Source organism: Chelonia mydas, chromosome 1 (genome assembly GCF_015237465.2).
Source record: "Chelonia mydas isolate rCheMyd1 chromosome 1, rCheMyd1.pri.v2, whole genome shotgun sequence".
Lineage (NCBI taxonomy): Eukaryota > Metazoa > Chordata > Testudines > Cheloniidae > Chelonia > Chelonia mydas.
Genome location: NC_057849.1, coordinates 171,129,517 through 171,417,874, shown reverse-complemented (window position 1 = coordinate 171,417,874; position 288,358 = coordinate 171,129,517). Strand labels below are relative to the sequence as shown.

The window sequence follows — 288,358 nt, the reverse complement described above, 5'->3', positions numbered from 1 at the left end:
AAGACTCTAGATGCATTCCTCACTCCCTGTTAGGAAAGGAAGAGCCTGCATGGGTAACGATCCTGTCAGCTTGTTTTCTGTGTAGTATAGATTCAGGGAAAGATTCTTCATCTCTGGACTGTGGATTCTAACAGGGCAGAATAACTGCATGAGACAATGGAGATCTCCAGAGTTACTCTGAGCAGGTGTGAAAGAGTTCTGGGAACCTGGCAAATTACTACATCTCTGCTACCATTTGGAATTATAGACTGCGACTCACCTGTACGTATATTTTGCCTGCTTTATCCTCTCAGTAACTCTCATTTCCTTTTCTTAGCTAATAAACCTTTAGTTAGTTTACTATAGAATTGGCTATCAGCATTGTCTTTGGTGTGAGATCTAGGACAACGGTTCTCAACCAAGGATACGCATACCCTTGGGAGTCCGCAGAAGTCTTCCGGGGGTACATCAACTCATCCAGATATTTGCCTAGTTTTACAGCAGGCTATACAAAAAGCACTAGCGAAGTCAGCACAAACTAAAATTTCTTACTGACAATTACTTGTTAATACTGCTTTATATACTGTACATTGAAATGTAAGTATAATGTTTACATTCCAATTTATTTATTGTATAATTATAAGGTAAAAATGAGAAAGTAAGCAATTTTTCAGTAATAGTGTGCTCTGAATCAGAGGGGTAGCCGTGTTAGTCTATAAGGTGCCACAGGACTCTTTGCCGCTTTTAAAGTATGCTCTGACACTTTTGTATTTTTATGTCTGATTTTGTAAGCAAATAGGTTTTAAGTGAGGTGAAATTTGGGGTATTCAAGACAAATCAGACTCCTGAAAGGGGTACAGTAGTCTGGAAAGGTTGAAAGCCACTGTTCTCTTGGGACTGGAAGCAATTTAAATGTGATGTGATTTTTGGTGCAAGTGACCTTTTATCACAAAGACCAGCTTGACTGGGTGGCAAGATAGACTTAAGAGTCTAAAGGGACTGTCTGTGACTACATGGTAAGACTGATATAGTGATCCAGGAGTTCACATTTGTTACTGGCTTGGTAAAGTCTAATTATAGAACATACCACCAGTTTGGGGTGTCTGCCCTGTTTTCTGACAGTCTGCCCTGAGATAGGCACTCACAGTCGTGAGCTACTCCAGACAGCATGACAAAAGTGTCATGTGGTACCAAGTTAAATGCCTTATGGAAGTCTAAGTATATTACGTTGACACAACTACCTTTATCAATCAAACCTGTAATCTCGTGAAAAAAGCAAATTAGTTCGACAGGATCTATTTTCCATAAACCCATGTTCATTGGCATTAATTATATTACCCACCTTTAATTCTCTATTAATCAAGTCCTGTATCAGTCTCTCCATTATCTTGACCAGCATCAATGTCAGAATGACACGCCTATAATTACCCCGGTCACCCCATTTACCTTTTTAAAATATTGGTGCATTAGCTTTCTTCCAGTCTTCTGGAACTTCCCTGGTGTTACAAATCTTATTGGAAATCAACATTAATGATCCATTGAGATTCTCAGCAAGCTAGTTTAAAATTCTTAGATGCAGGTGTGACTTGAACCCCATATTCTTCATAATTATATGATTATAACATAATTATGATACATCCGGTACAAGATATGTCTTGTGAGGTGTCATTGGAAAAGTTATGATTTGCTGAATACAATTATCCTATTTGTGTGCATGTGTCATTTTTGGATCTGAAGTTATGAATATTGACTATGTTTCTGTATTTCGAATGTGGTTACACCTGGATAGCACCCACTAGGCAAAAGGCTTCCAGTCTAGACAGCTGGTTGTGAAAGGCCTATTCAGAGTAATGGACCATTAGGGGAAACAATAGGCCTTAGGAGAAGCTTCTCCCATACCTGGTGAGCCTTCCTGAGAGCCTATGAGTAATGGCTGCTATGATGCAGCAGGGCATGCTAGGGCATGTGACCAGACCACGTGACACTAAACTCAATTTTTGTACCTGTATTTTTCCACAAACTGGACTGGGAACTGAGTTTGGAACAAAGAATTCCCACCATATAGAGAAGCTATATAAGGTGGAATGTGACATCATCAAGGGGCCTGACTCCCCACACAAGAGAACTCCTGAAAACACCTGAGGAAACAAATACTGAACTGGGGAAAGTGCTGGTCCCAGACTAAAGGGATTTCTAGCCTGTGTGTGGAAACTTGGGGGACTGCTTGTATCATCAGTAAGGGTGAGATATTACTAATTCAAGTCTTATCTAGTATTTTAGGCTTAGTTTGTGGTTTTATTTACTAAGTAATCGGCTTTGATCTGTTTGCTATCACTTATAATCTATCTTTCTGTAGTTAATATACTTGTTTTATGCTTTATCCTTACCAGTGTGTTTTGAGTGAAGGTCTAGTGAAAAATCTTAGCTCTGTGAGCAAAGGCTGTTGCATATCCTTCCCAGAGGAAGGCGAACTTTATTAATGAGCTTACATGGTACAGATCCCTGTGCAGTGCAAGATGGTATAATTTTGGGTTTATATTCCAGCAAGCGTACAAGGCAGAGGAGCTGGGAAATTGGCTGTTGTCTCCTGCCAGTCTTTGAGTGGGTTAGGTAAAGCACTCAAGTAGCTCAGTTTGGGTGTGTGGTGTCACCTGCTGTCGTGTTGGGTGATAGCAGGGTCTGGAGAGGCTGGCTGTATCTCCAACAAAGCAGTGTGAGTAGGGCCAGCCCAGCTGACTGTTTAAAGGGACACAGCGGTTCCCACAGCTCCCAGACAGCACCCTGGGAGTGACAACCCATCACAGCAGATGATCTGATCCTCCTGATTTTAAAATACCTAACCTGCTGTTTAACATAGTTCTGAGATACTAGTGGAATGGAAAGAATCATATGATATGATTACACCATCTGTTTTTCCCCAAATATAGAAATATTAATTAAACACTTTTGCCTTTTCTGCATTATTATTGATAATTCTACCATGTCCATCTAGTAATGGACTAATACCATTGCTAGGATTCTTTTTGTTCCTAATATATTTTAAAAAACACCCTCTTATTGTCCTTAATCCCACTGGGCATAGATTTCTCCTTGTGTCCTTTGCTTCTCTTATCAATTTTCTACTAATTCCTAGCTTCTGATTTATATTTATTACTATCAACTTCATCTTTTTTTTCCCATTTGTTATATATTATATATAAAGCTGCAGTCACCCTCTAAATAAGGTTTTTTTTAAAAAAAACCCACCACAGCCAATAGAACTTTCTTCCTCAACTGCAGATTTTTGGCATCCAGTAAAGTGTTTTTTGAACAATTCCCAATTATCATTCACATTTTTTCTGATTAAATTCTTCTTCCCACCTGATTTGGCTCATGATTGTTTTCAGCTTTATGAAATGGTCCCTTTTAAAGCACCACGTACATATGTCATTGGTCTGGACTTTATTCCTTTTGCACATTAAAAATTGATCAAGTCATGATCACTTGTACCTAAGTTTACTAAGGCCTGCATAATGAGTGAGTAGTATCCTTTCTAGTTTATATATTCACATGCACCTTGATGGGGATATTTCACAAACTCTTTAATTGGATCAATTCATAGGTCCTTTGCCGTTTATGTTAAAAAACAACAACAACTCCTCATCAAATTGTGAAAAATGCATGTATATTCAAATGATTCCATTTCTTCAATCCCATCATCATTACATCCTTTTAATCCCAACTCTAGAATGCCTTCGAGAAATGCAAAAATACAACAAGCAGATAGATATTCCAGAAAAATAAAAGAGAGCCTTGACTCCCACATTGCTCCAACAACCAGCTCTACTTAGTGTCATTAAAGCTGACAGAACCACATTTCACTTGCTTGATTAGATTTGTGACCTAAAAACAAACAAACTATATATTTAATTATTTGCCCAGCTCTAAACTGTGTGTATGTGAGAGAAATACCTTCCACAGGAAAATGATTAAAAGGGACAAGGCCAGATGCTCAGCTGATGTAAATCTATGGTGATTTACTCCAGCTGAGAACCTAGGCTAAAGGTTTTTGTACAGTGTGTAGATCAGATTCTACCTTGATTCAGACCCTGTGCAAGCCAGTCAAATCAATAAATTTGACCCCATTTGGTTTGTTTAAAATGTTTCAGACCTCAGTGACCATCGTTCTGCACTATTTATAGATATGTATATTAGTGCAAGGTAGGTTTAAAATGCTACCAGACCAGAACCAACTTTTCACTCACATAAATGAGTGCACAGTGTGAAAGGCAACCAGGAATCTGGCCCTTCACATCTACTAACGAGTTACATATTCTTTATATTTGTTTTCACTATTACTACTTGATTATCTTATAAAATAAAACAAAAGACAACCAACCAAAGAAATCAAAACATTTCAACTATTGTTTTGATAAAAAATAAATTAAGTTTTTTGAATTTTTTTGTTTTTGAAAAACAGTTTCAAATTAAACTCTGCTCTTTGGAAACAACTTCTTTTTGTAATTAAAAAATGCAACCAACTCTAACAGATAATCAGAAACATCTGTTTCAGGTGTATTTAACTCACAAACACTGTTCAACACCCTATTCTCTGTTACGTGGAAGAGATTTGACTGTTGGCATTAGGCTATTTACATAGCAGACTCTGAGGAAGTCTTTTCATTGTGTATCCGTATATACAGTGTCCTGCACAATGGGGTCCTGATACTTGACTGAGGAATCTATGTGCTATTGCTGTACAATAACTGAATAACAGTCTTGAGCTGTAATGCTGTGTTTGTTTTAGATGCACATTAAAAATGAGCCTTTTTTAGGACTAGTGAATTAAGTCTCACAAATGCAGCCCTAGAATGCGTCTGCTCCTTTCAGTTATGCCAAAGTCTACCTGAAATTAACTACAGGGGTCACCATTTGAAACTAACCCACACAGTATTGCCAATCCTAAATCATGAAACAGTCCTGATTTGTTTTAAAAAATAAAATCTCATGATTTTTAAGCCAATCAGTTTTGCTGTCTGAACCTTTAGGGGCTCACATTTCCAAGTTTTTCTCTGCAACAACAAAGGCTAGAAACTTCCTCTAAAAAAAGGGTACAGTAGAGATTCTTTCATAATCATCTGACTCCAAGAGCTGGGCCTCTAAGTAAGCCACCAAATATTGAGATCAGTGATAAAGTCATATAATTAGACAACATTGTGGATATTAATCGTGTAGTATAGGTATCCTGCATACCTATTTATTATTAAATATGGTCTAGAACAGGGATTTTCAAACTGGGATCCACAGCACACCTCTGTGATCCTGAGGTTCAACATTTTGTTTTTATGCAAGAGATATTTCCTTGCTTTTTCTGGAATTTGTCCCTCTTTGGGTACCGTGAGATCATCTCTACCAGGGTTGATTTTCATCCCTAACTATTTTTATGTACCTAGCAGAGACCAGTGTGGGGGACAGATTATCCCACATCTGCCTACTGCAGGATTCTTACACTTTCCTCTGAAGCATCTGGTACTAGGCACTATTGGAGACAGGATACTAGAATAGATAGACTTCAAGTCTGATCCAGTCTGGCTACTTTTATGTTCCTAGTTCTCAGAGAAAATTCTCAGTGACTTTATTTTTTTTAAGAATGCACTAGACTGAACCAAAGGAGAGATTTATATATTTTCTGTTCCAAAGTATGCCATCTGTGCCCCCCTCCCCTATTTCTCTCCCCAAAGAATTTAGTCTTTCAGCTGCAAGTTAGTCAATATTTACCACCCAGGCCACTGGCAAAACAAACAGTGAACAGATGACTAGCTGGAAGCTCAAATGCCCTCATATCAGGATCAAGACTGAAAGGCAAGGGGTAGAGACAAAACTAAGCTTAACATTAATGAATAGTTTGCAAAATTATAATAATGGATCCCTAGGCTCAAGAAATGAGAACACTAATGGTTTGCACCAACAGCATATAAATATGCTGGTAAATAATAGGATAGTCTCTCTATATGTATCTATAATCTAATGTCACAAGAGCTGATTATCAGGTACCCCCATATAATACCTTGATCGTGGTATTTGAATTTGTGGTGGGGAGAAGTGAAAATAATCAGAAGGCTGCTGGCTTCATTTATTAGGGACAGAGATCTACAGAAGTGTTTTGAGAATTTCTTTTTTCACTCTCAACTAGCAAAAAGTTTTATTCCAATCTCCTGAAACATTGTCTGTGCAGCAATTAAGTGGAAGTGGAGATTGGCAGGTCTAACTGGCAGAAAGATTATTTGTTTCGAAGATGCATTCACAAAATCAATATGAATCCATTTGGGAAAGTGGAGTAATTTAGAGAAATATCCACTAGCCTCATTTCAGTTCTGTCATTTACTAAAAACACAGTGTGAAACCGAAATTGAAAAGGTAATGCACAGCTAAACATCTGCATTTAATAGCCTGTCACAAACACATGATTGTGCAGTTATTATCAAACAAATGTTTTCCTTAGGTTCAATAATTTCCTTCCTTTATACCAAACTGACTTTCAAGCAGTTTAAGCAAAAGTAGCTTAAGTAGAATCCTGTCATAAACCCTTTGATGTGTTAAAGGGTATTCTTTAACTTAGATTACATGCCTCCAACTCCAGCATTTTGTTAGAGGATTTCTGAGCACATCACGGGATTTTTCAGGACAGCCATTAAGATAGATTGGCTGTTGCCTTTTAACACTGCAATAAGCCTTTCCAGAGCCACACCTGAGACACTCAGAGATACAGACTAGCATCAAGTGCTCTCTATGGTTTCAGTAGAGATTCATAGGGGCAAATGTGCCTTTTCACTCAGTTTATTGCTTGTGAATGGGCTGTGGCCCAGACTCACAAAAGTGTGTAGGAATATAATTCCCGTTGAAATAAATGGGAGTTAGGCACCTAAATAACTTTGAGGAGGTAGCCTGAGTCTTCACCCCACCCTCAGAAGCGCGCACAAACTAGGAATTCAATCTCCGAACTCACCACATCCTGGGGGTTTTCTGAGTTTGATTATCTCTAAGGCTTTCCTCCAGGACCTTCTCTGTCTCCACTCCCTGCTTCCGCCTGGCCCACAGAAACACACTCATCTCATGATAGGTATTAATAGGTCCCACTTGCTAGTGTAAACGGGGGGAATAGTCCCGCTATTGTGGGGATCTTTCCTGGCTTCTGCACTAAGCCGGTGAAGTGGGATAGCAAAAGGATCTGAGTCCTCGCTCCCATTTCCTTTACCCAGTGGCCTCCCTGCGTTGAGGACTCCCCTTCCACTCTCCTGTCTGGCAGAGTCCTCGTAACCCCAACAAGGCTGGGCCCAGGACTCCAGGGGGGCTCGACCCCCAACACTGCTGTGGTCACCTAGGACAGGGGCCAGGGTGTCCCTACTCCGGGGTACTCTCTCTGCACTGGGCACTTCTTTGACCCACTGACCATTACATACAATTTGAAGCAAATGCAAGTTATTTAATCAACAATTAATTTTAAAAAATAAGGGAAAATGGGAAAGGTTAAAGGAAACACATCACCCCGCTCTGTGGCAGGGAACATCACAAACAGTGTCTCTGGAATGTCAGGGCATTTCACAGTCTGTTCCTTGTAAGTCCCAGGCCTTCTTCTCAGGCTCTTGCTGTGCTGCAGGGATGCTGTGGGTTGGACACTCGCTCTGGTGGTGGCCACATGCTCTCACGCTCTCGGTGACAGGGCCCTTCTTCCCACCGTTGCCCCCGCCCTGTCAGGGTTATCAATCCTCCTCCGAGTCTGGCCTGCAGAGCCTCCGGCTGAGGCGTCTCCCTGTGCTGGGCCCACTGCCCAGGATCTCCCTTGCTCTCCCCAGCTGCTCACGACACCCGGTTCTGGACTGCTCCAGCCCCAGCCTCAGCCCCAGCTCCAGCTCCAGCTCCACTCTGTCTTAGCTCCAGCTCCACTCTACCTCAGCACGGCTGCTGCTCTGCCTCCAGCTCCCTGGGCTGCTTCTCTGGCCCCTCTGGCTCTGGTTGCTGCAGCTCTGCTCCCAGGACAGGGCTGCTCTGCAGGCTGCTTCTGTGACTCTGCTCCCAGCACTGAGCTGCTTCGTTGGCTGCTTTTCTGACCCCTCTGGCTCTGGTTGCTGCAACTCTCCTCCCAGGGCAAGTCTGCTCTCTCTGGGCTGTGCCTCTGGCTTTGGGGCTGCAGCTCTGCTCCCACGACAGGGTCTGCTCTCTCCGGGCTGCTTTTCTGGTCCCTCTGGATCTGGGCCAGCTCTGCTCCCCAGCTCAGCTCAGGCCCCCTACTCTGTCTGACCCAGGCAATTCCAGCTCACACAGAGGACAGGACCTCCCTGGCCTCCTGACTCCCTGATTAGACTGCCTGCCCTGTCATTCAGGCTGATCTAGAGCGTTGGCCTCTCCCCATTGCTCCTAGGACCCAGAGACTACCAGTCCCTGATTCCCCATCGACCCTTCCCCCTTTTAGTACTGGGAGCTAGCAACTAAAACACTCCTACTGAATGTTAGTAAGGGGGCAATAATTCCCTTACACTAGCCTGACTCAGCAGTAATTACCCAGAATCATTATGTAGGTTTAGTAATTTAGGATGATTTTAGAAGAACACTGCATTCCTCTATGGGGTTTTCAGAGTCACCCACCCTATTACATAGGTGTTCATTTGCTGGTAGCTAAGGAGTTTATAACCTATAATATTTTTAACTACATGTGTGATTGTGCCATTGAGGCACAGGCCTGATTTGGAGCTGTATCATCAGGGAAATCTCTGCAAAGCATTGTACCTCAAGGATGCTCAGTGCTTCCAGGAGTGCTCCAGCACTTGGAGTGCTGCATGAATTCCTTTTCACATCTGATTATTCCTCTTGGCCAGCTTTGCTGGCTGGAGTAGAGTGAAGGAGGAGTGGGTTGGTGAGATTCTGTGGCCTGCTCGTGCAGGAGGTCAGACTAGATGATTATAATGGTCCCTTCTGACCTTAATATCTACAAATCTATGAAGGAAGGGGGAAAAGGTGTTGCTGTGATAGTTCCCTACTCCAGTGGTTTTCAACCTGTGGTCCGTGGACCCCTGGGGGGTCCACAGACTGTCTAAGATTTCCAAAGGGGTCTGCAGCTCCATTTGAAAATTTTTAGGGATCTGCAAATGAAAAAAAGTTGAAGACCACTGCCCTACTCTCTTTGGAGTGAATAACACCCCACAGGGCACTACCAGGGAGCAGTGGGAGCTAGTCCAAAAAAAGGGGGGGGCGACGTGGGGGAAAATAAATTTATATTTTTTTTTCAGTTTTTGTCCTCCAAGTTTTCAAATTTGAAGTTCAAAAATTTCAGCCAGCTCAGGTGTGCAGCTCCTGTGCTCAAGACAGCATGGAAATTGCAGTTGTTCTTGGTCTCCATGAAGGAATGCAAAGTGGGAAGAAAAGCATCTTACAACATCCACTTTGCACACCATGCCAGGTACAGGGACTATCTGGTTCTCAGAGATTAAGTTACTCATTTTATTAGAGAGAAGTAGAATTAAAATTTTAGCTTGTTTTCTTTTACTGCTTGTACATGTGTCAGTTCCACAATAAAGTGGAGGCAACAAATTATGTGTTGTATTTACATATAAATATGAAAACCTAGAGTAATTATTTGTTTGTAACCAGGTTATCCCACTTCATCCATGTCTCCTAAATTTGTTCAGTTGATCATCTCATACAGGTAGTGAACCAGTTTCTCTTAATTCTTTTATTCTTGACACTAAAAGTTAAATGACATGAAATGCCACCCAGTTTGCTCATTCTCCAGAAACCTTGATAGCTGTGTTCCATTCCTGATTCCAAAACCCTCCTACCCCATGTCACAAAAGCAAATCAATCTTACAGACATCTTCCAAAGCAACCAATTTAGTAGCTCTTTTCTGAAACTTCTCTAGAAGTTATACTTCCCCAGGGTGGTAAAATGCCCAAAATTGGACACATTATACCAGGTGGGACTTCTCAGTGACATTGTGCAGTGCTATAAGTTTTTTTGACTTGTATTTATAGTACAACTTTGGATGCTACTTAGAATCTTATTGACCTTCTTTTCCTCAGATGAATGTTGTATTCCCATTACTGTTAACTTGTCCCTTTAGTCCCTTTCATTGACAATACAGTATATTCCAGTTCTTTATCCAGCAATGCATAATTGATGTGATTTTGAAACTTGAATTTGAGCTATGTTATTTTTTTAAAAAAAAACAAACTAGTATTAGAAATTACAGCAGATCACAATCTGTTCTGCTGCTGTTCTTCTGCTGCTTAGTCTCATTTTGACAGTCCATTCATTTGAATGTCCCTGTCACAGGAATTAGGCTACAAATTCTGAACTTACAAATATTTGACTAGTCTATCAGACATTCGTTTGATTATTCAGATAATTGGAGCACTTGCCATTGTACTTAAAAATCAGGATTAAAAAGTGAAGTTTGCTTTGCCTTTAGCTAAAAAATATAACAGAATCAGCCAAATTCATCCCTGGGGTAACCTCAGTAACCTTGCAATGCTTTTGACCTGTTGAAGATAGTGGATTATTCCCGGCATGAATATGGCCTAGTACACTATAGATATTTTCATTTACTTCATTGATTCATGTACATATTGTGCCCAATTCACTGCTGGCAAAAGTCAATGGAGTGGAGAGGCAGTGGAGCCTAATGGACAGAGCACTGGACTGGGACTCAGGAAAGCTGGGCTCTATTCCCAACTCTGCTGCTGCTTTGCTGGGTGACCTTGGGCAAGTGACTTTCCTCCCAGTGCCACAGTGTCCCCATCTGTAAAATGGGGCTAATGATAATGACTAAGGCTAAGTTTTTGTCATGGATATTTTTAGTAAAAGTCATGGACAATAAACCAAAAATCACGGAAGCCCGTGATCTCTCTCTGACTTTCACTAAAAATATCCCTGACAAAATGGGGAGGCAGGTTCAGGACCCACTGCTGCTGGGGCTCCTGGGTCTCCCACCACTGCATTGAGTGGGAGCTACACGGTCCCCCTGCCCATGGGGGCTGGTCTGCTGTGGGGTTCCGTCACCTCCCGGGCAGCTGGGCAGCTTTGGTGGGCCCCCTTAATAATGGCTTCCTTTGTCAAATGCTTTGACATCTACTGATGTAAAGTGCTATATCAGAGCATTATTGCTGCAAATTTTGCCCCTTGTCCTTAGCTCCTTTCCTCTTAAAGAGCCTTCCTACCTATTCTGCAGTAGGTCTTCCTTGCAATAAGGAGGTTTGATTGCGCAAATTGAGTATCCTTTTATTTCAATGCCTATATGAGAAACAAAACTTTACAATCATCACCTGACTCCTTTGGTGTGAGTGGTGGGATTTCTATAAAACATGACCCACTAGCTATGAAAGGCAGTACACTTTAATAACCCAATAAATATTTTAGAAGAACTCTCCCTGTGTCTTAGGATAACGTCTGGTATTGAAATATAAGAATGGAGCAAAGTAGAAAATAAAATAAAAATAATCCAACATTTATGGAGGGTTTCCACAGAGATAGTATAGCCAATACCAAGCACTCAGAAAACCATGAGTCAGGCACTAATTGAGTATTCATGAGACACTCATGATCAAGCCTTTTTAAAATGCCTTTTTTAAAAAATTGCCTTTAGGTTTTTGAGCCTTTCAGGTTCACATTTCAACCTTTTCTCTGCAACCACATGGGCTAGGAATTTATTTTTCCCCTCTTCCCCCCTTTTTATAAATGAAAGTTGAAATGATTGCATAATCAGATGACTGCAAGAGCTGGGGCTTTATGGAAAACACCAAATATCATGAGATTCGTAGTAAAATCATGAAAGTTGACAGATCTCAGACAAATGTCCCTGAAGAGTTTGCCCAAGTTCCTGGTACATTACTATTCTCCTTATGCCTAACTAAAGAACACTACTTTCCTTTTATAATTGCACTGAAAACACTTTGCTAGGGAGTTGAGAACCTGGGAGATGCTGTGCAAATACAAGACTGGGGTTGCACTTTAGATGAATTCTTAATGCTGGAGTCAGACGAGATCTCTGCATCTCAGTCTAGAAATTAGCACATGTGCATCCCACAGAAAGGTCCACTACCTACAAATTTATGAGGCTGGAAAATGTGGTGGGAGGTGCAAGGGACAAGACCATCACAGAACTGATTTCTTGTCTCCCATCTAGGTCTCATCTTTCAATTATGTGCACTACAGAACTATGAGACATATTCTGGGACACCTGATAATATATTAGATGGTAGACCCTAATTTAAATAGGGTCAGAAGAGAGGAAGGTGGGTGGACAGGCATGTGGTGGGTCCCAGAACTAAGTCAGCTGGACTTGACCAGTTAAAGGTGGGATTGGGAAAACACTTCTATAGCCCCACCATGAGCCTTTAAAGTATGGACATCTGCACTGGGGTGGGAAATCTTCACTGTGGAAGAGAAACAGGGATGTGGATGATTTGCTTCATCAGGGAACAAAGGAGGCAGGTTCTGGGTTGGGGAGGAGAAACTGAAGGGGTGTCAGATTTGGGTGGGAGGAAGTGTCTGGTGGTGGAGGGAAAGTCCATTTCAATTCATGTTTTTGTCATGAGAAAGAAAGAAAGTAAAATTATGGTAGACCTAGGCCCTGATGACTCTTCCTCTGATCCTGTTGTCATAAATATAAAGGGAAGGGTAACCACCTTTCTGTATACAGTGCTATAAAATCCCTCCTGGCCAGAGGCAACATCTTGTTAAGTGTAAAGGGTTAAGAAGCTCAGCTAACCTGGCTGGCACCTGACCCAAAGGACCAATAAGGGGACAAGATCCTTTCAAATCTTGGGGGAAGGAAGGCTTTTGTTTTGTGCTCTTTCTTTACCTGGTTGTTCTCTCTTGGGACTGAGAGAGGCCAGACAGAAATCCATCTTCTCCGACCCATCCTAATCCTACTATTTCTGTGAGTGTTCAGTGGAGAAGGCTGGGTTACTGCTATTGTTAATCTGCATGGCAAACTAAGGTCTGGCATAGATCAGAGGCGAGTGCTTGGGTGGATAACAGGCTGGTGATGTCAGGGAGCTGACACCCAGTTAATACAAGCATGACTTCTTGTTGCTGGAGGCAGGGAAGTAACAAGGTGACTCACAGTTCTGGGTACCCAAGAACTGTCACACCTCCAAACCTGCTTGCAAAGTAACCAAGTTAGAGAGATTGATAAAAAAATTCAGATTAGTGAATGGGTACATTGTCCAACATCTACGCTATTTTACTTAAGATTCAAGATCAGTATATCAAGAGTAATGTTTAACTTGGAAAATCACAATAACAACCATCAACTACTTTGGAATAAGTTTGGGTCACAAACAGCTAAAATGTCTGTCTTGATCAAGTATTTTAATACACAAATTCCTGCTCAACCAGAAGGAGAGAAGATTTGAATAATTTTTTCCTACCTCCTACCTGAGTGCCTTAATCACTAAGATATAGAGTTATTCTCTCTCTTTGTTCCTATGAATGTTTACGTATTTATACAAAGTGGAACAGAAGCAACAGGAGATACTGAGACCACCCCACCCCCAGAAAAGCCAATTGTCTCATGGTTAGGATGCCCAACTGAGAGGAGGGGGCAGATCTGAGTTCAAGTTCCTGCTCCAGATTGGGGATTCAATTCTGTTTCTCCCAAACAGCGGGCATGGTCCCTAACCATCAGGCTAAAGCTTTATGGAGCTGGAGGAGAGACAGTTTGCTGTCATAGAAAAAGTTTTTCCCACCCAAAACTAACTGGGTCAAATGCACAGATAGTTTGGTCTCTGCTGAAGCTGCATTTTTCGATGAATAAACTATTAGGCCAAATACTTTCATCCAGCTCTACTCATGGAGTTATCCATTCTTTTCACCCTGTGCTATATTTTTGCATATATCACTAATGTTCCATAGAGCATCCTATTCTAATTAGATTTGTTTTGGTGGAAAGTAGATGGAATAAAATAGCATAGTCTGTCTCTGTTAGTCCATGAGTATTGATTCTGTACTCCACGCTTGTAGAATATCATATGGCCCACTGCATAATAATAGTTTCAGTCATGAGAGTTGAGGTGAAGTTCAATTCCCCATTATTATTTATACTATCACTTTTATGGTATTGTATTTTGTTTCACACCATTCTTTCCCGAGGCTTATCTATGCAGTATCCCATTTGTGACACATAACAAATGATGTGGAAGGTGTTTCATTACTGTGTGCCTTGCGAAAGAAAACATCTCTTTTTGTTAGCTTCTTTAGAAGTGTTTGCTATTATTTCTTGACGAAACAAAAAAGTTTGACAGCTACATATGCAAATATTATAAGAATGGTATGGCATGGACACTTCAGTACCATGCTGCTGCAACAATAGGTGTGGTATAGAAACCTACATAGATACACACATCCTAAATTAGATGGTGATTCATCAGAATAGAAGTCCTCTCTTCTCCACTTCTCAACCCATGCTTTGTCACCTCACTTTTTCCCATGCTCCCAACACAACCCTGCTCTCTCTTGTCCCCACATTCATATTTTCATTTCATACATAGTATTTTATATCCACTTTACAAGTGTCTAAGTGACTACACAGGTTGTAAGGCAATGGAGAATCAGGTCCACATCTGTAAATCAGTTAGCCACTAGGGGCATCTTCCAATATGTACTTTGCCACCATTAATCAATCAAGGAGGAAGGCACTCGAGATAATACCAGTTAAAACTACTACACTACTTTGACACCAGCACTGTTTTATTTTTTGCTTTCCGTTACTCTGATGGCTAGTAAGCTCCATTTTATTGCTGTGCAATTGCTTAAACAAAATGCCAGTAAACATTTGTAGTGTTTTGAACAATGTTTATTTGTCTCTTATTATAGCAACCCCCTAAAACAGTTTAGGAGTCAGTAGGGAGAGAAGCAGTGTTTTGGGGAATGGTATAGCAGTAGCCATTACTGGCTTGGCCTCGATTATTATGCCTCCTAGACAGTACAAGGCAACCAGGTGGGAGTCAGGGCATAATGCTGAGTTGCTAACAAGCCACATTTAAAGTTCAGAGATTATACATATGGAGAGACTTACCAGTATTTGAGAACTTCTCCATGGACCCTCTATCTAGTGGGTATCAACACTTGTGCATCACCTACCTTGTAGTAATTCTACCATTGCAGCATAGGACAGTGGATGGCAAGGCTCTCTCCAGGTAGTCCCATAAAGTGTTACACTTGGACATTCATCTCAGCTCACCCTTCGTTACCGTGAGGGGGAAAAAAGTGACTCGGGACATTAGTCCTCCAAAACTGGAAGTTTTTAGCTAGAGTTAGGCACCCAAATTTATATTTAGCCACCTGAGTAAGTGGTCTGATTTTAAGAGAAGCTAAGCACCTGCAGCCGCTATTGGCTTGGATAATTAAGTTTGAAAATGTTCTACATTAAAAAAAAAAAATGAATCACAGCTGCTTTATTTTTTAGTCACATTCAGCCTGCTGTATGACTCCTCCCCTTTTAATGATGCTGCTTTCACTTTTTTTTGTTATTTGGCTTCAAAATTGTATTTTTTAATGGAGTTTTGTTCATTTCATAATATTTTTAACTGCAGGATACCCTAATTTAAGTGTCTGGAGGAATGAGATCTGAACCTACCAGTTTTCATTACTTTCCAGTATGGTAGACTGGTTTCCACTGCAGTTCAGCAGCTACTCCATTCTTAAGGCAACTTATCATAGGTCTGGTCTTAATTGTGTTCTTGTATAGGAGGTTATGCGGTATGCAAGGTTAGGTATTTTATTTTCTTTCAGCATTTGAATACCACAGACCTCCCTTGTGGGGAAAAGAAAATTGGAACGCACCACATTTTAAAAAGTTGTCTCTTGAATATAGATGGGTTCATCTATGAGGGTGGAGGGGGTATCACAAAAGTTGAATCACTCTGTAGCTAACAATGACTCCCACCGCAACAATTAAATTTAAGTTAATAAACCTAGAATTAATATGACGTGCACCTTGCAAAAACAAGAAAAATATATAACTTTCTTCCTTGCCTGATTTCATTTCTTACTGTGTCCTGCCATTCCTGTCCTAGGATCTGATCCTACAACTGGCTCCAGTTAAAGTTAATTATGGTCCATGCAGGCACAAGAGTCCACTTGTGTGGATCAGATTGCAGGAGTGGGCCCTCGATTTGGAGTTCTTTGGGACTGTGCTGTACCTTTATTCTCTTTGTAAGTGACGATACATCTCTATTCCATTACACGCAAATGTTAAATGGATATGTAACTTTAATTTTATCTCAAATTTTAGATTTTGTAAAACTACGCCTTTATTAAACCTAAGCATAATTTGTTTTCCATGATTAAAAGATATATTCCAATGATATGACAATTGATTTCAAACAAACATTTTCCTATAGTGTTTGAAATCCGAACATTGGTAAACTAAGAACCTGGAAGTGAAACGGATCGTAAAAACTAAAAACTGCCTTAACTGCCCAAGTTGAAAGAAATAGTAATCAAAGTAACCACAGAGCACAAATACTAAAAAATAAACCGTACATTTAAAATCTTTCATTGTTAACAATTTAAAGTGTTATCAGTAACACTGTGAAATTATTATATTTATTTATAACATATGGGGCCTGATTCTCCTCTACCTTGCACTCTTTATTATTGACATTCATGCTAAGTGGTTTAATACACAATCAAAGTGGAATGGTGACAGTTTGCATCTTTTGTCATTGACCGCTGTGCACAGCAGATGAAAAATGCTACCCTTCTACTTTGGTTGAGCTTCTTCAGGGTAAATAACTACACAGAGTGCCCGGCAGTGGAGAATCAGGACCCAGGATCTGTAAGGCGGCGCGGTCTCCCTTTGAATAAAATAACACTTGAAAATGATTTGCAAATTTGAAAAATTTTTTAGAATCTTGCAAAACCTAGATGGTTCTAGGTTCCTACTGGTTTACCCATCTCTAATCATTACTACAATGGTCTGGCTTCCATTTCATAATAAGAACCTTGTCTTCCCAGATTTTGATTGACAAGGAGAGACATCAAACAGTGGAATAGTTTAGCAAGCATATATGTTTAAACAGTGATGGTTTGTGGGATTCTGTAAGTCACACAACAGTCTGAAAAAAAAAAAATCCATCAGCACAAAGTTAATATTTTTGATGAAACCTTGAACATTTCTGAAATTATGAAAGATTTTCTATAAATAACTAAAATCCTGCAAACAAACACTTGGAGCATTGTAGTTGTTCAAACTCAACAAAAATGCATGTTTTATGGCCTGTTAATTTACTTCATAGTGTCAGAGGTTGCCTTCTAGGAGACAGGTCACAGAATGAAGATGATGATAATTTTAAGGAAATTGTAATCACATTTAGTTAATGAAAAGCATTTGTTATTAACTGAGTTCTTTCCTTATTTGACAATGGCAAGCTGAATGTTCTTCAGAGATCAGCAAATGATAGAGCCTAGCTAAACCATTAGTCTCATGTACAAATCCTTTGAGGCTACAGTTGTAGTTAATTAAATTTTTGTCTTGGATGCTGCTTACTCTAGGACATAGAGACATCCAAAATTCTCTAATAGTTGGAAATTGTGACATAGTGGTTTACACACACATTTTAATATACTTCTAGCTCACAAACCTAGTTCCTGTTTGGTCTGCATGGATTTTAGGGATCCTACAGCACTCTGTAAACGTAGGATAGGTCTACTTCTGCTCTCCACGCCCAAACTGGTTGTTTTTAGTGGTGGACAAAGTAATTCCCCGTATGAGGGAGGGGACAGAAACAACTACGTTAAAGTTATTGAACACTTTGCATTATCAATTATTCTTACAACCTATTTTTCAAGAGCAGCAGCATAGTTGGCAGCAGTGTTTGGAAACTCGAAAGAGGCATAGTCCTCAGGTCAAGGAAATGCCTTTTGCTAGCCTCATGGGAATCCATTCAGATTTGGTAGTTACAGGCTGTCAGAACCCCCATTCTTCATCTGTGCTTGTTTCTGGCAACAGAGCAAAAATTCCCTCAACAGTGTGCATGTCCTATCCTGTTGTCTTGTTTCAGCATTCCACACAGAGCTCAAATTCTGGACAGAACACTGGCAAAAATAGTCCTCTTGCTGATGCCAGTGCTTTCCTCCATCAAATTACCATTTGCCTTAGGTGAATACGCACTGCATGCCAGGAGACCAGGAGTTCCAGACTCACTTTGTACTGACTGATATTACTAACTCTGTACCTTTTGTAGCCCCTTGTTATTACACAAGGCCTCATACCTACAAAGAGGTTACATGAGCTGGGAATAGAAATGACAGATCTCATCTAGCAGCACCAAATCCCATCCACTTCTTACACACCACCACTCAGTAACAACCTGACATCATTATCCTTGCTTATGCTGACTTTAAAATGGGGCTACCCATGGAAATGTAACCCACTGTTTTAGTGTTATGCATCCACCTCAAGCGGCCGCTTCACATAGGATAACCATACTCTCTTGCTGCCAGTTTACATAATCCTATAGCTCAAGGGTTCAGTTTCCATACTGAAGGTTTGGAATTCAAACTATGATGATGGGGGAGGGTTGGAGGGATAGTTGCAGATATTGTCTGTTTTTGCCTTAAAAAAAAAAAAACCTAGGAAATTACATAGTGACTTTAAAACATTAAGGTTGCAGAGCATTCTAACATTAGGAAACATCAGAATTAAGATGCCACAGGCAGTGCTCTTCCTCATTCTCTATGCATCTTCCAAATTCCTAAAGGGAGTGAGGCAGGTGTCCCACAGGCATCCCCTTCCTTACTGCACACGCCTGATTCATCCACTGCCCATCCTATGTGCTGAATGAGGCAGGCGCCCTTAAAAACCGTATCATAATATATACGCACAAGGGGGCCGAATTACGATTATGCAGGGTACATCTACACAGCAATTAAATACCCAAAGCTGGTCCAGGTCTGCTGACTTGCCTCGCAGGGCTCAGACTGGAGCCTGAACTCTGTGAGCCAATGAGGAGGGAGAATCCCAGAGCTGTATGTTTACGCAGCAATTTTTATTCCTGCAGCCCGAGCCCCGCGAGCCTGAGTCAGCCGACCAGGGCCAGCCACAGTCTTGTCACAGGTCCTTTATTCCTGTGTAGACATACCCACAGGCAACCTTAATTATGGGCATTTCCTAATTATGGAGGGCTTGCCTTCGTAATCTTAATAAAATGCATTTACCCTTTCCCCCCTCATCTCTTATTTGATAGACATATCATTTGGGAATGTGCGACCAGGCATGGAAGTTCTCTTGTATCATGATGTCTGGAGTGGCTCATACCTGAAAGTGCCAACCTCAAGGCAGACTGTCAAAAGCAGAGCAGAGACCCGAAACTGGGGGTATATTCTATAATTAGATTTAACCCATCCTGTAACAAATGTGAACTCCTGGATCACTAATAGCCTTACCACGGAGTCATAGACAGTCTCCTTAGACATTCTAGTCTATTTTGCTATCCAGGCAAGCTGGTCTTAGTGGTAAACAGTCACTTACATAAAAAAAACAACAACAACAAAATATTCAGGTTGCTCCCAGTCCCAAGAGACCAGTCACTCATGCGAGATCAATTTGTACTTAGATCTCACACCAAAGACAACACTGGTAGCCAATCCTATAGTGAACTAGTTAAAGATTTATTAACTAGGAAAAAGAAATGAGAGAGCTATTTACAGGTTAAAGCAGGCAAAATATATACACAAATGAGTTCAGTCTATGGTTCCAAAAGGTGACAGAGATGTAGTAATCTATCTGCACTGAATGTCTGTTTAGGGCTTAACCCAGGTCGACCCTTGGGATCTCTGCTTTTTGTTTCTTAGCTCCAGCCCTTGTAAGAGTCTAAAAACAGCAAAGAGATGAAACATCTTCACATTAGCTATCTTTTTTTCTCTCTTACAGAATTCAAACTGATGGGATGTGCTTTCTTGCACATAGCACCTTCATGGGTATAAGAAGGTCATTAAACCAGACTTTGTATCATGATATTCTGCAATGGCCCATTTAGTCCTCTAGATGGGTGGGGAAACCAGTTTTCCTGCCTAGATTCACTAGTTCAGAGCAGGCACTTTTACAACTATAAAGCAAAACTTACAAATAATGTCTATATCCCATGTTTAACGTAATATGTAAGATTAATGCATGCAGTAACTTACAAGCATTTTATAGAATCTAAACACATGCTTACAAGATGAACACCGGTCTTGAACAATATTAACATACAGCTGGTCTGGTTTCCAGCTATGAATTTGTCAGTACTCAGCTGACTCCTACAGCCTTGGCAAGAGCTGGCACCTGATTTACCAGCATCACACTTTGGTCTCAACCTACCTGCGAGCCATGGAAGAAGTGGGGTGAAGGACGAGAGAAACAATAGTGCCATATGGGGAATCATAATGAGCCACAAAAGTCATGGCATAATGAGTTGATATTGTGTTTCCATATCAGAGTATTAATCTACAGTGACTTAGTTGCTCTCTCACCCTCCCTTTCAAGTGGCTTCTCAGCTCCGAAATGTTGAGGATCACTGTCCTGGTTCCTTGAACAATACTTCCATATTGTATTGAGAGAGACAATCATCCCCAATTCTATTTAATTGTCTCTACTGCTTTTCTCCAAGTGGGACAGAGGGCAAGAGATATCTGAATCTTACTCACTCAAGCACTCGTGAGAAAATAGTGGACTTTTTTTTTTTTTAAATTATGAAAGACAGCTTGAGTAGATCAGATCTTGGCCGTTGCTCAGCATTGGGGAAAAATACCATAAACTAAATAAGAAGTCTCACATCCAGAGCTGTGCTAACATAATTGATGTTGATCCACATTATTACAAAATATGGAACCAAACTCAAAAAAGCCATGTTAATTTTAACTCCAGTGAAAATGAGGGTGGGGAAAGAAGAGTTTATCAAATAGAAAATGCCAGTTGTTGGGGAAAGAATTTTTATTCTCAAGCTTTCGAAAGGTATTTTGAAAGCAAAGTGTAGATAACAAAGGCTAAATCATCAGCTTCTGCATATCAGTGTAGCTCCACTGACATCAAAAGTGCTACGGTGACTTACATCAGCTGAGAATCCAGCCCATCTCTAGGAAAGACCTTAAGTGTTCACTATTAAACTTCTGATATTTCATTTTTATAACAATGGTACTATATTATAAATTAACTAGGAAATGCTACAAATGGATCTAATTATTATTATAATCTTAACATTGTAATCTTCAAGTCCTTGTCAAATGCTATTTCGAAGACATAGAGAGATGTCCTACAGGCAAGGGAATTAAAATAAATAGATTAAGCAATTTCCTACTGGAGAGAGAGCCTAAAATGCTAATAAGTTTACATTCCTAGATTGAGTTCTAATTCAAAGATCTTACAGTAGTCCACTAATCATGACGTATAAAAGAGGTTAGTACAAAAATCAAACATAACACTAACTATTCAGACAATATTGTTCTGAGTACAGAAGGTCAATGATGGTTCATTAACCAGGGACAAGCTACAGTTTAGCTGATTACCACTTAGGTCGAATGGCCTCACTGGTTTTGGATGTGCATATAGCTAGTACTGCATCTGCTTACTTTCTTTCATTCTGCCAATCTAGAGTGTACATGATGATTGTACTGACAAAGATAGTTACTTAATGGCTTCTGTGAGAATGGAAATTCTGGAATTTTAATGTGTGGCGCTTATTTGGAATTATTTATGTGACAAAGGCTGTAACAAAAACAGAAAAGACCAGTGAATGAATCCATTCATGTATCAATTTGGTATTTGAAGTCCCTCTTCTTTAAGCCACAGGCTATGATACAGCTAGAGGCAGGAAAGTGGCATTTCTGTATCTTTCAGTGTGCCTTCACCTGAGCTCCAGGAAAAGTTTTCTTAGTTTATCACCAATTCCTCTCTGGCAAAGACTCAAAGCTACTCCAAATGTGCAGCGAGTATATGGGGTTTGAAAGATAGCTCACTGGGAATGAGAACAGTCATTTAATTTGACTCTGGTGACATTTGAATATTTCCCAGTTGATTTCCAGTTGACAGTCATCCCTCTTTGAAAGTAACTCCTGCCTGATTAAGGGAACCAAGTGTTTTTGGTTTTTTTAAAAGGAAGTCTCTTGTTACACCTTAAGTATTATCAATCAGGTCAATGTTCCTCCCAGATGGGCCAGTTTCAGAATAGTAGCCGTGTTAGTCTGTATTCGCAAAAAGAAAAAGGAGTACTTGTGGCACCTTAGCAGCTAACAAATTTATTTGAGCATAAGTTTTGTGAGCTACAGCTCACTTCATCGGATGCATTCAGTGGAAAATACAGTGGGGAGATTTATATACAAAGAGAACATGAAACAATGGATGTTACCATACACACTGTAACAAGGAGTGATCACTTAAGATGAGCTATTACCAGCAGGAGAGTGGGGGGAGCGGGGGGGAGAGACGGTGAACCTTTTGTAGTGATAATCAAGGTGGGCCATTTCCAGCAGTTGACAAGAACGTCTGAGGAACAGTGTGTGTGTGTGTGGGGGGGGGGTAATAAACATGGGGAAATAGTTTTACTTTATGTAATGACCCATCCACTCCCAGTCTCTAGTCAAGCCTAAGTTAATTGTATCCAGTTTGCAAATTAATTCCAATTCAGCAGTCTCTCGTTGGAGTCTGTTTTTGAAGTTTTTTTTCTTGAAGAATTGCAAGTTTTAGGTCTGTAATCGAGTGACCAAAGAGATTGAAGTGTTCTCCGACTGGTTTTTGAATGTTATAATTCTTGACGTCTGATTTGTGTCCATTTATTCTTTTACGTAGAGACTGTCCAGTTTGCCCAATGTACATGGCAGAGGGGCATTGCTGGCACATGATGGAATATATCACATTGGTAGATGTGCAGCGTTGTTCTAAGTCAGCCATAAAAAATGTTGGCATACTGTGGGGCCATGCGGGTACCCATAGCAGTGCCGCTGATTTGAAGGTATACATTGTCCCCAAATGTGAAATAGTTATGGGCGAGGACAAAGTCACAAAGTTCAGCCACCAGGTTTGCCGTAACATTATCAGGGATACTGTTCCTGACGGCTTGAACAATATTAACATATAGCTGGTCTGGTTTCCAGCTATGAATTTGTCAGTATTCAGCTGACTCCTACAGCCTTGGCAAGAGCTGGCACCTGATTTACCAGCATCATACTTTGGTCTCAACCTACCTGCGAGCCATGGAGATCTACCAATGTGATATATGCCATCATGTGCCAGCAATGCCCCTCTGCCATGTACATTGGGCAAACTGGACAGTCTCTCCGTAAAAGAATAAATGGACACAAATCAGACGTCAAGAATTATAACATTCAAAAACCAGTCGGAGAACACTTCAATTCTCTCTGGTCACTCGATTACAGACCTAAAAGTTGCAATTCTTCAACAAAAAAACTTCAAAAACAGACTCCAACGAGAGACTGCTGAATTGGAATTAATTTGCAAACTGGATACAATTAACTTAGGCTTGAATAGAGACTGGGAGTGGATGGGTCATCACACAAAGTAAAACTATTTCCCCCCGTTCCTCAGACGTTCTTGTCAACTGCTGGAAATGGCCCACCTTGATCATCACTACAAAACTACTTGATCATCCCCCCCCCCCCCCCCCGCTCTCCTGCTGGTAATAGCTCACTTTAAGTGATCACTCTCTTGTTACAGTGTATATGGTAACACCCGTTGTTTCATGTTCTCTATGTATATAAATCTCCCCACTGCATTTTCCACTGAATGCATCCGATGAAGTGAGCTGTAGCTCACGAAAGCTTATGCTCAAATAAATTTGTTAGTCTCTAAGGTGCCACAAGTACTCCTTTTCTTTTTCCAGATGGACCACTGTCCCTTATCTTGTACCAAGTGTATAGCATTGGCCTCTGTTAAAACTTAGAGCCTCCAAATTGAGAAAGGAGGAATAGTCGATTGGCAAACAGGTTCCACTGGTGCACACTGCTAAATGTACTTCTGGGCTTAGACATTTTATGCTCTCATAATGATTTTCAGTCTGTGGCTCTAATACCACATGCTGTTCTTTGGGACACTGTATGTGGTTCTTATGGAGTCTTGATTTGATCAGAGGCCCTTTGACTCTGGAAGGAAAAGGAGAAACACCCCATATTTGCTTCTGGCAGCCAGGGAAGAAATGGGGTGAAGGAAGAGAGAAGTGAGTGTCATAATGAGCCACAAGAAATCATGGCACAATGGGTTGATATATATATTTTTTCCATATCAGATCACAGGTCTACAGTGATTTAGTTGCTCCCTATATCTCCACTGAAGTGGCTCTTCAGCTCTGCAAGACTGAGGATTACTACTTTGGTTCACTGAGCAAAACCACCCTATTTTATTAGGCATTAGGATCAGACCAAAATTATCAACTTTGGGAGAGGAGTCTTTTCAAACAACCACCCCACATCCAAGTTTTTTAAATGGTCCCTGTCTCTGTAGTGGGCTATGCCCAAACCCTGCCTCTGAGCACCTCGTGAGCAGTGGGATATTCAAGTCTAGATCGGGATCCCAGCACCAGTATTATTAAACTTGTCAATATTGTTCACATGAAAGTCTAACCACTGTGGGCCAACTGCAGTGGACTGCTGACAGGATATGGGACTTGGGAGACCTGTGTTCAATCCCCTGCACTGCCTCAAACTTCCTGCAAATCACTTTGTCCGTCTGTGCCTCAAGTCCCCATGTGTAAAATGGGGATAATAGAACTTCCCTACCTCACATGGGCATTGTGAGGATAAATACATTCAAGATTATGAGAGACTTAGATACTGCAGCAATGGGGGCCATGTAAATACCTAAAATACATGGACATGCAACACAGGAGTACAGGTTGCGCAATCTGGCCATGTATTCCTTAATATCTGAATGAATCTAGAGAAGCCAGGATCCTAGTGGTACTAGGAAAAACGTCACCTAAACCCATCCTGAAATAGTCTATGTTGTAACTTTACTCATATATTACTGATGAGTCAGTGGTAATGTGGTAGATATAACATTGTGCTTTTCAATCAGCTGAATATAAATGTACTGTAATTTTACAACAAACAAATTTGTAAAGACTTATGGGATTTAAAAAAAGGTATTAAAATAACTGACTTCCTTCTATTGCCTTTTGAGGAAAGTGAACATATTCTCATAATGTATTCCACAAATTACAAGTAAAAGAAGATTCATGCGAGATGTGTGAGCAGAAGAATTAAAAACATGTGATCGCAGAGTAAAACCCTAATTGAATGCTTTGTGTTTCCTAGTAATTTGATAATAAATCTCCCGGCTTTTAGTGGTACAGGCTAATAGTAATGGACAAGTTATTTAGTTTTCAATAAAGAGATGTCAGCTCTACTTCTCCTGCTTTAGAGATAATATCCTGTCCAATACAAAATAGACAGTGAATAGTCTTCATTCATCTATAGGCCTCCAACTGCATCAAATTTTAGTGCCACTACCTGGGCTTGAAAGACCGGAAAAGTACAGCAAACTTGAGATATTCAGTACCTTCTCAGGAATAGGAATACGAATAATAATAATAATAAAAAAAACCCTCTCAAGTGTTAAAGATGTATTTAGTTAAACAATTAGATATGGTATGCTCGGTCGTTTACCACAGTCGCATACATGTGTTTGCCTCATTTTCCATTTAAAGAGGATTTATCCACATCTCCCATGAGATGTCCTGATGCAATTCAATCTGCACCAGTCTTTCTGACATAAATCAAAACCTAATGGTTCCTCAATAGGATCAACAACGAGTTGTTTGCTTTGAGCAGTTAAAATGCTCCATGTGACTCTCCACTGAGCCTCAGCATTTAAGTTGGGTGTAAAGGTCTTGATATGATTCCATAGAGGGTTGCAGGATTTTAATCTCACCTTTGGCGGGTTCTTCAGGTCATGGTGCAGTGGGATCCTTGCTTTTGCATTGACATGGTTAGGAAAGCGAGATGTCTGAGCAGCTCTTCTAATCTGTGGAGGCTGGATGTGTGATAGGACTGGGAACCAGTCAACTGGATTCGATTTGAGAGTCCCCGACACTGTGTGCATAGCATTATTGAGTGAGTTTAGTGTGACTGATGCACAGTATTCAGCTGCAGAATATATCAAAGCAATTGTTGCGGTTCGTAAGGTCCGTGGACTGGAACCCCATGATGTTCCAGCCAGTTTTCTGATAAGCATGACAAGAGACCTGACCTTATCGTGTGTGTTCTCGAGGTGTTGTTGAAAGGTCAAACTCCCGTCCAGTATAATGCCAAGACACTTTGGTTTAGCCTCATGGCAGATGTGCTCAACGCAGAACTGCACATCAAGTTTGGTATTCACCATTTTATTGTTCAGATGGAAAGCAGTTACCACGGTTTTTTTTGGGGTTAGGCCTAAGTTTCCAGCATTGGAAATAATCAGTCATTGTGCTAAGATCTGGTTCAGGGTGCAGCTGATGGTAGGAGGCTTGTATGCTGAACAGCGAGGGCAATGTCAGGGAAAAAGCAGATTACCTCTCGAGGACCTTCAAAGACCATCACATTGACATTGTGGCCCTCCAAGAAACACACGTGAAAGAAGAAGATAAAGCTGCCAGATACAAAATCTATGGCTATACCAAAATCACTGCTGTCAACCATCCAAAACATGGGCTAGCAGGGTACGTGCTAAATGGATTAGAGGGTGTGGAAGAATCATCGTCCGCTGGAAGAGAGATCAACACACTGTACTGCAATAACATGACAAAGCCCTAGGTTAGCAAAGTCTGATAATTTTTGCACTGCACTTAAAGGCAAACTTGAAGTCATTAGGAAATTACAGTCATGCCGGAATGAACAAGTCAGGACTCATAAGTATTTCTCTCAAACAGAATAAATGCACTATTAATGAAGAGTGTACGTGGCAGGGTATAAACACTGTGGAATCAGCTACCAGAACAACACTGCAAGACCAGAGCATCAGAATTAATATTTTTGCTCAGTCAAATTGCTACTACTTCCTACTATCTTTAAAAAAGTGTAATGATCTATATATCAAACTACTTGTCTGATTTAAACTTTGATTATTTAATACGTGATCTTTAAAATATTTCAAGAAAATACTGCCTGTCACAGTATTAGTATTAGTCAGGATTTGTATTGCAGTAGTAGCTTGGAGCCACAGTCCCCATTGTGTTAGCTGCTGAACAAATGAAGCTGGATCTGTGTGGATGGACCACTGTGTCCAAGTAGGGTGCGCTCAACTTCAGTGTGGCTCCACATGGCTGCAAGCGGCTTTACTACTCAGATCACCTTGCAAGATCAGGCTTATAGTTTTGCAGACTACCAAGAAATTTCAGTGCTTATGAATGGCATGGATCTTAGGGAAAAATCACCTTCTGAACCAGGTTTTTCAAGATCCATAATTCTTTTAAAGGAGAAATGGCTATTCCAGCTGCCACCAGCCTCTAGATAGTGGATTTTTCAATGAAAGTTTGAACAATATATTTTTTCAACATTGTTATAAGATTGCTTTTGTAAACAGGCTAGCATCTAGTTAAACAAAAATAAAGAATATTTTGCCCACTTCTACCAACAAGCTCTGCTGACACATCTCATGATCAGCACCAGCTTGAAAGCAGTTGAACAGTTAAATGTTGTTTCAGATACCAGACCTATGCCTGAGTCTTTGTGCTTTAGGTTTATAGTCACTTAAAAAAGAAAGAGGAAAAAAAAAAAAGACTTCCCTGCCTAGTGGCGTTAAAATACCCATACAAGGGAAAAGGGAAACTGGATAAGTCCCCAGTCCTGTATTGAGAACTGCCAGGGCAGGCCCTATTGACTCCAGTGGGGATCCAGCCATGAGATATATCCTCAGTTAGTGCAAAGTGAAGTCAAGGAGCTATGACAATTTACATTAGCTGAGGATCAATCCCACAGAGTCAGTTGACTGACTATAGTTGGGTCAGTGACATTCAGTAAGCAAAATGCTATAAAATGCACAAAGTAAACAAACTGCAAAAAAGCTGAGGAAAGTATGCTTTCATCTAATCTCCTTAGTAGTAGTAATTTTAGGGGCTATGTGCAATGGCAGTTACCAGTTTTGAGATAGAAGAGTAACTTTTAAGTTTGACACTGTTTCTTTAAATTCACAGTAGCACTCCTATAAAAATCCAAAGATTAGTAACGATACTGCTTGGGCAAAAGTGAAATAGCAGTAAGTCATTGCCCTTTAAATTAGAACAGTTTTTTTTGTTCTGCAGTATTACTAAAGTCTATGGGCACTAGAGCTCAATCCAAGAAAGTGGTTTAACTCTTGAGTAATATTAGAATTCAATAAGTATTTGTATAAAATTGATTCCCTCCTCCAAACTAAAATCAAAATCTTGCTTTTTTGCCATATATAGACGGATAAAAATTACAGCATAAATTTAAAGGGTTATATAGTTTTCAACTCTGAGATTTTCTCAAATTGTTAGATTGTCAGAATAAAATGCTGAACACACACTGGTATCTGGTACTGTTACATTTTATTGTTGAAAATAGTTGGTTGATATTAACCTGCACATTAACAAAGAGCATGACTATGTTACTGCCCATACAATATAATAGTTAAGAGCAATCATCTGGTACCACAATAATTGCCTCAAGGTGGTAGGGGAAAAAAAAAATCAATAGACTCTTCTCTGTAGCAGATAAAACAGTTGAACAATACATCATGCATTTAAAAGTGGTTGTTTATTCTGTCAGTATGGATTTAGAATTACTTTGAAAAATAAGATTTACTGTAGATGCATTGTCTAACGAGAGTAAGGGAGCTGCTTGTGTGTGTGGCTTTTCTTTAGAAGCAGTCATATCTAGTGTCTTGAAAACATTGGATCAGACTCCTGGGAGCAGTGCAGTTGCCTTTGTGTCACACTGCTGTGGACTCTGGCAATAGAGCTATCTTAAACTCTTCTGGGAAGAACACTGATGTAAGGGAAGGGACGGGAAATCATTCACTGATGTAAGAATTGGATCTCACTCCTTCTCCTTTCCTGCTGCCAGTGAAATTAACATGGCTGGAGGAAAAGAGGTATGGCTGGGATGACCTTACATCATACCAGTCCCTGGCTGTGGTTTCAGCTGTGTGGTGCCATTTGCAGTTAGTGTAAATTAGAGCAGGTCTTAGGCTGCTGTAATTTGTATTAGGGAACCAGACCTGCATACTGCAATCCCAGGATCAGGGATGCTAAGATAAACATTCAAACATTCCCCTTCTGACTGGCATTGCATGACGTCTAGTTGTGCCCATAGGGGAGTTAATTCCAGGTTGAAAATTTCCAGGTTTTCAGCAAAGGTTTTTTGCAAGCACCATCTGCTTTCCATAGAAAATTTTGATTTTTCATGAAAAAACTGAGGGCCCAAATCCTGAAATGTTTTGATTTGGAAATGCTGTCACAGAGCTTCATGATGCTGGTAGTATGATTTCCTCCTGTCTCCATTGTCTTATTTTGACTGGGCTCCCTGGTCACACTACATCTCCCATGATGCACCAAGGCCAGGGACTCCCATGCTATACCTCTTCCTCTCTCCTAGGAGCATATCTTAACAGAAAGAAGGTTAAGAAGTGACTTGATCAGTCTATTAGTATCTACATGAGAAACAAATATTAGTTAATGGGCACCTCAGTCTAGCAGACAAAGGTATAACATAATCCAATGGCTAGAAGTTAAAGATAGATGAATGCAGATTTGAAAGGTGGTGTACATTTTTAAGTGTGGGTAAATTAATTATTAGAATAATTTACTAAGGGCTGTGTTGGATTCTTTCCATCCCTGACAATTTTAAAATCAGGATTGGATTTTTTCTAAAAGATATGCTCTTGCTCAAACAGGAGCTATTTTGGGGAAGTTCTGTGGACTGTGTTACATCGTTATACTGTCTGATCACACTGGTCCCTTTTGACCTTAGAATCTCTGGAGATGTACTCTGACTAGAGAGCCTGGTTTATGGAGGAGAATGGGACCATGAGGCATCTGAATCAACTTCCATGAGGAACTGCAGCAGCATTTTAAAACCTAAATATTTCAGATTTCGGCTGAATTTTTTCCAGTATTTGCATTTTCATCCCCCACTCTGATAAGGGTATTGACAGTTGCCACTGCAGTATCATTTTTTCACAGTGGTTTCTATGGGTCCATTGAGTGTTTTGCAGGCAGATATTTAGCTTAAAACTTCTGATAGTTTTAAGAGAAAAATCCTCCGAAATTTTGTCTTGAATTGAAAGAAGTTTTTATATTGTTTTAAAATTTGCTTTTCAGGGAGCATTAATCAGGATGCTTGCTCTAGTTTTCCACAATATTCCAGGATGACAAAGAAATTATTCTCATTCATGCTGCCTGTATAAAGCATTCTTCTTTTACCATGTGTTATGTGAACAGATGATAATGACCTTTGTAAAGCCAAAATCGTTTGTTGCATTATGCCATGGTTTAATGTATCATAAGATCAGCATGGATAACTGCTTGAACATTCTTAGCTGGCTAGCTTCTCAATACATACCTCCAAGTCACGCACAGATTTGGTCTCTTAATTGCCTACATTTATATCTGTCCACATGGTTGCTTCACCCTCAGACCAACTGATCTCTTTTCTGGAAGGAAGTCTTGTCTCAGTGCCAGCTCTGAAACATCGCCACCACATACTGCACTTCCCTTATTTAATCATATTTGTTGGCATTTTGAGAAGCAAAAAATGCTGGAAAAGTAGACGTTTATATGAAGTGGGGCATTCTGTATAGTGCTCTGTTACTTCTTTTGGTTTGTTGAGCAGGCAAGTTCCACATCAAACCTTCCTTTGCTGACTTTGCAATAGAGTGTTGCGTCTTTTGCTTTTTACACACACACACACACACCCACCCACCCCTCATGCAGGCACAGCTGTTTCCCAAATAACCATGTTAACTAAATATAGTATATTCCCCTAAATAGCATGGAGGACATGGATTTTATTTGGATAATCAAGAGTCTGGATAATGGAGAGGGCAGGAGCTATTCAGCAGCAGGGTGGCCTCCCCCACGGCCAGAGAGGACTCCTCCTTGCAGTCCAGGCCTGGGGTCTCTGCTCTATTTTCCAAACCTCTGTATTATCTGAATCCCTTCCTTGTCCCCCAGCATAAGATACATGCCATCTGCAGCATGTACCTCATGCTGGGGGGACAGGGCTGCTATCTGGATAATGTGGTAGTTCAGATAAACAGGAGTACCTGCAAAATTAACTTCACCCTCATAAAGTTTGTGTAGGATTAAATATATTTTTTCAGTTTGAGGTCTAAAGTACTAAGGTACATTACAAAAGGATCATTTCATAAGAATTTCTAAAATATTATTAGTCCACTGTGTTGGCAGGATGTGCATTAAACAATACTATTTTCTATATAAGGGAATTGAAGTTGAAGTGATAGGATCCAAAACAGATGAAAGGCTTTCATCACTATTTCAAAGTAGCTCTTAATGAAGACTTGAAACACCCTCCCATATCATTTCTTAATTGCCTGATTACTAACATTGAGTTCAAACTCCTAATATTTCTTCTGATCTTTATTTCTTTAGTGAATCTATCAATAAGTATTAATGAGATGCTTAGAATGCTTACTTTAATTTGCCTTTCTTTTAAGCTGAAACCTTGGTTCTAAAAGCAGAAGAGATTATGAAAAGTCAAAGGCTTAACTCACTGTTAGGAACTTTACAACATCAATCTATTTTCAAGATATTAACCATTACCAGTTTTTTCCCCATGACAAATAATCTTTGAGATCAGATGGGGTCTAATGTTTCACTGCCCTTCAGCAGCTGGTGTCATATGCAACTGGGCAAAGTGAGGGTAATGTAACGATTACAGACAGTGCCTCCACCAAAAGGTGGTGCTGTATTTTTCATCTTAGGATATGTCTACACAGCAAAGGAAAACCTGCAACTGCCCTATGCCAGCTGTGTCAGGCTCATGGGCCTCAGGGCTGTGGGCCTGTTTCATCCTTTGTAGACTTCCAGGACCCTCCCACCACTCAGGGTCCTAGAGCCTGGGTTGCCAATCAAGCCAGGAAGTCTACACAGCAACGAAACAGCCCTGTATATCAAGTCCTCTTAGCCTGAGTCAGCTGGCATGCACTAGCCACAGATATTTCTGTGCTGTAAAACCCTGTTATATTGTTGGCTTGGGTCGTGGGGGAGAGGTCTAGGAGAAAAGTATTACCTGTATGCGCTGGAGTTGTTACTTGCACTGTTGCAGTAAATCCTATTATTTCTATAACAGGTCACAGGAGCTGACTTTTGTTTTTGCCGGTGGCTTCTCCTCTACACTGTCTTATCCCCATGCAAGTGACAGGTGGGGCCTTAGGTGGAAGAGGCCGAGTGGGGGCAGGACCTTGGGACAGAGTACAGATGGAGTGGGGGCAGGGCATATCTTAAGATGCCAGGGCCCACAAAAGATTAGTCTGACCCTGTGGGTGCTATTTTTTTTCCAGTGGGTGCTTGAGCCCCAGAGCACCCATGGAGTCGGTGCCTATGTAAAAGATAAACAGTAAAATACTACCAAAACAGAATCTTAGCATTTCATACCCACCTTATATTCATTTTGCATGGATGTGAATAACTATGCCAGTTGCAGGGTAAAGAATTAAGCCCATGAACTTGGAAATGTTTTCTTCCGGTCCCCAAAAATAGGGACACCTCCCACTGTTTGTTACTACAAAACACACAGTAGAAGGGAGCCTAGTTCACACATAAGCACATCCAGGTCTTATAGCTCATCCCCAGAGTTCAGAGTCTGGAACTACTATGAAACATCTGTGCTCTGAAAGCACTCATATATAATGGCATTGAGCATGTTATAAATCACCAGTTAGGCTAGTATGTCTGGAAGAATATTCTGATTACTGGCACCTGAATAGACATTTAAAATCATTTGACATAGAAAACTTGCCTATATGAAATTTAAAGGGCCAGTCCCAACAAGGCACATTTAGGGGTAAGGAGTGGGGAAGAAAGTTCTTCTCCTATAAAAAGGCAATCTCAAATGGGAGAGACCAGCAAGTCACCGAGGAAGATGCTGCTTCTGAGTAGTACTTACAATGACTACAGCACAATAACTAGGAACAATGGAATAAGATTAAAAAAAGAAAACCTACGTTGAATACCAGGAAAACTTCCTGAGAACACGAGGCAGAACAGTCTCCTACAGCCAGTGGTGGAAGTCCTATTTCTTGGAATATTTAAACTAGACAAGACACTAGAACATATATACCGTAAAAATTATTATGCAAGAGCAGAGATCTGGGCTTGATAGGGCTGAGTTGGTCTTTTCCTTTCCAACTTCTGTGATTCTATGTATGAAAATGCTAAGTAATCAGAAAAGTTCTGTCCATTTGTTATAGTCTCAAGAATGGACCCATTTTAAAAAAAAAAACATTTTGCTCAGATATGTGAGTTTTTCAATTAATGAAGGGCTTTGTACTGAAAGTGTGTGAATTTGCATGATTTCAATGAAAACAATAATTTCATGAAAGTTTCTAGAAAACAGAATTTGGGTGATGGGAAGTACACAAAGGCACAAGCCTGTCTCCTGCTCATCACGTCCATCCAGAATAACTGGGCTGGCAACTGGGGATCTCTTCCATCAGCAGCAAAGTGGGAATGAAACCATTTCATGGAGTCTACATCTGCCTAATAGTTAAGACTTGCAGACCAACATTCCCCCACCCTGACACACATAAGATGGAAATAGCAGGGGTGAATCCTGACTTCACTGTATGGGAGTTTGCCATTCACCTCAATGGCACCAAGATTTCATTCAAGAGGATTTGTATAAAGGTGGATCTTCCAGGCCCACTATTCCATGTGTGACCATGCAAACTGAGTTCTATGCCAACTAGGAGTGCAGTCCCTCCGTGCAATCTTGAAATCCTGCCAACCTCCCCACACACAGTGGAACTAATCCTACTAGCAGAGAGTCTTTTGAATTTATGAAGAAGGGCAGGAGATGCCCTGTAATGACATATAGAGTTTTGCATGAAAATTCTTACTAAAACAAGAATTCTGAATTTCAAACAACTCTTGATAACACACACAGAATGTGAGGTGGAAAAGCAGAGGATGGAAATCAAACAGCTTTTGTTAAACTCTCTCGTTGAACAATAAGAACAATTTAACACCATTGGGGTAAATAGATTCACTTAGCTCGGCATAGTCACCGATTCCTTGGTAGTAAGGAAAGGGAAGTTATTAAACACAAAACTGTCTTTGAAACGATCTGGACAGTATTATTTATGGATACACAGAGAATTTTTTCCCCTTTCAAGTGACCTTTACACAAGACTTAAAAAAAAAGGTTTCTTATTAAGTGTCTCAATTGAATGTCTGCCTACAGAAAGGAAAATGAGTTAAGAAGCATAGCAAAATGAGGACATTATGAGTTTTGAAGGAAGAACAGACACAGTACAGCATGTCCTCCGGGTATTTGGAAGCACAGGGCTATGCCCATTTACACTAACTGAGAATGAGTCTCCATATATGTGAAAGCTCAGTCAGAAAGGCTCTTTTTTACTGTTGAGAACTGATAGGATAACATCACAGGGTAACAATCTGATGATTTCTGTACTCAGTTGTTGGCCCCTTTGAATGATGGCATTTGAGTTTACATTAAAGTTAAAATATACAAAGTAATACAGAAATAGACAACTAAAAACAGTTCCCTTTGCGTTATTTTGTTACTTTTGATACTTTTAGACACTTTCTGATATACACACACTAACAAATCTATGCAATTTATTATAAGAAAAGACAAATTCAGAGAGCTGGAAAGAAATCATCCTAACAGCCAGGTTGTGTTAAGTCTGCCATTAACATATAAAGAAGAATTTTGTTTAGGGAGACTGTCTACAGCTAAATAGCTTTAATCTAAAATTTAATACCAGCTTTTATGATTGAAAGAGAAAATTGTGAAATAAAACATGAGTAGAAATGAAAGACAAATTATACAAAAAATTACTATAATTATAAACAAAGTTACTTATCAAAACTGCTTCTCTTTTATGCTAATTATTTTCCCAACAGATTATTCTGAAAAGGATGAAGCCATTTCAGCTATGAAAGAAAAGTAGTGTTTTCACACTCTTGGATAATTAGCCATTCATATGTAGATACCCTTCATTGTCTGATGCACAGGTGCCTCACCTTTGCCACAGACTGTCAACTTGCATTTGAAGAACTAATCCTTGCATCCTTTTTAAAATTAGAGACAGCCAACCTGTATTAACAACATAATCAGACAGCATATCTACAGACCAGGAATCTGACTGGAGAAATTTATGGTTTTGTCTAAAGTATGCAAAAAACAGCTTTGACAGTGTAAAATATGATATAGTGTAGTGCTCAGTGAGCCTGCTTCAGCAGCAATGCTCACTTACCATCTTATTCAGCAGAAATTCAACTTCAATGGCTGCTGGCCATGCAGTCTGTGGCAAGGCTTCTGTGGCTTGGCACCTGTGATGCTGAATCCCAATTTCATTCACATAAATTTACGTCTTCCTCATTTGCTGATCGCTTAACTGCTGACTGTGGCTATGCCTTTCCAGTGAAGATCTCTCTCTCTCCAGATAACTATACAGGAAAGTGAAGCTGGCTGCAAATAGAGGCAGCTAATAGAGTTTTGGAGGAGTCTGTGCTGGGTCTTGGTGAGTGGTGCATTTGGTCCACCTGTGGGCTATTTGTTTGGTCTCTGTGTACAGGCTGCACAGCTGGGTCATGAGCCCCTAACTAAGAAGCTGAAACTGGTCTCTTTGTTGGTGCTGTGGTAAAGGACATGAGGCTTTGACCTTGGATCTTTGATCAGCCCCACTGTTTGAAATCTGAGTGGTTAATCGCTCCCTGGTGGCGAGTCATCGACCTGAGCTGAGCTGAGCTAAGCAGGGAGACTTGGTATAAAAAGTCAGGTGCCTGAAATCCAGTTGGACTTGCACAATGATAACTGGTTAGTACACATGGGACAGAGTGGGTCAGTTCTGGTCTAAGAGTGGAACAGTCATGAGATTCTCCCCTATGACAGGCAAAGGCAAGAGGCCAAACACTTAAGGGGAGTAAAGTCTGGGCAATTCCTGTCAGCAACTGAGCCATGAGCAGTCTGGCTTGGTGGTGGGAGCAAGAGTCCAGTCTACCAATTAGAGCAGAGTCCAGATAGGATAGGTCCAGGATCAAAACCAAGGGTCATCAGGGCTAGATTAACTTTTTGTGAGCCTGGCGCCAAACATACTTGTGGGCCCCATAGGTGCAATGGAGTATGGTGCGGGGGAGTTGGTCCCCGGAGCAAGGGGCCGGCCAGGGGCACTATTTTCAAACCGGCTGTTGCCAGAGGCACAGTGGCCCACCCAGCCCTGTGCTGCCAGCATGCCCCTTCCCCTCAGGGGTGGGCCCATGACACACCACACAGCACCCCTACCCAACACTGGAACCCCCCCCCCAATTCCTTATGGTCAGAGCCCCCCCTGCCCACAGCCTAGTACAGCTGCCCAGCACCCCCCACAGAACTCCCACTCCCTAGTTCCCCAACGCACACAGATCTTTCCTGCCCCCTCACAGCCCAGCACCCCCCAGAGACCCACTCCCTGCCCCCTGCCTCCCAGCCGCACTCACCGGCCCTGATGGGAGGTGACTGTGTCTGCTGGGCTGATCCAGCAGCGCAGCCAGAGCTGGTCCCATGGCTGGGAATCACTCCAGCTCTCAGGAGTGGTGTAATCAGCCAGGTCAGGGCCTGCCCCAGCCAGGCTCTCTCCTAGGCAAGCTCGCCACACTGTCAAACCCCCCCAGCCTGGCTGAGACTGGCCAGGCTTCTGCACCAGCCCCAAGTGGCTCATCTCCGGGGAAGACAGACAGGGCCGCACAGGTGGTGGGAAGCAGAAATTGCCCAGAGCCGGAGGTGCACCGGGGTCCAGACAGGGGGCAAAGAGAAGCAGGGAGGTGGGGCCAGAGGGCGGAGAGGAACCCTCAATCCAAGGAGCAAGTGATGGGCGGCAGAGAGCCAGCGGAGTCTTGGGATGCAGTGCAAGCAGAGCAGGCCCGGGCCCCTTCTCAGCATGGGCCTGGCTCCATGGAGCCACCGGGGCCATTGTAAACTTGGCACTGAGGGTCATAGCTGGATATTTGGTTAACCCTTTGGCCTAGGCTTTGGTTTCTGACGTGCAGTCAGAAGGTGTAGCGTAGGGCTGGAGCTGGGAGTCTGAAAGAAGCTAGGAGCAAGGCTACAGACAGCAGAGGGAAGGACTGCACCAAGCATAGCCACAGGCTAGGAATGCACTGAGCAGCCAGTGGACTGCTGCTACCCAAGCGTAGGTATCAGCCTGCTGACTCCTGCAGCCAGTCAGGTGGCACAGACAGACAGCCTCTATCTGGGCCAGCTGCACTCCTTAGGTTGCTAGGAGCCCGGCTGTGCTGCAGGCTAGGTTCCTGACAACTACAAAGGGAACTGAGGTGAAGCTAGCCTTGTAACCATGATATGTGCCTACCTTAAGACACCCAAGATGATAACCGGGCGCAAGTGAAGTCAATAGCAAGTCTCCCACTGACTTCAGTAAGGGCATAATTTTTCACCCCTAGTCACTAGGAGATGCAAGTATTCAGCACTTCTTTCAAGTAGGCCCTACATATCTCACATCAAGCACCCAGCTTGACTCCATTTTTTGTGACTCAGTTTCCCTCACTGTAAAACGCATGTAGTAATTCTCGTCACACAAAGGTGTAGAGAAGTTTATTTAATGTTAGCAAAAAGACTGGATCCCTTCATTTGGAAAACAAAATATAACTGCTGAATATTATCGTTTTTTATATTGTATCATTGTTAGGAGATGGGCATCAGTTAATATTAGTAGGGTTATATTTAGGGGAAATGTTTAATAATAGTCACAAAATATTTCTTTATTGCTATGTGAATGGAAACAAGTATTTTTTTATTCCTCTACGGACCCATGATGTATTAGTTTCTCCTTATTGTAGTACTAGCCACATAAAACTTGAATAAAGAGATATTTGTTCACTTTACATGTATACACAAACTCAGTTCAGGTACTTAATTTTATCACAAACAATAACAACATAGCTCCTCTCACAGGGCAATAATCTCTTTTACATGGTACCATTCCTACCTGATATCAAAAGATGCTTCCATAGTACCATAAAGTTTGGACAATGCAGATAAGCTATATATATATATATATTGAACTATGAGCTTCAGTGTCCCCGAGAGCTATGGCCACAGAGAAACTGAAATGTGGAGCAGTTCAAGCAGTTGTAGTCTAGGGATATTCAATAGTAATATTTCTCCAGTATCTAAGAGCCATTGAGAACATCATCTACTTATCTATACCCATTTTCTGTGTTAAATCCCACCCCCAGCTAGTTCACGTTGTGTCAAACTATAGGATGCAATATGCAGATGAACTGAGGACAAGGAGGGAGAGGGAGATAAAAGAGTAAGAGAATGTGAAGATTGATGTCACAATCCCACCACTCAATAATGAACTGTCCATTGAGCAGCAGCAGAGGGAGAAAAGGAGATGGGAAGGAACTCAAAGGTGTTATAGTACCTCCAAGGTCACACTGCCATCATTCACCACTGAGCTGTTTCCATAGACTTCCAAATGGCATATAGGATGAAGCTCAAAGACAGCAGTGAATGAAAAAAAGACAAAGAAGGGAGAAGAGGAGGAGGAAAAAAATCAGGAAGGAACGAGAGGAACAGAGACACTGATGCCAAGAGACATGGCTCATAGAACAATGTGGAAATCTGTGTAATTAACACAGGTAAAAGCTACACTAACTTTAGCTCCATTATTTTAGGCCTTGTCTGGACTAGGATCTACAGATGTGATGGCACATGATGGCAGACTGAACTGGCTAACCTACACCTTCTAAAATTCTAGTCAAGACAAGTCCAATTCTTCTTCAGCATAGAGGGAGCCATCTGGAACAACCTTCCTGTCTCTATATTATAAAATTGTTATATCATATCTCAACTGAAAATAGATCTTTCCCCCCTCCTGGCATACACTGCAACTCTTAATTAGAGCAAGGTGGAAGTGGTTTTTCCATCCCATGAGAATTTTTGCTAATTTCAAAAAAGTTCCTATTCTGCAGCATGAAATGGAGACTTTTTGAAAATGTTCATGAAAAATATAAGGGCAGGAGCACTCAACTCACACCACCAATAGTCTGATGGTTATGGCACTCACATGGGATGCAGGGGCTATGGAAATCTAGGTTTATGTTGTGGCTTTGTCTCATTCAGAGCTGCAACTTGAACCCAGGTGTCCTATCTCCCAGGAGCATACCCTAATCACCAAGCTACTGGCTATTCTAGACAGATGATCCCTTCTCTTCCCTCCCCCCTTGGGATTCCATCCTGGGCTTACACAGCCATCCTGATGAAAGTTTTGTTGAAACCATCCTTCACAGGAAAAATTTCAGGTTTGATAAATTGCCATTTTCCAACAAAATGTCTTTTATCAAAAAATTCTTGAGTAGCCCTGCTCTTAATCTCGCTCTTTCTGTGCTTGTCATTTCTATTTTAAATTTGTAACAAATTTAATTCTGGAAAGCGTTTTGTGACATAGTTTACATGAAGGATGCGAGACAAAAATATAGCTGTTTGTGTACGATATATATAAAACACCATCCATATACGTTTCAATTTACAAATTAGAAACATGGAGGAATAAATGAAAGGCTAATAACCACTGTTCAAAAGCCCCAAAGTTTCAGTGTTTCAGACTTCTTTTAACACAAGCTGCCCATACAATGAACTCTGGCAATGTTCAGTCCTGGCCTATGCCAATCCTGCTGATACAGAGATGGTCCTGTTGAGCAACACCCATAGGTGCTGGAGCTAGGAGTGCAGAGGGGCTGCAGCACCACCTGCCTTGAAGTGGTTTCCATCATATATATGTTTTACAGTTTGATTCAATGGCTCTCAGCACCCCCACTGTACAAATTGTCCGAGCACCACTGGCAACACCTCCAGTTACACTTATTGAGACCAGTTGTGTAGTTTTCTGGGGGAATATGAGAAAGTGTCCAGTTACTGTAAGGTGATGAAACTATCACTTGTGACAAAAGGCAGAATTTGAACTCGGGACTTCAGCAACCAACTAACTCCCTTACAGTAAAAACAATGAAGACCCTCTGCTCTACACCTGCTTTGCCTGATTAATTAAACTTAATTTCACAACTGTTAGGCTGCCAGTGCCAAGATTTTAGGTATTGCTTTTTCCTGCTCTTCCAAAAGTGCCAATGAAGAGATTTTTCATTTGAAATCTTATTACTGATTACTTACAGTGTCACTTAAAAGGATAAATGTATCAAGGTTTAAAGTGCAAGTCAATAAAATACTCTGATATGTATCAAACACAAACTTTTTACTAGCTAAGCGATTAGGCCTGATAATAGAATTCATTGAAATATACTGTCGGATAATATTCTGAACAAAAGTGATTTGTACAGTGAGCCAACAAAATTTGCTTTTATGCAGCCCTGAGGGTCAGATTTTAAAGATACTAAGAATCCTTTGAAAATTTTCCAAATGACTAGGCAGAAGCAGCTCTTTTAACTTATCTCTGCAGAATTATTCATTTGCCTCAAAGAGGGAAATTTATTTCCAGACAGAAAACTCTTGCTTTAGTACCAAGAAATTAATCTCCATATTTTATTAATAGGATTTATATGTGCCATGATCTATTTAGAAGATGTATTATGAGGACTATGAGGACCTCTAGATACAAACAGCCTCAGTTATAAAGAATGCTTGGTTAGATGAAGAGATTGCTTGGAAGGTGGTGTTAATGGAAAAGGTAATATAAACAAATACAATTACTCATAGCAGCCTTTTCATCTGAGTTTCCCTGACTCATATGTCTATCTTTTAGGTCCCAACCCAGTGAACTGCAGTGCTGGGGCAGACCTCTGCATCTATGCAGAGCCCCATTGGCTGCCTGCGCAAAGTAGATTACAGGATCAGGGCTTAGTCTGTAAACTGCTTAGAGCAGGTCTATCTTTTATGTGCATTATACAGAACTAAGCACAATGGTGCAACACTGCCAACTTCAAGCATTTAAAAATCATGAGTGAGGCACCCAAAAACCCATGAGATTGACTTAAAAACAAATCATGAAAATTATAAACCACCACCACTGAGGTTCTTTTGATTTGCCTGCTGGTTTCTGACATTTAAGGGTTACAGTTCCTAGCTTTTTTCCACAACCATGAGGCTAGAAGCTTACTCTTTTTAAAATGATCACTCGCATAATCACAACTCCAGTAGCTGTGGCTATAATAGTAAAACGTCAAAGCTTAAAAGATTCACAATAAGAGTGTGAAATGCCATAAAATGAGGAGACTGAACTAATGTAAAAATGGCCATATCTGAGCAGTGAGTGGATATTTGAATTGAGCATTGTAGAAGGAAGGACTTACTGTGGGCACCCTCCCCTCATGGGTGGGCAGAGTATAGTTGCTTTTTTTCTTTTTAGCACCTTCTGTTAGTGGTTGTTCTAGTCCTGTTGTGGCCTCTTTTCTTGTGACTTGACCCTGCAGGCATGTCATGTTTTAGTTCCATCCCTTCTGGGGTAACAAATCATCCAACAAATAATAGGCCCAATCCTTACATCTGGTCTTCAGCCCTCAACTCTGGGCCCTGTGGTATCTATACTTTGCTCAGAGCCTTCTGTCATCCTTCTCCCCTTCTCAGAGGCCTTGACACTTTCCATAGTGTCCAGTACGTAGGCCCTCCCACTACATGGGGTACCAGTACAGGGACCCTATAACCAGCCACCAAGGACTACTCCATCTGACTTCTTCCTTGTACCTCCCTGGACTTCTTCCTACAATAGCCTAATTTCAGGCCTTCTCCACGCCACTTCTCTGGTTCACCCTTCTCTCAAGATCAAGGCTCCCAGGACTCTCCCCCCACAACAAAATTCCAAACCCAGAAGTACAAACAAGACTAATTTCTGCCTTCCTTAGGCTTAACTTTTCATCCCTCTCTGTTTCTCAGTTAAACACCTCCAAGGGCTTTCTGCTTGGAAATCCAGATCCTGCCCCTTTGTCAGACTCACCATCAGAGTTTTCTCTACCCCACTAGCTTCTCCCTGTCTCAGAAAAGATGTTTGTTTAACCCACAGTGGAGGCGGCCAGTCAGCACTCTAAACAAAATCACTTTATTTTTCCTATCTGGGCAACTGAAGTATGTCGTTATCCTTAACTCTAGGGAACAGTGCAAAAAATCTTCCTCTTTTTTTGTTGATCTGAATTTTGTGCCTTTCCTCTTTTAAATGTTTCTGTATTAAGCTTTTGATTCCTGTTTACTCAAGGATATTTCTATGTCAATCTTTCCCTTTTTTACAGGGTTTTTAGCTGCATTGTCCACCATTTCATTTCCTGTTATCCCAATATGTGTCGGGGTCCAGGCTAATGCTCGATGTATATCCATTTGTACTAGAAATATAATTTCATTGATTAAATCACTTCTACATACAGATACACACTCTTTTATTGCCATAAGGCCTGATATTGAGTCCAAAAGAAAAAAGAACAAAAAAGATCACTGCTGCCAGGAATACATCCCAGATACAGTTTTACACTAGCATTATTGCTACTAATTCAGCTATCAAGAGAGCTACAAAATTGGATATTCTTTTAGGTGTACTAACTCCTAATTTTGGTGTACAATATGCTGTCCTTATATATATATATATTTTTTTTCCTTTTTCTTCTTATTTGGACCTCTCTGTATATAAAAACTGCACTTTTCATCTACATACTGGTACACTTCATTTTTTATTCCTCATCTCCTTTTTACCCTTAACTTCATGAAAGAAATCTGGATTCACATTTAGACATGTGCCTTTCCATTCATAACCAATTTTTCCATGATTAAAAGTTTTGACTTTATCATTTCCTTGTCTTTCATATCCTGCATCATTGCATGCAGTGTAATTGTAGCTGTGTCAGATCCAGGATATTAAAGAGACAAGGTTCCTTCTCTAAGTCCTGTCTCCACTCTTCAACTCGAATGGCATGTGGAGATCTAACACCGTGTCGTATCATTCACTTACCAAATTCCCCAAAATCCTTATATATTTGTTTCATCATTCATTCATAATCTTTCATCATTACAGTTCCCATTAACTTTGGCCCAGAAAATTAGATCCAGTAGTTTCATTCACAATGTAACCGGCATTTCACTAGAAGATATCCGTAGCGCATATGAGTGCTGCAATGAATGCACTGCATGCAACTCATAGTGCCCATCCACTGATTAAATCTAGTTTTTAAGTTCTGATTTTGATGTGGACCAAAAAACTTGGCAGCCATAGTCAATAACTGGACTTATTAAGGCTCTGTATAGGGTCAGAAATGTTTTCTTATCCACCCCCCAATTAGTCCAAGGATTACTTTTAAGCAGGTTGATCCATCCTTTGCATTTATCTTTAAAACAGGTTATATGAGCTTTCTAAAGTCTTCCCCTTATCCCTATTGTATCTACTTTGTACAACAAGCCTTCCCTCTATAGCATGTCATATGCTTTTTCAATATCTAGAAAGACAGCTATCATTATCAATATCTAGAAAGACAGCTCTGTTTCTCATGCTTTTTTGGATTTCACTTTCCAACCTAACAGTATGATTGATGGTACATCTTCTTCTCCTAAAATCACTCTGTATCTTATCTATAATGTCATTGTTTTTCCAAACAGGCAATCACATCTTTCATTCACCGTTCTCTCCATAATTTTGCCCAGACAGGACATAAAGGCAATTGGTCTATCAGCATCCAGTTTTGTGAATAGTGTGCCTGGTTTTCTTGTTGGAATTTCTACTGCATGTGCGACTCTTTGTTCCCATATAGCATGGTATAATTCCTAAATAACCCTCAAACGGCTTTCAGGAAGATATATAAACATTATATTGCATATATTATCTTTATCTAGGGACACATTTTTGTTGATATCAATAGCTTTCTCAAGTTATGCATTTAAAACCTTTCATTCAGTATAGTATCTTCATATTTTCCCCAGATGCATAATAGTTCATGTCTCTCCTCAAGAATTGTCTTAGTCTGGCAGAAAACTGACCTTTGATTTTCATCGTTATTTACCCCTTGGAAAGTTTCTGTTAAAACTTTTGCTTTCTCAATATCAGAGCTTCTATCTATTTCTAATTTGTGTATTTCTGATGTTCTGGTAACTTTATCCAACCTCCCGCAATACTTCCTACAATTCTCTTTCTATTGCCTTATTTAAAAAAAAAAAAAAAAGGAAGAAGGTACTTCATTAGATCTTCACTAGTCATTCTAGTTTTTGCTCTCTTATAGGCTTTGTTCCTTTTTTAATTGCCATTTTTTACTCCTATTTCTACCAAAGAGGTGAGCTTTTAGTTGTGGAGTACTTCAATATCTTATGTATTGCTACAGTAGCTGCTGCTATTATCCCCTTTATTACTCTGTCATTGAAATTCTCTATACCATCACTCACACAATGATCATTCACAAATTCTCTACATTGACTTGTAAATAGTTCCCAGTTAACTTTCTTACAATTCTAGGTGGATAATTTTTCATTACCTTCAACTTTACTGTGTCCTTGAAAAGTAATAAGTTTGTGGAAATGATCTCAACTTATTCTTTCTTCCTTTTATATTTCCCAGTTGCATTTGCATGCAATATCTGCTGTTATAATTCCCAGGTCTAAGCAAACCTACCATCTGCTGCATTAACTCTATTTGGGGTGCCATAATTTAAAATCACTAGATTGTATTTGTTTATGAATGTCTCTAGGTATGTACCATTATCATCAGTTGTCCTACTTCCCCTCAACTTATCCATGACTGTTTAGGTAACCACATAAAACATATGTTTTTTTAGCATTCTTCACTATTTCTTGTAATGCCAAGTATTCCAGTTTTCCACATGGGTTATAGTTATTATAAATACTTAAAGCAAGATGTATCTTCTGCTTTGTAATCTCAACAGCATTTTATCTGAGACTTACTTCTTCTGTGTAGTTTAATCTTTCCCCTTTGAAAGTACAAACATCTCCTCTAACTAGTTTTTGGCATATTACATTTAGGCAAGATCCTGGAATTTTAAAAGCTAGCTTTTCTACCAGCCGTGTTTCTAGCTACATATGATATCTGGTTTAGTTCTTATTTCCAGTATATTTTCTTTTAATTCTGGACTATGTGCCATCAAATTGTGTACATTCCAACAAAAGATTGTGATTCCCATAATAGTCATATTTCACCTCATTCACAATTGCATGAATATGATCCACTGACAGATTGCTAACATGAGTGTTTTTTTGCTCCCCTTGCTATAATTTTCTTCTTCTTCTTTTTTTTTTTGCTTTTCCCTGTCTGTAATGTTCAGTTTATCACTTCTATCATAAATGCAATGAGCCTCTCTTTTTCACTATTAATATATCATCGCTTGTTCCTTCCGCAGTGTTTATCATTCTGTACAGGAGGGTGTATCTACAGTTCCCCTTTTCCTGGGCTGACTTTCTCTTTCTTTTCTTCCTGATGTTTTGAGACTCTTAAAACAGCTTTGACACAAGATATGTTGTTAACATTTGTCTTTTGTATCTCTTTAGCCTGTCTTGCCACAACACATCTTCTATATGCTAGACTTCAATCCCCACTGCAGCTACTACACTTGACTTTGGCCCTTTCTATACAGTTTTCATAGGAATGCTCTTCTCCACATTCACCGAGTCTAATTTTCCCTTTAGAAGCATATGCTACATACTCATAATGTTGGCATTTACAACACCTTGGCAGGTGGTGGTGATGGGAGAAGATATGTCTTGTTTCTAAATGTCTGATTCCCTAGTATTACTTTCTCAGGTAGAATCCTTCCCTTAAATGTAATCAGTACAGATGTTGATGGCTTGCTTTCTACTCCTTGTTTATTAAGTAGCTGCTTACTTATTAAGACACTGTCCTTTCCTGTGCATTTGATTGTCTCATTATTGGTCAGTTACAATGGTACCCCATATATCATCCCCTTTGTTTCAGTCAAACGCTTTCGTAGCTGGCAACTTACTTGAACTTTCCCTAAAGTTCCAGTTGTTTAGCAGTTTATCAGCTTGCTTTTTTGTTTTTACATTCAACTAAAAGATCCCCATCTTGCAACCTTCTGACTCTTAACATATCCCTTTGGTTTTTTTAAATCTAGTCAGCTAGTTTCACAGGGTTAATATAATCTCGTCTTATGTCCTTGGCTAGTGATCTTACAATTATAAGATTTTGGTTTATTTCTTTCTTAGCTTTACTTTTTTGCCTATACCATTTACCGTCCGAATCTGCTTCTACTCTCCCCTACCCACCCTTTATATCCATTCTCCTACTCTATTAGTCTTCTCTTCATTGTCACAAGTGCTTTCTTTTGTGGTCAGACAATTTTCCATCTCATCTAGTTTCCTACTTAGCCTCCAGATTCCTTCCACCTCTCCACACAGCCTCAACTGTCTCCCTAGCCTAACTGAGCCCACCCACACCAAACTTCCTTCTAGACCAAACTTCCTCACTTTATAGCATCACTCAGCTCCTCTCCAGCTGAGCCTCATCTTTAATTGCTCCTGGCCTACCCAACATGTGCAACCAGCTGCCTTAATTAAACTTGTCAGCTCCAGTTAACTCTTCATCACCTGTGGGAGGTTTACACCCCATTACAAGCATCATGAATATAAATGTCTCTATTTATTGCTATACCAATAGGTATAAATCTAAGTGAGTGGTAGGACAGAGCAGGATAAATTGTACAGAGGTATGGGGAAAATAGGAGGATAGCTATTACACAGTTCAGAGACAGCTTCATATGGTGATTCCAGCCTCCAAGCTCTTCATAATCACCCAGCACATGCTAGTGAGAGCTACTTGCCTGCCTGAATTCTCTTCCCAATGACCTTTAGATCTGATCCCTCTCCCACCACTCTCTCTGATCTGCTTGGAATCACCCACCTTGGATGGGGACTAAGGGGAACAGCCATAAGGGATCTAGGCTATCAATGGACTGTTAGGAGGAAACTCGGGCAGGTACAGAATTGTTAACCCCCAGCATTCAGAAATCAGGAGTCAGGCTCCCACAAATCATGAGATTGGCTTAACAATAATGAGATGCAAAAAAATACATTTGGGTATTTTTTTGCCTTTTGGTTTTTGAACCTTCAGCATGCTGACCTTCATGTTTTCAAGCTTTTCTCCAAGACCAAAAAGGCTAGAAATGTCTTTTTGTTTTATTTTTTAAAAAGCTGAGATTCTTGTGTAATTACAGGACTGCAGGAACTGGGGCTTTAAAGAAAGGTCAAATATTGTGAAAGTTGGCATCTCTGCAGGCACACAGGTGCCTTCACTAGGCTGTCAAGGGGAGCTGAACAGCTAGTATCTGTGTACGCAGCTTGCCCTGAGCTACCCCTGTTTAACTCCCTGTGATTTCATAAATGGTTCTTACACTCTCCTAGCACAGCTCCTCTGTTCCAGCTCTAGCTAGTTTTATATCTAATGGAGAAGTGGGATGATTTCTCCCTGGACTCACTGCTACCAGATCACTGCTTTGAGGGACACAGTTTACTACTTACTGTCTCATTTCCTTCAAAAGTTTCAGAAGGATTGATGTGTTCCCATGGAACATTTTCATTTTGTTGAAGTAGCATTTTCCAATAGAACGCTGCCATCTGGAGTAGGCTCCATATTCACATTTCCTTCTTAAGTATTAAAATCACTGAAGTGATACCAAAAATGTAATCTTCCTGATCTACTCATTTTCAGTGATCTCCATTCACTTCTGTTTATTCCTTCCAGTAGTAACGGTCTATTTCAGGGTTTTCTAACATACCCAATTAGTGTAGTATTTAAGGCTCTGATGCTGCAATTGTCTTCATGTAGGTGGACCCCTGTGACCATGCCAACATCCACTGACTTCAGGCTTCTGTGCTTATTGTGTATTGGTGATTGTCAGACCAAATATACTCGGTTCACAAGTAAAAAGGTGCTTTCTTTTGTTTTTAGAACTGCTAGCCCTCCCAATTGATCCTGGAATCTAAAAGTCAAGCTGGGTTCCTTCTGACTCATGCCTCATCACCATCACAGGACGATTACTTTTTTAGGCCTAAATTTGCCTCCATTTACACCTGTGCAACCATCATTGCAGACCTGTGCAACCCCAGAGCTGGTGGATGAGTTTACAGGGATAATCCTGAGGGTGTAATCTGAAGGCAATGATCTTGTACAGGTGTAATTTAGGACATAAGGTGGCCAGACAGAATCTTGATTCCTAATGTGACAACGCACGAGAAGGAGAGGACTTGGACTGATTTTCATACCCCAGGCTGAGTTTATAGGGCTGGTAGTTAGGAAAAAAAAATCTGTTTTCTGTAAACTGAGCAATTATGTTATGCAATTATTGAAACACAGTGAACATGGAACCCCTCAGTGCTATTTCTAGACACTTTTCAGAGTAGAACTACACTTTAACCTGACAGTAACACTTTGCATAAGCTTTAAGTGAGCTAAGCATATTATCCAATTCATGTCCATTGCGTTTAACACATTGTCAGTTTATATATGTCATACTTAGCATGTGCCATGACCTTAACATTTCAGTTTTTTCTGAACCTGAATGGCTTAGGCTGAAGGAGTTTATCTGTAAAAAGAAAGTAGTATAAATACTATATAAATAGTTACCTTTTCATCCCATCTGATTAAGTAGTGTAGGAAGATATCAGACAGGCAAATGACTATAGAAGATTTACTTAGAGATGTGCAAATATTGAATAGTCTTATAAATACCACAAATATTGCCATTTTTCAACTTTCAGGACAAATACAAAATAGTATGTGCTGTTCATGCCATCCTATCTGGCATCTGGGGAATTTGGCAAGACTTCCCTATGGCTCATGATGTCCCACTGAAAGACAGGTCAGAAAACTAATTAGTAGCCAACAGAAGTGGGAGAATGAAGCAGATGGTTTCCTCTTTCAGAAAGGAAAGTGAAGACTTAGATTAATCTGCAGATGAAATTTAGAAGGGGAGACAGCTCTGCTGTAATGTTCTGCCTGCTTCTCAGCTGCGATAGTTCAGTGTGCAATGCTATAAAGACACAAACTGCTAACAACAAAAGAAGCAAAAAGATATCACTAGGTAAGCCCAGTCTAGACACTCCTAGCATGTTCAGTTTAATGGTGTGTCTATAGTATTAATTTATGCATTAGTATTAATATTTTATTATTATATGGTGTGTGTTGTGGTATCATCTAGAGGCCCCAACCAAGATCAGGACTAGAGCTTTGCAAATAATTAATTTTGGGGTTTGCTGGCAATTTGGCAGGGGGGTGGGGGTGGAAAGAGATTGTTTGGGGTTAGCTTGAAAACATTTGGGGGGGGGGGATATTTCCACCAATTCAAAAAGTAAAAAAAAAAAAATAATTACAGGTCAAGCAAATAATTTTGTTTGCCCTGAAAATAAGTGTTTCATTTTGATTTTGAATGATTTTTATGTTTTTGCAATTTAAAAAATTAAATTGAAAGGAATTTCTAAAACAAAACATTTTGACTTTGAGAATTTTTTTTCAGCTAAAACAGTTTGGCAAGATGAGCATGAATTCTCAAAAGCTTTCAGTGAGGCTTCATTTTTTGCTGAAAGAAAAGTTTCAGTTGAAACCAAGAGTTTACTAACTAAAAGAGGGGACAAAGTATTATCATCTCCATTTTACTAATGTAGAACTGAGGTTGAGTGAGATTAAGTGATTTGCTCCAGGACATGCAGGAAGTCTGTAGCAGAGTCTGGGAATGAACATAGATCTCCTGTCCTGAGTCCCAGTTGAGTTTCTTAACTACAAGACAATCCTCTTTCTGCCTTCAACCAAGACAGTGCAACTTGTAACTTCCTCCCTCCCTTTTTCAGTCTGTGTTGTTACTACAGCAATGAAACGTTCTTGTCAACTGCTGGAAATGGCCAACCTTGATTATCACTACAAAAGGTTCCCCCGCCCCCCCCCACTCTCCTGCTGGTAATAGCTCACCTTACCTGATCACTCTCGTTACCGTGTGTATGGTAACACCCATTGTTTCATGTTCTCTGTGTATATAAATCTCCCCACTGGATTTTCCACTGAATGCATCCAATGAAGTGAGCTGTAGCTCACGAAAGCTTGTGCTCAAATAAATTTGTTAGTCTCTAAGGTGCCACAAGTCCTCCTTTTCTTTTTGAGCAATGAAACTGTCATCCATTTCAAATACCTTGATGACAACATAGTCATCACTATGATCCCTGTTGAACCCTAAGCTTGTCCATGATCAGGATAGCCTTTATATACCTATCATGGAAGCATCTTACAGGCTTATTTCACACTTGCAGCCATTTGATTTAGTAGAAACAGACTATGATTTTTTAAAAAAAATAATTTTTATTTTTAAGCCGGATGGGACAGTTCACTTCATTACCTAGTCTGGAACTTGGGAGAGGATACAGAGCCAGTACTTGCTGCTGCTTTAGAGCAAACTTGAAGCCCACTGTGTACCCACCACTATACAAATTAATAATAATGTTCTATTTATGTACCGCCTGTTAGTAATAACACTGTCACTCAAAAACATGTTCTCTTTGTTATTTGGTGAATCTGAGGGAAAGGGAGATTAAAATTCAACAGGAAGTTTGGAAATAGTATAGCAGCCCAATGTGTCAGGTCAATATAAAGAATGGCCTCCATTAGCCAATTACCTGAGATGGAGTTCTTTTTGTTTAGTGCTATCCTACTGTTCAGATTGTTGCTGATAAGTTTATCTTTTTACTAAAAGATAACTTGATTCTAGTGCTGGTGTAAGACATCACATGGACTATAATGATTTCAGGACGACAGCTGCACACTTTCCTGCTGAAAAGACTTGACAAATATGTATCCTTTTCTAAGCCACTTTTGTTTCCCATCTCATACAATTTTACTTCTTTATCACGTCTGAAGAACACTGTAATTGGTTGCTATTGAAGGCTGCGCATATCAATGACATTGGAAAATCCATGTTGTATCGATCACAGTTAACAATAGTAATATAACATTAATGGCATATTATTTCATATGGTGCAATGGCCAAAGGCTGACGATTAAGCTGATGATATGTCACATCAAACAAAGACTACCCAGTGATGGCTCATGCCCTTTGCATCAGTGTTTTGAGCATTCAAAGCATTCAAATTGAAATGGAAACTATTCTGATTTTCATGGACACAAACTAAATTCCAATTGAAAAGATTAAAAGAAACACAAAATAGGTGCAATTTAGCACAATGACTGTATCACACTGGGATAAAAGATCGGTTACTTAACAATTAATCTCTCTCAAAATTTAGTATACATTGATTTCTGCTAATTTGTATATCTCCATGCTAATACACATAAAAAAAGGGTAAGTTACTTTTGAAAACTTTTCTTGTGGTTTGTACGCCCAAATAGATGGTCTAGATCAGTGGTTCTCAACCAGGGGTATATGTACATCTGTGGGTACACAGTGGTCTTCCAGGCGGTACATCAACTCATCTAGATATTTGCCTAGTTTTACAATGGACTACATAAAAAGCACTAGCGAAGTCAGTACAAACTAAAATTTCATATTGACAATGACTTGTTTATACTGCTCTATATACTATACACTGAAATGTAAGTACAATCTTTTTATTCTAATTGATTTTATAACTATATGGTAAAAATGAGAGTCTGCAATTTTTCAGTAATAGTGTGCTGTGACACTTTTGTATTTTATGCCTGATTTTGTATGGAAATAGTTTAAGTGAGGTGTACCTTTGTGGTACAAAGAGAAATCAGACTCTTGAAAGGGTGCAATAATCTGGAAAGTTGAGAGCCAGTGGTCTAGACTCCAGAGATTGTAAAGTGTAAATAGTACTCAGAAAAGTGGAGTTTCATATTTTTAAAATATATTGTGTTCATACCAAGATTGGTATAAATCACCATTACAGCTGGCTGATTTTTTTTTCCAGTTAAGCTTTTTTAGTGAAAAAAAGTGGGGGGTTTTGACCAAAACAGGAAAAAAAAGTTGTTTATTGAAAATATTCTTTTCTAGTTTAGTTTTTGGTTAAAAAGTTTGTATTTTGAAAATGGAGTGCTTTGCTGAAAATGGTTTTTGAAAATTGAAAGTTTCAGGTTTCAGAATTTATCTCAACTGAAAAAAAAATCCATGAGAAATGTAGTTTTTTAAAATAGAGTTTTCCCACAAAAAAGAATTGGCATTTTCAACCTGTTCCAGTCATAATTCATAAAGCTTATAGAGCTTAAGGCCCGAAGGGACTTCTCATATATCATGGGCCATATAAAACCCAGGTACAGTCGTCATGATGCATCGGAGTGGACAAGAGTCCACAGCTTCTTAGATTGTTTGTTTTCTATAGGTGAAATTCATTCATGTAGGTATCAGTGGCATAATGGACCCAGTGAGGTAATCTCCTCATTTCATATATGAAGCAGGGCCATCCCTAGGGGGAGTGGGGCCCGGTGCGGAAGTAATAAATCCATCACTTCCGGGACCGCCCATACCGGCTCATGGGGCCCCCCCAAAGCACAGGGCCCAGAGCGGTCTCGTGCACCTAGGTGCTACTGTGGTCCCTATACCAGCTTTATGTAGCCCTATAGGGTAATGTAAGGATGTTCAACTTTGGTTAGTTGCAGATATTAAAATGTGGAGACCAAGAAACCAGGGAAATGTGGATGAATTTGTGTAATGTTTATTTGTTTAATGAAAATTATTTTAATGAGCAGATATCAGAAGTCTTAAGATGAAATATCTTAAGTACTGTGTAACCTTACTATAGCCAACTTTTCTTGATGGTCACCATATAGTTAGCTTCTTGCTACATTCATTTGGTCTCTTGATATGACCGTTTTTGCTTCTGCTTACTCTAGGACAAACTAAGGATCTATGTATTGCCCAGGAAATTGGCCCCAAAACAAAATCTTCCTGTAAATCAAAATGGCCATGTCACAGTGTTCATTGGCAATACAGATGTCAAAAGGTGTATTGATCCATTACCAGACACTATTCAGTTCCTCTTGGGTGTTTTAGTAAAATAATATTCCGTCAGAACTATTTGTGTTATGAAACTATCGCTATGTTGGTGAACACTCGTAGCAAAACAAATCCAAACCAGTTTCATTCAACACTCCTCTGCTTGATTAAGCAGGTAAAACCTTCCATTTACTGAAGCCACAAATATAATTATTCTACAGTTTAACTTCAGTTTGATTTAAAGTTTGAAAACTGACTCCACTCTTTTCCTCTATGTAAACCATCTGATGAGCACACCCTTTTTTCTTTGCACTAGTTTTGCTAGATCAAATATCTACTTTAAAAAGTAACCCCTTTGCTTTCCTTTCCCCCTACCATGATCTCCAGAGTCAGATCCTCAGCTGGTGTATGTTGTCATCATGCCACTGAACTATGACAGTTTTCCACAAAGTGAGAATATGGTCTTAGGGTTGATATTCAAGTGGCCTTTTCAAATGATAGATGATTGGTCACTAGGAGGCAACCCCATGATGTACTAGGCCCCCTTAACTCTCACCCTCATTGGCTTCAATAGCAGTTAAGGCTGCTCAATGCCTTGCAAGATGGGGCCCTTTCAAGAAGAAGTAACTCAGCCCCAATTCTGCAAACTATTTAAGTCCCCACCTAAGCACATCAGTAGTTCCAATGAAGTTGATGGGGATACTTGTGTGCTGAGAGTTAGATGCTCGTTTAAGTACCTTGCTGAATTGGAAGCCTCACCTGTGCTTGAGACTGGTTAGCAAACCCCTGTAAGTTGTAACAGAGCTGATCACAGTTCTCACTGAATTAATGTAATCATAAGACAAGAAGTGGGCAATATATGCTGTCAAGGTTCCTTCCCCATTCTGAACTCTAGGGTACAGTTGTGGGGACCTGCATGAAAACCCCCTAAGCTTATTTTTTCCAGCTTAGGTTAAAACTTCCCCAAGGTACAAACTATTTTACCTTTTGCCCTTGTACTTTATCGCTGCCACCACCAAACATCTAACAGATATATAACAGGGAAAAAGCCTGCTTGGAAACGTCTTTCCCCACAAAATCCTGCCAAACCCTACACCCCCTTTCCTGGGGAAGGCTTGATAAAAATCCTCACCAGTTTGCATCGGTGAACATAGACCCAAACCGTTGGATCTTAAGAACAATGAAAAAAGCATTTTAATAGAAGAATTTTAATAGAAGTAAAAGAATCACCTCTGTAAAATCAGGATGGTAAATACCTTACAGGGTAATTAGATTAAAAACATAGAGAATCCCTCTAGGCAAAACCTTAAGTTACAAAAAGACACAAAAACAGGAATCTACATTCCATTCAGCACAGCTTATTTTCTCAGCCATTTAAAGAAAACAGAATCTAATGCATATCTAGCTAGATTACTTACTAAGTTCTAAGACTCCATTCCTGTTCTATTCCCAGCAAAAGCATCACACAGACAGAGAGAACCTTTGTCCCCCGCCCCCGCTTTGAAAGTATCTTGTCTCCTCATTGGTCATTTTGGTCAGGTGCCAGCTGGGTTATCCTAGCTTCTTAACCCTTTACAGGTGAAAGGGTTTTTCCTCTGGCCAGGAGGGATTTTAAAGGTATTTACCCTTCCCTTTATATTTATGACATATGCTATTACCAAAGTTTATGGGGTAATCATTACTGCCTTACAATTTGCACTTTCACACTTTTTTAGTTTATGAAGTACCGATAAGCACTACCTAGCTTTAAGATGCATCAAGAGAAGATGGTTCCCAGACAGCTTTAAAAACCTCTCCCAACATGCTATCAGAGAAATCACTATTTTTACTTGTCATTTTGACTGACTTTAAAATTCGCAAAAAGAAAAGGAGTACTTGTGGCACCTTAGAGACTAACAAATTTATTTGAGCATAAGCTTTTGTGAGCTACAGCTCACTTCATGAGGTGCATTCAGTGGAAAATACAGTGGGGAGATTTATATACATAGAGAACATGAAACAAGGGGTGTTACCGTACACACTGTAACCAGAGTGATCACTACTTAAGGTGAGCTATTACTAGCGGGGGGGGAGGGGGGGCGGGAAGACCTTTTGTAGTGATAATCAAGGTGAGCCATTTCCAGCAGTTGACAAGAACGTCTGAGGAACAGTGGGAGGTGGTGGGGGGCTGGGGGATAAACATGGGGAAAGAGTTTTACTTTGTGTAATGACGCATCCACTCCCAGTCTCTATTCAAGCCTAAGTTAATTGTATCCAGTTTGCAAATTAATTCCAATTCAGTAGTCTCTCGTTGGAATCTGTTTTTGAAGTTTTTTTATTGAAGAATTGCAACTTTTAGGTCTGTAATCGAGTGACCAGAGAGATTGAAGTGTTCTCCAACTGGTTTTTGCATGTTATAATTCTTGATGTCCGATTTGTCTCCATTTATTCTTTTATGGAGAGACTGTCCAGTTTGACCAATGTACATGGCAGAGGGGCATTGCTGGCACATATCACATTGGTAGATGTGCAGGTGAACGAGCCTCTGATGGTGTGGCTGATGGTGTCCCCTGAATAGACATGTGGACGCAGTTGGCAACGGGCTTTGTTGCAAGGCTAGGTTCCTGGGTTAGTGGTTCTGTTGTGTGGTTGCTGGTGAGTATTTGCTTCAGGTTGGGGGGCTGTCTGTAAGCAAGGACTGGCCTGTTTCCCAAGATCTGTGAGGGTGATGGGTCGTCCTTCAGGATAGGTTGTAGATCCTTGATGATGTGTTGGAGAGGTTTTAGTTGGGGGCTGAAGGTGATGGCTAGTGGCGTTCTGTGGTGACCTAGAATCCTCAGAGTAACACAGCTGCTATTCTGAAACCTTTAAAATTCATGAGATCAGTCTTTCAAAATTCAGTATTTCTAAGATAAAATTATTACTTTGCTAGTCTACAGATATACACACAATCCAGTTCATTCATCGTTAATGCCAAGAGCTAGCTATTGCTCACAAAATATACTACCTAGTTATTTGTTGAGAGTTGATTGTGTTTTGTGAAATAAATTAACAAAAAAATAGATCCCCTTTTGTTAGTTTTAAATTTGTAGTAAATATCTATAGAGATAAGGCTAACTCACCGTCTCTCCCCTAGAGCTTTCTGGAATTCACCAGACACAATAATACTCCTTGCACTATTACAATGTGGATGTAAATAGACATCTTTATTAATACCCCTTTAAAAAAAAACCCACCACAACACACACACAGATCTTTGTAACTATATGCAAGAAATGCCACTGCAGATCCCAGTCTTGCAACTGCACTTGCAGAAGTTCAGGGGAAGCTGGAGACTTACAAGGACAGTTTGACAGCTGAGGCCAGAGCCATTGAGAGACAGCACTATAATTTTTTCCCTTTGTTTTCCAAGCCCGATGGGCTACTCTTCTAGTTGTACCTTTCATCTCTAGGATGTCTGTTCAATCTGAACCCAGATCAAGATAAGGACTAGTTTACTTTGGGGGTGAGAGGGGAAACAGAACATAGGGCCTTCCACCTCTATGTCTCCAATTCCCATGCTGGCTGAGAAAGTGACAAAAAATAGCTTTGATACGAAGAAATTAAATAACTCAGCCATTGGATGGGTCAGGCACAGCCGAGAGCACTTGATTCTCAGTTCCTATCCCCTGTCTGTCTGACATCCTCGCTTTCTGCTGGGTTACTGTCCCCCATCAATGGTTTTTGAGATCCCAGCCTCTCCCTTCTCAAGGCTGGGCCAGAGAAGTCATACTCCAGTGTGTCATCCAAGTTATCCTCTCCCAGACGTGAGTGCTGATCCTTCTTCGTGGATATCTGGAGACAGACAATCAAATGAGTGAGCAATTGAACCTGCACCAGGTCTGGTGTCTGCACTAACCCTGTGACAGCAAGGGACACCACAGAACACTAGCTTCCCCATTTGGATGGAAGGAGCTAGTGAAGGGCAAGCAGCATAAACGCTGAACAGATGTGAACCCCTCTGAGGTCTGTTCTGTTATCTCTATTTGATAGAAGTCAGGGCACAGGAGGAACTTGGTCTAAATCACACAAAATCAGTGGCAGCTCTCATTCCCTGTTTCCCCCACCAGGCCACAGCAGGATTAGAGAGTCCCAACTCCTGGAAAGATCATGACAATGGGAACACAGTGACACAGCAACTGGTGACTTGGGTGGGGGCTGTAGGTGCCCCCCAAATTTAGGGATTGAATTAAAAAGGGAACAATTTTCTCCCTTCATTAAAAGTGGAGAAGTTCAGTTATGATACAAAGGATGCATTGATGCCATATTCAACAACTCTAACCACCCAGTATAAAAAAAAAAAAAAAAGAGTTGTCTGCCTCTGGAACAACTGACCTTTCTTTAAGAGACACCTAGATTTAAAGCTTATGGACAATACATTATCCTAAACTTTGAGAAAAGGCCTACCATTTAAATCAGTCATACTAAGGAGAATCTAACAAACTTTCTTCTGGGGGGTTGGACTCTGAGATTGTCCAAAGTTGCATTGTTTGAATAAGAGTGTTTGGGACAGAAGGACTTTGGGGAAGGACAGGTGCAGACTGGTAGCTTTCTATAAACTAAGTAGTACAAATTTCAGCATAACTTAAAATGGCCTGGACTGGTCTGTGTCTCCAACTTTGTTAGTCCTTTCTCTTTGCTCTTATTTTTCTGGTCCAATTTCTGAGAGTCAAGCCCATTAAGCCACAGGCCATTCTGTTTCCTCCAGTTTTATCAACTATTTATTTATTCCAAGTTTTAAGCTACATCCATAAGCACCCACCCAGTGTCCTGGATATACACACTAGCTGGTCCTAGATTTGTTTTTGCCTGCTCATACACTGTCCCCAGCCACTGGGAGAGAAACTTCATTCAGCTGCACCTCTGACACAGACTTTCTAATCTAATATCAGATAGTCCCCAGGATGCTGCTTACCTGAAGCGAAAGCCATGATTCCAGCCTGATGCTAACAAAGGTTTCCCTTGTCTTTTCCTTTCTCCCATCTTTCTTTGTGTTTGGGGAAACTGACTCAACAAAATCTGCAGCTCTGGTGCAAGCCCAAGACATTTTGAGTGTTCATCATTAAATTCCTTCATTCAAGAAAGGGCTAAGAAACAAAGCTGGCTGTGGAACTTGTGGGGTTTCTTTCACACTTAGGTTAATACAGAAGGGTTTATTAATATCCCATATTGATAGAGAAGTTAAGCCCAAGATCATTTACAAAACAAAACAAAACACATACACACACCGGGTTAGTGCTGTCTAGTGTGTGTATGTATATATACAAAAGCAACAACTGAATGACCTGCTAACCATGACAGGCCCCACCCTTGTTCTAACCACTAGACTTCAATCCCCTCCCAGAGCCAGGCCAGGAGACTCTGCAATCCACAGCTGAAACAGTATTCTCACCTCTTCATCTGAACTGTAGTCAGAATCCCACATCTCAGTACTGGCTGGAGGCATGTCCTTGAGGAGAAGGATAGAGAATTGGTGAATGGGGTCAGGGAGGGGAAGAAAAGAGACAAGCTGACTAGGAATAGAGGTGGAACGTTTAAACCCACAAAGAAACAGACAATACTGATGTCAGGCTTGATCAGCACTGGCAGGTCTGCATGTGTGATGCCCCAGACTGGAATAGCAGTAAGGGGACTACAGGTCAAGATTAAGAGTAATCAATTTTAAGGTGGAGGAGGGAGAGACCAGGGCTAGAATAGCAGGGGCAGAGGGGTTTCAGATGTCAGCCTTGAGGGACATCAGAAGAGCTGGGGAGGAGGGAAATCAAGAAGCTCAGTACTGTATTGGAAGAACGAAGGGAAGAGAAGGGGGAAAATTAGGCTTGAGGGGTATTGGTATAATTGCTTGGGGGAGGAGCCGGTCAGGACTGGAATAGCATGGGTCGTGCAAGTCCAGACTAAGTAGCATCAGCAGAGCTGCATGGGTGTTAAGGAGTGCCCAGGACTCCAGCAGCAAGAGGAGTAGATGAGATAGAGAGACATTTGCAGTATGTGAGAGCCCATGTGGCCACAAAGATAATTAAACACACCCACCTGTTCCATTTCTTCTTACACTGCAGCTGGGAGTGAGTAGATCAGATAGAGGGCTAGATCAGGAATGCTCTACATCAGCCAGGCAACTTCTTTGGTCCGTAGTATCCTAACCAGAGACTCACAGTTTTCTGGGTCTGGCTAACACACATTTATTACCCACCCTGCCTAATTGTTGACAAATCCTATTGGCTTATAGCTCCTTTATCAGGTAAGACCCCTCCCCATATTCCCAAAGACTGCTGCAGGGAGAAAAGGTGGGTGGATACCCCTTATATTCCGCCATAAAATGCACTTATTTAAAACCAGGTAAAGCTGCTAGGGGGCAATAACACCAAACTCAGACCTACAAAAACTAAGAAATGCAGTGTCAAGCCATGCACATCACATCACACATGCACACCCACTCACAAAACATGCTCTCAATTCTTGTAGCAAACCTGCCCCACTCAACCACTGTCATCCTGGTTTTTTATAAAAGTGTTTTTTGTTTTGTTTCTTTAACACAGTAATTTCCTAACTGTATGACTTTCCAACTCAAAGGTCCCCAGAAAATCGGAATGTGCTGAGATTCATATTTTCAAATTCTTAAAAAAACCTGGACGGAAGTGAACTAGAGGATCACAAAGTTCATATTAACTGGAAAACCCTGGTGAAACCTGAACTCTGGACCTACTGTCAGGGCCTACATATTATTATTTTTATTGTGGTAGTTCCTAGAGACCCGCCCCCATCACAACTGGAGCTGAATCTCATTAGATGCTGTACAACAGAGTAAAAGAACATCCCTAGATTTAACACCAGTACTCTTGTAAATTTGCCATATGATATTTGATGAATGCAAGTGATCAGAGCCCCATTAGTGTGAGTCTGTCTACTCAGGCTGGGAGGCTCACTCCCAGCTGCAGTGTAGGACATACCCTCTAAAGCTCAATGCCTCCTGGGGATTGCATCTTACATACAACCCCTTGCTCAAGGCTATGTCTAAAGACACCCACTAGCCCATAATTAGTCACGGGGCTCTAAACAAGGAATGTATTTTTCAAACATGTTGTCATTACATAATACAGATACATAAATTAATTTTGTGGCTGCTACAATTTTGCTCAAAATCTAATTACTAACTGTAGTTTAAAGAAAAAAAACATATTAGTAGATGAGAGAACTAATTCAAGACAGGTTTTAGGATTCCAATAAAATGGAAAGTAAAACCAAACTTAAAAGTACATAATTCTATAGAATTTACTATTTTAACTGAAGGTCTGCAGGTTATAACTAAGGCTAAGATTTAGTCACGGGTATCTCTAGTAAAAGTTATGGATGGTTCACGGACGATAAACAAAAATTCACAGTCCCTGATCTGTCCATGACTTTTACTATAAATACCTCTGACTAAATCTTACCGTTAGCCTTAGTTTTAACAGGCTTCCTGTGGTTTTCAATGGACACTCTCTGACTGACGCTTCTGTCTGACTTTTTGTTATTAACCTAGCATTGCTACATGTAGCACCTAAGAGTATTATAACTGAAAGCAATTGAATTACTTTATGCCCTTGGCAGCACTTTGTGCTCATTGTTTCCATGTACAGCCAGTTAGACACCTATCATGCAAATAGTTATGCATGTGTTTAGTTTTATGCATGTGAGTACTCCCCTTGACTCAGTGAAGCCATGTACGTGGACAAATATAAACGCATACTCAAATTATTGCAAGATCAGGGCCTCAGTAATTAGTTATGATATTTGTGTGATTCTTTCCAATAGGAACAAGGAGAAAAACAATATTTAAAAAAATATAATAATGTTATAATGCCACAGAAACTGGCAGGGAAATCCAGGGACAACGGAAGTAGTTGAAACTGTTTTTTAAAACTAGCTAGAAGTCAAGTTGATAGTGTCCATTTAAAAGAATTTAATAGATTCTTCAGATGAGAGTTGGGTGAATTTGGTAAACACATGGAAAAACAAAACAAAGGCAATTGTGGATGGTGCATGATTTTGGGGCAGATTAAAGAAGAGCTCAGAAGTGAGTAGGGAAAACTAATAAGAACATGGAAAATAATCTTTGATGATAAATGAACTAAATATATGGCAATCACTGGTGTTTCTAATGAACCTGTATGAAAATGAAATGTAAGCCACCACCTTTTTGCTGCATCCACTGGACATGGCAAAATGGTGCCATGACTAAAGAAAAGTCATCCCTTTTATGTAAGGACTTCCTGTACACTCACAATTTAATTTTCTTCCTTTTTAGGCTTGTTTAGTGATAGATACTGCCACCCTTCCTGACTGACACCAAGTAGTACCTTACGACTGAGGTTGGCAGAATCTTGTCTTTAATATGTACCAAATGAAAAGCAAGAAAGAGAGAAATATTATATTTAACCATAAGTGTTATAAATAAGTCTGTAATATGTAGTAAAATGCTAATTAATTCTAACACAGATTTTTTTCTGTCAGTTACATAAACAAAAGAATGAGGTTCTTGTAGAGAAACAGTGAAAGCCTTCATGCCACCTTGTCAGTGCTGGTACCTAAAGCTAGTCACCTTCATCTATATTTAGGTACTTAAATAAGCTTTTATTTTGAGGCCCAGCTTTAGGCATGCAAGTATGAAAGGCGTTAAGGCCAGAAAGGGCCATTAGATTATTTAGTCTGACCAGCTGTACAACACAGGCCATAGAATGTCACCCAATTTTTCCTATATTGAGATCAACAACATGGGTTTGACTAAAGCATATCTACAAGAAAGGCATCCAGTCTCCATTTGCAAGTTAGGAACCTAAATACCTGTGAAGATCGAGGCCATGTGAGTTGTCCAAGTAGGGACAATTAGCCTGCTATTTTCAGCTAACCTGAAGTCTCTGCCCAAGTCTTAAATTGAGAAAATTAAACATGGTAATGTGGCAAAGTAAATGATGTAATATAAAGAGTATTCCAGTATTTAATACCTTTTAAAGAAATGTCTTCTAGACGGATTAGCTATCACAATTTTGGAAAGCACTAAGTCTGAATTTGAGATAGGTTAGATACCTTAAGCATTAATGAACTAGAATTGTAGATATCTTGGGTATTGACTTCTTGAAACACACATGGTTAGTTTGCCACTCTGAACATAAATAACACCATTTATTGAACTTCTGGGATGTTCAATGATTTGGCAACAGTGCTGTGTGCTACAGTACGCATCATTCAGAAAGAGATCAGGTTGTCAACCAAACTGAGACACCAGCACAGAGTGAACACATTATGAAGGAAATAAGCTTAGTCTCTCAGGAAAAAGCAAACTACTCATTGTCCTTGTAGTAGCCCCGGCTGAACACTTTCAAAGCTATACAGTTTCCAGATCTAGAAGGATCCTAATGTAAATCAGTTTTCTGTCACTGAAGGTAAAATCATTGATCCTTATAAAACATTGATCCTTATAAAAAATTATGGAGTGGAATTATGGGTTGGAAAGATGCAGTAATAATGGGCCAGATCTTCTGCTTATGTGAATTGGCATAAATTGAATAGGTGAGGAAAACTCATTTGATACAGTACTAAATCCCATCTGCTCCCTTCTTCTATGGGAGGATAGCAGGTAGGTGTAAACAAGACAAAGAGGGGCCTGGAAAGTTTGTGCCAATGGGAAATATAGAAATGTGGTACCATCTGATATTAGAGGACAGCCAGCAAGAGTCTTCCTCGGAAAATGTGTGGGAGAGGAAAAGGGGTGTGTGGCCAGCCAGAAGGGGGGGAAGTCAAGGAGCAGTCACTGTATGTGGCAAATTCTCCTGACAAACCAGCAGAAAGCATGTCAAATCATCAATTAATTCTGCATAATTTAATAGAGTGCACTCCTTTTTGTAAAAATCACATCCCAGATGATTTGATTCTTATAAGCGGATAATTTTTACAAGCGGAATTGCAAAGAATAGATGAAATTGACCATTATGTTTTAAACGACTGGCTTTGTTTATTCAGCTGAGAAATGTCTCATTTACCATAACTAAATTCTTTAGACTTTAACATAGATATTCAACATGGAACAAAACCACACCAACATTCTAACTGAACAACACACTATCACTATATTATTATTACCGAATCAGTTAGCAGGTGCGTTTATTCAAGGCAATTATGAATACTGTACAGCATGTTACAACTTCACACAAAGTGTAGGTTAGCGGAGCTATATACCTCTAAAGGTAAAGATACAAAGATCCAAATTTTAAAAATTGTTCAAATAAACTGCAACAAATATAACATATGAAAGTGCATTACACTGAGTTTGATAGCATAAATTTAAATGCAAAACAACAAAATGGATGGTTAACAGTATTGACTCACATTATTATTTATTTTTGAGTGTCTCCTTCTGTCCCCGGAGTGGCATGTCTGGCGCTGTGAATGCACAATGCAATGGCACAGTTGCTGTTTGATTACAAACTTGTCTGATGTTCCCTGGATCATTGCATGATCCACAACATTGTTAACCAGCTTTTCAAGGCGATGTAGGAGGTTAAAATCACTGAAGCCCCTGTACAACAGGCCATTTGTCAATTTTTTCATCACATCCTCCATTTGGGTCAAGGATGGCACAATTATCTTGTCATTCAAAGTCCGCCCCTGCATCGTTTTTGGGTTTCACTTCAAATTGGTCTCAGATCTAAGTCACAATGTCCTCGTCGGAGACAGGTTGTATAACAAAAGCATTGTCATCGATGTCTATCCACTCTTAACATTCGTGTGCACGGAGTTCTTTTGGTGGCTCAACAACAATTGCATCTCTTATGGGCGCTATGACCAGACCTCCTTTTTCCCAGCAATTCTGGATTGTTGAAGCATTGACATCACACCAGGCATTTGCAAGCATTAGAGTGGCATCTAAAAGACTGATCTTCATGGCAATTTCCACAGCAGTAGCCCGGTTGTTCTTATCATCAGTGTGATGCACCATCCTGTGAGCCATTTGCTTGCAAAAGTATGCTTTGGCAGTTCTGATAATTCCCTAATCACATGGCTGAAAGATAGAAGTTGTGTTCTCTGGGAGGAATTCAAGTGGGATATTTCTCAGTGCTACATCTTTCATCATGTGGGCTGTGTAGTTGTCCACAAGTAGCAAAATCTTTCTCCTTTCCTGTCCCAACTTTCAATCCCAGTCCTTCAGCCACTCACCAAATAGATACCCCATCATTCAGGCAGATGCATTGGCAGTGTAGTGGACTGGACGATGTTTCTCATTTTTAAAAGATGGAGGGTTTCGACTTTTCCCAATGATGAAAAGATTTTTTTTCTTACTAGTCATGAAACTGATGAACAGAGCAGTAATTCTTTCTTTAGACTTCTTTCCTTCTTTTATTGTCTGATTTAAAGGCAAGAGTCCCACCAGGCAGGGCTCAAAAGTAAATTCCACTTTCATCTGTACTGAAATGTCATCTTCAGCGATATCACATCTCATTTTTTCATCCACTTGTTTTCTAACCATTCTTCACGTGACCTAATGTCTGTGTCTTTGGGCTTCTCCAGGCATTTTCTTAAAAACAATCCCCCTTCAGTTTTTTAAAGGGCTCAAACCAGCCAGTGCTGGCCTTAAAGTCAGTATTGCGCAGGGACACCACCAGTTCTGCTTTCTACATCACCAGCCGTTCACTTGGCGGGCGGGGGGGGGGGGGGCGGATTTCTCTCTCTGGCATTTCTGAGTCACTTTATAAGCGCCACCTCGACCATAGGTGCCTTGCCTCATCACACTCTTTTTCTGTCTTCTTCATTTTGTATGATGCTCTCTTTGTCTTTGAGAATCTTAGACAATATAGGTGGTGCAATGCCCAGTTTCTGAGCTATGGTCTTGGGAAGACTATCATAGGACTCCAGGAGGCGGCATTTTTCGTCTGCAGAAAGCATTTCTTTTCCCTGCCATGTTGACTCACACATAAATGGCACAACTTGTTTTTTCTACACAGGGATTATACTTTTTGCATGCTATGTGCCTAATAACACAAGATGTGATCAAATTCAGATTCAAAACAGCTTTATTGGCTTATTACATGTCATTGCACTGGATCAATATCGTATTACATGTAGTCAGTTTGCCCTGAAATGATTCTTTTAAGTGGATTGCTTGATTCTTACAAGTGGGGTATTTAGCATGGTTAGTATAGGAATGATTTTGTCCGAGTGGTTTTGATCACTATATGTGGTGGATTCTTCTATCAGTAATTCTTATATATGGAATACACTTATGACAGAATCAGCTTTAAGCTTCCCTATGTGAACCCTATTGGAAGGGTCATGATGGGTACCAGTGGAAGCATGGTAAAGAAGCTTACCATGTTGTCAAGCCCTGGAAGCATGTCTGGAGCTGTGCAGAGGCATGGCAGATACAATTTCAATTGATTGAGACTTTATTGGCATAACAAACTATGCAAGTGTTGTCAAAGCATAAGAAAAAGAAGTCAGACTCTTCAGGTATCGGTGGCATGTACAGCCCATCTTGGATGGAGCTTCACACAATTTTAGGGGTTTCATCCCCTGTATCAGTTTATCATTACCATCCCTTCTTAATACAGTGACAGGTTGCTAAATAGCACAATGCAGCTTTTGACATCTCTCTCTCTCTCTCCCTTTTCTACACCATCAGGCCTGGCTTTTCCTCATTGCTCTTTGATGGGACATGCTCTATGATTCTTGATAATTTGTAGAATTATCTTTCTAGCAATCCCTCATGTTTGGGACATTGGGGTAGAAGTTTACACACATGTGATAAACCTGTGGGGTTTTGGCTGCCATCATTACCTATATATTGTCAGCATAGCAATGCTTAGGTGGCCACGCTCCATCTCTTCCACAGTGCCAATAGTGTCAAATGTGGAATGGGCGGAATTTCAGAAGCCATGGAGGTTTCCAGTTAAATTCTCTACTTTTGTTTATTTTTGCACAGGAAGAGGCCATATGACCCCCCCCATGACTATTTTGAGGCTGATACATTGTGGCACTATAAACTTGGAAAGTACTAGAGACCTCACTGGAAACTTGAAAGCTATAGTGGAAAAGTCTGTATAAACCAAGTAAAAACACAAATCCTATTATTAAGTAATAAAAAAAAAGTTGGGAACAAAATGCTGTATATTTTAAGTAGATTTTCAATTACTGTTTAGAAACCTAACACTGGGTTTTTCAGTATGAAAGCCGGTCTCATATATTTCTAAAGCAGCTAGGAAATCCCTTAAATTTTTGAAAATCCATTCTAAGCTGAGATATATTGAGTACAAGACCAGTTATAACAACTGTTGGGGGAGTGGGGGGGTGGGGAAGATTTACAAATGTGCCATATACATGACTAGTATTTGGAATCTGAGGGACAAGCCCCCAAAGAAATTGTATAGAAGATGTCCATTAAACATGATGGTCTATACTAATCATGAATCGTGCTCTGTAATAAGATAAACCACTCACAAGTACGCACCTAAGCAAAACAGTTGAGACCATAATCCCAAAAGAAAAGTCATTGGGGGCGTTCTTTTAAAGTGTTATAAACATAATTAGCATAATGTATCAAAACAGTAATCTGGATTTGGCTACAGTAGCCTAACAGAGAAAGCACGAGGGATTCTCTTTTACAAAAATAAGTAGAAAATATATGCTTATTCATATTCTTATTGAGAAAAACCCTTAATGGAAAAAAAAATTCCTTAAGCACTTAATAGAGATGCTCTCTAGGGCCTGATCCTGAATATAATGAACTGAATGGCAAAATTCTCATTGATATTAATGGTACTGTACAGGCTCAAATCCCTGTAGTGTGGGGGATCCACAGAAATTATTCCAAATCGTTGGAATTTAATGGAGAGTGACATGCCTGCTGCAGAATTCTATAGTTTGGCCAAACACTCCCTAGCTAGGATTTCATTCTCTAGTTGTTTCTGTAGGACATTTCCATGGTGGTATAGCACAATATGACTTTAAGATTTAGAGATGGGCCAAATGAAAAGCCCTGATTTGAATCCCCCCTCCCTGAAATACGGATGGGGATGGTCGAGTATGTCTCTTGGGTGCTTGTTCTCCACGGTCTGTTTCCATAACCATTCAACGATGAAACCCGTTTGGCTGAGATCCAGTTCCAGAATTCAGGAAAACCCTGCCCGGTATTGAATTCCCCGAGCCGGTTCCCTCTGGCTCTGTCCATCTTGCCAGGTACCCGAGTGAGTGAAGCAATACACAGCAGCTCGGAGTAAAATGACCCCCTAGCCTGCCACTTCCCTGCACATTCAGCAGTTTGAAAACGAAAGGGAGCCAGCCCCCTGCCAGACTGTTATGGCACAGCTGACACGGGTGTATGCAAATCGACCCCGAAGCTCTGGGTTCCCGCCTGCCCCCCAGGAAGGCGGAGGGGCTGCTGCTGAGTCCACCCATCCGGCGTGCCCTGGGTCCCGCTCGGTGCCAGAAGAGCTGCCGCGTTGCGCGTGGGGCGGTTCACACCGGAGGGGGGCTGGCGGCGGCAGCAGAAATCAATAGTCTGGGGCTGGTTTCTTCCCAGGCACAACATCTCGGGCTGGCTATATAACAAGGAGCATCCACGCCCCGCTCAGCATCAGCCGGAGCCGCGGGACGCGCGCGAGAGGCACAGGCAGGGCCAGGCACCGGGGGAGAGAGCCCAGAGAAGGGGGGGAGTGGGCAGCAAGGGCGCAGCGCGTTGCTCTGGCCCAGGGAAATGTGCGGCGCTGCAGCGGCTTGGGATTCGCTGGGCGCCCCGCTGCTCTGAGCGCTCGCGGTGCTGGTGCAAGCGGGGAGGACCTGCGGCTGCTGGAGCATCTCCCCGGGGGAAGCAGCAGCAGCAGCGCGGTGGGTGCAGGTGCAGCAGCAGCCCGTGCTTGGTGCCGCCTTTGTTTTGTGCTGGGACTCTCCCGTCGCTATGAGCGCCTCTCCCTCCAGGCTGATCCGCCTGCTGCTGGGTGCCGCGATGCTGTGGGGGCCGAGCTGCCTCTCCCTGCGAGTCCTCAGCGGTGAGTGAGCGAGAGAGGGCGTGGGGCTTCCCTCCAAGCCTGCCGGACATACACTGGGAAGGGAACTGCCTGGCTGTCACAGCTGCAGCCGGTTACGGCCAAATCCTCCAGCCAGCCCTGGTGACCCAGACCTTACTCAGACATCGCTCTCACTGACTGCAGCGGCAGCTGTGCCTGACGGGGGCTGGTGCGGGAAACCTGGTTAGATGAAGAAAAGGGGAGAAGGCAGGATTTATTTAACGCGGTCAGGGCCAAATCATGCGTTCCTCACTCTGGTCGAACTTCCCCTGAAGTTTTGGCAGAAGCAGGACTGGAGGAGCTAGCCTGAGAGTTCAGTTTAGAAGAGACCCATCTAGTGCTTCTAACCCACGTCCTCTCTGTGTCTAACTGCCCCCATCATCACAGGTCCCAAAGTTGGAAGACATCGTCTGTTTAGGGACAAATCCTGAAGTTCTTCCTCCGTCCCTTATACAGGCAAAACTCCCCCTTAAAGTCAGAGCTAAGCCTAAGGAAAGACTGCAGGATTTGGCCCTTACAATTTATATTGACATTGCTCATAAGAGCCATAGAGAGCCTTGCCTGGTTTAAAAAAAATGATCAGAATATGCTGTTAAATTAGTTGATGAGACAGGGACGGATTAAAATATATATGTTGTGACAATTCACACTTAGGGTGACTATATGAAGGAATTTTATAAGCTATTTGTTCTGTGTTGTCTCCCTTTTGATTTCAATTCATTTTGATCAATGAAAACAAGCTAGTCCGTTTCACCTTTGTTGATAGTTGGCTTCTAGTCAATTGCACATAAAAGTTCTCATGACCTGGTGGTCTGGATTTCAAGTAGCAGTCATTTTTAAAAAAAATCAACTTTCCACTGATTTTTTTTTTTTTTAAAAAGAAATAATTGAAACATCCTTTATAAAATTAAGACAATATGATAATGATAACGAAGTTTGGTTTTTAAGGTACTGAGATCATCAGTGAGTTAACTTCCTTTACTGGCTGCAAACACAGGGACCTTTTTTCCTAAAAAAATAAATTCATCATACATCATACATGAGAGGCTGGTTCTAGAAAAAGAATTAAATCTGGAACTTTTTCTTTTAAATAATGTTGAAGTTTTGCTTTTATATATAGACATAGATGTAGATGGAGGGAGCGAAGATGTGAATTTAGTGATTGATTTTTGTTTTCCCATAAACTTGAGAAAGTCAGACTGCAAGCGCTCATTAAAGTTGGATGCATTGTAGCCAAGCTGTTGCTCAATTTTCCCCTGCACAAGTCTGAAATTCACCTCATGTCCACCTACTGTGCATCTTTTGAGAAGAAATTGTTTGTTGTAACTGTCATTTTTGTAATCTGCATAAGGACCAGCTAAATCTAAACAGAGACTGCCAAACTCATTACACTCAAAAGCAAATTTGATTCCAGATCTTCAGAGATAAAAAGCTAGATCAGCAAATCACTATGATACATTATGATCTGCAACCTCCCCAACATAAAGTTTTCTAAGGCATTTTTGCTGCAACCAGAAGACAAGATATTTTTAAACATCTTGCTAAGCTCCAAAATGTCACTATTTTTGTGCCTTAAATTAATTATTTTTAAAAGGATAATAAAAGATACATGCTGCAGCACTTCTTTGTGTAGGATATCTTTATCTGTTCATCTGTCTATAGTTATATAGGATTGTTTCTTCTTTTTACGGTAAAGTTAGAAAAAACTAAAAAGAAAACAGCATAAGCTTTTTTCTATTGTGTATGTATCTTCATTTGCATTATCTTTTGTGCTACCCCAAAAGGAAGAGGATGAAAGCATAACTGAAATGTGAGTTCAACTACAGTTCAAAAGGTTTACGACTCAGTTCTGCATTCCTGGCACACTCAGAATCTGATCCAAAGTCCACTGAATTCAATGAAAAGATTAACATGGTCTTCAATGGGTTTTGGATCTGAAAGCTGAAGGCAATGGGAATCTTGGATGCACAAGGAATACAGAACTGAGTCCACAGATTGATCCTGATGCTGATGATTTACACTTTTGACTACACTTAAGAACGGCCACACTGGGTCAGAACAAAGGTCCATTTAGCCCAGTATAGTGTCTTCCAACAGTGGCCAATGTCAGGTGCCCCAGAGGGAATGAACAGAAGAGGTAATCATCAAGTGATCCATTCCCTGTTGCTCATTCCTAGCTTCTGGCAAATGGAGGCTAAGGACACCATCCTTGCCCATCCTGGCTAATAGCCATTGATGGACCTATCCTCCATGAATTTATCTAGTTCTGTTTTGAACCCTGTTATAGTCTTGGCCTTCACAACATCCTCTGGCAAAGAGTTCTAAAGGTTGACTGTGCATTGTGTGAAGAAATACTTCCTTTTGTTTGTTTTAAACAAACAAATGATGTTGAAGGTTTTGCTTTTATATATAGACATAGATATAGATGGAGGGAGTGAAGATGTGAATTTACTGATAGATTTTTGTTTTCCCATAGACTTGAGAAAATCAGACTAGAAGTGCTCATTAAAGTTGGATGTATTGTAGCCAAGCTGTTGTGCAATTTTCCCATGCACAAGTCTGAAGTTTACCTCATGTCCACCAACTGTGCATCTTTTGAGAAGAGATTTGAGAAGAAAACTTTTTAAGTTCTTAGTTATAGGAGTTATGTATCTAAATCTTTGTGCATGCAGATGAGGATATGCCACTATACACAGATAGCAGAATGATAGAAATGGTTTCCATATAAGATGTTACAAATGGAGTAATAGTATAATGATGGCATGTTTATAGAAAACATTGATTCATTTTTAGTTTTTATTTATTTTGGGCACGCTTATCTTGGAGCTGAAAAGTTCAGAATCTCTTTTATCTTATCATGGTGCTAAGTACAGATGCTGTGTGCTGATACTTGATGCGAGTCAACAGGTACCTATTTGAAGCAAGATGATGAAAGTAACTGTAGCATGCTTTCATTTTTTTACACCATTAAAGTTTTTTTTTTTTTTCCAGGAAACAAGGCCCAAGATGCCATACTTTGGAAGTTCTTGTTATTTGAAAAGTCACACCCAGCTAAAGGGCATTCTAAGATGCACTACTTAAATTTGCATTGCAACCAGAAAGTTGAACTAGTAGCTTTTGTGTATAGATATGAATAAATGACCATGGGTTCTATCATAGGTGCCATCTGGAAACTGAATAATTATAACTGCATTTAGTGTCCATGAGTGTTTCTTTTGTGTTATTTTTTTTTTCTAAGGATGTATGTCCCGGACAAGATTTGAGCACATAATCTTCAAACAGAACTATATCTTTTAATGAAATTTGTGACTATAATTCATAAAAGACAATCTGTGTCAATAATGTTTTTAAAACCAGGCTACAGTACCTATATTTTTTCAAACTGTGGTTCAAACCATTGTTAGATTCCTATTGAAAGGCACACTTACAACACACTATTTGTCAAACATAAAATTAATCTCTTACGTGATTACACTATATGGGGTTATTTGTGTAACAAATACATAAGAAGATTTGAAGCCAGATGCAGAAAATAAAAACATTAAGGGTTGTACTGGGGATTCAGTAGTCAAAGCTAGCTCAAGTGTGCAGGCAAGCACTATACCAAGCAGCAGTGGCCAGAACACAGAGGCAGACAAAGTACCTCTGGGGTGCTGAAGGGAAACTCCTCCTTTCTGAACAGGGGCCTGCCCTGCCACATACACTAGAACTGTCTAGTCCTATTGGCAGTGTTAATACTCCTTGGCACTCAGGAAACAGAAGCACCAGCAGAGGTGTGTAGGGTACACTGTGCCATCCTCCCCACTTCCATCTTGCATATCTGCCTATGAGCAGCAACAATTTGGTCTAAGACATATATGTGTGTATATATGCATTAATCTAAACTATCACAGAAACAGAACTTCAGATGGCAATCACAAGAGGAACTGGAAAGTTATTAACTTCATTTTAATACATCACCTTCTTTAGGAATTGTGAATTTCCCCTCCTTCTCATTCCCTCCCTACATCAGTTACATTCTTCCAAGAACTAGAATAGAGAACATGCTTCATTATGGGTTTCATGCAATGCCTACTGAAGTCCATGGAAAGACTCCCATTGAGTTCAATAGGTGTTTTGGATCAGGCCTAGTAATAACAGTTACATATCCACAAAGGGGCTATGATAAATGGCAAAGACTGTGAGATATAATGACCCTTGCTGTATTAGCATAAATGGTAGGGATCACAAAAAAGAATGCTCTGCTTTTTAAAATGGCTTTCAGATTTATGGCTAATGTAGTTCTGTAATGGTTTTCCATTTTTTATCCTTTTCCCCTTTAAGTTAATGTCTCTTATCCACTCGTTAACATATTGTTTTGTGAATAAGATCTAACTAGCTAGAGAAAAGCAATTGGCTTATTACTGTTTTCAGCAGATTCTTCACATTATGATGGCACATTAGCCATAATTATTTTTGATGTGCAAGTTGTTAAAGAAAAAAAATGTAAGTGGTCTTTACTTTTTAATATAGATATATTGAGATTTTTTGTGCGCTATTCTTACATCCTCATATGTCAGAATGTCTGCAGTTGGCAGAAAAAGAGGTTTTAAAGGAAAGTAACAAAGTAGGGGTAGGAAAAACTGCTGAGTGTTACAGGGCCTGCATTGCTGTCCCATGACATCATAAAGCACATGAAGTGATGATAATGCAGTTTGCAAAGATGCAATTACTTTAAGTATCTATTGGGCAGGAAAGAAGCAAACTAATCTTATTACTAACCATTTAACAACCAATGTATTAATCATAGTCATTATACCTTAATGACTGATGTTTGCTGTCCTTTTATCTTTGCTTTTTTAAATTATGACATTTTTCTTTACTATGGCAAGGCATGTGACAGTAGATTTAATATTAACATTTTAAAGCAATAAATATATTTATTTGAATGGGGAAGTATTTGGATGTATAAAATATTTCCTAAGGTGAGAAAAATTAACATGCACCAGATAAAGAAACAACATAGTTGCTCTTAAAGTCTAGGGCTATTTACATCATATGTCTTTAAGAATAGTTTTTGTTTATTTATGTAGCTTATGGTCTGATTTGCTGAAATACTACATTCTATGTGTGATGCTTAAAGAGGTTAGATGGTTAAAGATGCATATTTTTGGACAGGATAACAAAATGAATAGACATAAAGCCGATCCTTGTGTAACAGACACAATTTCATTGACTTCAAGGGCTTGCTTGCACCATCTCTGAAATTGGCTCATGGGGTTTTAATCAAGATATTTTTGAAATGACAATATCCATTGCTTTTTAATTATCTGCGTTTTTTTTAAGATAATTTTTTGCAAGACTGTTGGGTTTAAAAGAAATTTGAAACAGTGTGTAAAACAGTTTTAAAAAAAAGGCTAGTAGCCTAGCCGAGGAAAGATATCCTATCTTGTCTTTGGTATTTTTCATATTGGTGAAACGATGGTAGCTTCAGGGCCTGGCCCATGGGAGATATCTCTAGCAGTACTGGATGGCCTTCCAGGGAGAGCTGAGTGATTTTCACCTGTAGCGGAAGAACCCACCCTATGCTATGCAGTGGCATGGCTGTTCCTATTGAATAGTGCCCACCCATGCTTCACCAATTAACAACACAAACTGCAGCTTTCTTGTTGCAGGTACCTATTCAACTAATTGCTTAAACTGGAATTTTCAAAGGGGTGTAAGGGAATGAGGTGCCCAACTCTCACTCAAAGGTGGGCACCTAACTCCCTTAGGCCCCATTGGAAATCTTAGCCTTAAACACATACTTTAAACATTGACTTCATTGGGACTATTGACATGCTTAAGTATTTTGCTGAAACAGGGCAAAGACTGGAGAATCATTTAGTAAACAAAAATATTTCTCATAAGTATAACCAAGGAATAAGGCAACATTATTTGGCAAGGCAGCTTATGCTAAGTGCACTGGAAATGTCTGTACTTTGTTCCTGCAAAATATGTGGAGTATATGGATACTATACCAAAATACATAGCTTGTATAACCTGAGATGCTTTGATGAGGGGGTTATGTTCTGGTTGGGTAAGTTAGAAGTAGGGTGACCAGATAGCAACTGGGATAAAATGGGACAGGGGTGAGGGGTAATAGGCGCCTATATAAGAAAAAGCCCCCCCAAAAGGACTGTCCATTTAAAAACGGGACATCTGGTCACCCTAGTTAGAAGTATCCTCCTCAGGGAGTTTTTTGATGCTTGGTGCAATCTGTTCTATTCCCAAAGTGAACAGATAAAGTATTTTAAAGAGATATTTACATGAGTTTCAGGGATCAGTCATCTTTGTCAGGGATGGTTTTGCAGAATCAGGACTGAAGGTGAACCCCGTCAGAGGATGGGAAGTCAGCTTAAACGCTTACTCCAGTTTGGTGGCAGAGACTTGAACAGGAGCTCCCAAAAGCCATCTCCAGTTCTTCATGGCACAGTAATAGTTAAAGCATGTAAAGATGAACCTGGCTATGTGGGATACTTGTGTGTGTGTTGGTCATTTTACAGCAGCTATGCTCTGGGGGTGAGGTAAAATGCATACAATTTGACTCAAATGAGCAAGTCACACCTCTAGAACAACTTTCCCTTTTGAATAATCTCTCCTCACTCTCCCTTGGATGAACTACATTGCACACTAAGGCTGGGAGGGAGGGATAGCTCAGTGGTTTCAGCATTGGCCTGCTAAACCCAGGGTTGTGAGTTCAATCCTTGAGGGGACATTTAGGGATGGGGCAAAAATTGGGGATTGGTCCTGCTTTGAGCAGGGGGTTGGACTAGATGACCTCCTGAGGTCCCTTCCAACCCTGATATTCTATGACCCAGGTTAGTGGACTTGGTGTTTCCAAGCCCATACCTGAGCAGCAGCACTGCACTGTAAACCTGTGTTTACAATTGCTGGACCTGGGTGTCACAGCTGCTCTGAGCTGACCATACTGCATTATGCAGATCTTCTGGCTTGGGTCTGTGACTTGAGCTGCATCCACCCTACAAAGTAACAGGGCTTAGACCTGAATCACAGCAGGAACTGTGCTCTGACCCACCCCCCCAGCAGAGTCCTAGGACCATGTCCTGAGTGCTTGCTGACCCAAGTTAAACTGATTTACGTGTGGGCAGAATAGGGGCTTGGGTTGAAACCTGAGTCAAAGCCTGGGCTTAGCGTGCAGTGTAGACATACGCTAAGGCGGGGTGCCCAGCCTTATTACACAGCCACATAAGCCTAAGCACAACCTTGTATCAGCCAAACAGATTCTACATATTTTAATAAGATTTAAAGTCACCTGTATTGATTTATATTTTAAGGTCAGCTTGTTTCATATGTATGTAGATAGGTTGTTTCCATGTATGGTATTGTCTATTTACACACTTGTGTAAACTAAAATGATGTAAACATGACAACAAAAGGCTAATGAATCGGCCAATAGTTTTTTGTGTTGAAGCAGGCAGTGGGCCTTATGAAATACTCTGGTGGGCCTTGTAGGGCACCCCTGCCCGAAGGGGTTAGCAGCAACTTCACAAGTGAGCTGTAGCTCACGAAAGCTCATGCTCAAATAAATTGGTTAGTCTCTGAGGTGCCACAAGTACTCCTTTTCTTTTTGCGAATACAGACTAACACGGCTGTTACTCTGAAATCGTTCACCTCAAGTGTTTCTGCAGGGTCCAACAATCTTCCCCAGAGCTCGTTCGATTTAAATGAATGCTTAATATTCCCTTGCTTGTAGAAAAGTCATACCCTATTGCCACTGACAAAAAAAGTAGGAACTTTTAGCTCTACACAACAGTTACTGTAAACTGAAGGAGTCGCTGCCTTACTATCACAAAAGGCCATATACACATTGTTTTAGGTTAAAAGTTACCCCCCTACCTGAGTTTTGGCTTTATTACTAAGGGTAACTCAAACAAAACATAACAATATAAACTCCAACCTATGCCTTCTCCCCAGATATGACTTCACCAACATTCCTACCTTGGGCCCCATCTGCCTGAGGCTCTAGCTTCCCCTCTAAAGAGCTATTCCCACCTCTCTTATGTACACTGTGGAGTTTAACAAGCCACATCTGCATCATTGAGTGAGCAGGGATTAATTTACAGGGCCCAGAACCTCAAAGGTATGCAGACATCTGACTCCAATTGATTTCACTGGAAGTTAGAAGCCTAAATAACTTTGAAGCTCTGGGTCCAGCTACCAGGGTAGAGACACAGTAGAATCCAGCCACCCTGTCACACTCCAGGATCATAGTATATTCCATATTCTTGCTGGATAAAGCCAAACCCATGCCCCTGCTTGCATGCACAGTCAGTGTGGAGCTGACTGTGTATGACATTTCACACATCTTTCAGATAACACAAATATGCAAATGAAAATGCTAGTATTTGGGGCTTCATGCTAGTTTATGTTATGCCCTGGAGAATGTTAGGTTCATAAACCCTGGAAGAGATTGTACTAATCCTCATATTTTACATGCATGTGCGCCTACACACTCACACAATATTATTATTTTATCTGACAGACCTAATGTAGATAACATTTATTTAATAAATAATCCAGCTTAATTGAACTCAAATTGCTAATAAGTGGAAAAATCATTTCTATTTCAGTGAAACGAAACCATGCACAAGGCAACTCAACAGAATGGATGGTTCTCATCTGAAATACGACATATATTGAAAAATGTTTGATCACCTACATTAAAGATAATGGCTGGGATTTTAAGTACTATTTGCTTGTAAAAAGCAGAAAGAGGGAATAAGAAACAGGTTTTGATACTGCAAAAATGTACACAAGTACCTACGTTTATGCATGTGACATGTCCTATTGAGTGAGATTACGCAGCCACATAAAATTAAACATGTAGGTAAGTGTTTGCAGGATTGGGGCCAGGGGAATAAATATATTCAGTGCTCCCCTGACTGTCACACATATGTTGTTTAAGCCATTTAGATCCTGCAGTTTCTGCCAGTGGCTTCTCCCATAATGTTTACCACAAGCTATTATGCAGGCATGCTATGTCTGGCTAAAAAATGTCTCGGAAGTTGGTTCTGGAATGAATTGCTACACTGAGATGTAGGAGATGGAAAAAGACCTATTTTGTCAGTCTCTCTGTCAAAGCAAGACATTTCCATGAGAGTTTTTAAGTGTTTTCTCCAGGCTTTAGTGTTAAACGGCTCAAATTATGGGGGCTTCCATAGCTTGTCTTTGAAATTTATATCATAGCCTAATTCATCATTTCCCAAACTTTTGAAAGCTGAGACTCCTTCAGGAAAACAAAATGAATCGCATTTCTGTTGAATCCTGCCATGTGTTGCTAAAGACCTACCCAAAATGAGCAGTCATTAAGGATAGATCATATCGATGTTCATATCTTATGATTTTACCTCTTATTTCTTATATGCTTTGATAATTAAAGGATTATCATTAGCATCTGGGCTAGCACCCATTGAAATGAATGGGGCAGTTCACACCTCAGCTGTATAGTTTCAGGCTCTCTGTAAACTTTGGCAGACATTGCTGCATCGGTGACACTTTGGGAAAAATTTGTCCATGTTTTCCTCACAAATGTAATTTTTTAACAAGGGAAAGCTGAGATACTGGAAAACAATTTAGAGATGAGTCTACACCACATGCCCACACCTTTAACTAGTCCTTCCCATCCCTCTTGGGGTGTCGGGGAGGGATGAGCGGGACTCATTGAGCACAAGGACTATGCAAGGCAAGCATCTATAGTGGCACTTTTCTCTTCCAAGGGAGCAGGGAAATTATAAGGGTATGAGACTATGGGATATGAGTGTATAAGGCTTTATGAAATTATAAAGGCATGAGACTCATTTTCTCTACAGGATGCAGGAGAGCTGGACCTGCACATGATGCTGGAGAGCATATGCTACAGTTTGCACCAGGCTGGTGTAGCCACTGTGCTCCCAGAACTCTGGGAGGTGTTTTGACTGCGTGAGGCACAAGAATCTCAGGGTGCCCCCCACAACAGGGATGGTGCTGCTGCACGCTGGCCCTTTATGTGGTGGGTGTCTGTCATGATCAGTCCTATGATTTATAATCACAAGGCCCATTTGGTCAGAAGGCAGTAAAATGTATTTATTACAGCTAGAGCTAAATGGGTCTCACATTTCTAATTCATGCAATGTTAAATATATGGAGCAGAACTAATGCCAAAAATAGACATTTTCCACTTAGATGAAAAAGCAAAAGTGTCACATTTTAATAGATATGGCAAAAAAAATGCTATCAGGATATACCTCATGGCTTCTTTTTCTTCATAAAGCATACCTCTTACACCAATGAATAAAAACCATGTTTAATTTGTTCTTTCAAAATAGATATCCATTTCTTAGTTGAGGCAGCATTTACCTTGTATTGATTCAGGTAACTGTAATGGTATGCTTTTTCTGCAGGAGAACGCTGAAATATTGATTAGCTTGTTCTAATAAGAATTAGACATCAAGTCACTTCCTTCCATCTTCTCTAGATGTAGGTTTAGACTTGCACAACATGTCTCTGTATTGAGAGTTTAAGGTGCAAATGAAGTGGTCTAGTCTTCCCTTTGATCAGCGTGCATAGCTCCCATTACTACTGAGGGGAGATCATTATAAGTAGGGCCCTACCAAATTCACAGCTGTGAAAAATGCATCTTGGACTGTGAAATCTGGTCTTTTGTGTACTTTTACCATATACAGCATTTCTCAAACTGGGGGTCCCAACCCAAAGGCTATTGTAAAGGGGTTGCAGTATTGTCATCCTTACTTCTGTGCTGCCTTCCGAGCCGCATGGCCAGAAAGCAGTAGCAGCAGCTGCTGGCCGGCTGGCCAGTTCTGCAAGCAGTGACACTGCCAGCGGCAGCACAGAAGTAGGGGTTGCACGGTACGGAGGGGTGTTGTCACCTTTTTTGGGGAGTGCTATCGAATGTTTATATTTTGCCATTTAAAAATACATATTCATGCTTTGTTAAGATTTAAATATCTGAAGCCGTGAAATTCAAGATTTAAAAAATGTTGACTGAAATTTACGAAAATGGACCATGAATTTGGTAGGGGCATGATTATAAGGTTTGATATTACTCCTTTCAGCATGTGGTGTGCGTGTGTGCGTGCAATGCCCTGTATCTTGGGAAATTAGATACTGCATATCTTCATGCACAAAGACCAGCTAGTGCTGGAATCAAACCCTTCCAAATTTTGAGAGTTCAGATAAAGTGGAATCTGGATTGGATCCAAATCTTTTTTGTTCAGCAAAACAAAAACCAACCCACAAACCACTGAACTTTTGCAAAATGAGAAAAACATATTCTTGGCTAGCTTCTCTCTGATATACACAGTAAATGATTTCTCAAGATCTATACCAATGCACATTGCAGACAAAGATCTATTTTGTTTTAATATAACATGGCAAATGCATTTTTAGGATGAAAGTTCCTCAGTAGCATTCAGAAGTATGTTCCTTGCTGAATCTAGCCTGTACGCATGCAATCTTATTCAGTAATCCCAATGGGTTTCGAACTAAGCGGGGCTGGATGAGGCCAGTATGGGGATGGCAGAATCCATGGAACAGCTAGGTGCTGAAGAAAGTGGTGCTGGTGACTACAGAACACACTCTGACACCTGAGCCAGTACTACCCCAGTGCCCCAGGCAGTGAGCACTAGTGTTAGAGGACACTGTACAGATGGAAAGTTCATCTTTCAGATTGTTTTATATCGATCACCCCATCATATGCTAGGAGCCTCACAAAAATGAGTAAGGACAGTTGCCTGTCCCTTGACATAATAAGTGAGGATCACAGATAAAAAGGGGTGAGAATAAGGATGAAGGTGACAAAAACTGATTGGGGTGATATGAAATTCAAGTCTTGATCCATTTGGGGGGTATTAAAAATTCCATGGTATGTTTCATAAAAGGAGGAGGTGTTGACCTGACCTCCTGACCACATTGCCTCTTGTGAAGGTATACTTTCTGCCTATCTAAACTAAATCCCCTCTGCAGTGTCAATGGGACACAGTACTGTTTTTCTACCTGCTATCTTTAGCCTTTGTATAGAGTATTGCTCTGCAAGACTAAACACTTGGAGTGATCCCTAGAGTTGGCTGCGTTTCACTGGTGCTAGGTGATTTTTACTACATATCTCCCTTTCCTAATGCACAGGGGTATCATGAGGATTAATTGACTATAGTCAGATTGTGGCTGGCCCTTGCACTGGGGAAGAGAACAAGAAGACTTACCCTTCTGTATTAATCATTTTACTTATGGTGGTATCTAGGGTCAATCAAGGTCAGGGCCCAGTTGTGCTAGGTACTTTACAAACACAGAACAGTGACCACTTCCTAGCCTGAAGACCATACAATTCACAGGTACTATTATAGACTTTGTGCTTTCCTTAGCTTAGTGACTGTTATTTACTAGTAGCCCTGAGGTACAAGCTACCTCAACAGTTGTTGAGGGGAAGTGACACCATGGTCCTGCCCCTTCTCAACACAAGCCATCTGCAGTGGCTAGCCATGGAGGGTAGCCTCACACTGTAACCTCTTAAGGAGGTGGGTTGTAGCTCCCCATCCCAGGAGCTGCAGGAGGCATTGTGCCTCCCTGAGACACAGAGCCTCCCAGAGCTCCTACATGATTGCCCCAAAAGAGGCCTGTACTTTTCAGCCAGATTCTGATCCCCAGTATATGTGCAAAACACTTTGAGATCCTCTGACGAAAAGTTTGTACAGAAATACCAACTGTTATTATTATTTTAAAGCAACTTTACTGAGATCAATATGGTGACAATTTGTGTTATTCCCTGGACCAGAAACCACACGAGGCCCTAGTGATTCATCTACCTTAGCAAACCCAAATAGTAAAAGATGCTTCTCTCCCCACCTCCCTGGGGACAGGAAGTTTGCTGTTAAAATACTAACAATGACATTGACTACTGTGGTATTAAAATCTATTTACCAGTTTGCAGCTGTGTGTCAAAATGAGTGACACTGATTTTCTTACATTTGTCAGGAGCATAAACTAGGCAGCATTTGTGAATTGGACACTGTGACTTAATAACGAAGGGGAGATATGTCTTTGGAGACCTACAAACCTTGGCAGTCGAGATGGGATTAGTCTCCATTTGTTTCCATTGCAAATGACGACAGAATGCAATTATGAAATCTTATTTCAGTAGTAATATTATTTTAAAAAGAAGTAATGCAATATGATTTATCATAAAATCCAAATTAAATTCAGTATACTGGCCAGCCGAGAACATGATACAGTAAAACATCAACAGTAGTAATGCAGTATATCAAAACAAGACCCAAATTAAAGTGTGAGAGGATGATACAAAGATCAGTTAACATATGATGCATCAGAGTTGGATCATAATGTGATCAGAAAGATTTATTACTTTTTATCAGCTTAGTGGCTACATTCTAAAGTGCATTATTAGGACTCAGCTTGGGACTGAGTATGACACATGAAAAGGTGGGGAAAAAACGTGGGCCAAATTTTTACTCGGTGAAAATCGGCATAATGCCACTGGAGTCAATGACATTATACCGATTGACACCAGCTGAGGCTCTAGCCCAACAATAAGTCGGCAGACTGTGAGGGCAGCAAGATGTATGCACTATGTAGTCTTTTGTTTGTATGCAGTTCTGTCTAGGTTAGGTTTTCATACTGGTACTTCAGCCAAATATGATTAGTTATCCCCCTGTCCCTATGTGTGTTCTTATTTACATTATTTTTAAAAGTCTACCATGTGCCTCTGTCTGGTCCTTGTAACTGCAGTTTTTCAGAGAGAGAAAAAGAGTGATCTACCACGTCCAGAATGGACAGGAAATTACCGTACAAATCATATCGAGGATGGTGGGATTAGAATTGGGTAGGTCATTTTTTCCCCCATGTGTGCGCGAGCTGGTTCTCCTGGCTGGGAAGGCTTTGGGGGTGAAAAACCTTTTAGGGCTTGGGGGTGGGGCATTGCTGGTGTGGTTATGTTAGGGAGTTTTGAGGAGTGGGAGGCTAGTGTTTCTTTCTTCTGTCCACAAAGCACTCAGGTGCTTCTTCAGGCTGTGACGGAGGCTCTACTGACTCAAGAAGCAACTCTTCCCCTGCGTAGAGCTGAGCTCTCTATGAGCCAGGGGAGGGGAGAGCTCCAGTGTGATTGGCTTAGGCCGGGGATGGAAAAGATGAGGCACTGGGTGGCAGAAGGGTTGGAGTGGAGATGGTGGGAGCTGTTTTCTCCTCCCCGTCTCTGCGTTCTAGCTGGTCTTAATGCTGCAGGACTTGGCCAGAGGTCTTTTTAGCCATTGTCAGCCACCTGCTGGTGACTCCTTTCCAGGTCCTACCAGATGGGCGGTAGGGATCTATACTAGTGACAGAGCAGTGGGCCTGGGGAGGACATGCACCATTCCCATTCCAATCTACACATTTTTTCAGATGGTTTTGACTAAAACATTCAGGCCACTAGAACTAAGTGAACAATCTGTGATAACTAATATTCCAAATAGATTTAACCTTTTTCTGGTCACAAACTGTCTCCAAACATTTTCCCCACACTGAACTTCCCACAAGTCCATGCTCATTTCCAGTCTGCTCATAGCCCTTACTGACCTCTTTTCTCCCCTCTTCTCTGCTACTTCTTGGCCTCTTTCAGCTCTTGATCCTGTTTTCTCTCCTGAAAGCCTGCAGCCAGCTCCCCATTTCTTGCCTCCCTCTTTGTCATTTCCCAGTGCCCCTGCTCCTCCCTTCTCCATGTAGGTCCTGATCCTGCAAACTGTGGACATTGGGATCCACCTCTGTAGGTCATTTTGTAGGGACTTAGTTCTTCCACTTTTGCATGGTCCTCTCTCCCTATCTGGATTCCTCATCTTGAGTCTCTCCAGTTGCCCAGACTGTTGCTTCCTTGGTCTGTTTTCCCCATTCCTTTTAGCCCATGACTCCACCCGTCCCAACACTAGTTCTTCCAGATGGTCCTTCTTCCTTTGTGATGGGGTGTGACTCATCACTGCGGTGCCTTCTGCTGGCTGATTTGGGAATTAGCTTTGGCTCGCCTTCATTTAGTGGCATCTCACTGCTGTCACTTCTGTCATCAGGACCCATGTCACTCTCAGGACCGCGGTGTCCTCTTATGGACACAGCCCTCCGCTGTGCCCCACTTGGTTCTCTTCCCCCACTTCTGAGGGCCCACCAGTCCTCTCTCCAGCTACTTGTCTCAGTGGCAGGCTGCAGTCCAGGGTCTAGCCACCTGTGTCAGTGGCAAACTGCAGCCCGTACTCTAGCCACTCCCCTCAGTGGCAAGTAGGGCCAAAGGAAGGGAGGGGACCCGGGCCCACCCGCTACTCCAGGTCCCGGCCCAGGGACCCTCTAGCCGGCAGCCACATGCTGTGTCACCTCCAACCCCCAGCATCTGTTTCCCTAGGCCACTTCCCTGCAGCCCTACCACCTTCTCTGCCCTTGTATCAGGGCCTCAGTCTGGCAGTGGTCAGCCGGGAGCTCACTCATGCTCCCCTGGCCCCTCCCAGCACTGCTCAGACCATGGTGCTATCTCTTCTCCCTCCTTCAGTGCAGCCAGTTCTCCCTCCTTGAAGTCCAGGGAGTGACTGCCACTGCTCTGTTCAGCAGCAACTTCGTATATGGCCCATCTTGGCCCTGATTGGCTGTCTCTCTAAACCTTCCTAATTGGCTGTCTCCTGTGCAGCCTCCCTGGAGCTGCTTTACCTCCCCTTCTGCCAGTGTGGGGCAGATGCCCTATCACACACCCTTCCCCCTTAAGACCACACACCTGGGAGGGGAGGTGTCTCTACTTTCCCAGCTTCCCTCGCAGCTGGGCCCGCAGGCTGTCGCTCTCCTGCCCTCTCTACCAAGAAGAACAACGTGCTTCCCTCTTCCAGGGTCTGGGTCCCCATTGTAGCCTGTCTTGCTCCTGTGTGGGTTCCCCTGTTTGTCTGTATCTCTTCTGTCCGAATCATCCTATCCATCTCCTCACTACCTCCCCCTGCTGAGTGTGGGAAATGGCTTTCTGCCAGGTCCTCAGTCCTCACTACCCCCTTGTTCTGGGCAGTCTCCAACTGAGCCTGGCTCTCAGGCATCCCCTTCCTACTCTTCAGGGGGCAATGCCTTTTTATATCACCCTCCTTATGGCACTGGAAGCATGTCCTTTGCCTCCCTTCGGCCACGGCCCTCCTATAGTTCTTCTCTGGCTCAGCCCCATACTCTGGGCTAGCCTGGGCCCTGCAGTTTTGGGTCAGGCACTCCCTCTTCAGGTGCCCCTGTTGCCCATAGTCCCAACATGCCCATTGCCTCCCTATTCTCCTCACAGGGGGGGACTCTCCTGGGCTCTTTCTCCCTTCCATTCCCCAGATGATGTCTCTGTTCCTCTCTCTGGCAGGGACACTCCCTCTTAAAGTGTCCCTGCTGCCCACAGTGTCTGCCGGCCTCCTGGTCCCGGTGCCTGAATTTCCCTCTTGCTCCCTGCGATTCTTTTGGACTCCCCCTCGCAGTGACTTAGTTTGGCCATACAGGTCTGCTGGTACTCGTGTGCTTCCCATTGTCTCTGCTGGGCTCTGAGCACCTGCTGTAGCAGGATCTGAAGCTGCCCTTGCTGCTTGTTGGCCCCTTTCCACAGGGGTACCGACTTTGGAGTCCAGTTCGAGAAGGCCGCAAAGCCCTCCACAAAGCAGGCCTCTGACTCCATTTTCTCCACCTTATGTGTTCCTTAGTCTCTCAAACGTCTATACCAGGCAATAGTCCCCACAGTCTTCTATCTTCCCCTTGTATCGGGGATAAATGTTTGCCTGTATTCTCCACCACATGTGATGGGGCACAACTCGCCACTGCTGTGGCTCCTGCTGGCCGTCCTGGGAATTAGCTCTGGTTCGCCGGTGCGCCTTCATTTAGTGGCATCTCGCCACCATTGCTTCTGTCATCAGGACCCGTGTTGCTCTCAGGACTGTGGTGTCCTCTGCTAGACACAGCCCTCTCGCTGTGCCCCACTCCGTTCTTTCCCCCCACTTCCGAGGGCCTGCCAGTCCTCTCTCCAGCCACTTGTCTCAGTGGCAGGCTGCAGTCCAGGGTCTAGCCACTCCCCGCATGGCAAGTAGGGCCAAAAGTGGGGGGCCGAACTGGCCCCGCCCACTACTCTGGGTCCTAGCCAAGGTATCCTCTAGCCGGCAGCCACATGCTGCATCACCTCCAACCCCCACCGTCTGTTTTCCTGGGCCACTTTCCCGCAGCCCTAGCAACGTCTCCGCCCTCGTATCAGGGCCTCAGTCTGGTAGTAGTTGGCCAGGAGCTCACTCATGCTCCACTGACCCCGCCCAGCACTGATTGGACCATGGTGCTGTCTCTTCTCCCTCCTTCAGGGCAGCAAGTCCTCCCTTCTCAAACTCCAGGGGGTGACTGCCACTGCTCTGTTCAGCAGCCCTTCTTATATGGCCCAGCCTGGGCCTGTCTCTCTAAACCTTCCTAATTGGCTGTCTCCTGAGCAGCCTCCCCGGGGCTGCTTTAACTGTTCTGCCAGTGTGGGGCAGACGCCCCACCACATCCCTCTATCCCATTCCCTTGATCCCTCCTCCTGCCCTCTTGCTCTTCTGGATCCTCATCCCTTTTCTGCCCAGTGTCCTCACCTCCTCTGACCAGTTGCTGTACTGAAGAACTGGGGAGTTTTAATTAATGGATTATGGACACAGTAGGCCCATTTAGATCTGAAGGAACATGGTGATCTTGACTTAAGGCTCAAGTGGGGAAAGGCTGGCTTTAGGCCACCTTTGTGCCTCCCCAATCCCTGGGCCTGCTGCGGGCTGGTTCAGCCCCCAGTGGAAGCCAGAGTGTTGCCAACAATCACAATTCTGTCCCGTGTCTCATGATATTTGGGTTTTATTTCTTAAAGCCCTCATTCCTGGAGTCATGTTATTACATGGGAATCAGAGATTTCAGTATTTGTAAGTAAGTTTTTAGCTCTCATGGTAGCAGAGAAAAGCATGAAAATGAAAATTTTGAGCCAATCTCAAGATTTTGGGGGCCAGACTTATGATTATTGAATGTTGGGGGTGGGCAATACTGAGTAGCCTAAGGGCTGCTTTAACTCCTGGTAGCTGTGGTAGCTCTCAAGGGCTTATAGCATCTGAGGATTGCAAGGTCACAATATGCCCAAGCCATGCCTTCCCCCAATCCCCTACATAAGGTATTGTAGAAGAGTGACATAAAGCTGGCTACACTAAGACAGGGGAAAGCTCTGCTGCTGATTCAGAGGAGATACTTTGCACCACCAGACCAGTGGAAAACAACCTCACTGCGGAGGGGGATGTAGTCCTGATGTATTAATATGCTTGATGTATAATATTTCATACAATAATGCATGTGTTCTAAAAATCCTTCAGAAAGACTGGTCATTGTACATGTCTTTGAAAACTCAGTTCCTTAGCTGTTTGTGTGATGCATTTTGTAAAATGACACCTCCCTGCCCCTCCCCATCCCAAATGCACTAAATCACATGGACTGATGGATTAGATAAATTGTGTGCTTTAAACTGGAGCCATTGTTGACTTCTGCGAGTTGAAAATAAAAGAAAAGAAAAAGAATCTGAAGCCACAAATATTTTTCATTCATCTTTAAACGTAGCCAAACTAATTTGAGATCCCTATGCCAAGTTTCAGTCAAAAAGAAGCCTTTATATTCATGTTATTAATAGGTGGGGAAACTTGTCTATTATGGAAACTCTTGCACCATGCCAATTGCATCAGCAACAGTTGATGCAAGTTTCACGTTAGGGCATATGTCATAAATATAAAGGCAAGGGTAACCACCTTTCTGTATACAGAACTATAAAATCCCTCCTGGACAGAGGCAAAATCCTTTCACGTGTAAAGGCTTAAGAAGCTCAGATAACCTGGCTGGCACCTGACCCAAAATGATCAATGAGGGGACAAGATACTTTCAAACCTGGAGGCGGGGGGGAAGATTTTGTCTGTCTGTGTGATACCTTTGCCAGGAACAGATCAAGGATGCAAGCCCTGTAAAGTTAGTAAGTAACCTAGCTAGAAAATGCATTAGGTTTTCTTTGTTTTGGCTTATGAAATTTGCTGTGCTGGAGGAAATGTGTATTTTTGTGTCTTTTTGTAACTTAAGGTTTTGCCTGGACGGATTCTCTATGTTTTGAATCTGACTGTCTGTAAGATTATCTTCCATTCTGATCTTACAGAGTTGTTCTTTTATCTTGTTTTGTTCTTCTAATAAAGTTCTGTTTTTTAAGAATCTGGTTGGGTTTTTAGGGTCTTAAAAATCCAAGGCTGGTCTGTGCTCATCTTGTTTATTCTCAAGGCTCCCCAGGAAAGGGGCTGTAAGGGCTTGGGATATTTTGGGGTAATAGAAACTCTAAGTGATCCTTTCCCTGATTGTTTGTTAAATCACTTGGTGGTGGCAGTGTTTTACCAAATCTAAGGGCAAAGAGTTTGTGTCTTGGGGAAGTTTTAACCTAAGCTGGTAGAAATAAGCTTAGGGGTTCTTTCATGCGGGTCCCCACATCTATGCCCTAGAATTCAGAGTGAGGAAGGAACCCTGACATATATGGCAACTGCTGAAAAATACTAGCAGTATGGGATCTCATACTGGGGCACATTACGTAGTGGGACCCTTCTATCATGAATGCTCTGACTTAGGGTCTTATCCTGAAAACACTTTCTGAAGCAACTGGGACTTCTTCTGATAGTAAAAAGAAAAGGAGTACTTGTGGCACCTTAGAGACTAACCTTAGAGACTCTCCTTCTGATAGTAATCACAACACTTAATAGTAAGTGTTTGTAAGACTGGAAACAGTGGATGAAATTCATCTCTGTGCAGAAGGCCAGCACGACGCCTATGCATGACTAAGTTCCACTTAAACCTGTATTGGCTCCCTGTACAGGGGGTAAATTTCATGATCATTTTAATATTTCCCCTTCACATGATTTAGTGCATCAGAATCTCTGCTGGTCAGCATGTTTTCTGCTCTAATAAACCAATGTCATAATAATATAAGATGTCTCAATGGCACAAGATTTTAAATGAAAGTGTCACTAATTATTAGGCAAGGAAAAACATATGAAAGCCCTATGAGAAGTTATCACATTAAGTCATCTTTCCATAGTAGTACAGCTACAAATGTTTTTTAATTTGAAATTCAACAAGAAGGTACTTTGATTAACATTATTAAATAAAGAAATATTTATATGTGTGTCTCTGTACTTCATTCCACGCTGTATGCCTATGTTACAATATTTTCTGACATTTCATACCTAAATTAGTGGACCAAATTTCTTTGATCTAATGAATATTTCATGGGAAAAAAATTCATGCTAGAGAGGAAGTATGGTCTGTGGTTAAGGCAGTGGTTAAATGCATTCAGTTCCAGGCTCTGACATAGTTTCCCCATGATACCTTGGACAAGCCATTTAAATTGTCCATGCCCCAATTTCCCATCTGGAAAACAATACTTCCCCCTCCTTTCACTGTCTTGGCTATTTAGATTGTAAAGTCTTTGGGAGCAGGGACCGTCTCTGAATACATGTATGTACAGTACCTATCACAATGGAGCTTTGATCTTGGTTAGAGAGTCTAGGTCAGTGGTTTTCAAGCTGTGGCCCGCGGGCCACATGCGGCCCAATTAGCACACATCTGCGGCCCAGCTCAGCTGTGTGCTAAAGGCCGGGGTCAGGGCTCCCAGCTGGCCTCGTGGGGTCAGAGGTCCGGAGCTCCTAGGGTGACCAGACAGCAAATGTGAAAAATCGGGACAGGGGGTGTGGGGTAATAGCAGCTTATACAAGAAAAAGACCCCAAAATCGGGACTGTGCCTGTAAAATCAGGACATCTGGTCACCCTAGAAGCTCCCAACTGGCCTCGCGGAGTCGGAGCTCCAGGGATCCTGGCTGGACCCAAGGGGTCAGGGGTCTGAGACTCCCAGCTGGCCCTGGGGGGTCGGGGGCCCAGGGTCTGGGGCAGCTGCCCAGCCCTATGAGTTGCAGGGTCTGAGGCAGCTGCGTGGTGGGGGCCTGGGGTCAGGGCAGCTGGCTGGCCCCATACAACAGGGGTCCAGGGCTCCTGGATGGCCCATCAAGCTCTGGGGTCCGGGGATGGGGCAGCGAGCCCACCATGCATGGTGGGGTCCAGGGCCCAGGGCAGGCAGCCGGCTGGACCCGTGTGGTGGGGGTTCGGGGTTGGGGTCTGGGCTGCCACTGCATATGCGACCCACAATGTGTAATAAGTTGAGAACCACTGGTCTAGGTGCTAATATAATATAAATAATAATATGATTTCACAGTATTATCATGCAAATTTCCTTATTTTCTCCTCAATCCTTCTGTACAGGGTTGTATTTGTTAATGTCCAATTCATGCTAAATTCACTATCCTACTCAGTAGTACATCAGCTACAAAATGTCTGAGATGCTTGAAAATGATGTACCGGCATTTCTGGTCCTCTCCATAGACTGATATTTGGGTGGTATATGTATCTTAATCTTTCGAGTTAAAGCCTATTAATAATGGTCTATATTTTTTATCTTTTTCATACAACGTCTATATTTCCTACATCTTATCACATACGATAGTACCACAAAAGCAGGCCTTTTTTTTTTTAAAGGATATAAAGAAGTATTAGCCTATGGCTAGTCAAGTGGACAGTTGCCTTAATACATACAATGTACGTCCTTCAAAGTGCTAAAGTGCTTAAATTCTGACCAAAACTGTCATGTGCTGTTTTAAGTGATCAGACCATGAATTCTGCCACATGGCTAATTCCGTGGGATCCCACCAATAAACCACAAAAAAGGGTTAAAACTTTCAAAAATTACTAATGCAAACTAACTTTTCACTACTCATATAGGGACAGATTTTGAAGATATGATAGTATTTAGCAGTTGCAAAGAAAGCATTTTTCCTTGTCGGTAAGCAAAGGCACTTATTATTTTATAGTACAGTAGTCCCATTATGCTAGGTGCTGTACAAACAGAGGTAGTCCCTGCCCCTAGGAGTTTACACTGTAATGAGATAGGATCTTAAGGACATTGGAGAATACTAGGGGTAGTTTCTATTAAAATGCTATTTCTTTTGGTGTAGTAAGTTAATATACTAGCCTCTCACTTCTGAAGACCTCTAGGGGAATCCTATTTTGGTAATAATTCAGAGCATTGTTGGGATAGCTTTCACAAAATCTGACTTAGTTATGCCTAGTCAGCTCTAGCCAATACAATTACTCATTCACTTTAATAATCATTGCATTGCCCACAATTTTTAAAAGAAAAACCACTCTCTTATTTTGTTTTTTCCAATAGACAATATAGCTGAGGTAAATGAAATTCACTGTCAGTAGAGAAAATTTATGCCTTTCATATGAACTTAATTAAAGTCTTCCACTCAAACATATGTGCTGGGTTTTAATTTGAAAATTAAAAACCTGTAAAGCCAGAATAACTTCTCAAATGATTTAGATGAATGCTTTCTCTTTCCTGACTTTTAGTGACTAGCTATCCATCTGTATATTTGAAGTACACTCCAAATTATTTATTGGTTTGGGATCACAAAGGTCTCATGAATGCTTTCAAAGTAAAAAATCAGATTCATATACCCACTCTGTCCAGGAACCATATTTTAACGCAGAGATATCATAATTCATTATACAGTGTGCAAATAGTCTCCCTGATTGTGATGTTTTATCTGCACCAAAATTAGTCCCTGCATTAATTTTAAGGGAGCAATTATGAATTTTATAGTAGTCTTTTTCCAGCATTTGTATAGAATATGGAGGGGTTCAATGGAATTAAAATAGAATATTTTAGCTCCTTTGCGCCTCTCCACATTCAGTGGTTGGCAAAAGAATTAAAATGAAGTGGTCACAGGGAAAAAGTGCAAGAGGACACATACCCTTGAGGGTTAAAAGCTCTGAATTGCAACTCGAGAAATCTGGGTTTAATTCCCAGGTCTGCCACAGACTTCCTGTGTCATCTTGGATAAGTCACTTAATCTCTCTTTGCTTCAGTTTCACAGTTGTCAACTAGGGGTAATAATGTTGACTTGTCTACTTAGATTGTAAACACTTTGAGGCAGGGATTATCCTTCACTAAGTGGATGTACACTGTCTGGTACAATGGGGCCCTGGTCTCAGATGAGACCTGTAACAGATTCTTACCTTTCTGACATCAGTTTGTATATTCTTACCTCAGTTTCCCTGCTGTGCCTCTGGTTCCCTTCTGATAATATAGGCTCCCACTGACTGTAAAATAATTCATGTCTCAGTTTCCCTGTGACTTTTGGTGTTTTTGTTCCTCCAACCAAGCAAAATTCCTCCTGTTCGAGGGTAAACAAAACAACCTTCAGCCCCTCTTCCCTGGATCTCCCCTGGCTCAGTAACCCTCCACCCTTCCCCAGGTCTTCACTCTGATGCAGAGCTGGTGGGGGAGTTTTCTTCCATCCTAGTTAGACGCCCCAGCCTGGGGCTCTTTAAACAAGGACTGGTGCCAGCTTCATCCCCCTCTGGATTCTTCTGTCCCCTGAATCTCGTTAGGCTCCCTCCCAGGGGCTTTCTGGTAGCCAGCCTCTCCTTGCTCTTTCTCCAGCCCTTTTGATGAAGAGGAACCTCCCCTCACAGGTCTTACCTTGACCCTAATCTTCCACTCCTGAATAGAGAGACCCAGAATAATTCTGACAGCTCCCTGAAGTATCTTCTTCCTGTGGCTTTATATAGACCGGCTTCCAAACTATAGTCACATGATCCCTGGAGCCTGGGGTTACATCCTCCATAGTTACCTTTTGGGGAGAGTGAAAAGGGCATGTGCTTTTGTTTAAAGCTAGCACATAATTTCCCATGACAGATGCACTGTGGCATATTTACAAATGGCATAACTATTGTATTGTATAACCAAATCTCTTCAAACTGCCCAGAGCATGTACTGCTTATTATGGACTATACGTATGTAGGGCTTTTGTCTGTTTGTTTCGTTTTTTATGATGTAAGGTTTAGATATTACAATTTCAGTCCCATAGATGGAGGGAAAGTAGAGAGAGATGCAAATGGAGGTTAGGAAAGAGAAGGACCAAAGTCTTTGCAAACAATGGCAACTTTGCTCACCAAACACCAGTTAAAGTGATAAGAGGCGAAATGTAATGAGGATGTGGAAGACGTTGGGTGGTTGAGGGGGCAAAGGATGAAGCAAAAAGCTTATGTGAATACCTACAGCAATTAGGTTTCAGAGTAGCAGCCATGTTAGTCTGTGTTCGCAAAAAGAAAAGGAGTGCTTGTGGCACCTTAGAGACTAACCAATTTATTTGAGCATAAGCTTTCGTGAGCTACAGCTCACTTCATCGGATGCATAAAGTGGAAAGTACAGTGAGGAGATTTTATATATACACACAGACCATGAAAAAATATACATTGTAAGGAGAGTGATCACTTAAGATGAGCTATTACCAGCAGGAGAGTGGGGTGGGGGGAGAGAAAACCTTTTGAAGTGATAATCAAGGTGGGCCATTTCCAGCACATTTCCAGGAGTTAACAAGAACGTCTGAGGAACAGTGGGAGTGGTGGAGTCATTATACTAAGTGAAACTATTTCCCCTTGTTTATTCCTCCCCACCCCCCACACTGTTCCTCAGACGTTCTTGTTAACTCCTGGAAATGTGCTGGAAGTGGCCCACCTTGATTATCACTTCAAAAGGTTTTCTCTCCCCCCACCCCACTCTCCTGCTGGTAATAGCTCATCTTAAGTGATCGCTCTCCTTACAAAAAGAAAAGGAATACTTGTGGCACCTTAGAGACTAACCAATTTATTTGAGCATGAGCTTTCATGAGCTACAGCTCACTTCATCGGATGCATACTGTGGAAGCTGCAGAAGACATTATATACACACAGAGACCATGAAACAATACCTCCTCCCACCTCACTCTCCTGCTGATAATAGCTTTCAACAATTTCCATCCCACCATCAACCTCAGCCTGGTCCAGTCCACACAAGAGATCCACTTCCTGGACACTACAGTGCTAATTAACGATGGTCACGTAAACACCACCCTATACCGGAAACCTACTGACCGCTATTCCTACCTACATGCCTCCAGCTTTCACCCTGACCACACCACACGATCCATCGTCTACAGCCAAGCTCTGCGATACAACCACATTTGCTCCAACCCCTCAGACAGAGACAAACACCTACAAGATCTCTATCAAGCATTCTTACAACTACAATACCCACCTGCGGAAGTGAAGAAACAGATTGATAGAGCCAGAAGAGTTCCCAGAAGTCACATACTACAGGACAGGCCTAACAAAGAAAATAACAGAACGCCACTAGCCGTCACCTTCAGCCCCCAACTAAACCCCTCCAACGCATTATTAAGGATCTACAACCTATCCTGAAGGACGACCCAACACTCTCACAAATCTTGGGAGACAGGCCAGTCCTTGCCTACAGACAGCCCCCCAACCTGAAGCAAATACTCACCAACAGCCACATACCACACAACAGAACCACTAATCCAGGAACCTATCCTTGCAACAAAGCCCATTGCCAACTGTGCCCACATATCTATTCAGGGGACACCATCACAGGGCCTAATAACATCAGTCACACTATCAGAGGCTCGTTCACCTGCACATCCACCAATGTGATATATGCCATCATGTGCCAGCAATGCCCCTCCGCCATGTACATTGTGCAAACTGGACAGTCTTTACGTAAAAGAATAAATGGACACAAATCAGATGTCAAGAATTATAACATTCATAAACCAGTCGGAGAACACTTCAATCTCTCTGGTCACGCAATCACAGACATGAAGGTCGCTATCTTACAACAAAAAAACTTCAAATCCAGACTCCAGCCAGAAACTGCTGAATTGGAATTCATTTGCAAATTGGATACTATTAATTTAGGCTTAAATAGAGACTGGGAGTGGCTAAGTCATTATGCAAGGTAGCCTATTTCCCCTTGTTTTTTCCTACCCCCCCCCCCCCGGACGTTCTGGTTAAACTTGGATTTATGCTGGAAATGGACCACCTTGATTGTCATGCACATTGTGGGGAGAGTGGTCAGTTTGGATGGGCTATTGCCAGCAGGAGAGTGAGTTTCTGTGTGTGTTGGCGGGGGGTGGTGGTGAGAAAACCTGGATTTATGCTGGAAATGGCCCACCTTGATTATCATGCACATTGTAGGGAGAGTGGTCACTTTGGATAAGCTATTACCAGCAGGAGAGTGAGTTTGTGTGTGTGTGTTTTTTGGGAAAAAAAAAGGGGGGGGGTGAGAAAACCTGTATTTGTGCTGGAAATGTCCCACCTTGATTTTCATGCACGTTGTAAGGAGAGTGGTCACTTTCGATAGGCTATTACCAGCAGGAGAGTGAGTTTGTGTATGTGGTTTTTGGAAGGGGGTGAGGGGGTGAGAGAACCTGGATTTGTGCAGGAAATGGCCCACCTTGATTATCATACACATTGTGAAGAGAGTGGTCACTTTGGATGGGCTATTACCAGCAGGAGAGTGAGTTTGTGGGGGCGGCGGGGGGGGGGGGGGCGGAGGGTGAGAAAACCTGGATTTGTGCTAGAAATGGCCCAACTTGATGATCACTTTAGATAAGCTATTACCAGCAGGAGAGTGGGGTGGGAGGAGGTATTGTTTCATGGTCTCTGTGTGTATATAATGTCTTCTGCAGCTTCCACAGTATGCATCCGATGAAGTGAGCTGTAGATCATGAAAGCTCATACTCAAATAAATTGGTTAGTCTCTAAGGTGCCACAAGTACTCCTTTTCTTTTTGCGAATACAGACTAACACGGCTGTTACTCTGAAACACTCTCCTTACAATGTATATTTTTTCATGGTCTGTGTGTATATATAGAATCTCCTCACTGTACTTTCCACTTTATGCATCCGATGAAGTGAGCTGTAGCTCACGAAAGCTTATGCTCAAATAAATTGGTTAGTCTCTAAGGTGCCACAAGTACTCCTTTTCTTTTTACAGCAATTAGGCCTTGGATAACAGACTGCAAATAGCCCAGCTTGAAAGGATGATAAGATAGATTTAACCACATGTTAGTCAACTTGCTAGGTTTCTCACCCAGGGTGTTCACTCAGGAAGATCAGCTCACTGAATTTAACAACAGAGGTAATACAGAGCCAATGGACAGGAGAAAGTAAGAATTCAGATGTAAGAGGAGCACTAGAGCCAATGGAAAATATCAGGGCTCAATGAAATTGAGAGGGAGAGGGAATATTGGGAGGGAGAGGGAATTCAAACACTGCTTCCTGCTAATACTCCTGTGAGTGCTAATGGGGGAAGGGAGGGTGAGGTGAGGGATGGGCTCAAAGGAAAGGGAGCACACCATTCTTTGAAATGGTATCAGAGCTTCTGGTGTAGCGTGCATTTCCTGGGAGGACTTGTGTGAGCCAGTATTCTTCATTGCTGCAGCAGGATCCCTCTGAACATCCATGGCCACAGGCAGTGGATTAGTAAATAGTGTGAGTCCAAGCAAAGACTGTCCAAGATTTCCAAAAGTGACTAGTAATTTTGGGTAATTTTGAGACATCTAAAAGGTACCTTGTTTCAGAAACCGCTGAGCCCCCACCCTCTAGAAATCAGGCCATTTAAAGTGTCGTAAGTTAAGCATCTACAAATTAAATGCACCTCAAATCACTGAACACTTCTGAAAGCCTTGGCTACAATTCCTAGAGCGGTGCAGTTCTTATTGATGACCCTGGTTCTCAGCAAGATTTTGGCAGAAGTTACTTATAAGTGCAGACTTAAAAGCATTTAGTATTCCCATTTAATAATGCATTACTATGCCAATATGAAATTAATTGACCTCCTGGAACTTAAATATATAAAAGCAGTACTGAATTATTTTCTTTGTTTCCTGTTTTTTTTTTCTTTCAGGGAATTGCTTTGCTGACATTAATACTGGTAGAATTTTTTTAATTAAATTTAAAATATTCAGATGGCAATTGCTTTTTTTTTTTCTGATTGGTGTTTGTCTTAAAAATATCACATCATTGTGCTGGTACAAGAGTGCCAGGACAGGAAACTGACTAGCTTTTTTGCAATAGTTCAGTTTGAATAAAGTACAAAAAGTGAATAATGTAAGTGCTGGAAATATAAATTGGATGTTTTTCAAAGGGTTCCAGTTTTAGGAATGGAAGGTGTTAATAATAAGGGTAAGAGCATTTTGATTTGTAAAGCAAGTTTCAGTAGGACAATGTCTGTTTCACAAGCATGTAGGATGAAAAAAAATGATTCTTGGGGGAAAAAAATAAGGGCAAAATCCAGTGCTTGCTCCTCCCAGTGGTGCAGGGTTAGTAAGAATGGAATGTTTTGAGCTATTCTGTCTGCACAAGGTAGGATGGCTCAGGGAGCGGGGTGGGGTGGGCGCAATGTAACCCACTCCAATAAAAGGAACTGTATACGTTTCTGTTCGTCTGCTCACAGTACCTGCTGCCTGATGGGAAGAAGCCAGGGGCCTGTCTATAACCTCAAGATGGTTGAACATGTCATATGATAATAAAAAGAATACATATTTGGGTCTTAGCTGGTTCATTAGCCAGCCTAGTGGTCAAGGGAATACAAGATCTGCATACTGCCCTATCCCTGCCCAGGTGCCCAGTTGGGGATGGAAGAGATTTCTTGTGTCCTCTTCCATCATTCATTCAACACAGTCGAGAATTTTGCCCTAAGGTAGTAAGGGCCTGATCCTGCTACCTTTACTCAGATTGAGTAGTATGTTACTTTGCAGTAGCCCCCTTCCTTCCAATGAAACTACTGCAAAATTAGGGATGAATTATAATGGTGGGAGAATCTGATTCTAAATGTATGATAGAATTATCCGATACATTACTTTAAATTAATTGTGGGTAGTTACCTATTTTAAAGTTTTTGTTAGGAAAAGGTTAAACAGCTCATAGTCAATGTTTTACTACCCACTTTGTCTGCATCACTGTGTGCGGTACATTCTACCATTTTTCACTGTCAGATCATTTCTGCTTTGTAGATGATGAATAACAGAGAGACAAAATTGCTAAAAATGAAACTCAAGCAGCTGACATCGCAGCGTGCTCCGAGAAGGGCACTAAAATGTCAGCTGATTTACTGGCCATTAATACACAATTCCAGATTTCCATTAGCACATTGAATGACTTCTGCTGCAGCAGCAATGATGATGAAACTTTTCTTCAGAAGCAAAAAAGAAGAGGATTCAGAGTAGGTCACTGCTTGAACATCAGGAACTAATTTAGCTAGAGCACAGAGAACTTCACAACTGTCTCTGAAGAACCTAACATCTAATTTCAGGTGTTTCATTTGCATATGAGGGGTTGGATCCCAAAACATGCCACTTACAGCTATTCACAGACTTTTTCCTCTGTGATGTTCTATAGATACTGTGCCTCGGGAATAGCTATTAGCCTGATATTCTAAGGAACAAAACCTATGCCTTTTGCCACAGTTGTGGAAGCTACCAGATGAAGTAGAGGTCACTTTAAAAACTGACTGAGTTAAACCAGTGCATACTCCAGTGTGGACACGCATATTGACTAAAGTAATACAAACTGGGTTTAAAATTGGCCTAAGTGTGTCCACGCACAAGGTTGCATGGGTTTAACTAAATGGGTTTAGAAATCTCATGGTTAGTTAAACCTGTGCAACTTTGTGTGTAGAAAAGGTCTGAAGAGCCTGCACATTCCTTTATATTTTGCACACCAGCTCCAAGGGGGCTCACTCTGCAACACAGTACAATAGCCTCTGCGGAAGGAGAGGTTCAGTGTATCCATCCCGATATGGATCCACTTAGGTTTCACAAACTGGGGACACAGCAATGAGGGCTGCAGTAGCATCTCCAGAGAGTCTCCACTGTTGTTCCATGGCCTGGGGTGGCCCTCTCCCCATCACGACCATCAGGAAGCACCCCCTATGTGCCAAGCCTGGCTGCTCCAGCTTGATAAGGGGGATGCCTTTGACCTTAAGTGATGAAGTAACTCTCATGAAATCATGATCATCAGTAATCTCTCATCACCAATACACCTCCTATTAAGGACTCATAGACTTTAAGGCCAGAAGGGACCATCATGATCATCTAGTCTGACCTGCACATTGCACAGAGCCTCACCCACCCCTGCTGCAGTAGGCCCATAACCTCTGACTGAGTTACTAATGCCCTGAAATCTTGATTTAAATATTTCAAGTTAAAGAGAATTCACCATTTACTCTAGCTCAAACCAGCAAGTGATGCATGCCCCATCTGCAGAGGAAGTTGAAAAACCCTTTCTTTCAATGTGACCTTTACAAAATACTGTAATTCATCCCTTCCTGACCCCAAATATGGTGATCAGTTAGACCCTGAGCATGTTGGCAAAACCCACCAGCCAAACCCTGGAAAGGTTTCTCTGTAGCAACTCAGAGCCCTAGCTCTCTACTGTATCATCTGTGGCCATTGGAGATATTTGCTAATAGTTGTAGTGGATGGGCCATATGCCATTGTAGGGATCCTCATCATACCATCCCCTCCATAAATTTATCAATCTCACTCTTAAAACAAACTAGGTTTTTTGCACCCACTACTCTCCTTGGGAAGGCTTTTCCAGAACTTCCCTCCACTGATGGTTAGAAAGCTTTTGTCTAATTTCAAGCCTAAGCTTTTTGATGGCCAATTTACATCCATTAGTTCTTGTGCCAACATTGGTCCTTAACTGAAATAACTCCTCTTCCTCTCTGGTGTTGATTCCTTTGATGTATTTATAGATAGCAATCATATCTCCACCCAGCCTCCATTCTGTTAGGCTAAACAAGACAATCTCCTTAAGTCCCCTCTCATAAGGTAGGGTCTCCATTTCTCTGACAATCCTAGCAGCTCTTCTCTGCATCCGAATTCACTGTCTTAAACATGGGAGACCACAAATGCACACAGTATTTCAGAACAGGTCTCACCAGTGCCTTATATAATGGTAATAAACACGTTCCTAGCTCTACTGGAAATACCTCGCCTGATGCATCCTTGGATTGCATTAGCCTTTTTCATGGCTGCATCACATGAGCAGCTGATAGTCATCTTGTAGTAGACCAATACACCCAGATCTTTCTCCTCCTCTGCAGCTTCCAACTAATACATCCCAAACATATAGCAAACATTCTTGTGGTTAGTACCTAAGTGCCTGACCTTGCACTTTGCATTATTAAAAGTCATTCCATTTCTGCTACTCCAGTTTTCAAGGTCATCCAAATCTTCCTGTACGATATTCTTCCTTCTTCCATATGATAGTCAGGTCCTTCTCCATATTGGCAATACCTCCCAACTTGGTGTCATCCACAAATTTTATTAGCAAATCCCACTTTTTGTGACAAGGTCATTGATGAAAATGTTAAATAAGATTGGTCTCAAGATGGATGCCTGAGGAACTCCACAAGTAATCGCCCTCCAGCCTGACAGTTCATCTTTCAGTATAACCCACTGTGGCCTTCCCTTTAAGCAGTTCCTTACCCATCTTTTGATTCTGATATTAATCCCCATTTTCTCCAGTTTGACTAATAATTTCCCATGTGGAACTTTATCAACTGCTTTACTGAGCAGATTAGATCTATTGCATTTCCTTTGTCTAAGCAATATCCCAGTAGAGCCTTTTTTACCTTACTTTCCAAAGTGATTGGGACCCAAACAGATTCTGTTTCATTCATTCCATCACTTCTGATTTCTTTACAGTCTGCCTCATCATTAATATACAATGCTACTCTACCATCTTTATCTTTATTTCTGTCTTTCCTGAACAACACATACCCTTCAATACCTGTATTCTATTCAGGACTACTATTCCACCATGTGTCCGTTATCCCTATAATAGTTGGTTTTACTTCCTGTACTAGTAGTTCTTGTTCCTCCATTTTGTTACCCAGGCTCCTTGCATTGGTGTGCAGACATCTTAGTTGTTTCTGTTTGGCTTCACCCACATTTCTCGCCCTATTAGGTACAGTCATTTCACGGCCAGTATCACCTACCTGTCTGTTACTGTCATTGGTATTGGCACCATCTTTCCTCTTGATGTCCAATCTCCTACCCTCTGTTGTTTCTTTTTTTAATGCTGTATCCTCTCTTACTTGATTTTCTTCCCACTCAATGTTAGAGGCATGGCAATTACATGAGCATCTCCCAACTGTCTCCCCAAATTCCTAGTTGAAAGCTCTTTTAATCAGTTGTGGCAACCTCCATACCAAAAGTCTATTTCCCTCCCTACATAGGTGGAGTCCATCCTGTGAGAAAAGTCTTCTGTCCATCATTGCCTCCTAGTTGTTGAACATCCCAAAGCCCTCCTTATAGCACCACTGCCTGAGCCATCTGTTGATGATCATAGTCTTGTCTTGTCTTCTGCTCTCCTCTTCTAGAGACAGAATCCCACCGAATATCACTTGAGCTCCAGACTGGACCTCTGGAGTCATGTGCAGAATCTGGGAGGCATTGTTAGAGCAAGTCCAGTCAGAATTTCTGTCCCCCAACTCTTGAGGAAGCTGTCTTCTTGCAGGGTTGTCTGTGTAGTATGTGGAGCTGGCATCAGCCTGGCCTTAGATTAGAGCAGGCGGTCTCAAACTCAAATGATCATGAGGGCCACATGAGGACTAGTGCATCACTGACACCCCCCCTTGCTTCCCCCATCCCCGCCCCCATTCCACCCCTTCCATGAGGCCCCGCCTCGTCCCACCCCTTCTCCCTACTGAATTTCAAATGCCTGCTTCAAACAATGGAAGTATTAGGGCTTTTCAAGAAAGGTCACAAGAATAATTTATAATGTAAAGAGGTAGGCAAACTAAATATAAGGGTCATCCCTACTCACTTAATGGAGGGAAATCAGACCCACTGTGTACTCACTTTACAACACAGAGGAGCCACATTTGTTTTTCTTTGAAAATCTGTAGCAATGGGAATTACCTTTGGATTTAGCTAGGATGGATTGGATCATACTAACTATTGCTTAATGCAACTTGAATACAATTCTGGCCGTTAGCCAGAAGTTCCAAGAATTATGCTGTATAAACCTTTAAATGGAGACAAGCAGCTACTATGAAGTGTGCAAATACAATCTGCTTATGTGAATTAAGAATAACTTAATGGAGGGAAATCAGATCCACTGTGTACTCACTCTTTCGTGAAGACCTACTTTTGTTATTTCTTGTTTTGTCATTCTCTTAATATCGTATAAAGGCCATTTTGATTGAAAGAATATGGTTACACTTTGTGTATGGAAAAACATTTAGGGAAAATTAAATTTAAGTTGCACGATGATGTTTCTACGTCCTAATTACAAAAAATATACATTTATCAAGCTAAATAGGATAAAACTTGCTCAGATATAAAGTCACTGGGGTGTTTACCTAGATCTGTTAACATTTATTATGGTTAAAAATTAGTATAAAAAGAGGTGGATTTTTTCAAGTAAAAATAATCATTTATGCTCCTCTTCAACAAATATGGCTTATGAACAGCTTATTTTACAGGTTTAATGGTAAAATTGTTTTCTGCTTGTGTTCAAACAGTCTAGATAATTATAGTAATTTCTTATTACTTCTTTAAGGCCTTTGTTAACTTTACAAAATGCTGTCATTTGCACATTTTCTATGTTGGCATTGGAACAGAAAAGAAAAATGATTCTTTAAAAAGAGGCTTTTAGTTAGTCCAACAATGAGAAGTCTAAAAGAAATTGTGTAAAGTTTTAAGATAAAAGCGAGATGACTATACATACAGCGGGCACATTTTTAAAAATGAATGGGCTTCAGCAGCACTCACCACATTATATATACAGCTGACACCACTGATTTGCTCTGATTCCAATCATTTGTCATTTTAGATTCAAAGCATAAGTTCTAAAGCAGGTCAATAGCAAATAGAGTATGGTAAGCACACATTTCAACTGCTTTTGGAAGAAAGTAAATATATAATAAGTGCAGTTTCACTTTCTTTACCTTTCAAGTTTCATTAAAAAAAGAGCCATTGGATTGTTTGGTTTGATCCTTTAAACAGATTTATCAAACTGAAGTTTAAGTAAATATTTGTGTGAACACATTAGATTTGATGCTTTCTGAAAATATTTTGATTATATTATTCTGCTTGGCTATGTATTGTTATGGTCTCAGGTGCCGTCTGTAGTTTACATTGACTGCATCGAACATGCTTGGACATAGGGTAAAACTATAAATACTGGAGAATCCAACCAAGCAGGAACCAACTGACCCAAGAAACTCATGACCTCCTTTTGACCCTGGAAATTTAGAACCTAATTTTGTGCCTATTAAAGGCAAATAGAGTTTTGCCATTCATGCCAATAGAAGTGGGATTGGTCCCATATACAGTATTTAAAAAAACAACAACAAAGACTACTTTTTAGGAAGGGGCCCAACCCTGCAGTCCTTAAGCAGGGAAAATTCCCATAGTTGCCAAAGGGATTCTCAGTGGTTTTGATGGGACTTTCACCTGCTTAGGGATTTTAGGACAGGGACCAAGATGTGCATGACACCAGCAGTGTTAAAATTGGAGATAGGGGGTTCAGCAACATTAACCCAATCAAAATAAAGCATGGCTTCCTTCCACACGTGGCAAGGAGAAATATTATTCATCTTCTTTGTCACTGCATTTATACTGAACTATATTTTTTCAGTGATTACTATTCATTTGTATTCTCTAGCTGATGCTGTGTGTGTGTATATATATATATATATATATATATATATATATATATATATATATATATATTTCAGGTCAAAAAGTGTGTTACGGAGATTTCAAGCATCCCTGTTACAAGATAGCCTACTTCCAGGACTTGTCAAGACGTGTGGGCTTTCAGGAGGCCCACCATGCCTGTGAAATCGACGGTGGTGTGCTTTTAAGTCTGGAAAATGAAACTGAACAGAAGCTCATAGAAAACATGTTACAAAACCTCACCAAGTCAGGCTCTGGAATTTCTGACGGTGACTTCTGGATCGGATTGTGGAGAAGCGGAGAGGGGCAAGCAATATCAAGTGCTTGCCCTGAGCTCTACCAATGGACTGATGGAACTGTTTCATCATTCAGGTAAAAGTCTGGGAGATTGCCTATAGTTTAAAGGGTTTATGGAGGGAAACACAGTGTGTGCAGCACCCAAAAAAGTAAAATGTTTTGTGAATTTAAGCATATAGAAAAGTTGTTCAGTGGGGCTAATAACAAAGGGGAGGCTGAGCCAATGGATTTGCACTTGGAGATGTGGAAGGATGAAGTGCTGTCTCTGTGGCATGTTTGTCTCAGACCCCCGCCCCCAGCTTCATAGAAGTAAGGGCTCCACTGGATTCCAGCTCTGTGGACTTGAAAGGAGCGGGGGTGCGGGGCGGGGGGCAGAAAATGGCAACCAAACTCTGCTGGATTCTGGCCCCCAAACTAGAAGGCCAACAGCTGCGTAAATTAGTGCAGACTGTTTAGAGTAACTCACTCTGCCCACACCTCAGATTTTGGAAATCCTATTAGATTTCCTGGTTCAGCTAAAGACTAGTAGAACAAATGGCAAAATTCAGGAGCCATAATCTGCAGGGCGTCTGTGGGTAGGTGGCAGGGGAAGCAGGCATCAGAAGGGAGGGAAGGAACATCTGCATGGATGCTCCTTAACTGCAGGAAGATGCTCCAAGATCTGCAAGACTGGTAGTAGACCCCCCACTCCGTTCCATGCACGAGAGGGGGGAAATGCAGCTTATTCTGCTTTAAGGGATAATGGAGCCTATGTACTATAACCGTCGCTAGACTATGGCATTTCTGGATGCTTGCAAATGGTTCCATTAGATGATAAGGTGGGCCTTTTATCTGCAATTTTTGAACATTTTGATTTATATGCACGGCTAGAAACTGGTATACGGATGAGCCTTCCTGTGGAAGTGAAGCTTGTGTTGTGATGTATCATCAACCAACTGCAAACCCTGGTCTAGGGGGGGCTTACCTTTACCAGTGGAACGATGATAGATGCAACATGAAGCACAATTTTATCTGCAAGTATAGTCCAGGTAAGAAAAAGCTAAAGTCAGATTTCATATGTGGTATATGTTAACAGAAAAGGCACTGCTTTGGCAGAAAATGTTGGGGATTTTGGGATCCTCAACATTTTGCAGAAAACTGTACTGAAAGAACTTGAGAAGTGGATGAAATGAATTGGCCAATGTTTTCATGTGAAATATTGCCAAAATATTTTCACCACTTTCAGGTAACACTAGTTCTCGCCCTTTAGCTCTGTCACTGACTTTCTGTGAGGTCTTGGAAATGTCACTTAACTTATCTGTCCCTCACTTTCCCCATCTGTAAAATGAATACAGGTAAATGGAGATCAGGAAGGTTCAGCGCAACAGGAAGAAAATTACACACACACACGCGCACAGAGAGAGAGAGAGAGAGAGTCCAGTTCAGATGAGGACACAAGAGGCCAGGGATTTTTCAGTTTGGCTTAACTTCCAGAAATGACATGGGAATCTTTTCTGGGTCCTGCATATACTAGTTGTGGAGACTTAAAACTGGACAGCCAGAACAAGGAAATTGGAAGCAAGCTTGAAGTTGAGGCTATAACTTTAGTTATCGTAGTTATGCTTGGCAGTAGATAAACACCATGTCTCTTACCAGGATTATGGTACTCAAAGCATTAGTCTTAAATTGTCCACTGCGGCCACAAAGAGAACATACAAATACCAGGATAAATTTAGCCAAACTGCATACAAAAAACAAACAGGTTGTAAAGCAGCCTCATCAAAGCCAGGCTGCATGTAAAACCCCACACTGAACCACAGTTTCAGTTGCATAATCTGAACCTGCAGAGATTCCCATCCAATAGCTTCCTACACAATCAACCTCTAACCACAAAAGTGACAAGATGTCTATTACAAACTAGAATGTTTTACACATTACAGACCGTAAATCTCAACAGTCTGCATGCAGATTAAGGTGACTGTTTCAATCTCAGCGAGATTTACAAATTTAGAAAAATCAGAGTAGGAGAACCAATTGATCTCCATTCCTCAAACTTCCTACTTCTGAAGTACTTAAACATGTCTTGTTTTTTCATCTTTATGATGGAGCTACTGAAATTCATGCTGTGAGTAAAGTTCTGTGACTCATTAGGCAATGAGGCTTGTCTACACTACCCACCAGATCGGCGGGCAGCCATCAATCCAGTGGGGGTCGATTTATCGTGTCTAGCATAGACGTGATAAATCAACTGCTGAACATTCTCCTGTCAACTCCAGTACTCCATCAGAACGAGAAGTGCAAGCGGAGTCAAAGGGAGAGCGTCAGCTGTCAACTTACCACAGTGAAGACACCGCAGTAAGTAGATCTAAGTATGTCGACTTCAGCTATGCTATTCACGGAGCTGAAGTTGTGTATCTTAGATCGACCCTGAGTGGTAGTGTAGACAAGCCCTTACTCAGCCAGCCTCCAGGCCTATTCTGCATATATTCACTTGCAATTTTTTGTTTTCTATCTAAGTAATATCTTCAGTTGGGGGCGGGGGGAGATGAGGGACCTCCCTTGATTATGTTTAATGTCACAATACAAGGTGTGGGTTTGAATCTCATTCACCTTGAAAGGATGTTGATCTTAATTATATAATGGTAGCTATAACCACATTTAGTTTGAGCCAACTCCTCCTGCATCTTGATTTTCAGATCAAATTAAAAATTAACCCACCCTTTTATGTTCCAGAATTAGCTACTTCTAGAAGCAATAGTTTCTAGTATTTTGACATTTTTCTCCAAGCCATGTCCCAATGTAACCAGTTTTTATCGGAGAAGCTGAAGTAATTGTAGTAGATTTTATTACCTCTTTGAACTCTGAGCATTACTGTTTTGAGCTAAAGACCAGTAATACAACTGGTGTTCATAATCTTATGGCATGGGAATGGTATCCAAATAACCATAAAAAGAAAAGAAGGACTTCTGGCACCTTAGAGACTAACCAATTTATTTGAGCATAAGCTTTCGTGAGCTACAGCTCACTTCATCGGATGCATTCGATGAAGTGAGCTGTAGCTCATGGAAGTTTATGCTCAAATAAATTGGTTAGTCTCTAAGGTGCCACAAGTCCTCCTTTTCTTTTTGCAGATACAGACTAACATGACTGCTATTCTGAAAACTGTCAAATAACCATACAAATTCTACTTCTGTGATCATCCTCTCCATTCAAAATAATTTCAATAATCTATGGAAACCTTTAGACATACATAACCCTACTCTCCCATTTCTACATCCTAACTGGCCTTTGCTGCATGTCTTATAGTTATAGTTTCCAACTGGCTATTTATAATTAGAAATGGAACATTATCTTCCTCTTCTGCAATGATTGCATTTCCTTACCATCCAATTTCTAATCGTTCCCTGATGTATCCTTTTTTGATTTTAGGGATGTCTGTAGTGAAAAAACAAACAAACAAAAAAAACCCTTGATATCTGCCCTCAAAACATCTAGTTCATACTTCTTATTGCTCCACAGCTAATTTTTTGATAATCATCTTGGAAATAAGAAAAGGTTTCTTTAGCCCACACTATTAAGACAATTGCCCATTTTAGTATGTTCTAAGGTCCTCTAACTATCAGAGAAGTGAGATGTTAAGAAAAGTTGTATTCAAATTAAATCTGACACAAGAAAAGGGTGGGATTCAATTATTCATCCAACAAACTAGTAAATTCCACCAGAAAAAAAATGGGTTTAAGGCTAAACTGCAGCATTCCTATTTATCTAGATTTGTACAGAAGTATGGACTAGAAGTAGTTTGATACCAACTCTTAACTTGAATGTTTTGTGTCAAACATTCTTCAGAAAGGTGCTTGCCAAATATTGAAATATGAAGTTAAAGAACTCTGCAATAATTGTGCTTTTTAATGAACATGGGGGTGTAGTTTTGAGCTGTGGTACTAGGTGCAAAACAATGTAAAAGATGTCTGTTTTATTACTCTTACTCTTTCATTGTCAAACTATTGATTTAACAGATAATGTCCTAGAAAAAGAACTAGGCGACAGAGCAGAGACAGATTATGGTAAGAAACTTTAAAAAAACTTTTAGCTTGAGTTGTAACGGTAAAGACATAATCTCATGAATCATTTACAAGGTCCAGGAAAAGTTACATAGTTTTTTATTTTTTTAAACAGACTTGTGTTAGTAGTGGAACATATTGAAAAAGAATCCTGCAGAGAGGAATATTTGCAGATGTAGTTGCAAACATATGGATGTAGTTCAAAACACTGCTGCTTTTAATTCCTATTCCATATTTAATCCTAACAATACACTAAAGTTCTGTAGACACATTTACTTCCAATAACTTTTTCAATGCTGAAACAGTTCAGATAACAAATATGAATCTGTTTTAAACATAAAAAACTATGAACAGATGCTACAATATGTAATAACCTCTCTTTATACAGTTGCTATTTTTCTAATCTGTTTAACTTCTTTTTCAGAGGTTTTCCCATCAGTGGCAGCAGGAAAGCCTTATGATGAAAACAAACGAGAAGATAATTCTCATGTAGTTGTTACTGAAACAGGTAATTTATTCATAGTGTTTTAATGTTCAAAGTAAAATAGTAACAGAGGATGGATGGAATTAGATTAGATATGCAACTTCCCCTGTTCATGGGAATTGGACAGTTTATTCCTAAAAGCTCTGCTGAAAATATACCTGTAAGGGGTGGCACCCACTTCTCATGAGTGTCCCCTGGCCAGGTGCATGTGCCTTCACTCTTTTAGTCTGCAGTGACCTTTGTCGGTGGTTTCTTAGGCAGGTTTTCAACACCTCAGCCCTCTGGCCAAGTCACACGTGCAATCTGTATGTGAAACAAAACGGACCCCTTCTGGTGTGTACAATCCACCAGGGGCCTATCCCAGTATGCCTCCATTGGTATCTCTGTAGCCCTCCATAGGCTCAGTCTTTAAATAGTCCCGGCCCTGGTATGGGGCCAGACCCCCCAGGGCTTCCTCCCTGGAACCACTGTCCTCCTGCAGCCCTCCCTGGGCTCAGTCCTTAATCAGTCCGGCAGCCCCTTCTGGGCTAGCCTCAAATAGTCCCTCAATCCTGGTATGGGGCCATGACCCCAGGGCTTCCTGAACTTTTCACCCTTTCTGGCCCCAGCTGTTTTTCTATCTTCAGTCCCAGCAGCCAGCCAGGAGCTCCCTCTTGCTCCCTGGTCCTTGTTAGCAACTGATCTGTCCATGGTACTGCTGCTCCTTCAGCCAGACAGGAACACAGTCCTCATTCCTTCAGCTCCAGGCAACAACTACCTGACTCTGGCTCTGCAGCTCCTTTTGTATCACCCTCCTGGGCCATGATTGGCTGCTTCCTGCAGCCTCTCTCGTTGGCTGCTTCTCTCCCCCACTCCACAGCCTCTCTAGGCCAGTTGGAGGACTCAACTCCTCTCTGAGATGGAGTGTGGTAGCACCTGGAGGCCTTCAGCAGGGGCCCTCTGGGCCTAGTCCACCCCATCACAATACTCTTGACTAATAATCCAAGACTTCTGATCAGTTTCTTTTAGTTGTTCTTGCAGGAATCAATGGCTATGATTAGCTTTCTGGGAGGGAATACTCAACTATTTCAAATATTGCTACTGTGTCTTCAGCCCTGCAATTGGATCTGCATGAACCTGGATCAGACCTTTGCACCTCACCAGTGCCCCACTGAACTCAGTGGATCTCTACCAGGGCACAAGGTTCTGCCATTGTGGATCTGATTACAGGATCAGGCCGCAAATATCTCTGATAGAGTCAAGGCCAGCAATGTGTAAAATGGTCTAACACAAACATAAGACACTTTGTTTTCTCTTTTAAAACTGAATTTTAGTGCTCACAAAAGGTGCCAGACTGATAGTTCTAGGGACTGAAGTGTTGTTTTATCTACCCAATAGCCCCATGGTAAAGCAAGGTTCCCCATGTACCCCAACCCCTATCTGGAGGGATCATCTCTAGGATGAGAGCATCTGAGAAACTGCCAAGAAAAGTTCCTACTGTGGTGTTGTTTTTTGGGATGGGGCCATCTACCCACTAAGAACTGCTCAGAGACCCACCAATTCATTTAATTTAAGGGTTGATATTCTGCATGGTTCCAAGCAATTCTTGAGAGGTGCTAAGTTCCCTCAACTCTCACAAACGTCAGTGGGCATTGAGGGCACTCAACATCTCTCTGGAGCAGCTCAACATCTGGCTCACTGAACAGCTGAAAGATGGCATTAACATTCCACTACTATCCATCTCAACTGGATTTGAATCAATTCCCTTGTTTGTGAATGCCCACATGTCCCACTACCAGCCCCCCCGTATACTTTTACATGAGTCAATGGACTATTTTGTTGCCACTGTTGTCATTTAAAAGAATAACATTTTATTTTAAAATGTCATCATTATTGTGCAGCTCTCTGAATATATAACGAGAATGCTAATAGGCCAAGGAAGAAAAAAAGAATCCTGAAAAATGCTAGATAATGGAGAGGTAAAACATGGGGCTTACAATGGTGCATGGGAAAGATAAGCAGCAGCAGCCGCAACCAACCGTGGATCTCCATTTGCACCTGCTTAGTTTCTCAGAGCAATTTTTCATCTGAGCACTCAAGGGCAGATGCTGTTGTTGTAAATAAATAAATAAATAAATAGGTACTATGCTTTTCAATGCATGACATACAAAGAGCCTGTATTTAACACTAGTGCTATGGTATATAGAAAGCCAAATTACGATTAACAAATAAACTGGCCTTAAACATTTGCTCTTGCAAGTGAAAGTATATTCAAAAATAGTCGGTAAGAAGTACAGTATCCAGAGTACGAGCTTGTGGGTCAGGTTTAGACAACTATGAGTACTTTATCTTATGTACAGTAATGAAATGTGGGTATAAACCTATTTAAAATGTAATCACAGTTTCTCTCTTGAACCTGGAAGCTGTTCCTATTAAACATAGCTGTACAATGATGATTGCTTGTTACTACATGGTGGTCAGTAAGCAGCAGCATGTTAAGTTTATGGTGGCATATTAATGAAGGGGCAAAGGATGGTTCCTTCATTATACACACAACAGCTGTCTCTGGAGTCTAAACATCCTTCTTCTTGAGCCCACTGTAAGCATTTGGGTGGACAGGGCCTCACCTCTTCCTATATCAAAGGAGACTTAATGCTTCAGGAATTGTTTTTGTTCTTTAACTGCTATACTGAGAAAAGAAAAAAAGTTCAAATGACATAAGCGCAGCCTGTAACTTTTCAGTCTAGCCTGAGTAAGGAGTAATGTGTAGCTGTGCTGGTCCAGTAGCAGATCAGAGAACCAATGGGGACTCAGAGTCACAGTTCTGCCCCTGCTACATTGCTCTAAATTACTTCACCCCTTTTCATGGAGCAGCTTATTCCCCACTGAGTACCAAGGCAGCTACTGTGACCAGTAAGTAGCAGAGATGGATCCAGGGCTCCTGATACCCTCTACCTGTTCCTTTCCATTTTTTCACAGCAGAGTGGGTCAGATGAGTAGCCCCTGTTCTCCCCCTCTCAGCCAGAAAGAGACACAGTCATGAGGGCTGTAAAGGGGAATGGGGGTGGGGAGTGGACCTGGGACTTATGCCCTCTTACTTCCTTGCATGGCTGAATAAGAGCTGTGTCTATTCAGCCCATAGCATGTAATCAAGTGTACATTGCTACAATAGATGTATATTTTAGCTGCAGTGTAAGTATAATGAGATATTAATCTTATACTGAAAACTACAGTATGCACCTTCTGGACAGCTTTTGCATGAAATATTGGGGGCTTATTCTTATATTCCTAATACATTCATATCTTCCTTCTAAAATGATTAGCAGTCTTTCTGCACAAGGAATTCAGAATTGAACTATGTGGGCGTACAGATAGATACAGTGAGATGGGACAGCATCTTTCAATGCAGTATGCACTAATGAGAGACTTTTTTTCCTTGTAGGTATAATTCCAAATTTAATTTACGTTGTTATACCAACCATACCACTGCTGTTGTTGATATTAGTGGCCTTTGGTACTTGCTGTTTCCAGATGCTACACAAAAGGTAAATACTTTCAATACACTGATATGAAATTGTCTTACAATGATGAATTCAGGTTTCCATTAGCAAGCTCTTCAAACATAAAGAATGCTTACATCTCTCCCCTGCTTCCTTCTTAGTTGTGCTGTATGCATCTTGTTGTCCCTGAAAATCCAAACAACTTATTTATATCTGACAGCTGAAAATTCATGTTCATGGCTTTTCACCAATGAAAAGGCTCTGGCCTAATGTAGATCCACAGATCCCTTAAGACACACTATGCTGCCATAAGGAATTTTTCCACTTCCAAGGAGGACAATTTTTTCTGCCCCTACTGTTGCAATTTTCCCTTACTTCCTCCAGCCTGATCACCATCTATATTAGAACTGGTCTCTTGGGAATGACATTGGGAAGCTTCACTGACATGGAGTATGCACAAGAAGCACCCCTCTCCCCCAACTTTCTGCACAAAGGGTGAATTCTTCCCTGGCTGAATGGGCGTAAGTTGCTAGGAGAAAAACTTAAAGGGGTAGCAGCCTGATATGTCTTGATTCACTAGCCATCCAGGAAGAGCAAGAAAGACACCGCCAGAGCAGAAGAACTTTACAAAAACAAACATGTTTATGGACAGTGTAATTACCTGGATTCCAGCACTCAGCACTGAAATCACAGCAGCTAACATTTAAGAATGCATCTGTTTTGACAGTAGCAGTTAGCACTTTTGTAGCATATTGATTGGTGGTGGCGCCTCCCTCCTCCCAAGCACATACATATGACTGTGATGCTAGTACTTCATTGCTGGCACTCTTCTGCCCCTGAATGTCAGCTTTGGTGGGAGGGCAGGATCACTAACAACTCTGAGGACCCAGGGAATAGCCGATGGGAGAGTTTCGGCAGTAAAGTGGGGAGATGTTCCACATGGGCTTTCTTTTAGATTTTTTAAAATTTGGAAGGCTTAATTTTCTGTGTTTTGGTGGGGTTCAATTTTAATTCTACCTTGTGAAACAGAAAACAAAATAAAAGATAAGCAATTTCTGAAACGTTAAAAAAAATATTGCCCCAAATGAGAAACAATCTCCCGATATTTATATAAACTATCACTGCGGTATTCCTTGGCATCACACAGTTATTTAGTAAACGTACCCCTCCAGATGCATGAGGCCTACATTAGAATGTGTAAGGTATCCTAATGACGTGCACTTCCACACAAAGAAGTGGAAGATTTGCATTTCCCAGCCTCACCAATAGTAACGTGTCAGGCAAATCCATACCTCCATACAACCACTGTGATTCCAATGCTGACCAAAAGGGCCTTGGTAGATTCCATGAAGGTTGTGATGAAGGCCAGCCATCCATAACATTGTAAGGATTAGGAGATATATCTCACCTTGCATAACAGTGGGATTGGCCTTCTAGGTAAGTAGCATGGCAGGTACATTCATGATCTTTTTTTTTTTTTAGCAGCTCATTCTACACTCTCCGCTACCATGCAAAAGGTTCTAAAAGGCTGAGTTCAGGCCTTGCCTATCTTTCCAGATAGACCATGCAAGAATGTGAGTGTGTGATGCGTAGCCCGCTGATGTCAATGGAAAGACTTGTTGACTTGAGTGGGTTTCAGATCATGACCCTGAAACTGTAATAATTCATCCAAGAAAAGGACTTTGCACTTTCCAAGAGCTAGAAAGAGCAGAGCACAAGAAGTTGGGAACTCCAGTGCTTTATGTGAGGAGTTCTACCATGAAAGGAAGTTCCCAACTTACAAATGAGTCTCTTCTTCTCCCTTTTTTCTTTTGTGGGCTTTCATGGGAGGATGACCTTTCCTCTGAAAGGTTAGCTTGCTGTGGAGCCATAACCCATGGCCTTCCAGGACTTGCTTAGCTTGGAAGAACATGGGCAGTTTTGGATGGTTTGGGCTCTTCCAGGGTAGCGGTAAAGGGAAGCAGAGCATCTCTCCTGTAATTAGTAGCAACACTCAGCTCATTCATGCTTAGATGCTCTCCTTTTCCTTTCTTCCAGGGAAGCAAGGAGAAACTGCTTCACAGACCCATCTCCATTATCATCTGAATGCCTTGCAGAAAGTTTAAATTCCAACCTGGTATATGTCTCAGTTTCTATGATTGTATTTCACAGTCAAAGCAACAATTCCAGACAATATCCTCAAACTATTTACTGCTCCTTACTTAACATTGTTCGCAGAAATTGCATGCAGAGTCAGATCCTCTGCTGGTGTCAATAGTCACAGTTTCATGGAACCCACTGAAGATATACAGCAGCTGAGGTTCTGATCCATGGTATTTAGATATGTTGTACTGTAGAGTGCATATTTTTAACTGTTTTTTGGTTAGATGACTTTCCATTCAGGGTACCGCAGAGATAAATGAACAAAATGGGCTGGATTCACTAGTGTAAAACTGGAGTAAAGCTTGGAAGAATACAGCCCAGCTCCAAAACCCACTGAAGTAAATGGGAATCTTTTCAATTACTCTAATTACCCCCCTCCCCTTTGGGAAAAAATAAAAACCTGAAATATTTTGTCTGGGAACCAAAGCATTTGGATTTTGAACTGCTGCCACGGTGTAACATAGGCATTGTAGTTTGCTCCTATTCTCCTGTAAAATCTGGGCTTCCTGATCTGATATAATCTCCCAGGATGTACTGTTTCCCACTCAGGGGTGAGGGGAAGTGGTGCATCATGTCAGTTGCATGGTTGAGGTGCATCCTGCAAGTCCCAGCCCCAGTAGATCATGCAAGATGAAGTCCGGCTGGGGATCCCAGCCCACAGAAAAAAATGGGAACATGAGGTACTGTGGCGACATTTCAGAATTAACTTTTTCAGACTTCCATTTTTTGATGAAAAATATTTTTTTCCTGTAGAAAGTAAACACTTTTTATTACTCAATACCCCAATTTTCCAGGAAAAACCAATGTTGTTGGAAATTTTTTTGACCAGCCATAATTAGGACTTTTCTACTGTGGTCAGTTCATCGTTAAGGGTCTTCTCCAATGCCCATTGATTTCAGTAGAAAATGAATTAAGTCGTAAGGGAAAGATTTTGTCCTACTTGTTCATGTGGAAGAAAACCTTGCCACTGGGACTGCTGTCAGCATAAGGTACTGCTCAGCATAAGGAAGGGTGGCAAAATCTGAACCTAAACAATATAGTACAGCATGGACAATCTAAGTCTACAGGGAGACAAAATAATTTACCCTCCTTTCAAATATAATTTAGTGGTTTCTTTGCCTTTGCTGATCACTGTGGTGATGCATTTAGGCAGAGCTTGTGTATAACTTTATTGTAGGAGGAGAAACTACATTAAATCAATAACAGAGGCAACTCTGAATTAATGGATGGATGCAAGTCGGACATACCCTGACCTAGCCGCATCCTAAATCTGAGCCACAGGGGTATCAAATGAATTGAAATTATTTTATATTTCTATTTTTTAGTAAAGGAAGAACAAAAACCAGCCCAAACCAGTCCACATTATGGATTTCAAAGAACCCCAGGAAGGACAGTACCATGGAGGTATAACAATTTAATGACTGAAAACAAAGCAAAAACAATATTTGACAGTCGGGCTCCATTATAATGTCATCTCAGCACATTAGCTTGGAATGGCTTGAGATTGCAATGGATCAGCAAGATGAACTGTAAGCTCCCCCTTGAGGCAACTATTCCAATCATTTTTGTATGTAACATTTGATTATTAATTAAATGAAACATGTGACGCTAAATAAAGAAAGAGGATGTGTCTATTTTGCTAAGGGAAGTAACTCGGCTACAGCTGAGCAATGGAAGGGACAACGCATTTGAGGTTTATAGGCGGAAATATCGACAATATGTGTCAGTTTTAAAATTGTTTGTAGTAATCATTACATTTTTGTTTCCTGTGGTCCCTCATACATTCCACTTTAGTTGGTGTACTGTAAATTGAATGGACATAAATTTACAGTGTAACAAAATAATTTATCTTTGCATAAATATTTGATATAAATGGATTGGTCAGTTATTTATTTGCAGATTTTTCAAGACTGCTCTTGATTCTTTAGGCACAGAATTTATTTTTATTCAGTAGCTCAGAGACAGTTTCCAATGCTGTGAAATTGATCTGCAGTGGCAAAATTCAAGTATTCAGGAAAATCACTTGATGCTGCATAATGAGTACACTTTGCTAGCGGCTGGCCCTATCTTTTTGATACATTTCTCCAGAGTCGACATAAATCATTCTGCCAATCATAAGGTATGATTTAAATGCAGCCTTTAATAGCTATACTATTAATTTTTGTTTCCTTTGAAAAGACAAAAATGATAAGTATCACTGCAGTATAAAGTCTGAGATGTCAGTGAATATTTTATATAAAAATTATGCTTAAAATGAAAGTCAAAAGTTTATAAAAAACAGGAGCTAATAGCTTTTGCAAGTAATAATGCATTTTAGGATCACACAGGAAAACACATATTTTTAAGTAACATTGATATATTAATATCGATATTACAAGAAAATTGCTTTCTCCTAATATGCCATGGTGATACCTAAATAGGAGTTTAGGAATAACTCTGATGGTGTTACTATCTTTAAATTCTGTACTTTTAGGCATTTTTAATGACATTAATGTCCATGCTTTTTTATTTTGTCCTTGGTTTCACACCAATTATCTTTGTCCCTCATAAATATGGTGTCGTCTGTTAACTTGAACCAGAATTTAGAAAAACAGTTGGGTCATCTGTTAAATTTTGTTTCTTAAAGTTCAGAGGTAAGTTTTCCATTGACTGCTCTTATGATAAAGAAAAACGAAAAGCCCACAATAACCTCACAATTGCTAGTGCACATGTGAAGACATTCGGACACTCGACATCAGAATTAGCATTATTCCATGGGTTGTGCTTACTTCCTTTTCTGGATAACAACCCTCTTTTACAACTCAAATCATTATTTCCCTTCCTAATGTTATTTATACATCCTCCCACTTGTTGATAGTCTTCCCCATCTCTTGGGACCTCTCTCCTGGTTTCACTTTCTCCCCATCCATTACTTGACTTTTATCTTTAATTATTATAACAAAGAAAGCATGATCCTACATGACCTCAGAGTTCATACTTCCTACTTACCTGAAAGACAGCTGAACCCAGCTAACACAGAAGAAGAGAGAGATGTCTTTCCTGAGGATGCATGTTATAAACAATATTTAGAAAGACATGCAAGATTTCAAAGAAAGAACAACTTATTGAAGAAAATGGGGTGGTGATGTTGGGGAGAATGAAGACTTAATAAGTCCCAAATGGTCTCACTACTTTGCATTTCTCTCTGCTTGAAGTGACCACTTAAGGACATACCAATATCTATTGGGATCAACACAATGTTGGTGTCCGAGGAGGAGTTTCCACATGGAGGTTTGGAGAATGCAAGTACCTTTTCCTTTCAAGTTCTTTGGCCCACAGGGTAATGAGTAATGGGGAATGTTGGGCATTTAGCAGCAACAATAAGTCTGAAAAACTGTGTTGAAGGGGCAAGGAGGAGAGGGAATCAACAGCTAACACTTTGGTATGCGAAGGCCTTCAGGCCCCTGTATCTCAGAAAAAAGGTCCCTTAGACTGTGGACATAGTGGTAACAGGGATATTTTGTCCCAATAGTCACAAGTTTGTTATTCATCTGTATAGACTGGATTGGGGAGACGATGTGTTTCCATAAACCCTGTCTCAAGACATTCCATAACTCCAGACAAAAGGGCTAAAGGAACTTGAAAAATCATTTAGAAGCAAATAAAATTATACATAAATACAAATTGTGCAAAAATAAACTTAATGATGCAGTGGACCAGCACCTGGTCAGGATTCAGCGCTTGGCCAGGATTCAGATTCTTGGAGTGGCTCATGAGATTCCTTACATGGGCCTGAGTCTCTGAAAGGAAATTGTTTCCTTAGGGAAACCTGTAACTCTCAAAGCTCCCAGAATGCCTTCTTTTACAGGGATGATACTTTTATGCATCATATACACAAATCCCATATGTGTATAAATACTGTTCTTTTTTCTCTGTATTTTATTTTTTATTTTTAAAGTTAACTCTTTGGAGCTCACAGAAGGGGAGGGCAGCAGGTGGTGCAGGGAGTGAAGGACCAGTTGTGAAGCCATGGGGGAGAGAGAAGAACCACTTTTTCATTTGCAAAGAGAGTGCGTAGCAATTGGGCGATACCAATAGTTCCCAAGGTTTCCCTGGGCAGAAGTGCTGTCACCCTTAGAATCCTGCAGTGAGACTATTGGTAATTATATGGTATTTTCCATAGTTAACAGAGGAGATGCCATCAAAAGTCAAGCAGTTCTAGATATCCATCACCTCTGCGGTCTAAGCTGGTCAGAATTGAGGAGGGTAGGTTAGATATAGGAGTTGACTTACTGTGTCACATTCCATTCTGCTCAGCCCTCTCCAGCCTCTTTTGTCTTCACAAAGAGGCAGAGGGCAGAGAAACAGCCACAGCAGAAGAAGAGAAGAGAAGAGAAAGAGTAAGGATTCTATTGTTCTGAGGCTAGATGTTTGAAAACTTATGTCACCCCCTAAAGAAGTGCCTTCTCACTCCTCCATAATTGCCCTGGCCATTTGCCAGAAGCACCAGCCACAGCTCCAAAAGAATACTGTCCTACCAGTTCCTTGAATCAGTTAGCATCTCAGCAATGTGAGCCTGCTCAGGCCCGTATCTTCCATTTCTGCCTTTTTCACAGCTTCCAAGAGCATGCAAAATGACCTGAGATTTTGTCTAAAACAGTCTATGTTGCTTGCATATTTAAAGGTAGTAGGGACACAATATGATTTAAAGGCTTTATCTGTTATTTTAAGGGGTACTGTATGTGCATCAGAGTATCTGCTGCTTGCATTTGGAATTCAAAACTATGCAATGAAAAAATAGAAACATGTTGCAATGTTTCTGGCAAGCAAGTTTTCAAGCAACCAGGGCCTCTAACGATCTGGCTGTTATAAATCATTAATGGAGTAAAACTTACAGCATTTATGGTAACACGACACATAGTACTGTCCATTGTAAATTACACCAGTGATTAACTTTCTGAACGTGCATCTTCCACTGAATATAAGGACCTTAGAAAAATCGACAGTAAGAATCAACACCTTATTTTTTTTTTTTACTAATTGCAAATTTATTTCACATGATTTTAACTAGGAATAAAATTTTTTAAAACATTTTAATAATTGCTTCACTCACATCAAACTTTGAACTTGGTATAGAATGCCCTGTGTGTCTCAGGGGCTGCATTTCATTAGAAAGAAGAAAAGTAGAATCGGAATGTGGAAAAAACGTCCCACTATTAGTTGGAAAAGCTGGAGTTTTTGACTTTGACATTAACAATTTTTTCCCACATCATCTTAATGATTGATTCACAACCAAAGGGATAGCAATGGCTTGTACTTTAGCAATGATAGAAAGAAATTGTTCTTCTGCATATATTTTTAAGTCCATTTTGGGCAGCTATTCTCCCACAGAGGTGCAAGGATTTATGCTGGTAATGTCTCTTGGTGCTAAAGTTCTGAATTTTCTATTGATGGGAGAAGAGACTCCTTGGCATTACATTCTTTCATATCATGGTCACAGCAATTCATGGTTTTGTAATCCCAAAGCTAGATTAATGCCATGCACTTGGTTTGAGACTGCCTTTAAAAAGGATTGTGAAACTTCAACCAGCATGGAAATCTGTGGGTCCACTATGGGTAAGGTGAGCTGTTATAATCCTACTGCTATGCACTGATTATCTATTTGCTTCTTGGTGCAATTCATAGTATCGATTGTGATCTTTCACAGTCATTTTGTCCTGGTCGGGGGAAAGGGGTAGGATCTACTCGGTCACTCTTGCTGGATCACCTTGTACAGCAAGACATTCCAGAGTGGGCCACAGGCCCTTTTCACTGGAGAGCCCACACCTCTCACACCTTCCTTTTGTGGTCTGCTACAGTCAAATCAGAACGGCAGCACTTTAGACTGGCATAAATGATGTCACAAGGTGGGGGCAACAGAGGATCAGGCTGATTGTCTGGCAAGATTCCAGGCACAGTATAAGGCCAGACTGAGTAAGGCCTAGTGTTACTTCAGGTTAATACCAAGGAGTTGGGGGAGAGAGGGATGAGGTCTACGAGACTCTTATTCTGAAGATTTGATTGCCCTTGTTAATAGCTGTACTCAGTGATGGAAAGCACCTAGGCAATGGGCATCATTACATGTGTCTATATAAATAATTACAATTCTTTTAGACTTTTACATAACACCATGGAATTAATTAGATTTTAATTGTTCTATAGCAGGCACTAAGCAGAAACAAATGGAACATGTCATATTGTACTAGAATGATTACATCATTAGATACAAACATACATACATTGTGAGTACACAGTTATTTATGTTTACATTTAGAAAAAAAATCTTATTTTGAAAAGAACCCAAGAAATTAAAGCAGTCAGGCTATTTAATATTTTACACAATTGAAGTCCTCTAGTGGGTGATTCACCCTAATTGTTAAAACAAAACAATCCAAAACGTTCTTTTAAAGTCCCTTGTATTGATGACTGAAAGTAAACATGTGATATACCAAGCAGCAACTTGAGTGGCATGTTTATTTTCCTTGCAAAATTGTCTGAGGATGCTTGTTGTTAGATGCTTTTTGTTGGGGGAGGGATAGCTCAGTGGTTTGAGCATGGGCCTGTAAACCCAGGGTTGTGAGTTCAATCCTTCAGGGGGCCATTTGGGATCTGGGGCAAAAATTGGGGATTAGTCCTGCTTTGAGCAGGGGGTTGGACTAGATGACCTCCTGAGGTCCCTTCCAACCCTGATATTCTATGCTTTTAAGAGCATTACAGTTTATAACAGAAGAGTTTGTTTTTTGTGTGCACAACTGTCTGTCTATAATTAGATAACTTAGCAGTAATTTCCAGGATGTTTGCCAGAAATAATCATAAAAAACGGTACTCTGTTCATCCCTGGTGTAACTTCATTAATTCCAAAACAGGGACACCAGGGAAAAAAATTGGCTCCAGGTCAGTTTAGCCATTACAAAGCAGCTAGATTGATTTGCACACCATCTCCATGTATAAAACATATTCCAGAACTGTTCGTAATAGGAACAAAGGAGCTCTCATGATCTCATAAACAGTTAGGGTACAGCCCCATTTTGATGAATGGGGATTATTAAATAACATTCCCTATGCATTGAAATGGGAATGAATATTGGGAAGAAAAGCATAAAAACCCTGAAAAACTGTTCAAATGTTTGGCCTGGGATTAATAATTTATATAGCTGTTACTCAATAAATAGTGTATCCTGTGCAAATCACAGATTTTACTCCTTCTAAATCTTTGTGCAGGTTTCCATAATGTACTGGGCATTGGTATTTGTTCAATAATATGTCTGTAAGGTGGACAAATAGTAAAACAATATCTCATAGAGCTGTCAATGTAAAGTAGTAAGAACCAGTGGCAAAAAGAGACAACTGGGGCTGTTTTGAAATATTGCTTTCTGATATGATAGAGTTTCTTAATATTTAATGTTTTCCTCCCAAAAGTTTGGTTATGTCTAAATCTCATTTTGAATGACAGGATTTTATTCAGTTTCTCTCACCAGTAGCTTTGAATGCTATGTGGTATATTATAATCTTGCTTAGTATTTGCCTTTACATTCTATTTTTGTTTTTTAAATCAAGCTAACGTATGAATTGTTTTATCCAGTCCACAAATTGTGTGACTCGAACGTACACTCCAGGACGCTGGGGCAATGCACATTGATAGCCAAAGGATGTCACACCTGCCAAAAGCCACCTGTTATTGTCTTGACTCATCAGGGACCCTCCTGAATCTCCCTGCAATATTGAAATTCAAGAGTTAAAAAAAGAACTGCTCTTGATCTTAAAGTAACTTTGGATCTTCAAGCTGTTTTGCCTGTGTGTATCCCAGTTTTGGTGCACATGCTCCTGATGTGCCCAGAAGGGGATCCACATGGAGAAATACTCAAAAGAGAACACTATTTACTAAATTTTTTAACATAATGTGTGATCTTAAGCTCTTAGACACCTGTTAGTCGTGAACCGTATCAACCATGAAGCATAGTAGAACCCTTTGCATTAATTGTTTTACTTATCAACTTTAGGTTATATCCTCTTACCCTGCACAAATCCTGTATAAGTGGAGTTTGCACCGGGGACTTCTGAAAAAGGTCTGGGGGAATAAAATCTCTCTCTCAAAGGCTGAAGAGCAGCTGAAGAAGCTCTCTCACTGTCAGCAGCCTACAGGCTGTCTGCACTTGCTATATCCTTCCTAATTCATGGTTCTTTGGTCATTGATTACAACACTGATTTGTTGCGCTCTGTATAGTATTAAGGCCCCGCTCTTCCCTCTTCAGTGCGGCATAAGGGGAAACAAATAAAAGCAAAACAGGTAGGGAAAGCCTCACAAGCTTAAGGACTGTGGAGTGGAGCCAATGCAGTATGACCTCCTTTTTTCTGGGAGTCTGCTGTAACTCCGTAAAGGCAACTTCATTTGTCTTGCAGTTATGGGGCACAAGCCAGAAGCAGCACAGTGTAGATCCAGTGAGAACCACATTACATAGCATGCTCCCATTAGAATGTGATGAAAACTGTCAGCAAAAACAGAGAGTTCATGCTGCTAGAACTAAGAGTTCAAGCAGAACTAAGTGGAAGCTAGACACAGAATTCAGTGCTGCCTGCCTTCCCATAGAGAGGGAGTGCATTGTAGGCTGAGCTGGGGTGGACAATGGCTCCTTAGGAAGCTATGCTGCTAGAGGGCAGGAAGATCATGAGAGAGCAATTTAGTTGGGGATTGGTCCTGCTTTGAGCAGGGGGTTGGACTAGATGACCTCCTGAGGTCCCTTCCAACCCTGATATTCTACGATTCATGATTCTAACAGTGTTGTCTTGTCACAGAGAAGGGCAGCCCCTGCAAGTTGTTGGAGCTTCCATTTCTTGAGGATCCATGGGGTCTAAATGCTTGAAGGTAATGCCCCCTTGCTGCTCTCCATCCAGCCAGCCAAAGTCTTTCTTAGGCTTGTATCAGCTTGGTATTTAAGCTTCACACCTCACATTTCCACCCACAAACATCTCTTCCTCCTGAGGAGATTGCTGACCAGAAACTGTGTGAAGTTCAACATGTGGCACTTCCAACACCCCATATTGCTCTGTAGTGGGTTTTTTTAATATCAGAAAGGTTCCTTCGGACCTTAAAATATATGAGCTTGTAATCTTTGAAGCATGTATCTTGTTACAGTATGAAATATGTAAGGCTCTGAGTAGAAATTATATTCTGACAGCGAGTGGCTAGTTTTTAATGATCAGAGGACCAACCAGTGAGCTGTTCAGTAATTAGAAGGCATATAATATTAGCAATGCAAATGGGTTGTTTTTACTTACCTGACAGGAATCTATTCCTCCTTCATCATAGCCTGCACACATCATATTCTCTGTAATATTATATTCTGGCATCTGTTGTTGGCATTTCTCATTTGTTATAAGAGGGACCTCTGCTTCTTGCAATATGTTTGCAGTGGAACCTGATCAAAATAGAGAGTATACACAACCAAACTGATCAAAATGCATAGCATAAACAACAGCCATTATTCTTAGTGATTCAGAAATTTCACTTTCATTACACAGCACTATCGAGGGCCTGGGTTGCCACATCATTACTTCAGTTTATACCTCACTAAAATGTATCTAGGAACTTAAAAGGCCCTGGCTCACTATCATTAATAGATTTTATCCTTTGTGAGGTAGAGTATATTAACTCTATTTTACAGACGGGGAACTGAGGCAGGGTATATTATGTGACTTGCCCAAGATCACAAATTGAAATAAGGCTGAGCTAGGATTTGAATACCCATCTCCTGAGTCCCAGTCCAGTGTGTTGTGCACTAGGCCCCCCTTACTCCTCAGTCATTGGAGTTATTCTTGAGTAAACAGTAGTGAATGACATCCTGAGCTTTTATAATAGGGATGACCACTAAATTTTGTTTTTCAAATAACTTAATGAAGACCTCTAAAATAAATGAATATTACGATGAATGGATCTAAGGATTAATTAAAAATGTGGCTTTGACTATCCAGATTCTTTGAGTACATTGTATGATTTTCAGTTGGTCATTTGAACCCCTTACACTAATGTATGTTATTAATTATTAACCACAGTTTTATGGCGCAATTGTACTCTGAAAGTAGCTCAGCAAAAATGGCAGAGTTGTTCCATGTTTATTGCTCTGTGACACCAGATCAATAGGACTGATTTACAAATGAAAATGTAAATTCTCAGCTCTGGAAATTCAGCCTAGGCTCTAACAGTCAAGCTGTATTCTTTTCTCTGCATGCATCTTTACCAGTAATAATAATATCCTATGAGCCACATTCTGCCATCAGATTCCCCTGTGCTACCTCCTTGTCTCAGGACAGAATTTGGCTCCATCTGCAATAACAATCTCTGAAAAGTGGAAATCTGCTTTATTATGAAGTACAGTATAAATACATTTCAGGATGTGTTCATTTTTAAATGGCAATTTTTATTTTGGGTGGGTTATGTAAGGAACATAAAAATTGGTTGCAGGCTGAAATTTTGGCAAATTTTAAATTTTAAAATAATCATTTGGGACATTTTAAAATGTTTGCCACCGAAAACATGTACGTGAGAATTCTCTGTCATTGATGTGGTTGGATTGGGCATGGCAGCATGTATGTGTCATGGCCCACAAGTCATAAACCTGGGTTTCCAAGGTTTATAGCAAGGACTGACACCCTGGCGGGCTGTGTGCCAAAGGTTAAGCCCCCTGGTGGGCCGGGCCAGTTTGTTTACCTGCCGCAACCGCAGGTTCGGCCGATCGTGGCACCCACTGGCCGCAGTTTGCCATCCTAGGCCAAAGGGGGCTGCGGGAAGCGGCGTGGGATGTGCAGGCCGCCGCTTCCTGCAGCCCCATTGGCCTTGACCTAGGGGTTACAGTGGATTCTGCAGAAAAGGACCTAGGGGTTACAGGGGATGAGAAGCCGGATATGAGTCAACAGTGTGCCCTTGTTGCCAAGAAGGCCAATGGCATTTTGGGACGTATAAGTAGGGGCATTGCCAGCAGATCGAGGGACGTGATCGTTCCCCTCTATTCGACACTGGTGAGGCCTCATCTGGAGTACTGTGTCCAGTTTTGGGCCCCACACTACAAGAAGGACGTGGAAAAATTGGAAAGAGTCCAGCGGAGGGCAACAAAAATGATTAGGGGACTGGAACACATGAGTTATGAGGAGAGGCTGAGGGAACTGGGGATGTTTAGTCTACGGAAGAGAAGAATGAGGGGGGATTTGATAGCTACTTTCAACTACCTGAAAGGGGGTTCCAAAGAGGATGGCTCTAGACTGTTCTCAGTGGTAGCAGATGACAGAACAAGGAGTAATGGTCTAAAGTTGCAGTGGGGGAGATTTAGGTTGGATATTAGGAAAAACTTTTTCACTAGGAGGGTGGTGAAACACTGGAATGCGTTACCTAGGGAGGTGGTGGAATCTCCTGCCTTAGAAGTTTTTAAGGTCAGGCTTGACAAAGCCCTGGCTGGGATGATTTAATTGGGGATTGGTCCTGCTTTGAGCAGGGAGTTGGACTAGATGACCTCCTGAGGTCCCTTCCAACCCTGATATTCTATGATTCTATGATCCCTAGTTTATAGGAACAGCCATACTCCAGCCCTCCATCTGGCAGCCTGCTAAGGCTTGCTTACCTGGGATCCAAGAAGCCCAGCCCCAGTTTGAAGCTCTGCCCTTGCAGTACTTTTGGTGGCATCCCAGAGCAGCTGATTGGCCTGCTGGTCCAGCAACAGGCACAGGAAACAGCTGGGCTCCACCCTGTTCTGGACTGTGTGCCCTCCTGCTCCTGCTCCTCTGGCTTGATTTCCTGTCATGTGATTCATGGTTCTGACCTCCAGTTTGTCTTCTGACCCTGATTTCTGTCTAGTGACTCTGGCTCTGGCTACTAGGTCTGGCTGCCCACAACCCAGCCATGACAATATGGGATCTTCGTTAAGAACAGGCAACAACCCCAGAAATGTTAACACTGGGCCTAAATTTCAGCCTTTTGTCTAAAATGAGCCTAAATATTTTTTTAATTTTAAAAAATTTAGATAAACAGCCCTCCTTCGCTGAAGTTTCTCAACAGCAGACGTCCCCTTTTCTTTCCCCCACTTCTGACGAGCTTGTGGTATGGCATATGAACTGCCTGGTGCTCATCCAAACTGAACAATCAGATTTTATGAAAATGGCCTTCCTCTAGAGAAGGACTGGAACCAACTTCTTGCACCCAAATGCTCCTGAAGGCAGGGATGTTCAAAATCTGGATCTGAATTTTATCTCTCTCTGCATCCTCTGTTGCTTAGGCAAGATGGAATGAAGTGAAAAGCAGGATTTCAGCCTTAAATCTACAAAAACAAGGAAATGATGCATCCGATGAAGTGAGCTGTAGCTCACGAAAGCTCATGCTCAAATAAATTGGTTAGTCTCTAAGGTGCCACAAGTCCTCCTTTTCTTTTTAAGGAAATGATGGACATTTTTTTCCATATGAAGAGTACTCCATTATAGTGAATGGCAAAAAAAATCAGTCACAGTATATGACCTTTTTCGAGATCTTTAATGTCACAGAAGGTGGCTGAATAAAGAGCACTGGACTGGTACTCAGGATACCTTCGTTCTACCTGTGGCTTTGCCACTCAACTGCTGGGTGATATTGTGCAAGTCATCTCACCACTCTGTGACTCAGTTTCCCCACTTGCAAAATTATTATAACAACACTTCCTTTGTAAACCGCTTTGAGAAATACTGATGAAAGATGCTATTTAAGAGGCAGATATTACTATTACATACAAATCCCACCCACAAATATGTACAGGCAGCTCACATTGATTTCTATTGTGTGCACACAATCAGAAACATGATAATGGAAATCAAACTGGAAATAAGACATACTTTGTTAACAGGGAGGGAAATTAGCCATTGGAACAACTTCCCAAGCGATGTGGTAGATTTCCCATCACTTGAAGTCTTTAAAATGTAAAGTAAAAAATACATCTCTGACAGCAAACAAAGTTTTCTTCCTTATTTTGTGTGGTATTTTTAAAAGTGTGGTGACTCACCTTGATTTGTAGTTCTACCCCAGCCAGCAACAGAGCAATTAATTCCTGGCAAAAACTGTTGACTTGCTTCTGGTAAGCAAATAGGCTGTATGTAATCTGTGAAAGAGAAATAATTATTTTCAACTTGATTCCAGTATTCTGGTTTTTGTGATGTCAGTTACCAAAATGCACATTGATCCAAACCCTCTCTTCCTTGCTCAGGCAAAATGTCCAACAAGTGCAGGATTGGTTTTCCCAAGGTTATATCTAATTTATAAGGACAAGTCCAAGTATCCCATAAACCTGTCATTACTGAGTAAAGTCAGGTTGACTAGTCCACTTGGAGCTAGCTCAAATTAATTCATACAGAGTAGATAAATGTATAAGAAAAGATCAACAATCCTACCTGTATAATTCACTTTGAATTGAAGATGCATCATAGCAATGTCGCTATCTTTTGTGCGCTTGTTATAATGAGGATTTATGACAATTTGATCGATCTTTTGAATTACTGTCTGAGGATATGTGAGATTCAAAGTGGTATGCAAGCCGAGCACTCCTTTCCACTGAGATGGTATTAAATTCCTCCTAGAGATTGCAATGAATATTCACAATTATTTATGATCAAATGAAGGACTTGAACAATTTGCCATGTATAATTTGTATTAATCTTTAATCCCCTCAAGAATATATATTATATATATACACACACTTGGTATATTTTTTCAGATTAAGTGGAGTAGCATAGTATCATTTGAAATTGCCTACGGTTTTCTGACAGCACTAGTGGCCTAAAGTTTAGTATCACAGAATCATCAGTTCATTTTTGGTATTAAGCCAATAATACATTTATACCGAGTTGCTTGGACAATAGTACAATTATTGAAGAATCATTAATTATTCTGACCCTTTAAACAGCTGAAATTAAAAATTCCCATGCAATTAATAATCATCCCTCAGATAGAAAATTATGAGCATGAAATACCTTGGGGATGGTAGACTGAGGGTATGTCTACCCTGCAACTGGGAGGTGTGATTGCATCACATATAGACATACCAAAACTAGCTTTAATTTAGCTAGCTCAAAGCTAGCTCAAGTTACAATAGCAGTGAAACCACTGTAGCATGGACAGTGGCTTCTTGAGTATGTATCCAGGGTTCAGGGTGGACAAGACTAGTCCCACGCTGTCACACCTTCACGGCTATTGTTACTCAGGCTAGCTAGATCAAAGATTGTACCTGATTGCAGAGTAGACATACCATTAGAAATCTGATTTTTATTTTTTTTTAACCTACAGCTGAAAAAAAAATCTAGAAAATCAGAAGTTAAGACTATCTGAACATAATAGAAACACAGCATTTAAATGAAAAAAAATATGACAAGTTTGTTCTTCTACAATCTGTACTTATTGTTAAGCTGTAAAGGATGTACTTTAGTTAGAGACCTGCTTTATAGCTGAAGTTGTTTTGAATCATCAAATGTCCACTGAATGAACTGATTTACAAACAATATAAATACTTATGAGCCTGGTTGAAACTGAGCACCCAGATTTCCTTCAGTTCTCTATTGTGATTGAAATGCAACAAATATTGGTGTCTGTAAAAAAACAGTGATGAATACAGACTCTCTCTGAATATGGTGAAAATAAAATTCATGTACATCTACACGATTAACAAAAACAAGATGCAAGCAAACACCTCAATTAATGCTCAAGATGTAGAGATAGTAAATGATTTCAGTTATCTGGGATCATACATATCCAACTAAGGAGGCTGTTCTAAAGAAATTGGAAGAAATGTAGGAATGGTTTGCTCTGCAATGACCCCCTAACAAAAATTTGAAAAAAAAACCATAGAATCTTAAAACGTACAAAGTTTCAACTGGTGAAAAACTTAATTTTCTCAATAGCCACCTATGGATGTGAATTGTGGGAAATTAAGGCTTCTGACAAGAAGAAAACTGAAGCCTTTGAAATGTGGTGCTGGCAAAGACTTTTGCATATCTCCTGGATGGAAAAGATGAGGAATGTTTATGTTCGGAACGTTGCTGGAGAGAAGCAGACTCTGTTGTCAGAAATCAACCGGCACAAACTTATGTACTTTGGTCACATCAGGCACAGAGATGGAAATAACTTTGAGACAGTTATCACAAAAGGAATGGTGGCAAGTCATTGTAAAAGGGTATGATAACTGAGGAGATGAATAGATGGTGTGTAGCAGATTATTGGGAAATCATCTGCTAAGTGTTCATAGGTAGCAATAGATAGAGAAGGCTTCAGTAAATTCTGCCATGTCACCAATATTCAGACATAAATAAATGGATTTTACTTACTTACAATAGTGATAGCTCTTCCATGATTTTTTAAACACTATGTTTTCCTATTCTTGGTCCTCTCTACAGCACTTTAATTGTAGACATAATGGTGACATATTGTAGGAAATATTTTAAAATATACCTCATCTCCTCACATTCTGGGTAGTGCACCATAGAGACTACTTGAGTTGATTAACACATCTATTCAGACAAATTGAGATTCATTCCAATTGTACAGAGTAGTGTAAATCTTGATCAGTCTCTCACAGTGTACGGCAGAGAGTCATAATTACACAGGCAATACTAAATTTACCTTTATGAGATACGATGTCATTCTTTACTCTCACACCATTGGGAAAGCTCTGAGTGAGTAATGAAGACACCCAACTAATTACGGATAAACTGCAAATGCTTGATGAGGTATCATATATTTAATGTACACTACCTTCCATTTTCAAAAAAGTGTCTCTTGATTTCAGTGACTCCTTACTGGAGTCATTGAAATGTGGGGCTACTAAAAACTCCAGGAGCTGTGAGCTGGACTCCATCTCTTATTAGGTGAATGAATAATTCAGTACATAATAATTAAATGATGAGCTGGGTTGTTAACTATACCTATCACTAATTTCAGGTTTTTCCCTAGTCTGGTGCAGACTTCAGTGGTCATGTCATTTTTATAAAACTGGGTCCCTGCTGTATATGAGTTTTCACCACAATAGTATACATTGGGGGATGGGAGAGAGAGAAAGAGAGATTACGTGTTTGACAAATCCTACAGAACTGTCTCAAGTCCCCTACATTAATTTTTCCTCATACTTTCTATTGACCCTGGCTATTCTCCATTTGAACAGTTTTGTTATTGGGTATGATTTTCAAGTACCTAATCTGAATCATTTATCTGATAGGCCTTCAGACCACTGAATAATTCTTTTTCAACTTTGAAAATAAACAATTAATTTGGCAAAACAACATTATTCTAGCATGAAAAAGTCATTTTACTGAGGCAAAAATAACAGAATATTATTAAAACCATAAATGTAAGCCCCGATTCCGTAGTCAGATCCATCAGAACATTACAATATAGGATTGGAAGTACCTCCTGGTCAATGAGTTCAGTTCCCTGCTATCAAAGGCAACCACATCTATTCTCTTTCATAGGATACATAAGGGGAGATCCCTGTGAATATGTGGTTCCTATTGACTTCAGTGGGACTCTATGGGTTTGTTTACATTGCAATAAAAAACCTGCGGTACCAAGTCACAGAGCCCATGTCAGCAGGGCCCAGGTTGAGGGTCTAAAAATTGCAGTGCAGACTTTCAGGCTTGGGCTGGAGCCTAGGCTCTGAGACCTTCTCCCCTTGCAGGGTCTCAGAGTCTGTACTACAGCCCAAGGCTGAATGCCTACATTGAAATTTTATAGCTCCGCAGCCTGAGCCCTGTGAGTCCAAGTGAGCAGACCAATGCCGCAGGTCTTTTATCACAGTGTAGACATACCCTATGTGGCTAGCAGTGTTGCCCCATGCGTATCTGATTGACAGGTCAGGGCCATTCCATAACCCAGCTTTATGAACGAGCATCTTTCCTTCATTATACATGAACATTTGGGAGTGCCAACATGGTATATGTATTAACTTAAGGAGAAAGTAAACATTACCCATATACACAGTGCGCTGCTGAGACTAGCCATTCATCACTGATGAGGGAAGCTCCACATATAGGTTTTTCATTAAAAAACAGTGAGACTACCCAAGGCCAAGCTCCTTCTTTGGCATCACTTCCACCTACAATCCTTGCACTGATCTCCTGAGTTATGAGTCGTTTTCCGCAAGCTGAAATTTGAAAGGGGAGGGGAGGTCTGAAATTAATTTATGCCGTATTTCAAGATGTGCCCAAGATACAAAGTTCCAGTCTGGAACAGGATCTGATCTTCCCTAAAGTTCAGGGGGGTGGGAGGGTGGGAGGAGGGGATGGTGGATATCTTCTTTTTGTTTGCACCCATTGTATGCAAACAACTGAAGATAGTAAATGTTCCTGCTTCATGGTTTATATGAAAATACAGTTTATATTTCACTGCCAAAATCTTTCAAACAATATACATGAAGTTTATGGACCTAATAATTTTATTTTTGAAGTGGAAGTTTCTTATGAAATATTTACTTACGTTTATTGTTGCATTGTAGATAAATCACCAGATTACTGAGACACTGTTTGCTAGAATGAAAGCACAGTTGTTAAAAACACAGGTATCTGCAAGCCAGGTGACATTACATGAGTATGTTTAAGTGCAGTTTAGAATCACTGCAAAACTTCTTCTGTTTTGTTTCCTTATTCTAAAGGAAAACCATGGTGTTAATATGCAATAATTTGCCTGTACTGCCCAATGCTTAAATGGATATTGCACGTATAATTTCTCCTTTGCTGTACATTTGATTAAAAACAGCGTATTATAGAAATAAAAGTAGCTTAGTCTTTAGGGGGGAAATGTCATCTGCAAAAATTCTGAATCCAATACAAACTGAATTCACTATGGATTTTTTGCTGCCTTCTTAGGTGTTTTCAGGAACTTGCCACTAGAGATCAGTGTAACCAAAGAATTAAAAAATATATATATATTAGTCTGATATCAGTTTAGCTTTCATGGAGATAACACTGCACTGTAGAATATATATAGACACATATAAAGGATTAGGAATTATTTAGAAGAGACATAAAGCCAGAAGCCTGAAGAGCACAAGGCCACAGATCAAAACTACTCAAGCATTTCTGACACCCAGAGGTTTTAAGATTATCTTCATAGCTTGTAATGAATCTGAACACTGGGGACAGTGCCTGTGCCACCAATTAAATTTGATATATACAAAAATATACCGGGAAAGAATATCACTGGAGGACTAGTTTAATGCACAGTTTGTTTTTTAAATGTATACAGAGTAATATAGCATGATTGTATAAATGTAGCTATCAACATTTCCCTATTATACAATAACATACACTCTCATATTGTAATCCAGAATCACTGTATAGCTTTCACATTGCAATTATCTCCTATTTTCAGTCTTACATATAACTCCAAGGATGTGGTTTACACCATTGAAGCCAAATTCTTCAGTCTTTACTCAAACTCCCATTGAAAACTCATAAGCCCTTGTAAACCAGCTGTAGATTGGGCCATCTGGCCGGGAGGATGAATAACATGGCACAGAAAAGGGTAGGGCAGGGAACACACCTGCTCCCAGCAGGATTGCACAGTAACTGGGAACTTTTGCATAGGAGCTCCATCTCCACCAAACTGCCTTACATGGATTTCATGGAGCTGCAGAGGGTGCAGGAACTAATGCAGCCCACTCCTTATGCAGGTCCAGCGGGAGGTGGGATAGAACGTTAGCTCATCTGGACAGGGCCCATGCCTTCTATGATGGTGATACAACATCTAGCATCTCCCACTCTTTAATCTATAGCAGGGAGCTATGGGTAGGAGTGGCAACTCACTGAGGTATTTCTTACACTGCTGACACCTTCTGTTTGCCATGATCAGAGGGACTTCAAGCTAGTGGGCCTTTACTTCATGTTGGAGCTGTCAGTCTGGAGACTGGCTTTGGACTGTTCATACCATTTGTCATTCCTATTGATGCCAGCTGGGTAGCTGAGGAGGATCCATTCCCCTTAGAGCTGGATGAAAACTTTCAGTTGAATGGTTTATTAGCCAAAACATGCAGTTTGGACCAGCCTGAAAGTATTCCTGATTTTGAAACAAATTTGCCAAATGCTTTTGGCCAAAACAATGATTTGGGATTTGGCGCGATTCGCAAAATGGACAGAGAGAAGGCGGTGCCACCACCCTAATAACTTTTAGCCAGTGTTTAAGGCATTCAGCTGAATCCAATTGCCCCACCGTACCTGATATGGAGAAGGGATTTGAACTTGGGTCTCCCACATTGCAGAAAAGTTCTCTAACCAATAGAACAGCTTCAATAGGAGAGACTGAAACAGCCCCACGGCGGCATATGCTAGAGTCCAGTGGCTAGGGTTGCACTCCTGCAATGTTGGAGAGCTGGGTTCAAATCTCTTTTTTACATCCGACAGAGGGGGAGAATGAACCTGGGTCTCCCACATCCTGTGTAAGCACCCTAATCACTGGGATAAAGGTTATAAGATAGGCAGCACCAGCTCTTTCCCTTCCCCTCATTCCCACATTTGGTGAATCTAGCCGTTCATTTCCTTTGCTATTATTTTTAAAAGCATCTGGAAAGGAAACAATACATTTTATTTTGGGTCAAATGAAATGTTCTGTTTGACACAAAATGAAATATCTCTTGACATTTTCAATTTGCCAAAATTTTTCAGAATTTTTATTTTGGTTTGATTCAAACCAAAATTGTTTTTCAATGTTTCAGAGCTGCCAATGAGCCAGAAAAATCAATTATTTGCCCAGTTCTAATCCCCCTCCTCTCCCATTGAAATGTCAGGGAGGCCTGGTGCATGCTGACTGCTTCCCCTGCGTGACCTCCAAAAGGACCACTTGTCACACTGTATATAGAAGCTGGGCTGGCAGCAACTCCTGCGGTGGTGGTGGATGACTTTGATGGCTGCTTGCACCATTCCTCCTGCCCTCCCAGTGCTCCAGCTGGGCAGTGGGGGAAGCCCCATAACCCTGACCCAGCTTCCCACCAGGAGTTTGTGGGGGGGGGCAAGCCCCCACGCCCCTACCCCATTTCCCTGGTAGGAGCAGTGGGGGAGGGAGAACTGCAGGAAGAAGGGGCTGGAGAGGGGCCCCCACTTGCTCTGGCCCAGGGCCCCCCAAATCCCTAACCCATCTCTGGCTGTGGAGCCTGCCGTGCCACAGAGCTGCTTCATGTTAAGCCCCACCAATGCTTCTAGGACCAGGATCTGGCCCAATGCAAATGTTATCCTTCTGTCAGTAAATAAATTCCCTTTGTGTCCCAGATGTGAACAGTGGTTTCATCTCTGGGTCATATTTTACTATCCTTAATCAGTCAAAACTCCTACGACCTTCAAAGGGAGTATTGACTGAGTAAGGACTAAATGCAGTGTGGGATCTGGCCTTCATGTATTGATTATCAGTTGACTTTTATTATTATTAGTTTATTTTACTAAAAGAAAAACACTGTCTAATCGTCCTCTGTAACATTACAACTTCTGTGAAACTACATGAGGGTATAATGGTATCACCACAATGCAGTGACCCTTATCAGGAGTTCAGATGATAAACAGAAAAGAAATCTCTTTCTGCAGTAGGAATGCAGTTAAGATGAATGGTCTTCTTCCTTTTCCTCTTGTTCTCCTCATTCTTTAGTGTCTAACTGATAGTAATAGAAGACACCTTTAAATCATAGGCTGCTCTTTAAGATCTCTCATGGCAACGCTTGTTTAGACATACATTTTATTAAAAAAAGAAAAATAGCTTTTAATGATCCTCCATTACTCTAAGATGTTTTTTTCCCCCACCACCAGTGAGACTGATAAATATTTGGTATTAACAGAATAGAATTAGAACAGAAAATGTATCAATCAGCTCCCAGCAGGGAAAAAGAAAACTCTGCAGCAAATTAAATATTCTCTATAGCTTTACTACTGTGCAATATGGCTCATAAGTGAAGCCTACAAGACTATTGATGCATCCCATCTTCAATCCAGTCTAAGCAACTGAGCAATTATATGGTGATTTTCTGTGTCAGTGCATCCATCAAGGTTCCAGGAAAATGTAACTGTTAATGTGATAGGACTACTAAGCTTTCTTAGCTCCTTTAAGGCATTGTTTTAACTGAGGTGTGAACTGTCTTGCTAGTCAATGGCAAGCACCTCTCCTTTTATAGGTGTGCCTAAAGCACTGGCACCTCTTGTGAACATAATTCTTTAAAACCATTAAATTCAGGGTCTAGAGTCAAGTAAAGTTCCCAGTTATTCCAAACCCATAGGAATCCTTCAAAGTCACATCAGATACGATATAGGGTAAAAGAGATTAGGGGCTAGGATATGATTCTGAACAGCTCCTCGCTTAATGAGCTGATTTCCGTAAGAAAGATATGGAGACAAAGCCAGAAGAACTATACACTCCTCATTTTATTTTTGTTACTACCACTTGCCTTAAAACATAGCCAACCAGGAAGAGAAGGACATGCTTTTTTTTTTTTTCTAGCTGGCTATTACATTTGTATTGCTCTCTGTTCTTGTTATGGACTGGTCACAAATCACCAGTTTTCAGTATTTTCCTAACATTTTATATTAATACGAGAAGCAGTGTGGGCTACAAGATAGGACACTGGACTGGGTTAAGAGATCTGGGTTCTTCTATTCTTGCCATCAGTCTGAGTGATGATATTGGCCAAGTCACCTCACTTCTCTGGACCCCTTATTCTCCATCTGTAAAATGGGGTTAATGATACTTAATGTAAAAACTTTGAGATCTACGGATACAAATGCTATGCAAGAATAGTACTATTTATTATTGTAATCACAGTAGCACCTAGATGCCCTAACCAAGATTGTAACATACAAACAGATAGAGACAGTCCCTGCCCCAAAAGCTTACAATACACAACACATGGCAGGGGAAACAGAGACATGAAATGACTTGCGCCAGGTCACACACAAAGTCAGTGGCAGAGATGGAATAGAATCTAGGTCTCCTGGCTCCCAGGGCAGTGCCTTATATACTAGACCACACTGGATTTCAACTAAAGTAAAGTAGAACAAGACATTTATTATTATATTTATTTTTATTTACCACTATAATCAATTTGATCCTTAATGTGAGAAAGATGCATTGATGCCTACCTTGGTGTAAGTATTAGGCTCTGGTTAGCTGCTTTGGTGATTTTTACAAATGGCCCATTTCCAGTGGATAACATCGCTGATGATGTAGTCATATTTCTAGGAAGAGGGGAAAAAATGAGACATTTTTAAGATACTCATTGTGTTTCTCTGACTGAATAACATTTTAAAAATGATTATGCCTGGTAGTACTGGTTCCTAGAATAGTGGGTATTTATTCAAAGATTTTTTGAGGTTTGAAATCTAAAGGAAAAAGAACAGAAACAATGCCACCACTCAAAGGTACTGCACTGCCATTTTTAAAAGATAGTTAAATTTTATTATGCAATGTTCAACAATAGTCAATTGAAACTTGTGTAGCACAGTTCTGTACTTTGGGGGGAAACCAGTAATGTGTACACTGGACTTTACAGAACAAATAGAGGTGCATTCTCCATAGAGAAGAGTTTAAAGTCAAAGGCCTTGATGGAGCTATTTGTGAAATAAGATATTACTTAATGTGAAAATGGCAGAGCCTAGCTCTAAATTAAGAACAGAAAAGACAACTACCCAGAGGGACAGGAATGGACAAGAACAAGTATAATATGATTGTCAAGTTACTTGGGAGGCTAGTGTGTATGTCTTGGTGGTTAGAACTTTTTTTCTAAAAAAACCTCAGTGTTTTTAAACCTGACTTCAGAATGGCATACAAAAACCTAGCCAGCTTGAGAATTTCAGCTGAGCAGAAAATAAATGCATTTATCCTCCGTTGACTCACACTTTGTTTAATTATCACATCTGTGCAATGTCAGAATAATATACGGCCATTCTAAGATGGGAGCATCTTACGTGCACTTTGCACTGGGATAAGTGGCTGCCCAAGATGCAAGGCAGTGGTGAAGCAATTCTACAGTACTTATGTATGCAGTTGGGAGAGAACTATAACTAACTCCCCGCAAACTAATTGGTAAATTCTGATCTGAACTTCTGCATCCTGAGCCAGTTTCTTTAATGAGCTGAACCAGAACCCAGTGGGTGTGATTCTCCACTGTCACATCAGTTCCATGCCAGTTGCACGTTATTGAATTTAACGGAGCCAGGCTAGTGTAAAAGTGGTATTGGGCTGTGAACACTAAACCCCCTACGTTTGGCAGAAGGTTAACTCTGGATTCAATTCAAGAGGCAATCTTAGTAACATGGGTATGTTCATAGTTACAAGTCCATTCAAACCAACTTGCCTAAAAAGCAATCTGGAAAGGGAATACACCCTTATTACACACCCAATGTTCAGTACAATACAGTACAGTAGCATTGTTTCAGATTGTTTTACTGTAATGACATATTCATGTACCTGAAAAATTCCATCCTAGCAGTTACTTGGCCTCACAGGCATTTGCAGGAACATAATAATGAATTATACCAAAATACACTGAATCAAAATTCTGCCCTGATTTACACTCTGTGCAACCTCCCTGACATCTTCAGCTTTCTCGAGGACTGGGGAATTTCTCTAATGGCTAGTAATAGGGGAGGAATAAGCTGGTTCCAGTGGCACAGATCTTCTGGCGGAAACTTCAACATCCTCTCTTTAAGGGTTTGATTAAACTGCTCTACTAACCCATCAGTCTGCGGGTGATACACGGACATTTGGAGCGTTTTTATTCGTAACAGGTCACAGACCTGTTGGAACAGTTGTGAGGTGAAATTGGTACCTTGGTCTGTCAGGACTTCCTGGGGAGAGACACCCAGGGAAAGATTCTGTAACCACAGTTTTTGCTGTGACTTTCTGGAGGGGGATTGCCTCCTCACACCAGGTGGTGTAGTTGAGGATGGTCAGGATATATTGGAACCCCATGACTTTCTTCAGGAGGGGTCCTACCAGGTCCATTGCGACTCTCTCATAGGGGGTGTCGATTACCAGCAGGGGAACAAGGGAAGCTTTCAGTACCCCTCATGGGGCTGTGAGTTGACACTCTGGACAGAAGTCACAAAAAACCCTTTACCTCCTGGTGTACCCTGGGCCAGAAGAACCATATCAGGATCTGGGCTAAGGTCTTCTCATGCCCCAGATGTCCCGCCGTGGGAATGGTGTGGGAAAGCTGCCAGATGGCCTGACGGTGGCATCGGGACTACCAGCTGGGTCTGGATGTCCTGGGTCTGGGAGTCATGATCGACCCGCTAGAGGCAGTTGCCAGTCAACTAGAAGCGGTGATACTGCATTTCCTGGGGGGTGGGTTCCATAATCTTCCCATCAACATGAGCCAACTGCTCATAGGCCCATCTGAGGTTTGGATCCTCCTAGTCATGGTTAAAGTCTGAGCCTAAACCAGGGGGTTCATCATGAGTGGGAGGCCTGCGATCACCCCCTTCATCAGGAAGGTCCTGGTCAGTCTTGAGGTATTGCTGGTTGCTTGGGTTGAGGTTCCTGGGTGCCCAGTCTGTCCCTTCCAGGACCTCTCCCACAAAGATGCCCTGGGGCTGTTGGGACTCGAGGCTTATGGTGTGCAGGACCCCCAAGAAGCTGCTCCAGTCTCGACCTAAGATGATGGGCTAGGCCAGCCTTGGTGACAGATCCACTATCATAATCCTCATATCCCCCCTCACAGTCAAGGTGACCCAGGCCTGAGGATAGCGAACTGTGTAACCCTGCCAACAGCAGCAGCATACTACGTGTCTGGGGGCTTCACAAGGCCCTGACGTACCGGAGTCTGTCCACAGAGTTCACGAGGGTGGAGATCCAAATTCCGTCCACGTCTAACAGGATCATCACTTGGCCTTGGGGGCTGCTTACATGCCCAAGATTCCCTGGTCCAGACTCAGCTGAAACTGAGGAAGGCCTCCAGGTCACCTTTGGGACCCATTTTTGTCAGGCTCACAAGCACCATGCGGTTAGTCGCGGTCACTGCTCCCCCAGGATTGGAGCTGCTGGGTGTCAGTACCAACACAGCCAGCTGCTGCAAGCACTGCCATTCTTGGTGCTGGTGTTGGACCCCCCAGCTCTTGAATCAGTTGCTGTTGCAGGCATTGCTGCTGCTGCTCAAGCTGCACCACATGCTGCTGCTGTTGGCACTTGGTGAGCCACTCTGTGAGCTTCTTGACCTCCATCCTTCCTGGTTGGAAGGTTCCCCATTCTATCATCCGGCACATGGGGGGGATTTGATATGCTGCTTTTCTGGGCTTGTCCCCTTGTTTCAGGGGTGGGATGATGCCTGAATTCTCCAACAATTGTAGTGGTCCCTCACTCTGCCTCATTACAGGCAGACAGTAATCAATAGTCTATGGGGGAAGCTCTTGCCTTCTGGGAAGGGCCAAGCACAAACAGTCTTTAGCCCACAGCCTCCTGCCTGGGATAGACCACAAGTAACAGTTTATAAGGGTCTCTGGCCCTCTGGCCAGGGTAGAGCACAGATAGTCTTTGGTGCAGGCCTCTGGGTCTAGAATTAGTTTGCAGCCACCCAGGTGTGAGAAGGCAGTGTCTCATGATCCTTTAATTGAAAACACATTTTAAATCTGATTGGTTGAAAGAGATCCTGTAATAGGGCAAAAACCTGCAATCCTTTCTAACTCAAATTCCCACTGACCTCTGACTATCTACTCAGTGCTTTTCTTCTCCTACATTTCTTGCTCTTTTCTCAGCAAAGTGAGAACTAACTATTTCTACCTCTTGCTCCTCTATTTGACTAATGCAATGCTGTCCGGATTACTGTTCTAGATTTCTCTCAATTTTTCTCTAGTCTTTGACACCTCCTCAAGATAATAGTCCCCTCACGTCCTGAAAGCAAGTTTAACGTGCTTCTCTGAGTTAACCCTCAAGAGTTTCTCTTGATTTATCAAATTACAGCAAGTTAGTTGACTAAAGGTTTCTTAGATTATCTTGTTGGAAGACATAAAACTGCAAATTCCAAGAATGTATGCGTGACACATGAGATGTGTACTGGATTGTAATCTGTTGAATAAAACACCACCTCATTAAAAATCAATGAATAGCTTCTGTATTCTTCTTCCTTTTCAGTAAAGATAAAAGGAAATCAAGTGCCTTTATTGGAAAGCTATTATTGTAATAACATGTTTCATTCAGTAGAGCCAGGATTTCAGTTATATAGCAACATTATTTCCATTATGCAAGAGAACATATACATGGTGATGCAGGTCATGTGTGCCCTGAAAGGTTTCAGGGAACTGTTCTGATGAGATTCTTCTATTGTTCTGTCACGTACTGATCAGCAGTTGGAAACAGAGAAAAATATGATTTAAAATGAAGGAAAAAGCCATAAGCATTTAGAAATATGTCTGCTCTTACCTTTGCTAATCCAAACTCCTTTCTTGTATGATTTAATTTCTCAACATAATGGGCTGAATCTTAAAGTCTGGATTTGGGATTTAATATTGGAACCTCAATTGATGAAAGCAGTTTATTGGAAGTTTCCCAAACTGTGATTAAATGCTTACAGTCAAAGAAAGGAAGTCCAGGGTGCTTACTGGGACTTGGGAGATCCTGGTACAATTTCCTGCTTTTGCACAGACTTCCTGTGTAACCCTGGGCAAGCTGCCTTAGTTCCCCACCTTTAAAATGGGGAAAATAGCACATCCCTATCTTACAGGGCTCCCCAAACTCCCTTCACTTATTAACAGTGGAGATACTGGCTCAGAAGATATTATCAGGTCCTTAGGGACCTGAATTCTTTCAGTACTGACAGTATCAAGGATTGGGACAAGTGGGAAACCGTGGACGATGGCTTTAGTACAATGCAGCTGGCACCAAGCACTTGGCATGGGATTCCCTTGGTACCATAGATAGCTGAGCAGTCTTTCTGGTTATTGGTAGTGAGTGTTGTACAGGGATGGACTTGGTTTTTTCAAGCCTGTCTCTGCTCCTCTGGGTATGGGTATCTGAACTCTGTACTGAATCTGTCTTAGATGACTGATTCCTCTTTGCCTTTGCTGTACTGGCCTCACTCAGATCTTGCACAGAACACCTCTCAGGACCTGATGTCTCCATAGTCTTCTTGTGAGGTGGTGACTGATAATTTCTTGGAGACTTCCTCCTCACATACTTTTGCTTAGAGGCAGATGTAGATGAGGACTTCGGCACCATAAATATACTCTGTGTCATGGTACTGCCTACCTCTCTGCTGGTCTCTGGTGACTGAGATATTGATGCGGATGGGGCACTAGCTGTACTGGGAGGTCTATGTACAGGGGGGACTCTCTCCCAGATCTGAAGCTGGATGTAAATCTTGCTCCATCATAAGGAGTTTAAACTTAATTTCTCTGTTTTTGGGGGATCTCCCTTTGAAGGAAGTATAGATCCTCCCCTTGCTGGGGATATGAGACAGCAGAGGTACTGGGAGAGTCTGTCACTTATTGGAATAACCTCACGACAGGAGAGGCACCTCTTGAATCCTGGGCAAATCCCAGACATTCTCGAGAAAACCTAATGAAAATTTAACCCCTAGAAAGGGAAATCTCCTAACTATGTAACTATCTCTATGAATAAAAAGGTTTTTTTTTAAGAAAGAAAAGAAAAAACAAAAAGGAACAATTGTTCTAGCAACTATAACACTATAAGGTAAGGAATTACAAGGAATCTGAGAAAAAGCTAAATATTAGAGAACAGGCACGCAGTTGACTCCATGTTGGGCCAAAGGTGGTTGAGAAGGAACTGCATGGGCATGAGGATGTGTGGGGTGCATGAGTGGACCAAATTGGCATTACTACCAAAAATCTCTGATCAAAGGGACAGGGTGCAAGCGCACTGAAGTGGAGCATCCGCAGAGGCACTATTCGAAGAAGAACTAACAAATAAGAATCTTAACATGATGGGGTTTGTTTTAAGATAAGTTTGCTGTGAAACTGTATGCCTAATATGCATATACAATTATTATATTTGCATGCATCAATCAGGTAATTGTACATGCAAATTGCCATCATGATTTGTACATCCAGATACCTGATGTGTACACAAATGCAGTGATTGTTCAGGCAAAAACAACAGATTTCCTCAGCTAATGGTGAAAAATAAGACCCTGAATATTTTCTTTAAGGGCTCCTGATTAGGTTGATTTCCGTAGTTTGCTTATTTATCACAAAGGAACATTAGGCTGTACTCTTGTCAGATCTTACAAGCTAAGATTTCACTTAGTAGTTAGACGAGTGACATCCATTGAAAACCAGCCTGCTACAAGAAATAGTGCTGGTTATTCAGTGATGTGCCAATGATGTCACTAGAATTGCTTCCAGTGAGGCTAAAATACGGCCCATAAAACTGCACTGTAAATCTTGAAAGTTTAAAAGAGCAATGCTCTCAGCGTTCCCTCCCGACTCTGAACTCTAGGGTACAGATGTGGGGACCTGCATGAAAGACCCACTAAGCTTATCTCTACCAGCTTAGATTAAAAACTTCCCCAAGGCCCAAATCCTTCCTTGTCCTTGGATGGTATTGCTGCCACCACCAAGTGAGTTAGACAAAGATTTAGGAAAAGGACCACTTGGAGTTTCTGTTTCCCCAAAATATCCCCCAAGCCTCTTCACCCCCTTTCCTGGGGAGGCTTGAGAGTAAACAAGGTGAGCACAGACCAGACCCTTGGGTTTTTAGGACACTAAAAACCCCAATCAGATTCTGAAAAACAGAAATTTATTACAAAGAAAAAAGTAAAAGAAGCACCTCTGTAAAATCAGGATGGAAGGTAATTTTACAGGGCAATAAGATTTAAAAACATAGAGGATTCCCCTCTAGGCAAAACTTTAAAGTTACAAAAAACAGGAATAAACCTTCCTCTTAGCATAGGGAAAATTCACAAGCTAAAACAAAAGATACTCTAACACATTTCCTTGCTATTACTTACTACTTCTGTAATTTTAGATGTATCATTCAGTAGGAGCTAGATTACTTGCTTGGTCTCTCTCTTTGTCTTGGAGAGAACAAAAAAGAGCCCAAACACCCCGCCCCCACCAAGATTTGAAAGTATCTTCTTTCCCCATTGGTCCTTCTGGTCAGGTGCCAACAAGGTTAATGGAACTGATTAACCCTTTAAAGGTAAAGGAGGGATTTTATGCTACCCTTAGCTGTGTGTTTATGACAAATGCGTTCAGGATCTTACCACACAGAGAATCTCAGGTACCACTGATTTAAGCCATATTTAATTTTAGAGTCACTGGGCTATATAGGCCAAATTTTGTTTGTGTCTCCATTTTATGGCAGCAGCTCTGAACAGATCCTCTTCTTGGATGAAATGAAGAAAAGGAGAACATAGGCCATGAATTATGATAGACTGTGGAATAGTTTCACTAGGGAAGTGGGGGGAATACCCTTTTGTCATAATACGAAACTGGACAAAGTAACAGAAAATATACTAAAGGGAGCAATCTGGCACTGGCAGGAGGATGGAAAAAATGACCTAATAGGTCTTATACATCTCCAATTTCTTTGATTTTATTATTCAATCTGCCCAGGCCACTTTACTGAAGTATTTTCCCAGCAGCAGGACCCACACACAGCTTTGACAGGGAGGTCAGAGTTTACCCGAGTTCAGTTTACTATGTTACAGTAGGTCTCTTTAAAGGGTAAGAATAGAGTTCAGGAGCCCATCTTCTAACTTCTCAAACAGCAAGGTGACAGAGGAAGTTAATTAAGTCATACATAGAGGGATAAGAAAGCTCAACTTCTTTTCCCTTGTAAGTTTGATGCCAGACAAAAACTGTCCTCAGGTCACTATCAAGGGAGTTGGATGTAAGAACACTCAGTCCTCTGACTTACTCCTCTTTGCCACTGTGGGAAGGCCAGACTTTTCTATTTTCATCGGTGGTTGGTCTTTTTCCTTCAGGCAATAAGTTGATGTGGGCAGAAACCAAATTTCCCTGTGGACCTTGATTGCTGAAGCTTACTCTTTTAAAAGATGTTCCTGCTTTAGAAGAGAAGCTGCTGCTGGCTCCTCTCTTCGCTCCCTGCTGCACTATTGAGTTTACATTTTTATATATCCCTTTCTTTACAATATCTCTTTCAACATTTAAAAATAAGTATTTTATTTCTCTACTGACTGCCTTCTTCCATTTAGAATATTATTCCCCCTCTTTGTCCCTTATTCCCCAGTTTTTCTAATGTAGCTGAAATTAGCACTGCTTTTCTTGTTCACCTCTGCCGAGTGACAGCCAGAGCCAGATCATATAAACTATATTGTTGCTGTTTCTGTGGGTCATCCCCCGCCAAAACAGTGGCTTTTGCAAAACCTCTCTAGCCATAGGGTGCTTTTTTTTTTGCTTTTTTTTTTTTAAAGTACAATATTAGATACTTCTAGAGCTGGTCAGGTCACAGTACAAATTTTCGTGAAAAATTCTTCACGTTTTCATTACAATTTCCAATTTTGACTTTTTTTTAACAGCTCTATAGTTGATCAAAGTAGGATGAATGTTCACATTTTTTTCACAAATCATAAAATTTCAAGATGTCTTTATATTTAGAATTTAGAAGCTATTTCCCAGCAAACAAGAGGCCAGATTTTCTGCTGGCACAATGAAGTCAATGGATTTAAATTGGCAAAGAATTTGGCCTTAAACCTCAATCAAATATGATCTGTTTTCAAATGTTCTGAAGAGCTGCCATTACATATCCAAATGACCATAAAGAAGTGCAGTAAGATGGGCCATTATTGCACAGAACACTGGTATATTACAAATGGACACTGGAGTTTTTGGGGTTCTGTGATAGCTCTTGGGAAGTAAGGAGGATGAAGAGCCAATATTTTGATAAGGGGGACTAATATTTTGCCCATCCCTTAGTCACAGAAGATAAGAGAGGAACCTGCAGAAGTAGGGGACAGGATACAACGGCAGGACCCTCCACCACTTGGAGGCCAGGAAGAGGAGTGCTCCCGCTCCTGAGTAAGCACTGCAGAAGGATTTGACCTGAGCTAAAAAGAACCGTGCAAATGCCAAGTAATATTATTAGGACTGATCCTTGCCATTTGAAGAAAGACTAATGCTGAAAGAACCTTGGAGAAAGCCTCAAACAAATAAAATGCAATTTAAAAGGAGATTTTAGTGGGTACAGAAGGTAGTGACTTGGAAGACCAACTTAAAAAACTTTATTTTTCAACTTATCAAGTGAAATAAGTTGGAAGTGACTTGAAAGACAAACATAGAAGCAGGAGTCTTTATTTTTTTCATCTGTGGCTTTCCAGAAAGATCTTAGGAAGATGCCAATTTTTTCCCTGGCGTTCTTACACATTAAACTGCTTAAAATAAATTTAACTTACATTTTTTTCAGAGAACTCTTTCTAATGTCTGGCAACATACTACATGAACTCTCATGGGACTTTAGGAAAATTTACCAATACCTATAACATATTTTAAGTTTCTTTGATGAAATATATAAGATTTGGTTCCTTTTCCCCAGTTGGAAGTGGGTATAAAAATGTTACATTTTTTGACAGATGCAATAAAGAATATTGGAATGATCAAGCCACAGGAGGTTCATTTCAAGAAAGTGCTATATATAATAGTTAGAGACTTTTCCATACCACAGAGATTTGGGCATCAGGCTGGAAATCTCATGAAAAAAAAGGCTCTCTCATGAGATTTCTGGATTTCCTGGTTTTGGTGAGGTGAGAAACTGACAACATGGAGACAGCCTCTCTGGCAGTATTTTAGTTTTTCCAGCATTTTATATCCAGCTAGAACCTGGAAATCCAAAGGATAGTCTTTTAAATATATATCATTGTCATGCTCCACAGCAGGGATCGGCAACCTTTGGCCTGCGGCCCACCAGGGTAAGCCCCCTGGCGGGGCCGGGCCAATTTTTTTACCAGCCGCATCCGCAGGTTCGGGTGATCGCAGCTCCCACTGGCCGCGGTTTGCCACTCCAGGACAAAGGGGGCTGCGGAAAGTGGCGCGGGCCATGGGCCAAAGGTTGCCAATCCCTGCTTCACAGATATGTGCATGCTTCCTTTTTTGGACAATCCTGAAGTTGTTCAAACCACCTAGAGAAGAACAAATATGTTTCATATGCAATAGATGCATAAATGAGGTGCTGACAAAGACAACACACAACGTTACTTACCCTAATCCTAGCAGCTGACAAACTTTGTTTAGCATCTGCTCACTCCAGTAATCTGCACATACTGTAGACCAATTATTCTCAATCCTGAACTGTACCAATCCATTGATGCTTAGCGAACCATTAAACAGACGCACTGTGGACCAAAAAACAGACATATAGATTGGCAGCTAGGCTTATAATACTGGAAATATAACAGACAGCAAGCCGATTCACTAGTGCTGGCAGAAGAAAGTGTAAATTACACAGCCTAGCAGCAATGAGGAACCCTGTGCCGCGGAGGTGACACAACCCAACAGGAAAAAGGGCATGCTACTGCCACTTCCTCTGGCATTTCTGACATGGGACAGAGTTTTAGTTTACAGCCAAGGGAATCTTAGGAATCTTGTCAATGGAAGCTATTGAGTTGATGTGCTGAAGCAGCAAATGCTCCATCCACTCTATCCAAGGCCCCTTCCTGGCCAGTATCATCCCCTTTTTCAAACTATTGTACAATGATTTAGCTACTCAATTTTCACGAAAACCAATTGGAGATTAAGTTAAAATCAGAGCTGACTAAAACTGGAATTTTCATCCTGTGAGAAATTCTGATATTTCAACATTTGCTTTCATCGTTAATTGGGACTAAAAGTTGAAATGTCAGATTTTTTCACAGAGCAAAAAGTTAAAAAAATATTCAATCTGGAAATGCTGAAATGCTTCGTTTTGGTTTTGTTCAACATTAAACTGCATCTCCATGGGTTGCTGTGGAGACTCACTGGAGCTGTAATCTGTTTAAGCAACTTTGCACCTAGTGGAGAAGAACAGCATGAAGACTCCAAACTATGACTCTGGGCAGGCACTGCTGCAGCTCAGGCGATGAAAAGTTATTGTCAGCCTGACCTGAAATGAACCATTACATTTCAATTTTCCCAATGGAAAAACAAACATTTTTCTCCCCACAAAATCAACATTTTCCGTGAAAATTTCTGATTGTGTAGAAACCACATTTTCCATTAAAAAAAAAAATGCTAAATATTCCTGACAGGCTGTATCTATCACATCACACAGCAGAGCCTTGAGAATGTCTTCTTCAGTATGCAATTAGTAGAAGTATGATCCTTCTGGTATTCATATTGGTGAAATATATCATTACAAGGCAGAGATGATGTATAGTAACTCGTGACTGGCAAACCTAAAACGTCAGGAAGCTTGGATAAGCCCAGAAAACAGAGGCATCTTCACTGGGAGAGCTCCCTTTCCCTCTCTTCGGTCTCAGTCAGAACTTTCTGCCTTTCTTTTGACTCTCTTCCCCTTGAATATCCCCTTGAAATTCTTTATCTTCCCATGAACTACACTTCCCTTTCCCCCATCTCCAACAAGCCCCTGTAATCCCTGATTCACGCATGACTCTTAACAGATTCTCCTATTTTGGTAATGTTGGTAAGGGATGCAGGGAGTTCTGATACTGGGACCCAAACAACTGCTACTCTCAATCTTCAATATATTAACAAGCTTCTCTAGGTGAGAAAGGCTTTGGAATATGTTGACTTTTCTATGATCCTCGAGAAGCCCCAGGAACTAGAGTATTTGAAGATGGCAGTTAGTTTAGCTTGATTGCCACAGCTGATGAGATCTTGAAATGGGTTTCAGCAAAATTAGGAGAAATTTTGGGGACTAAATGGGGGCTAGTTGACTTTTCACTTCCTTTTGAGGCTTAGACTGAGGATAAGGCCAGTTCGTGGGGCAGGGGCAAGAGGGGGGGTTGTTTTGTTTTGGTAACAGCTCACTCAGCCTTAGAGGTCTAACTCAATAGAAGGTGTAAAGCAACCTGTGCCAAAAACATCTCTTTGGGATCAAGTACATAATAACAGGACATGACTGCTTTATCCATATTTTAAATCTGCAATATAAATGGTTGAAAATCTTTTCCAGCTGCTCTTAGCTACATAATTATGTTCACAGCTTTTCCTGTAGGTGGAGGCTGCAGATCAGTTTATTTTATGAAATTAGAAAAAAAAAAAGACAACAACATGCTCACACTCAAAAAGAACACAATGAAATAATGGAAAGAGTCAAGTTCTGCTTTTGGATGCATGCACACAGTTCCAGTTTAAGTCAATGGGAGCTGCCAGCACATGTCTATGGTCATATCTTGGCCCTAGAAGTCTTCCTTAAACCAACCAAAGGCAACAAAATGTGTATCTGAGTCTAAAAGCCTGCCCTTAAATGTTACAATTTGTGGTCTACAGCACTTTGTCAGAAATAGCAATTTCATTTTTTGCCAGACCCAACATGATTTTAACATAGTTTTTGCATATAAATGGTCATTTGGGAGCTATTATTTCCATTTTACGTGAAACAAAACTATGTACTGTGCATTTAATTTTTTATTATCTTCACTGATGGTAGCATGTCAGTAGCTGTTGCTCTTGTTATCATGGTAACCTGCACACGTGAGCAGCTGTGAAAAGCAGTCATAATGCTGCTCCAACACCTGTATGAGACAGAGGCTAGGCAAGCTCTGTGGGTCAGGCTTGGGAGCAGAGGTTTACAAGCAGTAATTACGTTGCAGTAACCAGCAGTCAGACTGGTTTTCTTAGAAGAGAAATCTGCCTGTGGTAGAACTAACTGTACAACTGAAAAAGAATATTCTCCTGGCATTTTAAGTAGCCTACACCTTAAAGTGTTGAGGACACTCCCTGCTTTCACAGGGATATTTGCCCATTCAGATGCAATGTCACAGAATGCCTCACTTTGTTCTCTCTCTCTGACTTCAAGTCAGACCTTCAGCTTGTGTAATTTGGCACAGCTCCATTGAAGTAAACGGAGCTATGTCAATTTACATCTGCAGAGGTTCTTCCTCTTTACATTTGTTCTTTCTTGAATGGTTATTTCCTTTAATAAAAAAGTAATAAAATAAAAAGAAAAGAAATGATCATTATTGAAAATACATGTAGTGCTCTTTGGGTAAGAGGAAAACAAACACTTACCACACTCTGCTTCATCAGAGCCATCTTTACACTGCCATTGTTTGTCGCAAAGGTTAGCAAGGGGTATACATTCCCCACTTCCACACTGATAATCATTGGGTCCACAGGGTTCTGCAGAAAGATTTGGTCAATGAAGGAAACAAAACCATAATCAGAGAGTAAGACTAATCACGCAGATCATCCAACCTGACTGAAGGGACAAAACTTTGAATCCAGTGATGAAATGAGCAGGGGCTCTTCACTGGTACCTTATTGTTATGGAAACACATGGGTTTTTAAAATTTATACAAATAAGTTAAATGGAAACAACTACATGGTAACATCTCTTAGAGTTATTATTAATACTGTTTAGTTACTGGTGTTCAATTGTTAAATACGATACACATCTGAGAGGTGAGAAAGGAACATAGACCATGGGTGACATTCTGGTCCCACTGAAGTCAATGCCAAAAGTCCCATTGACTTCAATGGATTTAGGACAGTTTTCAAAAGGGAGTAGAGATTTTGGGTACTGGATGCTCTGTGCTTTCCATAAATCAGGCTTCAAGGCATCTCAAAAATTGGGCACCCAAATCCGGAGGCACCCAAAATCATGAGCCACTTTAAAAAAAAATCTTGTTTGGGGAGAAGTATTGCGGGGGAATGGAGGGGATAGGAAGAAAGGATGCATGCACCAAGCTACGTGTAATCTAGTTCAGTCTACTACATAAGAGAAAAAGGTTACATTCCTTCAGAATATACAGCACCATTTGTTTTCTCTAGTTAATATCATTTTTTTGAATTGCATTGCTTACAGATTAAATTAGGGAGCAAGGAAATGGAAAAAACTGCCTAGTCTATTGACAAGCGTGTTTACTTCAGTTTACTTTGCCTTTCTGGCTACTGTAGCTGAAATTTTATACCTTTGTTTAAGGGGAATCCATTGTTTTGTCTTTTGGTAAAATAAGGGATATAATAATCAAGGAGAGTCATACAAACACATCTGGCCTTTGACACAATATTGATTAAAATAATTATACACATTATACACACAATGGGCCAGGTTTCCAAAAGTTCTTTGGATCAGATTTTCAAGTGTTCAGCACCCACAATTAGGACCAAATTTTCAAAATAGCTCAGCTGCTGCTCACTGCCAAAATCTTTTGAACCACTTTTGGGAAGAGCAGTTATTTGCCCATTCCCAGTAAACAAAAAGACCTGGATTTTTAAAGGCACCTTAAAATATAGATAGGCACCACATAGGATTTTCAGAAGTGCCTAAGCACCAAACTCCCATTGATTTCAATGGAAGTTAGGCACCTAGACACGTTTGAAGTGGCAGTTAGGAGATTTTCAGAAGTCCCTAGGCACCTATTTGCACTGTTAAGCACCTAAATACCTTTCAAAATCTGGCCCATAGTTACTGTGTACACTAATCTGTTCTTATTTATCAGGTCCACATTAAATATTTTATAAAAGCTTCCTAAATACAGCCCGTGATGGACCAAAATGAGTCACAAAGAGCTATTCTGATTATTGGGCATGAACATAATTAATACATGTTGGTAACTTTCCATATATTTATTTTTATTAAAAAAAAAGAAAATAATTATTGTAAACATGACAATACTGAGTCAAATTCTGCCCTAAATCCAGTGGTACTGCACAGAGTTCTAGACAGTGCAGAATTTGGCTAAATTTGATATTCTGTTTAAATGATAAAAGAAAAGGAGGACTTGTGGCACCTTAGAGACTAACAAATTTATTTGAGCACAAGCTTTCGTGAGCTACAGCTCACTTCATCAAGTGACCTGTAGCTCACAAAAGCTTGTGCTCAAATAAATTTGTTAGTCTCTAAGGTGCCACAAGTTCTCCTTTTCTTTTTGCAGATACAGACTAACACGGCTGCTACTCTGAAACCTGTTTAAATGATGTTACAGTGACAACAGCTGTTTATGATCAGATAATCCAAAGTTTAGACTGATGTGCTGCATGCTGCTTTTGCTGTTCCCAATTTCATATAACTTTTTCTACAATCTTAACTTTGTTAGAGCATAATTGTGTCTGTTTAAATCCAACAGATAGTGAACTTTACTCACGAGGCATGCCAAGATTATAACCAGAAGTGAAATTTGCAAGAAATCCTTTCTGAGTTCCGGATTTGTCAGTAATGAAGAGCACCGTCATCTGGTTAGTGGTGGAGAAGACATCTGGAACGGGGTTTCGTCCTGTATAGACAGCTATTCTCAAGGAAAAGATAGGTACATTGCAGTGATGTGTTAGATGGATTGTCAGATGTTTTGGGATGCCGTAGGATGAAAGGTATTACATCTTCAAATTGAGAGATAGCAACAGCAACATATGGGTAGTAATTATTTCCCAAGCCTCCCACATCCCAGCAGTATTTATAACAAGGAAGGTATATTTTCCAAACCTGACACATTAATATAGCAGCATAAGCCTTGATCCTGTCAACACTTACACGTGTGCTGAGCTACAATGGGAGTACTCCTGTGTGGAAAGTTAAGCATGTGCATAAGTCTTGACAGGATCACATAATCAGAAGGCATGAGGATATATTTAATTTAACTCCCAAGTATCATGGATCATACCAAAATACAGATAAAATTAGAGACACTTAATTCCTTTTCCATCATGTTGATCAGATTGCTAAAATTGTCCCTGATTTCATTCATCATATAATTCAATATGTGGTACTTGCCTAAAAACAAGGAATCCGCTCCTCTTCCATCTCTGATTTCAACGACATCATAGATATTTTCCAGCTCAAAATATTGAAAATGAAGCTGAATGTTTTTTCCTTTTCCAGCATTTAAATGCCACACACCTAGAAAACAACTCCAATTAAAAACAAATAAAAACAAACAAAAAAAACCCCACACGCTTTATATTTACGATAGTATTTGCATTTTGACAGGCCATGAGGAAAAAGATCTTGGGTAAAATTTTCAAAAGCACCTCAGTGATTAAGAAGCCTAAATCCCATCAGTTATTAAGGGTCATATTTTTAAAGATATTTAGGGGCCTAATTCCAAGTGATCTTTCTTGTCACTTAAATTCGGTGCAATAGTATCAGCATTATTTAATTAAGAGAATCTTATGGCATAGGTCTGGTCATTCCAATTATGCTCCTTCTATGGAAAAAGCCTTTGCAGCTTGGGGTGTATTGAAGGGAAAGATTTGTTTGACAGAAAAACAAACAAACAAAAAAAGATTACATGTACTCTTTCTCCACAAAGTGAGAACTCGTGACCAGAATTGCTCAAGGACATATAGAGCAGCATAAGTAGGATGTAACTGGCAATCTTTTTCTGAGAACCATGCAATGCTCAGAACGTCTTGGATCCCATACTAAGACCCAATTCAACAAGGTAATTAAGCCCATACCTAACTTTAACCATGGCCTCACTATCAGTGACCTCAGTGTGACTACTGCACATGCTTAAAGTAAGGCCACGTGATTAAGTATCTTGCAGAATTAGTGTCTGAAAGTAGGATACCATACCTTAATGTGACCAAAAAACCCCAAAACAAAACAGGATTTGATTTCATGTGATTAGCACACCAGAGAATTCACACAGCTCTCCTACAACAACTGAACAAAATTTAAATTTAATTGAAAAGCAACAACAGTGCTTTCTTCTTCACTTCAAGCACCAGCAGCAAATATTGTACATTATCAAAACATTGTGGCCTCATTTTCTTCTGACTTACACCAGTTTTACCTCCATTAACTTCGGTGGAGTAACTCCTGATTTACACCACTGCGAGAGGAGAATCTCCAATCAAAACCACTCACAAAATACACATAAATGTTCTTCCACATAAAATATTTTAAAATTAATTATTTTATAGGAGGTACGATTAAAACGCTGCCTGCAGGCCACATACAGCAAGCTGACAGAGTTCTCCAGTGTGGCCTGTTGCTACCCTCACTGCTTTTAGACAGACTACAAAAACGACATATTGCTGTGGTGTGTGCACCAGAACTGAGAGTGGATGCAATCTTCTTCACGATTTATCAGCTAGCTAACATCCAGTACCTCAGCCTCCTGGCAAGTTGCCAACACGGCTCTCAATTAACAGTTATCCAATTATACAGCAAGGGTTCTTCTCCTTCCTCACAGCACATAGTTCCTATAATCTATTTCCATTTTTATTGTACTAATCCTCCCCTAAGATCTGGGGGAGAGGAGACTTACAGGAAGCTTGGTGTGGGTAGTTGTTCGGGAAATTTGTAGAGCTGAATGTAGTATTTGGTTCCCAGAGTTCAAATGGTCCCCCACAGTCAGCTAAAAGAGAAAGAGTTTCAGAAATATGTCACCTATTGCCTCTTTGTGCAACCAATTACCTAGAAAGACCATGTTCCAGTCTATAAAATTACAGGTCATACATTTAATGGTCACTTAATGGTATTTCCTTCTGCTTTATAGACCTGGAAAGAACAGCAACATTTTTATAAAGAGAATGAACTTGCATTCAGCTTTACAGTAACAGTATGAAGGTTCAGAGCCAGATGGTGCTATTAATATACAATTGTGAACCACGGGCAGTGAGGAGTCAATCAACCCCAGTGCAACCACTGAGTCTCAGGGAAGCAGAGTATCTAACAGAGCTCCTAGGGAATACAGCAGCTGCTCTTCTCCTTCAGAAGATATAATATGCACTACTGTCCAGAGCCAGTCAGCTCTGCTGGCTGATGCAGAGCTGGGCAGTACTGCGCTTCCATCAAAAGCCTTTTTGTAGATTCTATTGCTTCTGTGCTTCTTGTGTTCTGGGGAACACAAGTGCTGCAACTGTGACCACTCTTGGTGAAGCCCTCCCCTTGAACTCTGGCAGAGGAAATGGTCACGATCTGTCCCTTATTTGTTGACCAAGGATTCCTAAGATTACATGAGAGCAGAGCTTGAAGGCTTTATACATGAAAAGTTTTAAACATACACTGTATTGTTTGGCTGTACAATATTTTAAATGCTTGTCATTCAAGATTTACAACAAGAAAAAGCCACAAAAAATTACTGCAAACCTTGGAATTTTAGTTAGCAACATCTCTCTGTCATTTACTCTCTTTCTAAATGTCTTTGTATTTGATTTGCTAGCCTTGGAAAATACTTGATGGTCTTAGACACAAAGGTCCTTTCCTTTCTTTGTCCACTGAATAAATTATTAATGGAGACCATGTGGAACTAAAATGACAAAGTGGGTCAGATAATTAGCCATTTAAAATTTGTCATTATATATATATATATATATATATATATATATATATATATATATATATATATATATATATATATATATATATATATAATGACAAATTTTCATATATATGTGAAAAATAATGCCAAGAAAATTTTTTGGGAAAAGATTTCATGCTTTTTCATTCAGCTTTGGCCATAATTAAAGCATTAGCCTACCACAATATCTTGAATGATTTCCTATACTTCTGTATTGCACTCTTGTTTAAATACCACAGTAAAATTCTAGGGCTGAGATTTTCAAAGTCGCCTAAGGAATTTGGATACCCAATTCCCAAAGGAATTGAGTTTCTGACTCTTGTAGGCAGCTTTGAATACAGTGAGCTATTCCAGAGCATCCCTTACCACACTGTACTGCCAATCACTGGTATTACCTGTAAAAAGGAAAAGCCTGCCAATCGTTGGCTAAGGCCATGCAAGAGATGGAACAAGGGATGTAGACTGTGCAGTGAGCTCTGGAGCTCTGTTGCCAGCACATGGTAGGATAGTTCCAGATGATGATGACAGTGAGAAGAGAACTGTGTTCTGGAACTCACTTTAGTGCTCATCCAAAAGGATCACTTGCAAACCCCTCTACCCCTCTATTGCAAACTACTAACTGGAGCATGTACCCCAAAAATCAGGGACCTGACTATACTGCCAAACTGGTGGATCCTGCCCTAAGAGACCAGTGTGGCAGCAGATGTACTAACCAAGGCCTGTGAAAAGCTTAGAATTATTATTAGGAATTGTTATAATTGTGTTCAATAGAGCACTAGGAGTGTATCCTTCCTTACTCCTATGCAGATACATTGGTGGGTGAAAGGAAGAATTCTTCCCCTGTGAGCCAATGAAACACAGGGAAGATTTTAGCCCAGACCACTTAATATTACAAATTATCTAATCTAACCCTATAGGAAAAGCTTTAGCAATGCTTTCAATAGACCTTCTGAACCTATTTCAGTGTGTGTCTCCCTGCCACAAAGAACATTTCCTCAAGCCATGAGATTTTCTCTCCCCTCTGTTTTCTGTGCAGCTCCTTTCTTCAGGGCATGAGAGGGAACCTAGCTGTCTTGCATGGCAGCGCATAAAACTAGCTCTGTTCTTCTATTTTTAAGATGAATAATTCAACAGGCCACAATTGGATTATGCTTTAAAAGAGAGCATTGAAGATATGCCATTATTATTATTTCTATAGAGCCATAAGTGTGTATACCACCATGAACCATTGGTATACCACCATAGGACCATTTGCTGATGTGAGCTTTTATTTGTTTTATGACACTGCACTCTCCCTTCGTTCCTGGACGCTCAGCTAGAACAGAGGACTCAGGTCAGGAGACTTAGGCTGTAGTCCCAGCTCAACTACTGCTTCACTGTGTGACCTGGAACAAATCATTTCACCTCTCTATGCTGCAGTTTCCCCATATGTAACATAGAGATGAGAATACTTATCCGCCTTTTTAAAACACTTGCAATTTTTTGGATGAAAAGGGCTATGTACGTGCAGGGTATTATTATAGTGTGACTATACTGAACAAGTGTAGGGGTTACTTATAAAGGTTTGTTTTTTTTTAACAGAGTTTTGAGAGCTCTGCATGTGTATCTTAGCTTTTCAAAATATATTTTAATAAACTATGTTAAGGTGAGTAGTCAGGACCCTGTGAAAATACATCCAGACTTCAGTGGCATTAGTGAGCCTGCCAAAATGGATAGCACTCGTAGTATTTATACACTAAATGGAAGAGTTTCAAAAGGGTCACTGCTTTTAAATATTTAAGAGCTACTATTTTAGATAAATTTCAAGTATAATTTCACATTAAACAGCTGGCTAGTAAGATATCTTTTATACTTGGTCTAGCAAGATATATTACAAGCTGTCTAGAGACAAATGACTGTAAGGAATTGGCAAAAGCACTTACAGTATCTGCCATTCTAATTATGATGATACCATTTACACTAATGGTGGTCCACCTATTTAGAAAAGATGGTATGTATTCTGTAATAAAGCAACAAAAGACTTGTATTATAATGGATCTTTAGTATCCCTGATATGCAGTGTTATTAGATAAACATTAGGGCCACAACTACAGAACAAGCGTACAATGGGTGATAGTTGAATTTCTCAAATACTTATGGCAGTTACTTTCACTTCATTGGATATCTATTAGTTCATTCACATAATCTTTCTAAGTGCTAAAAGTAGCCATTTGTCTTTTCCATGGAACAATTTTTCTCATGAGTTATGATCTGACAAAAAACCTACTCTATAGACAAGACATATACGAATTGTGTGTGCATGTGCATGTGTGTAAAGAATAGAATATTTGAAGTGATAATATATATATCTTCTTGGTTGAAACTGGCTCTCTGTTTCTCTAATAATACTATTTTATCTGCACAGGATAAAATTCTTAGAGCCCGCAGCTTGAAAAGAATGCACCATCCTGCACACCAAGAAAAAAAACATCTAATTAAAGATTTTGGCTATAATAAAAAGCTACATTTGTAAATCAGTCGCCAATTCTAGGGTTTATGATTAATGCCAATTGACTAAGAAACTTTCACGCCTTATGGAGATGAGGGATCTGGAAAAAAAACAATACATATTGCAATATTCTGTTTGCTTGGCAATATCTGTCTGATCTTTGTTTTACAAGATTTTATCTCTTCTAACATTCACTGGCCCAAACTTTGCCCTTAGTCACATCCCATGCAACCCCACTTAAGTAAGTGGGGTTCTTTTAACTATGGGCAGAAATTGAGCTGCTGTCTCTGAGGATGTGAAACTTACATCGTCAAAACTATAAGGGACCAGCAGAAATACATGGAGGTCATTCTCCATTAGTGACTGGTGACCCTACAAAGATTAGTACATTCATTTCAGAGAAGCATCTAAACTTTTGGCATCAAAATACATTTACCTCTTCAGTCTGCAAAATTGAACTAAAAATCTCCAGACAAGAAGCTCTATGAAGTGAAGAAAAAGCCCAGAAGAAAATGGCATTTATTGGGATATTTCATCATTTCCATTTGGCAAATTTCATCTGAAGAACTAAAGATGAGAATGATAATGAAGGAGACGTGATAAAAGATGGTTTATGTCTGAAATTTATTGTTGCCATATCTTTTAAGTATACCTCATTTTGAGGGATTTTACTTATTTTTGTCCCAGAGTTACCTATGATTAAAACAAATTTGGTGTCTCCTCACTTCTATTGTTGACAATTATTTACAACAAAAATAAAGAATATTGAAATTGAGGTTACAGGAAGAGTCATTTACCCTAAGGGAGGGACTCCCACTATACTGTAATTTTCCTGCATGGAGAATTGTTTTGTGTACCTATTTTTGGTCTTTGCCACTCATTGCATTCCACATTTGGGCCTCAGTGGTTAGAGAGGGATGACCATTGTAGAAGGGCAAACAGTGAAAGAATGTGATCTTAATTACCTAATATGCAGAGCACTGTTTTTTTCATTGCAAGTTTAGCAAAATTAAGCAATGAATTCCTCCACAGCCACTTAGAGACCGCCTGCACAATGGGAAAGTTCCTGTTGAGATTGTCCACAAAATTCTCTCAGGAGGAAGCTCTGGGACATAAGGAATGGCTTAATATTTTCCTTTGATAGCCCTACTAAATGGGTTCCTATTTGCCTATTATTCTTGGCAAGAAATGTCAAAAGCTCTAAAAGAGAAAAAATAGTGCCAGGAGTCTCAAGACAGACATTTTATGTAGAAATTATGTAGAGTTAGAAAATATGTCAAGTTAGAGTTATGGTTCAAAGGGTTCATAGGGAAGTCTACTTTCTATAGATAGGATCAACAAATGATGACACTAGCATTCTATTATGAAACACACACACACAGATATTTCAATAGTTAATTGGCTTTCTGAATCAATATCATCTGGTGGTTTTAGCAGAGCAACAATGGCTACCTTAAAATGGTATGGCTTGTTGTTGCTTGGGGCAAAATTTGATCTTGTGAAGTCTAAGCATAAGACACATTCTTCACAATCCTCTAAGCACTACCCTGGTAAGGAAATACAGTAGAAAAGTAATTGATTTTGCTCATGTCGAGAAAAAATATTGGCAACATCCTGAGTGGTGTTTATAAAAGTATTATGCAGTTATCTTGGACTTTATGCTTGATGCTAGTTACCAGTAACAAACTGCAATCACACATTTTTTTTCCGCTGATGACGACACTACAGCAGACATGCCAAACCCGCGGAAAAAACCGCAGAAATTGGGCTTGGTTTTGGCTTAATTGGCTTGTGAGTTGCTTGTTGGCTAGTTTTTGGCCCGTAGCTTGTTTGACTTGTAGCTTGTTGTATCCTCTTGCTTTTTTTTTTTTGATCGGCTCCCGGCAAGCAGGGGCAGGGGGCAAGCAGGGGTAAGCGGGGGGACAGAGTCAGGGGTGCACAGCAGGCCCACCACAGTCCCAGACTGCACACCGGGGGGATCTAGATAGAGTGTTGGAGTCACATAGAGTGTTGGGGTTCTTAGGGATTGGTTTATTTTGGCCTTGCTTTGAAATGGGATTAGCTTGATTTTTGGCTTATTGTGAAAGTTGGGATGCTTATTTACCGCGTGAAAGTTGGCAACTGTGCACTACAGAAGGTTTTCTGAGCACTTTTGAAGACAGCTCTGTTAATTAATCTAAATGGGCCCAGCCCTGAATCCTTACTCACATAAAGCTCCCTTGTGCATTGGCCATAATCATAATCTAGATGGATACAACCAACTCAGTTGCAAAAACTACTCTTAGTCATTTCCACTCTATTTGTGTGCTATGCTCAGTGTCAAAACATGATTTGAAAATGAGCATTCACAGATTACAGCAATGAATATTGCTAATAAAAATGTAGAACTGACAGTCATGCAAAAAAGCTACAGAAATGCTTGGCATTTCAATAGTGTTTTGTGATACTGCAAAAGACAACACCACATTTTACTGAAGCATAATGTCTATCAGAAGAAATTGACTCAACTCAGATTCCTCTCATCTCTTGTTTTCTGACATGAAATTTGTAATGAAATCAGTATCAGTACTAAACTTGCACAAAGTCTATTTTTGTAGTGCAATATTACTTTGAAGCACTCAGGACTTTTGACAGCTTAAAGACAAGATAATTTTTAGTATGCCTTAGATACAGGAATGCTACAAGAAAGCAAACAAGATATGCTCATAATTTTCTACCTTCCTGTGTCCTCAGAAAGCATGCTTTATTTTCACTATGAAGGACAAGATGATCCGATCGGGGTGCTCACCATTCCATGCATTATATGTTACATGTTGGTCTTGATACTTTAGATATATGATTAAATTTAATATTTCAACTGTGCAGAAATGTTCATTTCTTGTGTAATGGCATAAGAAAAAGGATAAAACTCAGTTTTGGAAATGTGTTATAGATTTAAAACCAGGTCAGCACATGGCTGTCAGTGGTAAAACAGAATTCTTATACAGATTCCATCATCCCACGGATGGAACTGAGCAGTGTATTGGTCATTTATTTACCATTAGAACATCCTTCAACGCTCTTTTGCATTATTTCAAAAACTGGTGGAAGTTTACTCATGTGCTTCAATCTCAAAAACTTTCAACTTCTAATGCAGCTCAAATGGAAAAGGATGTATCCAGATTGAAATAGATTAAGATAGCTTCATCACACTGCTCCATGAACCAAGAATGATCCATGTTCTCACACTCAGTGAATGCCATATTGCTAGATAATATTATTGAAAACTCACTGAGAATTTTACATAAATGAAGGTCTACAAAGCAAAGAACAAAACTAATTTATTATGGTGATTAAGATTAATTTGTTGTCCAAGTTAAACTTGGACACAAACTTTTTTTTGAGCTTTCCTCTCCTCTTATATTTATTGCAAGGAAGGTTTAAAATTAATCTTTTATCATATAGTCAAAAAGTTTTAGTTTGCTTTCCATTACTGGTGCTTTACATTTAGATGTGATGGGATTTTTAGTGGAATGTCAATATTAGTAAACAGTACTTTGTGTGATTGGAAACACAGCCAATAAATTACCCCTGTTATTTTAATTTAAGACCATCATTATTTACTATATGTTGCCAAGTTAGCAACTAGAAGGATTTATAAAGGACAGTAAATCCAGTATGAAACAGGATTCTCATGCGCTTATTGTTCATTTCAATTATTTCAGACCTTCTGGGCACACATAAAGCTTTTTTTCTTTTAAATATCAAAATTCCCATGACTTTTTTTCCACAAAAAAATGCAAAAACATCTCCAAAACAAAATAAATTTTCACCATTTTTTGACCAGCTCTACTCATATGTTTACTAAGGCACCTAGAAGGATCGGTGGATCTAGCCCACTGAGTTAATATCAGATATATTGATTGTACACTGTGTTATATGCATGTTCTAAACACAAAGTTATGGTTGCATTAAAGAAAAAGAGTTTAAAAACCTGCAAACAATATAAATTCAGGAATTTTAAATCTCTGTGGTCTCCACACAATGGCTCCCTGTGAACTTTCCAGGAATGGTATAGACAGAGGAGTCTGGTGCACCAGAAAGGAGGTTTACAGCCACTGTTTTTAATAGTTCATGAACTTTAAATTAAACTGTTGTTTGGGAGGAATATTTGTATGGTGCCCCTAAACTTGGGTGGTCCTGCCATGCTGGTATTTGACCCTAAAACCAGGCTTGGAACACTAGAGGCTTGCCCATTTGAACAAGAAAGTTATCTACCAAGCACAGAGTTTTCAGCTCTGTTAAAATACAGATGTAGATACATAGTCAGAGCTCCATGAAATTTTAGCCATGTAATCCCTTACTGATGTCAGTGTGTGGCATGGTCAAACCACCTTGTTATTCTGTATTGCTTTCAAAATGTAAAGTCTAATATAAACATTAAAATAAAATTCCAGGAAACCTCTCTTTCTACATATTTTTGAGATGGGATTAGAGTTCTTTAGTGGGCCTTAAAAATTTAAATGATTTATTCTTTGATACTTTCAAAATCTAGGCCCTGATCCTCAATGGGTGTAAATCAATATAGCCCTATGCATATCAACAGAGCTTTGATGATATATGCCAGCAAAGATTTTGACCCCTGATTTGTAACTACAAACAAAGGTCTAAGTAATCAAAGAGTTGAAAATGTTTAAAAACAAATATACTCATAGAAAATAAACATATACTGTACTTTACTTTAAAACTGACTTACTGGGAAGTGAAGGTGGAGTAGTGCTTGTTGGAACCAAAGTTGGTTCTGGATAAATGCTTTCCTTACACTGTCCACTTATCAGGCCAATGTCATCCAGGGCAATATCACTTTGACCTTGTTTTTTAAAGGCATCAATAATAACCTGACATTCATGAAAAACACAAATTTAGAATGTAATGCTAAATGGTCTAATGATCTGTGCCTTCTGAACAGATTTCCCCTTGTTTCATGCATTTTTTTTTAATTTCTACCATAATCTCTGGTCTGACATTCCATTGGTAAGTCACTAATGACAAGAGATAATTCCTCGCTAGAAAACTTTGTGAAACAGCGCTACAGAAGACTAGGTTGTGGTTCATGCTTACAAATGGAGAGATCCACTCATCTATACCCTATATATCAAATGAGTCAGAACACTGAATATGCAGTTCAATAATTTCATTATTTATTATAATGAAGTTTCCACACACAGAATCTGAAATCATTATGTTTCAAATTCTCTGCTGGCCTTAATTGGCTTATCTCCTTTGATTTATAAGGAGGTGAACTAGTTTAATCAGAAGAGAATTTATTGTTGTTACTGTGCCCCAAACCTACTATTACCTCCAGCAGGCCTATTACCAAATATTAAGTGCTGGTGATCTGAACAGCCAAATGCAATATTCTTCATGGTGTTAAAAGGAAATCCAGGTTCCCTGGAAAACTGACTATACCCACATTACAAGAGCATTTGTTTGCTCAGATGGTAACTGCAATCTTTAGCACTCTTTTCCAGCAGTGGTTTTGCTCAAATGGCTGCTCATCCTCACCACCATAGCAAGACTGGTCATCCCTGATACTTATGGAATGAATTTGTTGTCTAATTCAGAATAGCTGAAAAAAATCTACCTAGAGTAGTTCTACTAGAGAATAATTCCTTTTGCTTTTTGATACAAGTAGAGTCATTTTTTTACCTAGCTGGATATAAAAAAAACATTTCCAAAACATTGGAAATTCCAATATATAATTAATTGGATGAACTACTTGGGAATCTAAAGTTTCTGGTCAAATCTCATTGGGGACAAATGCTTCATATTTTATTCATGATCAAGGTATTTCAACTTACAATCAGATTTGGATATGTTCTCAGATTCCCCTTGCTGTGACCAAGAGCTCTCTTTGGATAGAAAGCTGGCTGTCCTCAGACAGCAGTAAGTCTCCCTGTCCTACCATAACAACAACAATTTAAACCCTAGAAAATACACAGTTCAGTTCTGAAGCCCCGGTCTTCTGCATACTAATAACTATTTGACAGTAAGTGTTAGTAGACCACAAAGGATATTACTTTGGCAGATGTGGAATACTGCAAACGGTTACAAAGGTTGATGGAAAATAAAGTGAAAGAGAGTTAGCTTCAAGTAATAAAAAAGAGTAATAGCTTAACAAACCTTAAAATCAGATGTTTCATTTAATGTTACTTGTCCGTAATTCCAGTTGTTTCCATAATTTCCTTCTTTCTGGAAAACTGTCTTTTCCATGTTACTGCTATTCATGATGTTAATACTTAAACGATAAACGTTAGTACCATACATATGATACCTGGAGGGGAAATATCAAGATTTTATATTATCCCACCAGACTGGAATTCATCCATATGAGTGAATAAAAAGAAATATCATACTGAAAATACTAATTCAAGCTTTTCATTGCATAGCTTTATGAAGTCAAGACAGGTCAAAAACTAAAAGGTTTTAACGTATTTTCACCCAATAAATGCTTGGAATTTGTTTCTAATATCCCACAGATATTTGTAAATTTCTACAATACAGGGTATCAAAAGAATATCATATTCAGACTTTGATAACTTCCAGCATGTGTCATTCTGAAGGACTGGCAAAGGGATCGGCAACCTTTGGCACATGGCCCACCAGGGTAAGCCCCTTGGTAGGCTGGGCCAGTTTGTTTACCTGCTGCGTCAGCAGGTTAGGCTGATCACAGCTCCCACTGGGGGAGGTTCACCGTTCCAGGTCAATGGGGGCTACGGGAAGTGGCGTGGGAAGAGGGATGTGCTGGCCACCACTTCCTGCAGCCCCCATTGGCCTGGGACAGCAAACCGCGGCCAGTGGGAGCCGCGATAAACCAAACCTGTGAAAGCGGCAGGTAAACAAACTGGCCCTGCCCACCAGGGGGCTTACCCGGGCATGTGCCAAAGGTTGCTGATCCCTGGACAGGCATCTGAAAGATCAACAAGCTAGAATGGTATTATAATAGGAGTTTTTAAGCCTCATGACTTCATTATGGGTCTTTTTCTCTCCTTCTCACTCAGAATTTCTTCAGGTAGTATCTACATCAATGACAAAGCAGAACAGAGATTCCTTGTTAGAATTAATATATTTAAAAGTCTTAAAGAATTCAAGCTAGATATATAGTTTAGAGAACATTTTTTGTGTTTCCTTTTTTCCAGACAAATAAAGACATTACAGACTAAAGATTTAGTTTTAAAAATGTAAATATCTTGATATTTTAACAGAAATAAACTCTGCAGTAAAATCCAAACAAATGAGTGTAAAAGTTTACCTGAAGTTTTCTAAGTGGAAAAAATGGGCCATATTATTATTATTATTAAAATTTCTAGTGGTCAGAGATTTCAGAACTAGAAAGGACCATTGTGATCATCTAATTTGAGCTCCAGTATAACACAGGACATAGAATTTCATCCACGAACGAGCAAGTTGTGGTTGAACTTTAGTATGGGTAGAATCTCAGCCCTATTGAAGTCAGTGGCAAAACTCCCCTTCACTGTCAGTGAGGCAAGGATTTCACCCCATATCTTTTAGACAAATACCCGGTCTTGATTTAAAGACTCCAAGTTTCATTCTTTTAGTAAGCTGTTCCAACAATTAATTACCCTCACAGTTAAAATTTTGCATCTTATCTCCAGGTCTAACACTGAAGTTCTTAGAATCATAGAAGTGTAGGACGGGAAGGGACATGAAGACGTCATCTAGTCCAGTCCCCTGCACTGAATCAGGACTAAATATTATCTAGGCCATCCCTGACAGGTGTTTGCCTAACCTGCTCTTTAAAATCTCCAATGATGGCGATTCCACAACCTCCTTAGGCAATTTATTCCAGGGCTTAACCATCGTGACAGGAATTTTTTCCTAATGTCCAACCTAAACCATCCTTGCTGTAATTTAAGCCCATTGCTTCTGGTCCTATGTTCAGAGATTAAAGAGAACATCTTTTCTCCCACAACTTTATAACCACCTTTTTATGTACTTGAAAACTTATGTCCCTGTCCCTCCCCCTGCCCTCAGTCTTCAATTCTCCAGACTAAACAATTTTTTTCAATCTTCCCACATAGGTCATGTTTTCTAGACCTTTAATAGTTTTTGTTGCTATTCTCTGGACTTTCTCCAATTTGTCCAGAAATAAGGTACCCAGAGCTGGACACAATACTCCAGTTGAGGCCTAATCAGCACACAGAGAGAAATAATTACTTTTTGTGTCTTGCTTATAACACTCATGCTAATACCTACCAGAATGATGTTTGCTTTTTTTGCAACAGTGTTACACTGTTGGCTCATATTTAGCTTGTGTCCACTATGACCCGCAGATCCCTTTCCGCAGTACTCCTTCCTAGGCAGTCATTTCCCATGTTGTATATGTGCAACTGAGTGTTCCTTCCTAGGTGGAGTACTTTGCATTTGTCCTTATTGAATTTCATCCTATTGACTTCAGACTATTTCTCCAGTTTGTCCAGATCATTTTGAATTTTAATCCTATCCTCCAAAGCACTTTCAATCCCTCCCCGTTTGGTATCATCCACAAAGTTTATAAGTGTACTCTCTATGCCATTATCTAAATCATTGATGAAGATGTTGAACAGAACTGGACCCAGAACTGATCTGTATGGGAGCCCACTCAATATGACCTTCCAGCTTGACTGTGAACCACCGATAACTACTCTCTGAGCACGGTTTTCCAACCAGTTATGCACCCACTGTAGAGGGCTGAGGCTCACCCCTGCGGCGCCTCCAGCTGGTCGTCCAGGGAATTAGCATTTCCAGCCTCCAGAGCGCCCTCTGCAGGCCAGTGTCCCGCTTGCCGCTGGGCCTGAGTCCCTCCTGGACCCCGGTGCTCCTTTCAGGCAGTACCCCCACAGATCTGGGTCTCCCCTCCCAAGGGAACCCCCACCCTCTATCCCCACCTCACTTCAGTCTATGGTCACTGCCAGTCATCAACTAGCCTCATTCCCTGGGGCAGACTGCAGTGTATGTGCCACTCATCACCGGCAAGGGGGGTTTGGATCTGTTGCCTCTGCCTACCCTTGGGCTGCCCTCTGCAACCCCAGTACCTTTCTTTGGCCCTTAACAAGACCTGCAGCCTGGCGGCGGGGGAGGGGAGGGGAGGGGAGGGGAGGTTCCAGGCTGAAGCTCCTCTGCCCTTCCCTGAGCCCTGCTTAGCTCCTAGCAGCCAGGCCCATCCCTCTCCACATCTAGAGAGAGAGTATCTGTGCTTCTGGCCCACTGCCCTCTTATAGGGGCCAGCTGGGCCCTGATTGCACTGGCTACAGCTGTGGCTGCTTTCCCCATCAGCCCAGCTTTTCTCTGGCACAGCCCTCTCCTGGGCTGCTTTAAGCCCTTCCAGGCAGGAGTGGGGTGACCACCCCGCTACACCCACCTTATAGTAGCTCCATCTAGGTTGTATTTCCCTAATTTGTTTAAGAGAAGGTCATGCAAGACAGTATCAAAAGCCTTACTAAAGTCAAGATAAACCACATCTACCAATCCCCCACATCCATAAGGCTTGTTACCCTGTCAAAAAAGCTGTTAGATTGGTTTGAGATAATTGTTTCTTGACAAAACCATGCTGACTGTCACTTATCAACTTATTATCTTCTAGATCTTTGCAAATTGATTGCTTAATTATTTGCTACATTATCTTTCCGAGTAATGAAGTTAAGATGACTGGTCTGTAATTTTCCAGGTTGTCTTTATTCCCTTTTTCATAGATTGGCACTATTTTTGCCCCTTTCCAGTCCTCCAGAATATCTCACCTTTTTCATGACTTTTCAAAGATAACTGAGGAAATATATGAACCATTAGCAATTAACTCCTTGAGTATTCTAGAAAATATTTCTTCAGGGCCTAGTGACTTGAAGACATCTTACTTGTCTAAGTAATTTTTAACTTGTTCTTTCCCTATTTTTAGTCTCTAATCGTACCTCATTTTAACTGGCATTCATTAAGTTAGATGTCCAATTACTACTAAACTTTTTGGGGAAAACTGAGAAAAAAAAAGTCATTCAACACTTCTGCCATTTCAAATTTTCTGTTATTGTCTCCTCCCCACATTGCGTAATTGGCCTACCTTGCCCTTGGTCTTCTTTTTGCTTCTAATGTATTTGTAGAATGTTTTCTTGTTACCTTTTATGTCTCTAGCTAGTTTAATCTCATTTTATGTGTTGGTCTTTCTCATTTTGTCCCTACATACTTGTGTTATTTGTTTATATTCAGACTTTGTAATTTGACCTAGTTTCCACTTTTTGTACACTTTTTTGAGTTTCAGAAAATTGAAGATCACCTGGTTAAGCTAGGGTGGTCTCTTGTCATACTTCCTATCTTTCTTATTCAGTCTTATTCAGTTGTTTATTGATATTTTCAGTGGAAGTTTTGCACTTGAGTAAGGATTAGTGACCAGTACATTTAACTGATTCTTAATCTGAATTCTCCATTAAAATCAACAATGGTCCCAAACAAGACCTTTTGGGACTGGATTTTAGGCTGTATTAGAAACAATAGGATAAAAGACATTTTATTTTGAAGGCAATTAAATACTGAATATTTGTCATAGAATTCTAATATAACAAATATCACCCTTAATAATCCTTGTGGACTCTAGTTTTTATTTCAAACAAGACAGAAAACCCAAACCAGAGAAGAAATTGTACAAGGATAACATAACTTTTTCTTAATTACCTGGCTACTCTCTTCCTTGTGAGCTGGTTTTATAGCCAAACCATAGAACCTGATCCAAAGCTCACTGAAGTCAATGAAAGATTCCCATTGACTTCTGTGGACTTTGGATCAAGGCCCGTGTTGTAATTTCTTATGGAACTGGATAGTTAGAAAACTGGAGTGAAATCCTAGCTTCACAATTCCCATTGACTACAATAGGGCCAGGATTTCACCACAGGAATCTCTAGTTTGTCCTGGAATCCAAACTCTTTGTAGAACTGTGCTGCACTCCTGGCGCTGCATGGTCTAGCCAGGTTCTAGACTTTGAACCAATTGACCAAATAATTTATGACAAAAATACATTTAGATATGATTTCATTCTTAATTAAAAGGTGATATTTAGCAATTATATAACTTGCAGATGCTTTCTAACATACCAAAAACTTAGACAGAATTGATCTGAAGCCGGAACTAAAGGCAAGCTAAAAAGCCGAACTCTCTCCTGTCTTGCTGTAAATCCTGTGGGTGTTGAAATATAAAATCCTGTAAAACAATAAATATCTTTCATTGGCTATCAAGTTGATGAAGTTTGATGATGACACTAAATTATTATAGTCAATAAAAAGAATCTGGTTAGTAAAAAATATCAGAAACAGCAGTGTTAACTGCAGATAGAGCGAAATACACGGGAAGAGTGGGGAATGTCACAATAGCAGGTGAAAATGTAAGTGTAAAGTTATGCATGTTGGTAAGCAATAGTTTTAAAACTTATATATTTTAATGGGCCCTTAACCTACAAAATGACTGAGCAACTACTCAAGGGGTGAAAATCTGGTCCCATTGAAGTCAATGGGAATTTCACCAGGTGGGGCAGGATTTAACCCAAGGAGTTTATAGTGAATGAATCAAAGTCTGCCCTTATGACAATTGTACAGGCTTTTGGAGGGAGATTATTTCCCACTCCGTACCCTCCATACCACTCCGAACCCTTCATACCATAATGGGATGTGGGGGGGGAGGAAAAAAGATTGGGACAATAAGTCATAGGTGGAAGCAACATCAACATGAAACATACATTGTTTGGTAATGTGTTTGCTAGAGTTGTCTACATTAATTAGTTGAGGCTAGGAGCTGAAAATTTCTTTTGCAATGTGAAAATGCTAAATGGGGTAAAATTAAGTGGAGAAACACTTTCATTTCAGATCAGAAAGACAATGTTAGCCACAGAATTAAGAGTCCTAAAGGTGAAATTCTGGTTCCAAGAAAACTTACAGATGCCAGGATTTCACCTCTGTTGTATAGATGCTTCATGTCTGCAAGATTCATTAAAATACATAAAAGATTGGTTTGTAGAATGAAATCCAAATCAGGTTCTTCATTTCTGTATTGATTTAGAGATGCTCATAATCATAGATTAGTAGAATCTAAGTCCACTGTAATCATCTAATCTGACCTACTGTATAACACAGGGCACAGAATGTCCCCCCCAAAATCCCTAGAGAATATCTTTTAGAACAACATCTAATCTTGATTTTAAAATTGCCAGCAATGGAGATTCTGCCACAACCCTAGGTAAATTGTTCCAATGATTAATTACTCTCACTGATAAAAATTTATACCTTATTTACACTTTTTACACTTATACATTTCTCTGCTGGATGAAGACCCCACTATTGAATACTTGTTCACCATGTACGTTAATCAAATCATCCCTTAACCTTCTTGTGTTAAGATAAATAGATTGAGCTCCTTGAGTCTATGCATAGAAGACATATTTTCTAATCCTTTTAATCACTCATCTGGTTCTCCTCTGACCCCTCTACAATTTATCAACATCCTTCTTGAACTCTGGACACCAGAACTGGACACAATATTCCAGCAGCGATTGCACCAGTGCCGAATAAAGAGAGAAAATAACCTCTCCACTCCTACTCAAGATTTCCCTTTTTATGGATCAACAGAACCTTTTAGCCACAGAGCTGCACTGGGAGCTCATGTTCACATGATTATCCACCATGATGTCCGAATCTTTTTCAGAGTCACTTCTTCCCAGGATAGAGTCCCCATCCTCTAAGTATGGCATACATTCTTTGTTACCAGATGTATACATTTTCCCCTTATTAAAAATCATTGCCTATTACCCAGAATGGGCAGGGATGTGTACCTAGGCTCTGTTTGTCAGAAACTGGGAATGGGTGATAGGGCATGGATCACTTGATGATTACTTGCTCTGTTCACTTCCTCTAGGCCACCTGGTATTGGCCACTGTTGAAGACAGGATACTGGGATAGATGGACCTTTGGTCTGACCCAGCATGGCCATTCTTATGTTGTTATTGCTTCAGCCCAGTTTGCAAAGCAATCCAAATTGCCCTGAATTAGTGACCCGTCCCCTTCATTATTTACAACTCCCCCAGTTTTTGTGTCATCTCCAAATTTTATCAGTGATGATTTTATGTCTTTTTTCCAGATCATTGATAAAAATGTTAAATAGCATTGGGCCACGAATCAATCCCTGCAGGACCCTATTAGAGACACATCCTTTTGTAGATAATTCCCTATTACAATTACATTTTGAGACCTATCAGAGTTTACCAGCTTTTAATACATTTAATGTGGGTCATGTTGATTTTATATCACTAGTTTTTTTAATTAAAATGTCGTGTGGCACCAAGTCAAATGCCTTACAGAAGTCTAAATATATTACATCTACACTACTACCTTTACTAACCATACTTGTTAATTTCACCAAAAATGATGTGGTTAGCTTGACAGGATCTATTTTCCATAAATTCATGTTGAATGGCTGTCATAAATATAAAGGGAAGGGTAAACCCCTTTAAAATCCCTCCTGGCCAGAGGAAAAACTCCTCTCACCTGTAAAGGGTTAAGAAGCTAAAGGTAACTTCGCTGGCACCTGACCAAAATGACCAATGAGGAGACAAGATACTTTCAAAAGCTGGGAGGAGGGAGAGAAACAAAGGGTCTCAGTCTGTCTATATGCTGCTTTGCTGGGGACAGAACAGGAATGGAGTCTTAGAACTTCTAGTAAGTAATCTAGCTAGGTCCGTGTTAGATTATGATTTCTTTAAATGGCTGAGAAAAGAATTGTGCTGAATAGAATAACTATTTCTGTCTGTGTATCTTTTTGTAACTTAAGGTTTTGCCTAGAGGGGTTCTCTATGTTTTGAATCTAATTACCCTGTAAGGTATCTACCATCCTGATTTTACAGGGGGGATTTCTTTATTTCTATTTACTTCTATTTCTATTAAAAGTCTTCTTGTAAGAAAACTGAATGCTTTTTTCATTGTTCTCAGATCCAAGGGTTTGGGTCTGTGGTCACCTATGCAAATTGGTGAGGCTTTTTATCCCACATTTCCCTGGAAAGGGGGGGTGCAAGTGTTGGGAGGATTGTTCATTGTTCTTAAGATCCAAGGGTCCGGGTCTGTAGTCACCTAGGCAAATTGGTGAGGCTTTTTACCAGACCTTGTCCAGAAAGTGGGGTGCAAGGTTTTGGGAAGTATTTTGGGGGGAAAGACGTGTCCAAATAGCTCTTCCCCAGTAACCAGTATTTGTTTGGTGGTGGTAGCGGCCAATCCAAGGACAAAGGGTGGAATATTTTGTACCTTGGGGAAGTTTTGACCTAAGCTGGTAAAGATAAGCTTAGGAGGTTTTTCATGCAGGTCCCCACATCTGTACCCTAGAGTTCAGAGTAGGGGAGGAACCTTGACAATGGCATTAATCATATTCATCATCATCATGATCATCACGTTCCTATTACACCTCTGGCGTTTAGGGCAGTGACGAAGCTCCTTCACTCCAATCTGTTTCTGGCAAGTCTTTCAATGGTTCCCCAGCTGTGCCCCAGGTTTTTCAGCTTGTCTTCCACAGCTCTTTGCCATGTTGTTTTTGGGCTGCCTCATTTTAGCTTGCCCTCAGGTGCCCATCTTATTGCCACTCTGGTGATGGAATCACTTTCTCTCTGAAGCACATGACCAATCCATCTCCAACATCTCCTGGCAATGATGGTTTTCAAAACCTCTTGGATGCACTGTGTCAACAGATCTTGGTTTGAGATTGTTCTGGGCCAAAAGATACAAAGGATTTTTCTGAGGCAGGTTGTGTGGAAAGAAGACAGTATGGACATGTCATACTTTCTCATTCCCCAGCATTCTTCACTATAAAGTAATGTTGAAAGTATGCAGCTCTGATAAATCTTGAGTTTGGTTTTGGTTTTGTATGTTGATGATTTCCAGACTGTATTTAAGCTCCTGAAGGTATTCCTGGCTTTATTGATTTTTTTCCGGATGTCCTGGCTTGTTCCACTGTCCTGGCTGATGGTGCTGCCCAAGTATGTGAATGTTTGTACATTGGCGAGAACATAATCCTCTATCCGTACTGGTGATGGCGAGGCAATATTAAATGTCATGATATCTGTCTTATTGTGGTTGATTTTCTGTCCAATTTGCTGGCTGAATGTATTGAGTCGAGTTGTTTTTTTCTTGTATATGGTGTTGGGTATGTGATAGGAGAGCAAGATCATCTGCAAGTCCAGGTTTCAAAGGATGAGAAGGGTGTCCATTTAATGTCTCTTGGCATGTCTTCTGTTATACGCTGCATTACCCAGTCGATGGCAACATTGAACAGGATTGCAGACATGAGACACCCTTGACGTACTCCTGTTTTGACTTCAAAACTGAGTTTACTGTGATCAACACTGCATGTAAAGTTGAAATAAAAGCTTTTGATGATGTTGATTATATGGAGAGGGATTCCATATGCCTGCAGAATGCACCATAGGCTGGTCCTGTGAATGCTATCGAAAGCCTTCTCAAAGTCTATGAAGTCTATGTAGAGCTGCCATTGCCATTCTAAGCATTGTTCTATTATGTTTCATAGAGTGAAAATCTGGTCTGTGCATCCATGCACTTTCCAAAAACCAGCTTGCTCTTTTCTGAGAACGCTATCGACTGCCTCTGATATACGCTGGACAATGATCTTACACAATACTTTGCTTGGCACAGATAAAAGTGTGATACCATGCCAGTTATTACAATCACTGAGTGTTCCTTTCTTTGGTATCTTCACTTCATTTCACTTGACCCATTGGTCTACTCATCCAGCACTTTTTCCCTTTTCTAGACTGATGTAAATAGAGGTGCCAGGATAGATGCTGCTAACTTAGGATTTACCTTGAACAATTCTGCATTTAAGTTATCCTTGCCAGGAGCTTTCCCATTTTTTAAGGATTTGATGGCTTGAATGATCTCTTCCTTATTTGGGGTGTCTGTGTTGATATCAAGTTCTTCTTCTGCCTCCTGGATGTTTGCTTCCTCTTTAGGTGGCTACCTGTTCAACAATTCTTTGAAATGCTCTGTCCAGCACATTTCTTGTTCTTTTTCGGTTGTTAGTAGGTGTCCTTGCTTGTTCCTGATGAGAGTGTTTGTTGGTGTTTGCCATTTACCACTGATAAGCTGCTTCATTTTGTAGACAGTTCCTTGTTCACCACAAGCAGCTGCATCCTCTGCTTGTGTTGCCAGATAATCAATAAATGTCATTTGTCTGCTCTTACAAGGCGTTTGACCTCCCGATGTGTCTTGCTATACGGCTTGCGGTATTTGTCCTTTAGCTTTTGGGATTTTGTGTCTACAACTTTTTTCTTCTGGGCTAGTCTGGTTTCTATGGTGTTCCCTGTGCTGGGTGTAATCCAGTCATTCCTTCTCTTCTGCCTGTAGCTGGCTTCACTGTCTGCAAGTGCTTGAAACCTGTTCTTTAACTGCAGAACAAAGGCTTTCTGTATTTCAGGGGACTTGTCAATGTCATAATGTCTATGTCCCTTGTTTGATGGACCCACACTTCTCAGCTTTAGCTTGATGGAGGCTGTCACAAGGTGGTGGTTGCTGCCAACATCTGCACCCCTTCTCACTTTCCCATCTGTCAGTGAGCACTGCCATTTGCCATTGATCATGATATGGTCAACCTGGTTCTTATCTCTGCCATTTGGAGAACACCATGTCAGCTTGTAAATTTCACAATATTGAAATAGGGTTCTGCCAATGACTAAGTCTTTCATATTACAGAAATCAACTAGCTTCTCTCCATTTTCATTCATGATGCCACACCCATATCTTCCCATTGCTCTGTCATTTTTTGTGTTGTCCTTACCGACCTTGGCATTCAGGTCTCCCATGACGATAGTTAGGTCGTAGCATGGTACTCTCTATAACTCCACCTGTAGTGTAAGGTAGAATTTTTCCTTTATTTCTTCATCACTGTCATTTGTCAGAGCATAGTATTGAACCAGGGTGATATTATTATGTTTCCCTTTCAGTCTGGCTCTCATAAGTCTGCTGCTGATGGACTTCCATTCAAGCAGGTAATGCTCTACTACCTTCTTCAAAAGGACAGCAACACCCCTCATGGTGTTGTCCATCATCCCATCCAGAATACAGCAAAGTTTCTCCCGAGGCTGCTGTTAAGCTTCCTGATGCAATCCCTCGGCTCTTGCTGACACCCAGGGTGTACAAGCTGTAGCATTTAATCTCTGCTGTGACCTAGGCTAGCTTCTCTGTTTCATACATTGTCCGTACATTCCAAAAAACAAGTTTGGTTTTTGTCTTGGTGTTGAGCACTTCAGTCTTCATGCCAGTGGCTTCCTTTTGGTTTTCACCACTGGCAGCCATATGGGTCATTGACTCCTCCAGGCTATCACACACAGTAAAGGTCGATTTTTCCGTCTCTGTTTCCATAACATATTTTGTTTTTTACGGGACAGGGTTGTTAGCCCTGTGCCTAACCCCCAACCTGGAGGACCAGGGTGTCTGTTTTGTCTGGTCCCTCCCCCACAGACCAATCTGGCATGGTTGAACCTACCAGAAGCAAAAAGCCCTCACAGACACAGATTCTGGAGATCGTTAGAGCATGCAAGCTGTCTCCCCACGACAAGGCATGGACACCAGAGGACCCTCCTTTAATTATTTATTAATCAAGTCCCATATCAGCCACTCCATGATCCTCAACAATATTGAAAAGGTTTTCTTTAGAAGTAGGTGAGTGAGAGATGAAATGGAAACAAGTCATCCCTATTTTGAAAATGTCTGCAAATATTTCAAGCAATGCACTTCTTTCTGATCCTTGGTTCATTAATTCTCTGAGCAATCTGAATCAATTTGAGAAGCATGTCTAATAATACATATAATTTTTCTTTGGTGCTTGTGCTGTTTATATGTATTATTATGTAGCATGCATCCTTTTGGCATGAGGAATGGCACTGTATAATACAATATGATGTGAAGAAAGTGAGGTGAGGTTTAAGTCTAATTTAAGTTGAAAGTAATCTTTTCTAGTGTACGTTTGAAGTATTATGCTGATTTGGTTCTGAGGCTTGTTGAATGTGTATTATCTCTTTTGCTTTTTTTGGAGAGAAGCGAACAAAACAGAACATTTTTAATATCTGTGTATAATGATGCCAGCTCATATGTTTACATCAAACTGAGGCAGTAGAAATCTGAAAGTTGAATAATGGCAATACTGCATCTAAGAACTGTCAGTTTAGATCTAGTGAGGTGAAAGAGGAAACATCTAGAATAAATGAAAAATTCAGAGTTGAAAATCATTGTCAAATGTTTTACTAAATGAATTCCTTGTTATTTCAACTGATCTGGCATGCAGAATTTGAGAATGAAAATAAGATACTGTTCTCAAGACTGATTAGGGAGTGTACATTTATGTATTACAGTCAGATGAATACTTTATACCAAATAATATATTAGGCAGTTTTGCCTCTTTTTCTGTAAGTAACGTGTATTTCAGCAGATTACAATTATCTGTATTTAATTAATGGCTGAATAAATTCTGAATAATTCTCAGTCTCACAAACAGTTTGTTGTGATTATTCAAAGTGAAATTCAAACTACATTGATTAGCATTGATTGGGTGACAGATCATATGGGGATATTTTTGTTTTCCCATTGAATAAGCATAAACTTCAGATTCAGTTTTCTAGGATGAGTATTCACAATTACTAATTCAAAATTTGCAGCCCATGAATATTCTCTAATTGTTTAAAATTAACTTTTTTCTTTGGATGTTCCTTCTATTAAACTCTTTCCTATAATTTGTTCTTACCTGACAAATTGCCGTATGTATGATCATAATCAGGGCCAGACATAAAGGGAAAGGTAGGCCCACTAATTCTCTCCCATTCACTATCATCTTCTAAACTTTGAATCCAGTAACAAAAGCCATCTTCAAAATTGCAGTTAATTTTTTCATTATCTGTGAATAATATTAGATAAGAACGTAAGAGTGGTGGTTTCATCAGCATGTCCAACTGTGCATTTCTATGAAAAAACAGTTTGAATTTTTAAGAATGCCTTTGAGGACTGCAACATATGGCCATTTTTGATTCACTCCTCTCAGGAGCAACATTATAAAGTTAAAACAGTGTATATGTTTTCCTAATAAGCCTAAACTCCTTTATGTGCTGCAGTATCCCTGGAGCTGACACTAAGTGCTCAGGCACTTAAGAATTCCTTTGATGCTCCACAGGTCAACAATATCCCATTCTCTTTTCTTCTGCTTTCCCTGTGTTCACTCCAGCATTGTTCCTTTTGAAGGCTTCCACAATTCTTTTTCTTTCCCACAATATCTTGCTCAATATTATTCCTCAGTAGGAAGGGGATCTTGTCTTCTGGCCGTCATACTTTCTATTGCAGCTCACACCTTATGCAAGGGTTCCCAGAGCACAGGAATTTTGGCCAGACAGCTGCCTCGTGTAGCCATATTCTCCCCCAGGGTCATGCCCTCCTCACCCCCATTACTCAAAATGTAGCATCCTAGATAGCAGCCACCTGTCTAGCCTATGTCTAATTTTTCCCCTGAATATCTGGAAACACCTAACCTTAACTCATGTAGTTGTCCTTCATTTATCACAAACAGATTGGCTACAAACAGATTTTCTTCCAGTATTTCTACTGACTGAAGCTGATATGCTCCTCCATTTGCTTTAACTATTCTAGGACCATCACTCATTGCAATGAGTTAGGACACCAGTAACTCCACAGTTTAATTCACCCTCAAGTGAGCAGATACTGAAGAACAAATGGTAATGCCAATGATTTTCAATTGCTCATTCTTAAATATATTTCTTATGATGTATCCCCGAGCTTTAATTTTTATTAAACCTGTAATATAAATAATATCATAATGCCTTGATACTACAATCAGTTCCACATAGGCCGATCTTAAGGCTCATGTTGAAGTAAATGGAGCTTCGAAGAAGCAGAAGGATCCACCCAGTTGCAGAACTGGGCCGTAAAATGTAGCAGTTCATTGCTCTCAACATCTCCACTTTCTCCCTTTATCAAACACAAAATACAGATTCATCAGCCTTTGCTGTTGAGAAATAACAAAGGACAAAAGACACTTACTGCTTAGCTCACTGGTACTAAAAATGGTATATGTTGCATTGAATCCATTATAATTTTCAGAATAATCTGTAATAAACTCTGCAGTAGCCTCATCAGAAAAAATGTAAATTGTTCCAGGATTTGTCCCCCAGAGCGAAGCTAAGAATAAATGAATAAAAAAGCAACTGTCAATTACAGAAGGTAATTCGATGTCACTTAAAATGAGTGGTGCTATTATAAAAAGAGAGTGAGTATGACTGTTTTTTTCAATTCTGAATAAATCCCTCTTTACAGAAGTGGTGGCTCTATCTAAAAAAACAAACAAAACAACATTTTTCTAATTAGCTAAAATATAATTATTTTTGTGAGGTCCCTCAGATCTGCACATCCATCTTACTTTAACTTCAGCACAGATACCAGCTAGTGAATGACTGTAACTAAACTGGTTGTGCTTTAATTGTATTTTGTAATATCTAACTATTCACATATTTCAGAGTAGCAGCCGTGTTAGTCTGTATTCACAAAAAGAAAAGGAGTACTTGTGGATGAATGCATCCGATGAAGTGAGCTGTAGCTCACAAAAGCTTATGCTCAAATAAATTGGTTAGTCTCTAAGGTGCCACAAGTCCTCCTTTTCTTTATTCACATATTAGCTCTTCAACTTCACACTTATTTCCCTCTAAATATTCTGGAGTTTTTGATACATGTATAAACTCCAAACCCCTAAGACCAGAAGGTTGACTACATGATTTCATTATTTGAGCTTACCCCATTTGGTAATTAATACTTTTATTTTTAGAATCAAAGAACTTTAAATACACTATGATTACATTGTAGTTTAATTTTCTTAATAACGTATACATCATAAAAGTATGAAAAAATAACAACAGCAATTACAGTGTAGTCAAAAATCACATATGACTGAATTCTAAAAATTATTTATGAAACTAATGGGGTAATACAACAAGTAACTTAGTCATGTAGTTAGCCTCCTGGTTATCAGCATGAGCCAATACCTAAATGAGGTCAGTGGAAAGACTCAAATTAACTTCAATTGGCATTGGGTCAGGTCCTATTTTATGAGTCACTGCATTATAATATATCCAGGGGGAGGCAAATCCTGGACTCCCAGTTTCCATTATGAAGTGGAGTTTAGGCTAGGCTCTCTTCCTCTCTCAATTTTTAGACAATTTCATACAGTTAGCAAGTGTGCGCTCTCCTGGAGAGGAACTTTTTGCCCATTTTAATTCTATAAATCTTTAAAAATATGTCAAAATGATAATTAAAAACTAGAATGACATAGATATGTATAGGTTTCAGAGTAGCAGCCATGTTAGTCTGTATTCGCAAAAAGAAAAGGAGTACTTGTGGCACCTTAGAGACTAACCAATTTATTTGAGCATAAGCATAAGCATGCATCCAATGAAGTGAGCTGTAGCTCACGAAAGCTTATGCTCAAATAAACTGGTTAGTCTCTAAGGTGCCACAAGTACTCCTTTTCTTTTTATAGATATGTATGTACCAAATTCTTCCCTTCCATAGTTTTTTCCTCCTTAGTGGAATGGAAACTCTGTGTGGAAATCCCTTGTAATTCTTCCTTCATGGCACACGCAGTGCCCCTTGGAAGAGACCAAGGTTCTATCCCCTTGATCTACAGATTTTGGAGAGAGCTAGTGTTGGTAACATGCATTAAGGTGTCCAATGCCTTTATACTACCACCAGACCTTTTCCCCAACCATTCCTTCACCTCCTGGGAAGCACAGCTGCTGCAGAAGCAATACTATCAAGGGATCACCCAATTGAAGCTTCCTGATCCTCCACAAAGGAACCACGTGTGTATAAGGGTGAGGTGAGATAATGTCACAAAGACAGAATTTCACGTTTCTTCACTATATATCCCCTTCTCCATCCAGACACTATTTGTAGTGCACATTTCCCTTCACTTACAAAGACAAAGACTATAAATGATAAGGAAACCTCCCAACTTTTTCTCTAAATATGTATTAAAACCCCTCATCAAAAGTTGCTTAAATGGGTTTATTCAAGTAAAATACAGGTGGAATCTCACTTCTTTAAAATAGGACACAGTGGTAAATAGTATGCATTGGTGATCTTCAGATTTACTTAGACCATAAGCCAAATAAAGCATTAAAAAGTGACTCTCTCCTTTGTATCTTAGAACAACATTTAGCAAGCCACTTTAAATGAGTAAGCAAATATATTTAGATCAGAAATCTTCAAAGAAAAAGGTAATCTGGACAACTATATGCATGTATTTGAGTCACTTCAAATATAATAATGACTGAAAAGTAATCCTGCCTTACCTCTTAAAATCTTGCTTGGTCCTGTACCTTCATAAATATTTAAAATGTCCGCATATTGTTGGGTATCAAAGGAAGTGAAGTTTAGTTTAATGGATAATCCTTGATTTGTACTAAAATAACAAAAAAACAAAAGAAAAAAAGTAAGATTATATGCTTCAGTAATTTTCCTTGTCTGTAGTAAATGAACTGTTCGTATGAAGACTGTTTAATGGATAGTGCAGAAAAATTATGGGAATTGCATTATCAGCTTTTCCAATCTGTGAAATCATGGTGAAATTTTAGATGAAGCATTACACTTTGTACAATAGCAAAAGAGAACAGATGGGAAGCCTCTTCACCTGTGGAAACTGTAGGAAACAAACCTCACTTAAGCAATTGCTTAATTGATTATCCAGACCACCTTTTTTAAGGTTCTCTTAATTTTGATTGCTTAACTAAAGAAATGGACTCGAGAGTTGAATTTCAGTTTACAGATTTTTATTAAATATCCTTGCCAGTAGCAACTAATATTATAGGATATAGGAAGACAAAACTAGTGTTGAATTATGATTTGGATAACACAAACTAAAAAATTGGTTGATATAACCATTCAGGTTTTCAGAATCAAATTAAACAACCACAATAGAAAATAATATTTATCCTCAATTACTATCTTGGGAAGGTGACTTAGTTTAGATATTTGACTCAGAGTCCCTCAGAACAGGGCCCCCCTTGAGTCATTTGTTTCTCAATTCCGATGTTGCTAACTGAGAGGAAAAAACAATCCAAAGCTAGATCACAACAGTTTTATCAGTTACTTTCATAACAATTCACCAACATCTCTTTCCCAATGGATCTATAGTAGTCAACTCTTATTACCTATTTCCCAGTTAATTATATTAGCCCCAGGATCTAACTAACACTCCTAACCGTCTAACAAACTCATACCTTTATGACAAATGGTACAGACTGAGTGTAGTACAAGAAGCTTGTACACTTGGTCTCATTTTATGTCTGTATACACCTAGAATTTAAAAGGCAGTATGCAACCATTCACTATGGTAGCTGAATGCACATTTCTTTTACAATCTTAGTTAACAACAGAAACGTTTTCATTTCTAAAACTACTTTACAATAATCTTGATTGGAACCTATTACAAAATAGGGACACACACACTATAACTCTGACAATCCTTAAAGCACATATACAAGCATGTACACATCCTTACTACGTAGGTACCTAGTTTCAGGAAGTGGTCAATTGACTAATTTGGGTCATCACCTAACAGAAAGTCTGTATCACCTGATCTTTGCTTAGTGGTCAGCTTTTTAGTTCAGTTTTCATTCACAGTAGCTGTTCACTTTGCAAACACAGATGGAGCAAAAGACAAACACAACCATAGTTTTTCCCCAGTGCGCTAGTAGGCAACCAGAATTGCTGGAAAATAGAAACATTCAGTTAATGACTTCTATCTGAGAGAGATACTTAATGTCACCAGGAGGAGTCCCTGGTGGCTGGTCCAGGACCTTAGTCTTCTCTGGTCCAGATGTCTTTGGCTTTCAGGAAGTGATGTACTGAAAGAGATAGGCCCTTTGATCCCATTTCTGCTGGGTGGTTCAACTTTATCCTTTTCTTGGAGGTGCTGGAATGGACCAATTAGATGGTGACCCATACTACTTCTGAATATTAGAAATGGCCAACCAAAATAAGAGTTCTCATCATCCTCTCAGGGAACGAGACATAAGCTTTTAAGTTCTTGCAACTGGGATTGGGATTTTCCAGGCACTTTATGCAACATGCTTTGTTACACCAGTTTGTGTACAGCAAGTTAGGTCATAGTTGTTGGTGCAACCAACTTGAGTTGTGTCTTGAACACTAGCTTCACTAGCTTTGCAGTTATGCCTGCTCAAGTTGCAGCTTCTCCAGCAACTCTCTGCTAGCCGCTGAAATCTCCAAAGTTCATATCATTTATACAAAGTCCCTCCATATTCTTTGATACTCTTTAAACTTGTTATAACAGTCCATTATACAATGCAAAATCAGTTCAAGAACTGTTGTTCTCCACCAGGCCAAAACAGAGGTATAAATCTTCCATTTCTGTTCTTCTTTCAACAACAATGGTGAGACCTTGGTATGTATGACTGAGCTGAGTCCATGCATTATATATAACCAGTTACATTTCTGATTATTCTACTCTGTGCTCAAGTGTCCTTATAAACTCACTGTTTGGTTTCAATTTCTTTTATTTATTGTCTCTCTCACTGCAGGTGTATTTCACTAGCTTGACAGCATAAGCATGCTTGATTGCAAACATTAGGCTTATTTTATCACTTAAGCTAAAATTGATCAGTATGAACACAACTACTTTCTTCCCTAACAATACCACCCATGAATAAACCCTGTCATTAAAGTCTTCAATATTTTGCCCAAAACTGTATCACCTATAGTTGCCTTTCATTTTATATACATATTAATCATAATATTAGATTTAATCCAGTTCCCTATTTCACTGCTGTATCTGGCACATCATATAATATCAATGTTTGATGTTAAATACATTTTTCATTCACTCATTTATTCATTCACAGACAGGAAAAAGGGGAAGTCTCTTTAGCTCCATCAGTGGTACACTCTTGCAAAAGGCTACAGCGACTTCACTCAGGGCACAGTCAACCTGTGCAACTCCTTGTGAAGGTTAGGACTATAACAGGGTTTAAAAGAGAACTGGATAAATTAATGGAGGTTAAGTCCATTAATGGATATTAGCCAGGATGGGTAAAGAATGGTGTCCCTAGCCTCTGTTTGTCAGAGGGTGGAGATAGATGGCAGGAGAGAGATGACTAGATCATTACCTGTTAGGTTCGCTCCCTCTGGGGCACCTGGCATTGGCCACTGTCCGTAGACAGTATCCTGGGCTGGATGGACCTTTAGTCTGACCCAGTATGGCCATTCTTATGTTACTCTGATTTTTCTCAAACTATTGAAGAAACCTAGGTGTTAGACCTTGAGTTTTTATTCTCTTGGCCATTTGTTCTATCTTTTCTAAGAGGCCTTAATGATTGGGCAAATTCTTATATAGTGATAACTCATAACCTTGGTTACTACCAGAGCCTACAGATTCCTTACATACATAAAACATGCACTTCAGGGTTTGAACCTTCTAATAATTTGGAATCAGAAGTAGAAATGGGTAGCTCTTTTTCTTAAACTGGTTGCTAATTTGTGGCCCTCTTCTGATACTTGGCTCATGATGAGTATCACCTTAATTCCCAAGTAGCTTCATTTAAGTCAAATGAACTTTTGTGGAATATTTCAATAATCAACAAGAGAAAGGATTTCAGAATCTATGACTTAGTCCATGCTACCTTCCTCCTTGTTCCAAAACCACAATTTAAGTTCAGAAGAACCGGAGCTGTCCAACCTATGAGTTGGCTCTATGTCTTCACTTCTAAGCGTCGCACCGCAGTCTGTTGCATCAGTTCAATATCACAAGTGCTGCATCCTATTCCCCCCCATCACATTCTCCATATTTTTTCTAAATGATTCTCTCTCTACTCTCCCCATCAGAAATACATGGTGGTCCAAGATCCATAAGTCCACTGCCAAAATCAATTAATCGTTCCAACAGAACCATTGATTAGTTGTTCTCTGTGGTTGTGATTCCCAGTGGAAATCCAAATACAGATTTGAAAGCAACAGTTTCAACATGCCTGTCATAACCAGTTAGGAGATACACATGGAACAAGGTTTCATGCAGCTTGTAATCCTTTTTATTTTTCTTTTGTGGCTGTGCACAGATAGAAACATAAATATATATATATTTATGAAAATGAAAAGATGAAGAATGCTGTGAAAAGTAAATACACTGGGGGAGGACTGCTTGTGTAATTAAATATGATGGAGGGAAATTGACCACACTGTTGCCATCATATTATTTTTCTGCTTTAGGTAAAAAAAAAAAGATGAAATTATATCTTTATTAAGGAAACAACTAGAAAAGGGAACACAGAAAGCATCTTTTATCAGGGGTCACTGCTGAACTTTTTGGTTACTTAGTAGAGAAGGAAAGGATGGAAAAAGATCAAACTTGGTTGTGTTGCAGGTTGATTTTTTTTAATAAATATTTTCTAACAAGAACAACATAAAATGCATCCCATTGGTGACTGAAAAATTCAAAAGACTCCCCAAAGAAACAATTGCACCCTGAAGGAAGACAAATGCCTGAGTTAGGAGATACCCAGCTGATCTTTTCAGGCTTTCATTGTGAGTACTCAGGCTTTTCTAAGGCAGAGAACTGAAGAATAAAACTAGACAATTATTTTTCCCATTGAGAAACATGTAGCTACACACATTTGATGCATAATTACTGTAATGTTGGACATAGTAGATGAACCTTTAAAAGGCCTTTGACTCAACTACACCAGAGGGTGTGGCATCCAAAGGTTAACCCTTAGATACAGGACACTCCCTCTTATGTTTGCATGTTATCTGTGATGCTCTTTTATCTATCAATTCACTATGCAGCACAATCTCATCACTTCATGACAGAGGAGTGCTAGAGAGCTTCTATATAAAGGGTAGGTATTATTGTTAGTAATAACTGATGGGGTGATTTTGATTCAGATTACTGACATGGGAGTATTTTAATATGAAAGCATTCTCATCCAGACCTACTCTGACCTTTGTGGGATGATGTCATGGGGTTCACTCACCACTAGGGGTGCATCCTCCTGACCGTTCTGGGGATTAGCTCCTTCCAGGTGCTGTCCCCACCTGTGGTGGTCTCCCCACCCATCATCCTCTTTCACCTTGTGGCCCCTCTTACATCAGCAGCTACAGCTTCCTCTTTGTGTCTTGGACCTCCCTTTCTGGGACATCAAAGTCTTTCAAGGCAAACTGTCCAAGGGAGTCTACTCACTACTGCCTGGTCTGTGACACTTCCCCATCGGCTGGCAGGGGAACCCAGGCTCATCCGCTACTATGGGTTCCAGCTCAGAGACCCTCTAGTCAGCTGCCAAGCTCTGTTCCACCCTGGATCTTACTGCCTTTTCCAGAAGGCTTTCCTTACCTTTTGACTCTACCCTCTTCTCTGGGTTTGTCAGCCACACACCTCCTTCCTTCCTAGGAAGTAACTTTAGGCTACTTGTCTCTATACCCCCAAACACACCTTCCTTCTTCCAGGGAGTGACTAGAGCCTACTTCCACGTATCCCCTTTCTGCTCTCAGCTCCTGGGCTTGTTCCTGTCCAGCTGAGCCTTGCCTAATTAATTCCTGCTCTCGCCTCCTCCTCCAGGTGCTGCCTGGGAAGCACATTGGCCCTGATAGCCAGCCTTACCCCTTCAAGCCTTGTCTGGGATGGACACCCCATCACAGAGGGGTACTTTCATTCAGGCAGAGCCCCAATGACTCTAATAGGGGCCTTATGCCTTATTCCATCTTTTGTAGGTATGTGGGCCATAATTTATTTCATGTGTTTAAATTGGGTAAATTCATCACCAAGGCCTATATTTTAAAAATTAGGTGGCTACAGTTTGGGTCCTAAACCCTTTTTTAGGTACATGATTGTCAAAAGTACTGAGTACCTACCTGTTTCCACTGATGTCACTGAGAGCTGTTGGGTGCTCAGGCTACTTATTTAGGTGCCTTATTTTAGTCACCCAATTTTGAAAATCTTGGTCCAAAATCCCTAGATCAGTGGTTCCCAACCTTTCCAGACTGTGCCCCTTTCAGGAGTCTGATTTGTCTTGCCTACCCGGAAGTTTCACCTGACCCTTAATATATAATATCTACTATATCTGATAATTAGTGTTTGCCAGCAATTATCAGTGAATGGCACTGCAGATATCAGAAGCTGGAGAGTGATGAATGTGTTTATAAAAAGGAAAACAGAAGACTTAAATACACTGCTGACTAGTTGAGATAAATGGGCAAGTTAAGGACCTGCCCTGCCAGAACAACCTCAAAAACTGGGACTTTCAAAGGAGCCTGTGTGATTTAGGATCCCAACTGCCACTGAATTTCAGTGAGAATTGGGTGTCTAACTCCCAAATTAATCACCCTCATTGGGTACATGAGGATCACAAGACTGCCATTTTACGAAGACATTACAAGAACCTTTGCCTCTCAAAGTACTTTTGAGTGTGCTAGTTGGCATAGAGTGGGATTTTCAGAAGCACCTAAGGCCCAGATCCTTGAAGATATTTAGGCACATAAGTCCCATTGAAATCAATGGGAGTTAAGTGTCTAAAAATCTTTGAAGAGCTGGGCCAAAGTGACTTAGGAACGGAAGTCCCATCGACTTCCAGCAGAGACTTGTGCCCCTAAGTCACTTAGGCACATCTGAAAATCCTGCTCATCAACAACAGTTATCTCTTTCTAAACTATTGCTTTGAAGGTAATATTTCCAGTAATATTTTTATTAAAGATAACATTCTGTGGTATGGAGAGTCAACTGAGTGGTAATACACCCAAATTATCCAGAGCAGACAAGTACTTACATATATAGAAAGTCAGTACCCAAGGTTTCTCACATCATCCCTACCACCTCATGCATCCAATATCCTAAGAGAAAAAACTGATGGTATATTTGACTCTTGAAGTTTGTGCCTTATTTTAAAGAAAGCTGTGTACATAAATGGAAGAAATTTCTATTGTACATTTTACACGAACATCTTAACAGGGAATACAAAACACAGGGAATACGTTCTGATACACAGGAAATGAGAACACCTTACAATCAAATAGATGCTAGGAAACAACATGTTTTGAAGCTACTTACCGTATAATCCATTGGCAAACAATGTTTGAATTATAAGGCTTTGGATAATTAATCGAGTGGAAAGATCCAGAGGAGCCAGTCAACATAAATTTTCCATCACAAGTTGTAGCTGTAAAGAAATAATCATTAATATTTGCCATAGTACAATATGAAATTTGAAGGTTTGCCTGAATGAAACTGGGCTCAGAAACAGGCTTATATCCACAATTTGTAAAATGTTTTATAGGGAACAGTCCTGCATTGACAGGGGGATAAGCTAAATGACCCAATAGATCTTTCCTATCTCTAACTCCTATAACTGTATGATTTCACAGTACAAGCTTGACTTTTTTTTGTCTCACTGACATATTATGGAAAACATTGTACAGTAGTCAGAGACAACACTGCTTATCTAGCCATTCATTTTTTGTATTCTCCTTCCCTGTTTTATTATTATTAAGTGCATTCACAGAGACACAGGATCTTGCCTTTAGAGTTCATATTTCCTACTGCTCATTCATCCTTGAGCTCATGAAGGATGTGGTTCACACCTTTTTTAAAAATCAGTGAATTAACCAAAAACACAAATGCAAAAAGCCCAGTAAGAACATGAAAATGAACAAAGTTTTACATTTGCATATTGTCATAAATATAAAGGGAAGGGTAAACCCCTTTAAAATCCCTCCTGGCCAGAGGAAAACTCCTCTCACCTGTAAAGGGTTAAGAAGCTAAAGGTAACCTCGCTGGCTCCTGACCAAAATGACCAATGAGGAGACAAGATACTTTCAAAAGCTGGGAGGAGGGAGAGAAACAAAGGGTCTGTGTCTGTCTGTATGCTGCTTTTGCCGGGGATAGAACAGGAATGCAGTCTTAGAACTTTTAGTAAGTAATCTAGCTAGGTATGTGTTAGATTATGATTTCTTTAAATGGTTGAGAAAGGAACTGTGCTGAATAGAATGACTATTCCTGTCTGTGTGTCTTTTTTGTAACTTAAGGTTTTGCCTAGAGTGATTCTCTATGGTTTGAATCTAATTACCCTGTAAGGGATCTACCATCCTGATTTTACAGAGGGGATTTCTTTACTTCTATTAAAAGTCTTCTTGTAAGAAAACTGAATGCTTTTTCATTGTTCTCAGATCCAAGGGTTTGGGTCTGTGGTCACCTATGCAAATTGGTGAGGATTTTTACTAAACCTTTCCCAGGAAGTGGGGTGCAAGGGTTGGGAGGATTTTTTGGGGAAAGACGTGTCCAAACTACGTTTCCCAGTAAACCCAGTTAGAGTTTGGTGGTGGCAGTGAAGATCCAGGGACAAAGGATAAAATTAATTTGTACCTTGGGGAAGTTTTAACCTAAGTTGGTGAAGTAAGCTTAGGAGGTTTTCATGCAGGTCCCCACATCTGTACCCTAGGGTTCAGAGTGGGGGAGGAACCTTGACACACATTTTGAATTCCATAGGGTATTTTTTGCTAAAACAGAGGCATTGTCCAAATCTAACATTAAATACTTTTCCTGTATCCTCACTGACACTGATCATTAGGGTAGTCTTATTTTTTAAATAATATAAATGTTTTTCCCTATGCTTTCCATTTACCATTTAGATATTTTACTTGAAAAATGGACAATTACTATATTTTAAATGCAATGCCACATATTACTCAGGGAACAAGAGAAAGTTGCTCAATTTGATACAGATCATAAGAAGTTATATATTGTTAGTAAGATATTTTTGTCTCTATTAATATGGATGTGACTCTTACCCCATTAATAATAATAATAATTGTGCTAAATTTATCAAGTGCACAAAGGTGTGGTATTTTCTTATAGATGTATAGCAAAATAGATGCCAGCCTCATAGAGTTATCACCCCATAATGACTAAGGCAAAGTTTGGCATGTGCTTTCTTTGTTCAACAATTCCCTTTTGCTGGTCTCCCATCCCCCTTTCCTTTATCTGCTCTCTCACACTATCTGCCCCTAATCCAACCCTCCCCATCACAGATCTTGGACTGACTGTAAGAGGGCTACACAACACAAGGGCATTAAAACATAAATCCACTTATCCAAGCAGGAGATTTCCCCAAACAGTCACAAAGAGTTAGTGTTTAAAGGTACTGGCATAGGGCTAATGGAGTTGTCCCTTTGGATTTCCCTAGCCTCCTCACTGGTGACTCTGGATTGCTTCAGCTACTTCCCCTGCAGAGAAAGGAGGCACCTCGGGTCAGAGCAAGGCAGAGTCTGAGCTGTTCTTTTGACTTCTTCTGCTGCATTGCCAGAGACCCTGGGTAGCTCCAGCTGCTTCCCTTGCTGGGACAGAAGAAGGACCTTTTGGTCCAGTGTGGGGTTTCCTGGAAATTGCTCTTGTTGCTTCTCCACCCCGCGAGAATCTGGACAGCTCCAACCACTTGTCTTGGAGGCTGGGTGCATTTAGGATTTAATCCTGCTCTCATTTAAGTCAATGACAACACTCACATTAACTTCAAAAGAGTAGGATCCAGCCCATCTGTTTCATGTGCAGAGCCTTTACTTGTCAATGAAGGTTTATTTCTTCACCGTCAAAGTAGGTTAATCTCTGTTAGCAAAGTAGCGATGCTGTGAAGTAGGTTTATTATGGTAGACAAAAACAGGGGTCTTCGCACCTGTTATGAAAAATAATGCCCCCAAGTGCTGAGCGCCCAAACTCCCTCTCCTTAGGACTGATGTGCTACATGGCTGCTTTTTCCAACAAAATTAATTAATAAAAATAGTTTAGGCTTTCCCTACTTCTCTGGAGACCCCTTAACTGCTATTTCTAACTGCCCTTCAGTATTGCCTATTGCTGCTGCTGCCCATAGCACAGCCAGAAAGAAACATTTCATGGCAATTTTATTGATAAAACTAGAAAATGAATGTATCTTTCATCATCCGTTGTCTGAATCTCTGCTTAAAAGCTTATGGATTTCACTACACTTTGTCAAAGGCAGGAAGAAATGGTTAGAATTTCACCTTTCCTGTAATGTATCTATACATCTCTAGCATATGCTAAATTCAGTAATACTAGAGGGAGAAATAAACTGGGGGGAGGAGAGGAGGAATCGAGTAGTTTAGTTGTTTAAGTTGTTTAAAGAGAAATAGCATTTTTTGTGTGCCAAAGCACTTGCAACAAGAATTATAAATTGTCTGTAAATCTCATTGTAAAACTCTGTGGCACTTCTGAAAAGCCAGACAACTTTAGCTATTATACAGCTGTATTAAGTCACTTTGGGGGATGGGACAGGAGTGAAAAATCAAAGAGGTAGAAAACTTGGTAGGTCTCCCAAATGTGCACATTGCTTATTGCCTTTCTGTACACTGGCTCTGCAAATGTTGCTAAGAAGCCTAAATATAGAAGCCTGGAAAAGCTCTTTACTTTTGAGCATAAGATTTAAGATTCAAAATCTAAAATAAGGGTGATGGGCTGAATAACATGTTATCCTGAAACCAGACTTTTATATTCCCCCAGGTTGTGAAGAACAGCTTTCAGGTGAAAAATGTGAACTGAAAAGAATAGGTTGGATGCTTGATCCACCAGGCACAAATGAAAAGGAAAAGGATACCATCAGTAACTCCCTAGAGCAGGCTGTAACTCCTGGATTTTGCTTTGTGAATACTCTACATCAAGCTTCTGTGTGACATAATTGCACATCATCTCTGTCCTAAAGACCCAGGCAAGTTTGGACTCAGTTTTACATATTCAATGCAATCTAAATAAATGTTGCTTTAAGTAAGAAATAATGTTCTGATTTTTCAAAGGAACTGAGCAGTCAAAGATTTCACTGAATTCTCCCTTATTTTACAAGTGTTTCAATTAGTTCTCTACAAAACATAAGCAAAATCTGTGAGCAAAACTGACCTCACAAGCAAACTTTGTCCTGCCTCAGGGCAGGGGGCTGGACTTGATGACTCTCAAGGTCCCATCCAGCCCTGCATTTTTATGATGCTCTGAAAAAGTGTTATTTATTCTAATAAAAAATATGCAATACTGTTAACCATAAAAAATGATTGGTTTATTTCTTTAAATGTTGCAGGTAGAATACTTTGTATTACACATAACATGGAATATTTATGTACTGCTTCAGACCGCTGTACAAACTTTAGCTAAATCATTGGCAGGTGCTATTGCATCAAACTTTTTCTGAGTCAAAGGCCCAATTACGCAAACTCCTGAATTCCTTTTCACTTCCACTGATTTAATGGGAATTGATGGCTGGAATGAAATTTATTTGGCTAAGTTTGTAATGAAGTGCAAGATTACAAGAGATTTAAGTATGTGTGGTGGCTTTTTTTCTCTAGTGCTTTGTTCCAATTGTTAAAGAACTACATTTTTTTCCCAAGAAGGTCACTAACACTGGTCACAGGTTTCCGAAAGGAGGAAACTCAAGTGTCCAAAACCCTGATGGACCTGCAGAGTGAGTGGTGGTTCCCAGAAGGGAGTATAACTTGGTTTTGAGCTAAGTGTGAGGAGAAGAATGAGATTCCACCCAAAGACAGGTACAGGCAAGGGACCAGAGAGACAAGAAAGGGGTCAGAGGTGCAGTTAGCACATAACAAGAGCAGTCAACAATTTGAAGAAGGGGCTCAGCACCATTTGAGGTCAGACCTATTCTTGAGATGTTCATGAGTCATTTTGGGTAATATTTGATCAGTTCCATTGCAAACATTCTAGTAAGATGGAAACCAGGTTTGAGATAATAAAGAGAGACCTATAAATTGCCTCAGTGCAGTAGAATCCCCCTGGTCAACAGTATTAAAAGCTAATTGAGAACAGTGAGCAATGGAAGAACATCAGATTGAAGTAGGATACCATTATCAACTATCACAAGGGACATCTTTGTACTGGTTCCACCAAGAAATTAAGGTTAATGCATCCTGGAGATGGCGTATGTGGTTCTGCAGCTGCATAGCAACATCATTTGATAGCACAATGTTGGATATCATTGGTAAATTATTTGACAACGGCTTTTCCATTAGATGAATAGAGCTGGCTTATGCTGCTTCAGCATTAAAGCATACAAATATTCATAAAAATATCAAGCTAATCTATAGTTTCATACATTTCTTGAAGAGTAAATTATCTTTTGAATTCTGTTTTCACTTCTAGTGGGATTGGTTTGGAAGATACTTTTACTGCTTAATGTATTGACAAGTACAAGCAGATTTAAAGATTGATTCAGAGCTTTGCATTCTTACCACATATTTTTTCAGATTCATCTGAACCATCTGGGCAGTTTGGTACTCCATCACAAAATAAGTCTTTACTTATGCAGTTTATGGCATCAGCACAAGGTTCTTCAGGAGGCAAACATGTCACTGAAATAATAATTGAGAAAAGAAAAGGGGAAAAATAAAATTATATTAGAAAGGAGAACTGACTTGCCTTTGGGACTCCAACACAAACCTGATTACACAACAATTATGTGAGTGGTATGTCTAACTTGCTTATGGTGTTTTTAATGCTCTGAGTCAATACATAGTACCTGAAAGGTGAATTTTAGTACAGAAGGGTGAATAAGTTCAGAAATATGAAAACTGAACATTCACTTCTTGTTAGAACTAAGCTCAAAAGGAGGGCTGGTGGAAATCTTTTTATCACTTTTTTTTGCAAAATGAAAAAAAATCATTTTTATTTGACTCAGTTGGAAATTCATTTTTTCCACCTTCAATCATTTCATAAAGAATTTAAAATTTGTCATGGAAAAAAATTCTCACATTTTGAACAGCACTAATAAAAAGCCCTTTAAAGGACAAATTTTAGTAATATTATAAATCTCTGAGGAAAAAAATCTATTTTTGTACAATTCTCTGCCCAGATTCTGCAATCAGCTCCCTGGGGGTGGACCCTTAAGTCTGTATGGAGTCACACTAACAGCACTGCCCAAGGGTGTCCCTCCACATGGATCTAATTGTTGGATCAAGGCCAAAGAGTGCAGTCCTGTCCCCATTTAAGTGAATAAGAATTCTGCCAATGGAGCAGGATTGAACCATAAAGACATTTTGGATAAGCATCCTGGAAGTACATACCTCACGGGATAGAGGTGGGGAGAAGGGTAATCACTCAGTTCTATGTACATTTGTTTTTGCTTTTGTTAGTAAATGCATATGAGTGAAGGTGGAAAAGATCTGACTTAAGAAAAAAGGGGCAAAATACTTATAAGAACATAAGACTGACCACACTTGATCAGATATATGGTCCCGCTAACCCAGTATCCTGTCTTTTGACCATGGCTGGTGCCAGATGCTTCAGAGGGAATCAACAGAACAGAACAATTATTGGGTGATCTATCTTGTCCTCCACCTTCTGGGAATCACAGGTTTAAGGACACCCAGAGAAAGGGGTTGCATCCATGACTATTTTGGACTAATAGCCATTGATGAACCTATCCATGAATTAATTTAATTCTTGTTTGAACCCAGTTATACTTTTGGTCTTCACAACATCTGGTAATGAGTTCCACTGGTTGACTATGCATTGAGTGAAGTACTTCCTTTTCTTTGTTTTAAACTTGATGCCTATTAATTTCATTGGGTGACCCCTGGTGATTTTGTTATGTGAAGTGGTAAATAACACTTCATTATTCACATTCTGCACACCATTCATGATTTTGTAGACCTCTATCATATCCCTCTTAGTCATCTCTTTTCTAAAATGATGTCCCAGCGTTTTAAATCTCTCCTCATTTGGAAGCTATTCCATACCTCTAATAATTTTTGTTGCCCTTCTCTGCAACTTTTCCAATTGTAATTATATATAGTTAAGCTGGGGAAACCAGAACTTCACATAGTATTCAAGCTGTGGATATACTATGGATTTATATAGTGGCATTATGGTATTTTCTGTTTTATAATCTATTCCTTTCATGATGATTCTTAACAATCTGTTAGCTTTTTTGACTGCTGCCGCACTCTGAGCAGATGTTTTCACAGAACTATTCTTGAGAGGTAACAGCTAACTTAGACCTACCATTTTGTGTGTACAGTTAGGGTTTTTTTTTCCCAATGTGCATTACTTTGCATTCATCAACACTGAATTTCACCTTTTGTTGCTCAGTCACCCAGTTTTCTGAGATCACTTTGTAACTCTTCACTTTGGACTTCCGTATCTTGAGAAATGTTGTATTGTCTGCTAACTTTGCCACCTCACAGTTTACCCCTTTCCCCAGACTATTTATGACCATGTTGAACAGCATGCGTCCCAATATGGATCCTTGGGGGCCCTGGCTATTTACCTCTCCCTGCTGTGAAAACTGACCATTTATTTCTACCCTTTGTTTCCTATCTCTTATCTCTAGTTACTGATCCATAAAAGAACCTTTCCTGTTATGCCTGCTTACTTTGCTTGAGAGCCTTTGGTGAGGGACCTTGTCAAAAGCTTTCTGAAAGTCCAAGTACACTATAACACTGGATCACCCTTGTCTGAATACTTGTTGACACCCTCGAAGAATTCTAATAGATTGGTGAAGCATGATTTCCCTTTACAAAAGCCATATTTACTCTTCCCCGACATATTGTTGTCACCCATGTGTCTGGTAATTCTATTCCATACTATAATTTCAACCAGCTTGCCTGGTACTGAAGTTAGGCTTACCAGCCTGTAATTGCCAGGATTGCAACTGGAGCCTTTTAAAAAAATTGTTATATTCGCCCTGCTCCAGTCATCTGGTAGGCAGACTGATTTAAACAATAGACTATATACCACAGTAAGTAGTTCTGCAATTCCAGATTGGAGTTCCTTCAGAACTCTTGGGTGAATACCATCTAGGGTGACAAGACAGCAAATGTGAAAAAATGGGACAGGGGGTGGGGGGTAATAGGAGCCTATATAAGAAAAAGACCCCAAAATCAGGACTGTCCCTGTAAAATCGGGACATCTGGTCACCCTAATACCATCTGACCCTGGTGACTTATTACTGTTTAAATAATCAATTTGTTTCAAAACCTCCTCCACTGACACCTCAGTTTGAGACAGTTCCTCAGATTTGTTATCTAAAAAAAGAATGGCTTCTGTGTAGGAATCATCCTTACATCCTCTGCAGTGAAGCCCAATTGCAAATAATTCATTTAGCTTCTTTGCAACAACCCTGTAAATAAAATATTTGCAATACAAAGTGAAGGTGTAAGAAAGAAAATCTGCCATTTGCACTCAAGCAATAGGCCATACACTTCATAGCCTTTATATCATAGCCTGTTTTACGCAGAATAAGAATGTTGGACAGGGCACTGCAAATGTGAAATGGGAATTCCAACTTTCTCTACGACAACCACCAAGGATAAGTAGAAGAACCTTAAACATACCATTCAACTCTAACTCTTCACTGAAGTATCAGCAAAGGGAATGATCACAAATCTTGGTGAGATGCTTGAACTTAGTACATTTCTAGACGCAATGAAAAAAACACCAACAAAACTACACCAAATATCCAGAGATATGCTTTGAGTGAAATTAATATGCAATAAGAGGGTTGTGTTTACAAAAGATATCTTCAATTCCATTTTTATTCCTATTCAAAAAACCAAACTGCACTGCTATCTTCTCGGCATAAGAAAACTGGTATTTTGTTTGAAAATGCTTCTTTTTTTTATTTTAAGACTGAAAAACAAATTACCTCTAAATCACAATCCATAGAGGAGTATAAATTGCTACTGTACATGTAAAAATTACAAATGCTTAGACATATCTGAAATGCATTTGCGTTTCTCATACTTTGCACTAATTAATGATTCTGGGAAATATTTTCACAGGTACACATGGCAGTGTAAGAGTGTGGGATTCAACCCTGCGGCACCTCCTGCTGGTGTCCTGGGAATTAGCTCCACTTCCAGCCTTGGAGCGCCCTCTTCAGGCCGGTGTCCCGCTTACACCGGGCCCTCGTGTCCCTCCTGGACCTGGTGCCCCTTGTATGCTGGGGTGCTGACCCCTGGCAGTAACCCCTCACTTGCAGGGTCTCCCCTCCCTGGGGGACCTCCCACCCCCTATCCCTACCTCGCCTCAGTCGTAGGCTCCTGCCAGTCACCAGCTAGCCCCCACGCCCTGGGGCAGATTGCAGTATAAGCCACTCATCACAGGCAAGGTTGAGTTTGGACCTGCTGCCTCTGTCTCACCTTGGGCTGTCCCCTGAAGCCCCAGTACCTGTTGGGCCTAATGCTAGGCCGCAGCCTGGGGCTTTTCTGGCTGGAGCGCCCCAGTTCCTTAGGCCCTTCCCCAGCCCTGCTCTAATCTAGGTACTCTGCTTAGGTCCCTGCAGCCATGTCCCTCCCTCTCAGAAGCTAGAGAGAGTCTCTTGAGCTTCAGCCCAGCAGCCCCTTTATAGGGTCAGCTGAGTCTGTTTGGGGCGTGGCCAATCTGAGGCTGCCTCCCAATCAGCCCAGCCTAAGGCTCCCAGCCCCGGCCCTCTCCCAGTACTATTTTAAGTCCTTCCAGGCAGGAGCGGGTGACCACCCTGCTACAGGCTGATAGGTACAAAACTTCCACTGAAAGCCAGTGGGAATTAAGTACCTGACTGTAATTTGTGCTTTTCAAAATATCCCCTATAGTCCACGATTTGCAAAAATAGCTCTATTAATCCAACACAGTATACTATACAATATCCTTTGTGTTTAGGACCCAGTCTTGAAAGGTCTGCTCTGTGCATGGCTCTCCCTTTTCAGTCAATGGAAAGTCTATGTATGAAGTATTTCTAGGCTCAGGCCCATAATTTGTACAAGTGAATGGATACCAAAGTCTTCTATGTAAAACATCAACCTTTTCACTATATTTAAGTTACCAACCTGAAGACTTGCTTGTAGTGAGTGGTTCTGAATTTATATAAACAAACCAACCTCAAGATTAAAACATTTCAGGAGCACATTTCCTATCCCTTAAAGGCCTAATAAAAATCTTCCCACTATTGGAAAAGTGTTAATTATTGCTTTAAAGAAGCCCATATTTGCTACTCTGACATCATCCAGCGTCAAGCAAAGCCACCGACTCTCATGAGTCTCAAAACTCCAGCTCCTGGAGTCAGGTGAGAATCTCAGTTTTGATTTTCTAAATAGTTAAGTTTCTGTTGCTCCTGCCTTTGTAGAAAAGCTTGAAAATGTTAACTTTAAAAGGTCAACAATCTATAACATAACATAAATAATCCAACATATGTTATTTTTAAATCTCATGATTTATTAAGCTAATCTCATCATATATGTGTGTATGCATGCAAACCGAGAGAGAGAGAGAGAGACTTCAGGTAGATACCAGGTTCTTCCATTAACAAACAATAGCATTATCTTATGATATGCAAAGGTTCTGACCTGAAGCTGATGGAAGGGGACTTGTAGTGAGATTCGCAGGCTCTGCTAGAACAAAACATAGTTGAGATAACCCTTAGTTTAGTTCTGATCTATATCTGTAAACACTCTAGTGTGTAGATTTACTTTTTTGATGGTTCTCAAAAAAAAATCTGAAAAGTTTGGGTGCTTATCTGTTGGTTATCCCATCAACATCTTCCTCCTAACCTTTCTAACAATAGTCTACTTTTTTCTTCTTACCCAACTCCTCCCGAAGCACCTTCTTCCTCTACCATAGGCCCTTGGCTGCTGATTAAGGTATTGGTTATTGTGCGTATGTACTATTGCCAAGACCTCCAGTGTGATCATCTCATCTTTATCTCAGAAAAAGATGTGTTATCACAGCCAATGAAGAGCATCTTTCAGCTCAAGAGATAGAGGCTTTGTTTTTGGAGGAAGAACAGACCTGAGTTGAAAATCAGGTGCAAAGTGTGTGGTGTAGTTGACAACAAGGATGCTTGTGTGTACGTAGTGATTGATCATTTAGGGTACAACTTTCTCTCATTACAATTGCATGCAGGGTCAAGTTAGCTCTGAATTACACAAGGGGATCGTTACATATTTCAGTCTCTCCCTTTGACCCTCTTCCAACTGGCTTTAATTGCTCACCTTTGATTCTGAATTTGTAAGGCCCAGCAGCTGTGGCAGCATCCCCGTGTCCAGGGAAACCTAAGTGTGCCTTTCCCCATAAGATTTCCATTGAGAATGGAACCAAAGCTTAGGAAAGTTGTTGCACTAACCATCTCTCACAACATAAGGATGGATAGCTCTGGCATTATCTAAACCAATCTGAACCTTTACAAAGTTTTTGTTTGGAGTCAATGGGTGGGCAAAGATTTATGCTTGTTTTTATTTTTTTTCCAGACTGGTTTAAATCACTAGACTCCAAGGACTTCCATACAAAATACAAAAGTTTGTCTCCTCATTATAGGTGAGTTCAAATCCAAGCGTCTTAGATTATCTAGGGTATTACTTCAAATGACATATCACTTTATTGACCAGCTCCCCAGTTGCTGTACTGAAGTGCATCTCTAATGAAGTCAATGCAGCTATGCCAATTCACACAGGATGAATATCTGGCCCTACATTTGTTATCGTACCTTACTTGGGCACACAAGCTAGTTTTCATTTACAAGAAGTACTGACCTGATGATGTTAGAGGTGGGCTTGTAGTCAGAGTTTCAGGAGCTGTTGGAACAAAATCAAGTTAAGTGTAAACTTTCTGTATAAAGTATTTTGGAGTTTCACATTAGTGTAGGAATACCTCAAATATTTTTTTACTTGAATGTTCCTCTGAGCCATCTGAAATTTTCCAATTCTCTCCTGGTGAATATCCTACCTCTCTTGCAGCTTTTCCTCCCACTCTGCAAGCTCACCAAGGTTTACCATTCCACATCAAGCCCTTTCTCCCAACTCTCTCTCATGCACACAGGCTCCTCAATCTCTATTCCTTCTCCTCTTCAAGAAGGATTTTATAGAGAATGTGTGTCTGGGGACTCATGGGGACTCATCTGTGACTGTCAGAAGGGACATATCTTTTCAAGCAGCCATCTTGAGTCATATTACCATTTATATCACAGTACTCCTTGAGGCACCTGCATCTCATAAGACAATATTTGGATCAGTTAAATGAGCTGAAATTAAAATGTGGTATGGCAGCAATTTTCCAAAAAGAAAGTTACTTTCTATCACTATGGAAGCTGTGGGAGCATGGACAAATCACTTCACCTCTGTGCCTAAATTTCCTCATCTGTAAAATGGAGATGAGACTTTTCTTGCTATAGTATGTTGAGATTTAGGAAGTTAAAGTGCTATGTACAATTTTCATTCTAATGATTAATTGGATGTTCAATTCCTGATATCACATTGTTGCAGTAGTCCTGGAGGAATACACAGTTGTTATCTCATTTTAAGTCAGACCTGTTAATCTCTCACAGCAACAAAAGTTTGGATACTCCGAAGCTCACAAGTAGATATATCACCCTTTCAGTTCATAATTTTCTTTTACAGAATTTCTGGGATATAGTGGTCAATCATTTCCCACAATGATGTGCTGTTTTATAGAAAAAAAAACAAAACTTCTAGATGGTGCAAATAGTCAAGATAAATAATGATGTCATGGCTCTGAATTTAGTCATTGAATACCTAAAGTACCTAACATGAAATGTGCCTTTAGTATATAGAGTATAAGAAACTTTATCCACCAGATGTCTCTCTCCCCTTATGAAGGCAATCAGTAGCCACTTAATAGTGTCTCAAACAAGGTTAAAAATGTGAGTTAATCAACTTCCACTTCAAGGGATTCAGATTAATTTTTTATTCTCTTCCTCACTGTCAGCCTGTTCCAAAACTCATTGAAGTCAATGGGAAGATTCCTACTTATTTCACTGGGTTTTGGATCAGGTCTTATCCATTACTCATACATCTCTTCCCTCTGGGTATCGAGGGTCCCACCACCACTGTTTAATCATATTTATGATGCTTAGATCACCTCATCCACCTATTGACAACTCAGAGTTTTCCCTTTCTGGTTAAATGAAACTGAATCATCAAATCCTTTTAAATTCCGTTCTTAATGTTTGTTTGCATGAGATCCCACTTCCTTCCCTTATCTGCCTTCACAAGCAAAGCAGAACATCTCACTTTCTATGAACACTAGAACCTCTCACTACCCTTGGTCCAAATGTTGGGTAAAAGAATTGTATTTACTTATGAAATAACATTGTTGGGCCTTAATTACATTACCCTGAAGGACATTGGTAGGCATCACAAACGATGGACACCATAAATAAAGGATTAATATTATGAATTTCACTGGGCGTCCACCATTATTTTACCCTCTTGTTTCCCTTTTAAAGCATATATATCACGCTGACTCACCCTTCTGTGAAAATGACTGTGCATCGCTCCCAGTGTGGTTTGTGAATGCTGCTTCCAGGTTGGCTAAAGAAGATCACTTGTGAACAGCTCACAGGCTATTGGTCAAGATTTTCCAAAGTATTTAGGTACCTAACTCCCACTGAGGATTTGGGCCTTCTTCCCTACAACTTATGTAGCCTCTGTTGTGCCAGCTAGTAAAGGAATCTCCTGTAATGGAATTTTCATGGGTGGACTTGTATACCTGCATATATGCCATTGCAGGATTGAGTGCCAATGTCTGCAGTTGACTTACATTTCAAGGTTTCAAAGAAAGCAAATAATGTTCATAGTTACCTGTGATTTCTATGCTGTTCACATCAATCTTAATAGTCTGCAAAAGGCTAGTTTTATTTGCTTGAGTTCCTAAAACGAGTTCATTCTTTGCTTTCTCATTAGATACCCACTGTGCAAAGTATAGGTTGAATATTACGATAATGCTGCCATTTCTGCCAAACAGAAAACACCACAGAAGAAAAAACAAGTTAATCACACAAAATACCAAGTGAATAACATATTTGGCATATTGTTTTGTAAAATCAAGATTACATTTTTTTTCTAAAAGATATATACTCTAGTTCAAACAAGAATTATTTTGGTGAAGTTCTGTTGCCTGTGTTTATATAAGAGATCAGACTAGATCAGGGATTGGCAACCTTTGGCACGCAGCCTGCCAGGGTAAGCCCCCTGGCGGGCCGGGCCGGTTTGTTTACCTGCCGCGTCCGCAGGTTCGGCTGATCGCAGCTCCCACTGGCCGCGGTTCACTGCTCCAGGCCAATGGGGGCTGCGGAAAGTGGCACGGGCCGAGGGATACCTGTGGCAGGTAAATGGACATGGAAGGTAAACAAACTGCCTGGCGGGCCGCGTGCCAAACATTGCTGATCCCTAGACTAGATGATCACAGTGGTCCCTGCCGGCTATAGAATATATGAATCTAATGAGGATCTCATTCTAATAATAGGTTCCATCCACCAAACTCAAACTGTCAGGGTATAATGGATGAGCAACTAGAGATATGGTGAAGGGAGATAATTTTTAAAAAGTACTGAACACCTTAGAAACTTGAAGCCTGATTGTCCTTTCACTTACATTGCTGTAAATCAAAAGTAACCCCATTTAAATCAAAGGAGTCAATTGTGTTATACCGGTGTAAATGAAAGGAGAATCAGGACCTGTATTTAGCTAAACCCACACTGAGTCTTGATTAGGTCTCGCATTTTAGTCTTTATAACAATGACAATAGTCTTGAAATATCCACATGATAAAACATCATGTAAAGTACTTATTTTTGTGACCCCAAAGTTAAGTATCAGAGTAACAGCCGTGTTAGTCTGTATTCGTAAAAAGAAAAGGAGTACTTGTGGCACCTTAGAGACTAACCAGTTTATTTGAGCATGAGCTTTCGTGAGCTCATGCTCAAATAAACTGGTTAGTCTCTAAGGTGCCACAAGTACTCCTTTTCTTTTTACAAAGTTAAGTATGTTTGTGTCACAGGTGGATTCGATAAGCACTGGGACTGCTTGCATGAAACAATACAGGGTGAAATCATGTTTTCACTGAAGTCAATGGCAAAACTTCCATTAATTTCTTTGGGGACAGGCTTTCATTTAAAGTGATGCCCTGGTAATTAGAGCAGGGCAAAATTTTCTGCAGAAACATTATTTCACTAATAAATACAGATTTGTGACAACCAAAACGTGGTGAATTTTTATCGACTTTGGAAAATCGTCTCACTTGAAAAAAATATGAGAAATTTCAAAAAGGTTCATTTTGACATGTCCAAACTGAAAGTTTGATTCTGGGGGCTAGATTCACAAGGTGACTTAGGTGCTATTCCCATAAGTCAGAAGGTGGTGGTGGTATCCCTTAAGACCACTAGCAATCACACTCAACGGGACTGTAGGAAACCCAGGTTTGAATCCCCACTCTGGAGATGAAACTTGAACCAAGGTCTCTCATATCCCTGATAGCTGTCCTTACCACCAAGATACTGGGTCTTTCCCCTTGAAGCTGTCCCACTTTCAAAAAAAAATATTAACTGGCATCTGGGTGTCCCCCTTCCCAGGTGAATACTCTAATCACCAAGGTAGAGAGTTTCTTTCTCTCTCTTTTGCCCAATGAATATTTCACTATTGAATACAAAGTGGAGCAGCTTCAACAGGCAAAACTGAAGGGATACCAAATAGCCAGGTGGTTAGGGCAGTCACCTGGTATATAGGAGACCTAGGTTCAAGTTCCTGCTCCAGAGTGGAGATATGAACTCAGGTTTCCAACGCTCCAGGTAAGTGCCCTTGATATAAAGGAGGACAGCACCCCATCCTCCTTCTGTTTTGTGAGTGGCCTTAAGTCCCTTATATTTCTTTTGCTTTTATTAAGAAACATTTAAAGTTGTCTGCAATTGGAAAAAAAACATGTAGTTTAACCTGCAACAATTTTTTCTGATTTTTTGATTCACCAAAAATTGCCCCAAAATTCAGTTTCGAGTCAGCCCCAAACCATTTCCTCCTGATTTTTCAGAACTGCTATCAAACTGAAAATGTATGTATTCACCCAGCTCTGTTAGTAACCCCTGTTATTCAGGTCTATACTTATAGCAACATCTTGGTTGAGTTGAATATATAATGTTGCTTATTGGAGAAAAGGACATTTTCTCTCCCTGCTGAAAAACAGCAGTGACCGCCCTTATTGCAAAGTATTTGTGCTAGCAGACTGCCACTGATTCAACAGCACCCTTTGATATGAGGTGATAAATCTTATCACTGCACTGAGCACAGTTTGCAATATATTAAAAGACTAATTTCTTAAATGATTCTGATAACCTCTAGGCCATGCTGAATAAACAAAAGCTTTTATTGCTGTCTTTGTGACTCAGCCGAGTTCCAAGGGTGAAACAATAATCAGATTTCCCAAAAGGGTAAACAATTTTTTATGAAGAGTGAAGTAGAAAATAATTGCTGAGTCAAAGTAATAATTTAAGTATTTGCACAGTGGACAGGAATAGAGATTATTCCAAAGAATTTAGGGGCCTGATACAAAGTCCTTTGAAGTCAATGGAGTCTCCCTGTGACTTCACAGGGGTTTGGCTCCCACTTTACCTGCACAAAAGGAAAAGAAAAGGAAAAAAATCTATTTTGCCATAAAATGTCTAGAGGGCATAAGTTAATAGGAGTGTATTGGGGGGAGGGGAAGAGGAAGCCTCAAACCTCAGGAAAATCAACCCACTTAGGGTAAATCTAAATTGCTCTGGGGGTGTAATTTCTGTCTTGGGTAAATGTACCTGTGCTAGCTTTGATTGAGCCAGCGTGTGGCAAATAATAGCCTAGCCATAGTTAATGACAGAAACTATAATGAAACACCTCTCCATGTAATTTTAAAGCTCATAAAAATAGAAATAATATTACATATGTTATCATCTACGATTAGGAAAATGGTTGTGGGAGAATATTTCATGCTCACTAACATCTCCTCCTGTATGCGTATAAATGGAAAAAACAGCTCTTTACAAATATATGAATACCCTACTCTTTAAATACATATTCATAGTGCTGCTCTGGGATCCTTTCTCTCTCTCTTTCTCTGTTTTTCTCATTTCAGTCTCTCACAGTTGTATTAAAAGGAAGGAAAATGCAGTGTTGGGTTTCCATGTGTCCTCTCTTTTCTTTACTGAAAGCCTGATTCTCTGTAGTCATTTATGCCAATGCAGAGTGGGTTTACAATGCTACTAGATCAGAAAAGCAGTGTTGTACACCCACTCTGCAATGGAGTAATGGAGAATCAGATGCTTTATTTTATTATTTTGGAAGATTGTGTGGGAGAAAGTACTGTTAGGGGCATAGTAATTACATGCTCCTCTGTCTGTCTGATACAATCCCTGAATGTATGGTACACCCACAAATATTGTTCAGGAGTATTACTTTCTGCTTCAATAGCACTGCTGTCTCCTGCCCTTGTACAAGTGAACATTGTTTGATGACCTGATTTTGAGCCTGTTTTGAACTCTCAGGCTCTGATTCAGCGATCCATCCCTAAGCATGTGGTCAAGTGCTCTGCTGTATACCTTTGAAGCTACATTGAAATGATTGGGACTTGAGCATGTCCTGAAGTTGTTTAGTGAATAGGGATGGTCCTGAGCAGATGCTCTGCTGAATCAGGGCCGCATTAAAACATGAGCAGACTGGACTGAACTCAGGTTTAATTAGGCTTGTGGCATAACTGGCATGAGGGAAATAAAGCTAACCATCCTTTAATAAAACAGAGTATACCCCACATGTTTTATACTGTTCAAAATACACGAGGTGTGGGTCTGTCTGGGTTATAATAGTAGCCTAATCTCTACCACCACCAAGAAGAGCTGATCCTAAACTGTCGTACATTGACGTATCTCCATTGGTGCTAGGTCAGTTTAAACCAGCTGAGGATCTGTCCCTCAATCTTGAACTTGTCTCTAGTTCTCTAAGCCGCCAGGGTCTGGGACCACGCCGGATGAAGCACACTCAGTAGAGCTTGAAAAAAGGCAAACGCATTTTCTGTGAAAAAATTTACAGATTTTTAAAATTATTTTTCATTCAAATTTTGACAATTTTCTGGCCGTGGAAGAGAATTACTGTATATTGCTTGACACCCTTTGGCCAAGGCTTGGCATTGCATCAATAGGTTCTGAGAAGAATATAACTACACTGTGGAGGAATATAACTACACTGTGCTTTTCACAATAGTGTTCATCAAAGGAAGGAGAGAGATGAAACGTCTCAACGGACCCCTTTGAGAGACAAAATCTTTTTTAGGCACTGTTGAGATTCATAATCTAATGAGGATTTTTAAACTTAAAAATTATGAACTACAGTATATACCCACTTGAACTGCAAAACTTCAGAGTTCTTATATTCATTCTTCAGCTGACTTGCTTGATAGATTTCATTTATCTATACAAAAATATGAAAAATTCTGAAGAACTACAAGTTAGAAATATACACAATTACACACTACAATTATGATTTTAACACCACACATGTTTTTTTCTTCCTAAATGAAATATGCTCTTGAGGTGTCTGAAATTGACATTTTTGTCAGTTTCACTGCTGCTATTCAATTAACAGTGGTTAAAGGGACAAGAATCATGTCAATTTCAGTCACCAGCTGCCAGGGCTCCTAGATAGCCAGGCCATGGCACTGAGGACAGGGACCAAGGGATCCCAGTGTCCTGGTCTAGCTGAATCCCAAGGCAGGTTTCTGATGGAACCATCTCATATTTGATGAATCTGCATTTTCCAAAAAAAGTTTTGTCAGAAATTTCCCAACCAGTTATAACCAATATTAGATGCCTTTAAGAAATCAATACAGTTAATGGCATGTTATCTGTTATATCCTCTTGAGTTAACCACAGACTCTTACCAATTGTTGAACATCAGAGGCAAGAGCCTTGAAGTCAGCTGATGAGTTGTCTTGTAAACCAGGGCTGAATGATGCTCCTGAAAGTATTTTAAATGTTCCTGTGGCTGCATGACTGTTTCCATATACTTCAGTTGGATTATTTAAAGAAAAACAAAACAGTGGAAGTGTTGAATTATGTAGAGATGTAAGCAAGAGGTTGCATTTGACTTTTCCAATAAAGATCATCATAAAATATTGCTACTCTCTCCTTTCACATTCTATTCAGAGCTTTTCTTTGTGTTGCACTGGTTTCAAAAGAAAAGTCAGATTCTTTTCTGCTGCTTAAAGGACACTATTTCACAATGCTAACATCTTTAAATCCATGCTATTTTTTTTCTAATCCCATTACTTTCAATTATATCTTCATTTCAGAGCTTCCTGGAACCACTATATTGCCTGCTGAAAGAGGCAATGACCGGTCAGCTTCCTCCAGCTAGAGCAACTAACTGATACAAGGGAAGCATAGTGGGCAATGAGCCATTAAAAGTTTGTAAGTTCTTGGACTGCAGGCACCAAGTCTCACCCTGTTGGCTTTCTACAGTTAAAAGCTCTGTGAACTTCTATATACACATACACCCCTTTGAGAAAATACTGCTTTCACTGAACTAATTATTATATGACATATGTGACTGACCTTTTCTATCAGAACATACATGATTGTGTGGATGAGTTTATAAAAAAACAAGTTCAAACAGGAATTAATTCAAGGAATATCCTATGGCCTGTGGTATGCAAAAGGTCAGATTAGAAGATCACAGTGGTCCCTTGTGGCTTTATAATCTATGAAAAAAAATTATGTGCAAGTAAGTAGTAAGGGCTAGATCCAGAAAAGGACAGACACCTCACTGCCACTTTATGCACCTAAATCCAACATTTCAGCACCAGTGAAGTCCTTGACCCCCCTGACCAGATGCTGCCCAACTCTGTAGGCATCTAAAGCCTCTAGAGCAGCAAAATTTCTGCCATTCATGTCCCCACGGTGCCTAAACATCTGCTAGTGAGCACGCACACAGCTGCCTCAGTCTAGGCACCCAGGTGCCTATCTCACACCTAAGTCTCAGCAGGCTCTTCAGACTAGATGTTTCCCCACCTATCTCACCTGCCAGGACCCAATCTGGTAGTACAAAAAAAAAAAAGAGGTTCACTGCCACATACCCCATCTAATGATTTTGCAAAAAGTATTTTAAAAAGAAATAAGAAAGTTAAAATGATTCGTTTCTACACTTTTCCATTTGAAATGTCATTGAAATTGACACATTCCTGTGACATGTTTTGATTTTAGTGAAAGTGCATTTTCCTATGGAAAACTAACTAGCATTGACAGTGACAGTAACCTACTTTGACTATCGAGGGCTTGACTGTGCAATGTGCCGAGAACCTCCTACTACCAGCTGAGTGCCCTCACATCTCACTATCCACAAGGTTGGGAGATGAAGGTACTGTGCAGGATGGCACTGTAAATCAAAGTATTACATAAACTAGTAATATTGTTTGTCTCTGAAAAAATGTGATCCCAAGACACGCAGAGAATCTGCAACACTACATGGAAGTCAGTACCTCAGAGGATCGAGCCAGAAGCTTGTCAAATAAAATGGTATTTCGATAAAGGACATTTACAGAAATGATACCGCCTACTTTAATGAAAAACAAAAGAAAACAAAAATACCCCAACCAGTGTAGCTTTTAATTTTTCCTCTGACACATCTGATCAAATATCATAATCTTTACTATTGAGATTAAAGTCCAGGGGCCTGATCAAAAGCCCACTGAAGACAATAAGAGTCTTCCCATCAACTTCAATGAACTTTGGATCAAGCCTGAAGTGTTTAAATTTTTGCATATCTTGTTTGTAATGAATCTTTTTAAAGCAACAGTGGTCACAGCAGAGCATGAAACATGAAAAATAATTACAATGACAACAACAGTTGGCTTCCAAGTTTGAACACTTACCAGAGAGCTCCTTTAAAGGTTAAATCTTGACTACTTACCTTGTTGCGACTCCTTGCTTAGTACCCATACAAGTGCAATTAATCCAGCACAAACACACACAAAAATTGTAAGCAAAACAACAAGACAGATTTCAAAGTCACTAAGAGGGATACTTCTCTTAGGTAACAATTTTTTCAGATTCATTTCCAGCTAGGAAGTTTATATCAATTAAGAATTGCTGCAAGAAACATATAAGCATGACAAAGAGGGCAGCGATCCACATGAACAGATATTTATAGGAGATATTTGTAAATTAATTGCACCATTAATCTTCATTTACACTCAGTCAGTATGATGTAGTTTTTATATCATTCCTGAATGGTTATATCAATGTACAGTATATGCTGGTATAAATGGAAAACAAAACTCTCATTAAGGAAGATGATAATGTCTAAGATAAAAAATATCTATGCAAACAGCTACCCAAAGTTGTAAATGTTAATCATCAGCTTTATAATTACCTGTCATTTGCAAATTTTAAATTGAAAATAAATGTTACGAATACAGTTTATTGTGGCTTGGTTTACTATTTTAGGAGTAAATACCCAGAAATAAAATGGAATTTAGCATTGCATCAATAAGTAATACAACCAAAGTATCCACTTGGCAATCACTTTAAGGGCCCAATCCTATTCCTGGTTGAGTATCCTCAACTCCTACTGAAATCAGCGTGAGTTAAGGGTGTTCAGCACCTCATTATCTCATGAGTTTTAATCTTTTCAATATTTTAATCTTTATTTTAATTAACCTTTTAGCTGGACACTTTTATTGATTTGGTGCACTCATATACATGTGTCTGATAACTCCATCTTGGGTAATATATATTGCTCAAAAATACTTTGGAGGATGTCCATAACCCTCTGGTGTATAAAGGCATCTAACAACCATGCTAATTTTGTTAGTACATTAACTTAAGGAAAGCCCTTTAGAATAGCATGGGTATTAACGATCATTTAAAATCGGATTACTAAATTACTAGAAGTTGTGTGAGCAGCTGATGTTTGTGTCTCCTAAGTGTTGATGTTTGAAAATAAATACTTTGCATGGGGATGTTTTAAGATGTCCAAAGTACTTATAAAAAGGAATGCAGAGCCCAAAGAAAGTGCAAGAAAAATGAATGATTTTATATGCTCCAGAGCCAAAGCTTATTAAATTGATAGAAAGGCTCCTATGGATTTCAATGGACTGTACATCAGGCCCAAAATGATTTTAATCTATCACCACCCCATGCCAGACAATAAAAGATCAGATTTAGAATCTGAAGGTATGTCTACACTGCAAAGAAAAACTCATGGCACCAATTTTCAGAACCTGGGTCAATTCTCTTGTGCTCATGGGGCCATAGGCGCAGACTTCTAATGATGCCGGGAGGTGCTTAACCCCCCTCTGCCACCGGCCCTGCCCCGACTACACCTCTGCCCCACCCCATCCCGCCCCCATTCCAACCTCTTCCCCAAAGTCCCTGCCCCAATTCCGCCTCCTTCCTGCCCCTATTCGACTCCTTCTCCAAATTCCTGCCTCAGCCCCGCCTCCTCCCGTGAGCGTGCCAGGTTGCCGCTCTTCCTCCATCCCTCCCAGAGCTTGTGTTGTTTGGCAGCAGCAAACGCTGGGATGGAGGTGGAGGACCTGGGACGTGGTGTGGTCAGGGGAGGAGGCGGAGGTGGAGCGGAGGGGTGGGGCAGGGAACTAGGCTGGTGGTGGGTTCAGAGCACCCACTAATTTTTCTCTGTGGGTGCTCCAGCCCCAGAGCACCCACGGAGTCGGTGCTTATGCATGGGGATCATGCGGTGGGGCTAAAAATATACTTTCCCACTTGGTCTGGAGTGGGGTTCTGAGATCCTTGTTGGGTTTCAGAGCCCGGGCTCCAGCCCAAGCAGGAACATCTATAATGCTATTTTTAGCCCTCCAGCTCAAGGCCCATGAACCCCAAACATTTGACTTGTGCTCTGAGACTCATTGTCACGGTTTTCTTTGCAGCACAGCCAATACCCTATTTGTCTTAGCCCTGGTCTACACTACGAGTTTAGGTCGGATTTAGCAGTGTTAGATAGGTTTAGCCCTGCACCCTATAAAGCCATTTTTTCCGACTTTAAGAGCTCTTAAAACCGGTTTCTGTATTCCTCCCCAATGAGTGGATTAGGGCTGAAATCAACCTTGCTGGGTCCAATATGGGGTCATGTGGATGGAATTCGACAGTATTAGCCTCCGGGAGCTATCCCAGAATGCTCCATTGTGACTGCTCTGGACAGCACTCTCAACTCAGATGTGCTGGACAGGTAGACAGGAAAAGCCCCGTGAACTTTTGAATTTCATTTCCTGTTTGGCCAGCGTGATGAACTGATCAGCACAGGTGACCATTCAGAGCTCATCATCAGAGGTGACCTTGCGGTCCCAGAATCGCAAAAGAGCTCCAGCATGGACCGAACGGGAGGTACTGGATCTGATTGCTGTATGGGGAGATGAATCCGTGCTATCACAACTCTGTTTGAAAAGACAAAATGCCAAAATATTTGAAAAATATATGGATGTACGCCCAAAGCCTTTGCAAAAGGTTTCTGGGGAGGGCAGCCATATTCCGTCCTTCATGGTAGGACACTTTACCATGGCAGGCCAGAAGCACGCAGTCTGGAATCATTGCATAACAAAGCATGGCAGCGTATGGTCCCAGTGTTTGCTGGCATCCAAGCAACATCCGTTCTTTATCTCTCTGTGTTATCCTCAAGAGAGCGATATCATTCATGGTCACTTGGTTGAAATAGGGGAATTTTATTTGGGGACATTCAGAGCTGGCTGTTCCTGCTGGGCTGTTTGCTTGTAGCTGAACAGAAATCATCCCCTCTGTTAGCCACACGGTGGTGGGAGGGGTGAAGCGATCATCCCAGGGAATTGGGTGTGTGTGTGTGTGGGGGGGGTGGTTAGTTGGGTTTGTGCTGCACGTTAACCCGAAAACCGCAGCACCTCCTTTTAAATGGCCAACCCATTTTAAAGGGCCAACCCAACAAGTGCTTGGTATGTGAAATGAGGGCGCTGCTTTTTGAAACCATTTCCACATGTTAGGAAGATTAAAGAAGCCAAAAGACAGTGGCTTACCATGTCTGCCTGCAAGCCAAATTCTGTTGCCTGCCGGCCCTGCGTGTGTGATCTCTCACACCATACCGGCAGGCCCTCTATATAAGAGGCAAAATGTGACCTTGTAAAGAAAGCACATGTGCTATGTAATGTTAACAGCTTGGTTCACCGTGAAAGAGTCTACCCATTGTTCTCTAAAATGTCTCTATTTAAAGACTAATCTCCCTTTTTTCCCTCCCGCAGCTGCAAATGTTTCATCGCTCCACGTATCATCTCCGTCCCAGAGGCTATCAAAGATTAGAAGCTGAAAAAACCGCACTTGCAATGAAATGTTCTTTGAACTCATGCAGTCCTCCCACACTGAAAGAACCCAGCACAATGCGTGGAGGGAGACAATGTCAGAGTCCAGGAAAGCACAAAATGAATGCGAGGACAGGAGGGACTAGCAAGAGGACAGGAGGGACGAGTGAGAGGAGAGGTGGTGTCAATGTTCCTTCCCCACTCTGAACTTTAGGGTACAGATGTGGAGACCCACATGAAAGACCCCCTAAGCTTATTCTTACCAGTTTAGGTTAAAAACTTTCCCAAGGTACAAACTTTGCCTTGCCCTTGAACAGTATACTGCCACCACCAAGCATTTTAAACAAAGAACAGGAAAAGAGCCCACTTGGAGACGTGTTCCCCCAAAATATCCCCCCAAGCCCTACACCCCCTTTCCTGGCGAAGGCTTGATAATAATATCCTCACCAATTTGTGCAGGTGAACACAGACCCGAACCCTTGGATCTTAAGAACAATGAAAAATCAATCAGGTTCTTAAAAGAAAAATTGTAATTAAAGAAAAGGTAAAAGAATCACCTCTGTAAAATCAGGATGAAAAATACTTTACAGAGTATTCAGATTCAAAATACAGAAAACAGGAATAAACCTCCCTCTTAACACCGGGAAAATTCACAGAAAACAAAAGATAAACTAATCCGCCTTGCCTGGCTTACCTATACTGGTTGCAATATTGGAGACTTGGATTAGGATGGGTTGGAGAAGACGGATTTCTGTCTGGCCTCTCTCAGTCCCAAGAGAGAACAAATCGTAAACAAAGAGCACAAACAAAAGCCTTTCACCCCCCCAAGATTTGAAAGTATCTTGCCTCCAGGCACCCAACCACTCCACCCCAAGGGACTGCCCAAGCAACAGAAAGCTGGCATTCAATAAGTTTTGAATGCAGTGTTGCCTTGTCCTTCCCTCCTACCCCACCCCACCCAGTGCTTCCCTCCTCCACCACCCCTCACAGGCTACCTTGGCAGTTCTCTCCCTATTTGTGTGATAAATTAATAAAGAATGCCTGAATTTGAAACAACAACAACTTTATTGCCTCTGCAAGCAGTGATCAAAGGGGAGAGGGGAGGGCAGCTGGCTTACAGGGAAATAGATGAGCCAAGGGGGTGGGTTTTCATCAAGAAAAAAACAGAACTGTCATACCGTAGCCTGGCCAGTCATGAAACTGGTTTTCAAAGCTTCTCTGATGCGCAGGGCGCCCTGCTGTACTTCTAACTGCCCTGGTGTCTGGCTGCGTGTAATCAGCAGCCAGGCGATTTGCCTCAACCTCCCATCCCTCCATAAACGTCTCCCCCTTACTCTCACTGATATTGTGGAGCACACAGCAAGCAGTAGTAACGATGGGAATATTGGTTTTGCCGAGGTCTAACCGAGTCAGTAAACTGCGCCAGCGCGCTTTTAAACGTCCAAATGTACATTCTCCCACCATTCTGCACTTGCTCAGCCTATAGTTGAATAGCTCCTGACTACTGTCCAGGGTGCCTGTGTATGGCTTCATGAGCCATGGCATTAAAGGGTAGGCTGGGTCCCCAAAGATAACTATAGGCATTTCAACATCCCCAACGGTTATTTTCTGGTCTGGAAAGTAAGTCCCTTGCTGCAGCCATTCCCACAGACCAGAGTTCCTAAAGATGAGAGTGTCATGTACCTTTCCCGGCCATCCCACATTGATGTTGGTGAAATGTCCCTTGTGATCCACCAGTGCTTGCATCACCATTGAAAAGTATCCCTTGCGGTTTATGTACTGGCTGCCTTGGTGCTCCGGTGCCAAGATAGGGATATGCGTTCTGTCTATGGCCCCACCACAGTTAGGGAATCCCATTGCAGCAAATCCATCCACTATGACCTGCACATTTCCCAGAGTCACTACCCTTGATAGCAGCATCTCAGTGATTACGTTCGCTACTTGCATCACAGCAGCCCAAACAGTAGATTTGCCCACTCCAAATTGATTCCTGACTGACAGGTAGCTGTCTGGCGTTGCAAGCTTCCAGAGGGCTATCGCCACTTGCTTGTGAACTGTGAGGGCTGCTCTCATCTTGGTATTCTGCTGCTTCAGGGCAGGGGAAAAGAAGTCAAAAAGTTCCATAAAAGTGGCCCTACGCATACGAAAGTTTCGCAGGCATTAGGAATCATCCCAGACGTGCTACACTATGCGGTCCCACCAGTCTGTGCTTGTTTCCCTGGCCCGGAATCGGCGTTCCACGGCATGAGCCTGCCCCATTGCCACCAGGATGGCCAAATTGCCAAGGCCTGTACTTTGAGAGAAGTCTGTGTCCATGGCCTCATCACTCTCCTCACCGCACTGCCATCGCCTACTTGCCTGTTTTTGCAGGTTCTGGTTCTGATTCTGCATATACTGCTGGATAATACGCATGGTGTTTAGAGCAGTCACAACTGCCACAGTAATCTGACTGGGCTCCATGCTTGCCATGGTATGGCATGAGCAGGAGAGCAGAGTGGCACCGGAAGCGGCGGGTGGATGACAATGCTGACAGCATTATGGCGCCTGCACGGAAAAAGGCGTGAAACGATTGTCAGCCATTGCTTTCATGGAGGGAGGGAGAGGGGAGCAAGGGGTAGGCTGGCAGCAGACTGAACTCACAACCCTGGGTTTAGCAGGTCGATGCTCAAACCACTGAGCTATCCCTCTGCCAATATTCCAGGCAGGACTGAATGTCCATTAGACAAAACTTAAAGAAGAGAATGACCTGAGTCACTCCCATTTATGTGCAGGCACCCCTGAAAGATTTTACTGTGGTCTGCCAGAAGCACCCATGTCTGCCCAGGCACCCCAACTGACCTCAGTGAGGCAGGCCAAGAGCATCCAGGAGACGATGAGGACGGCTACTAGTCATATCACACTATCTGCTGCCACAACTCAATGAGCTGCTGCTGTGTAGCAATACAGTCCCACGTCTGCCAGCACCCAGGAGACGTATGGTGATCGTGAGCTGAGCGGGCTCCATGCTTGCCGTGGTATGGCATCTGCACAGGTAAGCCAGGAAAAAAGGCGCGGAATGATTGTCTGCCATTGCTTTCATGGAGGGAGGGCGGGAGGGGGGGGGTCTGATGACATGTACCCAGAACCACCTGCAACAATCTTTTTTGCCCCATCAGGCATTGGGATCTCAACCCAGAATTCCAATGGGCGGCGGAGACAGTGGGAACTGTGCGATAGCTACCCACAGTGCAACGCTCTGGAAGTCGATGCTAGCCTCAGTACTGTGGACGCACTCCGCCGACTTAATGGTCTTAATGGTTTTAAGTGGGGACACACACAATCGACTGTATACAATCGCTTTCTAAAAATTTGACTTCAATAAATTCAACCTCATTTCATAGTGTAGACATACCCTTAGGTACATATATCAGAGGAGAGAACAGGGCCATGTGATCCAAAGAAATGTCTAATCTTGCAATTTAACAAAAACTTAAGAGATGTTCCTAGTCCATTGTCATGACTCAAAGAACACATAATAATGTAAATCTATGCATAATATGGGATCAGAAAACCTCTACTTGATCAGGATTGCACCATCTCAACCACCTCCAGGATGAGTTTTCTCCTCTGGGTTGTCCTGTGTTATGAGGTGGAAGCTGGTGCTATTCAAGGCTGAATCGATCCCTGCCAGGAAGTGTGCAATCAAGTAATACCTATTACATTTTTGTTTCAAATAAGAGCAATATTTACTATCATCAGTGTGAAATACTGAGTTGTTTTCCTACATTATTCTAAGGCAGAAGAATACATTTAGCAAATTAGACTTTGGCAAAGATTTTTCAGAAAAGATTCGTGATTTTGGGTGCCCAACTGGAGACACTTTAAAGGGTGTTGATTTTTAAAAATTGAGTGCGCAGCACATTCTGAAAATCAGGCCTTTTTAAGGTGTGTCAGGTTACGTACCCATACACTTAGACTCCCGAAATTACTAGTTGTTTTTGAAAATCTTGCCCCTTGATATTTTGGTAAAGTCATTGTTTTGTACAGGAGAATGCTATTACATTTCTTCTTGTGCAATTCCACTATTTTTTCATCAATTTCTTGAGCTCTATTGGGAAACTCACCCTTGTGACATCCATACTGTCATGGCCTTTGAAATGTATGATAGTTGCAGAACTTAAACATGGCTGGACTAATGTCACACTGTGAAATAGTCTACATTGTACAAAATGCTAACTATTGCATAAGGGATCACCAAATTATCTTCTTCTTGCTCAATTATTTGGATTGCCCCATATTCATGTAATTTAGATTTCTCCTATAGTTATCTGCTATACAACTGTTAGGAAGGTGTTTTTTTTTTTTTTTTTTATGTACACTAAGGAAAGGAGATTCTAAACTGACAATAAGTGTTATGCCTTGTGCTATAAAATATGTATGCATCAAACACTGTATTTATTTTCTAAAGAAACATTGAACAGATTGCAAACCTATAAATGAGGCCCAAATTATTCTAAAATAAAATACAATAAAATAAATAATAAATAATAATAATAATAATAAAGCAAAACCAAACACACAGACCAAGTATAATCCCTAGACTATCCATATCTGAAATGGAGAAAAACCAACATGACTGTGAGAGCATGTACAAAAGTGTATTTTCATGTTATTGTATCTTTCCCACTTTCTTTAAGGACTAATAGTTGCAAAGTATTCTACAATAAAATTGAGTTTCTATAGAAACTTAGCCAAGAGCAAAAATATTTTGAAATATTTATCTAAACTAGAGAGGAATGGACAACTTTTTCTAAAAAATGACTTAGTATTATTAGGTTTCAGAGTAACAGCCGTGTTAGTCTGTATTCGCAAAAAGAAAAGGAGTACTTGTGGCACCTTAGAGACTAACCAATTTATTTGCGCATGAGCTTTCGTGAGCTACAGCTCACTTAATCGGATGCATACTGTGGAAACTGCAGAAGACATTATATGCACAGAGACCATGAAACAATACCTCCTCCCACCCCACTCTCCTGCTGCTTATCTAAAGTGATCATCAAGTTGGGCCATTTCCAGCACAATCCAGGTTTTCTCACCTCCCACCCCACTCTCCTGCTGGTAATAGCTTATCTAAAGTGATCATCAAGTTGGGCCATTTCCAGCACAATCCAGGTTTTCTCACCGGGTGAGAAAACCTGGATTGTGCTGGAAATGGCCCAACTTGATGATCACTTTAGATAAGCTATTACCAGCAGGAGAGTGGGGTGGGAGGAGGTATTGTTTCATGGTCTCTGTGCATATAATGTCTTCTGCAGTTTCCACAGTATGCATCCGATGAAGTGAGCTGTAGCTCACGAAAGCTCATGCGCAAATAAATTGGTTAGTCTCTAAGGTGCCACAAGTACTCCTTTTCTTTTTAGTATTATTACATATAAGTCTTGTTTGACTGATTGTATTCATTATCATCTCCATTGTCTCAGTAACCAAATTCTAGTTCAGGTCATTTCCAAAAAAATGTATCAGAGTGCAATCCCAGGAGACTGACAGTACAATCACTTTATATTGTGTCAACATCATCTGCAGAGCAAGCAAAATTTACAGTCTCATTGTGATGTTTTTATTTTCCTTTTTAATCATACTATTGCATAGGGAAAAAAGGTTGCTGACACAGAAGGAGGGGAAATGTTTTATTCAGATAATTCCTCTAATACGCAGTCTATGACAAACACACCCAAAGCCTGACATTCTGTTAATCCAGCTGTGGGAAAATGATTTGGTTACATTCACAGGAATCCCCTTCATTAACAAGATGAAGTGAGAGTCAGCTTTCTTGTGGCAGGTGTTTTCAGATATGCGAGTACATTTTGCTGTGCAGGCTGCTGTGGAAAGAGCTGGAAAACTGCATCAATACATCTGCGATGAAAACCTAGTAACAGACCGTTAACTTATTTTTGCTGATGCTTATGAACTGGCATTTTAAAACAGAACTCAGGCATATATATGGCTTCCTAGGTTTGTTATACTGGTAAATTCTAACAATTCGAACTTTAAGAAACACAGACTTAAATGACTTACCATCAAGCTTTACAACTGCAGAACTTAATGAGATTCCAAATGAGGACAGTGGCATATTTATTGTCAAACCTCACATGTGGGAGAAAAAAAGGCTCACATGATTCTTAATTCCATCCACAGCATGAGTTAACCTGCCTTGTTTTTGGTAACTTAAAGGACTATGTGACTCCTTATTTGCCTCTCTCTTGTGCTACCTGTTCTCTTCACCATGGCACAGCTAGCTTGCCTGCATGGCAATGACATAACATACATCATTAGCATTCTATAAAATTCTGTTGCCCCTACAATTTCTTTTCTTGATGCCGGGTTATACAACTTCATCACCGTTCCAGCAGAAGAGTTACATTATCATAGGCCGGTGTGTGTGATATAATACATCATATTTTTGGAAAACATTTGTCAATAATCCATTATGGAACAACTGTTCTGTTCCTAGTCTTTTAGGACACAAACTTCCATCAAATAATTTATCTGATTTTATGAGTTTCTCAGCACCAATTTAAGTTCCACTGAGGCTGATAGTGTACAAAGGAGCAGTGCCTGTGTTTGCTGGTCAGAGCTGGCATCTTGGACCCAGAATGTAGGAAACCCCATGTCTAGCTATTGATTAAACATTGAGAGATGAGATCCATGGGTCTGCTAATGTTGGGAGAGCCACAGGCAAAGAAAAGACCCACTCATGGGGGTACCCAAGAGGAGCATGCTTTTAGATATTATCCTAGAACTTTCACATACAAGATTGCCAAATAATAGAAGGTTTTTTAGGGGCACTGGCAGAACAGATGCACAAAATTATACTTTGATGGGTAACTGAATGCAATGAAGTAACTGATACATTTACTTCATAAAGAAGAGAATGCTGAGACTCTAAAGAATGGGGTTTGAGTATATTCAGATTCATATCACATAAGGCAATATCTGAGCTGTACCATGTTTTGTGCATTCACAATTTAATTAAACTCTGGTTTTCAATAACCCTATGATAAAAAATATAGTCTAACCCCCCTGAAGACATCATATATTTTCTGAAGAGGGTTCAGAAATAGGAACTGAAATTAAGTATCCAGTGAAATGATCCAAATGGATTGCTGGGAACTAATCTGTCCCAATGTGAATTGATCCATATCAGGGAAATAATTAAAAACGCACTGCTGTAATAAGCAGCTGTAAATCTTAGACAACTCAGGTGAAAATAAAATCTGCATATAAAGCAAAACTGGAAACATATTGCTGAAAGACAATAAAAAAATAGCATCCTTAACTCTCTATGCTCAACAGAGGCCAGCAGGAACTTGCTAGCCTGGGTTGAAGTGCATTGCCAGAGCAGAGTGTGGAAACTTTCATTACACCTGGCCACACTTTGCCCAGTTCTAGGCAGTTTCTATTCACCATTCATTTTCTCTAGTACTAGTTCCAAATATTTGCCCCAACACACACACAACACTGGACAGTCATGTCTCCATAAAAAGAGCCACAATCAGAGACCCTTCCTCACCTGGAATAACACCTTACTCTGTGATGAATTCCACTGACTTCAACAGCGCTACTTGTGGAGCTTAGTGCTTCTCACTGTAAGTAAGGCTGTCAGAATTTAACCCTAAATGTTTCCACTCATGGCTTTGTGTTGTTGTTTTTTAAAATATTTGTTTCTGAGTGTTGCATTTGGTGACATGAAAGGTAGGAGGAATGTGTGGGTCATGGGAGAAATCGGAATATAAAGCCTGGGTGAATGATAAATGGCACATGGTGCAAGAAAAACAGTAGGAGAAAAGGCATGAACCATGGACTAGTGAATAAAAAATACATATAAGCCCAAAGTTCTCTCTGTCAAAGATAAATAATAGCAAAGGCAAGGGACAGATAAGACAAATTAAGGAGGAATCAGCCTCTTATCTCCACTGATAATGTTAATAGCAAAAGAAGAAGGCAAAAGAGAAAGGTCAAGAGGGAGTAAAAATATAACTGGTGCTCAGATAAAATGTGTATAAAAGCCAGTGAGTTAATAATATATCAATGACTAGAAAACAGCAGCAAGTCCAAGGACAATATAATGGGCTACAGGGATGGGAGGCAATTATAAAACATTCTATGTATGTAGATCTCCTCCTAATTTCCTTCTATGATGAGATAACTGGCTCTGTGGATGAGGGGAAAGTGGTGGACGTGTTGTTCCTTGACTTTAGCAAAGCTTTTGACATGGTCTCCCACAGTATTCTTGCCAGCAAGTTAAAGAAGTATGGGCTGGATGAATGGACTATGGGGTGGATAGAAAGTTGGCTAGATTGTCGGGCTCAATGGGTAGTGATCAATAGCTCCATGTCTAGTTGGCAGCCGGTATCAAGTGGAGTGCCCCAAGGGTCGGTCCTTGGGCCGGTTTTGTTCAATATCTTCATTAATGATCTGGAGGATGGTGTGGATTGCACTCTCAGCAAGTCTGCAGATGACACTAAACTGGGAGGAGAGGTAGATACGTTGGAGGGTAGGGATGGGATACAGAGGGCCCTAGACAAATTGGAGGATTGGGCCAAAAGAAATCTGATGAGGTTCAACAAGGACAAGTGCAGAGTCCTGCACTTAGAACAGAAGAATCCCATACACCGCTACAGACTAGGGACCGAATGGCTCAGTAGCAGTTCTGCAGAAAAGGACCTAGGGGTTACAGTGGACGAGAAGCTGGATATGAGTCAACAGTGTGCCCTTGTTGCCAAGAAGGCCAATGGCTTTTTGGGATGCATACGTAGGGGCACTGCCAGCAGATCGAGGGACGTGATCGTTCCCCTCTATTCGACATTGGTGAGGCCTCATCTGGAGTACTGTGTCCAGTTTTGGGACCCACACTACAAGAAGGATGTGGAAAAATTGGAAAGAGTCCAGCAGAGGGCAACAAAAATGATTAGGGAACTGGAACACATGACTTATGAGGAGAGGCTGAGGGAACTGGGATTGTTTAATCTGCGGAAGAGAAGAATGAGGGGGGATTTGATAGCTGCTTTCAACTACCTAAAAGGAGGTTTCAAAGAGGATGGATATAGACTGTTTTCAGTGGTAGCTGATGACAGAACAAGGAGTAATGGTCTCAAGTTGCAGTGGGGGAAGTTTAGGTTGGATATTAGGAAAAACTTTTTCACTAGGAGGGTGGTGAAACGCTGGAATGTGTTACCTAGGGAGGTGGTGGAATCTCCTTCCTTAGATATTTTTAAGGTCAGGCTTGACAAAGCCCTGGCTGGGATGATTTAGTTGGGGATTGGTCCTGCTTTGGACTAGATGACCTCCTGAGGCCTCTTCCAACCCTGGTATTCTATGATTCTATGATTCTATGAGACAAATATGGAAGTCCTGAAAAGAAAATCAAAATGGCTTGTATATGGTTCCCCGCCCCCCACCCCCTCTCCACTCTCTGCATTTGAAAGAATGAAATTATATTATCTGCTGGTTGTGCAGAAGCACTGCAGGACTGTTAGTGTGGATTCACCTGAGGCTTTAAGCAGCTTTTTGAACAAAGAGTACATTGTCCAGGTAGAAATATCTGTGCAGTGATGATAGTAAGGGATCACCAAGAGATGGAAAAGGAATAGAGGATAGGACTGAAAGAAGGATGCAGGTCGTAGGCCAGCACCATCGTTATCCCTTTCTGTTCAAATCTATTAAAGATATCTGTCCTGGAAGATGTATAAAAAGCGGGGAAGATCACTGGTTTTAACTTTGTATAGATGCACCCTCTTTTTCTTTACAATCTAAGGCATTCCCTGTACATTTCTGATATGCCTATTCATTGGCCAGTTCAAATTGATGCACTATTCTTCAGGACACATTAAAAAAGGGGTGACTTAATGAAATGTTCAAATCCAAAGGTTGGATACTCACATTGTTATTTAAACACTTAAAATGGGAAATGCCTAAATGCCTATTTGAGCATCTGCATCTGGATTTAAGGATTAAATATTATATTTAATATTTAACTTTATTTACTGTAGATCTCAAAATGTATTACAAACATAGGTAAGTGTTATCATCCCCATTTTGGGGGGAAGGGATAACTGAAATCTATAGATCAGGGATTGGCAACGTTTGGCATGTGGCCCACCAAGGTAAGCCCCGTGGCGGGCCGGGCCAGTTTGTTTACCTGCCACGTCAGCAGGTTCGGCCAATCGTGGCTCCCACTGGCTGTGGTTCACCGCTCCAGGCCAATCGGGGCTGTGGGAAGCGGTGGCCCACACATCCCTCAGCCCACACAACTTCCCACAGCTCCCATTGGCCTGGAGTGGTGAACCGTGGCCAGTGGCAGCTGTGATTGGCCAAAGCTGCAGACGCAGAAGGTAAACAAACCGGCCCGACCTGCCAGGGGGCTTACCCTTTTGGGCCACGTGCCAAACATTGGCGATCCCTGCTATAGATGGTAAATCAAAATAAATCACACAGTGAGCCTCCAGGAGAGGTTGGACTTGAACCTCCTGACTCCCAATTCTGTACACCACTCAAGTCTTTGGTCAATCTGCTATGACTCAGCTCTTTGGAAAACCTACTCTAGACCCCTGTTTGAAACTGAGCTCTACCTTTACAGAGCTAAAAAAAAAACCACAAGATGCAAATGACTGCATTGGAGAAGCTGGATGAAATGATTACGAAGTAGCTTTCATTGCCCTGTGGATCTTCTGCCTTTGATAATAGGCTATATGTGGTGGGTACCATAAAGGATGGGATACTTTTTCCATGAGTCTTGTTTGCCACATTGCTTAAGAGCAAAGTGGGAGAATATGGAAAATTCACAGGGCTCTTCAAGTTTCTTTTTAAGATATTTATTATTATTATCATTGAGGTTACAATAGAAAATAAAAATAAAATACTCTGGAGAAGATTCCTAGTGGGATTTGTATGTGGTCTAATAGCTATGCTACTTCTAAAATACTTCACATTGAAACTAGGAGTAAAGAAACTGATGTGCAAAAAATGTCTGAGAAGAATCTCATTGTAATCTCTATAATGGTGAAATAATTCAATGAAAGTCACAATAATTTCTGCCCCTCCCCCCATCACTAAGCTAGTATACATATATATAATAAACTACGAGTCTTGAAAACACTCTGCAATGTTTAACAACCACCATCTTGTCTGACAACAACATGAAATCAGCCAGTCTTCATTTTGTCTGATACCACACAATTTGATTCCTTTAATACAGTCAGTCTTTCAAAGAGAATATGACCATATACAAAGGGAAGTAGATGGCGAAATAAACCATAAGCATATCATTCCAAACTTTTTAGTTAAAAGTGACTCTTTATGCCTCTTTACTACAACTGGTGAAAAATGGAAAAAAACCCATGACAATTAAAAGAAAAAAATAAATTATTTTTTTTTCCATATGATTTGAAAATGAAGGATTAATTTTAATTCTTTTTTTTGGCAAAATTTTTATCAGACTAATTTGGGTTTTATTTTTGTTAGTTTTGTTTTTCCTGAATTTTCCCTTGCTCCTTCGCCTTTATTCTCTCCTATTTTTCTTTTTCCCACTTTGCTACTATGGAGTGGGGAAAGAAGAAAGGGAAGAAAAACAAAAACAAATCCTGAAATAATGAAAAAAGGTGGCTAAAATTTTGCTGAAAAATTGGAAATTTTTGAAAAGATTGTGCACACATTTTCAAATTTTAAAAAAGGGCTATTTTTCAATATGCTTTTTTTTCATTCCCAAACTTCTCTCCAGTTCTATTCACCATAATGTTCCTTACATCAAATTCAAAAATTGTATATATTTTATAAAAAAAAACCTGATTGCTGATCAGCAAGGGGGTGTGATTTCCAAAAGTAGGGGGGGTTCAACAAATGGCAAAAAGAGAGGGTAAAAAGAGGGAAGATCTGAGCACTCAGCACAAAATTGAGATGTTGAGAAGAAAATTAATCAAGGAACCAAGGGACACAAAGAGAAGAAATTATTAAATTGCCTATATACTAATGTTAGGAACCTAGATAGCGAACAAGAGAAATTGGAATTGCTCATTTATTGGCGTAAATTCTATCTAATAGGTATCACAAACACCCTGGTGGGATGATTCACATAACTGGAATGTTAAAATAATTTATTATAACCTATTTAAGAAGGATAACATGGCATGATACTGAATCCCTCTCAGAAGGATCCACTGAGTTTGTGTGATGAACATGTCTAGTTTCCTGAGACTGAAGATCAGAACACTAGTAAAGAATTATGAGAGGTTTCTCCACTGACTAGTTTAGGGATCGGCAACCTTTGGCACGTGGCCCGCCTGCCTGGAGGGGCGAACCGTGGCCAGTGGGCGCTGTGATTGGCCAAACCTGTGCACGTGGCAGGTAAACAAACTGGCCTGTCCCGCCAGGGGGCTTACCCTGGGGGGGCCGCATGACAAAGGTTGTCGATCCCTGGACTAGTTGCACCATTCTAGATTAATGTATACATTGTAGTCCATTGTATCAACCATGGAATATTCTGAATACTAATATTTAGCTAATGTTTTAAAACTCACAATTATTTGTAACTTTTTAATTTTGTATAAGAAATTTTAAACATAGTAAAATAAAGGAAACCAGGTACTATTAAATTTGCATTCAAGGTGTAAATCCTGACCCTCCTGAATCAATCACAAAGCTCTCATTGACTTTAATGGGGCTAGGATTTCACCAAAGATATTTATGTATTATTTATGTATTATTATTATTTATTATTATTTTACTGGTTACTTTTGACACTTATCCTTTTGAGATCAAGTCTGCACATGAGAAAAAGGGAGCCATAAATTATAAATTTAAATCACTTTCTATCTACAGTTCTACATGGTTCTCAAACAATATTTGCTGACTGAAAGTACCATAATCTAGAAGAGCAATGGTTTATACTGAGTTCATGCAGATGAATAGTCAAATATGAACACAAAGGGCAAACATTTCAGAGTGAAGTAGGATAATTAAAGTACCTATGAAAGATAATAAGATATTTGTCTTTTTTTGCAACCATAAAGATTATAGAAATAATAGATATATAGCAGGGATCAACAACCTTTGGCATGTGGCCCGCCAGCATAAGCCCCATGGCGGGCCAGGCCGGTTTGTTTACCTACTGTGTCCGCAGGTTCGGCTGATCGCGGCTCCCACTAGCCGCAGTTAACCGCTCCAGGCCAATGGGGGCTGTGGGAAGCGGCAGCCAGCACATCCCTTAGACCGCCCCACTTCCCGCAGCCTCCATTGGCCTGGAGTGGCGAACCACGGTCAGTGGGAGCTGCGATTGGCCAAACCTGCGGATGTGGCTAGTAAACAAACCAATCCCTGATATATAGTATGAAACCTATCTGAATGATATGGAATTGATGATTTATGGAAAACTGTTGCATAATTTTAAATGTTTGATTTTGGGCTGGGGATTATGTGAAGCAAATTATGATAATTAGAAACACAAATGAAATCTAAGTATTTTCCCACTTACTGTTCTCAGAATTTTATTCTGAAATTATTTCTATTCTATAAAGCATAAAAATAAGAAAATCAATATCTGAAATAAATAGCCAGGGTAGGATATCCAGAAGCACTCAGAAACTCTGGTTCAGAGCAAATCAATGGGATTTACCCAACTGTACAGAGACAATTCACAAACAGAAAAAAAAATAGATTAAATTTGTCAATAAATTATTCACTATGAATTTTCACCCAGTTCTAACAAACAATACTCCTGGGAATGGACCATTGTCTACCTGAAGAATAAAAATGCAGAGAATCAGGATGAACATGAAATTAATCAAAAGGAGACTGAGGATCAATAGACAAGTTGTCTGGTAAAGAAATTAAAGAAAGAGAACATCTTAAGGACAGATGTGAAAGACTCAAAAAGGCCAAAGTAATGAGTTTATAACTCTTCTGGAGAAATTAGAGAGTTATTAGAGAAGTACGAAAGACTTTGTAAAAGAAAATTAAACAAATAATATATTTTAAGAAGTGCGTTCAAAAGCATTAAAGTGAAAGGCTTAAAGGAGAATACATATAATATGAGAAAAATGTAGTCTATGAACTAACAACATTAACACAGGCATTAAAATAATCTAAATAAGGAGTGTTCTTTCTTGAAGTGAACAATGCACTTTTTTTTTTTTTTTTTTTTTTAAGGAAAAACAGCTTGGTTCTCCTCCCAATAATAATACTTATTTTTCTACAAGTAATATTTGGCAAACTGTTCAAGAGAAAATTTAGCAGATGTCAAAAAGTGTTAAAAATGATACATTAATCATTAATCTTTGTCACAAAAACATTCAAGGATACAGATAAATTAATCTGCTTTAAATGATTAGATGTAGAACACTAAGAGCAAATAAATTACTAAGCATAGACTTTTTGCATGCCTATTCAAATGTATATATTTGGTTGAACAAAATATTTGCTTAACTTAATCCTTGATTGTCACTCCTGCATAGGAGTGTAACTACTACTACTCAAACTGTGGGTAGCAGGCATATTGTCATCTACTTTGGGAACATATGTGAGACATCTATTTTCAATGAGTGTTTTTTGTTACTTGCTCTTTTTTAAAATACTCATCACATACAGTCTCATAAACTCAGTAAAGATTTCAGAGGGTGGTTGTGAGCAGAATTTGTTAAATATGAGAAGAATGTTGTCCTGTGAACTCTTAGGCTGGGAATCACAATGCCATCTATACAAGTGTTTGAATTTTAAATGTTCTTATCCAACTCAGGCCCCATTCGAGAAAACACTTAAGCAGTGCTCTAGTCCATCCCTATTCAGGAAACACAGGATTATATTTAAGCTTGTGCTTAAGCCCCTTTCCTGACTAGGGATCCTTTCCTGAATCAGGGCCTTTGAGATGATAATGTCTCGTGTCTGGGTACAATGAAACTGAAAATAAGCAGATGAATGCAGACCCAATATCAGTTTCTGATTGTTAAGAAGTTTCCTTAATCCTGTGACTGACCATTTTTTATACTATCAGGCTTTAGAGATCTTTTCTCTCTTTTCTTCACTGATCTACCCTATTAGCAGAGAAAAAGCCACATCTCAGTACTTTTGGTCCATGACCCATTTAACAGTCTTCTCCTACCTCAATTTGAAAAGAACCCACCCCAAATTTAAGACACCAGAAGACCCCTGGAGAATGCTCACTTGTGTACCCAGCGCAATTTCTAAAGTAAATAAAGCACAAGATACAAATTCATCATATACACCTACTGTAAATAAAAGAAAAGAAATGTAGGGAACTTTTTAAATTTTTACAGCTGAAAACTAAATCTTGCAGTTCTGAGTGAATTTCATTGTTGATCTGAAAGATTGTTCTTATCTTTCCATTTCAGTAGAGCACATGATGAATCAATATCTCAGGAGGCTATTCTGAAGTGTAGTTTCTGGGGCTGGGACTGTTTTTTTGTTCTGTGTTCAGGCAGCACCTAGCACAATGGAGTCCTGTGCTATGATTATACAAATAAATTAAGAAATAAAATAAATAAATAAATAAATAAAAATAATTAGTTGCCCAAACTGTGTGACTTCATTTTTGATACTTCAAACATTCTTTCTATTAGTTCAATTTCTGGAGGCCAATGTTAAGGAACTTGGACATAGTGTCATGGAGCACTGTGTGAGGGGTCATCTATTATCAACAGAAAAAAAATATTTCCAAAGAACACCTTTGAATACTTACTACAGCTGTCTCCTCCATACACATCTTACCTAAAATAAATGATGAATCTCCAACTGTCTGAAAGTTAAAGAAACATGGCACTGTCGTCATATTAATTTATCTGTCATGTTAATTATCTTAACAAACACAGACATGTTATCAACATTTTCTTGAAGGCTTTGAAGCCATGAGACAAAGTTATACTTTCTAGGCCAAATTCTGCTTTCAGTCCCAAAGTACAAATCCAGAGTAATTCCATTGACTTTAGTGGAGTTACTTCAGATACACACCAGTGTAACTGAGGTTAGAATCTGTCCCTATTTGTACATTTTGCCCTATAATTTTAAAAACATAGGAAACACCTCATGCAATCACTCCCTATCCAACTATTTATTTTATATGCACTGCTGCAATGAATTTGTGGCAGTAGCATCACTGTAAATTATATATCCCTACTGAGTCTACTCCTCCAATTTTTGTTCCAGCAGTGATGCCTGAAAGTTTCCTATAATGCAGATTTATGAACCTGCTTTTGATAAGAGTTTCAATAAAACTTGTTTTCATTCAAAACTGTTTTTTTTTTATTGTGACTTCTAAATGGAGCAATCATACAGGTAGAAGGCAAACAGCTGTGGGACCATCAATATTTAAGGAAGGCAACCTGCCAAACACTGACTTTTACTGATAGTGGGTGAACCTCAAATTGTTTGAAAGCTTGAAGAAGTGCACTGACTTTTGGATGTGATAAAGAAAACAACCAGAAAATAACCCTATAATCATGTACAGCTAGGCTTCTGTCTTTTTTCTATGCTTATCTGTCCTTTCCCTATGTTTATGGGTAGAAAGAATTTGAACTATGTGTACCCTGTACTCCCCGTTTGGGGAAGGGATTCCTTATACAGATGGGCCTCCATGTTCATACCTCAGGACTCAGACCAACAGGGGTTGACCGGTTTGAACTGGAAGAGATATCACAAAGTATGTTGAACCAAGCTATAAAAGCTCTACCTTGTTCTTTGTTCTGGGCTTCGCCATATTCCTCTGTGTAGGAATTGGTGAGCCCTTCAGCTGTCGTACTTGCTAGCATTAAAGTGCCTCATTTTATCTAAGAGTCTTGACTCTGTGTTTGTTTGGCTAATACAGAAGTCCAGGGAAGGCTACCCTCCCAACCCTAGACGGGAGGGAAACCCTTTTTCCCTAATAGATGCCTACTGTCCCAAAGGTGAACGTGGTAGCTTAGAATCTTGTGACTATGCATTAGTCTGCACTGATGTAGAGCTTTTCATCTTTTCCACATTATTTAAACTATTTTGGCCTGAAAAAATGAGATAAAACTCATACAGGAAGAATCTTTTAAAATGAAATTTATACTTCTTGTTTCTTGTTGGAAGGGGTACAAATATAATATAGAAAAAGTAATTGAACATTTTCAAATATCAAGAATGGTTCATTTTGAAGAACAGATTAAGATTTAAAAGTACTTCTAACTTTATACAAACCAACTCACCTTTCTCTTCTAGATAATAAAGGTAGCATCTTCAATGCAGGGATCGGCAGCCTTTGGTATGTGGCCCATCAGGGAAAGCCGCTGGTGGGCCGGGACGGTTTGTTTACCTGCAGCATCCACATGTTCAGCCAATCGCAGCTCCTACTGGCTGCAGTTCACCGTTCCAGGCCATTGGGGGCTGCAGGAAGCAGTGCCGGCCGAGGGATGTGCTGGTTGTCACTTCCCGCAAACCCCATTTGCCTGGGACGGTGAACTGCGGCCAGTGGGAGCAGCGATCGGCTGAACATGTGGATGCCACAGGTAAACAAACCATCCCGACCCACCAGTGGCTTTCCCTGATGGGCTGTGTGACAAAGGTTGCTGATCCCTGTTCTATAGTCTCTTTGAACAGGCCTGCAGAGAGAGAGCCACTACTAACATAATGCTTCTCCATTGCTTCTCTGTCCATGTTACTTTCTTAATCCCTTCTAAGTAGAGATGGTCAAAAATTGGTAGAAAAAATTGTTTAGAACTTTAAAATCACTGTCATTCTTCAGAAAAGAATTTTTATTTATTATTTATTTAAATTTAAAAAAATATTATTTTTTGGTTTTGAGATTTTCAAGTTTTAGTTTTTGCCCTCTTTCTCTTCTTCCCTCCCCCCTTTCCTCACTGAAAAACGGGGTAAAAAGGAAAAAAAATCCAAAAAACCTTCCACTTTCTTTTCCAGCCATTTTTGGACAAAAAATTTTGCATTCAAAAATATTTCAGGCAGCTTTACTTCTAAGCTTCTCACAGTCATCTGAAATTGTCTGCTTATCAGGCTTACAGCTTTGGAAAACACTCTCTCTTTGGACATGAAGAAAAGAGCTGGGGCCAGAGTCTGAAATCAAATTACCATTCAGCCTCCTCTCTCATAATCCATTAGTTACAATAAATTAAAGTTCAGTATATTTAAATCCTGTATAATTTCAATGCAAAGAACAGTCAATGTGGAATTCTCTAGATTTATACATACACTTGATAACTTGATGACCATTAACAATATTTGTAGCTATCCAAGCTAAAATCATGACAGGGTCATCAAACCTAATGTTTCAGGGTAAAAGCTGAATGAGGGTCAAGAAGGAGTTTTTTTCCATGTACTGCATTGCACAACTTCACTGGGGCCTGGATTCAAAGGCTGTTAAAATTCAATGGAAAGACTGTAGCTGAGTTCTAGCCGGGCTTTGGGGCAAACCTGAGGTGAATTATAGGTTCCCCTCTTCCCCCCGCCCCCCCTAAGGCATCAGGCATGTGGCTATTACCTGATGCTGAACAACAGACTAAGTCCCCAATCCTGCAACTGGATTTACCCTGGTGGATCTCATTGCAGGACTGAGGATGAAATAAAGTAACATTCTGATGTGGCATTGCAAAAACTTTGTAACAGTCCATGCAAAATGCATTTTAAGTATAAAATTAGTATAGGAAGTAATCTTTTAATTGGTAAAAGTCAAATAATTCTTCTCTTCAAAAGGAACAGAAATACACTTTGCACAGATAGTAAAGAACTGCTTAAGAATTAAGAGGTGCCCAAGAGTATAGAAGTTAACTAGTTAGTAAAATATTTATAGAACTCTGTGGATTAAATTTCTTCTCCAGGAGATTTCACAGAACTGCAGCAGTAATTTTCTATCTCGTGAAATGAAAAGGAAAGTCCAACAGCACACTTTCATTTAACAGATATTTAAACAAATTAATTTTACCTGAGAAATTATAGACCATAAAGACTTAAATCAACATTCCTTTCCCACATCAGAATAAACTATACTGGTATAAACAATGTTATACCAGTATAACCGTGGATGGGAGAGGATTAGCATTTTAACGATACCCGCATAGTTAAAACGGTGCAGCTTTTGTGTGTAGACAAGCCCTGAGAGTGTTAAAGATAAGAGAGTGTGGATGAACCCATGGGTACAAGAGGATTCTAGTGTTATAAGACATGAGGATTTTGAATTCTTCTCTCTGATGATTCCTTGATATTGGGTTAGGGATGCAGAACCCATGGAAGTGGGCGATTGTATTAATGTTCCTCTCTTTCTGGCCACAGTAGAAGCCCAGTTATTGGAGGGGAGACAATGGTGGAGTAATATGTTGGATCTGGTTTTTAGATTGGGATTGGAGATTAAACAATTGGAATTTAAACCTGTGCCATGGGTCAACCATTTTGAATGAGTCTCTCAACAGGTACTGCACAAAACAGCACATGTACATTCATGCATCTTTACTTTGCTGGTTCAAATGCCTGTGTTGGCATTATCAATAGTCTGACACCTGTTACAATCTGCATCCTCAAAACGTGTTGGGGCCAATTGTTTTTGAAGACATACGGTGAAATCTGGCCCTGTCAAGGTTCCTCCCCGACTCTGAACTCTAGGGTACAGATGTGGGGACCTGCATGAAAACCTCCTAAGCTTACTTTTACCAGCTTAGGTTAAAACTTCCCCAAGGTACAAATTAATTTTATCCTTTGTCCTTGGAATATCCACTGCCACCACCAAACTCTAACTGGGTTTACTGGGAAACGTAGTTTGGACACGTCTTTCCCCGCAAAATCCTCCCAACCCTTGCACCCCACTTCCTGGGAAAGGTTTGGTTAAAATCCTCACCAATTTGCATAGGTGACCACAGACCCAAACCCTTAGATCTGAGAACAATGAAAAAGCATTCAGTTTTCTTACAAGAAGACTTTTAATAGAAATAGAAGTAAATAGAAGTAAAGGAATCACCTCTGTAAAATCAGGATGGTAGATACCTTACAGGGTAATTAGATTCAAAACATAGAGAATCCCTCTAGGCAAAACCTTAAGTTACAAAAAAGACACACAGACAGAAATAGTCATTCTATTCAGCACAGTTCTTTTCTCAGCCATTTAAAGAAATCATAATCTAACACATACCTAGCTAGATTACTTACTAAAAGTTCTAAGACTCCACTCCTGTTCTATCCCCGGCAAAAGCAGCATATAGACAGACACAGACCCTTTGTTTCTCTCCCTCCTCCCAGCTTTTGAAAGTATCTTGTCTCCTCATTGGTCATTTTGGTCAGGTGCCAGCGAGGTTACCTTTAGCTTCTTAACCCTATACAGGTGAGAGGAATTTTCCTCTGGTCAGGAGGGATTTTAAAGGGGTTTACCCTTCCCTTTATATTTATGACAGGCCCCTTTAAAGTAATTGGCAAAAATCTCATTTACAAATTTCTTCCCATTCGGGATTTCACCCAGATATTAAAAATCTTTCTTATGTGCAAGTGTTGTTCTAGTGAAAGTAGACCACAGACACAGACATTTTTAAGCATACACACAGGTGCTTGCTAAGTCCTGGTGCATGTACTTGCATGTACACAAATGGAAGCCAGGCTTTTAAAGCATATCCCTCAGTTAAAGTCTCTCCTCTCTGTGGGACTTCCTGGGATTGGAAAGTCTTCTTCACTGTCAGACCCTTGATAAAGCATGTTGCAGATTTTATTTATTTTGAAAAAAACCTGATGGTTTGCCTGATCAGCAGGTGACAGAGGTAGGGGTGTGGTGAAAGAGTTTGGAGAAAAAATGCATCCTCAACCAGATGTAGCCCCATAGAGGACACAACGCTGTTCTCCTAAATTAAATTTTTCATTTTAAATTGTGTGGCTTTCAGTGTTCTCTCATTGTGTCTGCCCTACTTTGAAAGTTTATTTTCTATTTTAAAAGAAAGCTCCCAATTTAGGGGTATATTTTCTTTTGAACGTGGAATTCCCATTAGTGCTAACGAGACTTATGTGCAGGCACCATGGGATGAATCATGTCCCTTAGCTTATTTAATAAAAAGTGAAAGTTGAAAGGAATTGCAGCTGTGCTATTTGAAAGCCTTTACTCTTGTGGTTTAATCTTTCACTGGAATCCCTCAATGGTTTTAGAGCTTTATTGCATACAAATGAACATTATTCTACTGCACTTCCTTTAGGGAATGGGGAAAATCAATTCAGTTTATTTAGTAGAAAAGAGAGAGATGATTGCTTTCTTTGCAGTGCAGAAACTACAACATCTACCCTCCATTTCCCTTTGATGTGGCTGAAATCAGACAGGAGATTTGAATGGGTCACTGTCTTTATCCACTTCTGAGAACAAAGAAACACATGTGTGAGGGTTACAGTTCCACAAGTCATCCTTCTTTTCACCTTAAGCCATCCTCAATCCTTCTTCTAGCTGCCTCAGTTTGTTTTCTTGTGCCTAGAGGCAATGTTCTACTTCTACTATCCATGAAAACAATATCTATTAAAGTTGTTTTAAATAAATCAAGGTCAAGATTATTTCTGAGTTATCTGTACCCCAACAACTTCTGGACAAAACTACTTTTTCCACTCTTTATACTTCTCAATGTTGTTATGAGTGCTTCAAGTTTTCATAACTTAAAATCAGAATGTTTAAGAACATTGTGGTTGGAAACAGAAAAGGGAGATGGGATAAAATGAAGTTCTACCTGAACTTTTGACCAAAGTCAAAAATCAAACCTGCACTGAACCTCTTCCAAAGTTAAATTTAAATGAATAATGATAGGTAAGAGAAAAGTTAATGTGTTTCTCCAATCGTTGGCTCTGCAAAGGTGCCAACCTTTGACATGTAATATAAATTCCACACTCATGTACAAGGCGTCAACTTGGAACTCGCAGAAGATAGGATCCCTGCCACAGCATTCATCATTATTGTATCTATTGATAAGTAAAAGCTTCTGCAAAGTTACCCTTTAACTTAACCAACTATTAGAATAATACTGGGGTATTTTACCGTGGAACTATACAGCAGATTTAATCATACATGCCTGATGTATGTCATGTGTCCTGAAAAATGAACTGGGTGGTAGACCCTGAGCCAGGGACTGAAAGGAAAAGGGTACTTTAGGGAAACCAGCCTAAGAACCCAGGACTGTACATGCAAGCTAGGAATGACATGAGGCACAAAGCTTAGAAAGGAACTGGAAACAGGTCCCGGAGGCTGGTCTGAAAAGAATCCCTGAAGGATAGAGAGACCTTTTGTTTGTTTGTGACTCTTTATTTTGGACTCAGTACTCAGAAGAGGTTATGTTTGTTGTGATTTGTCCACAGGGCTAAGCCACATCTCCAGTCTGTGCGAAGCTGAGGAGACCAACCTTGGGGAAGAAAACTGAGGGAAGGAGAGTCACCCACTCTTGACCAAAAGTGGATGATATGGGGCAGCCATGCCCCTATGACTGGGGCCATACAGCCATACAAGAAGGCTGATCTGTCCATTAAAGAATACTCCATGTGCAAGGAGTTTGCCTAAGTTATGTAGGGCATGACTGGGGAAAGGAGACATGTCTGATATACTGTTGCCCTCCAGTTATTCCTGGCTTCTGGAATGATCCCGTAGAACCATGGGAAACTGAGTGTAATGTACAGCAGCCCTGAAGATGCTTTATGTTGGGAGGCGGGGCTGATCCCAGCCAACTCCAGAATAAGCAAAGCACCCCTCACTCCAGTTACTGTGCTCAGCCCAAACAAAGAATGGAGAATCTCTTTGTGCATACACATACCTAAATGAAAGTAAGCCAAAATGTTAGAAGAAAATAGAGGGGCAGTGAAAGTTAAAAGAAAATAATTTGATTATATAATTAAAAAAACTTGACATAAAATAGAAGGCATTCTATAAATAAATAAATGGTCCCAGACTCGATGTAATTTCATAGGAAACTTCTTGTCTTCTAGGCACATTATTATTTAGGTAATTAATTCAGGACCAAAAAGCATTTTAGGTTTCTGACAAAAGGCCCCTCCAAACTCTTTGCCATCAAATTATCAAAGATTTGCAGGACTCTGTCCATAATGTGGATATGTTTCTTTTTTAAATTAGAGGATCAATAAGAGAGCTGGATAGGAAATTGTTTTCCTGTTTTTTGAACATTTTTGAGATTTCAAAAGTTTCCCCATTCTGCATTGGGATGAAACTCAGATGTTTTAAAATGCTTAATGGGGAAAAAAAAAAGACAGAAAGCAAGAAACCAGAATATCAAATAGCCCAGTCGTTAGGGCATTTACCTCAGATGTAAGAGATAGAGCTTCAAGTCCTTGCTTTGCCTAATTTAGAGCAGCAACTTGAATCTGAGTCTTCCACATCCTAAGTGAGTGTCATAATATAGCAGATTATAGCAGTCAGTCTCTCTCTAGCATAATACACATTTAATTATTTATACAAAATGTAACAGCTCCACTAGGAGAGACAGAGAAAGACCAAACATAGAGTGGTCGTTAACCTAGCGGTTAGGTCACTCAGCTAGGACATAAGAAACCCAGGATCGAGTACCAGCTTACATGAGGTCCCAATAGGGTAGACTCTTTCCTCTTTCTCTCTGCTTTTGGCCAGAAATTCAATCCTGGACATGAGAAACCTTCTTGATCAAAATTTTGTTGAAACCAACCCTTTCCTGCAAAAAGTTTTAGTTTAGACAAATAAGCATTTTCGGACAAAAACACATTTAATCAGAAAATTCCCTGCCAATTCTATTCAATAATAGTCTTCCTCATCTGCAATATGTGTGGTATAATTTCAGAAAGCTGACCTGAATCTCTCTATATTACAGATAAAGCCTAAAAACTGTAAACTGTCACTGAGGCAATTATATTGATTGAATGATTCCTGTCACTTGAACTTTTGCCTTTTAAGAGGATCATTTTTGGACTTTGCACAGATTTTATTTCCTCTTACATAAAATTATGGCCCTTATCTATTCCATTAGATGTAAGATTTAATTATATTGACACAGAAGCAGGAATGTTTTATTAATCACTACATGCCTTCAGATGCTGCTGATGGAAGTTAATGTATTAATGTAAATTGTATTTTATTGTGTTCCACAGAACCAGTAAAGAACTGGCGCAAATATAAAATGTGCAGATCTAAATTATAGGAACATTAATACAGAATTAAGAAGTTATATTCAATAAAATAATTTTATCGCAATCATATTTCTCACTAACTTTCACTATTAAATATTTTTATACCCTACAAATGATATACACAACCTCTTAGACGGGGTATATGTTTTCTATAACCTTAGGGGTGGTCTAACCTCTATTATTCTCAACACTTACTTTACAGTCAGCCACAGCTTATATTATTCACTAGAAAAGCATATGAGAAGGTATTTAAACTAAGAACTAATGATGACATGTAACAGAAATCTCTGAGCATTTAAAATATGAATAGTAATTGGTGAAAAATCAGTTTCTGATTTGACTGAAAAAGAAATGTGTTCTAATAAAAAGAAGAGTTTATTTAATGTTAAAAGTGAACAAGTTTATTATGAACAGTATATGACTTTACAATCAAGGTTCCATTGCAAAATGAAACAGAGTTACTGGTGAATGGCTAATTAATTCTTCTTTATGGCATTTGCTTAATATTTTATACATGAATACAATAGATAATAAACAATGTGACAAGCTTATTTTTCTAGTACAGTATAGGAAGAGTACATACTATCATTCAGTGCTCCAGTCATTAAACTGTACTAGATACACCTTTTGCTTTTGTGCTTTATATTTTGCTAGAGTATTAGACCACTAGCTTCTAAGGAGTGGACTGTTCTTAGGATTTATATATTCAATGCATCAATATATAAAATAATTAATCCTCACTATGCCACTGTAATATGGTTCGATAATTATTATTTCCCACACCCCACCCCCAGGAGTGAGAGAAAAAGATGAAGTCATTTACCCGAGCCCACAGTTAGTGGCAAAGTCAAAATCAGAAATGACTGATTCTCAAACCAGGGCCCATTCATCCAGCCCATACTGCCTTCAACTCAGATCTAATGTACACAGCCATCAAAACTGGAGCAGAAAGAGGCTGAGAAAAAGATCAACATTTTAGCTAGAAACAGAAACATACTTCCACTGACCTTAATCTTCTCCCGCTGAAGTTAGTGAGAGTTTTACCATTGACTTTAATTAAAACAGGCCATCACAGAGTAGTTTAGAAAATTCCACTTCACAAATGTAGATTTTTCTCAATGACCAACAAGTGGATAGAAAAATACACTGTATATTGTACTTCAGAAGACCATTACCTGAAATCTGGTCAGTTATAGAATTAAAAGTAGTTTCAGGTACTGCCCATGCCCCCGAGCCCTACAGGTAATATTGTGAATTTACAACTACATTTTAACTTGTTTTCATAGAGAACTGTGATTTTTAAGTTGATAGAATACCTTTAATATTTGTCACAAATGGCCCAGTGGAAAGGAATCTTTATCAAGATGTTTCCCGCGCTGGTAATAAATCAGCAACACTAATCGTAATCAGTATTTGAATAAAAGTTTTGGTATTTAATAATAAAATATAAAAAGGGTAAACAACAACAAACTATCTGCAGGTAACTGGATAGAATGACTCACTCGGACCATGGAGTTGGCTTGGGAAGAATCCAGGACTGAAAGAACCTGTGAGAAAACTAGACCATATGTGAATGTAGACCTAGGAATATCTTTGATTAAAGTTTGTTCTAAATGGGATTTAAATTAACTTTCTGCTCCAAGATGGGGTGTATTTTAGGGTATGAAAGTGTGAATACATGCGGACATGAGCGCATGAACACCAAGTGAAGTCCACCTGAGGAAGATGGCAGAAGGTCTATTCCCCTGGTTTATATATATAGTCCTAAATCAATGCCTTGTAAAAGAGATGAATGTTCCATAGTGTGAGTCTCCTAAGAAGTTAAACTAAAACCATCAACTTAAGTTCAAAGTGCCAGCGGTAGACTGTCATGGATAAGTTGTTAAGTAAAACTATTGAACTTCTGTTTTTTAGAAACTGTTACCAATGTCTGCAGTGTGATCTATGTTGAGGAAAGGAAGAAAAAGACCTACCACCACATTAAAGGAAATCTAAGGAGGAAGTTCTGTTCGCCTTGAGGCTTGTGATCTCAGACAGTAGATAATTTGCTTTTATTATCAAACTATTAAATCAGTTGCAATTTATATATTTGATTGACCTGGTTGAAATTTGTTAGTTGAGGTTTGTGACCAAACATACAGCCACCTCCTTGGATTTCCTTTTAGGATTTATAAGTTAAGTGTTGATTATTTGTTATTTTTAAATCTGAGGATGTAATTGATTTGATCCAATATTGCTACTAATTAATTTGATTTAATGTCTATTGTTCTATTTATTTTAGTATTGTTAATGGAAGGTTAGGAATGTGATTCTTGATTTTAATTTTCACTGTTGTTTCATTTAGCGATATGGTCCAGAACCACTGAGAATCTGAGTGAGCTGGTCTTCCACGATCCTGATTAGTTCCCTACAAATGAACCCTTTGGCTCTCACAACTTTGAGAACCTGGCTTTTTTCAAAACATTGAAGTCAAAAATTTCATAAACAACCAGTTATTAAGTGCCTAACTAGAAACTCTTTAATGGAGCCTGATCTTCAAAGAGTGCTTAGCTTCCACCCACTGAAAAATCAGGCCTCTTTGACGTGTCTCAGGTTGGGCACTGAAAAACTGAGGCAACTGAAACCACAAGTTTTTGGAAAATCTTGGCCTTAATTTTTAATTTTGCATATTTCCTGATTCCATTTATTTTTAAGCTAGTAAGGATACAACTGGTAGATTACAATCCGTCCCCTCACCCGCCACTGCTGAGATTGAAATGTAATTCATCATTTGAATACTAGCTCACATATCTGTGATACTTCTCAATTTACTTCCAACCACTCATTACTCTTTTTCTTCCTTACATTAAAATCAAAACCTTAACCTCTCATTTTCCTTATCTTGGATTGGAGCTTGTCCAATCTTTCTTCTATTTAGACTGTTAATCACAGCCTTCTCCACAGGTACCACAGACTGCAGTATAATAGGCTAAAATAATGTAATATTTGATTTAAAAGATTCTATTATATGCATATAGGCACACACCAGAAAATAGATCAGCAGAGGAGAAGTCTAGGGTGGAAGTTTCTTTCCCCAAATATAAACCCACAAAGTGGTTATTTTGCAGTCACTTCATAACAGAAGGTATAGGGAGGGGTATTTTGAATGGTGCAGTAGACATGACTCCATGTTTGTGTGAACACCTCCAGGTTGACTGATGGGAAATATAAAATCAGGACTTTGCAGACTATTCACAGCCCTAAACAAATAATGTGGGGAGTGGGGTTGGGGGGAGGGGAAGGGTGATGTTGAAGTCTTATGCTGGAGGTGGGGACTGTGAGGTTATTGCTGGTCAAAATAAAGGTGAAAAAAATGTCTGTCCTGGCAGAATTAAACACGTTCTCATTTTGTAATGAGTTTTTGTAATAGTTTCAAGAATTTGCCCCATCATAGGGCGGACAAAAGTGGGGAGCTTTTTCACATCTCATTTGTAAATCGTACTGCAAAAATCAATGCCTTTGTGTACACCACAGTCTTCTTTCTCTTTCTCCAGAGCTGGAACACCAGGCTCACTAATAACCAGCTATGATTTAGAAGGGTATTAGCATGCAAATGAGCCACCGTGCACCTAAACACTCTATATCTAGATCTACAACTGTTTGTCAGTCATCTGAAAAAGCATATTATTGTCTGGATGAGCAAATGTTTAGGATGAATCCCAGAATTTTATTTTATTTTATGTGCTTTCCATAATCTTACATTTACAATCTTACATTTACACAAATATGACAAGTTGCTCCTGTTCTATGGCTAGAGTGTGAAATTCTTGAATCCATAGAGCCCAAGTTATCAGGGCAAGAGCCCAAGTTATCAGGCTTTAGGTGTCTGCGCTAAACAGGAACTGAGCTATCTGATGCATAGACCACCTGTCTTGGCCAACGTTCAGTGTTCCTTTCTGGAGCCCATGCGGAGTCCACGAGGGCACCATGCAAGACCATTTCCCCCATATTGTCTCCATCCCATCCAATCACACACACACAAGGACACACAGGAGTTCCACAGGATAAAGCCTTTTTGTGCCTCTCCTCTTGCAGGAGTGTTTCATCCACACAAACGACTTCAGGCTTTCTGGGTCTGAGAATGAAGCATACTTCATAGGCACTGGTATTAATCATCCATCAGCCACCACAGCCTTGTGTATAAAAATGTTAAGAGAATCTCAGGATTATCTCAGAAAACAGACACAATAAAAAATGGTAATGCCTCTTCCTCAAAATATATTGAATGTAAATTTTACTTTGTAACTTCATAGTGTTTCTTATTCATATGCTGATCAGTTCAGTTCACAATTACATGGTGACAACAAAGAGTTTATCCTTTTGTTTTCTATTCTGATTTGTAATTACAAATGTAATTGAATATTATCAATTTCCATTCAGTTTATGATTTTTTCACAGTGCCTCATGCTTTGGTAATTATAATTTAATAATCATGAACGTTTTTTTAATCTTTGATACTCTGAAATTTATGCATATAATTACTTATGTTAATGACACAGTTCCCTTCACCTCACTCTACAAAGAGACAATATATTCCAGGAAATTATAACTTTGTTTAATTTTATTCCTTTTATTTCTTGTCTTTCTTATTTGGTTTATTAATTAATCCTGTAATATAAACAGCCTTCAGAGATGGCATAAATTAAATATTATCTCTCAGCCTAAGCAGAATATGGTTACTTACTCTATAGTAACTGAAACTCTTTGAGATATTGTACTAAATGCTGATCCCACTCTAGGTGTGCATGCACCCCATACGTGAGACCAGATATTTTTAAATAGCAACTTTGGGAAGAAGACAGCTAATGCAATAGACTAGTTCACATGGTGTTCTGAGACCACTTTAGGGATGAATTTAGGGTGTGGTTTCATCACCACTTTGTCCACGTGAAAGGATGTATATGGTGGCCCAGCTGTAGGAGCTTGTAATTTGCTGGCTCTTCGCACTGATGTGATGGCTATGAGAAAAAAAAAACATCTAGATGGTGTGATAAAACAAGCATTCCTTAATGGTTCTAATGCTGGCTCTGTGAGCTACAGGAGAGCCACATTAAGCTCCTATGTGGGAGTAGAGTCCTTAATTGGAGGACGGGTATGAAGAATTCACCTAAGGAATCTCAACACTGTAGGGTATGAAAAGACCAAGAGTGACTGTACTGGAGAGTGACATGCTGATATTGTTGCCAGATGGATATTAAGGGAGCTAAAGGCTAGTCCTGCTTACTTCACGAGCAGTAGAGAATTTTTGACATCAGCCGGCTTCACATTGTTTTGAACATATGGAAATTCTTTTCTGCTTCAAAGTGTTAGTCTCACTGGTAGAGGGTTTCTGATCCTGCAAAGAATCTCCTGTACCAGTCAGGAGACAGCTCTATGTCAATCCTGCACAACCAGCCAACATCCAGGCCATCAGATGGAATTACTGTAGGTCCAGGTGCAACAACCTTGGCTCTGTGAGAGCATGTCTGGACAGGTGGAAAAGCATATGGGTGGCTGGCAGGACATCTGTAGGCTATCCAACAGGCAAAACTGCCTTGACCAGTAAGGTGCTGATGACTGTGTCTTTGTACCATTTGATCTTTGATATTATCCTGGGAATCAGGTGGATTGGTGGGAAGGCACACAATAGTCTTCAAAACCACCAAAGTTGAAAGACATTTGGCAGGGAGCCAGTGTTCTCACCTCCCTTGGAGCAGGAGTCCTTGCAATGAATACTTACGGCTCATGACCACACTCCTGCTCTGAAAGTCTGACAGGTCATAGCTGACCCCTGGTAGGTGCAGAACTCTCAGAGTCACACCACGCTGTTGGCACAATTCCCACAAATTGATCACCTCCAGGCAGAGAGGGAATGATCAAACACCTTCCTGCTTGTTTATATAGTGCATTGCCAAAATGTTGTCCATCAGGATCTGAATGGTATTTCAAAGGGTGGTTAGGAATCCCATGCAAGTTAGTCTGATGGCTGTTAGTTTGAAGACATTCATGGGTAGTTTTATATGACCCTGAGACCAGAATACCTTGCATTTTCAGGTAATTCAAGTGGGTACCCCATCTTGTCCCTGATGCATCTGTGATGAATGCCATCATCAGGGAAGGGACTAAAATGGGTCTTTTGTACATTTCATGGGTTTAGCTATAAGTTAACTTCCTGAAGGATACAGGGTGAGATTGAGTTTCATTTGGTCATAGCATAAATTGTGTGGATCCTGTCCTCTGGTAGGAAGGCTCGCTGAAGTGGAATTCAGGGCTGCTTCAGTCTCCACTTGGGACCTGACTTTGATCAGCCAGTCATCTAGATGTGGGTAGACCTGGACTCCTTGTTTCCTTAAATACACTGCTACTATGGCTAGACACTTGGTGAACACTAAGTGCTGTAGTGAGCCCAAACGCTAGACCCCCTGTACTGGTTATGATTCAGTCCCATTGTGAATCATAGGTACATCCAGTGGGCCAGATGCATGACCATGTGGGAGTATGCATCCTACAAGTCAAGAGCTGCAAACCAGCCTTGAGCTTGAAGTGATAAGATGATGGAGGCAAATGTTACCTTCCTGAACCTCAGACAGCCTATATATTTGCTGAGTTTCTTCAGGCTAGGATGGGACAAAGATCCCCTTTTTTTCTTAAGAATAAGGAAATAACAGAAGTAGAAGCCTCTGCCCCTATATTTTTGAGGAAACCACCTCTAAGGCTCCTAGCTGAAGCAACAAGGTCACTTCTGTTTGTAATAGGCTCTCATAAGAAGGGTCTCTGTAGAAGGAAAGGGAAGGTGATGGGTAGGGAATGGATTTATTTGCGGTAGCTGCGGCTATTATTCCCAATATCCATCTGCCTGATGTTATACAGACCCTTCCTGGTGGAAGGGTATGAGGCACTACCAAAGCTTGTGTTCTTCGGATTAGTTTCTATGCAGCTCTAAACCATTCCATCAAATTTGCTGGTGGGTGATCGCAGAAGAGTGAGGGGGCTGAAACTGAGGAAGGTTGATGCACCTTGTTGTACCTCAGGCATTTCCTGACCTTCTGCTCCACCAGTGTGTGGTACAACAGGATGAGTGTTGTTTGTTGGTGCCATGGTTGAGGATAGCACACCTTTCAATAGGGTGGGAGAATGCAGATCCCCAGTGAATACAAGGTTGCTGTGGAATCTTTCAGTGAATGTGGGGTGCTATCTGTCCATTTGCTTAACAGCCCTGAACCCTCAAAGGACAAGTCTTCAATCATGGATTGTTCCTTGCAAGGGATACTTGAGGTTTGGAGTCACAAAACTCTCTACATGGTCACCTCCGCACTGTCAGAAGTGTCCATTGCCACCTGTAGAGCCAACTTGTCCATGAGCTGTCCTTCTTTTATTATGTCTTTTCAGCTCCTCTCTGTTTTCATGAGGGAACTTGACCAGGAAGGATGTCACTCTGTCCCATATCAACAACTTTTATTTGGCCAGCAATGGTGGGTAGCTGATCACCTTCAGTTGGAGCAAGACCAATGCATATGCATTTCTTCCAAACAGACCTTGTGATCGTTATTTTTATGCATGTTTTTGGCAGATCTCAAGTTCTCCTGGACAGCTGCGACCACTACTGAACCAGGTTTGGGTTGGAGTAAAAATAATCAAAACGCCAAGGGGAAGTTCCTGGTATCATTTTTTGACACGTTTTTCCATAGGTGAAATATTGGCTGGCATTTGCCACAAAGTTCTTGCTGGGCCGAAGAGACTTTCATTTATAGGAAGGGCAATCCTGGAGGAACCAGCAGGTGACAAAATGTTGAATAGTTTGAGAGATTTTTTTCCAGATGACCAAAGTCTTAATCTCTAAGGTGTCCACGATCCATACCTTGAAGTTGTCTAGTGCCAGCATTGATGCCAAGGTTGCTGTTTCATCTGGGGATGATGAGAAGAGGTGTTCAGGTGACAAGAGGGGTCATTCAGCTTCCACGTCTCATTCGTCTCTGTATTGTGGAGACTAAGGTCTCACTAGTGAAGCCACAGAAGAAGGGGATTTTCTCCACCTCTATAAAGGTGGGGACCATCATCTAGAGGCCCAACTGGTTGTGCCCCAATAGCCTCAGTAGGATCATAGTGGTGTTCTGTATAGGTATGGTGGCTGGTAAGTAGATGACTAGGTCATCTTTGTGTTACGGTGGTTGAGGTCTGTAGAGATCCTTTGGTCTCTTGGTGACACTGCTAGTAACCTCAGTGACGATGGGTCTCTCCTCGATTCTGACAAAAAGATGTGTCCAAGGGATGGTGACGAGGAATATGCTTCTTCCATACATAGCATCATCTGGTAGGGTAGTATCAGTGCTGAGGGCTGTAATGGTACACTTGCACATATCAGTGCTGAGTGTGGCTGCAGTACACTCTGAGTTTTCACTGTTGGTGCCAGAGTTGATTTTGCTGGGGGTACTTATGGTGCTGAGCCCAGTATTGATGGAGTTCATTGCAGCACCTCCTGCTCTTTTTTGCCCATCTTTGACACCATGCTTACCTTGGCTGGAGTGCTTCCTGTGTCCCTCTTATGAGAGCATCTCAAGCTCTATCTTCAGCTATTGCATCAGTTCTTGAGTCAGCACCTTTTGGCACCCTGCATTGATGTCTGGGGCCACTGATAGCTTCTTTACTGGTCCCAACGTCAACATCAATGTTGCCACTGGTCGGGCTTCAGTACTACCCTCTTTGCAGAGATGTCCAGAGTTTCCTGCCTGCTGGATAGATCACTGGAAGACATGGGCTTGACCATTAAAGGAGGTTTTCAAATTTGAGTCTTCTGAATCTGATGCTATTCTCATAGATTGCTCCAGAAGATGGAGTTTCAACCTTGTATCCCTGGACATGTGGGTTTCTGTAGAGAAGGAGAGGTAGACCAATCACCAGCTCGGGATGTGTGACTCTCCCTAAGCTGAACCAGCATCTGCTGTGGCTGTCTTTCAATGGAATTAGCCCATTACAGGATGGACAAGGCTTGAAGTCCGTCATTCTAAAAATCTATATGGGTCTGTGTGTACTGAGAAGGGGTCTGTACAGGCTGGAGGGTTGTACAGGAGGGTCTGCAAGCAGCTTTCAGTTTGACAACCACTAGAGCAGACTGTGGTAGTAAAAATAATAGAATAAATATAGTTTTCCTGAGTCTCAGCAAGTTTAGAGAAGCTTTTGAGAAATTTAGCTGGAGCTAAAGTCTAGTGAGTCGGATTCCTGCTAGGTTCTGTCTTGCTGCCACAGGCATTCAGAGGAAACTGAGGGAGGATCATGACTGCCTTGCCATTTATGCTCTCATGAGGGAACATAAGACAGCACAGAGCATGTGCGCAGCCCCAACAGACGCAGTTGTTAGAAAACAAAAATCCTGTCTCAAGCACATGGGGTCATGTGCACCTAGAGTGCATTGAGAAGAGCTACACTGACACATACTCAAAGAAAAGCAAATTATCTATTCTTAGTTTAATCACAGTATCCATGCCATGCTTCAACTATTCATAGGGCCAGATTGCAACCTTAGGCACAGCCCTCTGCAAGGCATGGTGTCTGAATTGTACTACCCCTCACATAGTCCTGGATGACACTGTTACTTAGAAACACATCTCAGTCATGATTCCTCTCCGGCTTTCTACTTGTTCTTAGAGGCAGAGGGGAAGAGGTGTGATTTTTCTGCTGGACTAAACCAGCAGCAATTTATGACATGCCCTACACAGGTTCAGCTGTACTGGTGAGCAAGAAAGGAGGTCGATCCAAGGCTCTGCATGTTCTCCAATCCACCTCACTGACCTGCTGAAGGAAGCGAGTAAATGGGGCCATAGGTCCACATACCTAGCCCAAGGAAGGTCCAGATAACCCATTCAAGGGAATAAAAGTAGATGGATAGTCCAAGTCACAATCTAGTACATAAAAAGCAAGACTTTTAGTATAATGTATCAGAATTACTGATGACTGAGATACATTTAGGATGTCAAAGGGATCATCATATTATTTAGTCAACATCACTTTCAATTGAAAACGTTATTTTTGCAATATTTCTGATAATGGACAACAATAGTACTTGCTTCCCCACATAATGCTATAATGTGCCTGAACACGAATATGGAGGTGGGATCACTATGGGTAAAATGGTAGCTTAAGCTTCCATGCCCTTTCAGTCCTTGACTTCACTGCTGAGGCTGCTCAGTGCCAGTTGTGCTGGAGGCTTTTGTTTTATGAACACAATCATTCTAAAAGCTGGATAGATACTGTCAAGGTTCCTTCCCCACTCTGAACTCTAGGGTACAGATGTGGGGACCTGCATGAAAACTTCCTAAGCTTACTTTTACCAGCTTAGGTTAAAACTTCCCCAAGGTACAAACTATTTTACCCTTTGCCCTTGGACTTCCACTGCCACCACCAAACGTTTATCCGGGTTTATTTTATTAGGAAAGAGCCCGTTTGGAAACGTCTTTCCCCCCTAAAGCCTCCCAACCCTTGCACCCCACTTCCTGGGGAAGATTTGGTAAAAATCCTCACCAATTTGCATAGGTGACCACAGACCCAAACCCTTGGATCTTAAGAACAATGAAAAAAGCATTCAGTTCTTGAAAAGAAGAATTTTAATAGAAGTAACAATAAAAAGAATCACCTCTGTAAAATCAGGATGGTAAATACTTTACAGGATAATTAGATTCAAAACATAGAGAATCCCTCTAGGCAAAACCTTAAGTTACAAAAATTCACCCAGACAGGAATATCCATTCTATTCAGCACAGCTTATTTTCTCAGCCATTTAAAGAAATCATAATCTAACGCATATCTAGCTAGATTACTTACTAAATTCTAAGACTCCATTCCTGTTCTGTACCTGGCAAAAGCATCACACGGACAGATAGAGAGAGATTTGTTTTCTCCCTCCCCCCAGCTTTTGAAAGTATCTTGTCTCCTCATTGGTCATTTTGGTCAGGTGCCAGCGAGGTTATCCTAGCTTCTTAACCCTTTCCAGGTGAAAGGATTTTTCCTCTGGCCAGGAGGGATTTTAAAGGTGTTTACCCTTCCCTTTATATTTATGACAGATACTATCAACTTATTTGCCATGGGACTACAAAGGGGCATCAGATGGTAATGCCTATCACTCTCTTGCTTGCTAATGGCCTGGGCAGAATTTGAACCTGAGACAAAGGTGAAGCATTTTGAGAATTATTACCACTGATGAATATTTAAAGATAAAGAGCCAGATCATGAGACAGAAAATCTCTATTTAGAGTCAAAGTAAGGGCTGAAGCCCAGTGTCTCAAAGGTATTTAGCTGCCTGATTCCCACTGAAATAAATGGGAAGAAGTGCCAAATACCTTTGGTAATCTGGAATAGTCTGAAAAAGGACCTTAGGATTTGTCCATTTATTAATATCCATAATGGGTGTTTGGATAAGTTCACTCTCTCTTTTTTTGTACATATATACGGAATGTACAGCTGCACAGTTTAGGAGATAGCAAAAACTGTTGCATTTTTTTTCTCTTTGCTGATTTTGTAGAGACTTGGTGTTTTGCCTGATCATTTCCTGATGCCTAATGGAAAAGATCCAGATCAAGCAAAGATCAGCTTTCACCATCTGCATTCACACTCTCTAAGAGGAAAAGGGCCAATTTCACAAAACTAAAGTAATGGTTAAGGCAAAGGTTCCAAACACTGTTCCCTTCTGCGAAAAATTCAGTTTAAAAGCAGATAAAAACAATCATGTTCCAACAGTAAAATAAAGCCAGGAGTGACCAGACAGATATTTATGGAGACTGAGAGGAAAGTGTTTTGCTTTGGAATCAGGCACCATAAGAGAATGTACAGCTAGGTTAATTCATTTTACAATCTTCCACAGACTGTATTGGACCTCTTGCAATTTTGTAGAATAATAGAACTAAAATAGTCTTCCTAGGACTGTGGGTTCAAGCTTCATCACAGCTCTTTACTGGATACTGGCACCTGGATACCAAGGTGACAGATGCCTTATAAACACATAAGATGGATAGGTACAGCTCATCTTTATTTAACTACTGTGACAAAGCTCTGCCCTTGCCTCCGTGGGTCCCGCGTTTCCTGGCAGATTTCGCTAGCCTCAGAGGCTCACTGTGACCCTCCACATAACCCTTCTTTCTCTAGAGACAAGGGTCACAGTCTACTGAGCCATTTTCATCATAAGCCAGCAAGGGAGGTGAGGAGAAGTTATCCTTCCTTGCACAGTTTCTGTTGTCTCCCAGTCTCAGTGACAAATCAGGGGGAAAGGGGGGGGGGGGAGCCTGGGCCCACCCTCTTTTCCGGGCTCCAGCCCAGGGACCCTAATAGTATCAGCTATGGTAGCTGACCTTTTAGAAACATGACATGTACAATTCCCTGGGCTACTTCCCCCACAGCAGCCCTCACTTCCTCAAGCTCCACTTCATCCTTACCCAGGGCCTCCTTCCTTGTGCCTGATATGGTGTGTACTACTCAGCCTCTCCAACAGCACAACTTCCTCCCACATTCAGTGTTGACATGCACACCCAGCTGACTAACTGGGAGGCTTTTAACTAGTTTCAGTCAGCCCCTGATTGGCTTCAGGTGTCCCAATCAACCTAGCATTCTTCCTGCCTTCTGGAAAGTTCTTAATTGGCCCCAGGTGTCTTAATTGACCTGGAGCAGCTGCCATTTCACTTATCCTGGTACCAGGGATTTGTTTAGCCTGGAGCTAATATATATATATATCTCCCACTACTTTTCTATAGCCATCTTGCCTTGCCCCATCACACTACTTTGACACTATTCAGTGTTTGAGAGAAAGAGGAAATCTGAGCGAGGTAGAGGTAGCAAGAGTAAGAATGTGACCAAGGATAATATTCTGTTCTGACATCACGTGAAACCTTTGTGAAGACAATGGGATTGCATAAATGTAAATCAGGACAGAATTTGTCCCAGAATCTACTTCCAGTTCTGAGTTTTCATGCCCATATCGTTTCAAATAGGTAGAATTAATGAAATTATGAGTTTAGGATTTCTTTATTTACTTTCTACTTTTAAAAATATTTGGGCTAGCACTATTGCCTTTTCCCAAAGGAAATGGGGAAAAGAGGGAACATTGTTACAGTAATAGGTTATGCCTTGAAGTCTGCCTTTTAGATTTATTAAGGAATCAGCCAAGATTGGAGTTGGTGTGGTTTTGCTCTTTCAAGAGCCCAGTGAGTAACCCACAGGCATTGGGGGAACATGCAAACCAAATGATATAAAACAGCTAGAGTTGGGGTTGACATTTGTTTTTTATGGGCCTGTTCTGATGCCCATTGAAATCTGTGAATGGGAAAACCTGCACTGACTTCAAAAGGCTTTGGATAAGGCCTTATGAAATAATAGGAAGTTGTTATGTAAATCAACTTTACCTATATTTTAATCTTGCTACACTAAATATTAACAGAGACAAACCCAAATAAAAACTCAATCTATTTAACCCTGAATTTTATTATGTTCGGAATCCACATCTGGATCCAAATATTGTGGCTTGAGCATATCTTTAAAAAATAAAAACAAAAACTTGTAATAGAAAAAAAAATCAATTCTGATGCAAAGTATAAAGATGATGTTCTGTCATTATTTTTAACTTACCTGTTAATCTATAGAATATGGGTAACATTTTCAAAAGCACTTTAGTCCCCTTTTCAAAAAAAAATTAGATCCTCAAACTCCTGCTCAGTTCCTGCCTAACCCTATATGCACATAAACTCCCTAGACCACTAAAAATCTGCTAGTGCACATGTGCACAGCTGCTTAAGTCCTGACGCCCAGCGCCTATCTCATGAGTAGCCCTGGGATGATCTTCATACTAGATTTTCCTCCATCTATCTCACTTCTGGGCCTGCTCTGTTAGATGTTGTCAGAAGCTGCCTAAGAGAATGGGCCCCACACAGAGCCCAGTCACTGGCAGTGGTGGTCACCTCTCCATATAACCTTTAGCCTAGTGGTTAGAACACTCGCTCAGGATCTGGGATATTGGAAGAAGGACCTGAACTTTGGTTGTCCCTCATGCAAAGTGAGTGCCCTAGCCACTGGCTACAGAGTCATTCTCGCTCTTTTTCTGGCTCAATGACTATTTAGTTATTCATAATAAGTGGTACAGTTTCAACAGGAGAGATTGAGACAGTGATCTCAGAATGCCCTATATCCCCAATATTTTTAAAACAAGTATAAAGTTAATAAAGAAATCTTGAGCGCATAATTTGATCAGTTTTGCCCATATCCCTGTTTCAATTCAGGCAGAGAGGGTATTTGAACCAGAGGTCTCCCACATGTTGGGTGAGTGGGCTCCCCCATGGGACAAAGGTTATAAAGGGAAGTAGAGGAGGATGGGGACGACAGCACCACCATCAATTTTTGTGAGAAAGGGGTTAAGCACCTAATGCCAAGAGAGGTTTCATGGCTGTGAATCACCAGTGGAGATAGGCACAGAGGCTAGGCAGCCACCTAGGGTAATAGATTTCTGGGTAGCCACCAAGGGCAGCAGATTTGAGTGAAATCGCTCTCCGTCCGAGAATTAGGCACCTAACCCCCTGTGAAGGGCAGGGCTTTGGCCACATCCCTCTCATTGGCATTTCCTACTGGCTAATGAGATGGCTCCCCACTCACCATGTTGGTTTCTGTGAATCCTTTTTTAAGAGCCTAACTCTCCCCACGTAGTGCATAGGGAGCCTGGGCACATAACTCGAATTCCACTTATCTGCAGGGTACCTAAACATTAGGCATAGCAACACTGAACCTGAGCCCCCATTGTGAATCCCACTCTTATGTGCCAGCATGTGTGTCTCATTGAAAGTCAGTGGGACTTAGGACCAGATTTTTAAAGGTATTTAGGCACCTAAAGGTATCAATAGGCACCTAAAAATGCAGATAGATGCCTAGGCATTTACATCTTTAGGCTTCAGCCCAAGCTCTGCGAGACCAAGTCAGCTGACTCGGGCCAGCTGCGGCCATGCTGTAGGTCTTTTACTCTGTGTAGACGTACCCTAAGTCACTTCTGAAAATGGGACTTGTGTTCCTAACTCAGATAGACACTTCTGAGAAATTTACTCTGTATCACCAATCACAAGTCCCACAGGGGCTTACAAAATTAAAATGTGATTCATGTCTGAATAAATATACGGGTTAGCTTTGAAAGTAACTATCAAGCCTGTGAGCCTCATCCCTTCCCAGAAAGAAAGCCATTGGAGCATATCGAAACATTCAGTATTCAATTCTATATTTTTAATTTGCAAATCGACGTGAATGGCTGATCAGCAGCTTGGCTATAACTTGAATATGAAACACTTGCTAGTGAATAAAAAACAAACCAATTGCTGAAGGAAAAATATTGTCACAGTCTTAAGGATTTTGAAAGTCAGCAACAGAAGCAATGCACTTAAACACATATTTTAAGTTAAGCACTTGCTGAGGTGCTTTGCTGAATGAAGGCCTTGCTGAACAGCCAGCGTACATGAATAAACATTAATAGAGAAGCATGTGAGTGATGGGGGTGGTGAAAAGTAGATTAATAACATGGCTTTAAATTATTTTAGGCAGAGGAAAGAGGGAGTCTGTCAGGAGGGCTAAGGGAATAGACAATTGTGGAATAAATAATGAGTGATTTAAAGATATGCCTGAAGAACAAATTTAGAAGTTACAAATTTAAAAAACAGAAACTAGGTAACACCCAGAGGGACAAGTGAGGGTGCATGTCAGACTCAGAAAAGGCACCCAAGCTTCTTGGCACTGTCATGAATGTGATAAAAATTAAGTCAACCTCAAGGGAGAACAACAGGAAAGTACTGCACTATTCCAAGTCAATGAAAGAACCTCACCTGTAGGCATATTCAACATGAAGGCCAGATATAAGGGGCCAATTTCTATTCAATCCAGAGGTCTGTATCAGGATAACAATGGAACACTTGATGTCTACTAAACCATGAGTAATACAAGAATGGCCATCAGTGGAGAAATCAGGAAATTAAATATAGAGCTGAGTATGTATTAATATGGGATTTTCATAGTAGCCTAAGGAAGTAAGGCATCCAACTTTCATTGAATTTCTATGGGATTTGGGCACATTATTCTCTGACAATCCTTAGAGAATTTCAGCTTGATGTATAACTCTAAGGGTAATATTGGGCAGCCTGCAAATACTAAATATGAAATTACTTCCATGAGTAAATGAATTGAAATGTAAAATATCTGCCACACCTGTGCCATGTAATGAATGGTAAGAGCTAGGCTACAAAAGGCGGGCTGTTCTGATTTTCTTCTTTTTCTTCTTTACCAGGTTTTTTTTCTCAGTATAGAGACGTAAGAAAAAAAACTTGGTCAGCAAAGAGTAGATTAACTATTATTTGATAAAGGTCTAAGTGCAGCCCACACAGCAGCTCTGACACTAGAATCTGGTAGAATCTGCCTGGAATAATATTCTTTCTTCACTTAAGACTTTTCATCATTCAGTAGTTAGTGGAAACAACATAAGTGGGTGCAATATGTCAACAAAATTATTTCCAGCTACTAGGAGCTAAGGAAAACCTGCTTGCTGACAACATTGCTTGAAAAATTGGTTTACAGTAAAATGCTCTGGTAGAATTAGTCTTTTCACTGAATCATGACTCTTTTCAGTGAACAGCAAGTATACCTCAGCAATGCCTGTGGATAAAAGATAACATATTGGGCAGAGGCAAGCCAAACCCAAATGTTACATATAATCCATCTTTGGAAAATGGCCATGGGAATTTAGTAGCTAAATCTCAAATTCTATTTGCCCTTATTTAGAATGATGATGTTAATGACAAAAGAAATAGTATTTTAGTCATGAATTTAAATAAAGAACAAGAAAAACAAAGTTACTTTCCACATGCAAGTGGCCGAGTAGATCTTTGAAACACTGTTCAAGTCATGGCTAAAAAGAAATAACATATGAAAATCTAAGTATTTGTTTTAAAATGACCTTAATAAAACTTTGTTTTTTACGGTTGAACACAAAGGTCCAAATTCTGATCTCAATTGTATCAGTGTAAAACCAGAATAACTCCTTTGAAGATATAGCCAAAGAAGAGGAAGAATTATTCATATTTCAAACAATAGATACAAGAAAAAAACATATATATGGAAATCATACTGATTTTGTTCTCCTTTTTTTTTTCTTTTTTTTCCTGATTGGCTTTGCGGAAGGAATGGTTCTGTTACTTACTTGTCCTAGAGTCTATTCTGCTTTACCCAGATACTAAAATATTTGAATTTCAGTTGTTGTTTACTTTTAAACCAATTAATCACAAATCATTTTCAATTGCCTATAAACATAGCCAAAGGGCTAAGAAGCTTTACAATACATGGAACTATAAAGTAAATGAGCTCATTATCAGAGACACTGATTTGATTGCAGATTATTTACTGAAACCTTAATTCTTTACTACAGTTTTTTGTTTTCCACTTTAGTCTTGCATTTCTATAGTACTTTACTTTTCTGATGCCATTGGTGTGGAAATATTTGTGCAGAGTACTGTAAGAACACTCATTGCTATCAGATATAATACATGCCAAGAAAGCTTAAGTTGCATGAACATATATTTTGCTGACATAATTATTGAAGGTGAAATCTTTTAAAGAAGCCTGTACTTGAGAATCAAAGGGAAATAAAAAAGGATTTCAAATTTGTGAAGGATAAATCTGGCCACTGGAGGGCATTGCTGTTCTTCATCAAGGTCATTTCCAGCGATAGCAGTTAAAAATCAGAAAGTACAAATACGGCAAACTTAGATTTCAATGTATATCTCTATCAAGAGAGAAATAGTCTCTAATAATGTTAATATTATTTCTCACACAATTCAAAATTTGGGAAAGCTTACATGTGCACTTCCACCATTCCAATTTAAGTTTATGTGCCAGCTGACCTATTTGTAATATATAATTCATATAATTTATTGAGTGGCTATGCAGTCACATTTTCAAAAGCAATCACTAGTTGTCTAAGCTTCAAACTATTTGGTTCCTAAGATAACATAGCTTGTGCCTGGTTTTCAGAGGTGCTGAGAATGCAGAACTTTGATAGAAACCAATGAGTTTCATTTTGGGCAGCCTCAAAACTGAGGTGCCTTAAAATAGTGAACATTTCTGAAAGTGTTGGATTAGTACTCTGTATCTGCCCTCCCACCCTTTTACTGTAGTGAATGATTGGCAAACAGATTTTGATTTTTTATAAACATGTCAGATATTTGAAATTATTCACCTTTTGTTTTATGCAAGCAAATTTCAGCCTGTGGGTTGTTTTGAATTATTTGGTTCAGTTTCTCACTTTTTGATGTTAATGGTATGCCAGTGGTGGTATAAACCAGGTGTATCATTTCTGTTTCCTGATCGGATGACTGCGTTTTTTATTAAAAGGGGCAAGGAAATCAATTAATTCCGACTGCATGAACTTCTTGGGAGTGAATCTTCTCACTAAAACATTTGCACAAGTATTTACACAATTTTCACTTTCTGTTAATATTCTTGCAAAAAAAAATCATTCTTGTGCATTTTTGTGGAATTTTTTCTTGTTAAAAAGGATGGAAGTATGGAAGGAGAAGAAATACTGTTAAAGCCAATACGTGGTTTTTAATCAAACAAATACTTTTTAAAGTATTAACTCAGTTTGAGCACTGCATATTAAAATGCAACGACAGACATTTTTTTTGTTCTGCTTTACTTCTGCTTGAGTAAATCCTGCTACTTTGTCAACTTGAAATACGAAGAAATGGGTAAAAGAAATTGAATATAATTACTCAAGCTTCTTGGCACTGAAACATAAAGTTACAAAAATTGTTCTCCATAGGAAACTTATTTAATTTTAATGTGTAATAATAATTTACAATTTTAAGGCACTTGAAGGATCCCAAAGAGCTTTTTGAACTGATACACAAAACTTTACCGAGAAATCACTTTTCCCATCAATTCTGCCTTCCCTGCAGTAGAATATAGCACCTTTCTAACACTGCTCAGCCAAACTCAGCAATAGTGGAGGAAAGAAAGGGAAGCAGAATACTGTAGGCCAGCTTCCCTGGAGCGTTGAGCTTCTGCTGGGCACAGCAGAATGGGAGCAGTGAGGGAATCTCTATGGGCCCCCAGAGTCTCTGCCCCCAATCCCAGCATGGTTGTCCATGCAACCATAACTCTACCCTCTTTCAACAATGCCCCAATATGCCCTGTAACACACATACTTTTACTCTGTCAACCCCACAGTTACTGAAAAGTACAAGCTTTTGGCCTACTTTTACAACCCATTCACTCTCACGCATAGAATTACATCTATTAAAAGGATCAAAAATAAAAGATCATCCATGACTCACAAATTTTAGCAACCTCCATCCACTTAATCCAAATCTCCATTGGTTTTAGGTGGGAGTTTGTGATTACCCTTAGTCACGTTAATAGAAGAGTGAATTCACAGCAGTCAAGAGGTCTGTGATTCATCAAATAACTGGTGCCTCTCAGTTTAACAGTACATGTCAGCAGAAGGAAACCACATTTTTTGAAAGGCCTATAATTCAGGAACCTTTTGGTCAAGTGACCCCAAATTTGGATCACTTACCCTATCACACACCCTCCTGAGGGACACCAAATTTTAGTGAAATCTGACTAAGCTGATTGATTTTAGAGGATTTAGAAAGGCTGACATTTAAACAGATATGATGCAACAATAACTATAGTGGCACTCCGCACCGCTATAATTAACTACGTACGGACTTCTATCACATCCCTCACTTCCTCTTGTGAATGTTGTATGCTATGCACTGATTCAGAGCTGTCTGCCATATTTCACCACTGCAGTTGTTGTGTTTCAATAACAGATGAACTGATCTTTTTGTACCATTTTGTAAATTCCTTTGTGACCCTTTGGAATAAATGACAGTATACACATATACTGGTATTAATATTGTTTCTCTCCTAAAATTGATTTTAGGTCTTGATTCATGCCTTTATAGTTCCTAGGCTTAATTATTTTTATTCCCCATTTGCTTAACTTTTTGCCACATGATTGATTACTGTTTACTTAATACTGAACCACTAAATTTCTCAACAGTATTCAACTAATAGCACATTACAGCCTTTTTGACAAACTTTTCACCCTGCCTTTGATGAACCTCAATTTTCTGTCCCTTTTTTTAGCTGAAATCCTATATCACTGAAAAGCTTATTCTTTTCACGCACTGTGTCAATGCAGTCTGCTGCCTCCTCATAAGGAATTCCAAATCTCTTATTCTGAATATTTATTTTGTATTGTATTAAACACAGTTTGTGTGTCTGTGAACACCTGAAAATTGTATACGGGTAAGTGAAGTATTCTGACTACTAAACTAACAAGCACATACCATTTTCACTGGTGCTGTCTCTAAATAGTCTACCCATGAATAGTGGTATTTCCAGGATACAATTGAAAATGGCAGCTTTTCTATTGACTTCAATAAAAACAGGATCAGCTTCCAATATTGAACAATAAAATGCCTAGTCTACTTATTTTCAGTTGTTACTGAACAATTCACTGGAACATTCAATTGCCCTAACAATCCCTGGACACATAGGCAGTATAAAGAGACACAAAGGTAGAGATTTTCCAAGCAGTAAAGGGGATTTACCCGCACATCTTTCATTAAAATTAATGGGTGAGGGTGGGATTTCCAAAAGCCCCTATCAATGGAGCTTACTCCTTTAGGTGATTTGGAAAATCTCACCCTGAATCTCCTGAGTTGCTTGAAAAATTTCAACCTAGAGTCATTGCCTGACCATGCTCAGAGAATCAGAAATAACACACGTCTCACCCCAAATTCCAAGCATTGCTACCATTGGAACCAATTTAATATCAGAAATAGACTGTATTCTCTTTTCAAGAAAGTCATTAGAAGAATTGAGAAGATCTGGCATATTCCATCTGTATTCCATCTAATAGAAGGCATCACTACACACAGATAAAAAGGACCTTACCTTGGGGCTCCATCATTTACGAGCAGTCAGAGCTTCTTTAACTCAGGAAATAAAATATCCTCAGCCTTCAACAATAACATGACTTATAGTCATTCTTAAAGAGGTGGCAGAATTGAGGTACCAGGGAGGATTAGATGCCTCAGTAATAGTTTGCAATCTAGATGCCACCTCTACAATGGCTTACTTTTTGAGCAACCTTCAGAAAACAAGAAGTGTTTTCATTACACTATGAATAGGCACATTCTTTTCTTTTGATGAACAATTACCCAGGGCCATGCATATTGAAAGGGTATTCAAACACATTTAGATTGTACTGTAAGATCTGCACTCAAAAGAATAACAAAAATGAAAAAAAATTAGAAATGAATTAATATGACAAAAATAAACAAGGGTAATATATAAGAATGTAATTTTTCTCTTTGTTATTATGAAAATAAATTAAATTAAAGCTCTTTAAAGAGATCTGTGTTTGCTTTTTGTAATTCTTCATTTCCAAAGACATTGTCAGTAAAATAATGGCTTTTTCAGGTTAGTCAACGCACCTCTTCTAAATCTGCCCAAAATTAGATCACCATTTGAAATGAACTGCTTGCTTCAAGAAGTGTCCTCATGCTATCCTGCCTCTTTTGGGCATTTACAAATGATTTGAAGCCAGTTCTTTAGATTTTCCTCCCTTTGTAAAGACATGAGAATCTATAGCCAACATTTGTTTTTGTTATCTTGGGTGCTGTCATGTATTTCAATTCACAGAATCTCTGCTTTTAATGGAGAGTACCATACTTCCAAAATTGTGGTAGATACACAAAAATAGTCTTGTGGTTAAGTCATTGCAGGGGACTCTGAAACTACATTCAATTCCCATCTCTGCCACAGACTTCTTGTATGATATTAGGCAAGTCACTTGCTTTGGTTAACACACAGTTTTTGTACAATTATTTTGGTTAGGAATGTGATTTTTTTTTAAAAAAAGATAGAGATAAACCAATACCACCCCCAGGAGGACACAACTATACATGTTTAAAGGTGCCTTTTACTGATGTAAAATAGTCCCCTTCCCATATGAGTATAAATGATACTGATATATTTAATGTAGTACAGCTTTCTATTGAGGACAAGGCCGTAATCTCCCTGTGTCTCAGTTCCACAACTTTAAAATGGGGACAATAATACTTTTGTCCACTTTTTGTCTGTCTTGCCTATTTAGATTGTAAACTCTTTGGGGCACAAATTGTTTCTTACTACATGTGTATGTATAGTGCTTTGCACAATGGAGTCCTGATCTTGATTTGGGCATCTAGGTGCTACCACAATAATAACAGTAAAAATAAAATATATGCTTTAACTGAATGTTGTTTTCTCATGAGTCAAGAAAGATCTGTCCTTTGAGCATGACAAGTTTTTACTCTCGCAACAGTGCATTATTGTCAGGGACAAATCAGTGAATGTTTCTGAATGAGATTATATGATGGGGTTGCCTGTGAAAGAAGGGGATTGGCCTCCCTTCCTGTTCTGTGTCCCAATATGTATAGATAGTTCCAAGATTTTTTTGCCAGTTTGCAATGATGAAATCTGGGTTTGCCAGTGAAAATAACAAAGTTTTGCACTTGACCAAACTAATACAGAAATCTTACATTAGTGTTTTTGTCTGAAAGTTATAAGCGGCTGAATACTGCTTTGGTGGAAATGAAAGAATTACTAAGGTATTCACAGGAAATGCAGAGATTACTGGGGACCCTTCAGTGTTGTAGCACATAGTCTGAAAACCTCCAATTAGAGGGCCATTAACCAAAGACAATTCATAGCAGGTGATATTACTCACCAGATTCCAGCTAGCAACAGGCTGTAAAAAAATTACTGTCATTTATCACATCCAGCAGGAGATATAATAGACCTGCTGAGATGAACATTTGCTAACTAGCCCAAAAGCCAAAGGTGAGCAAAGAGACATTTTTAGATTTCTTGTAAATGCATCACAGTTCTCCAGTGACAGCATTCTAGTCCCCCCCCCGCCCAGCTCCCACGCAAATACTAGCCAGAAACTGGATAACTGAAGCTAACAAAGTACACTGGTGTCTCTTAAATAGTGTTACAGTGTCTGCTGCTACTGCTTGATCAGGGTTTTCTTTATAGAGGCCACAGTTCAGCAAGCTATCAGTATTTAAGTACTTCAGTAGTCCTGTTGTTTCCAGTGGCAGTTGTGCATGCATTCATGGAAGATGGGTCCTGTCAAATTAACTTGTTATTGTTCTTTGACAAGACTGGTTGATAAAAATGACAACTGTGTTGATGTAATATACGTAGTTGTCTGCAAGGCATTTGACACAGTACCATGTGACATATTGATTCAAAATGATCATGACACAAATTTAACATGGCCCACATTAGATGGCTATAAAACTAGCTAAGAGATCTATCTCAGAAAAGCAATTGCAAATCATCCATTGGAGGACTTTCTAGTGGGGTCCCTCTGGGGTCCCTTTAAGGCTCATCCCTTCTTTCCTCCCCCTCCCCCGATGACCTCTGTGGGTGATCCCCCTCGTCCTGGGGCTCCTTGGCTAGATAGAAGGGTGCACTAGAAGCTCATTGGCTCCTGTGATGAGGAGAGGAGATTTTATAAGACCGCTCACCCTCCTGAGGCATCATCCCCTGGGAGCAACAGCTTTCCTGAAGCTCCACTGACCCCTTTGGGAGTAGAATAGGAGTGGGTCTTTGGACTTTGCTATGGACCATCATACTAGTCACCCTTTTGGGGCTGGGAAGGAAATTTTCCCATACTGCCAGATATATTTAAGGTATGTAGAGTTGTTTGTCTTCCTCCCATTGGCAGGCCAGAGACTCATTGAGCAGGTTAGGTCTTAGGATATTCGTGAATTGATTAGTAGGGGGTCTAGTTTTTTAAACTGAAATTGGAAGCAGGATTAAAGCAGGGCATCCCCTAAAGGAGATGATTGGTCCAGCCAGGGGCCAAGTCATATCCCTATACCCTCAACACTTTTATGGTGGGAGTCTGGGGAGATCCCAGCACTGGTGTTGCTACAGGTTAAACTTTGGGAGGGGCAGGGAGGACTAAAGGAGGCCCTTTCTCCAGTTGTACAGTTTATGGAAGGAAGGTTGACCTGCAGTGGACAAGTTGTTGGATAGTTTCCTATGTGTTCATTTCCTAATGTTGTGGTGTATTTAAAATACATTTGTGATGTCTGCTCTTTCTGTCTAGGCAACGATTGATGTTCTGGAAAACACATCTTAAAATGAGATATTCTAGGAGCTCAATCTGTTTAGTAGAGAGGGATGGAAGTTTTCCATTGGAACATTTTTCAGCTGGAAAAATATGGATTTGTCAAAAATAAAATGTTTTGCAGAAATATGTTGATTTTGATAAAATGTTTGTTTTGGAAAAAACAGACTAGAGAATTCTGATAAATTTGAATATTTTAGGACTGGAACATTTCAATTTTGTGTTTTTTTTTAATTAATCTATAAATATATATACACACACAAACACACACAATATAAAAAATTAAAAGACAAAATCAGAATGAAACATTTTGCTTTTATCAAAATGAAATGTTTTGATTGACCTGAAGATATTTTTTTCTATAATTTTGTTTCATGAGAGATTCCAATTTTTTTTGTTTTGTTTTCATTGCTGTGGAATGGGAAAAAAAATGAAAATCATGGAATTTCCTGTGAAACAGAAAAATCTGGTTAACCATCCAGCCCTATCATTTAGCTTATCAAAGAGAAGTCTAACAAGTGACTTAATCATAGTATTTACATACCTATATGGGATAGAAGATGTCTGAGAGCAGAAGGCTCTTTAATGTAGCAGATGAAGCCATAACAAAATCTACCAACTGGAAATTAAAGTCAGAAAAAAATCAAACTGGAAAAAAGACTAAAGGGGTAATTAATCATTAGGACAGTTTACCATGAGATGTGGCATCATGTGACATCTTTACACCGAGCCTAGATGTTTTTCTAGTTGATATGCAATCATACTTTTTGGGTTAAATGCAGGAATCACTGGGTAAAATTTTACGTTATACAGGAAAATAGACTTGATGATGACAATGATGCTTTCTGGACTCAAAATTTATTAATCTGTAACAAGGAGTGGAATTTTGTTCTAAATATATTGTGATCTCATCAACTGTTTTATGGAAAACGAAGAATCCCAAATTCAGTCTTTTCTAGTATGTGAAGAAGGGACGTTCTTTCAAAATACCATGTGTAATTCTGTTCTCACTTGTACTTGTGTAAATCTGAAATAATTCTATTGACTTTGATGTAATTGCCCTGGATCTACATTAGTGTAAACGACAGTAGAATTTGGACATTAGGCTACATGATTGTTTTGATTTAGGATCTTAAATAGATTTCAGAACAGCTACAATATATTAGTTTATTTGTTTCAGCACATGCTTATAGGAAGGTAGTAGGCATACTGAGGGATTTTGCTGATGACCCTTAGCTCATCGTTCAATTCCACTGTAACAGCTTTTTTTCTTACCGAGTTTCAGCACAAGTGATTACTGAAGAGTACTTTTCTTGCTAAACTGACTCCTGTCAGCAGATTGCATTTTGCTTTCACTCATGGACCTTAAACCATTTGCCTCTCCTAGTTGCTGATTTTCGATATGAGAAAACTAAGGCTCAGACAGATGAAGACCCATATGTTTTAAAGTGAGCATGCAAAGGTGCAAACCCTCTGATTCCACATGCAAAATAGCAGCTACGTACAGGCATGTCAGGGCTGTAGACACACAGAAGTACATACATACACTAATCCCTGAGTGCTGCATGCATGTGCAATTTAAGCATGAGCAAAAGCTATGTGGCCGTTTGTGCACTCACTTTGAAATATTGGGGCCTGTATGACCCCAGATGTCTGACTTTGGATTTGTCCTCATTCCTAAATAAAAGCTGCCTCTTAAAAGGCAGTTGACAGAATATAGATAAGAGGAATTGGGACTTTTGCCTACTCCTTGATTTTGTGCTGCCTTTCTTCTGGTATAATCCCAGTCCTTTCTTGTTACCAACATGATCCTGTCATACTCTTTTTTCCTTCTCTTAAAAGGAAATTGTAAATTCTCTCATTTTGCTTCTGTCAAGGTTCCTTCCCCACTCTGAACTCTAGGGTACAGATGTGGGGACCTGCATGAAAGACCCCCTAAGCATATGTTGCCACCACCAAGCGTGTTAAACAAAGAACAGGGAAAGAGCCCACTTGGAGACGTCTTCTCCCAAAATATCCCCCCAAGTCCTAGACCCCCTTTCCTGGGGAAGGCTTGATAAAAATCCTCACCAATTTGTACAGGTGAACACAGACCCAAACCCTTGGATCTTAAGAACAATGAAAAAGCAATCAGGTTCTTAAAAGAAGAATTTTAATTGAAGAAAAAGTAAAAGAATCACCTCTGTAAAATCAGGATGGTAAATTTCTTACAGGGTAATCAGATTCAAAACATAGAGAATCCCTCTAGGCAAAACCTTAAGTTACAAAAACACACAAAAGCAGGAATATACATTCCGTTCAGCACAGCTTATTTTACCAGCCATTAAACAAAAGGAAATCTAATGCATTTCTACCTAGATTACTTACTAACTAACAGGGGTTGTGAGGCTGCATTCCTGATCTGTTCCTGGCAAAAGCATCACACAGACCAACAGACCCTTTGTTCCCCACCCCATTCCAACTTTGAAAGTATCTTGTCTCCTCATTGGTCATTTTGGTCAGGTGCCAGCGAGGTTATCTTAGGCCTGGTCTACACTAGGTGGGGGGATCGATCTAAGATACGCAACTTCAGCTACGAGAACATCGTAGCTGAAGTCGACGTATCTTAGATCGACTTAGAATCACTTACTTCAAGTCCTTGTGGCTCAGGATCGATGGCTGCTGCTCCCCCATTGACTCCGCTTCCACCTCTCGCCGTGGTGGAGTTCTGGAGTCGACGGCAGAGTGATCGGGGATCGATTTAGACTAGACACGATAAATCGATCCCCGATAGATTGATCACTACCCACCGATCCGGCGGGTAGTGTAGAAATGGCCTTAGCTTCTTAACCCTTTACAGGTGAAACGGTTCTGCCTCTGGCCAGTAGGGATTTTATAGCACTGTATACAGAAAGGTGGTTACCCTTCCCTTTATTTTTATGACAGCCTCTATACCTGGAATATTACCTCTGCTCCTGTATGCATCCTCCTTGAGCTCCTTCTTTCAAATCCATTTCCCCTCCCCCCCAGTTTTTCCAAGAAGGACTTCCAGACCAACACCTGAAATTATAAACTGACATAATGCATGCCTTGCAAAAATAAGAAGTCACATCATAATCTTATTGTTAGGGCTGGTCAAAAATTTTCTCTCTAAACTGTTTTGACAGAAAGCCAGATTTTTGAATTGTAAAGAGGTTAGCTGGGGCTTGTCCCTCTCCGGGGCGGCGGGGGACGACATGGCCTCATTACACACTGTTGATAACTTGAGGGAAATTAGTCCAGACACCGGAATCTCCCTCTCTGGCCCTTGCAGCAACCGAAATAAGCACAGTAAGCCCAGGCTCTAGGTCAGGGCAGGGCAACAATGAGTCAGGTTCTCAGGCCCTCAGGCAGAGGCTAAGCAGTAGTAGTATACACAGTAGTAATAAGCCCAGGCCTCTAAAGGCCCTGGGAGAGGGGGAGACTGCCACCTGTGAGTTGGGTGGCAGGGGGGACGCAGGCCCTTCCACTCCACTGCGTCCCAGCCCAGGGCCCTAGCAGTGGCACAAGACCCGCTGCTGTGTCAGTGGGGATCCTGGCCGCAACACACTGACATGTGCTCTGGCAGTGCTGCAGCAGAACTAGGGTCGGCTGCCCTCGGGCTACTTCTACACTCTCCCTCTTGTGGTACCTGGGTCATGGTGGTGTTCTCCGCAAGGTCCAGCACCATGGGTTCCTCGGGGTAGGTGGTGAGAGGCAGCCCCGGCAACTCCTCCTGGTAGTGGGCATGGGGCAGGCCCAGCAACTCCTCCGGGTAGCTGGCGCAGGGCAGGTCGGGCCAGTCCTTGCGTGCACCTTGGGCCACAGGGGTTTCACAGTCGTTGGCTAGGCAAGAGGCATCTGGCCTCCCCGGTGGCTGGCTCTCCAGTGAGCTCTGAGGTTGAGACTTTTTATACTTCCGGGGTACCGCCTGATCCTCTGAGGGACAGGCCCAGAGCTCCCTAGCTCTGCCCACTCCAGTGTCCGGAAGGGCTCATCCCTCTCCGGGGCGGTGGGGGACCACACCACCTCACTACATGAATAACAAATTTTGTTGCAAAAAGTTTCTACTTTCCACAGAAAATTTTGACTTTTATTGAAACTAAACACTCAGAACCAGAAATACTTTGATTTGGACATGCTGTTACAGTGCCTTATGGGAGTTGTAGTTGGGTGAGTCATATTGCCATTCTTCTTTCTGAATTGGGCTCCTCTGCTAGACTATCTTTCCCATGATGCACCACAACTGCCTTCTTGGAAGTTCATTGGCCATGCTGCATCATGACCAAAACTATCCAGCTGAGGAGCCCAGCCCACATTGGAGAATGGGGACATAAGTCACTCAAACTATAATTCCCACAAGGTACTATAGTAGCATTTTCAATTTTTGTCCCAAAAGCTTTTCAGTACTCAAATTTTAAATGAAAAATCTATTTTTTTCCACTAGAACTTTTGCCAATTACCACAGGTTTTTTTTCCCTCTGACCAACTATACGTATTTTATGTAAGGCTCCCTCCCTGGCCTGATAATCTCTCTCTCTGCATCACATCATGTCATATCTAAAATAAATTGTAAATTCCACAAGTCAGGGATTGTAAGCTTTTGGGGGCAGGGAACATCTAAATACTCTATACTTGTACAGTGCTTAGCACAACAGAGTCTCAATCTTGGCTGGCCCTTAAACACTCTTGTAGTACAAATAATAAATCTTTCTCCTCTCTCTAAAGTGCCATATACAGCTATGATGCTATATACAAATCTTAAATAATAATGGTTAATGCACTCTAAGTGTAATTTGGAAAGCAGACCAACAAGACCAACAGTCCTCTCCCACAAGACCACAATGCAGCTCAATAATCAGACCTTGGACAATCAGTGTTGAAGGTTAATACAGATGCTGTACCTTGCAAAAGTCAGCTGAGAGTGTCTGCTCAATAATGCTTCCAGCTGCCCAGAAGAACAAGAGTCTTGGTTCTTTTCCAAATTCATATTGTTCCACAAGTGTCCCTAACATTATTCTCAGCTGAGCCCACCACCTCAATCTGAATATTTTTTTAGACTGGGCTTGTGAAATTCCCCAGACTCCTGCCCGGAAGCTCTGTGGGGAAAACTCATGTTTCTTCACAAGAAAGATAGAGAGAGCTCACAGTTTTATTTGCTGATTGTTAGTCATGCAATTCTAAATAGGGCATATTACAAATAATGCTGAAGTTAGATTTTTTTTTACACTGGTGTTCAGTTTACTAATGGGATTTCACAAAAGACCATGACCTCTCTTCATATTAATATTTAATCAGGCAATAAACATGGCTTGCTCAGAAGCCCATGGCTGACAGAATTCTCAGTGGGTATGTTCTCTCTGTTAAACTGACAGTAATTTATTTTGTCATGTACTGGTGGTACAGTATGCAGAGGCTGCACTGTCCCCATCCCCCATGCTTAGGAATATAAACTTCTTTTAAAACATGTCAACTCTATTTATCCCAGGGTATCCTAATCTAAATGTGTACAATACCAATATTGCCCCTACCTAGGCTCTCATAATATTCCGGGAAGTGGTACCTACTTCTAGGAATGATCGTATAAACCCAACATTTCTCCATAATAACTGGGAGTTCTCCATGAGTGACATAGTTATACCAATATAAGTCTGTAGTGTAGACAATGCCTCAAAGAAAGTCACAGAGGATGCAGAAGGAAGCATGGTGCAACATTAGGAGCTGTGATTTTGGGTAGTGCAGGTTACAGGGAGATGCCAAGGGTCACCAACCATTATGGTCCATAAAAAAAAAAGTCTACCGCCATTGTTAGTCTCTTAATATTTGGGGGGGCCAATATTTATTGTGTCTCTATTATTTCCCAGATTACATCCGCTCAATTCATAACATTTGCTATTTGAAATTGGCAGCCTGGGATCTGACAGTCAAACTGGAGTTTTCCAGTTCACTTATCACCAATTGTAATCATGTTTCTACAGTTCTAAACTCAATGTGGATATCACATTCCTCCAAGAAACACAGCTAGCATCAAGTGGATGTCTCAGGGGAAAAGATTACACATTTTTCTGGCAGGGGAAAACTGCTGAAGAAATGCAAGAGCCATCAAGAACTCACTTCTGGGGATGACTGAGACAACTACAAATGAATCAGAGAGAATTTTGGCACTATGCTTGTTCACATCTGAAGGCCCAGTCAACCTTGTGTGTGTGTATACCCAAACACTCTCCTTGTCTTCTAACATCAAGGACCAGTTCTACGACCAGTTGAAGACCACCATCAGCAGGATTCCAAAACACAAATATGTTTTCCTGCTAGGGGACTTCAGTGCAAGGGTGGGAGCTGATCATGAAGCATTGACCAACTGTCTTGGTCAACACAGAACTGATAAGATGAATGGAAATGGTCTGAGACTGCTCAAATTTTGTTCCTATTATGACCTCTGTGTAACAAACTCATTCCTTCAGACAAAGTCGCAACACAAAGTGTCTTGGAAATATCCCAGATCTGGCCACTGGCATAAACCGGATCTTATCACACGAGGCGTAACAACTTTAATATCATCCTCATTACCTGAAGTTATCAAAGTGCTGATTATGACAAAGACCACTTTCTGGTAGGCAGCTAGGTTGGACTTAAACCAAAGAAAATATACAGATCTAAAGTAAAAGGTTGTCCTCGTATTAATATCAGTGCCATAGCAGACCAAGAAAAGTCACAGCATTACAAGAACATACTACAACAAGCCCTTGACTCCAGTGATTGTGCCACAAGTGCCCATCTGAAGTGGGAGCAACCAAAGAACACAATCTATGATGCAGATCTGTCAGTCTTTGGGAAGAAGGAAAACAAGACCAACAACTGCATTTGATGCATTTTCCAGTGTGTTGACACCAGTCAGAGAGGCCAATCACATAACCCAAATCAACGATAAGAGATCCAAATGAAAAAAAATCTTACAGGTGTTGAGAGTGGCAAGAACCAAAGTACAACAAATTGCTTGATGCTGCGCCAATGACTATTGGCTGCACTTATGTGAAAGCATCCAAGTCACAGCTGATGCAGGTGTCACAATAAAATCCCCCCCCCCACGGGGGTCCCCTGGGTAAGCACCAGCATTGTACATTGCTAACGCCATTCTATGCATTGGGAAGTATCTTGGGAAGGGTTAAAGGTGGGAGTGTGGAATGGAAGATTCCTTTGCAGGTTACAAGAGGCCAAAGAGGGAGGAAGGGAGAAAGGAACAGGTTAACTAGGAGATCCAGCTAGGCCCGAAAGATAAGGAACGAAACTGCAGCCCAAGGCCAGCGCACACTAACAAGCTCTCTGCTGCCAAACAGGCAGAAGCCCGTATCTCAACCCCAGGCAGCCATGAGAAAGGAGAACTGAGCCAGACAGAACTGAAGGGGTTGCAAAACCAGTAAGATTGCAAAGGCCAGTGAGTTGAAAAACATCCATCTCGTGACCCTGAAACCGGTGTGTTTTGGGGAAACTACGGGAGCCATGGAAGACCGGTTTGGACTGGTACCAAGAGCACAGGGGAGAAGGTCCCTGGATGAAAACGCCCCTGGAAGAACCCAGGGCTTAAAACCCTCCCAAGAGCTGAAGCAAGTCGGAGATTTACAGCAGACCCTAGATGACCTGTGCACAGGGCAGAACTCTCGTCTACCCTTCCCCCCTCTTCTTCTTACGTTACACCCAGGCTTGGCGAGCGTTGGGTTGTGCATGTGTAAGTATGAAAGTGGTTTAGGGCTCGGGCACTAACGCTTTCTTCCTCCCTCTGAGTGACGTGGGGCGCACACAGCATTCACCGCTGTTATTTGGTTAATAAAGCTTTAAACTTAGTCACTTGGTGTGCTCCTTCATCGCCTCCCCTAAAGATCCTGTAGCCTCAGCCTGATCACCTGAAGCCCCAGGCAGATTGGTAACATAAATCTGTCACACAGGCAACATCAGAAACATGTATGATGGGATCAAGAAAGCCGTGGGTCCAACTTCAAAGAAGACAATCCCATTGAAATCAATAACAGGGGAAACAATAACTGGGGAAATAACAGGGATCGCTGGATAGAACACTACTCTGAGCTTACTTTCATTAAAATATTGTTATGGACACAGCCATCAATGCCATCGAAAGCCTGCCTGTTCTGAACCAATTTAATGAAGAACCAACTGTCGAGGAGCTTAGCCTTGCCATAGATGGCCCCTGAAATGGAAAGGGACCCAAAAAAGACTGTTACCACCAGAGGTCATAAAATGCAGAAAACCTATTGTACTGCAACATCTTTATGAGCTGCTCTGCCTATGCTGGAAAGAAGGCAAAGCACCACAAGAAATGAGAGATGATATCACCATCATTCTCTATAAAAACAAGGGTGACAGGAGCAACTGTAACAACTATCGTGCATTTCCCTTCTTAGTATTATGGGAAAAGCTTTTCCCCAAGTTGTCCTGAACAGACTTTAGACCCTTGCAGACAGAATCTATCCTGAATCACAGTGCGGCTTCAGAGCTGAAAGGTCTACTATCGACATGATTTTCTCACTGAGACAACTGCAAGAGAAATGCAGAGAACAAAAAAAAGCCCCTTTACATAGCCTTAATCAATCTCACAAAGGCTTTTGACTTTTTCAGTAGAAGCGGAATATTTGCTCTTCTAGAAAAGATTGGATGTGCCCCCAAGCTCTTAAGCATAATTCAATCCTTCCATGAAAAACATGTACAGCACAGTTCAACACAATGGCTCAGCCTCTGAGGCTTTCCAGATTCATAGTGGAGTTAAGCAAGGCTGTATATTTGCCCCAACTCTGTTTTGGATCTTCTTCTTCTTATTGCTACTGAAACAAGCTTTTGGTTCCTTAAGTAAGGGAATCTACTTGCACACAAGATCTGATGGAAAGCTGTTCAATCTTTCAAGACTCAGATCTAAAACCAAGACTCAGGAGGCCCTTATCCAACACCTCCTCTTTGCTGATGATGCAGCAGTGACAACCCACACAGAAGCTCATCTTGAGAAGTTTGGGGACAGTTTTTCTAAAGCCTGCCAAGACTTCAGGCTTATCATAAGCCTAAAAAAGACTAACATAATGTGCCAAGGAGTTGAGGAAGCACCCTCCTTCAAGATCAACAATTATGAATTTGAAGTGGCGAACGAGTTCACATATCTGGGGTCCACTATCACAGTCAACCTTTCACTTGAAACAGAACTCAACATCTGGATTGGAAAAGCTGCCACAACTATGTCTAGACTGAAGCAACACACTGACAAAACACAAAAAGATCTGTGCATATGTTATCAGCATACTGTGTATGGGAACAAGACATGGACCTTATACTCTCATCAGGAAATGAGGCTCAACAGCTTTTATATACGTTGCCTTTGTCTCCTGGAGGAACAGAGACACCAACACTGAGGTGCTCGAGCAGCCCAGCATACCTGGCATGCAGACATTCCTCAGAGATGCCTCCACTGGCTTAGGCATGGGTGCCAAATGAATGATGGGTGCATCCAAAAGGATTTCCTCTATGGCAAATTGGCATCTGGAAAAAGACCCAAAGGACACCCAAAAGCATGATTCAAAGATGTGTGCAAGCGAGACCTCAAAGAAATGGACATGGATGTGAACAAATGGGACAATCACACTCAAGACTGCATCCTTTGGAAACAAGACCTTAACAAAGGCCTCTGGAGTCGCGAGAGGAAACAGTCCAGTTTACCAGAGGAAAAAAGAGCTTGCAGAAGGCAAAGCCCAAAGGGTCGAAACATCACCTTTAATGTGACAGATGTGGCAGAGATTGTCTCTCTTGAGTGGGTCTCTACAGGCACAGCTGTGGCTGCCACGAAACCAACTGAATAAATTCTTTACCTCTCAGGGATACATACCCATGATCTCTTGAGACTGAAGGATGCCTACCGCTACTACAGTTCTAAAACAGGGCCCTTAGATACATCTATACAACCTCACTGTCTTCATATTCTGCTCCCAGTGGCAGACATGCAACTCCATTGTTTCCGTAAGGGGGATCCTGGGAGAAAATTTGCTGGGTGGCTAAAATGGAACATGTTTGAATCACCAGTAACTTTGATTTTGTAAACCAAAACTTGATTGAGGAGGCTGTGCAAAATAAAAATTAAAACGAAACCATTTCCCAATTTAGAGGCAGGGCAAAACTAAAAACATTCTATCTAACTACCTTCCTCTCCTGGAAACTTCTGTGGTTCACACCAAATGGAATGTATATCCCAATTACGTCAAATTTAGGTTTATACGTGCAAAAATTGATTAATGAGGCTTGGTAATATTAAAAACAATGTATGAGCTCCTTGACCTCTCCAGAGAGCAAAGTTGTGATAAATAAGGAATGTTCAGACTGTAGGGAGTTAGTTGCAATTACTAGTATCAGTAGGAACAAACAAATATTTACAGGGCAAATACCAATAAGAAATAAGCAAATTTAGAAAGAAATTACTGAGGGCTATTTGCCTCTCCTCCCTGCCTTTGAGCAGCATGTTGCTCCTTGTGAGCAAACAACTGGAGAACAAACAAAACAACAGAGGAGAGGAGGAAAGCAAATATACTAAAGGGGTGGGAGGGAAGATGTGTAGGAAAAATAGAACAGAGTCAGAAAAGAACAGAGAGAGAGAGAGAGAGAGAGAAATAATTGCAACTCTTCTTGAGCTTGAGAGGGTGCCCTTCGACCAATAAATTACAAAGAGGGGCTCAAGTAAAAAAAATGCTGTAAACTGTTCCTCAGATTTGAAGAACAGCAGAATTGATGCTAGTACCATAAATCAAGAAGACAGTAACTGAAGCAGAGGGGTTTGAGGGAAAATATAACAGGATATACAACAGTTAATTGCATGTCTCTTTTGAATAAAGTAAATCCCTAGCACTGCATAGATTCTCAGGATTTCCTCCTCCTTAGATCATTAAACAAGATCCTTTCCCCTTTTTCTTTGTCATTAGAATCAAGGAAATATGAATCAAGACATTATGGATTAGAACTAGTTTCAAAAAGTGCCTAGAAAAAAAAAAAGACTCCTTGCATGGTTAAGCAACAACAGAATCTATCCACAGCATCAGTTTGGTTTAGGAAATCGGCTTTAATGTATCTTGTCAGGTTGTCTGGACAAGCCAGACCTCCAGAGCCCTCTGCATTAGTTTTGTCCTCAGTGCAGCCTCCTCATCTTTGATTAGCAGGAGGCATCCAGTTCTTTCAACAAATGCAGAAAAATAAATGCTCTGAGTAAAAGCATGACACAACCTAACTGCTATAGTAGATTTATGAAATAGCATGTTTATTGTTGTAGAAGAATAATGGCCAATATTTGTACCACTAACCTGATTTTACACAGGTAGAGTTAGTGAAAAGTTAACAAAAAAAATCTATCTCCGGTTGTTTAAAGAACTTAAGAACCTTTTCACCTTCCAGGTAATCACAGCAGAAAGGAGAAGGTGAAGTTAGATACAGGCATTGGTATTTGGTTGTAATTTAAATGGTTAAGTTTCACCAAAACTAAATCAAGCAATTTAATTTCTCTGCAGATTTTCAGCTTCTCCTCTAAAATAAGATTAATCATAAATAATAATTAATAATAAATCAGACAGGATTATCAAAGAAATTAAGCAGCACAAAAAATGTGTGTTGTACCCTGTGGAGGGCACTCCTGGTCTATGGGAAAAACTTTAGTGAATTTCTAGGCCAATTCCTGTGAAGCAGTTTTAAAGGTAAATTCAGATTTGTTTGCTATATATCCACAACACATTAATGAGGCAACATGTGAATGGTTGCGATAATCTTTGCAACTGCAGGTAGGTGTTTTTTATAGCTTCAGCACCTGGTCACATAGTCACAGGTAACATCAACAAATTCAATTTTTCATCTGACATGAAAAAGTAAATCCATAGGGGAAGCAGTCAAAAGAAAACATTAAAATTCTAACATGGATTATACATATAGGATTAAAATAAGGGACTGGGAACCACCTCACTTTCTCAAAGGGTACATGGAGGCACTTTCCCACTGGAAAAGCAGTTTCAGATAAAACCTCTGGGTCTTTCTCCCTGAGTGCTCTGAGATGTTCCTCTGAGCCTCCAGGGTGGAGGGGATGAAGGTGCAACACACAGAGGCAGACAACTCAGAAACAGAGCTTCTAAGGCTGAAGTCTACCAGCTTCCCTGGCCTCAGGGTTGATGTGCAGTGATGCATCTTCTATGAAAGGGAAGGATGAGAGGGAGGGGAGTCAAGTGATGGAAAAAATGTCACAAAGAATACAGAGGGGAGCACAGGAGTTTTATGTTGTTGTCTAGTCTCAGTTAGATGGGGCAGATTCTTAACCTGGAAATGGTGACAGTCCCTATCCCAAATCTGAATGTTGAAAGTTCACTCAAAGCTAACAAGGGAAGAAAAAGGAAAAAAAACATAACTTGTTTTCAATGAGGGAAACAATTAGAAGGGCACTGCTGGGTGGAATCTGTCATTTGAACATAGCTGTTTAATATTGCAAGGAAGGCAAGAGGAAATGAATCAATCCCCACCTGAAATGCCCAGAAACATGCAAAGAGAAGTCAGACATTCAGAAAGTCACTGTGAAAAACTCAGAACATACATTTCCAATGTACATAAACTTTAATTGTCAATACAGCTGCCTTGGATCAGCTTCTTTTGGCTGGTGCTATAATTCCAACAACAGCTGGAAATCATGTTAAAAATAAGGCAGCTTTTGAATAGTCCCCACACCAGGTATTCCTCCAAAATCATCTGGTTCTTCCAGCACAAATGTCACCAAATAAACATTATTTATGCTGCCCTGTTTATTCTGTGCAAGCAAAGCTAGGTTGTATTGTTACACTAAGAATTTTACATAGAAAAGCATACAGCATTCAGGAATTCTATCCTTCCAGCATAGTTTAACAGCTGTGACAAATGGAACCACTTATTGTAAAATAAATGACCACATACTTGTAGCTATTTTCTACATCTGAGTGATGAATTTTAATGCCCTGAATAGAGACAGCCTATAATATATATATGTATGTATATATAAGAACCATGTAAATCAATAGAATAGCAACCAGACAAAATTGCTATTCATTTGATGAAAAATATCTTGGGAATAAAGAATGTAGTGAAATTAATGAATAAGTGTCATCACTGCAAGGAATAGTATAAAACAATTTAATAATTAAGACTTCAAGGTCAGGCTGGTAGTAATTGATCAAGAGTTATATTTTGTGAGAGCACTGCAAATTAATCTACTAAACTTCTTTCCTATGTAAGTCAAATGGAGAAAGAGCTCAAAAATCACAATGGTAGTAGGTTAATGCACTAAGGGAAATGCAGGTTCAAATTCTGAATGTATTACGAGACAAATGCATTCACCACTCTCAAGCCAGCCCTTACGGAACATTTGTCCACAGCATAAAACCACCACATAATTTGTCAGAGTTGTCAGGTTCAATTCAGGACTAACCCTGATTTGCCAGAATAAGAGTGAGTTGTTGATAGGGGAATATACATCCATCATGCTGCATACTATTATTCTGAATATCTTTTAAAATTAGATGTCAGAAGACTAATATGGTCACCATTTAATCATTGGAAACTGATCATATGGGCTATATAAAAGTGATATCTGTGGGTGATGATTTTACCAAAGAAGAACGAAAAACAATCCCAAGGTTCTGAGGAGAAATTTGTTCCTCACAGCCAGTTTGGCAACCAATTTAACCCTTTGCATACCAGCAAGAATCATCTTAAACAATCAATTCCATTTCCCAAGATAATACAGTGTTCAAATACTTTTCCATTTTTTCTACGACAGATTCTTTCTGGGTTCTGGGTGCTAATTTTCAGCACAGGCCACATATTTCCATATTAAATTTTACTTCAAATAAGTCTTTACTAACGTGTTTGTTGTCCTCTTATAAGCGTAAGTGCAGGAAGATCCAGCCCCGCAGTCTCCTATTCACATTCCACCAATTTCAGTTCTTTAGCATATTGTTGTATTTAAGGCACTTGCAAATAGTTATGACATACGACCAAAATTGTGCAACTAAACACGCATCCACCCACTCTAGACTTTTGCACCAAGTATGAATTTCTACGTGTATACTTATTTTGATTGATGTTTGAAAACTGTAGTTATAGAGTTACAGTTCAAAATGGTCGCAACACAATATTTATTTTATTAGCCTTTTTAATATCAATATTGAATTAAATAGAGTTATTCATTTGAATATTTGATGCAATAAAATCTCTGGTTTTGAATACTTGTCACCTTGGTTTCTGTTCCTGCAGAAATGTCACTTTACTGCAGACTTAAAATTCATAAATTCTAGATGTATAGGTTTTTAAACGCAAGAAGGGCCCCTTATGATAATCTAGTCTGACCTGTATAACACAGTCCATGGAAGTTCATGTAGTAATTTCTACATCAAGTCCATAACTTCTGTTTGAACTAGGACATCTCTTTTAGAAAATTATCTTGGAGAGTCCATCAGATACCTAAGTAAATCATTTCAATGGTCAATTATCTTTACTGTTAAAATAAATGCATCTTATTTCTAGTCTGAATGTGCCTACCATAAGCTTCTAACTACTGTATCTTTTTATGTCTTTTTATACTAAAGAGCCATCTACTATCAGAAATAGGTACTTGTAGACCATGATCAAAACACCTCCTCATCTTCTCTTGGATAAACTAAATTGATTTTTTAAAAATCTCACTTTCAGGCATGTTTTCCAGACTTTGTTGCTTTTTCAGGACCTTTTCCAATTTTCAACGTCCTTTTTGAAGTGTGGACATCAGAACTGGATACAGTATTCCAGTAATGGTCTGACTAATGCAATACATAGAGATAATATCACCTCCCTACTCCAACTGGTTATTTCTCTGTTTATACATCGAAGGACCGTATTCATCCTGTGACACTACACCCCATATTCTTCATAGAAATATTGTTACAACCTGATTATAGCATAACTATGATATGTTTTGTGCAAGATAAGGCATGTGAGATATCATTGGAAAGGTTATGGTTTACTGAATATGATTATCCTATTTGTATGCATGTATCATTTTTGTATCTAAAGTTAGGAATATTGACTCTACATCTGTATCACAACAGTTTTTGCACCTGGGGAACACCCACCAGACAGAATGCAATCAGTCTGGCAGGCTAGTGGGAAGAAGTCAACGGACCATTAGGAAAAGCAATACGTCTCTGAAGATGCTAATCTCCCACCTTCCTGGAAAGCCTTCCTGTGGATGCTGCAAATGGACTTTGACTTATGGCTGCAGGGTCATGTAATCATGTCATCTGATATTGGACTCCATAATAAAATTAGTACTTTTCCACTGGCCAGGGGTGGGAATCACTTTGGAAAACAAAGGATTCCCACTATATGTAAAACATATTTAAGGCAGGGGAGTGACATAAAAAGGGGTCATTCTTCACTGAATACCACCCTGGATGACTGCTGTGAACATCTAAGAAATGAAGACAAGGGGGGGGGGGGTCGAGGGGGGAGAAGAGCTGAGCGTAGGCTGCAAAGGTGTCTGGCCTGTGAAAGAAATACCTGGAGTTTTAAGCTAAAAGCAAGAGAAGCTTGCCTTCAGGAACCACTGCAATCTGCCTAAAACAACATTTAGGGTGAGAAATTACTACTTGTAACGGTATCTTTAGTATCTTAAACTTAGTTTGCCTGTTTGTTTCATTTGATAGGTAATATGCTTTGAACTGTTTGCTAACCCTTATAATCACTTCAAATCTCTCTTTTGTAGTTAATAAACTGGTTTTTGTTTTCTCAAAAACCAGTTTGTGAAATTTATAACTGGGGGGAGGGGAAAGCTGTGCACATCTTCCCCCACATTGAGGGAGGAGGCAAATTTCATGAGTTTCTGCCGTATAGTTCTCTGTGCAGTGCAAGATGATATAATTTTGCGTTTGCACTCTGGGAGGAGGGGTAAGCTTGATTACTGGGCAGTTCCCTAGTTGAAGCATACCCAGGCAGTCCTGATTTCAGTGTCTGCATCTTTCTGCAGCTGGGTGTGTCCCTACCTGTGGGTGTGCTGGAGGAGGCTTGAGGGCCTGGCTCAGCAGGACAGTGTAAGGAAGCCCAGTCTGGTGGAACAGGCGGGCTCAGTGGTACTCCAATACAACAAGTGGCACCCCAGAGGGTGGGAGGGTTAACCCATCACAATCCCCTTAACTACAGCCTCATACTGGGAGCTCATGTCCAATTGATTATCGGCCATGACCCCTAGGCCCTTTTCAGTATGACTGCATTCCAGGATATAGTGACCCAGCTTGTAAACTTGACCTACATACTTTCTTTCTAGATATATGACCTTGCATCGGGCTGTATTAAAACACATTTGTTACTTATTATAGCTGAATAGAAATCAGATAACACTTTTTGAGAAAATATTGGTGCATTTGTCCATTAGTCACTGAAATTTCATTTAGAGGTTGATTTTCCATCCAGCTCCAGCAATGATATATAACGGCAGTATTCCAGAAGTCCCAGAGGGCTTGGGAAGAAGAGTCAGATTTTGTCATTGGAAAGGAAGCTGGGTTTTGCTGCAGAGAAGAAAAGACCATGAAGTGACGGGCTAGTGGGCTCAGTAGCTAGAAGGGGTGTGTTTGGTGACTAAGGTGATTTTAAAAAGTCACAGTGGCTTTACTGGAAGGAATGAGGGAGAACTGTGAACAGTTTACATACAGAAGGGAGATTCAGAGCTTTCATTCATAGCACGGAAAAAACATCCCAATGCTTTTCTCTTATTCCCTCAGTACTTTTTTTCTGATTTGTGTTTCTCATCCTCCTATATAAGGAAGGAATCAGTTGCTTGACTGGAGTCATACATAAGGGAAGTAGGCTTTATGTGATACCTTTTTTCCATGGCAGGTGGCTACATACCTCTGCCTCTATTGACTAATAAACACCAGCAACTAGGATCACTGCAGACCAAAATTAATCTCTCTCCCTTCAAAGATGACAGCCCACTTGCCTCCCTGAAGCATACAATAGTCTGGCCAGTTCTCAATAAACTTATATTGGACACTATTGGTCTTACAAATGATCATCTAATCTCCAGCCTTCATTTTGTAGTTAAATCATTGAAGAAGCAGTGACAACTAAACTTCAACACCACCTACTCTCCACCAGCAAAAATAACTTTTTGTGACCATTCTCCAGGAAACAGCTATGTCGGCAGCATTTGACACATTGCATCACTGATGTTCCTGACCTAAAAAAACATTTTGCCAGAGTAGATTGGGTAGAACTAAACTGACTTAAAATCATTCCTCTCAAACAGATTCCAAGGAATTGCAATTGGCATTTGCTTCTTGTCCTTACGAGCCTCATACACAAAACCCTCACCTGGATTATCCTTCTCCCCTCTCCATTTTAAAAAGCAAACACAAACTCTGGGGGATGTTGTAAGATGCCAGTGACACCCAGCTTTACCAGACCTACTCAGCAGATTCAGTAAACTTCATCACATCAATGTCATTCTGCCTGCAAGAGATTAACAACTGGATGAAAAACAGCCAGCTCACGCTTACCCAAGTACAGATGGATGCAATGCTGAAGGGAATAATTTTTAATCCACATGCATGTTCTCCATGTTCTAGGACAGGCAGAGACCTGCCCTGTGTCTGGTGTAAGTCAGAGAAGACTCAGAACTGCTTTAAACTATGTTTTGTTTCCCATTGCTCCTTATAGGTAGTAGAAAGTAGAGCTCAGCACACTGTACTCCTGCTACCCTTCTCCTGTTCCTTTCCATGTCTCCTCAATGTGCTCCCTACATTAACAGTGAGATGAGGGTGGTCAAGAGCCCCTTATACCAGTTCTCTGCTGGTGGATGAGGCCTCCTGGGCAAGATTTATTCCCTCTGAATCACCTTCATGGTGGGATGATGGGCAGGGCAGATTGCAATGGAGAATCAGGCGCTGGACATAGAAAGCACATTCTCCGTGAGGTGATCAGTTAAGACAACCAGGAGAGCATTCGTAGTGCACCCTGAGTGGGTAAGGAATCCCCCGGTATTAAGTTTAACATAAGATAGATATTTTGCCCCTGTGTGATGCAATGTAAATATCTTAAACCATTAAAGGCTTTTGATTGTTTCATAAAGGGAGAGTGAAATGAATCTGTGAGACAAACTTTGATACATCACAGGGGGAAAAACAGCTAGTGAGGATTTTATTGAATTGTATTATCTGCATGGTGTGGAAATCCTGTAGTGCTATCTGTCTTTAAAGAAAACAGATATAGTCTTCCTGATATAGCCCAGACAGCACTAACTTGGAAGAGAAAACTAATGACTTACAAAAGTGAGTTTCAGAGTAACAGCCATGTTAGTCTGTATTCGCAAAAAGGAGTACTTGTGGCACCTTAGAGACTAACCAATTTATTTGAGCATAAGCTTTCGTGAGCTACAGCTCACTTCATCGGATGCATACTGTGGAAACTGCAGAAGACATTATATACCCAGAGACCATGAAACAACACCTCCTCCCATCCCACTCTCCGGCTGGTAATAGCTTATCTAAAGTGATCACTCTCCTTACAATGTGTATGATAATCAAGTTGGGCCATTTCCAGCACAAATCCAGGTTTTCTCACCCTCTGCCCCCTCCAACAGAAACTCACTCTCCTGCTGGTAATAGCCCATCCAAAGTGACCACTCTCTTTACAATGTGTATGATAATCAAGGTGGGCCATTTCCAGCACAAATCCAGCACAAACTCACAAAAGTGAGTTTGTTTCTCTAGGAGTGAACACTACTACTTTGATTCTGGCCAACCTGTGTTTAATTGCCAATGGGAAGGCAACATGATTATTTATGATTGCTGTCCTGCAAGGATATGTTTATTGGTGCAAACTGAGAAACACAGAGAGTTGTTAACGGAGAATGTTTGTGGGTCAATTATATTATGCTGTTGAGTTCTATTATGCTTAAAGCTGATTAATCTTAGTAGGTGCCCAGGAACCATATTTAATACCTGTGCTGTAAGTCAGCTCTTCTTCCCCTCCCCCTCCCACGCCAGATTTCTTTAGTTTAGTTTTTTTAGAGCATAATCTTCCTAAAAATAAGCCTTTTCCTTCTTATTGCTCAGCCTGTTTGAATTAGACTCATTTTATTGTTTGCATTTCAGTATCTTGATCAATTAATCCTCTTTACACTATTTTCTTTAGGCCTAACTTCTATTGACCCAATTTGGCATTAATAAGGATTTTATACAGTGGGATTTTTATTCTTTGCTTTTCTTCCCCGTCAAAGCTGTTCTTTACTTTTCCAGCCACTAGTTCTTGGATCCATATGCACTACATACTTTGTGCTAACATTATTTTAAATTGAATAAATAAAATCAAAGAAGAGTCAGATTAACAATGTCCACGTTTAAATTGTCAGCAATAGATTTTGAGGTGTATATTGACTGAAGAGTCAAAACAGTGGTTGTGACATACCCAGGGTACAATGCAGAGTAATAAGTAGCTGTGTCACCCCTGCCCTCCAAGCGGGGTGCCCTTTACAATGATTTGCTGCTGTAGCCTCCAATTATGGACTGCTTACACACAGCTTCCAGCATACAAATCACCCCAGCTATGTCTGTGTGTGCGCCGCAGCCAGCCACGCATTGGCTCTTACCAGGCTGGTTATATTGCAGGGTGACCCCAATGCACCTTCAGTCCTGGATTTTCCCCCAGAAATGTATGTTGCATGCTGCCCAGCCCTCTCTTGGACAATACAAGCTTATATAAAGTCAGTCATTTTATTAATAAAAATTATGCATAGACATCTTGTACTCCCAAATGGAGTTTCCCAAACACTTCAATTCCAACACACTGGATTAGATACAACAATAAAACAAGTTTATTAACTACAAATAGATAGATTTTAAGTGAGTACAAGTAATGAGGCATAAAAGTCAGAAATGCAACTCATGCCTAACTTAACAAACTAGGTTAGATTCAAAGCAAATTTGTGATCACCACATGATCTCAACAGTCTGATTGGCCAAACTTCTTAGGCCAGGACCTCTTCTTCTGTTTAATGGCTGCTTCCTTTGTTCCTTCTGGTGCAGTGAATCGACATATAGAGAGAGAGCGAGCAGCAGGAGTTCCATGAGGTGTTTGTTCCTCATTTTTGTCAGTCTCCCTCTTGGAAGACATTTCCAGCTGACATTCAGGACATAGAGAACATACAAGAAAGGATGTTTCCTGCTGTTCTTCCTCACCTGCTTGTGGTTTCTTTGTCTACCCTTCCTGCTTGATGACTCTGTTTAGTGCTTAAATGTTTAGTGCTTTATTTGAAACAGACCTGATTGCCAACTTCTTTTTGGGCAGGGCTGTGGTTTGGAACTTGTGTTAACAACACCATACAATGGCATCTTATAACTTCACATACAATATTGCCATACATATTTTACCAGGACAATAATGACCAGCAGCTTTCAAATTTCTGACAAGGCATATTTTGTACAAAGATTATTACAATAGTGTGCAAGGGGTGATTACAGAGGTGCAGCCCTTCACAGTGGTGTCCTTGCTTACAGGCCAAAAAGGGGGTAAGAAGTTGGGGCAAGAGGATTAGAAACTTGATTCTTCCTCAGTAGAAACTGTGACTCTGGTAAATGTGCTTAGATACCACAGTGATGGACCCAATATAAAGAACCCAAAGAGAATAGAAAACTGATTTCAAAAACATTAAGTTGCTGGTAACCTGCAGCTTTTCCACAACTCTCTGTATTGTTCATACTTTTACTGCACAAGACTGGGAGGAAAAGAGTGTATGCAGCTTCTTCTGCATATGCAAATAGACAGGAAGACTATCTCTTTAGTGTACAGAAGCGCACTAACAAGCATACCCTGCTAATGCTGTGGGGCAGTGTTTCCCAAACTTGGGATGCCGCTTGTTCAGGGAAAGCCCCTGGCAGGCCGAGCCAGTTTGTTTACCTGCCGTGTCTGTGGGTTCAGATGATTGCGGCTCCCAATGGCCGCGATTTGCAGTGCCCGGCCACTGGGGGCTGCGGGAAGTGGCGCAGGCCGAGGGACATACTGGCTGCCGCTTCCCGCAGTCCCCATTGGTGGGTGTAATGACAGAAAAACCTCCCTCTCTCAATTCCCTACTTTGGGTACACTCAGCATGCTCACCCGAACTGAGCATGAGCAGTAACCTTCACTGTTGCCACTGCCCTCTCTCTGCCCTTACTTCTACTTACGATTTGCTGCCTCCTCTTTGGAGGAGTTTAAAAGGATTAAGAGGGGCAAGTTGCAGCGGGAGGGTGTCAGGGTCTGAGCAGGGAGCAGAAATTTACTGGCCACGGGGGATCAAGCTACTGTAGGTAGTGGCAGAAGAGGGACTGGCGGGGAAAAATCGGGGGTGGGAGGTGGTAGCCAGGGTTAAGTCCAAGGGGGAGACGCTGCCAGACCCTGTACAGGGACAAAACCCCCATTTAGGGAGGGGGAGAGGGGGTAACAGTTACCCCGTGGGATGAGCCACCTGCTGTGCTTGCAAATATAGGGAGGTGGGGGGTGCAGAGGCGTTTTTAGTTCTCTTTACAGGACGCTGCATGTCAGCCCCGGAGCAGAGGGCGGGTTCCTGCTGCTGCCATCGTGCTTCTTCCCCTTGGGGGAGGTCGCATGCTGCACCATGCTACCCCCCCCCCCTTCCCAACACCCGTCTGACCCCCTACACCCAGTGCCACACCACCCAGAGACCCCCACAAATCTCTATGCCCAGTGCCCTCCCACAGACCACTATGCCCAGCACACTCCCACCCACCCAAAGGCCCCCCACAGATCCCTTCACTGCCCAGTGCCCCCCACAGCTCCACCACCACAACTGCACAGTGCCCCGCACAGACCCCCCACGCTTCCCAGCGCTCCAACGCACATAGATCTGCCCCATTGCACAGCCCCCAACACACACAGATCTCCCCACCCCCCACTGCCCAGTGCCCCCCCCCAAACCCCACTCCCCAGCACCCCAAAACACACAAACCTTCCCCACTGCCGAGCATCTTCCACCCCCTCACTGCCCAACACCCCCCCCAGGCCCTCTAGAGACCTACTCTCCCACACCCAGACCCTCCGTCCACAATAGTTGGCCCTGATAGGAGGTGAGGAGCCAGACCCAGCTTTGTGGATGGGTTAGAGGGGTCCATAATGAGCCCCTTCCCAGTGTGGGCCTGGTGCCACAGTGCCATCGGCACCGTTGTAAATCCGGTACTGATGCCAAACCCCCTCCCTGATGTCCCTGGTGCTACTTTACTGCTACAGGAGACTTGGTGTAGTGAAATAATTTACCTACATTCCCTCAAACTCTGTTTCACACATTTTGAGTATTTAAAAGAGTCTCTTATCACTATATGTCTACGTGAAGGCTCATAACAGTTCACAAATTTGTTTTATCTGCTGATATGATTCCCTGAATTGCGCGCTCTTCTTGTAATCCATTTTAATTATAGTTTTGCTCCTTTAAAAATGTTATTTCTATTACTCTTATTACTCTGAACACTTTGTCATTTATCTGTATTATCACTGTGCAATGCATGTCATTGTGCTGTTTATTTTAATAGCTAATACTCAGCAAAAATTTTAAGTAGTTGTTATTGGTTTTAGGAATTCCATCTGTGTTTCTATTATAGCACTGGCTATGGTTTTTGTACTTTGATTTGTAATTAGGAGTTTTTAATTCTACCTTTTTTTCTTTTTCTTTTAATAGCACAAGTTTATTTTGTTGGGTCATGTGACTGCCAGTATAACTGATTTCCTGTCCTGTTTTCAACAATTCCTTTGCATTTGATCCAGCAATGAGGATTGCCTTTTGCTGCATTTATCTTGGCTGTGTACTGCTTAGTTCCTCCAACACCACAGCTTCCTCCTACAGCTCCTGGCACACATGCCCAGCTGACTAACTGGGAGGCTTTTAACTACTTTCAGCCAGCCCCTAATTGGCTTCAGGTGTCCCAATCAACCTAGCTGTCTTCCCTGCCTTCTTGAAAGATCTAAATTGGCCCCAGGTGTCTTAATTGTCCTGGAGCAGCTGCCATTTACTTATCCTGGTAACAGGGATTTGTTTAACCTGGGGCTAATATATCGGTCTCCCACTACTTTTCTGGCCTTGCCCCATTACACATTAGACATTGTTATTACTGCTGTACAATGGGGCCTTGAGTTTGAAGCAAGTGCAATGCATACAAGTGGCACAGCATAGTGCAGCAATGACCTCTACTGCTCCTTTCCACTGGCCTGGGATATTTCTTCAGCTTTACTCTTGTATTGTTTTTCCTAACCCATTCCCGTACTTCTTTTTGTGTTAGTTTATCCTTTCTTTCTTTTCTGTTTTTAAAAGTGGGTTTTACATTCTGATTCTGTGGCTGTTGTAACCATATTACATTGTGTACTTTGCTTATGAGATATAGGTTTATTGAGAACATTTAGTAAGAAATATGTGAAGCATGACTGAAACTGGTACCCTCGCATATAGGTCACTCGTATCTGGGAATTGGTGGGAATGAATTTAATAGGACCATTACCAGTAACAAAGAATGGATACCGGCATATACTGACAACCATAGATTATCTTTCAAGATGGGTGGAAGCCTTTCCACTTAGAAGTAAGACAGCATCTGAGGTCGCAAACAGGATGTACAAAATGGTTCTTCGCCATGGATGCCTACAGCGGATACTGACAGGTCTTGGTCCTGAATTCAATCATAAGGTAATATTTTTTTTTCCAGATTATTTTCACTATATATTCAACCTCACGATCAGGTCACAGATAGCTGACAGTGAACATGGGTTTCATGGCCCTTGTGATTTCTTTATTAAAGGCACACTGTTCTCAAACAGTTGTCAGGAACAATCACCATACTGTTTTTGATAAACTGCTGTTAGTCACTGTCACGGTTGCTATAAAAATTTTTTGAGGTGTCTTCATATCTATCAAAAAACCCATAACAACTTGCTTCCAATAGTAATATTAAAAGATGGGCTATTCATGTTGCTAATATACACATAAAACAAATGGCAAATAGGCAAAGGAACATTCCTTAAGACAAGTCTATATGTAAGTTTATGATATAACTTATTTTCTTCCAGTTTAACCAGTATATTTGCCAAAGATTGGGAATAGAATGTAGCTTCACCAGCCCGTACCATCCACAAACCAATAGCTTGGTTGAAAATGCTAATAAATCCATCAAAAGGTAAGTGAATGGGTGTCAATATTATAGTAATAAAGGCAAGTAGAGTGTGCTATGCCAGAAGATGCAAGTCACTACAAAATCTTCAAAATCAATGTGTTACACTGAAAGTCTTTTTGATTATGTATAATCTGTTTCAGTCAAGAATATATCCGTGCTTTTTTTCCCCAACAAACAAATCAATGAGCATTTCTTAAAGAGCACTGCGGAAGATGGTTGATGACAATGGGAGTAATTGAGATGAATTACTTGAGCCCATTTTGTTTTCTTTGTGAACTAAAGTACATGCAACAAAAATTTCACCCTTTCGACTAATGTTTTGTGATGACCCAGTGTTTCCAGAAGTCTCAGAGAATTACACGGTAAGTGTATGTTATTACCAGCAGCTTTCATGTACACATGTAATTCAGTGTGTCTTCATTATACGAATACAACACCTTCTCCATTCGTCTACAAAGATCCCAGATATGAATAAATTTAGGGAAGATTTCTGCAAAGAGTACAGCATAGATATGAAATCGAGACATGATGCTGACATTGCACTGGCTCTAAGTAACAATTATAAAGCACAAGAAAAACAACAAAGACATCATGCTAAAAGAAAGACTTCTAAATATGGGGAAATAACATTTGATGTTGGGGACTGTGTTCTGTTACTGAATGCTCGAAAGAGAACAAGAAAAGGAGGAGTTCTGGAACCTACTTATCTGGGACCATACAAAATGACGACTGTTGAGGGTAAGAGAGTGAAATTACAAACCATGTCAGGAAAACTGTTAGGAACCATGTACAGCATCACACATTTAAAACCATTTAAAGAGCCACCAACATTAGCTGCTGAAAGCACATCAGAGGAAAACATCGGAACTGAAATTGCAGTTGGTAACACTGAACCAGAAACACCCTCAGAAGAGATTCGAAAAATGGATGGCACTGTATCTCACAAGTGTCATGATAGCACAGTGAAAAACATAGAGGTCACAGTAATGGAAGAAGAGGATGTAGGGCAGGATGTTTCAAGCAATGATACAATTGATGATGTTGATGACATGCTTACGGAGGATGGGGAAGACAGACAATGGTTTCTGAAAGGTAATTGGTTACCACACCTTTCTTAAACAGGTTTTAACATAGTTCCATTTATGAAGTATGTTAAGGTATGTTTTTCATGTACAAAGTGGCGGCATTCACAGTAGTAAAACAGAGAAAAAGGAGACTGTATTACCATGCATGTAATGTGAGTTACTTTTTTTTCTAGTCAAATTTGTAATGACTGGCAAACACACAGAGAGACTGGAGGCCAAAGTGAGAAATATCAAATTGTATGGCTCTTCATTTCATTGCCTGAAACCAAGAAGCTCGATAAGTACATGGATGAGGTACACTTAAGTACCACTAAACATGTATGGTAACAGAATTGATTAATCAAATATTATTTAAATTGTTCCCTTTCTTTCATCATGTGTTGTAGGTTATTGATGCATATTTGAGCTGTGTGATCAAGAAAGCAGGTGGAAAGGTAGGCCACTTACTGTGATGGTACATAAAAGTATAAATTGTATCAATAAGTAAACAATCATATGACTAAGTGAGCTGTAGCTCACGAAAGCTTATGCTCAAATAAATTTGGTAGTTTCTAAGGTGCCATAAGTACTCCTTTTCTTTTTGCGAATACAGACAAACACGGCTGCTACTCTGAAACCAATCACATGAATGTGGTACAACATATTTAAGTCCAAATACTCTTGAAACATCAATATAAACCTGAAATTGCAATATTTCAGTATATTTACTGCTGCAAAACATATACTGAAATGTATTTGGAGCTGCATGTACTGAACTGTATTTGGAGGTGCAATCCTTGACACGTTTAGGGCCACATTAGTTTTGCTATACATTTCAGCAGGTCCATTAATTAAACACAAGTATGTGAGCAGCTTAGTCCGTTTTTACATTAAGTAAGACAGAGCACATTGATTACAAATCTTTGTTTTTACTTGAATCTCTTACATATCTTATTTGTAACACTAAGGATCCCTTGAATGTCTGTCTATATGAACTTCATTATGTTCTTCATTATGTCCTCACTTACAGACTGCCCCCTGAAGCAAATACACACCAGCAACTACACACCACACAACAAAAACACTAACCCAGGAACCTATCCCTGCAAAAAAACCACGTTGCCAACTCTGTCCACATATCTATTCAAGGGACACCATCATGGGACCTAACCACGTCAGCCACACCATCAGGGGCTCGTTCCCCTGCATATCTACCAATGTGATATATGCCATCATGTGCCAGCAATGCTCCTCTGCCTTGTACATTGGCCAAACCGGACAGTCTCTACACAAAAGAATAAACGAACACAAATCAGACATCAAGAATTATAACATTCTAAAACCAGTCGGAGAACACTTCAGTCTCCCTGGACACTCAATAACAGATTTAGAAGTGGCAATTCTTCAACAAAAAACTTCAAAAATAGACTCCAACGAGAAACTGCAGAACTGGAATTAAGTTGCAAACTGGACACCAACAAATTAGGCCTGAATAAAGACTGGGAGTAGATGGGTCACTACAAAAACTAAAAACAAATTTCCCCATGCTAATTTCTCCCTACTGTTAATCACACCTTCCTGTCAACTGTTTGAAATAGGCCACCATAATTACCACTACAAAAGTGATTTTTCCTCATGTTGATGATTGCCCTCTTCCACTTTAATGGAATTGTCTCGTTAGAACTGACCCCCCACTTGGTAAGGCAACTCCCATCTTTTCAGGTACTGTGTATATATTTCTGCCTTCTGTATTTTCCACTCCATGCATCTGATGCAGTGGGTTTTAGCTCATGAAAGCTTATGCCCAAATAAATTTGTTGGTGTCTAAGGTGCCATAAGTACTCCTCATTTTTGCTGATACAAACTAACATGGCTACCACTCTGAAACCTGTCATTATGTTCTTTATGTGCGAGAGTGATTGATTAATGCATTAATAACTTGGTTGACTGTCAACAGGTACAAGCCATCTCAGCAGTAGTTTCCACGGTCATTCTCTCAGGCAGAGCAACACAAATGAAACTGAAGGTAAATGCTAACAAGCTTTCATACATAGCATGAGCAAAGCACATTTTCATTCAGTCAGTTAAACACAGTGTGAAACAGCAAATAAAAAGCTATGTTTGATGTGGAATGAGTACTGTAATAATAATCCATGTAATGAAATTGGGAAATACCGTATAATCTACATTTCATAGTTTGCTTCACTGTAAACTATAATTGCTTTTCTAATTTTTTTAAAATTAATACAGAGTGGATTTCTTCAATATGATATATTATTGCTTCTTTACCACACACCAGATCATTGGGTTCTTGCGGTAAGATGTTTTCTATTGTTCTTCTGGATTATGGTCACTAAATGTGGTATTATATAAGAGATTTGTAACACAGCTGGGTAGCAGTGGTATAATTTCCTGTGTTGTGGGTTTTCAGTGAGTTCAGTGCATGCAAAGGAAAGTGGAATGTGAATGTAACTCTTGACATTCCAAGAACTGAGTTTTTAAAAATAAAATGCTACTGTGAAATTCTGTTGTTAATGTTACTTGAAAGAATGCAGTTTGTAATGATTTGATCAATGAATTCACAATATGCTTCTCTTCTGAGTGTCAGACATTACAAATGAGAATATGTTAATGGATTGTTTTTTGAGAAGTCATTATAAAATAGTTGAAATTATCACATTGCCAATATAACTTGTACATATACTTAAACTTACAGATAGCATTGATGCAAACAAAAGAATTGTTAATAATTGACCCCTTGTGTGATGAGATGAAATATGAAAAAACATGTCTGAGGAATTGGAGGGGATTTTTAAGATACTTACTTTTACAGTGTACATGAACTGTTAATGTGAAAATATTTTCAAGGAATGGAACAATCGTGAGACTAATATCTTCCTGTTAGCTACAAAGAAAAATTGAAACAGAATGTACTTGTACTGAATGTGCTTACTAATGGACTTTGAGTGAACTTGTGTGATTTGAGTCTGGCTAACTACTTCATAGAATGTGGACATGAAACAGTAGCATGTTGCATGAGTGCGAAGGTGTTAACAACATGGGGCACAGCAAAGCAGGTGATACATTGTGTAAGAGTGAGACAGTAATATGAAAGCAAGTGTGTGTGTGTATATATATATATATATATATATATATATATATATACAATGAGCAATAAGTCATGGCAATCATTAAGTAAATAGAGATAGAAAGGATTTGTATCTCTGTACAGAAACTGTAAAAAAAAAAAAGAAATTAAAAAAAAAAAAGGAAAGAAAAGCTCATGTATACAGTCCACTAATGTACTCTCTGAAAATTTCAGAAACTTCATCAAACGATTAACGAGCAACTCCCCATCTGATTGGAAGAGTAAAATTGTTCAGCATAATAGACAAAGTGATGGCCACAGCTGCGGACGACTCATCTTAAAGGTTTTGAATACCAAATTGCCATTATCATTTGTTATTTATGTGTAATTATCAGGGGTGAAAGTAAATGCCGATAATTACTGGTGTGCACTGCACCAAGGTGTGTGGGGTGCACTCTGGGCCCTCAGAAGGGATGGGGCCTTGGGCGGAAGGTGTGGGGCTGGGGGGACAGATTCCCCCAGCCAGCCCTTCCTGACAGCTCCTGCTGCAGTGGCAAGGAGCCCCAGGCCCTTTTAAATCGCCGGCCCCCAGGGCAACTGCCCCTTTTGCTCCCCCACGGTTGGTGGCCCTGCCAATATCATCCAGCAGCACTGCCGGACTCTATGACAGGGCCGCAGATGTGGGGAGAGGTAAAGGGGGCAGCAACGTGAAAGCATAAAGCACTGCCACAGCAGCACTGTAATGTCAGCCATGTACGGGCCGGAACCGGTGGCCGGTTCTTACCGGCATGCTGGCCCGGCCCACTTTCACCTCTGGTAATTATGATATTTTTTCTAAATAGAAGTGTTGTTAGTTTGCAGAAACGTATTTGCAGCAGAAAGACATCAGCTTAATAGAAACATCACAAGAGGCTAATACTGAGTTTAGAAGACAAATAGCAATTGTTCTAATAAAGGAGTCAGGTAATAACTTTCTCCCATGTACTATAGACTCATTAGGCACATGTGAAGATAACCGGAAGAGTGGAATTATGTTACGTAACAGACCGTTATCTTAATACCCCTAAAGTGGGATATCTCATGGGTTTGGTTCTGTAATGGTGACTATTCATCAATAATATCTTTAAATACCAAAAAATTAGAATGGGGTGAATGGTTGTTATTGATAGACCAGTTAAATAAAATTGGATATTTTTATATCCAGATGCAGTAAAGTAAAACTTTGAGAAAATATGACTCACAAAAAAGAAAAAAAAAAATGTTCAAACCAGTGACTGGATTAAAATATTGTCAGTAATTAATAACTCAGGATTTGCATTTAGAGTGTTGGTCGTAACATAATCAGCATTTCATTCCACTATATTGATTTTTCAGAAAGCATGGAGGACTACTGCATATACTGCAACCTTGTCAGTTGTGAAAAGGAAAGTGAGGATTGCACGATGGTAAGAAACATAGAATGTTATCAGAAACACATGCCATAACCTGCTTAAGAATCAGGATTCTTGTGAAAATTCCACAGCAGTTAACATTTCCATCATGGTGATAGGCCAGAGGTAAGCAAACTGCAGTTTGCGGGCCCGTCCTGCCCGGCCCTTGAACTCCCGTAGAAGCCCTTCCCCTTCTGTCCCCCTGCAGCCTCAGCTCGCCATGCTGCCAGCGCTCTAGGTGGCGGGACTAAGCAGCGGCATGGCTGGCTCCAGCCATGAAGTGTTGCTGCCAGTCCTGGTGCTCTGAGTGGCATGGAAAGGGGGTGAGGAGTGGGGGGGTTGAATAAGGGGCAGGGGGTTCCTCTGGGCAGACAGGGAGCAGCAGGGGGCGGTTGGATAGGCGTGGGAGTCCCGGGGGGCATGTCAGGTGGTGGGGGTGTGGATAGGGGTTAGGGTAGTCAGGGGACAGGGAGCAGGGGGGGTTGGATAAGAGGTAGGTTCCTTGGGGGCGGTTGGGGCAGGGGGTCCTGGGAGGGGGCGGTCAGGGGACAAGGAGCAGGGGAGGTTGGATGGGCAGGAGTTCTGAGGGGGGCAGTCAGGGCGTGAGAAATGGGAGGGGGCAGATAGGGGGCAGGGCCCAGGCTGTTTGAAGAGGCACAGCCTTCCCTACCCGTCCCTCCATACAGTTTCGGAACCCCAATGTGGCCCTCAGGCCAAAAAGTTTGCCCACCCCTGTGATAGACATATCCTAGGTAATGCTTACATGTGGAAGGAATAGCATGAGGGAATGGCAAGTATGAGTAACATTATAACTTCTGTGATTTCATTTTCTCAATTGTTACTTATCAAAGGTCCAGTGTGATTCTTCCAAGAGGTGGGCACATATGCTCTGCATTCCAGAAGGAACCAATCACAAATCCTCACTGATGAGAAGAAAGAATACAAGTGCAAAAAATGTGCATAGTTCAGTTCTTT

The 288,358-nt window shown here is 40.5% G+C and overlaps 2 protein-coding genes and 1 long non-coding RNA gene across 8 annotated transcripts; 2 read left to right on the top strand and 1 right to left on the bottom strand.

Annotated features, from left to right (window-relative positions):
- The first annotated feature begins 67,791 nt into the window (after positions 1 to 67,791).
- Positions 67,792 to 115,684, top strand: CHODL (chondrolectin). 6 transcript variants are annotated; one of them, XM_037889717.2, is made up of 8 exons: positions 67,795 to 68,081; positions 102,832 to 103,144; positions 103,940 to 104,097; positions 107,065 to 107,112; positions 107,534 to 107,617; positions 111,015 to 111,117; positions 113,110 to 113,188; positions 114,540 to 115,631. In XM_037889717.2, exons 1-8 carry the CDS (start codon positions 67,991 to 67,993, stop codon positions 114,540 to 114,542), a joined length of 879 nt encoding a protein of 292 aa, XP_037745645.1. In that variant the 5' UTR covers positions 67,795 to 67,990; the 3' UTR covers positions 114,543 to 115,631. The 6 variants fall into 6 exon arrangements, with proteins under 6 accessions (XP_043394271.1, XP_037745647.1, XP_043394270.1 ...); XM_043538334.1 differs by lacking the exon at positions 111,015 to 111,117; XM_007066663.3 differs by lacking the exon at positions 113,110 to 113,188 and having other exon boundaries at positions 67,796 to 68,081; positions 114,540 to 115,684.
- Positions 115,685 to 120,042: 4,358 nt separating this feature from the next.
- On the bottom strand, positions 120,043 to 211,700 carry TMPRSS15 (transmembrane serine protease 15). Its single transcript, XM_037890756.2, has 28 exons — positions 211,599 to 211,700; positions 205,871 to 206,021; positions 203,844 to 203,968; positions 203,307 to 203,374; positions 198,732 to 198,901; positions 196,683 to 196,709; positions 194,985 to 195,011; positions 192,242 to 192,262; positions 190,410 to 190,529; positions 185,227 to 185,335; positions 178,469 to 178,578; positions 176,166 to 176,303; positions 174,862 to 175,011; positions 167,172 to 167,277; positions 162,220 to 162,370; positions 160,793 to 160,934; positions 152,535 to 152,624; positions 151,034 to 151,159; positions 150,411 to 150,551; positions 148,333 to 148,443; positions 145,364 to 145,496; positions 135,334 to 135,429; positions 130,700 to 130,749; positions 130,193 to 130,367; positions 126,631 to 126,812; positions 126,246 to 126,341; positions 122,509 to 122,648; positions 120,043 to 120,945 (listed from the first exon to the last, which is right to left on the bottom strand). The coding sequence occupies exons 1-28, from the start codon at positions 211,698 to 211,700 to the stop codon at positions 120,790 to 120,792; spliced, it is 3,213 nt and encodes a 1,070-aa protein (XP_037746684.1). The 3' UTR covers positions 120,043 to 120,789.
- A 74,583-nt stretch (positions 211,701 to 286,283) lies between these two features.
- LOC122462167 lies at positions 286,284 to 288,296 on the top strand. Its single transcript, XR_006284561.1, has 3 exons — positions 286,284 to 286,296; positions 287,328 to 287,398; positions 288,235 to 288,296. It is a non-coding gene; the product is annotated as an uncharacterized LOC122462167 (long non-coding RNA).
- The last annotated feature ends 62 nt before the right edge of the window (positions 288,297 to 288,358 follow it).

What these genes read in the sequence shown, in the direction of transcription:
- CHODL (XM_007066663.3), top strand. Translation starts at nt 67,991, where the DNA reads ATGAGCGCCTCTCCCTCCAGGCTGATCCGCCTGCTGCTGGGTGCCGCG. An exon ending in CTCCCTGCGAGTCCTCAGCG is followed by an intron (nt 68,082 to 102,831) that starts GTGAGTGAGCGA and finishes TATATATTTCAG; the next exon opens with GTCAAAAAGTGTGTTACGGA. An exon ending in TTCCAGATGCTACACAAAAG is followed by an intron (nt 111,118 to 114,539) that starts GTAAATACTTTC and finishes TCTATTTTTTAG; the next exon opens with TAAAGGAAGAACAAAAACCA.
- TMPRSS15 (XM_037890756.2), bottom strand. Translation starts at nt 211,700, where the DNA reads ATGGAGCCCAGTCAGATTACTGTGGCAGTTGTGACTGCTCTAAACACC. An exon ending in AAGCAAGGAGTCGCAACAAG is followed by an intron (nt 203,969 to 205,870) that starts GTAAGTAGTCAA and finishes ATCCAACTGAAG; the next exon opens with TATATGGAAACAGTCATGCA. An exon ending in TACTCCACCTTCACTTCCCA is followed by an intron (nt 152,625 to 160,792) that starts GTAAGTCAGTTT and finishes TTTCTCTTTTAG; the next exon opens with CTGACTGTGGGGGACCATTT.